This window comes from Plectropomus leopardus, chromosome 11, assembly GCF_008729295.1.
Source record: "Plectropomus leopardus isolate mb chromosome 11, YSFRI_Pleo_2.0, whole genome shotgun sequence".
NCBI lineage: Eukaryota > Metazoa > Chordata > Actinopteri > Perciformes > Serranidae > Plectropomus > Plectropomus leopardus.
This window is the reverse complement of record NC_056473.1, coordinates 15,232,569-15,520,926: the sequence shown is the minus strand read 5'-3', so window position 1 is coordinate 15,520,926 and position 288,358 is coordinate 15,232,569. Positions and strand designations below refer to the sequence as shown.

At 38.4% G+C, this 288,358-nt stretch overlaps 14 protein-coding genes, 1 long non-coding RNA gene and 1 other non-coding gene across 18 annotated transcripts; 8 read left to right on the top strand and 8 right to left on the bottom strand.

Annotated features, from left to right (window-relative positions):
- Positions 1-12,868: 12,868 nt before the first annotated feature.
- Positions 12,869-21,608, top strand: cpa4 (carboxypeptidase A4). Its single transcript, XM_042496236.1, has 11 exons — positions 12,869-12,974; positions 14,134-14,215; positions 15,043-15,177; positions 15,314-15,412; positions 15,577-15,678; positions 15,775-15,876; positions 16,919-17,029; positions 17,285-17,375; positions 18,738-18,937; positions 19,952-20,036; positions 21,194-21,608. The coding sequence occupies exons 1-11, from the start codon at positions 12,910-12,912 to the stop codon at positions 21,379-21,381; spliced, it is 1,260 nt and encodes a 419-aa protein (XP_042352170.1). The 5' UTR covers positions 12,869-12,909; the 3' UTR covers positions 21,382-21,608.
- Positions 21,609-22,684: 1,076 nt separating this feature from the next.
- Positions 22,685-39,731, top strand: smc1b (structural maintenance of chromosomes 1B). The gene is made up of 25 exons (XM_042496454.1): positions 22,685-22,793; positions 23,118-23,306; positions 24,204-24,316; positions 24,513-24,716; positions 26,329-26,567; positions 26,770-27,032; positions 27,669-27,805; positions 28,240-28,322; positions 28,451-28,658; positions 29,943-30,128; positions 30,251-30,445; positions 31,044-31,190; positions 31,417-31,554; positions 31,784-31,900; positions 32,557-32,663; positions 33,271-33,412; positions 33,644-33,789; positions 34,614-34,767; positions 35,032-35,130; positions 35,226-35,382; positions 35,511-35,665; positions 36,173-36,324; positions 37,031-37,100; positions 39,410-39,520; positions 39,621-39,731. Exons 1-25 carry the CDS (start codon positions 22,685-22,687, stop codon positions 39,729-39,731), a joined length of 3,732 nt encoding a protein of 1,243 aa, XP_042352388.1.
- A 1,290-nt stretch (positions 39,732-41,021) lies between these two features.
- borcs5 (BLOC-1 related complex subunit 5) lies at positions 41,022-47,557 on the top strand. Its single transcript, XM_042496873.1, has 4 exons — positions 41,022-41,471; positions 42,340-42,483; positions 43,260-43,417; positions 44,551-47,557. The coding sequence occupies exons 1-4, from the start codon at positions 41,414-41,416 to the stop codon at positions 44,782-44,784; spliced, it is 594 nt and encodes a 197-aa protein (XP_042352807.1). The 5' UTR covers positions 41,022-41,413; the 3' UTR covers positions 44,785-47,557.
- Positions 47,558-119,929: 72,372 nt separating this feature from the next.
- On the top strand, positions 119,930-123,071 carry LOC121950129 (alpha-1,3-mannosyl-glycoprotein 4-beta-N-acetylglucosaminyltransferase C-like). Its single transcript, XM_042496049.1, has 4 exons — positions 119,930-119,939; positions 120,851-120,984; positions 121,675-121,822; positions 121,906-123,071. Exons 1-4 carry the CDS (start codon positions 119,930-119,932, stop codon positions 123,069-123,071), a joined length of 1,458 nt encoding a protein of 485 aa, XP_042351983.1.
- Positions 123,072-126,421: 3,350 nt separating this feature from the next.
- Positions 126,422-138,013, top strand: rnf141 (ring finger protein 141). Its single transcript, XM_042495366.1, has 6 exons — positions 126,422-126,490; positions 130,639-130,842; positions 132,460-132,568; positions 133,524-133,705; positions 135,386-135,493; positions 135,634-138,013. The coding sequence occupies exons 2-6, from the start codon at positions 130,706-130,708 to the stop codon at positions 135,782-135,784; spliced, it is 687 nt and encodes a 228-aa protein (XP_042351300.1). The 5' UTR covers positions 126,422-126,490; positions 130,639-130,705; the 3' UTR covers positions 135,785-138,013.
- Positions 138,014-140,786: 2,773 nt separating this feature from the next.
- Positions 140,787-164,477, bottom strand: ampd3b (adenosine monophosphate deaminase 3b). 3 transcript variants are annotated; one of them, XM_042495363.1, is made up of 16 exons: positions 164,250-164,477; positions 158,752-158,815; positions 153,807-154,029; positions 151,127-151,304; positions 150,409-150,574; positions 149,162-149,381; positions 148,836-148,965; positions 147,598-147,792; positions 147,062-147,193; positions 145,565-145,728; positions 145,018-145,144; positions 144,664-144,827; positions 144,093-144,213; positions 143,384-143,557; positions 142,628-142,738; positions 140,787-141,496 (listed from the first exon to the last, which is right to left on the bottom strand). In XM_042495363.1, exons 2-16 carry the CDS (start codon positions 158,807-158,809, stop codon positions 141,320-141,322), a joined length of 2,340 nt encoding a protein of 779 aa, XP_042351297.1. In that variant the 5' UTR covers positions 158,810-158,815; positions 164,250-164,477; the 3' UTR covers positions 140,787-141,319. The 3 variants fall into 3 exon arrangements, with proteins under 3 accessions (XP_042351297.1, XP_042351298.1, XP_042351299.1); XM_042495364.1 differs by lacking the exon at positions 164,250-164,477 and adding an exon at positions 164,103-164,160; XM_042495365.1 differs by lacking the exons at positions 158,752-158,815; positions 164,250-164,477 and adding an exon at positions 157,456-157,722.
- A 4,269-nt stretch (positions 164,478-168,746) lies between these two features.
- On the bottom strand, positions 168,747-173,350 carry admb (adrenomedullin b). Its single transcript, XM_042496553.1, has 4 exons — positions 173,232-173,350; positions 172,728-172,843; positions 171,932-172,066; positions 168,747-170,266 (listed from the first exon to the last, which is right to left on the bottom strand). The coding sequence occupies exons 2-4, from the start codon at positions 172,829-172,831 to the stop codon at positions 169,987-169,989; spliced, it is 519 nt and encodes a 172-aa protein (XP_042352487.1). The 5' UTR covers positions 172,832-172,843; positions 173,232-173,350; the 3' UTR covers positions 168,747-169,986.
- Positions 173,351-190,446: 17,096 nt separating this feature from the next.
- swap70b (switching B cell complex subunit SWAP70b) lies at positions 190,447-229,885 on the bottom strand. The gene is made up of 12 exons (XM_042495800.1): positions 229,730-229,885; positions 225,576-225,716; positions 213,864-214,037; positions 211,186-211,413; positions 209,949-210,095; positions 209,724-209,832; positions 208,592-208,773; positions 200,554-200,661; positions 199,253-199,419; positions 196,566-196,764; positions 195,273-195,369; positions 190,447-193,284 (listed from the first exon to the last, which is right to left on the bottom strand). The coding sequence occupies exons 1-12, from the start codon at positions 229,823-229,825 to the stop codon at positions 193,166-193,168; spliced, it is 1,767 nt and encodes a 588-aa protein (XP_042351734.1). The 5' UTR covers positions 229,826-229,885; the 3' UTR covers positions 190,447-193,165.
- Positions 229,886-235,987: 6,102 nt separating this feature from the next.
- Positions 235,988-243,373, bottom strand: wee1 (WEE1 G2 checkpoint kinase). Its single transcript, XM_042496042.1, has 10 exons — positions 242,420-243,373; positions 241,151-241,365; positions 240,631-240,697; positions 239,597-239,769; positions 239,117-239,385; positions 238,831-238,920; positions 238,605-238,690; positions 238,335-238,505; positions 237,815-237,960; positions 235,988-237,148 (listed from the first exon to the last, which is right to left on the bottom strand). Exons 1-10 carry the CDS (start codon positions 242,906-242,908, stop codon positions 236,992-236,994), a joined length of 1,863 nt encoding a protein of 620 aa, XP_042351976.1. The 5' UTR covers positions 242,909-243,373; the 3' UTR covers positions 235,988-236,991.
- A 920-nt stretch (positions 243,374-244,293) lies between these two features.
- znf143b (zinc finger protein 143b) lies at positions 244,294-257,259 on the bottom strand. The gene is made up of 15 exons (XM_042496497.1): positions 257,141-257,259; positions 255,005-255,120; positions 253,441-253,629; positions 253,204-253,284; positions 252,412-252,608; positions 251,650-251,718; positions 250,788-250,904; positions 250,254-250,329; positions 249,830-249,955; positions 248,670-248,849; positions 248,296-248,523; positions 247,904-248,052; positions 246,800-246,952; positions 246,255-246,383; positions 244,294-244,666 (listed from the first exon to the last, which is right to left on the bottom strand). The coding sequence occupies exons 2-15, from the start codon at positions 255,108-255,110 to the stop codon at positions 244,583-244,585; spliced, it is 1,884 nt and encodes a 627-aa protein (XP_042352431.1). The 5' UTR covers positions 255,111-255,120; positions 257,141-257,259; the 3' UTR covers positions 244,294-244,582.
- A 2,287-nt stretch (positions 257,260-259,546) lies between these two features.
- On the top strand, positions 259,547-263,354 carry LOC121950482 (nuclear receptor-interacting protein 3-like). The gene is made up of 8 exons (XM_042496499.1): positions 259,547-259,611; positions 259,710-259,812; positions 261,131-261,295; positions 261,523-261,605; positions 261,695-261,834; positions 261,981-262,033; positions 262,257-262,345; positions 263,087-263,354. Exons 1-8 carry the CDS (start codon positions 259,547-259,549, stop codon positions 263,109-263,111), a joined length of 723 nt encoding a protein of 240 aa, XP_042352433.1. The 3' UTR covers positions 263,112-263,354.
- A 6,468-nt stretch (positions 263,355-269,822) lies between these two features.
- Positions 269,823-272,922, bottom strand: akip1 (A kinase (PRKA) interacting protein 1). The gene is made up of 5 exons (XM_042496557.1): positions 272,749-272,922; positions 271,601-271,792; positions 271,437-271,511; positions 271,217-271,357; positions 269,823-270,251 (listed from the first exon to the last, which is right to left on the bottom strand). The coding sequence occupies exons 2-5, from the start codon at positions 271,757-271,759 to the stop codon at positions 270,105-270,107; spliced, it is 522 nt and encodes a 173-aa protein (XP_042352491.1). The 5' UTR covers positions 271,760-271,792; positions 272,749-272,922; the 3' UTR covers positions 269,823-270,104.
- Positions 272,923-273,793: 871 nt separating this feature from the next.
- rpl27a (ribosomal protein L27a) lies at positions 273,794-277,956 on the bottom strand (the record flags this gene model as incomplete). Its single annotated transcript, XM_042496048.1, has 4 exons — positions 273,794-273,969; positions 275,054-275,228; positions 277,632-277,707; positions 277,800-277,956. Coding segments are annotated over 4 exons (537 nt in total), but the record flags the coding sequence as incomplete, so codon positions are not given.
- Positions 275,710-275,838, bottom strand: LOC121950819. Its single transcript, XR_006106349.1, has one exon. It is a non-coding gene; the product is annotated as a small nucleolar RNA SNORA3/SNORA45 family (small nucleolar RNA).
- Positions 277,957-280,348: 2,392 nt separating the features above from the next.
- Positions 280,349-281,134, top strand: LOC121949928. The gene is made up of 3 exons (XR_006106307.1): positions 280,349-280,417; positions 280,708-280,896; positions 281,065-281,134. It is a non-coding gene; the product is annotated as an uncharacterized LOC121949928 (long non-coding RNA).
- A 504-nt stretch (positions 281,135-281,638) lies between these two features.
- On the top strand, positions 281,639-285,879 carry LOC121950126 (tripartite motif-containing protein 66-like). Its single transcript, XM_042496044.1, has 6 exons — positions 281,639-281,863; positions 281,952-282,532; positions 282,660-282,783; positions 283,518-283,592; positions 283,967-284,119; positions 285,546-285,879. The coding sequence occupies exons 1-6, from the start codon at positions 281,639-281,641 to the stop codon at positions 285,747-285,749; spliced, it is 1,362 nt and encodes a 453-aa protein (XP_042351978.1). The 3' UTR covers positions 285,750-285,879.
- The last annotated feature ends 2,479 nt before the right edge of the window (positions 285,880-288,358 follow it).

Genomic DNA, 288,358 nt, shown 5'->3' with positions numbered 1-288,358 from the left:
TAGTTAGATTTGCACTCCCTGTTTAAAGGCACCTTTCCTGGCTTGGGCGATGCCAATAAAATCTGTTCAAATGGTGCCAGCACACTGGGATAGATGTACCTCACACCATTGCACCTTTCAAGTGTGCGTCTCAAGATCGAATACATTACAGCAGGCTGAGAGGCTGTCCTATTCCAAAGGCACTTTCAGGAAATGGCAGAGAAATGCAGCCTCCTTTTTGCCTTGCATTTTGAGGACAAAATCGGTGACATCTTGCAGCATCTGTATTCTAAAATCAATCTGTGGTTTAAAGAATAAGGCTGTTATTTATACTTTTTCGTCTGTCAACAAATGCCATGAAGAGACCAAAATTAACAATGACTTTGTGTGTCTCCTAATGCAACCCTGCCTGTGACAGCTGGTTCCATTAATAGATAAATCTTTTAAAAGCTTCTAAACAGGAGTCTACACACCAGCGCATGACATCGCAATGGTTAAGTCCATTATTTTTTCACAGTCTTTGGCAGTGATACTCAACTTACAGCCTGTAGGCCAAATCTGGCCCCCGATAGGGTGCCAGGTGGCCCCCCCAGCCATTGTCTTATTCACAATTAAATGAAGTGATTCACATTGGGAATCATTCTTGTACTTTTAGTGTACATAAGGTGCCAGAGTGCATAGACAGCATCAAAATAGAACTTGTTTATCAAAAAATGTGGCTGTGGAGCATCCTTTACACCCCCGCTAAGAGGTCCTACCTAAGCCCCCAATGTCAAAAAACTGTACAAATGTCCTAAAATCCCTGAAACATCCTAAAATCAGAGGAAAGTCCTGAAATCCAAGAAATGTGTTAAAATCCTGGGAATGTCCTAAAACCCTGGAAACATCCCAAAATCCGAGAATGTGTTAAAATCCAAGAATTGTTCTAAAACCCCTAGAAACATCCTAAAATGCTAAAAATGTTCTAGAACTGTAAATACGTCCCAAAACTGTCCTATCCTAGAAACGTCCTATAATTCAAGAAAATCTAAGAATAGCGCTAAAACCCCTGAAATGTCCTAAAATCCTAGAAATGTCCTAAAATCTCAGAAAGAGGCTTTATATACTGCATGTGCTTGATGGTTTTGGTCTTTTGGGGGCGGGGGCTATAACAGTAAGAATAATATAGAATAGAATATTTAAAAGAACAAACCTTTACAAACTGCGTCCTTCAAAGGACCCTGAATATTGTTTTTTCATTCATCCAGATCTTTAGTATTAAATCAGTAGTGCACTTCAGTGGTTGGATCATTTAGGCTGATTTAAATAACAGGCACTCACACAAAACAACTCTGCCAGTTTAAACATCAATTGATTACTTCTGGCTGTTGAAAAGTAAAGAGGGTTTCAATTTTTAAGTATTATTTCGCAAAAACAAAACTTCAAGATGTCAGTTTTTTTGGATGTGCATTGTAATAAAAACAGGTCTCTTGAAATTGCCATAGATTTTCCACTTTATCCAAAGGATTTTAAGAAACAGGTTTCGGGTTCATGATGTTTTCACATGATAGCAGCAGCTAAACGTCGATGGGAGTGCTGTCATGTTGAGCCATCTGGAGTTCACGGTTGAAGGATTCCTCAAAGCCCTTTCACTTTTTACATTATATGACACTGACATCCTTTGTACGATCATATTTCATGGAGTCTCTGCTTCATTATTTAGCAACGCGTGGATCGTCAAGAGGGTAAAAATAAAAACAAAAAGCAAGTCTGTGGCTTTTCTAGAACAGAAATAACAGAACACATTGGTACCATGTGCTTCATGGTGCAGGAAATCAGACCTCATAAAAGATATGTGTTTGTGCACAAAAGCATCACATGTGAATCTTTTTGTTTTGCGTGTCACATTTTGTTTATTCAGTTGTTTGCTGAACCATCCAGTGAGTAAAAGATGCAGAGGCAACGTTGTGTGAGTGTAGTAGCCTCCTGTCTTTATAAATACACAGTCCAATGTTTCTCTATTATATTCGAAGCATTTCTGCTTTATTATCTGGCACAGTTGCTTTCAGAAAAGCAACAAAACAATCGGTTGATGCTGCTGGGAAGTGATCTGACATGCTAACAGCGTGGGTTGCTTTCTAACAAGTGACAGTGTGGTAATTACAGCCAGCAGACTTTTTTCTCTCTCCCTTGTTCCAGTCCGGTCCAAGATTTTAATGAGCGCTTATTGCTATCTGCTCCTTATGTTTATCTGCATATGACTTTTAACTTCATGTTATTATGTTATTATGGTCGCCTCCCACTTGAAGCTATAAATATATATATATATACACACACACACACACACACACACACACACACACACGCACAGAGTAAAAACATGATTGGTTCATGATAAATCGCAAAAGTGACAGCAGAGAGTGGACATGTGTTCTACTTGCTGCTAGATGTGATGTAGTAATAATAATCTGTGTTTGTTTAGCACCTTTGATAAATCTGAAACACAGTTAAAATGTATTGAAATCTGTGTTAGGAAAATAAAAACAATGACAGAACATAAGCAACAATAAAACCGCTGCAAAACAACGCAGAAATGAAATGTACAGTATATGAATACAGAAATTAGTGATGTAAAAAAGCCCTGTCACAGTAAAAGTCATTCTATAAAAATGGGTTTTAAGAACATTTTTAGAAGATACTTCTGTTGACAGTAGTTTCAGAGTTGAGCCTATGCAGCTAAATACTTGAGCACTTTTAGGTTTTAACCTGGACTCAGTAGAGTGTCTGAGAGGTCTTGTAGGACACTAAGGGCTCAGAAGTTGAGTTTAATACTCCAGTGCCAGGCCATACAAAGCCTTGTTTATGATTAATAGTAGTTTAAAAATACTGTGGCTGCCAATGCAATGAAACCTGAATTGGCTGATGTGTGAAAAAATGTTTTTTTTACTTAGTGGTCTGGATACTGAATTTCGTACAATTTGGAGCTGTTCAGTACCTCGAATGTGAGCTGGGAATCTCAGTAATCGAGTCATGAGGGTATAGACACAAATCATCCTCTCTGTGGCACTTAGGCTCTGTCAGAATGCAGGCACGTCAGATTTCTTTCCTCAGCTTTTGAAGGCAGACTGATTGCGCTGTTATATGCAAGTGATCAGATTAGATTTGTTTATCTAGACATCAGCAACTTATCTGCATGGTTTGCTGTGGTAACCACGTAGAAGTCGGTAGCAATGTAGCTAGATTAGTAACAAGGCTTTCCAATGCACAAGCATAAAAAAAATAAGGTCCATCATTTCACCCCCCAAACAATTGGTCTGTGAAGACTCGGCTCCTGTACAGGAGCCTCGCCCCAAAGTGCCAGCAGACAATGTATTTTGGCGTCTGTCCACGGACTGTTGCCTACCATAGCGCTCTGCTGCTAGCAGCATGGATTCTGCTGTCACTCTGAATTAGACATTGTCTTGTGTGCTACGTTCCAAGAGATGCAAAAGACACTTTGAAATGCATTTTGAGTGGCCAGAACAAGGCAGACTAAGATGCATCTGTAGAAATCTTATGGGAATTGCAATTCAAACCACCTTCAAATGTGGTTTGGATGAAATATGCAAAAATCACATTTTATGTGTATTTTTTTGCCGTTAGTCGGTGAGCCAGCGGGGTTGGTCAGCACCATCTGAGGGGAATAATGCTTGTGGTCATTTTTAGCAAGTTATACATCTGTAGAGTTAGAAAATATGTGATAGCATTTATGTTTGCTCTGATGCATTTTATAACACTACCCTAAAATAAACGTTTCCAAACAGTGGCCAGTATAAAGTACAACATATATGTATTCAACCTAGTGGTATTTAATCCTTGAACACTGAAACTTGTCACAATGACAGCTGAGTTCAAGCTTTTTCTTATATATTATATATATATATATATATATATATATATATATATATATATATATATATATATATATATATATATATATATATATATATATATATATATATATATATATATATATATATATATAAATCACATATTACACATATAATCATTCCATAATTCCATGTATTCTATTATTCAAATAACAAATTACTTTTTGTATGAAATCCATATCTACATCTGTACAGCAGATGGCTAAAATAATAATAATCATTTGGAGAGAATTCTTGAGTTTTATCAGTGTCATAATATTTTCAATTTAGTAGGTGAAGAATATATTTCAAGAATTACAAGAATAAGTGTATAATAGTAGATCAAGATAATTACCTAATCCCTGTAATTTCACAATTATATGTGTTCAAAGAGAAAGTATCAACAAGAAGGAACCATCAGTGCTCTATAGTTTTGAGAAGTGTGTTTTTGCACGAGGTCATAATTCAAGTGATAACACACAGAGAGCTACCACCACAGCAATGCTGTCACATATTTTCTAGCTCCGGGGGTGTATACTATTCTAGACTATGTCTAGCCATTCCAAAAATCAATTTGGATACATTCTGAGATGGCAAAAACTGGGCTGGGCTGACAGTCTGAACGAGGTCTGAATGATAGGTGTAATGTTCCTCTAATTTTCAGTATTCCTCAATTCATCAATCATGACTGGACTAATACAGTCATGATTGATGATCAGGAGCTCTGTCAGGTCATTAAACATATCCTCATACAACCGTTTATATGATATCTTATCTTATCTTACCCATGAATGGTGGCTTTACATTACATACTTGACATTAAGTTTTGTAGGTTATAGGTTATAGATTTAGGTACATAAAGTTAAATAGGCTTCGATTAGGCTAAGAAAAGGAAACATGCTGAGGACGTACCTTAAAATAAGTCTGAGTTCACTTGGTTTTACACGGTCCCACACACTGGTCTCCTTAAGGAAAGTCCTGTGTTTGTTTGACCCATCCACCACCCTAACCTGCCTCTTAGGTGGACTTTGACTCTTTATAATACTTCCCTCTCCCATCGGTGCATTTGTCATCTGATTGCAGCCTTCTTGATTTATGTAGGTTAAACAAAACTACTGGCTCATGATTACATGTGTTACAGACGTTGTTGGGGATACTTTTTAGCAGAAACAAGTAATATAACGTACTACCAACAGGATTTAGGGTAATATTAATACAATTATTATTATTACTGTCACAATCTAATGAAACGGTTTACATGCAGAAAATCAAATGTGTTTCCTATCATCAGCTGAGACTGAGTGACTGAAATAATAATAAGAAAAAAAGATAAGAAAAATCTGATGACGTCATGCACATTGCGAAAGACGAGCACCGATTGTTCGTGGATAAACGTGTAGTCATGTTGTCAGGCCAAGTCACAGCAGGATTTTATGACTCCATTGCATAACAATTTTACCATCGTGACTGTCAGAACAGACAAACATGTTGTGTAGTCGTAACTCGCCTTTAGATGAGAAAATTGATATGACTCTTATGTTTAGCTTAACTGGTAACAAAATCCAGTGCCTCTTGTTATTACAGAATTTCTGGCTGCCAGGAAACCAGCATTAACTTTAGGAAGCCATTTGGCCACAATCATTAATATGTGCTTAGAAATGTTTTTAACTTTAAACACATGCAGAATTAGTGTCTCAGTCATGACAGCCCATTTCGTAACTAATTATCTCCTGCCTCGTAGCATTATCATTAATGGATCAGTATGAGACTCATTGATTTTCTCATCTGACTCTCAGCAAGAAAGGGAACAAGCATATTTCCCAAACGCACGATTATTTCTTTAATAAGAACTGTGTGATTGATGGTATCAAACACTGCACTAAGGTCAAACAATTCTAACACAAGCAATAAAAACAAAAATAAAAATCTCTGCAGTAAGCCATCTGCATGTAAAAGTAGGTCTGTTAAAGACTCCTTTGTGAAGAGGAAACATTTTGCTTGCTCAGTTTCATTTTACAAGGACTAAATAAACATAATAAAGGCAGCTATATTTTTCAGAGATGCAGCTTATTGCACAACAAATCAGTTAATTTTTGCACACAGCTCCATTAAACCTCTCTCCATGTTATCTGACACAAAATAATGCACATTTAATATGCACCTCTCAGGGAATCACATGTCCCAGCTTTCCTCACTGCAGGGACCACCTGCATTGAGCAACAAGACTCTAAAGCAATAAAGCAGACTTGAACAAGCTCAGCATGAATGTAATATCACTTGAGCCAATATGTGGAGCTGCTTGAGTCTCCGAGGTGCCGTTTCTGCCCGTTTTATTTCCCTCGCTCCCCCTAATAAGCTCATCAACAGCAAGATGCATGCACGGCGATGAGTAGAGGAATAAGGAATAAGAGTGTAAAATTTTGATGACATGCACCTGAAAAAGCCCGCAGCCGGCACACAAACATACACTGACCCTGGAGAAGGCAGCGTCTGTCCACTCGACTCAGAAAATACAGGGATGGAAACATTCTGGCAAATACGAGGCATAGTCTGAGGATGAATATGAAACATCTCCCCTGCTATTCTTAGAAGTGGACGAGGAGGGTGTTGCTAAATATAACACAATCGTTTTGTGCCTGCCATTCTATTTTTACACAGGCTGAGGCCTTCCTGGGCTGTTCTGGTCTTTACTTAGACTATTACGTAATAAATACATCTTGGGGCACGATGCAATAATGCAGAGTCAGATGCAGAATGAAGTTTTCCATCATCCAGTCATGTGTTAAGATAAAAAGAGACAGATTTGGGAGGTTTTGATGCATGATGTGTTGTAGGGGTTTCTGTGAAGCAGTTTGGCTGTTTTGGCAAAAACAAGACTAATGTGTGCTGGAATCTTGACAGGGTTAAAGAGCCCAAAGGACAGTTTGTCAGCTCGCTGTTAGCTCAGACAGCTGACAGGGAGGGAAAGGTAATGAGTTAGTCTTCGGGGAGATATGTCATCTTGAGTGTGCAGAAGTAACAATATTAAAAGAGGGAAAATGCTGATTTTCACCATTAAAATGTGCGCCTTGGGACGGTTAACATTCACTGCTTGTTCTTTTATAATGAGAAACAAGGCTGTCTGCTCTCTTCATCTGAGATGTCGCACAGATGTACGGCTCCATCAAGATTCAATTGGTAAAAATGGAGGATGCAAATGTGACAGCGCCACAGAGGATTTTCTCGAGATGTGGCTCTGTTTCACAGCTTATATAATCTGTATACAGATCAGGGTAAACGCCCGAATGCATATTTTTAACAAGTCAATGTGGATAGGAAATTCTGTCAGCAAGGCAGCATGATGAAAAAAAAAAAGAATTTGAGGTTAGGTTTTTGGTTTCATTAGACAAGGTTGTGATGTTACTGACTTTTTTCAACCCCTGAAGTCTTTTAACTGCTTCAGGTGAATAGCATTAAGTCATATATTTATATTAAGAGGTTAAGTTTGTAGGATTTGGTGAAATTATTTGGCAGTTTTTAGTTGTTTAGTATGTTTTTAATTTGTTTATAATAAGCTGATAATAAGAATCGTTATGTTTTCGTTACCTAAGAATGAGTTATTTCTATCTACATGTGGAGTGGGTCCTCCACAGAGCCCACCATATTGTTTCCAGAATAGTCCAGAAGGGACAAATCAAACTCTAGACAGGACCAATTTCGCTTTCACGTCGGTCATCGTAGATCTCCTGCACACTGGATGCACGGGAGACGATTTAGTTCTGCAGCCTCACTGCTTGATGTCATTAAATCCCACACACTGGACCTTTGACAGTGAATCAGAAGACTAGTAGAGTCAAGCATACAGATGATTGTCACATCATTATGCAGCTATAACAGTTCAGCTTGTGTGGCCTTGTTGATTGATTAACAAGCGCATAAAAGTCGGACATGTAACGAAAATTAAAGTTAAAAATCAGAAGTTTCTCAAGAGTTGGTGGAGACCAAAGCAGAGCGAAAAGCAGAGTGAATATTGAACTACTCCACAACTGTGATTACAGAGCCAACAACAATAATGAGTAACAAATAAGACATAAAGTTTGCAAACAAGCATACTGCTCACCTGTCAACCAGCAACATGGCTGGTTGTTGTTTTACAAGACATTGAGATAGAATTTAGGGAAAAGTAGTTGTTGCTTCTAAAAGGGCTCTTTAATTCAACATCATGTCAAACGCATAATATTATGTAGTGTAAGGGAGTTGAACTTGACTCTGCCTCAGCTCAATGCGCTGTACTAGGCATTAGTGGTTTTGAGTGGTTGTGACAAAGTGAGTTGGTATTTTTTCATTAGCTTTATGTGTTTAACCGTTTTTGTTATCAAGGTGGTTATCAAGGTCTTATGTTTGTGCAGGTTTCACAAAATCTACTGTGCCAGGACATTCAGTCTGCGGTTTTCCTGAAAGAAAAAAGAACGGTGCTAGCTTTCAGTGCCTGGGTGCGTTTTATTCAGGACTTCACTGCGGCGTGGGTAACAAAAAACACAGTTATTTGTTGGCAAGAGGACTATGTTCAAGGTGACATAATGATGTCTTTGTAAAGTGATGTTAGTACTGCCAAAACAACTGAGAATCAACACTCAGCTTCTATACTCCACACAGCTTTTAGCATTTTGTAGTCTCTCTGTGCTCAGTGTTTGGTTCTTCAGTCTGGACGCAGACTAGTATTGAGTCTCAGTGCTCTCAAAAACACCCCTGTAAAAAATCTCAGACAATTATCTGTAGCAACCAAGCTCAGGCAGATAGGTTGCCTTTCTTGTCCTAAACAGCAAAGAGACAAGAAGCCTGAAAGTAAACGAGTGGGTGGTGAAGAAAGTAACGTAAATAAATACCACCAGCGCTGATACAATGTGTGAATTATGGTAACAGATAAAAGTTCTAGCAGCGTGCACATCCTGAAGTAGTAAAGACGAGGTGCTGGACAAAGCGAAAACAGATTCAAAAAATAAATATGTCTGACATGTGTGAAGAAGGGCTACAGCCTGAAACGTAACACGTGTGGAGGTAATTCAATAAATATTCATGGGAGCATTTTCTAGTGTGCTGACTTTATTTGTTATTAAAATATGGTAACAGCCATGTAAATATCAATATCAGTGTCAGTCCCAAAGAATCAAAGTGCATCTTTCTAGCCTCAACAGCATCAGCCAGTATTTAGTATTCAGTACCAGAGGCAGGTGATAGCATTTGTGGACCAAATAGATCAGAAAGTTCAGCTGCACGTCCCAATGCATTTTAAATCAGAGGTCTGACTTTTTCTTTTTCGCCAGTCGCGAGAGACCGTTGCCTCATCGCCCTCCCCCAGCTCTCATTATGTCTTGTTTACGCCCGCTGTTGAAAGTCAATCTCAGGATGAAAGAAAGTTGGTGCATCTTACAATTAAATTACAACACAGAGTCACAAAATGGACACATTGAGAAATTATACCTAACAGTGTAATCAAATCAGAGGGAAGATTATTTCCTGACAAAAGGAGGTCGCAGGTGACCAACTTCTCCTTCCTTCTCTGTCATCTGACCACCACACTGGAATCACATGAGTGACACATGCTCAGGTGACCAATGTACAAGCATGGCCACTCACAAACTCCCTTCACATACTCCGAAATCATCTTTTCTCTCTTGTACTGCAGTTTTTATAGACAGAAAATATAAAAAAAAAAAAAACCATAAAGAAACCTTATTGTGTTTTGGAAAATGCTTCGTAATATCTAAGAATATGTGCAAGGTACAAAATAGATGAACAAGTGAGCAATGAATGATTAATGGTCAATTTACTGGTGGGCCTCTGAAATATTGAGAGAGAGCTCAGCCATGAAATGCAATGTAAATGGATCTATTTATAGTGTAGCAGAGGAAGTCATGTGGAACAAGACAGTCGGGGGGGGGGGGGGGCTTTGTTCATATAGCTTTTAGAGGCAAATGACAGGGGAGAAAAACACACGCTCTACACCCACATTTGCATGTAAAGCCACTTTTCATGGTGACATTAAACTTTTAGACACAGCAGGAATAGCAATAAATAATTTCCACATTGAGAAAGATGGAAAGCCCCAGCTCAACTCCCACGTCCCCTGTAGCCTCCCACTGCTATTACCCCCCCCCCCCCCCACGTGGTCCCATGGGATTGTTTGGGAGTGAAAAGGAAGGGAAGTGACATGTTAAAACCCTCTCTTTATTAATTCTGAGAGCAAGGGAGGGTTTGGCGAGTTGTCACAGCAGCTGATGGGAGGCTGTGTGATGCACATTTTGATATCAGCCAACGGATATCAGGATGTATAACTGAACTTAAAACCCCAAATCCTCAGTCATGAAATAGGATTGTGTTTACACCACTGGAGGCGGGTTCCTCGTCACCCTGCCATTTATCACAGAAAGTATGAGGAGTTTGTGAAATGGTCACTTCTTTGCGGCATGGTCAATAATACAACATCTCAGTGGCAGGAGTTTGTAGTTAACTTAGTAATAAACAGACCAGTGAAGTAGGAAAATTTTACTTCTTTGTGGGGTCTTTTCCACATTTTTTTCAGACATTTATGATAAGAATCTGAGCCTGTGAGGGGCAAAAACCAGCACTTTTAATGAAGGTGAATTGACAGTGCACAATTGCCCATAGGGATTATTTTGCAGCCTGTTTCACCGCTGCAGGCTGCAGCAGTCTCTCTCAATACTTGACCAACTCCAGAAATTGTTGTTCCCCTTAGTCATTTAGACTTGGCATTTTTTTAAGATTATGATATTTCTACTTTTACCTAAAGATCTGAGTACCTTTTACCTTTCATATACAGTATATACAGTGCTGCAACTTATAATTATTTTCATTATACATTAGTCTGCCTATTATTTTCTCTATTGCCTATTTTGTCTATGAAATATCAGAGAATAGTGCAAACATATCCCAAGGTGCCATTTTAAAGAATCTTTGTTCAATCATCAATCTAAAAACATAAAACCGAGAAAAGCTGAAAAATACTCACATTTAAGAAGCTGGTGCCAGACTTTTCTTTTTACTTAAAATAGACTCAAACAATTAAGTGATCAAAAAAGTTAATTCGACTGAACATTTCAGCTCCAGTCCTGTGCGATCTTTAATTTTGTAAGAGGCTCTCCACTCATCTGTACTCTAATAGCAACACTGATCAAGATTTCATTTAAAAAAAACTCTCACTGGGTGATCAATTATTTAAGATTCAGGGTAATTCCAGTCGGCTTAATCTGATGTCACTCACTGTAGCCATAAATGGAGTGTATTAATACTGTGTGGGACCCTGTTATAGAAGTTTAGTGGTGCGCTGCCATCTACTGGCATATGTGTTAACACGCAGCTGTATCTTGAATCTTAGGGTGATTTATTTTATACACACAAAAAAGGTATGTGAACACCTGAACATGTGATTCCCAAACCATGGGCATTTATCTGGTGCCAAAACAGTCTCCATTCATCTGGTTTCAGGCCTCCCTCAAGATTTTGGAAACTGACCACAGAGATTTACTCAAGAACATCGGTGAGATCAGCCACTGACGTAAGTGATCAGGTCTCACTCACAGTGGGAGAGCCAGTTAATCCCATAGGTGTCCCAAATTCTCTGTGAAGGCCTGTCAAATTCCTCCACACCAAACTGGGGACATTATTTCTTTACTGGCTTTGTCACGTCAAAACAGGAAAAGGTCTCAAAATGTTTTCACAAAGTTGGAGGTACACTTATACTGTTATAAACATAAGTTATGATAATCAAGAGTTCCCTTCAGTCGAAGTAAACCATCCACTAAATCTGAACCATACAGACTTGCAAATCAAAGTGTAAATATTGTTAAATTTATTTGAGAGATGCACAGTATTGGATTTTTGGTTGATATCTGATATGCCGATGCATGACGACTCATTTTGCCTATAACGGATGCTGATATCGATATATATACACTTTTTTTTCCCGCCACCTAATTTTAGCAATCATTAAGTCTCTTCTGTAGTGGAACATAACATTCAATGCTTTTCACTGTATATAATATTAATTCATTGTGCAAAATAAGAAAAATATGGCAACTTAGAAGTGATGATTTGTACTTGTTCACTTTGTTGGCGGATGCCAATATTTCATTTTAAAATCAATGTCGACCAATACAGATGACGTTCAAATATCACCGTGGATCACTCATTCATTTATCCCTGGTTATCTAGAATTATCTGTATTTATAAACCTGAGTTGTAGTTGTTAGTAATGAGTTTACTCCCGGAAAACCCTAAACTTTTCCATCTAAGTCTACAGCGAAGAGAAGATAATTCCAAGGAGTCACAACAAATATTTACAAATTTAAAAAGAAAAAAACATATATGTTTTTTATTTACAAAGTTAAATTTATTTTATCTGCCTCTTGTAAAACATTTGACTTTTTTTGGGTAAGATTCTGTTTTATTCCTGGAGATTTAAGAAATACCATTAAATAGAACGTAACACTTTAATTGAACTGCTCACACCTCATCGATATTTGCAACCTGTAATAAAGGCATCATGAGTAGCCTTTGTTTGGCTGTAAAGGCTCACAAACTGCCAATAGTTAAATCTTGTAATTAAATAATTACAGGAGGTTTTTGCACGTCATTACACTCAAACGAGTATAAGCCATGGATCTAGATCCCACATAAACTCTGGGTAGTGTTAGTGAGTATTTTGTAAGTTTAGTACTGGTACTTTTACTTCAGGTAAAGGATCAGAGTACTGCTTCCAACACTTTTAACTTATTCACCAAAGTTAGGGAAAATGGGGGGAAACTATGACTATCTGCAGCTGACCTCTGGACAGATAAAACGAAAACTAATCAGCAAGTTTGTCACTCAAAATAACTTTTTTTCCAGACAGGAGTGCTTACAGTTAGTGCTTTGTCATTATCAGCAGAATGTGGTAACTCTCCTGTTTGGGAACTGGCCACCTGTCACCTGATGGTATTAAGAGACTAGAGAATCTGCGGCCTGACACTCTTGTGGCCGTCAACAGTCCAGACACACAGACGAGATGAGAGGCCTCTGGCTGCTGTTGGCGCTTGTGGCTGCGGCCAAAGCCGAGAGGGTGTTCACTGGGTAAGTTATTCTGTGCACACTTCCAGAAGAGATATTTCTGTTTGGGTTTGAAATACTGATTTTGAAAGTTGTAGCTTTATTTTTGGTGTGACTAGAAAAAAAGAAGTCATTATTTGAATGACTTCTTTTTTGGCTAAAATGAAAGCTGTCTAATACAGCAGTCTTTTAATACATCCTCAATTCATGAAGGTTGTAATGTTACGCTTTATTAGAAAGGTGTTTAGAAAGATTTAGAGAGAAATCAGATGGACAAAATAAAGGAAACACCCGCCAATAAAATGCAAGACAATTTAACAGCATCTGCAGCCTCCAAAATAATCATAGAGTTGAATCAACACCTTTTAGAGTCGTTTCAACAAAACTTGAACATTATAAGCTCTACAGCATGGACCTATTAAACTTGATTTTAAATCCCGGGAGGAGTTTCAATTCTTTACTCACTTATCGTGGCCAAATAATTTACATTAACGATATTATTGTGATATCTTAAGAAAATTCAAAAATAGAAATGATTAATTCTATCAGTGAAATTCATATTTAACTTTGTTTATTATGTGTCTACATTTATTATATTTATTATGTCTCATATTTCCATATATATATATATATATATATATGGAAATGTGGTTAAGGTGAACACAGTAAAACATAAAGGATGTTTGTGGAATTATAAAGTACATAGTGTAACAACAATTAATAATTTTTATTCAATGAAAAACTTAATTTGAACATGAAAATTTCAAGCAAGCACTTTTATTCTCCATTAACTGAGTGTGCCATTAATTTAGTTATTAAATAAAAGTATTTAGAGACTTGATTCGGTGAGATTTTTTTCCGTCCTTGCATGCAGCATAATCAGCATGTCAAGTTGAAAAAATGCAATTATATTTAATGGGCAGAAAATGACTTGGCTTTTTATTTGGAGAAAGATTAAATCATAATTACAGTCGTATAAAAGGGAACTAAGTGGGAGTTATGGGTCTGGGCACTCGCTGTTCCGCACAAATAATTGCTTTTCATATTGGTAAGCAGTGAATTAAATCTTCCTCTGCTGAACTCACTGTACAAGTACAGCAGATTACCCTGAAAAAGAGCATCAACTAGAAATATGAAATGTAATATAATAATGCTCAGACTCTGAATGAATTTCTTCTTCCAGAGATAAGGTCATCAGGGTCAATGTGCAGACTGAGCAACAGATCGAACTCCTGCAGGCTCTGGAGACTCAGCAGGAGTGGGAGGTATACACACACACACACATACACACACACTCTGGTTATACAGAACAAACACCTACGTACCTTGAGTTTTGTCAGCTGCTTGTGCCAAACAGTTTCTCATGAAGTACAGACTAAACCTCATAAGAGTTTCTTCAGGTTGAAGGTTTAAAGCACCTGAAGCTCAGAGTCTCTCAGAGATTATCTAATGTTTTGTGCCGCACTCTTTAATCCAGGAAAAAATCCAGGCATTAATCTTTTCGCTCATTTTATTCGTTTTATTAAATATTGTATTCTCCAAGGCATGTATTAATGAAGATTAAAAGCAAGCATAATAATTGAAGGACTTTGACAGCTTTTACAGAAACTCTCATTTGAGAAAGTGTTTGTTTTATTTGGCTTGAACGCTGATTAGACTGATTATTTACATTTATACTAGCTGACAAGAATCGAATAGAATAAAATAAAATAGAATACATCTTTATTGTCCACCACGGTGGAAATTTGTCTTTGGCATACCAAACACAGAAGACAGCACAATAAACTGCAAACAATCAGTTAGTAAAAACACAGCACATAAACAGGAGCAGTGTTTCAAAGGAAATTTGACCCTTTGAAACCTGAGCCAATTGACTTGATTTCCTTCAAAAAACACTGGAAGAAGTTACAGGTTATGAGTCACAAGAAAATTACTTTCAATTTAGTAACTCTTCCATTTGCAAGTATGTTGCAATACTTCCACTTATCTCTCAGTCAAAAAATGAGAAACAAAAGAGTGGTAACAAACTGTGAAAAACAAGAAGAAACAGAGAGCAGAGTGTTTTTTCTCATCATTATGTCTCTGATTCCAGCTGGACTTCTGGCTCCACCCAGTCTCCACTGAGCTCCCTGTCGACATCCGAGTGCCCCGCTCCAGTCTGAGCTATGTGACGGAGTACCTCAATGCCAACAACATCCCCTATTCGGTCGTCATAGACAACCTTCAGGTATGTCATCCTCCTGATGTAATATAATGGTAATTGTCCTTGTGTCCCTGATTGTCATGTCCCAGGTTTTAAATTGATGCGACAATAGAAATGACACTGAATACTAAAATTATGGTCTCTTGCATGTCACATTCAGGAGCTTCTCGATGAGGAGAAAGCTGAGATGCTGGAGAACCAGATGAAGGAGCGCAGCACCAGGAGCTTCAATTTCGGAGCTTATCACCGTCTGGAGACAGTAGGCTGTTTAAACAAACACACCAATTACTCTGCAGAATAGAAGAAATACATCCTCAATACCCACTACAAACACTGTATTACAATTTATCTGAGCTTCACATCAAATTTGGACCAAGTGCCATAAGCATCATTGACATAAAGGGAAACTTGTCTCCCATACAGATCTACAGCTGGATGGACACTCTGGTGGCTCAGTACCCGAAGCTGGTCACCAAGCAGCTAATCGGGAGATCCTATGAGAACAGGCCCATGTATGTGCTCAAGGTAACACATGTCTCACACACATCACACCTGTACTTTGTGCCTTTTAGCCATTTTTATCTCAGCATGAGTTTTTATCCTGTTGACATGTTGTTATAGTTCAGCACTGGAGGAAACAAGCGTCCTGCCATCTGGATCGATACAGGTATCCACTCCAGAGAATGGGTGTCTCAGGCTACCGGAGTGTGGACAGCCAACAAGGTACAGCACGTTTACAACAATGAGTGATAGATTAAGCTGAAATGTGTTAGATTTCCTCCAGAGACTGTAAAAGGAAACTCTTAGAAGGAAAGACCTCACAGGTGCAATTGGCTCATAAACAAAGCTTGCATGATTTGTCGATGAACACAAAATTGACTTTTTATGATAATTGACTTATCATTCAGGTCACTATCCAGCAAAAATGTCAAATTTGAACTGTTAACTCTTTGAGACTTGAGTAAGTTGGTTTTATTTCTTTAAAAAAAAAACAAAAGGAAGAGGCAACAAGCAACTTGCCAACACATGGCCCAAATATCAGCAAGAAATCATTTAAAAAGTTAAAAGAAAATTACCTGAAAATAAAAACAAGAAAATGACTTAAAAAGTGCTGAAAATAAAAAATATATGTATTCATTTTATATCTTGTATAGTATTTTTCTATCAGATAATTTTAATATAAATGATCAGAATCGTGAATATAGATTTGTGGACATTTTCCCTATTTTTTAAAAATCATTTTCAAACACTTCTCCCCTATTTTCTTTTAGTAATTTGTTTGTTAATTTTCTTGTCACATGATGCTAATTTCCGTTTTTCCTCATGTTTTTGAAAGAAAACAAAGAAAACAAAAAAAAGTTGATCCAGATTTCAAAGGGTTAAATGCTCTTTTTCCGATTACTTTTATGACTATTGGTCGGACTAAACAAGGAATCAGAAGGTGCCACTGAGGGCTTTTTTCTAATATCTTCAGACATTTCACAGTCAAAATTATTAATCCAAAAACTAATCATTAGATTAATAGACAATGACAATAATTTGTTGTTGCAGCTCTAGTAATAAATAAATGTTATAATGACATTTTAAGTTGGAAAGAAACCAGTTCATATTTTTACCCACAAAAGGTGCATACAGTATAATAATCTCACATTCCTTCCTTTCTTGTAAATTATGTTTTATATTATGATGATGTTTATATTGTTTTATATATATTATCATCTCAGTGCCATCTCAGCAAAATAAAACCCTTGTTGTTCTTGCTTAGATTGCCACTGATTATGGTACCGACGCCTCCCTGACCTCCCTTCTGAACACCATGGACATTTATATGCTGCTTCTTGCCAACCCTGACGGCTACGCTTACACCCACTCCAATGTATGTTACGGTCATTCAACGGACAAGTTAGAGTTGTAAAAACTGAAACATCTTTGCTCTTATTCTCTGTTTTACTGTGGGGTTTTTTCATGTTGGGTTAAAACTAAAAAACATTTAACACTTACATTTTACATGTAAGGTGGATGTTTGAGAGGAAATTGTGGTTGATGAGACAGAGTTTACAGTTAAAATCTTAAAAAAAGGAAAATACTTGAAAATAAGTGTGCGACTGACTTGATATTGTGTGATTTTCAGGACCGTATGTGGCGTAAGACCCGCTCCGTGAACTCAGGCTCCAGGTGCCGTGGTGTCGACCCTAACAGGAACTGGGATGCAGGCTTTGGTGGTCAGTATAGAAAAAGACAGCAAGTGCCTCTCATGAACTTTGTGTTGTTTGATGAAGTTTGTTTGTTTTTTACTACAGTTTGTACTTTGTCTGTAAACATATTTCTTTTGCAGATACAGACACTATAAGTGGATGGGGTTAATACATTTAATTCATAGATACCACCATGAAATATCTGTTGATTACCGAGATTAAGACAATTCTTTTGCACGTTTTCTGAAATTTTATGTTTTAATATACAAATGAGGCATTATCTAAATAAATGGGCATTTTTGCAGAAATTTTGCAGATAATTTTTCTGTTTGGACAGTAATACTAAAATGAGACACATGCTAACTTTGGTTATGAAGAAATAATGAAAAGGTGACAAAGGTGTTATTTTCAGATAAATAAATTTTTGGCAGATTATTTTGGTTTTTCAGACTGTGACAGGTGAAACTAAATTTTATTTCTTTATATTTATTTAACATTTATTTAAGCCAGGAATACCCCCTTTGAGATTCAAAATCTCTTTCAAGGGAGTCTTGGCCACGACAGCAGCATGAGGAATTTCACATAAAACAACAACAGACTAAAAGCGCAACAGCAAAAAGTTAAAAACAAATAAGCAGCTAATTAGAAAAGATTTTTACAAATTAACAAAAGACAAAGTAATCAGCCAATTTACAACAAACTAAAATAATCACTGTTCAGTAGCCAGACAAGTGCATTCGGTGGTCAAAAACTCCTTAATCCTTTTTTTAAAATCTCCCAGGCTTATAACAGAGTCTAGTTTAAGGTGACTCTGCAGCTGACACAAAAATGAGTGCAAAACTTTACAGCACTTTCACCCAAGGCCGTGGGTTCATAGAACGACATACAAAAGTTGTCCATGTGACTGAAAGTTGCAACTTGCAACAGTTCTAGGTATCATTAGGGAACATAAACAAGGAGGCAGGTCATGTAACACTGAAATGTTAGTTATTTAGGCCAAAGCATGTTCATGTGCTCTCAATATACACAGTTCATTAGGTACCTAATAAACTATTAGGTACACCTAATATACATAGTTTATTAGGTGCACCTAATAAACTATGTATATTAATATACATAGTTTATTAGGTACCCTTGCTCTTTCAGTCTAATGCAACAGCGCTGTAATAAATCCTACCTTAATGAAGATTATAATCAATGTTTAACAGTTAGGTGTTGATTTTATTTCATGGTCATTTTGGAGGCTGCAGACTGTGGTTGTGATGCTTTATTAGAAACAACAAACAATAGACTTTCAAATTACCCTAAAGTACTTTTGTCCCTAAAACGCATTTGCTACTTGTACCTATAAACAGACATGTATAGTATGATGTATTGTACTCCCTCCAGGCCCCGGTGCCAGCAGGAACCCCTGCTCTGATTCCTACCATGGCCCCTCGGCCCACTCTGAGATTGAGGTGAAGAACGTGGTGAACCTGATCAAGAGCCACGGCAACTTCAAGTCCTTCATCTCTGTCCACGCATACTCCCAGCTGCTCATGTACCCCTACGGCTACTCCTGCAATAGCGTGCCTGATCAGCCTGAGCTGGTAAGGAAGAAAAAAACTGAAGAGTTAATTGTAAGGAGGCACATAGCAAATTAAATCTGACACCTGTTCCTGCTTATGAAACAAAGAATTTCTCACACAGGAAAATTAAAACAGAGAGGCAGATTAATTTTTACAGAACCTGATATGAAAACGCCCGTCTCTGTTATCTTCAACACCTTTAATGATTTAAAAAAGCAATATCCTGCCTTTTGACCGGAGACTGGTTTAACAACGTCAGCTGTGTAACTCAGGGTTACAATTTTTTATCTAATTAAAGTTTTATTGTTGAAAACTTAAATTATTTGCCCCTAGATTGATAAATTGACCAATCAGAGACTCATAAATGCTTTATATGATCTCCATGAACTCAGCCAGGAATCTTTTTCAGCAATACTGCTTCAAGTTTTTGTGCATATTTAACCCAGTCGCCTGAAATAAATGCTGGAATTTTATGTTTCTGCAAACCACAGATACCTTACATTTTCACGTTTTTATGTGGCTGATATGTTGAAAAGCTGTGTTTAGCAAGTTGTTATGCTTAGGCACAAAAACCACTTGGTTATGGTGAAGAAAAGGTTTTGCTTCAAAATACCCTGTTGGGGAGCACAATATCAGCTTGAAAAGCAGCAATGGCTTTATAAAAAAAAATGTCCATTATTCTGGCAGAAAAGGGTTTATGTCTCAATAAAAAAAAGAAGCTATTTTTGGGCCACCATCACATGAGGAAAGAAGTGATGTCTTGCAGCAGTGTCTTTGTAAAAAACTACTTTATTTGGGGCCTAGAAGACAACTGGAAAAATAACAACAGTTTGCTGCAAAGCACGTTTAAGAACATCAAGCAAACAATACTTTTGTTCAAGTAAGGTTTTGAGTGCAGGACTTTTACTTGTAATTATAGAGTACTTTCACAGTGTGGCATTATTACTTTTATGTAGGTAAAGGATCTGAATGCTTCTTCCACCACTGACTATACCTAACAACGGTATTGTGTCCTTTTTCTTGTGTTCGCTATAGGACTCTGTTGGCAGAGCAGCAGTGCAGAAACTGACTTCCCTCCATGGCACCAGATACAAGGTTGGAAGTATCTGCAAGATCATCTGTGAGTAACTTTTGCAACTTCACGGCACCTCAAATTCAAAGTCATGCACCTGACGAACTGCTGCTGAAGTTTAATTATGATAAATACTAATAAATCGATAACCTTAAGTCATTAAATGAAGTGCACCACAATAAATATATCAGTTAAAAAAAGAAATTATTCAGTGCACTTTCTCTAAAATACCAGTTAGATTACTACTCATATAGCTACTATTACTGACACTAGTACCAATATATCAGACAATATTGACTTATTGTTGTACAGTCAAAGACGTGTTTGAGGTTCTAGAGAAACATGTCACCCTTACAAACACTATTTTGTCCACCAGAGATCACTGACGAGGCTGTTTTCCAACTGTACAATGTCCCGCTCAGTAAATTTTTTTAATGCAATTTGCAGAACAAATGTTGCCATTGTGTGTCTCTGCAAACCACAGATATGTTACATTTGTATGTTATTATGTAGTGGATATGTTGAAACATTGCATTGTTTCAACAACGCTGTGGCGAACACGTGGGTAGATGCAGGCATAAAAACCACCTGGTAATGGTTAGGAAAAGACATCAGTGCTAAAAAAATTTGGCTTTGGTGCCACAATGACAGCTGAAGACGTCATTGATGTAAAAAAAAAATCAAACTATTAATGGTAGCTGTGGTCCACTGGACTGGAAAAACACACAGTGGAAAACATAGGAAAACACAATGATGACTTGCTGAAAAAAAGACCTGGTCTTGTTTTTTGTTGGTCCCAAACACTTGTTGGCAGTGGTCTGCATCTTGGCAGCGTCGCACTTCGGTGTCACGCTATCCACCATCCCCACTCCACCTCCCAATAACAAAAGTCAGCTCATATAGTATTACGCCACCTTAGAAATGTTGCTATGGCACGTATCAAATGTACAGATGTAATGTTATTGTGGTTTGTACAATCGTTCAATTGTCCTTCTTCTGGGGACATGGCAGAATTTTTTTTTTAAATCTTAATCATAATTCTTTGATAAATTCAAGGAATCATTTTCATTTGATGTGTTTATTTAAAACATTTCATACTGGTTCATATATTATCAGGTTTTTAAAACTTAAATGTTATCTGTGTCAAAAAGCCCTGATTAGAAGAGCTGCTACCATAATGTCCTCGCCTCCTGCTCTCCCCTCAGATCAAGCCAGCGGTGGCAGCATTGACTGGTCTTACAACATGGGCATCAAATACTCCTTTGCCTTTGAGCTGAGGGACACCGGTCGCTATGGTTTCATCCTGCCAGCCAATCAGATCATCCCCACCGCCTCCGAGACCTGGCTGGCTCTGAAACACATCATGGAGTATGTCCGGGATCATCCTTATTGATTGCTAAGACCCAGGAAATGAAGACACTTTAAAATCGACTAATATGCAAAACAGTTTTCTGTGCTGATGTATGACATCTGACTTCAGTATGAACCAGTAAAGTCAAGAGTACCCTGTTTGAAATCATTTTGTCTTTCTGTGTTCAGCTGTTGCACATAAGGTCAACCTGTGTGTAAAGGGGTTTATTTCCTTAAGAAGTGACCTAATAAATGTGGAAGAATACTGTATTATATACTTGATTTTTGTTGTTATTACTTCTATTAGTAATTTTTTAACCTCTAACTTATTATTCAAGACTTGCAATATTATTATCAGTGATGGAAGATGTATTGAGATCTTTTAATTAATAAAAGTAGCCCAGTGTAGAAGTACTCTGGTACAAATTAAAATCCTGCATTCACTTGAGTGACAGAGGTATAAATCCACTTAGTACCAAGTGATTAAGCACTCAAAAGGATTAAAAAAATTACAAAGATATGAAGATGTAATAAAACTATATAAATCTATATATACTACATACACCTTTCACTTTTATAGATACTGTATAATAAGTACTTTGGTTCAGTCGTGGATAAATACTACATTAAGGTGTATGCAATGGCAAAAAAAAGTGAAATATGTTCTGTGATTCTAAATGGGGAAAAGTAGTTTTATCTACACAAATCCAAATATAAAATAAAATATTTTTTAAAAAAATGTAAAAAATAGTTCAATACAAAATATCCAAATTTAAAACACGCTAAACCTAAGTGAAACCTAGGTTTAGTGTGTTTTACAATGATTTTGTTTCTTATTTGAAAGCCCTCAAATGCATGAGGCATAAAAATGTAATGAAACTAGTTAACATAATAGATAAGTATGATCTAGCCTCCAACAAAAGCCCAGGCCTGTAATATTTTGTTATTATTTATCCCTTATATTTCTTTATCAAATGTATTTTCATACATTTAACTTGTCTGTCTTCTCCCTGATCCCATCCACCTATTTAAGCCCACAAATCCATGTTGTTTGTATCATAGATCTATTATAAGTTTTGAACATGAAATTTTGTTCAATTAAAGAAAAGGCCTGTCAGTAACTGATCCGTGCCCTACCCGATCCGTACTGCGCATGCGTGAGCACCAAACAGGTACTGGCATGCTCCTCTGTAGTACATCCACGCTGTGACATGCCCTTTAGCCAAAATATTTAAAAAATAAGAGAGGGAAAGTTTCCCGCCTCTCGTCATTTTGCCACCTGTGATTGGTGGCTTCTCCAGACACATACATTAGCTGCTAGACTAACCTTAGTAAAGACAGATAAAATGGGGTATCTGAAACAAATTGATATTGAGAACTTCAAGTCATGGCGAGGAAACCAAGTTATCGGTCCTTTTATGCGATTTAATTGTATAATTGGCACAAACGGCTCCGGTAGGTTGACCTTTTTTCTTTCTAGGGTTGCTGGCTCTCTAATGAGTTAGCTACCGATGCTACTGAGCTAGTTAGCATGGTTGAATTAAGCTAGTTAGCTGAAGTACATTGGCTCTACTAGTGAATGGGGCATAATCTAGGATTAAAAATAAGCTGTAAATCACTGAATATAATGTTGGAGTTCATTTAACAAACTAGAGTGTTATTTGGTATAAATGTGTATATCTGTAATTTATTGAAAACTCAGCTAGCTATAACAGAAACTGGCAACCACTCAGTCCCACGGTGAGTTTTTCGGCAGTATGATGTTGTAAATCACTGTAGGTAAGTCCAATGTGATGGACGCCCTGAGCTTCGCCATGGGGGAGCGGGTTGCTTCTCTCCGGGTGAATCGCCTCAGGGACCTGATTCACGGAGCCCACATCGGGCGGCCGGTGCAGGACACCGCCCGTGTCGCCATCCGGTACTGCGACGATAACGATCAGGAGACCATCTTCTGCCGGAGCATCATTGGTCAGTTTAAGGAGTTTACTTTTCCGCGTTTGTGTAGATTATTTATAGTTTTGTAAGTCAACTGTTGATAAAGCCACAGGTGTTTCAGTGGAGGGTCGAATAAGGGGAATTTGTAACATTAGGCCTGGCACGACGGAGGTTTGGGGCCATGTTAAAGAAAGAAAAAAGTCATAATATTCCGAGAAAAAAAGTCGTAATATATTTTGGGGAAAAAGTAGTAATATTATGAGAATAAGCATTTTGTGAATGAAGTCATAATTTTACGAGAAAAAAAGTGGTTTTAGGAGAATGGGGATATTATGATACGGAAATAAACAAATTTGCCAGCAAACTATAAAATGGGGAGGAGCACAATAGTTCTCTCACCTGTTTTATAGTTATAGTTACCTTAATTGCGACTTTTTTATCCTAAAAAAATAACAACTATTTCCCCATAAAAATTTAAATTGTAAAACTAAGACTTTATTCTCGTAATATTACGACTTTTTTCTTATAATATTACGACTTTATTCTCAAAGTCTCAAAAAAAAATCCTTAATGTGGCCTTAAAATTGTCGTAATAATGTGTTTGTATTAAATTTAGCCTTTTTTTCTTTTTCTTTTTTTTTTGGTGCATGAAGATGTTGAGAGAGGGTATACTTCACTCTGTTATTTTATATATAATTTACACGCACGGCCAAAACACACACATATGCACAAACAGAACATATAATACATGCATTAATGTAAATAGAAATGTCTGTGTTGATGTAAATGGTCTTAAACAGTCGAAAAAAAGAAAACATATTTCCCCAGGTGCTTCTAGTAGTATCAAGTAGAAACAAGTAGTGTAGTTTGATTTGCAAAGTTTTGATGTATCAGTCGCTGTCATAACTGCTGTTCACCTTCCTTGTTCAGGTGACTCCTCTGAGTTTCGCATCAATGGCATACATGTTACTCTGGCCAAATATATAGAGGAGCTGAAGAAGATTGGCATTGTGACCAAAGCTCGAAACTGTCTGGTGTTCCAGGTAAACTCTTATAAAATGTTTAGGAGAAAGTAAGATCAGATGTTTGTGTGTGTGTGTAGCTGAATGACTGTAAAGTTCTGTGACTCAATATAAAATACAGAAAACAAAACGTGTTTTCCCACATCCACTCAGCTACTTGTAATAACTTAAAAAACGCCCTACAAACCAGCCTGTTACTCATTATGCTCCTCACCAGGGGGCAGTGGAGTCCATAGCTCTGAAGAACCCAAAGGAGAGGACCAAGATGTTTGAGTACATCAGTCAGTCAGAAGACTGTATTGCAGAGTATGATAAGAAGAAAAATGCCCTGCTGAAGGCCAAAGAGGACACACTGTTTCACTTCAACAAGAAGAAATCTGCTACTATCGAGAGGAAACAGGTGTCCCAGGAAAAAACAGAGGTAAAACCCCTAAAAAGGGAATATAATCTGTATATTCCCCTAACTGCAGTGGCTTGTTCACTCCAGTGCCTCGAGTCACCATACACTTAAGCTTATTTTTCCTGCCGGCTACATTCATAACCAATTGCAGATAAAGTGTGGCTTGTTTTTAATTTTCTAATCAGGAGTACACATTGCTATTACAGTGCTATCACTGTTGCTGCTTCCAGAATGAGTGGCTTTACAGTTTCCCTGAAACATAAAAATGGACATCCACAAACGTCAACATTTCTAATTCAGTTACTTCTTTTAAGTGTGGATTGTACTAGTGGTACACACAAACTGAACAGGTTCATTTGACCATGCATGAAGTCAAAAGTGTGGATGATCTGACAAACAAAGGTTGGGTAAAAAAGACGGCTGTCATATGAAGACGAGATACCTGATCATTGTTGGGGATAACAGCACACACTTTTGTCCAGTCGTTCCTCAGTGACATTGATAGCGCTGGGCTTGTGGTTGTGTTTAAACCCTCTGTGAAGTGGATGTGATTGTCAGGTTATTAGTTTTTGCAGGTTCTAGAAATTGCTGGGCTTAGCCCCCCTTGAGAGGGTTTCAAATGCCAATGCAACATCAGATGAGCATTTGGTTGCTGCATACTAACAGTTCTGGTGCTTCCAGATTGGATTTTGAGCTTAATGAGCCATGCCACAAATGCAGATTTAGTTGTGATTGCATTGAGATACATTGCTGGAGAACTCTGGACTGCAGAGGGGCTCAGGCTCAGGTGGTCAACATGTGATGCAGTGTGATTGTAAAGTAGCACATTATGATGGATATGGATTCCCCCAGTCCTGAATTTATGCCTGTATTTGTCAGGGTAGTTTTATGAAATAGAGATGCAGTGGTCATAAGTAGCATATAATGCATATTTAAGTCTTTTTTAATTTGGACTAAGAATGTTCCTGCAATATGTGTATAGCCTGATGCAATTCCAGAAAGTGATTTAAAAATAAAAGCTCATTTGGTTTGTTTGCATTTTTTTTCTTTAATGGGGCATGATGCTGGCCTTCATTCTAGAGTAAATACCATGTGGTTTCTGTTCTTTCTATTCATTTCCTATGGAGAAGCTGTTGCACAGTGTATGGTAGGCATGCTGAGTTTTGAGAAGGGGGTGTGTTGTATTCACCAGCCTGTATTTATATACAGTAAACTAGATTCCACTTAATGCAAATTAGTCTGTCCAGCACAGTTCGCCTGGCTCTTCACACTTTACTGTCATAAAAGGCAATGTAGTTAAATAAAGCAAGATTCATCAAGGGCTCTTCCTGTGTCTCACCTCAAAAAAGAAATACATTTTGGAGTTTTGGGGTTTTTTTTGATGAAATAACAGAAAGTTTATGAGCAGTCCACCATGTTGTTTCCTGTTTGAAACTATGAGTAGAGAACCAGGGGCCGCCCAAATAGCAGAATATTTATTCAATCAAGTGCATTCCACGAAAGGGCACGTCACCAGTGGGAAGTGGTCCCCCAGTGTCCAATCTAGATTTGTTGGAAATGTACAATGAGATTCACTTGAGTTTTCCTGTCTATCAAATGACTGGCCCCACCAACCAGCCTTTCACTTTTCCAGGCCCAAAGGTACCAGGCGCTGGTGGACGAGCTCCACCAAAACCGTCTGCAGCTGAGCCTGGCTGAGCTCTACTATAATGAGAAGGGCATCAGTGCTCTCAGTGACACCCTGAGGGAGAAACAGCAGGCGGCAGCTGCTAAGAACAATAAAGTTGTGAACGCAGAGCACACGGTCAAAACCTATAAGAAGGAACATGGGCGCCTCTACAGAGAGCAGCAGCACATAGATAAGGAGATCAGGTGTGTGTGGATTTGAAAATTATAACAGTGGAAAAAAGTATTAATTAATATACCCTTAAGTAAAGCTAATGAATATATTTCATTTGTTCCTCACTAGCTGCTTTGTGTCCCTGTGTAGAACACAGGAATATAATAGAAATACATCAGTGGTCTGTGCCATTAACTAGAATTAGCCTGGGCCTCCTCTCACTCTGTCACTCAGCGCCCAGGAGCATTCCCTGTCCCAATGTCAATCCCTATACATCAAAGCCAAGGTAAACACCTCCCATCACATGCAGAGGGCTGAGGAGGTCCGTGATGCCCTGAGGAAGGGTCAGAGGCTGATGGCAGTTAAAGAGCAGGAGCTGGCAGAGGGGCAGCAGGAGATCTCTGAACTGGAGAGGACCTGGAGGAACTATGAGAGGCAGGTACAGGAGAGGGGAGCTTCCCTGGGGAGAGACATCGAACTGGATGAGGATCAGGTGAGTGTTTGTCAAACTAAGGAAACTCCTTTTCCATTCAGTTAAACCTAAATACAGTTGAAATTTGACTGCTGTCAATAAGCCTGTCGCGATAATTACGATATCGACTTATCGTACCATATATAAAAAAATGAACCTGATCATTTTTCTGACCTCGATGTTGCCGTTTACATGGGCGTTTATAAAGATGTGATGAGAATTTAAACCAGCCGTGCTGTTTCTGACACTCTTGCCTCAGTCAGCCTGTTCTCTGTGGGAGGCGGGGCTCATACACTCACAGAGCGGACAGCATGCAACAGGTAGTGCGTTTACATGCACAGTTTAGTGGAGCTACAGTCACAGCTCGATTGGGCCATTTAATGCACTTCTTCAGGACGCACTTTAGTTCAGGTTTTCCCTAATCTCATCCAACCAGCCATGCTTCTCTTGCAAGCGATTGTGTACAAGGTCGATGCAAAATTGTCGATGTCACTTAGTGGCCAATGTCTCTTAATAAGACAAAAAAAGGTCTGTCCTAATGTTTGTTGCTGATTGTTATTGATGAACTAACTGTAGATACCTTGAAATATCAAGGGACAAAGTACCTGCTATTGTATTAATACATTAATTGTGTTTTTGCATCCATTTGTGTCACAGCAAGGGCGATACAACGAGCTGAAGGAGCTGGCCCGAAAACAGGGGATGGTCCTCAGCCAGCAAGCAGAGAAACTGCAGTGGGAGGTGAGATCAGACTACGAGAAGATGGCTTTTGATCAGCGCAGAAAAAAGGAAGTGGAGGTAATGTCACCACTGACATCTCGAATCTTTTTACTTAAAGACCACAGATTGAGCAGCTGCTGAAAGACACGTCAGTATGTTTCACAACACTGAATCTGTGATTAATAATGAATTCTTAAACGTACAGTAACTTATATTTTTGGACACTTGAGGGCAGTAGAAACAAGTTGTGAACATGACATTGACATGCCATCACCCTCAAGGCTAGGTGCTGACGATATGGAGAAAAAATTACATTTATATTTTGTACAAATACCTTGATACCAACATTGTGATGATACTGTACGGTTGACTATTGGTGCTTTAACAAAATATTTACACGGTGAGATTTTTGATGAATAATAGATAAATAGTAACAGCTAGAACAGTCTGTTGCAAAACTATCAATTACAGCTTTTTTAATTACACCTCTCTTGGAATATCGTTTGTTGTAGGTTGCCATCAGGAACCACCGGACTCAGCTGGAAGATTTGACACACAGAGCAGAGAAGCTAGAGGAGTACACCAGCACCTGCACGTACGTCATGTGCTCACCTTATACCACATGGCTGTGCAATGTAATACCAGCCAATATAAACTGACTGTCAGGGAGGTGTTTGATACTGCTGTAAACCAGGGCACAACATCAATTCCTGCATGTTTCAGGACCTCTATCGAAGAGTACCGTCAGCGGGAAGAGAGCCTGAGTGCGGAGTTGCAGCGGGGCCGTCAGCGCACTGAGGAGGTGACCCAGGAACTAGGTCAGGTGCTGGAGGAGCTGAAGAATGCCTGTATGGACACTGAGGAGAGCAGTCGCCAGCTGCAGCGCAAAGCACTGCTCGAGAAGCTCCGCAGGCTCTACCCTGAAAGCGTGGTAAAGGATAGAGAGGGATAATAATTAGAGATAACTGTAAGAAAACAGCGAGGACCCAAGTCCGAAGAGAGGCAGGACACTCAACATGTGTTTCAGGAATTATGGTTATGGCAAAACAAAAAATACTACACACACCAAGGCTGTCTAACTAATCTCAATTGGCGACTATCAATCCATGGTGCTAGAAACAAACAAAACTCAGATAACTCACCTCAGGTTTACACACACATGAAAGGCAGGACACAGGTAAAGTCAATGATTAGACAAGGTAACTTTTTGGCTGGAAGTTCCCGCTCCCAGCAGCAGGATCAGCACCTTGGAGGTAAACAGTTTTGACAGTCAGCTTCTTGATATCTCAGACACCCCATTGCTCAATTTTAGTTTCCTAGAGGATGATAATAATTACTGTAGTTGTAAACCACTCTAGTACATATTCATTAGTCATTTAGAATTTAATCATTTTTGTAAGTCCCTTGTCTGCCTCCATTTTTACTAAGAGTTTTTTTTCTGTGCTGCACATAATGTCTGACTGCATGTTAAGAGAGAAATGTTATTTTTTAGAGGGTAAAATGTTGCTTTCTTTATTTTTATGCTCCTTTTTGTGCCTCTGAGTTAGCGACAACCGTGGCCTGAGGCATTCTGTTTTTCTGGTGATCCATCAGTCCATCTGTCCCATTCTTGTGAACGCAATATCTCAAGAACGCCTCGAGGGAATTTCCTCAAATTGTCACAATGTCCATGTTGGCTCAAGGATGAGGTCACTGTGAACTCAGAAAACATGTTTTTGGCCATAACACAAGAATTACAATGCTGATTATGACAACACAATTGCCTAATAGGATACAATTATTATTAGTGACATTTTATATTCATATTCATGAGGTCAAAGGTCAACTTCACTGTGACATCTTAATGGTCTGCAAAAACACTTGGCCACTCTGGCCATTACTCAACACCAGACGAGATTGTGACTATATTTCACAAAGGGCAGATACTGAATTGGTGACACTAATCTTGGATGTCCACATACGTAGAAACTGTCCTGTTTATATAGATCCTCTGTTGCCAGGTTAAAGATATGTGTGACGCATTCACATTTTAGAAAGAGTAGCAACAAGTGAGCAACATCCCTGTTTGAGGCATTGTTTACTGTCATGGCTGCATGAGTCTTGACAGACAAAAATGTAAATTGTAACTGCAACCTGACTGGTTGATGGAGGCATACAACTGCGAGGCAGTAATTCCAGTTTCTTTTCTTTTCAATGTTTTCCTTTCTTGTCCCAGTTCGGTCGTCTCTCTGACTTGTGCAGCCCCATTCATAAGAAGTACCAGCTCGCTGTCACCAAGGCTTTTGGTCACAACATGAACGCCATTGTAGTGTCCTCAGAGAAAGTTGCCCGTGACTGTATCAGGTTCATGAAGGAGGAGCGAGCTGAGCGTGAGACTTTTCTGCCCATTGACTACTTGGACGTAAGTTCTATTTTTGTACGGTTGAAAAATGCAAAATGGTTTTAGAAGTTGTCAGGGTATTTCAGTATGCAGAATCACTTGCATGCGTATGTTAATGATAACCATCTCTACTTTATGCCCAGGTAAGCCCTCTGAATGAGCGACTAAGAGAGATCCCCCACGCCAAGATGGTGGTCGATGTTGTGAAGATTAGCACTGCCTCAGCTGCTGCTGCCCCCCTGAGAAAGGTGGTGCAGTTCGTATGTGGCAATGCATTGGTGTGTGAGACCATCAAGGAAGCAAAGAGTGTGGCCTTTGATGGACCTGTGCGCCTTAAAGTAAGTTTGACACTTGGACACAGACATAAGAGGAAGGAACAAAAGCAAAAGACATTTTGTTTTGCTCGGTTGTTGCCTTGAAATTCTGTTGTGTTTACCATTATCACAAGAGGAGTCCATATGAGCGCCCCTCTCTTGTGGTATTCATGATCTGTTAAGTCAAAATTGTGCCATTGAGGTGACAAATTGCAGTGTGTTTGCTGATGTTTTCAGTAATGCTAGAGGCCATGACTGCTATTTTTTTTTTTGCCACATTGCAGAACAGTTTTTTGTCATCTTGCATGGTGTGCTCCATCACTTATATCTAGCAATACACTGCGACTACAAAAAAGGATCACTTCATTCACTAATTTAAAGAGTAAGAAATATTGACAGTAGAAAGTGTTGCATACAGCTTCCCAAAAAGTTTTAATGATTCAGAGAAAGTAAACTCACGAACTGAAATCAATTTGCATGTTACCATAGGATTGTTATGTAAAAGGGGCAACACTTTAAAATCTTGTAGGCCGTCTAATATTACAATCTAAAGCCCTGAGCTTGTGACTGACATGTTGGTCTTTATTGCCAGCAGACTTGTAATCAGACGTGTTTTCTGTAGACGGTAGCCCTGGATGGGACAATGTTTACAAAGTCGGGCTTGATCTCTGGAGGCTCCAGTGACCTGCGGACCAAAGCTCGTTGCTGGGATGAGAGGGATATGATGAAGCTGAGGGAACGCAAGGACCAGCTGACAGCAGAGTTGCGCGTCAGTTAACACACACAACGTGTCAAATACTTTGGGAAATCATTCAGTTTGGACTTTATTTAGTCAATTTTCACATAGTTCAAAAGTTGCTTCAGTTGTTTGTGTTTTTAGCATACATTATATCCTGTCATATACAGACGATATATTTCTTGCATGAAATAATTATCGAAGAGTCGTTAATTTTTTTCTCCTTTCACTTCCACTCTGTGTTTTGGTCCTGTGACAGGATTTGATGAGGCTGAGGCGGAAAGACTCAGAGCTAAATCAGATCATTGCTCAGGCTCAAGGCGCCCAGACCCGCCTCAAATACTCCAAAGCTGAGCTGGAAAACCTTTGCAAGAAAAACATCCTCAAATGCCAAGTGGTACGGCCACTGAAGTGTGACTCTCTCAAATGTAGTATTGTGATTGAGACTGTGTTCTTTGACATGGCTCCACTGTAGATGTAGATCAGTGCTCCTGGTTTGATCACTATCACGTGAAATCTCAAAGCATGTTGCACGTACAAAGATGTATCATGGTGGCGCAGGAAGCATGAACTTTCAGTTTCACAGTACTTACTCTGTCTTGTTGTCTCCTTCTGATTGTTCTCAGGAGATTTCACGTATGAAGAGTGAATTGGCAAACCTGGACTCTCAGATCCAGATGCAGCAGGAATGTGTTGAGGCAAAGGATTCAGAGATAAGGGAGATCAGAGACAGGATCAACCAGGTACTGCTGTCTGCACGCCTTCTTAAACCTGTTTGACTGTAATGCTGACCTTCATGCTGAGGTTACTAGTGAATTATATCAGGTTGCTGTATCATTTACAGTACCATACTGCATGTCATAAGGTGGCATCACTACATTTCCAGGGGTTTGGGGTAAGAACCACTGGCATGCAGCAGAGTGGCCACCATTAGCTTACAGGTTTAAAAACAAGAAATTGTTTTTTTAAACTGCTAGATATGGTATTTTACACATATCTGTCAAAGGCCCAAGTAGAGGAACTTATCTGCCAAATCTTTTATTAGCCATTGTACAGCTCACCGTCCTCCCCTTTTCATATTCTTAACATGTTAATCTATTTATAATTTTGTCATTTCAACTGTTCATACTGTAATTTTATTATGTTGGTCTGTTCCTTACACATGACATCTGTTGCACACAATCATCCCTGTGAGGGATTCCTCCTCTCTTGCTTCTCCTGTGGTTTCTTCTATTTTTTATGCCAAGTTAGATATTTTTGGAGGAGTACTCCCTCGTTTGAATCAGGGTCGTAGGGCAGAGGGTGTCTTATGCTGTACAGATATTAAAGCCCCTTCAGGCAAATTTGTCATACTGGGCTACACACTTGACTTAACAGTGTATGTTGTCTGTGTATTCAGATGGAAGACATGGTGTTTTCTGACTTCTGTGTTGAGATCGGTGTGGACAGCATCAGAGAGTTTGAGCGGGAGCACCTGAAACAGCAGACAGAGCTTGACAAGAAACGGTACGACAAACCACTCACCAGTGTCTCCACTAACCTACTGTATGTGCTCGACTCAACCAACCAAATCAGTGATGCAAATCAGAAATCAAATGTGATAAACACTGAAGTGATGAGCATTTACTTACAGGGAGAGTAGTGTCCCATATGTAAGGATTTTATTTGAGGAAATCTGCATGATTTTAGATCACCAAAGGATTAGATATTTAATTTTTACAATCAGATCAACATGAATCGCCAAATGTCTGTAACAGTTGCTAAAATAAAAGCTTCACTACTTAAGTGTCCAACTGTTCTGAGACTTTGTAGTTTTGAAAATATGACAATGACATTTAATTTATTAAAAAGTCCTTGTTATGCGTTTAGTTTCTTAAAGGATCATATTCATTGATTTGATATAATTCAGCTTTATTTTTTTATTTAGCTTTAAAAAATATGCAGCAAGCTGGCAAAAATTGATGGGCCTAACTTAGTGCTTGTATTTGCAAACGGGAGACTTAAATATTCTGGAGCTGTGCGTAAATACTTAATTTGTGTTGCAATGATGTAATCTGAATGATACGTTTTCAGGAGTTCTACAACATAAACTGTGATATGTCTCTCCTTTCAGGCTGGAGTTTGAGAGTCAGAGCACTCGGCTGAAAGCGCAGCTGGAGTATGAACAAGACCAACTGGAGCAGCAGAGGAAGAAGCTCCACAACATGGAGAAAACGATGGACAAGGAGGAGAGAAGCATGGCTGATCAGAGGAAGGTAGTCATCTCAGGCATCAAAAAGCCCCCTGTAATATGGATAGAAGACAGGTTTAGTTAAAATATGGACATTTTTATTACCTACCTCCTTCTGGAATATTAATTTCCTCCAAATGAGATTTTGGAAGTCTGTATTTAGGGCTTTTTCTGGGCCCACTGGGGCAGATGTGAAATTAAACATTTCAGCCGACATTGCAGACTACTTTGACGTGATGTTTCCATGCCCCCTCAGGATGAAGAGAAGCTGCTGGCAGCGGTGGAGGAGGGTCAGAGCAAACTGCTGGAGCTGAAGAACCAGCTGCTATCTAAGAAGAGCCAGGTGGCCGCTGCCAAAGCTGAGCTGGACCAGAAAACGAAGAGCCTGCACGAAATCAACAAGTAACACTTTCCACTAATACAACTGTACTCTTATCACTGCCACCACTGCTACCACTGCTGCTGTTACACAGTGTTTACCCTGTACAAACGGCTGGGGGAAGTCCCACAAAAAGGGGACGTTTCAAACCACGAATAAACATAAAGCTTGCTGTTTCTGCTAAATTGATTGACAGATCTGTTAAGAAACAGCTTAACACTAGATAACTACAATTTGTCCACGGTTGTTTTTGACTGTAAATCTATTAATGAGACAGAACTCTGCTTTCAGTCACCATATAACATGACATTTTGAAGACTTTGAGGTTGCAAGGAAACTGCATTTCTTTTCCTTTTTTTCATTTTATTTTTATCTTGGAGATCATACATCGTCCAGGATTCAAAAGATAAATACATAAATCACTTAACATACAAATACATTATAAGTACATAATGATAAAAACATCACTCAGATACCAGTCCATGTCTCAACATAGCTTTTCTCTCATCAGTTGCTCTCCCTTTCATTTTACTGAAATAAAGAATATATACTAATTATCATCTAAACAAATGACTAAAAGATGTCACACTCACTCATTTATCCATGAAGATCCACTCACAACACAATCTCCTTTGTACTCCGGAAACAGCATTTCTGTGGGATCTTTTATTTGCAATTGGATTCATTTCTTGTTTATTGGTGTAAGTTTATTGATTTAGACGAATGAACAAACCATCAAAATATTCTCTTTTTCCCTTAAGAATGTCTTTTTCTGTTAACTAAAATGATAAAAACCCAACAAGACACATTTTGGATGTGCACGCTCTCCTTTGTGTCGTTCTCTCAGAGAGTTGGTGAAGCTTCAGCGGGAAGTGATGTCTGCAGAGACAGCCGTGGAGCAGAAACGCTTGTTCAGACACAACCTGCTGCTGGCCTGTAAGATCCAGAGTCTGCCCATCACTCTGCTGTCAGGGAGCCTCCGTGAAATCAGTGAAGTGGAGGTGAGACAGAAAGAATTAACTGTTCTTTGTCTCCTCTGAATTTACCATCTCAACACCAGCCCTGCACAACTTTGACTGGATATTAATTTGAGCTCAAACTATCGTATATACGTATCATATAATTATGACATATTTTGCAAAAAGGGAAGAGAATGTGATAAAAGGAGCTGTAGAAATCTTGATTTTTTTTTTTTAGAAATTAAATCAGTAATGAAGTGAGTAGAAGCACTTTTACCTGATGGCTGATTCCTCTCTTCTGTGCAGCTTGACACAGAATCTGAAAGCACTTCAGCCACCGTGAACATCTATGAGAGAGAGGCACAAGTAGTCATAGACTACTCTGACCTGGATGCAGAACTCAGAGTGAGACATCAAGCATTTCCTTCCTGATCTCCATTCACATGACCAGAAATACTCTGTATGTCTAACATACATTGAATTTGTGTGTGTGTGTACAGAGTCTGCAGGGAGACGAGGAGATTGAAGCCAACTTAGAGAGGCTGAAGGAGTCAGTCTCCTCCATAGAGGGAGTTCTGCATCGCACCACAGCCCCCAACCTGAAAGCTCTGGCGAAGATGAGAGAGGTGAAGGTCAAGTTACAAGAAGTGACAGAGGGTAAGAAGTTTTTAATTTCAAAATGAGATTCTTGATCAGTTAGATTTGCCCACCGTTTATGTATATGCTGATGCTGAAATGAAGTACCTGAACTGCTGATTCACCTTTGTTTTCTGTTCCTCACTCAGCGCTTGATGCCAGCACCATGGAATTAAGAAAATGTGGTAAAGACTTCAACCAAGTCAAAGACCGTCGTTTACAACTCTTCCGCCAGTGCTTTGAACACGTGTCCCTCGTAATTGATCAGATCTATAAAAGAATATGTAGGAACAGCAGCGCCCAGGTGAAGCAACAAAACCTCAACCACAAAAACACAGTCTTAAGTTTCTCTGTCACTTGTGTAATTATCTGCATTTCAGTCATTTGTCTTCACAAGTAAATTACCTGAAAACAAGAGAAAAAATAAACATTAAAATAAAAAAAATAAAAATTAAGAAAATGACCTCAACAAAGTGCTAAAGAAACAATTTCTTGTTTGTAGCATAATCTTAAAATGTATATCTAAAAGAATTATAAATAGAATTTTCTTGACACCCACCCCCCGTTTTTTGATCATATCTAATAAATCATCATAAGGAAATCACACCAATTTTCTCAGGTTTCAGAGATTTAAGTACTTCTGACGAAATCTGATGTTGATCCAGGTGTTAAAGGGTTAAAGGGTTAGCTCAGCTTAAACAGTAAAAACAACACATTCAGTTCACACTGGACATTGTTGTAGAAGAGCAAGATGCCTTCAATGGCAAGATCCATCAAGTGAAATTACAACCGGCTGCAATATGTGTTCAAGGCCATTCTGAGTGCAGAAAATTCAGAGGAGCCGTACCTCGACGGCATCAGCTATCACTGTGTGGCTCCAGGGAAGCGCTTCATGTCCATGGACAATCTGTCAGGTGGAGAAAAGGCCATCGCTGCCCTCGCCCTGGTGTTTGCCATCCACAGGTAACCCTGAAACAGACCACATTACATTACTGTACATCAGATTATAGCAGGGAGAAATGAAAAGTTGAAGTGTGTGTGAAGCAGAGGTTACAGACAATAAACTAATCACTCAAAATGTCACATAAAAGCATCAGATAACAAGTAGAATAAACATGATAATAAGTCTTTAATGACGGATAGTTTCTGCATATAAATTTAGCCAGACAGATGGATAATCACCCCTCACAGCTATGAAAATGAAACCAACATAAAAAAAGGAATTGGCACAGCTGTTGACAAACCATGAAATATGTTTCAGAAATTACAGCCTCTCCTCGGGGACAAAAACAGTTGTCTAAGGGTACTTAACTTGTAATGACTCTAAGTTTTTAAACTGATGAATGGACTAATAAAGTAAAGGCCATGTCATTTGGAGAGCCTGTTGGTCCTCTCGTCTCTTACATCGTTGATTTAAGCCAGGAGTGCTCAGAGACACTCGAAATCTTTTCAAATCCATCGTTGCTGCTTCTTTTTTTATTGTCTTTTGTACTGAAACTTTTGTACATTTAAGACTTTTTCACATTTTGTGATTCTTGCTTTTTTTCTGAGGCACTTGTCCCACACTATCTAATACTCATTGCATCATTTTGTAATGGCTGTGGCTCTGACATTCACAGCATTGGTTTACTGTGTCTGCTGTTTGGCATGTTGATATCCTCTCTCGCAGCTTCTGCCCTGCTCCGTTCTTGATCATGGACGAGGTGGATGCAGCCCTGGACAACACTAACATTGGCAAGGTAAGATTTTAGCTGCTCATGGTTTACTATTAATATCAAATGCTGAAACAGTCATATAATTGATTCATTGTTTAGACTATTTATCTAACTTTAAGGGATGGAGTCTCTGTCTGTCTGTCTGTCTGTCCTTCTCAACAACTGTTCGTCACATCGACTTCACACTCGGTTGTATTAATGAGGACCAAAGGGAGAGCAGTGTCGAGTGCAAGCTTTGAGATCCAAGGGACCTATTCATTTGTCGTGTATTATGTACACATTGTGTAGTGTATTGAGCGGAGACCCCTATTAAGTGTTATACTGCAGAACGGCATCCTGGGTACAGCTGGCTATAGCACTTACAAGAGCAGATGAAGAAAGAGAGACTGGAGATGATGCATTGTCCTCTGCAAGGATGAAGTCACGGGATGAAAAAGGTTAATGAAAGGCTGATGAAATGAGTCCTCTTTGCTGCAGACTCTCACCACTAAACACAAAAAAAGACTGGCCACGTTTGGTTTTGCAGTGACTCTGCATGCTGTGTGGCAGAATGCAACATATGACCGTCATTCACCGTTCTTTGATTGATCCTCGCTGTCCGCTGTCACTATGGTTACACTCTATCCAGCAGGCGGCTCGGCTCGGCACGGCTCAGTTATCAGCAGCACTGGTGGGGTACCCCAGAGGAAGATTTCGTGCGTACTGATAAGTCAGCGAGCATGTGGTGGTGGCACATTGCCGAAACCGTTCAGCGCGGTGGAAGTTTGGTCAAAAGTCAATTTACTGAGGAGTGGCATTTTTTAGATTAGTGGATGAGGAGGGATTAACAGCAACACCACTGCAACGCGGTGCAGTGAGTGTACCACGGGTACTCCACAAACAGGCACAGGTGGAGGAAGTACTCAGGTCCTTTACTGCAGTAAAAGTACTACTAATACCACTCCAATAGAGGTTTAAGTCCTGCATTCAGAATCGTTCCTAAGTAAAAGTAACTATGCAAATATTATCAGCAAAATGTACAAAAGTACTTAATGTAAAAGTTGTCATTGTGCAGGGACATAGTCCCTGTCAGTGTTTTCCTATTCTATGATGTTTTTGGATGAATATTCCTGCTACACTGATATGTATACTGCATTTTGCTGCCGTAGGTGTTAAAAGCTCATTCTAACTCCTTTATATCCTGTTGGTAGTCTAATCTACAGCAATGCATCATATTCTGTAAGATCCTCGTTTGCTTGCAGTGTGGCTATCCTGTGAGTAGCTCTAAAAAGTCAGTTAGTTCAAGAAGGAGGAGAATTTAAAGGAACACCTCGTCCTTTCATCAAACATTCAACACATCTGGAGATGCATGGTTTTCACTGGACAGGAAGTAACTGTTTACTAAAGCTGTCAGAAAAATGTAGTGAGTGAAAAGTACAATATTTACCTTTGAGGTGTAGTAGAAGGAGGAAGGAGCAGAGTAAGAAATACACAAGTAAAGTATCTCAAACTTATTTTGGCAAATGTACTTGTTACATTTCACCTCTGTAAATATGACCTACCACGCCCACCCTACTCCCTCCCATTTCACCCCTGAGAAGTTTGCTCCCCTGAGTACAACTGCTTTGCATGCAAACCTGAAGTGAAAGCATCCCGGAGACGCAACACAGCACTGTTCTGTTTACTTCTTGCCCCCACCTAAACATGATATATTATGATTATCAACATGCAGAAAGTGTTTCTGTTTGATGAGTCAACATTTTTATATTTTTGGGTAAATTATCATTATGTTATTTGAGTAATTTAAAAATGTTTTTTAGGATAATCTATAAATTAGTCATTAATTTATTGAAAATATAATAGTTTGATTAATCAAGAAAAAATAATCTATATTTGCAGCCCCAATTTTTATACAAATGCATGAATAGAACAATTTTAAAAAATGAACATATGACAGATTACCTGATGAAAATAACTCTTAAATTGAAGCCCTAATCTTTAGTAATAACTTGCATGCTATTAAATGGTGTATTTTCTACTTGGGCGTGGTTTTACTTGTGTCAGAGCAGTTGCTGCTCTTTGAATTTCCAGTAGCATAGTTTGTGACTGAAAGGACACCTCAATACTTGCATACAGAGTTCAAATTCCAAGAGTCTTTGTATCAACTTTTTTATGCTTGCAGGAAAATGTATGTTTGGCACAGCATAAAAAAGCAACAAAAAATAACCACAGCAATGTCATTCACCAAAATAAGATCTTTTTTTATTATTAAGGTTTGAGTGTATTCAAACGGGCACCATTATCTTATGTGTATGGGTTACATTCGTGCATACCTTTGTTTTGTCTGTTTCCAGGTGACCAGTTTCATCAGAGAGGAGTCCAGGAGGAACATGCAGATTATCGTCATCTCCCTGAAGGAGGAGTTTTTCTGCAGGGCAGACGCTTTGCTGGGAGTCTACTCAGATGTAACAAACTTTTATAACATGTTGGAGAAGAACTTTATTTCTTTTTAAATTTCTTTATGTGGTGACAGTGCAACCAATCACAGTGGTATTCTCTTCACAGTTTAATGAATGCATGTTCAGCGGCCTGCTGACCCTGGACCTGCAGCCCTATCCTCTGGCTGAGGAGGACAGCGGGAGCCAGGCGGACTCAGCGAAGTCAGGATTTGTGTAGACTGGAATCACTTGCATGAAGCTGTTGCATGTGTCTCTTGCATTTCTGTTTATTTGCCATATCAGTGGTTCTCTGTTGTAATCTTTAGATGAGGTGCAAAGGAAAAGTAGTTCTGCGCCAACAAAAAACATTTTAATGGTTAAATGGCAAACACAGCAGAGTTAAAGAGAGCTTTGTTTCTGTTTCTGAAATGTTTTTGTTCTTGTTTGTCTCTTAAGAATTTTATATTATTTCAGCGTTTTATCTTGTTGCGCTTTTAAGCGCGACTTTTGTCTTGTTCATTAAAGTTACAGAGTTAGAAACGTGTTTGAAGATCTGTTATTGACGTGATCATATGCAGATCTGAAATGGCCACACAGGGGCTCAGTTACACTGCTAAACTGACAGATTACCCATTTTAAAGGAGTGCTGTTAAATTGTTATTAAGTATACAATTTGATTATTATTAAACATGTTTTACCTGGCTGCAATTTAGGTAATTTAGTCACTTTTTTAATGTTGGGTAGTGTATTATATAACAATGCATTTTATTTTTCATGTTTATTGTAGGTTTTCAAAATCTTCCTTTGCAAAGTAACTACAGGAACCTGGTAAATGACGTGGAGAAGTATAAACTTCAAATGTCCCACAAATTGCAAACAATTTGAAAAGGGCAACAAAAATCACCTGAAAGTTAGGTAAGAAAGAAGGGGAAAACTAAGGAAAATGTAGAAAACTAATTAATTAAACTAAATTAAACTAAACTAAACAATTAATTTTACTGATTTTTTTTTTTTTTTAAAGTAACTTTTTGGGTTTTGTTTTTTTTTTTTTTACTTTACCTTCTATCAGGTAGTTTTCTTATTGCTTTATTGTAAAGTTTGAGCTATGTTAAGTTGCTCATTGCCTTCTTTCCATGTTTTCAGATCAAACCAACTGGCTCAGGTTTCAAAGGGTTAAATTAGCCAAGAGTTTATACATGCTCAGCTGAAACAACGAGTTGATAGACAGGAAATGAAGAGGCAACTATATTGATAATCCTTAAAGTCATGTTGTATAAAAAGCATTTTAGTTTGTTTTTTTTATATATTTTTTTCAGCAATGAGTACTATATTTTAAGATGATGACATACTTTTGCAGAACTTTTACTGTGTGTGTGTGCGTGCGCGCGCGTGTGTGTGTGTGTGTGTGTTAATTTGGCATGTAAAGACCTCTGACAGGCTCTGGCCTCTGCAGCAGCAGGGGGCGCTAATATGGTCTGCATACAATGAAGAAGCAAACCTCGTGATCAATATTTACGGAAGTGTTCTCGTCCTGTACTGAATTCAATGGTCTGTGTCATTTGAGTAGTATCTTTCAATGTCAACTCAGTTCTTTAAAATACCTTATTGTCGGTTGTTAAAAGTCTGTTGAGCTCTTAGTTTAAAAGAAACGTCTGCTAACTTGTTAGCTATCCAACGGTAGCAGGAACAACGGACGTTAGCTAACTAACGTTAGCTTGAAACCGCAGAGCCGACAATAATCCTGCCCTTCGTTTGGTCTCCTGTCATACATGGTTGTGGCGTTATCAGTCCGGGTGTGTTTGGCGATAGTGTGTGTTGCTTCAGACTATTAATATATAGGGTGTTTGGGGTTATTTGATTCCCCATTCTGGAAACGTTGACGGAAGCTAAACGCTAGCTTGCTAGCTAAACGTTAGCACCATGGGAGCCGAACAGAGCGGAGACGCGGAGCACAAACACTCCGACTACAGCTCGTCGGGTAAGACAACTTGCAACTTGTGTTATATAAAATCGCATATTATTTTGTGATTTTCATCTGTAGATTGGCATATAAGCCTGCAATAAAATAAATATCACTGCATTTGCACTGGCATTGATAGAAAGTAAATTAATGCGAAATACTGAGCATTTATAAATGCTATTATATATCATATTTCCATTTAACCCTTAAAAACCTATGCAAAATAGTTTAATTTCTTTCTAAAACATGGGTAACAAGGTATTGAGCATCTTAACGAGTAATAACCCAAAATCTAGCAAGAAATTAGAAAAAAAGTTAAAGAAAATTATCTGAAAATGAGCAAAATAAAGAAAATCAAAGAAAAGAAAATGGAAATGACCTGAGAAAGGTGTTCTTTAAAATAAAATAATGTTGTAACATGATTTAAAGTATAGAAGTATAACTTCCTGAACATTTTTCCCAAGCCTTTAAAATAAATTGGAAATCTTCTAATGTGTTGCAGATTGCAGAACATGTCTCGCAAAGATCCTCATTGCCCTTTTCCCCAAATTTACGAGAGATATCAAACTAAATTGCTTTTCAGAGACTTAAACACTTCTGATAGGCGTTTGAATACATCTTAGAAAAGGTGATTATTTCCATAGCAGGATATACCTTGAAACAGGTACACTGCTGCAACCCTGCTTCTTGCTTTAAACTCATCGTACTTGTAATCTTAGTATTTGTTTCGTAGCACTTTGTACTTCATCTTTACTTCATTGACTTTGTTTACTTCAGCACCTCTTTTGCCACTGTTGAAAAGATGAGGCAAATATTTGTTTGAAATCTGCTCAGTATAAACTGTAGCATTCCTAAATCTTGAAAAACATACTTTCTTTCATTGCAGTGGTGCCCTCTCCAGCAAAGCAGAAAGCAAAGATGGATGATATTGTCGTTGTTGCTCAGGGGACCCAGTCAATGCGAAATATCCACAATGACCCAGATGTTATCAAACTTCAGGAGATACCCACCTTTCAGCCACTTTTAAAAGGTAATGTTTTAAGTCTTCCAGTAGCTGGCATGGATTTTAGTGTCATCTTTAAGGCAGAGAGTTTAGCAGGTACCTCTTGCTCAGCCTCAGCAGAAATCTGTTGTTCTCTGGCAGATATTGTGTCTGTGTGAAGTATGTGAATTTTTAAAGTCATGGAAATGTGTATTCATAAAGCATAAAAACCACCACTATTTTTGTCTAGGGGCACTAGACCATTCAGACAGAGTGTACAGCGCACACATTTAAACAAACGTACAGGTGTTTGATTAAAAAAACACAGACTGAAAGCAGAAGTGTCTGATCTGCACACTGCACCGACAGCTTTCAATAAATTAAATACAGTTTCACAATGTTTTGATCGCTGTGAGCTCTGGAATAAGTGTTGACATCTGACAAAGATTATTTTGAGATAAAAATGTCAATCTTCTTAATTAGGTTTATTGGGAACTATCAGCACAGTGTGCAGATCCTTTATCCAACTTTGATTAGTTCAGTATTCATGTGAAGATTAGACATAGAGAGTTTTTTGTAATTTTTCAGTCCACCAGTCCACTTTCAAATTCTGTGTAGTGAAGCTAATTGACGCTGCAGCCCATTAGCGCAGTGTTAGAAAGTGTATAATGAGCCAGGCTTCCTGTGTAGGCGTTCTCCTGAAACACCAAAGGGATAACTCTGTCAAATCCTCTGCTTAGCTAATTGCAATAATTACCAAGTGTTACGTTGTTGTCAAGTGTTACTCTGTTCCAACATGTCCGTTTGCTTTTTGCTCTCCACAGGGGTGCTGAGTGGCCAGACGTCACCCAGCAGCGTGTGTCTGGAGAGGTTGGATGCTGCCCAGGTTCTTCAACTCTGCATCCGCTACCAGGACCACCTCCACCAGTGTGCCGAGGCTGTAGCCTTCGACCAGAACGCTCTGGTCAAAAGGATCAAAGAGGTGAGGCTGCAACCATATTTACTGTTGTGTTCCCTATTGAATGTAGAGAAGTTAAGCTAACACTGCAAGGAAATATATAAACCACTTTGTTTTTGTTTCCAATAGGTATCTCATAGCTATTGAAATATTTTAAGTTGTGAAGAAATTATTTGCAGATCTTTAGAAAATCAACTTTTGATGATCAATTGATTGTTGAAGTCATTAACCAAGTGAAATGCTATACACGTCCTGTTTTTACTGGTTTACTTTTTTTTTTATAATAAATTCATATCAATCCATTAAATTTTGGATATTTGGTTGGATAAAACAAGCCATTTCAACATGTCACCATTGGCTGTTTTTTCACTTTTTTTTGACATTTTATGATTACCTTAGCTTTATCTAAACTTGAACAATAATAAGAAAAAAAACACGCTGCACGTAGTGCGGTGTAGACGTTCAGCACCGTGGCACGCTGCTGGCTTTTGAAGCATAGTGTAAACGCATGGTCCCACCATTGCAAATATTAAACAAAATATTAAACCTCAGGGGGGAAAAGAAACACTTTTCTTTTTGACGAGATGAGGTAGAGCTGTCATTGCAGCTGCACTTGTTTCCATCTTGCACGTATTATTCTTCCTTGTCGTTCAGTGTATCTCTTCCTTTGGCATTTAACAAGCAGACAAACACTTGCAGTCATATTTGCTGCCTCTTCAGGTCCAGAAGGATTACATCCCTGGTACCTTTGCTACCTAAGGTACTGGAGATCAACAAGTATTGTTCTGTTTTCAGAATTTTGGCATCAATATAATATCAAAGTATCTGACATCCCTACTCCTAGCTGCTTCTCCGTCAGTATGGTCTCTTCTGTTTTCCTGTCCCCTTCAGCTCTTGCTAGTTGATGTAAAATGCAACACATCTGGTCTGCCGGCGTAGGAAAGTCGCCACTGAGTCCCAAGTCCCACAATGCAGCTCTAAAAAACCTTCTATTCTTTATAGTTGAATTTTTATTATATTACTTAGAGATGCTTTACTTTACTTCCCTGTGTTGTGTCAGTTATATTCAGGCATTAAGTGTTGCTGTATTTTATAAGTAGTTTTGAGATGATTCATTAAGTGTCATCTCTCTTTCTCTCGCAACTTTTCCCGTCCAGATGGACTTGTCGGTGGAAACTTTGTTCAGCATCATGCAGGAACGCCAGAAACGCTACGCCAAGTATGCCGAGCAGATCCAAAAGGTCAACGAGATGTCCATGATCCTGAGACGCATCCAGATGGGCATCGACCAGACGGTGCCGCTGATGGAGCGCCTCAACAACATGCTGCCTGAGAGCGAGCGCCTGGAGCCCTTCAGCATGAGGCCTGATGGGGATTCTGCCACTAAGTAGCCTGCTTAAAGCCAACGCAGCTGCTTCTTACCTGAGTCTCCATCCACTCCGGCGGCCAGAAGGAAGTGCAGGTCTGTCCAGCTGTAGGGATTACTCATTAAGTCTTTTGTTTTCATAGTGGTGTATGGTGCAACTAAGCCTGCTCCAGTTAGCTCTCCAGGTCTTTTATTCTCCTTTTTTTCTGAACACACATCAGAAACATACTTACTATAGCATCTTAACTCTGTACACACACATGTTCATACCTAAGTTTAACCACAACCTTCTGCAGCTCTACTGGAGCAGTTGCCAATTTATGAAGTGCTGCGATCAAACTGCAGAAGGCCTTGAGATTATTACTTATCCCCTCCCTGCAGGGAATCAAACCGGCAATCTTCCTGGCACATGCTTTCCTTATTAATCTAAAGGCGGGGGAGGAACAAACACTTTTGATTGAGTCAGAACGAACTCCATATGCTCAAAAACTCCTGCAGACGTGTTGCAGGGTTTTTTTGTTGCATGGGTGTGAGCGATATAAACGTGTTTCAAAACTTTTCCTGCTGCTTTGGAGTTTGCACAAACTTCCCAAAACATCAGAACCACCACTCACTGCTGAGTGCAGTGGCTTGATTTTGGATCTTCACATTACAAACCGATATTTTCCATATGTCATATGTCTCTCACTGTTTGGATATCCCTTTCATGACCGGCCTGCACGCAGATTGACTGCTTTTAGTTTTCTGAACAATATCGGTGCATGGTTTTGGAATATTGTGATGAAGAGACTCTCAGAGAGAACGAAGACGGATTATTGCCTTCGGATTACACAAAGAGCATGGACGTACCTCTTGTTGGACAGAGGATAGTGTCAACATTTTCATGATTTTTTTTTTTGACGGGACACCTTGACTTTTATTTATTTGGATGCTTTTGCTGTTTTCATGCAAAACAGTGAAGAAAATTTCACAAGGGATCGACCAGAGACCCTGACGCTTGAGTTTCTCAGCACATCCATCGAGAAGACAGAAGCAAAAATGGATGGAAACTATTCTAGCAAGTCGCCACACTTGTCAAGACATCACTACAGTGCAATTTCAGCATTAACTTTGTTTGTTTGTTCGCCTTGTCATCACACAAACCAAAGATTCACAAGTCCTCAGAGCTGTTTAATTATAAGTGGCACTTTAAAAACAGTCAGTTATGTCTCTGGTCTCTTTAGGAAAGTGATTGCGTTAACGTCATTGCTTCACCTGTTCAACATCTGTTTCTGTATCATAAGTTATGTTTGTTAGGCCTAAAGGGCCGGTTCACCCAAATTATTTATTAGGTAAAAATCTCTTCTCTTTAGAGGTACCTACTCATGCAGAAAGCTTTGGTTTCATTTCTGCACGTCTTTCCAAGATTTCTGCCTCTGCCACAATTTAATGGAGCTGAATGAAGTTTTATTATACATACAGCAGTAAAGAATTACCTGAATCAGCAGCAACATCGGAGAAAAAAATGTTCTTGTTACTTTTGATAATCCGCAAAACACATGGTCAACACATTTATTATAGACTTTTTCCTGAGCCCAGTTCAGACCAAAGGTTCTTGACAAGATGAATTGAAACTTGCAGCTACTTGAAATGTGCCGGTCTGCAATATTTTGAAATATTCCAGTTTACACCAGTGCCACTGGACAAGCCATGACCTTATAAACTTCCGTACTAATGTCCAGCTTTTCAGGCTTATTTTGTAGCATCTTAAGATATAAATGAAGACAGTGATAGTGGGGTATATCCTTCAGTTGCATTTCTATCAGTGACGAAATGCTGGAAAATTTATAAAAATACATCACAATAAAGTAAATAACCAGCACCATTTACTCAGTCAATCCTTATCTATACAATTTTGGTTTCATTTGAGTACATTTTAAGGCTTGTGTTATACAGACATGGCTGTTCTTGTACAAATTGATAAGGTGATCTTCTCTGTCCTCCGTCCAAAACTCTGCCATTTCAAAAAGATGACAGTTTGTAACTGACTTCGCCACAAGCTGTTGAAACAGGTGATGTGCCATAAGTTCTAAAACCATCCGCTGGCGCTTTGACAAGCTAAATAAAACAGTTTCGTCTCGTCATTCTCTGGTATGAACTGGGCTTTTAGAAGAAAAGTCACCGGGACATGTTTCTGAAAAACACTTAAATGAACTGTCAATATGATTTTTAATGCTATGAGTACAACAAATAAAATGTCATTCACCTATATTTTATTTGGTGGCTGAATCTCAAAACAACGGCAAAACCCCCAAAGTATTTGCATGACTATATACCGCATAATTTAACTGAGATTTATTTTCTAACTTGGGTGAACAGACACTTTAACTGCCTAATCACTGGTCATTTTGCAGTGTGGCAATAAAATAAGACGCTTCTTAAAAAGAGAATTATTGTGTTATTATTGGAGCAGTGTTTCAGTTCAGGCTTGTGTAAATCCACTAGGTGGTGCCAGAGATAACACAGTATGTGGCTTCTTCACACACATTTTGAGATTAAAAGTCCCAAATGGAGCTTTTTCAGTGAGTGTGTAAGAACTTGACTGTTGTGTTGAGGGACACTGGCGCAGGAGGACCGTTGCTGCTCATACAGCGACTCTGTGACAGACTGACCAGTCCAACCAATACTGTTTGAACAGTTTCCAAAAACCAGCCAAGACCTGTCTGTAAAGCCAGAAGTCAGTAGCTTTCATCATACGGTCTTATTATTTATATATTTTTTCTGACCAGCTCAAATTGTGTCGTGTCAGACTGTGTTGAGGACTTTGATGTATCAGCGTTTCTTTGAGCTCTGTTTACAGTGACAGATCTTGGCTTTAGAGCTGTAACAATTGGTTGATTATTCAGTTGAGAGAAAACAAATAACAATTTTGATAATTCATTAATCGTTCAGACATTTATAATTCACAGTTCTTAGCATTTGCTCGTTTCGATTTCTCATATATGATGATTCACTTGTTTTCTTTGTCATATATGATAAAAAAAAGTCCTAAACCGTTTGTCAAACAAACCAACCAGTTTAAGGATGTCGCATTGTTTTTCACATTTCTTTTACAGTTCATTGACTAAACAGCTATTCAAGAAAACAGTCTACACATGAATTGACAGTGAAAATAAGCATCACATTCTTTATTTCTGAGTGCCGTGCACTTGGAAAGCTCACAAGCTTGAAATGTATTGCATTACTATTACATCCAACAACTGTAAGCTGCTGTTGATTAGCTGAGGCACAAATGCATATTTAGTTTGTTGAGGGGGAATAATGATATGCACATCACGTAGGCGCAAGGCTAATGAACAATGGTGTACATGAAGGAAAAAACTAACGTGCCCACTAATTAAGACAATGTTTTAATCCTTTTTGGGTCTTTGTCAGAAGGCCTTTTGACCTGAATGAGATCCAAGCAGGACTGAAACATTGTCTCGATTAATCTGTTGTGGCATGGAGTAAGGCATTGCTTTTTTCCTTTACAAATGCATTTTAACAAACGTTTTTAAGGCTGTTTCTTCTACTTTGATGTTTGAAGACTTAACGTAAGATTTAGTCACTGTAAACGGTGTCTGACTTCTTCTTTTTCTAACTTGGTGAAACTTGAAAACAGATCATGTAAAATTGAAGCGCGTTAGTCCTGCTGCATCCTTCACCAGTCAGTCAATTTCTTTTCAACTCAGTTTATAAACAGGGCTCTCGTGGTCATGAGAAACCTGGAAAATTCATGGAATTTCACAATTACGTTGAAGTCATTGAAAGTTTCAGGAAATTTTGTTGCGTGCAATAAAATTGTTACAGCAATCTTTAGTGGATAACCTTTCACGTTATTTAACATGACAGCAAATTCAGTTTCATTGCTCTAATATACGTCAATGTGCAAAACCATTTTGTTTACCGTCACATACTCTTCTTCATCTTCTCCCTGCGTTTCGGCTCTATCTTCATGTATGCCCACTAGCTGAAATTATGTTTGAGTAGAGTTTCAATCTGACGTGTTTGAAAAACGCTAGGCAAATGAGGAAAAAAAAAACAAATAATGGGTCCTTGAAAAGTCATTGAAAAGTTTTGTAATTTTGTCCATGTAAATGTGTGGGAACTCTGCACCTTTCATATAAACATCTAGCCCAAAAGCTTTAATAGCAAAAATGAAACAACACAGACAAAACAAAAGGAACAAATACAACAATTAAACAAAAACAGCAATAAAAAAATAGATTTAAAAAATTAAACCATAAAAATCAACAAATAAGCGATAAACACCAGAGATAAAAATGATTAAAACTTAACTCATAAAACGACAGGTCCTTTCAAAATAGTCTTGTGCCAGTCTGTTTCTTGTTTTGTAACTCTAATAACGTCACAGAGGCCTGTAAGCCGGGTGTATGCCTCCCTCGCAGATTACAACATGTATGTGTCAAACCCAAAGACCAAATCAGAATTGGGCATTAAAGGATTTTGCCCAGAAAGGCCTTTCTGGGCAAAATCCTCACTGCTAATGGCAGGTGGCTCCTCAGTGCAGTCAGCAGTGGCTGGGTTTTTTTTTCCCATGAGCCAGTGTAGTTTGATTAGAATTGTTGTGTACGTTGTTGAATTTTTCATCGTTGTATAAACACGCTGAACTCAATTACACCTACAAAAAGGATCCTCCTCCGGCTGACTTTCTTTGAGGTACAGAATAAGCCAGGTTCATTGACGTAAGGGACACGAGACAGAAAGTTTTCTTCTGAATTTAAAGCAGGACTCCTTTGATATGTTATCGCCTTTCATGTGTAAATTAAAACGGGTGAAAAATGTCTTAAATGGCCTTGGGGGTATTGTTTGAACATTTGAGCAAAAATGGAAATTGTCGTTGCATTCTGTGGCGAGGAAGTGTAAAAGTTCCTCCGAGTCTTTGTAATGAAGAATAGCCTCCTGACGCTCAGAGCTGGATATTAACGCCACAAGATGATACAATACGATCTGCCACCAGGAAATTCATTCTCTGAAATGAAAGAGAAATCCAATTTCCCCTGTATACTTCTCATTTGAATATAAATCAAAGGCTGGTTTGCTCTCTTTTTCCTTCCTGTTTTGCACACTCAAAATTGGGAACATGAAAGTAAGTCTGGGCTTCTTATCCTTGTCATCTTTTGGGGGGAAACTCAGACCTCAGCTGGTTGTTTTGCTACGATAAGAGTCTAATTTTGAGTTTCCAGACAACACATCACTGAAATGCGAAAAACATACAGTGATATTACATTTTAGCCACATTATTCAAAGGCTTAAACTGCATTTATTTCCGTGTATCTGTGGTTATATCAGAGGAAAATGTCCATAGAGTGAATTCTAACTTCTTTGATCTTTAGCTGAGACAATCAATTAGTTAATAGACATATAATCAATCAGTAACTGTGTTGATAATCATTATGTAATTTGTAGCAGAAATATTAAGCATTCCCCACTTCCAGCTGCTCGTTTTTTCTTCAGAAGTACTCTGCAGGATATTCATACCTGTTTTCCACCAAATCAGTTCCGGTTCTTGAACCGATTCTATTCAGGATTTTTGAAACCCTGGTGCTGTCTATGGAACCAGCCCGCGTTTTCACCAGTTTTGCACAGAACCATTGTAATCAAGGGTGTGTCATCAATAGAGGGTGTCAAACAATGCACAACAGAAGTAAACAATAGAAGCTAAATCACAGATTACAATGATTAGCAGCAAGCTTTTAGTCTGTTACAACAGATATTTGTTTTTACAAAACAAACCCCAAAAAAACAAGTATGGACGAACTATTAGTGAGACCATTGCACTCTTTTTTTTTCTCACTTGACTTCTCCTTTGTTGCCTTTTCCATTCTCTCTTTCCAATGAGCCACGTATCGGTGGGATTACGCCGCTATGCTGCCTTGCCGTCCCGCTGTTCTGTATATAATGTATAATGGGGCGACAGCGTGGTCTTGCCTCTGAGCAGGGTACTGATGTGGCCTAGTAACAGCCCCGAAACAAAGTCTGTGTAAAATGCAAAGCTGGAAAGACATGAGCATGGGTGGGGCGAGTGTGACATTTTGACGCGGTGTAACAGTGTGAGATTTAAAGTAGCTATTAGCTGTTAGCAGCTAATTAAAAAATGAAGAACAGTGGCCGTAAATGTCTGCAAACTAGAAAAACAATGATTAGAGAGTTCCTTACACTCTGAGCAGAGGACAAGATCAGCTGCCATATAAGAGGACTGGTAAATGTATGTTATTGCCATGTTAATTCCATTGTTATTTATATTTACGATTTATGCCACAGTAGTAGCCGACGCTGTTTCGTTACACGTTGCACCCATCATGCCTCATTTGATTCCGCAAAGACGCAGTGCAATGTATGAACACACTTTGGAGCTTAATGATACCAACATAGTGGGGTTCTGTGTAAAAATGCACAGGAGACATAAGGAAGGAACCTCACTGTGGCCCCTATATCACGGTCTCTGTCAAAAAATGATGTCTTCAGGCTTGCACATCAGGGAAATTATATTCTGAGAGTTAGACAAGAAGCTTAGTTTAGTTTAGCATAAAAACTTGAGGCTGATGGAAATGGCAAGCCTGGCTTTTCAGTATTATACAGTATAACAGTATTCACCTTGCAGCACTAATGATACTAATAATAATACACAATATACAAAAATATTACATGCACACTAATTAACACAGTATACAAAAAAATATTATATAAAAAAACAGTAATGTAAAAGTGAAAAATTGCTGTTTTACTGGAAGATTATATGCTGGACTGTTTCTTAGCTAAGACACTTGCAAGGTATTAAACAAAAAGTAGAGGAACTGATTAAGATCAAGGATTTATGAGGGCCTCCAAGTTGAAAATTGCCATCAAGCAATAAAAGTTATTCACTTAATACCCTTTAAAATTAGTATTTATGGAAAAAAAACTCTTACAAAACGTTAGTTTTCTGCACAAACGTAGATTTAAAAACCTAATTGTTGAACTATTCCTTTAACTTCTTTTTTCTTTTTTTTTTTAATCTCACTGCATTTTTACTGAACATGTGCCAAATCCAATCCCTCTCCCTCCCCTCGTCTGTCCCAGGGTGTGAATACTGTACCAGCTTGCGGAAAGCCGAGAGGCGTCCCTTAGATGATTGCCTGTATCGACTGTATTGACTTTCATCCTGTAAAATTACCCGGCACGGCTTTTTTATTTGACACCCAGTCACCTCCAGTAATAGATACCCTGTGGAACCTCCCTCTTGACTTGCAGCCAAACATCATCCCTCTTACTGGAGACATGAGTTCTACCTCAGACTAGAGCTATCAGGGGACATCTAATAAAGCACTTTGTTGCTTCGTTGCACAGTCTTTCTCAAGGACACCAAGCAGCTACAGCAGAGCAGGAGTGACGTGTCCTTCCACTGAAATACCACTGCTAAAGTGGTGTTTCAGAGGGCAACTGTTCAGCAGTCTGCCTCTAGGAACATCTGGAATAAACAAATTAAGTTGGATGCTGTTTGGTTTCTTCATCACATATGCACAGTGTGATGAAGAATATTTAAGATGCCGGCTTTTACCAGGAGGACCAGCTGTGGCCGCACTCAGCTGTTTGCATAAATTCAGTTCTTGCTTTGAGGACACTTAAACATATTGGCAATTGGGGAGATTAAAATGTCTTGAATTATTTTGTTTGCATGCCTGAGTATTGCAAATTCCTCTCATGCAAAAAAAGTTGAAAAAAAAAGTAATTTGCTCTTGCAAAAATAATGTTAATAAGGAATATTTATATATATATATATATATATATATATATATATATATATATATATATATATATATATATAATATTTATATTTGAAAGAAATTGGTCAACAACAAACATTTTCAACAAGGCAGACTTCACTCTGGGCACAGGTGGAGCAGCAGAGCACCAAGTGCAGTGAAAGTGATAGTCAACCATGAGTTTATATAGTTTTAGTGTTATCCATCATTCTTCACAGACCTACCTTACATGAAGTGCACAGCATTCCCATGGGAACTGTTCACACCGCAATCCAGCACTGGATCAAACCCGTGTGACAGCAGCAGAAGAAAGTTGGCACTGATAGTCAGGCACTTAAATATCTGCGGTTAATTCCCATTTTTAAACAATGTCACTGGCTTTTCTACCCCAGCCTTTCAGATTAGGTGAAAACACTTATGATGTCCAAACAATACATCATAGCTCTTAGTCCTTAGCAGAACCAGTCAGTACCCAGTTATCATGCACTGACCTAAACCAGTCAGTTAATGCTGATTAAAAGAACACACTAGAAAATGCATTTAACATAACAAATGTTTCTGAGTACAGCATAGTATATATAAAATGTATTATTCTAATATAACTCATTTAACTATGAACTCCATTGCTGCATTCATTCAGGGTCAGACATTTGAAGCTTCTAGCCGATACCTAAGATTTTGGTTCAATTGCCTAATGAAGGCTGTGAAAAGTGATTGAAAGCTCCGAAAAACTTGCAAGTGCACCTTTGACCTTAGACTGTCTGTACTCATTAAGACAGCAAAATACAAAATAGCACTTTAGATATAAATATATTCAGTTACTCAATATATAAATACTCAACCAGGTGCATGTGACTTAAAGAAAACCCTGTAACAACTGAGTGTAACCTTTCCTTTCAGATGGATACAATCAGCTGTTAACCACACAGGTGTTTATGTAATGACAGGTACGGTTAAGTACTTCCACAGACACACTCTGTCATCATGAATTAGTGCAAGATTGTGTGGGTGGAGATCTAAGATGTTATATGTCATAACACAGAAGCTTTTTGCCTGAATAGTTTTGCAGGATTGTTACAATAATGACACAAAGAAACAGTTTAATTACACAGAAGCCATAAAAACATGTTTAAACCTACAATAAAATGGGAAGTAGTCGGGTTGCTGTGTTTCAAGAAAATATTGATTTTTTTTCCAGCATTTTTTTTTTTACTCATTGCAAACCTAAGTGTTGGTCTTTTAACAATTGATTTAGCACATTAAACCATTGGGTCACTATACAACTGCAGTCAGTCTGGTTAAGTGTCAAAAACTAGAATTTATATGCTATTGAGCAGGCCACTTTGCCCCCAACTGCTCCAGCAAAGCTGCCAGCAGCACATAATCATTGTAGATGTGGGTATTGGCAAGTGAATAATGCGTAACACATCCTCCCCCACAGTTAACTTCCCAAGTCATTTGTGTAAAAAAAAGAACATGTTCTGGATAAATAAAGCTTCAACAGCAGTAATAAAGAAAAGACATAAAGCCAGAATAAGGACATTACACACTGAAGATAATGTTGAAATTGTTTGAGAACTTGCCTTTGATCAAACGAGGGATTGCAAGAGACTCAGATGGTGATTCAGTGCCACGGGGGCTGCTGCCATGAAATCTGAGTGACAGCATCATGTCTCATCTGAGACAGCCTGTAGCCAAACAAACAGCAGCTCATTACAGCATCAGTTTGGATCGCCTGCTCTGAATAGAAGAGAGGTGACATTGGCTCATAATGTGTGCAGAGGGGGATTGGGTGTGGGGGTGTGTGGGGGGGGGGGGGGGTTGCTGCCATAAATTGTTTAATGTGTCTTTGCATCTCAGCGGTCACAGTGTCAAAACAAGGTACTTGAACTTTGGATGCACTGGCTTTTGAGTATCCGAGCAAGTCGACCTCATGAGGAGCAGCAGCCAAGCAATCTGTTTGTTTGGAGTTGTGATCCAGACATGCAAACAGATTCCAAGAAGCCAGAATTTACCACAATAGGCACTGGTTTACGATGCCAGCAAGTGAGGGGTCCAAAAGTAGCGGCTTTACAGTCGTAGCTGTGTTTTGTTTCTGCACTTGTGAACTGTAATCCTTTTCAGTAATCTTACCATACATCCACTTTCAGACTCTTATCTGGGTCCAGGTCACAGAGATGGCAAGCTAAACCAAGCTGGCCAAATTTTCTGACCTCAAATGCTTATTTTGATGTGGTGGATGAAGCATCTGAAAGCCATACTTGTGTAAAAGTACAGAAAATGACTGTGGTTGAAGATAAAGTGACCAATCAGAATATTACTTGAGTAAAAGTCTTAAAGTATCTGATGTTTACTGTACTTAAAAATCATAAGTATTTTTATTATATTTAATGTACTTAAGTATTGAAGTAAAAGTACAAGTAAATGCTTTTGATAAAAAATCTAGTGGTCAGACTTTTCAGAATTATAAAGTTGATTTGTTACATACACCACCTTACAAATAGAACATACATTATGCTTGATGGAAAAACAAGGTCTTTTTTGACAACTTCAAGGTTTTTTGTTCAATCCCACACCTTCTTTCAGCTGTCCATACCCTCTTCTTTTCCTTCCTTCCTTCTCTAGTTTGTAGTAAGTAACTGTAGAAATGTAGTGGAATGAAAGTGAAAGTTGACCAAAATATAAAAACTCAAGTAAAGCACAGTTACTCCCAAAAAATACTGAACTACTGTAACAAATTATTAATACATTACACCATTGGTAGTAATGAGGAGTTTAAGATCAATCGATCTGAATGGATATATCGTTTCAATTTCAACAATGCAAAGTAAAAACAACAATCCATATCATCATTTTCAGAATGTACCTTTATTTTGAAATTCTGTGTCACACAGCAGCAGGCAGATAATAATAGCAAGCAGACAAGAGGAAGAGGAGAACAATTTACTCTGGATAATAATTCAGCAGTAAGGAAATATTTTGGATTTAATGTAAGGCCCATTTCACACAGCGCGCCTCAGGAGTGCATGACTTCAGCCTGGCCCAGCAGCAGCCTGTTTCATGCTTGTGGTGCTCACACATGCAGCCTTGTTGCAACGTCGACGCTGCGTCACGGCCCGCAGATATTAGTACTGTATTTCCATATCTATACCCACAAATTCCTCTCATTTATGAGGTCCTGCAAGCTCCTGCACAGCCCACAACGCGCTGCTCAGACGCTCACCATAGCTCAGGGTCAACAGACAAAGCACGTGTCGTATTTAAATGACGTTTGGGACTCAGGATGACGTAGCCTACTTGCCCTGACAGACTTCGCACTTTGCTAACGGTTTACAGCGACATTAGCTGCTCTGTTTTAACAATGTTAGACCGAAAAAAACGACCATGCAGGCTGAAAGTCAGCCGTGCTCTGTTTTTCCGGGGATGGAGTGACTCAAAACAGCGGTGAGTAAGAAAAATGATAGATAATACATTTAAATTTTTAAGCTAAACGCCGCTAGCCGCTAGGCTAATTTATGCAAGGTAACGGTGCTAAAGCTAATACTGCGTGACTAGCAAACAAACAGCTTTTTCTGTGCGCTTTGACAGTTATTACTGAGCCAAATGTTATGCGTTTGTTAACCGATCATGTTGTAAATGTATGTTTCATGGCTGTTGGGAGAAGTTTCACGACAGGGTTTTGAGCCAGAAAGCCCTTAAGTTTCAGGGAAAAGATCGTGGTTTGTTTTAAAATGACAATGTTTCCAGAGAGGTCTTTTTGACTGAGAGCCTTAAGGTGAACTTCTCCAGGGTTTCTGCGGTCATTGGAAAGCCGGGATAGTCATGGAATTTCACAATCTCATTTTCCAGGTCTGGAAATCTCGTGGAATGAATTAGAATCATAGAAAGTTTCGGGAAAGTCATCGCCTTTGTTGTTTCTAATGAAGGTAAGCAAACAGTAATCATCAGTGAATTACCTTTTACGTAATGTAACAAACATAACCAACTATTAGAAGTGGGAAAATATTGCTGTTTAGCTTTCATAAAATAACTCATAGTTGCAGTAAAGAACAAGTACACCATACAGTTCTGTACGTAACATATGTTGTGAGTAGTCATAGAATTTTTATTATGGGTCCCTAAAATCATTTAATAATTGAGATAAATAATGGTAATCGCAGTTTAGATCAAAATAATGAGATGTGTACCTTATACAATTTTCAGTTATTATTACGATAATTATTAACACTTGCTGCTCTAACCCACATCAATGCTTAGTGGGCATTTTTATTTGAATAACCTGGAAAATACAAAATAAAATCTGCCATAGAAAAAGTTCTATAATTGTGTGAAGGATGATGAAACATCATCATCATTTTCATACCCCTAATTAATTGTTGCATACATTTGGCATGATGGTTGGACTGTATGTTTAGCACAATGACGAGACATTGTCAGGCAGCTCTTCTAGTTGCATTTTGTGAAAGGTGGTTCCAATATTGTAAAACTATTGGACAAGCACTTTGTTTGGTACTTGTTTGTGTGTGCTGAAAGTTTTTCTCCCAATGACAGCTTTTTTTCTTTTTTTTTTGGAGACGAAATATTTCATCCATAATTCATAGAAGAGCAAGTGGAGGAAACCCGGTGAGACAGGAGCCACGTCCATCACTGCTCTGTTATATTTTACTCGTTCAGATGAGTGAGTCAGACAAACCACTGGGAGTTCCGCTCTCTCTCTGTGCAAAAGCTTAGCTATTTATTGTTGGACATTTTCATTCAGGTCCCCGAGCTCTGATGTTTTGCTTTTCGGTGTGCAACTGTCGGTTACAAATGTGGCTTTTTGTTTAGAGAATGAGCTCTGTTTTTCATCTTATTTGGTGCTTAAAATGAAAAATACATAAAAAATTCATGATCATCAGCACTGTACACAAGTAGAAAATGATACCAAGTTGTTGATGTTGTATTAAATGCTATGTTTTAGGCAGAAATGATACAGTAGGTTTAAATGTTTCACAATGGATTTACTCAGAAATAGTCAAATTTGATGCAGTACAAAGGGGATGCATCTCAAACAATCAACAGCGAGCATCACACTGTTCATTGTGGCTTCATTTAAGAGGGAACACGTGTGCTGCTTCCTTTCAAACAATAACAAGTAGGAGGAATTCATTATTCGCTGCTATTCATATGCAAATTCTAAGTTATCCTCTACAAGAACGCCCTCCTCTTCACTCTCCACTTTGCTGGGTGCTCCAGCTTGTGCTTGTGTGTGTGTGCGTGATGGAGTCTAGAAAAAAAAACATCATCACATCCTATATCAATTATGTTGAGTGGTCTCTTCACATTGATTACCAGATAAGAGGTTGAGCCAAATGCTTTGTTCTAGAAACATACTGTAGGCAGATGAGTTGGTGTATGTCGGTTAAAAGGCTGTGGAGGACCCTTGAGGTTTGATCAGAAGAGAACTCAGTGAACATGTTGGCCTGAAGTGAAATGTTCTCTGTTTTTTGACCGTTTCCCGAACATGGACAAATACCCCAAATCATTTTAAAAAGTCATTATCATCGTCTCCCCCAACACCACATTATCTGCAGCCTCTGGTTTTCTGTTGTTGCTGTTTATGCCAAACATCACTAGACAGTAATATGATTTCTGCTGCCTCCATTTGAAAGTGGACCAGAGAGACTTAGTCTGTCCAGGACAGTGATTTTCACGTCATAGCTCATTTGCTACAGATTGTGTACTTAAATTATTCATCTGGTGATATCCCATATACATCTTCTTGTCAGTAAATTCCATGAAAGACCACAATCAACAATTAAGGCTGTCCTGATCAAGTTTTTTTTCCTCCAGTTCCAACCCTAGTCAGTGAGTATCTGCTGACACAGAGTGCCAGTCTTATACTTTTATTTACTTGGATAATACAGCTGCAAAATGCACACGTCAAGTACTTAAAAGTAATAAAAATCAGTCCAGTGTATATGCAATTCAAGAAAAAATGTCTGCACCAAAACAGTTCCTTAAGGGTTTTCTTTAATTTTATTTTTACAAAACCACAAAGTGAAGAACTAAAACTATTTTTAAATGGCTCTTATCACATTTTCACTCGGTGTAGCATTTGTTTTTTTCAACAAAATCACAAAGGAAACAAACTTGTCTTCAGAAATTGCTCTCAAATCGACTGAGTGTAGCATTGTAATAAAAGCACAATTCCTCTTCAGAGTAGTGTTAAAGCTTAACTTTAACATTACCAGTCACAACAAATAAAACTTGGTCAGAGTTTCTCTTATTACAGTATCAAAGTCAAACCAGTATGCTGAAAATGAACAAAAAATCAGTTGCTACTTATTTGGGTAGTATTCCACTGATTTACACGTCTTTTTCATGAAGTCTATGAGAAAAAATCTTTTGGGCCTTATGTGACAGACTCTGGAGTCCATAAACCACAGTGGCTACTTCCACTATTTTATGCAGTCTAAGGGAAATACTCATGAGAGTACCAAATATGTCTTAATCTACTGCTAAAAGCAGTCCCAACAATGTCCTTGACATTTGCTAAAAACTGCAGTGCCCTGCTGTTTTAGTCATTATTTAGCCTTTTTATTTAAATGAATACTGTATAAAATTGTGACCCATTTTTGAAGTTTTAAGTTAGAATTATTGGGCTAGAGTCCTAAAGTATTGAGACACATACAAATTCGTTGATGGTTTTTGTCCTTGTGACATTTGTTGACAATAACAAAAATAAAGAATATTGCCAGTCTTATCCTTAAAATTATTATAATAAAGGTTAACTTTTTAATTTTTTTCTTACCTCTTACATGTAAAACATACTAAGCCGCATACAGCACAATGTTTAAAACAAAATAATGCTTCAAAGCAAACTATGATGTGGCAGTGAAGGCATGGTGAGCCTAAATTCATCAGCAGCCAGTTTGAGTTTGTCATCCTCAAATGAATGACTCATTCGACAAAGACAAAGCTGATATTATGGTGAGAAAACATGATATTTTTCTGTTTGATTTAAGTTATTACACTGCAGTCAGGTATGACTGGAACATCTGATGCACCAAGCACGATGCTCCACAAGCATTTTGAAGTGGCTTTAAAGCTGTAATGCTGCATTGCCAACCATTAACTCAGTGATTTTAATCTGGGTTGCAATTTGATGGACACTTCAGGGGTAAATCTGATGAAAATCACATTGAGCAGAGAAAATAACTGGAGACTCCAGGTTCGGTTTGGTGGTTATACCATGAGCTCGTACTGCTAGGAATTTATGGGGTCAGAGCTGATGTTAAAAATAGTTCACATTACAGGTAAGATTAGAAATTGGCGAATTTCGAATTGAGTTTGGTGTGTTACAGCGAACAGCATCAGGACCTGGGAGAATGGTGAACCTTTGTGGATCATGTGACTTTGATTATATATATATAAATATATATATATAAATGTGTTCAGTAAAGGCATTACAGGATAGCTTTGGTGTTTTTCAACCTGGACTCTATTTTCCCACGTTTTCGTGTCTAAGTGACTAATGGAGACAACCGTTTTTGAAATTGGTCCAGTATTGAGCGAGCCGACTGCAGCCGGCAGCGACGAGCAGGCTGCAATTTGTACACTGTCACTTTATGTCCCCTGAAAGTTAAGTTAAGCTAAGTTGAAAACATTCTTTTTTAGTTGTGTATTCCAGAAGTCTGGTTCAACTATTTTGTTTTGTTTTTTTTGGTAGTGTGGCTGTCCTGTGAGGACCATGTATCTCCAAATAGTTTTCATGGTGTCAGACAAACAACCCTGTATTCAGCTTTGTGGACACCTGATCCAAAGGATTTTTAAAAACTTTATTTAGCTTAAGAAATAGGAGAACTCTCAACATATGAAAATGAACACTTCATCATTCAGTTTATCGCAAACATTCAAAATCAACACATCACAGGAAGGCTATGAAACATCGTGATGTAAATCTGTCAGATAAATGTAGTGCAGTAACAGTACAGTTTATGCGTCTGAGATGTAGTGGTGGTTGCATAAAAGTTGCATAAAATGGACATATTCAAGTACAGTACAAGTACCTCAAAGTTTTTATTAAGTACAGCACTTTAATAAATGAACTTAGTTACATTCCACCACTGTCCAGTAGGTTTATCCGTCACAGGTTGCTGGAGCCAGTTCAAGCCTTCATTAAGCCTGACTGAGTGCAACAAACTGCACCCAGAAATCAACAAGATTAATACAGTGTGGAGCCAAAGTACTAACCGCTTGGCTGCTGTTCCAGTATTATGATAATGTGAGACTTTATTGATATGTGCTCTTCGCCTCCCTCTGGGGAGGTCAACGTGAAGGATGAGCAACAAAATGGTCCTTCCAGTTCTTTGAGCAACTGAGTGACTTGCTCAAGGACACATCAGAAGGCTTCAACCCAAACATTCATACAGCAGGGTTTCACCACCATTTCTGGCCCTCATTTTGGTAAAGTTTTAGCCTTTTCATCAGGGTTGCAGTTTTTAATTGCAATGCTCAAATTTGTTAGAGAAGCAAGCCCCTCACTTTTACAGTTTCAGGTTGTTGTTTTTTTGACTTTATTTTGTCCCACAGATTTCTTAAAACCAAAGCTACACTGCTGTGAACAGCTTTAAAATGCTCTGTCTTCTGTATTTTATGAAGATGTTATACCCTGTTTTTATACATGTCAGGCACTCCTTATTGATTATGTTAGAGATTTGTGCTGTCTCTCCAGTATGATGGAACTAGGTGGCACTCGGCTTCGGCTTCTTACACGTGCATGAGCCTCTTGTCCATGAGTAGATGTACACCTCCTGTCATGATTTCTGGAACGAGACATTGCTGTTGAGTTTTTCAAATGTATTTTTTTGGTGCTTGGAGCACCACAAGCCGAGTGCCATCTAGTTCTATTACACTGGAGAGAAGGCAGACATCTCGACGGCCGATATCTCTTACATTCAGCAACTTGCAACAAAACAATCTAAATTGATAAACAGCACTACAGGTAAGAGGAAAAATTTTTATTGATATTGGTGTGAACTGTCGCTTCTTAAACAATGTTCACAATGTCTAAAAACTGTAAAAATACTTATTACAGTTTCACTGAGCCCAAGGTGACGTCTTCATGTTGCTTAATCTGTTAAACAACACTCCAAAGCCAAAAGAAAATAAATTTACATGACATAAAACTTCATCAATAATTTATGAAAATATTGAATATGAAAGTATTTTAGTGTTTTAGCATTAAAACCAATAAATTAATCTTGAATCTTCTGCAAACTCATCTGCATATTACTTTGACATCCCTCCCAGAAGACCTAGAAACTCTGGTATAATATTGACCACTACTATTAACATCAATTAAAGATGTTTTAAATTCATTACTGAATAATTTGCCTCATTTCAGAAAAACCTGACCCCGAGAATCAGCACAGAGGGAATTCTGGCCGGTCCTCCAGGTGAAGAGGAGCGGCTCACGTCCACGATGCTGCCTTTCATCCCGTTCCAGTGGGTTAAAATGTGAGTTGCAGTTCACTGAATATTTAGTCACACTGGGAGCTCCTGCAACCCTTCAAATGATCGGTTATGAAATATTCAGACCTCATCTCTGTGGGGACGGAGCAGGAACACAGCAGGCGCTTCGAAAGCTGATTGGGCGACAGAGTTTCCCTTTAGCTCGTGTTATAACTCTGCATTCACCTTTTACACTGACAAGGCTGACATTAATGGCTACCCTTCACGCCTCTCAAGCATGTAATTATGGTGCAGGCAGTTAGAAAATACAGCAATTGGCAGTATAGAGAGCAGAGCATTGTAACTGGGTGAGCAGTTATCCATTACCTGTGGTAAAAATAACACTGGAACAATTTGGAGCTTGAGATTACAGTACAGGGATCTGGATCAAAATGGAGGAAGTGTTTGCTTATCTGGTGTTTCATATTTCTTTTTAAAAGCAACTACTGCAAGGTAAATTTTTCAAAAACGAAATATTCATGGTTTAACAGCTTTGCCAGCTGGTGAGAAAGTCTTAAATGCTCAAAATATCACCTTAAGTAGAAAAATCCTCTTAATTAAAAATCCAGGCTTTAATGACTTATAATGAAACATACAAACAGCAGTTTAAAGACCACAATTTGAGAAGAGTTTGACGTGTAAATACAAAGTTCTGAAATGTTCTCAAAGATGACTTATTATGTGTTTACATATTTTGTGCTTATAGATAATGTTGCAATATTCACATGGCCAAAAAATAAAATAATGAATTAAATGCATGTAAAAGTAATCTCTGTGAGCAAAACCTTCAGTCTTCTGAAGGCAAGTGTTTTCTACTATGGCTACAGTATGATGTCATAGTGTACCGGATTACTGCTCAGTTGTGTTTAGAAGGTTTTATTGGTGATTTCTAATGGGAGAACGTGCCGCTGTTCTCCGTTACAGTCATTCCTTAGCTGCAAGTACACCGCTACATGGAGCTACATACTAACATCCAGTAAGCATGTAATCTTGGTTGTTGATGCTGCAAATTTCTTCCTGAATTCGTATCATATACCTGCTGGAACATGTCGGGTTGTGTTTAGAAGAGGTTAGCTTTTATGGTGATTAGTAGTGCATGCCACTATTTTTTTTGCAGTTATTTTCTAGCTGAAACGACAGTGCAGAGCAGGAAGTGAGCCAGGTTTCAAAGCCAGTTTTCATAGTGGCCCGACAATGGTAATGCAAATTCAGGGATACCTTCACATGAGGCCTCGGAGCCCAAAAAGACTTACTCCCATTGACTTACATTGAAAGAAGGAGACGTCTGTAAATCAGTCGATGCATTTTCTGAGTGTCACGACCTCCTCAGAATGACTAATTTCACTATCAGGATTGAATTAATTTGGTCCAACAACATTAGATGACATTAGAACATTAGAAATGCTGGATGATTAGTGGAGCACTAAACCAGAAGTAGCCAGCTCGGGCGGCTGAGGTTTCTAGTGAGCCTGCTCTATGGGCCTCATGATGCGGAAGCGGAGCTGCTTATCTCTTTAATGTCATACCCCTGAGAAAGAGCTTTTTTGGCGTCATGCACCAATAAGCAACGTTCAATGCAATGAACGGGGTTACGCCTTCAATGCCGTATCCAGTTCTCTTTATGCATCTATGGTGCCGAGATGCCAAGATATGGAAGATCCTGAAATGCTGACTGATCAGAGTAGACTACGCTTTTTCTTAATGAGTCTGTTGCTAAAAGAGTGTTTTGAATACAGGTCTTCCAGCACAGACAGTATGAGGAAAATATAGTGTTTCTTGAACATTGTTTTATTTAAATATTCCAGTAGAAAGATTAATCACAAGTATGAATCTGAAAATGAGCATATTTGATCCGTTTTAACCCTCTTAAACCCCTGGAGCAAGAGTACTTCACTTGACTGTTAATATATGGAAAGCAGCCTTAATATTGGTGTCAGATTTTCACATTCAGTCAGACCCTTTGCAGAATCATCAGATCATACATTTGAGAGTGAAATTAGTGTCTAACAGTGTAAACCAATTCTTCCCAAACTCTGGCCCCTTAAGTTCTTCTCCTCTAAAAACTAATCTCTGTTCATGTTACTCTACACCTTTGCCTAATGTAGTTTGTGTGGATCCATAAATATGCAAATTTGCCCATGCCTCTGTCTCCACCCACTCCTCAGCCACTCAAGTGAGATTAAAAACAATCTTTGTCTAAATCTGATTTTAAGTAACAAGATAGAGTTTTCAGTTTGTTCATTTCACATCAGTTATTTTCATTGCAGCAAAATATCTTATTTTAATTTTAATCATATATTTGTTTTATTTTAATTATATAATGATACTTGGAGTTCATATATCCATACTAAGGCTTTCAATCCATTTAATTATTTCAAATGTGATTAATTGCAGAATTTCAAAAGTAAATAACAATTAATCACATTTTTTTAAATCACGTTTTCAGTGTCATTATTTTGCGTTACAAACCAATTATGAGGCCCATGTTGACAGGATAAAGCAATTCTTACCAGATTGCATTGATTAGGAATTAAATAATAATAATAATAAAAAAAAAAACTGCTTAAAAAGCTTTAAGTGGGCATGTCTGTATGACTAATGGGTATCCATGTAACCCATTTCCATTCAGATGTCTTGAGGTCAGAGGGAAAGGGACCTCTGTGTAGAGTCCATACCGATTTTCCATCGCCAAAATTCAACCTAACAGTGGAGCATTATTTAGCCCCCATGCTGAGAAGCTAGCCTGACATGGTTTGTACCACTTAATTCCTCAGGTCCTCTGGTTTCAAATGATACCAGCTTTAAAAGCTAGCTAGCTTTAAAACCCTGCCCAGCACAGCCTCTTAAAGACAGAAATGTCAGCTGGCAATTAACATGATTTTTTTTTAAAAAAGGAAAAAAAGCGTTATGTACAGACCTTAATCACATTGTGATTAACATGTTATCACTGACAGCTCCAATCAATACAATATTTCTCCACAAAGTATTGTGACACTGTGCTGTATCGTCATCTTATGAAATCCAGTAACCCGTGTTATTGGTACACTGCAGTTCCAAGACGATAAATGCTCAGCCATGGCGTTGACTGCTTGTTTTGCTTATGGTATGTCTTTTGGCATATAAAAAAAACATAATATGGACATGTAGGCAAGGTAAAAAATGTCATTTTAGTGGAGGCAGTCTTTAAAACAGTGTTTGTCTGTAACCCTGGAACATATTTTTCTCAGGCAATTATTTATCCACCCACACATGCATTCAGTCAGGAACTCACAGTGAGTTTGTTCCAAGGCAGAGAGGTTAGGATACCTGCTGCGGCACTGTCTGCAGACATCATTCATGCAGGATCATTCACTCCTCCTCCTCCTCCTCTGCGGTGCTGCTGAACTGCTTCACCTTAATGACTTTGTGCCCTTGTTTGCTTTTGTGCCAGTTTTTTAGATCACACCACTTTTCCACAATGTTAGCATGAGATATTAAAGCTCATTTTTCTCCATTTTGCTGCCACTCATACTTCCCCCAAGTGACATAATCCATTGTAGTAAACATATAACTGCTGTTTTGGTTTAGTTGGACTTTGCTGAGTGTTTTCATAATCAGTGCTGCATTATATTCACTGTCAATCACCTGTCAGCCACATAAAAGGACCAGAAGTCTCCTCCAGGAAATAATGCCTCAAAACACGTCAGCTTTAAAAACTTGGTTGTCACATCCCTGTCATTTTATTTGAGCTGTCTTTGTTAGCTGGAATAGCAGCAACAATGACAAATGACTACAAATTTAATAACGCCCAACACATTGTGGATCAATTTGGGGAAATGCAAACAAGACAGAGTAAACTGATGATGTAAATTCATAGTAACCGGCTGACTTTTCCCCCAGCTGTTGCTCCAGACAGATCTGGTGTTTTGAGGGCCTTTCAAACTTTTGTCTGAATTCCAATTCTGCATCCCAAAAATCAAGCCAAACACAAAAGAGTGGACTTTATTGTCTCAACAATAAATAACCGAGACAGATGAATAATTACGGCGGGGGGAATCAATTCCAATTCAAAGTTCCTGACAAGCTAATGGATTGAGCTCAGGTTCGGTGTACTGCCGGCTGCCGGAATGAAGGCAAAATCTCAACTGCTGCTATGATCCACTACGTTCCCTCTGTGATTGGAAATCGCATGATGTATTGAGGAGATGAGGGAAAGTATTGACTTTTTTTTTTTTTTTTTTTACCTTGCACAATCATCGCTCTCATTGCATACCTCAAGGTCTTGTATTAATCATTCATTGGATCAGGAATTAATGCTATTTCCAGAGGTGGGAGAAATACTCAGATCCTTTACTTAACCAACACAGCACAGTAAAAATACTGAGTTACAAGTACACGTACTGCATTTAAAAGTGCAGATTAGACTTTATTGTCCACTTCAATGGAAATTTGTACCTGCTAGATTTGTAATACTGATGCAATAATGTGTAAGCAGCATATTTACTGTCGTCGAGGCTGGTCAAGGTTGAGCTAGTTTGATCTGCTTTACAGTTTAATTAGTGGCTGCTAACAGGGGTTGAGCCTCCACTCCAAGTTTCAAGTACTTTGTCATATGCACAACAGTGAAGCAGTCCTTAACAATGCAAACCATAGATGTCAGGCTCCCTCCAACAATACACAATATAAAATGAAATGTATTATTTTGGTAGATAGGTGTGCAGTAATTGCAAAATGAGTAAACTATATGTATATATCTAGAGATGTAATAGTTTATAAAGTTTCTGAAGGTTAAGTGACAAGTAGATGTATATAAAGATCACAAAATAAATATGTGGGGTGGAACCATAGACTGTGTAGAAAGATGAACGCATGTCTCCACTTACCCCCACTGTACAGAAGTGAAGCAAAAATATCCGTGATACGGCCGCTGCCATCTTGCTCTCATGACGTCAGTCTGCGCAGTAGCGATCGCCACGGTAATAAGTGTCCCGTCCATACACCCATCCGACCACACCGATTAGCTCACACAGTAGTCCATCATGTTGTAATATACCCGTTTTATAGTATTAAATGATTTATTTAAGTATGATTTATTAAAATCATACTTATCAGAGAGACAAACACTTGAACATACAGCAGCGTGATAAGAACTACCTAAAATGATAAAAACAATGTTTGGGAGACATGTATTTGATGTGTAATTTGACTTTTTAGTTTGGTCTATGTCCCAACCACTAACATTGAGGGGGCGGGGTTTGATGGGCTGTACTGCAGCCAGCCACCAGGCGGAGAATGAGATGCTTTGGCTTCATTTTTGAGGAGCTGTCATGTCATCCATCTTTATGTACAGTCTATGGGTCAGTCCTTAAATACTTCTTTAAATGAAATCATCTCAGACATTTAGATGGGAAATGTCTCACAAAATATAAGATTTGGAACCAATTTAATCCAAATATTATATTAATTAGTGTAGTAAGAAGTATAAAATACCAGTGAAATAAAATAGATATACTCAAGTAAAGTAAAACTACAACTTGAATGAATGCACTGAGTTTCTCTTCATTACTGGCTATTTTTATATATGAAAGCAAAAGACAGCAAACTGGGAACAAAGTGTTTTGGAAAAAAAATTAAAAGCTCAAAATTAGGCAGTGTTGACATGAATCAGACGAAAACATTAGATTGGACTTTGTCACTTGATTGTGACTGAGGCTGTTACTTATCCCCATGCAGCAAGTTATAGTCATAGTTCTAACTTTGTTTGGCAGCTAAATATGATAGGATCTTCCTTTTAATGCGTTCCAGATGGAGGAAATAGTAATTTGCATCTGTTATCAGCGGGATAAGATTAGACTGTGTCAAACTGCTAAAGAAATTCAATCTCTTTCTCTCTCCTCCCCCTCCTTCTTGGGTCTCCTCTATTTGCGATGGTCTAAAGTGTCATCTGTCAACCTCAAAATGCTCTCAGATCAACTTGAACTTTTAAAACAGTTAATTAAGACTTGTTCTGACACATTCAGCGCTGATTTCTCAGGCAGGAAATCCATATTCATATTTCAGAGAGAGAAGAAGGTCACGCAGCACAACGCCAAAAGACCAGTCACCCGTGGATGTCTTTGAGCAGGACTTTGCATCGCCTCATCAATTTTTAATTGATTTATTCATCTATTCATGAATTAGCTTAGCTTGTCTCCAAAGCACACATGAATATCTAAAGTACACACCGGGCCCCCTGATGTATAATTGCATTCCCCCGTTGTATCAATAGTCAGCTGACTGTCACTCATCATCATGGCTGCTAATGGCTCCAGGTTATTTGCCGCTTGGAGAGGCTGACAGGGAACTTTTTCCCTTAATGAGGTTGTTCCCAAGAGGAGATTGTTGAAATTCGAATCAACAGCTAAGTTCCCAAGACAAAATACAGTAAATAATGGCTTTAATCAGGCGTGTGGAGAATATCGAGGCATCGATGCGTCTGCTGTAAACCTGTTTTCTGTTTGACTGGACTGAACATTGACAGTCGCTCGAGGTTCCTGATAAAATCTCTGTGTTAACTCTCACTGCATGTTTCCCTTACAGTAATGTTAGTTCCTGGTACCAAGCAGTGCTGCCTAAATATTAACACTTATTTTCTCCTTTATATACCCTTAAATCTAACATGTTGCATTGCAAAGTTGCAAAATGCAAACATATACATAAATATGCCAGTATGCCACAAAATTTCAACTAATGAATTTGCACTTATAGAAATGCAAACATAACACGGTATGATGCTCAGATGACAACAGCAGCAGCAAAATTATTACACTCATGATAGAAAATATGCAGAATAATACGAAGCAGCAAAACACTGATGCAAATACAGCCACCATTCAGTAGCCCTGCAATAAAACAAATCAGCAATAACATATTTGCTTGAATTGTTAAAGGGACAGTTCACCCCCAAATCAAAAATACATATTTTTTCTCTTACCTGTAGTATTATTTACTTATTCTAGATTGCTTTGATGTGAGCTGCCGAGTGTTGCAGGAATCTGCCACAGAGATGTCTGCTTTCTCTCCAATATAATGGAACTAGATGGCATTCAGCTTTAGAAGCATATATTTGAAAATCTCAACAGCAATGTCACCTTCCAGAAATCATGACGTGGTTACTCAAGATAATCCACAAACCTTGTCGTGAGCAGTTTTATGTAGGAATTATTTTCTTTGTACCAAATTACACCCACCAACTGTATCACCGTGCAGAAGGAAGCATGCATCTACTGCTAGCTCAACTAGCAACACTGAGCTAACAATACAGCTCAGCAAAGAAGGATGCCATTAATGTTTACAAGGCTTGGGGTGGTATCATGGTATTACAGTATAACAGGGTATTTAGAAATCCTGAATACATCTTTTTCAATATCGGCATGAATACAGGTGCTCCTCTTTCTATTAAATGCATTGTTTTCAGTGCACAGCACGCACCACCAGAGCTCAGTCTCTCCAGTCTTTAGTGCACCACAAGCCAAGCACCATCTAGTTACATTTTATTGGAGATATCTCTAGCACTCAAAAAGTCATGCCAAAAAAAATCTAGATTGATTTTCAGTTAAGAGGACAAAATTTGCCATTTTGGTGTTAGTGTGAACTGTCTGTTTCCTGTAACATACCTAATGCTACTTTTACTTCCTTCCTTTTGAATATATGAGAACAAATTAAAACAATAATTACAATCTTCATAAAATGTTAATAGAAATGGTTTGAAAGTCTGTACAATGTTAAAATCACACACTAAACACATATACCATGCAGCACAAAATGATAGGACACAACTGTAAAAATATGATAATGCCACATTGTTCATAAAGTACACCCATACATACCCAAGGTAGACCATCTGGCAACAGGCGTAGCGTAGGACATTTGACAAGTTGCAGTAAGAGTCATCAGTGTTACAGCACTTAAACGTTTTTATTTCACTTCACAAACATATCAGAGCATTAAGGCTTGTATATGATGTCCATTTTTTATTAAAAATGCAATAAAAACAAAAACATAATAAAATTCCTCTTGCATTGTCACTTTAAAGTTTATGACCAACATCGGATCACAGTCAGAAACTGCAGTTTAATCATGTGTTAAAGGGTCATAAAGTGGTTTTGCACATTAAGGACAAATTACATTCACCTTACATTACTGCTGACATCTTTCCACATCATACCTTTGTTCATTGGTTTTATCACTGTCAGGTTTCAGCTCATTTCACAGCAGTATGATAATCAACTAGCAGTGACCTAAGTGTTCTTTGGATACACAAACCAGTTCAGAGAGCATTTATCAGCTTTATTTTTTGTCAAAGCTGCATGTTATTGCATGGTAATTGTGTGATGGTTGCAGAGTAGGCTGTTTCAAGAAGGCTTTAACATTTCAGATTTGAGTTGATATGTTTAATGTAGCATACAACTAAATTTATGCCTCTCACAGCATCTACAATTTCTTATTACTAATCTTCTTTTTTTATTTCCTAACAGCCCCTGAATGCAATGCACTGCTTCAGGTGACTCAAATATTTGCTGGCAGTGTGTCCTTGAATGAATCACCAAGGACAGTTTACAAATAGGTTCAAGCTTGCAGCAAGAAAACAATACAACTAAAAGTGAGTCGTGACAAATCTACATCAAGCTCATTTTTAGTGTTTTCAGGAAACAGTACTGGAATTAATAGAAACATTTGGCTGCTTACAAGGTAGGAAAAAAGTCTAACAACACATGGTGTTCTTTGGAAAAACATGTAATAAACATGAGTTTAAAGGTCTTGTGAGTAGGATTTAGGGAAATATATTAGCAGGAATGGAATATAATATTATAAGTATATTTTCTTAAGTGTAAGATTTCCTGAAACTCTGGCTCTAAATAGGGCCGTTTGTGATTTTGCATTAGGAACTGTATTTATTAGCCCCTGTCTGATGAGCAGCATTGGAAAAACAAACATTTTTTTTATTTTAAACTGCTTTATTTAATGTTTTTACTGGTTTAAATCATGATGTCCGTTTGTTTTGGAAAGGGAGACACCTCTGCAGTAATTCAGCTCTCAATAAAAACCCCCTAAACGTCTGGATCTTAAGTTATCAGAGAGACAAGGTGAGCACACAATTAGCAGGTGCTTGGCTACTTCTCTGACAAGCCAAACAGGGTAGGAAAAACACTGATTTGTAACATGAAACGGCTGTATTCAGTGCTTTCACCAGTTTAAATCACAAGGTCCGTTTGTTTTGAAGAGGAAGAGACCTCTGCAGATGATTCCCATTAAAAACCTCCTGAACAATGAACACTGAAGGAAATCTAACCGGTTTAAGCTGGTTGCTAACTAAAATCCTGACCACTTGATGCCACTAAATCACCACAGAATTTGTTCAATCCCTCGAAGTGCCCATTCATCACTGAAACTAACTGCATTTTTAGAAAGATGAATGAAAAAATGGTCATTGTTAAAACATCAGACAGCTCTCAGAAGTAAAAAAAAATGTATATACAAAATTTACAACAATAATGGTTTTATTACATCTACAAAGGATTAGCTTCTTCCAAGACTGGATGTGTTTTTTTTAAAATATATATGGTATTTATCCTCCATGCGTTATTTGAGAAATAAATACGTTGGCCTGTGTGTTAAACCTTCTCAGTGGTGCATAAATACATCTCATGACTAAAAAATAAAGATCATGGCATGCAAAAGATTCCAGATCAAAATCTGTTTTCTTAAATGTGAAAACTAATAAATGAAGTGGAAAAAAATCTGGATCTCCACTGGGGATATCTGTGCACCAAATCTCAACCAGCTTAATTGCATCTTCTCGAGGCTAAAAAACAGACCAGCAGACACAGCATCAAATAAAACCCACAAATAAAACCTAACAAGAGGGACAATAAGATGACTCCCGATTACGACAGACGCTCTTGTTTCCAATAAGAGCAGGACAGATGTTCCAGTGTTCCTCTTTAATTTCCTGCTCAAATCAAAGCTGCTGCACTTGAATTAGGCTAATGCTTACAGGAGTATTGTAACAGCAGGGACTCTGTGTCGGTGCATAGTGTTACACGGTGTGATCTGAATGATTTAGTACTACTTACATTTTAAAACAGCTGCGGCACATTTTCAGATTCGCAAACAGGACAACACCGTGAGCACTTCACGCTTTCAACTCGAGCACGTCTCTGTTTTTCATGCCGAATTTGAACGACTATCACATGAGAACATGGCGGTGTGGAGAATATATGTAATCTACATTTTAAGGGGCTTGAAGGCTAATTATAATTGCAAATTGGCAACTTGACTCCTAGCCCTCTTTTGGCGCAGACCCAGTTTGAACTGATCATTAAAGGCTACTTCCACTCAAAATTTACAATCCTCAGATCTTCTGTGCGAGGGCAGTTTGGTACTCTGCTTTTACACTGACATTGCTTTTGATCTTTTTTTTTTAGTGCTAATACAGTGCACTAGTATTTCCATATATTTGTAATTCAATGCAAGAAATCTGTAGTTTTATTATGTTTTATGGAGATAATACACAAAAGTAGAGTAGAGGGAAAGTTAGATTTTGAACACCTAATTCAATATCCTTTGTGGCTGCCAGCTGAAATTCCCTGTAAAATGAAGATACATTTTAGGGTTAAATATTCTGTCTCTACTTATAGGATGAGGCTTTTTGTGTTGAATTAAAGTTGGTGCACGCTTAAAAGAAACTATAACCTGTCATCCAAACAAGGGAGAGAAGTTCAAAAAGTCCCACCTGCTTTCTTACTTGTGCATGCCTGTCCAATCAGCGCATACTAGGGCTGCTCCCAACTCAAAATTATGTCAGTTGAATCAGATTTGGCTGTTCAATATGAATATTTGACTTGTTACTTTTTTGCCATATACATATTTAGTTTGAGGTTTGGTTTGTCAATCAGGGTGAGAGCGATATTCACATAATATAGTAAACAATCCAAGTTAGCCATCTGAGCTAAAATGTGTTAACTACGTAAATGTGTAAAAAAAGTTGCAGACACTCGATATCAAACAAAAGCTACAGACTCTCTCAAATTAGGTTTCTGTACATTGTAAATTCGCCACTTTTAAGCAGAGGGCAGAAGAAAACGTTACCTCGGTGCTTGACCTTGCAAAACCTCTCTTCCTCCAGGCACTAGAGAGTAGTGTGATAGTAAGGAGTGCTCTCTCTGCAGCTAAATCTGGTGCTCGAAATGTCTCTAGAAATACACAGTGCACTGACGGACGAGGGGTCTGTGACGGTTGGTTTGAATCTTCCACCTTCAGGGGGGCAGCCCGACTGGAGTATTGGCTGCGCTCACACGCTACCACTCATTTTCAATGTGGGTAGGGTAGTGCATATAGAATGCAAGGGCGAAAAGTTGACACAAAATTAACTTTCGGAGAAATGCAAACCAATGTCACACTACCTGGGCCAATCACGTAACCAGCGATCAGTCCGGAAGACCCCTGCAGTCCACAGGAGCAAGAAGTGACAAGTAATATAGTCTCTATATCATGAAATATTATTAAGTAAAAGAAATAAAGTATGTATGAACAGCTCATAACAAAGCATCATATTTTCACAAATAACTGTCACTTAGAAAATTGCATGCTAATGCAAGGGTTGCAGATCAAAAAATAAGTGGTTAAGAGATAACAATGTGACCCCGCAATCAGATCACAATTTTATGCTCATTCAGTTGAAAAATTTGTGTGCGAACAGCTAAATTGCAAACAGCTGTATGAAAACACAAAATATGTGAAGACCCAACTGAGACTGGGCAGAATAACTGAGCGGTGTGTGCTCCCCCTCTCATCCAGATGTTAGCTGTGATCAACAGTTTTGTTGATCATCAAGTGAGAAAGGAAGAGGAGGAACAGGATTTCCTTTAGTTTCTCGTAGTGTGGACAAGGATCTTTTCGATAAAGACCAGCCTGAAGATGTTGTTTGGTGTGGATGTTGTGAGTTGTGCAGCTGTGGCGTGATGCATTGCCTCTTTAAGGCAGACAATCCAAATAGAGAGAGAGAGAGAGAGAGGGAGGTGGTGGTGGGGAGGGTGGGTGGAGGGGGGTTGAGAAGGAAAAGAGAGAAGTGAGAGCCAATAAGAGGCAGTGGGTGCAGACACACTCTGTGTTTGTGACACCTTGTGGTGGAGAGTGAGGGGGTGGCAGAAATGGAGAGAGAGCGGGGCACCACTGGATAGAGAGAGCGCGAGAGAGAGAGATCAAAGCGAAGCAAGAGACAGAGGAGGAGGAACAAGGATGAGAGATAGCAGCGCTGCAGCGAGAGAGAGCGCCCTGCCTGCCTTTTGCGACGAGTGTTTACTCCACTTTTCCTGAGAGCCAGTTATCTTCCCTCTGCGTGAGTCATGGAAGTGATTTAGGTGAGTGGAGTGTCGCGGAGCGGCAGCAGAAAGCCACAGATCTGTTTGTGTGTCTGCGCCGTGGGCAGGTAAGCTCACTCTGCATCTCTCTCTGGGTGTCAATTTCACTGTTTTATCTGCTTTTTCTCTCCTGCAAAGACAAGAAAATAACTTCTGCAGAGTGGGTCTTGTTTAATATTTCTCTCCATTTCCCTTTACACCCCCTTTAATACACTTGATTTTCCAAATTTTGGTAGTTAGTGCTCATGCAGACTGGTACTGTGTAAAGTGTGAACGGCGTGCTGCAGCTTCTCTCTGACAGTCGGAGCAGCATTTAGTGTCTGAGTATTGACAGCCGGGCTCAGTGGGGCTGAGGGTTGGAAGAGGATGAGAAGGGAGATGAGTCAAATCTCTGCTTGAGGGACCAGGAGGGTAACAGCATCAGCTGATGATGATCCCGATCTGTACGAGAGCAGAGAAAGAAGAAAAAAAAATATAATCCTGCACAAATAAGCTATGGCTGCTTGTCAGATTTTACACTGCGTTTTTAGTTTTTGGTTCCGTAACGCCGCTGAGGTAAAATGTGTGCATCTGGAAAAACAACATTGGCACAGGCGCTGGATCATTCCCTGAGTGTCCCTTCACGTCCACACTGACTGTCTGTTTTTTTTTTTTGGAGGTGTAGAAGGCAGGTGATCAGAGATTTGTGGCTCAGCCCTCCTGAGTGACAGCTGAGCTCTATCACAGCTTTCATCATGACTCAAGCTGGTAAACTGCCGCTCAGCTTGTGACACAAATCCCCGTCCCCTCAGCGATGTGGGAATAACCTGCCTTCATCTCACGGCTGGATTAGAGTGATTTACTGTTGCTCCCTGTCAGCCCGGGTGTGTTTGTTCGGGGTTTGACCTATAATGGCACCTAATGGCATCGTACGTTATTTCCAAGAGGACACTGTCAAACGGGACGCAGTCGCCAGCCACATCCAGTTGTAATATGGCAGTTGTTATTAATGCTTGCTCTCCTCATGACCCCCATCACAACTACTGCTGGCAGAGGTGCTGGACAAGAATTAATGGACCCTTTAAAATTAGAAATTACATTTATTGTGGGCTGGATTTACCACCAGCAAGCACCTCCATCACTCTCCCTCCGTAAAGGACAACTCCAGAGGATATTTTTGTGTTTTGTTGGCTAGCCCTCCAAATAGTCCTCAACAAAGGCCTTGATTGAAAGTGCAAATTATTATGGTCATTTCTCCCACATCAATCTTTCAGGCCATTTCTCTACAGAAAGCCTTGTCATTGATTTGTCTGCTTCTCTTTACCTGCATCAGGAAAATCAATAAAGGAAGGCTTTCACCTGGACTGACCTCACACAAAGTGTGCTGACATCTTTTTAGATTCAGTTTACTGACGTTTTTCTTGCTCTGTGTGAGCCGCCTTGGACTCAAAAAACCTTTAATCACCTTCCTTTGAATTCCAGACATCATATTAAAGTTTCAGGAGCGCAGCGGGGTGAAATAGCTCACACTCGAGGATCAATAAACAGGCAGAAACAATGTGAGGAGGGAAGCAATACAGCTGGTGAACACATTTAACAACTTGAACCGCAGCAGGTAGGCTTACAAATCAGTGTCATTTTGTTAATGTCAAAACTATTGAGTGAGCATGAAACTAAATTGGAGAAATAAAGATTTCCATGCATGCAGGGACAAAAACAAATTTGGAGCAGGCGGTCCTTATATCTGCTCTCAGTGTTTCCTCCATAGACCATGAAACTTTGATTGTGAATACAAGAAGCCATATTGCTCGCTCAAATCTGGTGGTCACAAAATCTGAATTACTGCAAAGGCTGCAGTTGACATCAATATTGACTTTACTAAATGTGACTGGTTATGTTAATTTTAATTTTTACTGTCTTCATTCTTACTCAGAGAAAGAAGACTTGGGATTTTATTTCAAGCTGCAGTTGCGGGATATCACTAAAAACAGTTAAATATAGATATTTAAGCTAATTTCAGCTCCTTAGTGTTTGTATTTGTTTGCTCATAAAAAAAAAAAAAAAAAGGAAGTAAAAATTCCCACTAATAAATTTCACCTCTGCAATGCCTTTGGTTATTTTATCAAGAAAGTTATAATGGTACATTTATACATACACACACATATACAAATATATGGCAATAACAGAGTTAAATAAAGAGGAACCTTCATTCGTAATTTTTTTGTTATTGTTTTTTATGGTAATGTGAATATTTTAGATCAATTTAAGGAGTGCCTTTAGTTTGCGTGTTCCACATTTATTTATTTATATTTAAGTGTGACATGCGGTGTGGGACCGGCTCTGCTCTTGGTCTTGTCCCAGTCTTCATACTCTCTGGTCTTGGTCATGACTTGGTCTCTGTTTAGGTGGTCTTCCCTACAACCCTACCACAGATCTCTCTTCCCTTCAGGTCACCGAAAATAAAAATAATTGCAAGGACTTCTACGCTGTGAGATAAACAGATTTGAAATTGAAGGTGATAATTGGTACAAAGATTAAGAAATATGCATCACTGTTTTTTTTTTATATATATATACAAGTAATCTGAACACCAGAAATTTCCACTGAAATAAACTATCAAAATCACAAGTGAATGCTTTTAGTGAACCAGTATGCAAAGTCACAAAATGTTGTGACATCCTGCTATTTATTTTCCTTTCTAATTGTACAAGTAAAGTAGGCCTGTATTAGTGAATTGACAGTTGATATGTGACAGGACATGGGGGGCGAGAAACCATCAAAACGGTGATGCTGCAGTTTGATGTAGACATAGACTTTTTAATATAATGCACGTAGCTACATGGTGTCGTCCTCTGGACTGTAGACTCCTGCTTTGAAGCCTCGAATTCAGCATTTTTGCCATCACCATTTTGGGTTTCTTTGGGCATTTTAACATGAGTGTCTGTTGGGACTGACTCGCTCTGGGAGCCAGCCTCAAGTGGCAGTTTTTGACACTTCTGCGTTGGCGGCATTTTTCAGCCCCAGACGATGCCGCTTGTGGTTAGGCACACAACGCACTTGGTTTGTGTGGTCAGAAGCACACTCAACAGTGATGTCTCAGTGCACTCACATGCACTGAAGTACACCTCTTAATCTCAGCAGCAATCTGAGAAGTTAGTCTGTGGTCCATTTATCTCAGAAGTCAAAGCGGGGGGATGACATCACATCCAAGTTTACTGCGTTTCAGTTCAATTCGGATTCAAGTTGTTATCAATACAGCTTGCTAATAATGCATAATGCTAGATTTCGTGCATACAAATATGGTAAAAACATGGTAGCACTGTGTGTTTGACTGTTTTAATGAGACACAAATAAGAAAGAAGTGCAAATAAATAGCAAATTACTGCAGCTTTCACTGTCTGTGTGCAGAGCAGCCATATTGGATTATGAGGTCAGGGTTTGTGAAATTCTTCCAACTTTCCAAGTTGGAAATACGACTTCAGGGGGCATTTGAAATTTCCAACTAGGGGCTTGTAAATCCTGATTTTAGAGTTTAAATTGAATGACCAATTAACTACTGGAAGAAAATAAGAATGTCATTCAATGTTAATGTGCTCTTTAAATATTGAATATGTCAAAACTGAACTTGGTGCATGATCTTAACTAAAGTGTTCAGGCCTAAATCCAACCACAAACTGCACTCAGGATCAGAACGTCAGCCTTCGGTGTCCAGTTTTTTGCATCCACCTCGGCCAGCTCCTTACGGCTTCTCTTCTGTAAGATGTTGCATAAACATTATACGCAAATGATTCTCAAGCAACAATTATGTTCCTTTTGCAAAAACAAATTAGGAGTATAGATTGTTATTTTCAAGCAGACAGATATGCACATTGAGCGCTGATCAAATTTCTCAGTAAACCTCGAGACAAATTATGTTCTTTGAGTTAGAAAATTCACCTCTGAGTCATTTCAGTATTAACAAATTTCCATCTGGCTAAAAAGTAATGTTTTTCATCCCTAACTAAAAATAAAATAAAATAGAAACCAACATTCATAGGCCAATTTCATTTAAAAAACAAAACAAAATCAACCTCAAAACTCAAAAATATCTGTCCGCACTGGAACAATGAAGAGTGTTTTCTTATTCTTTTGGCCTTCAGAAGTCTGTCTCCCTTTCAGCTTTCCCCTCGATGAGATAAAGTGTGAAAAATTTGGAAGGTGGGTGGACTGCCTACTTTTAAACAGGCAAGCAAAGTCTACACGGCCATCTGCTCGCACTAGAATTTTTTTTAATCAAGGCTGCAGCCTCACAAGAACCACACTGTCTCTCTCACTCCTGCAATTTAGCATCTTGTACTAAGAGTGAACAGCACACACAGCATAACATGTTAGTTACATCTAATCCAAGTCGAAAGCCGAGCGTGGCTTCGGTGCTGCAAACAGATGCCATATCTGACAAATTAGTTTAGCTGCAGGTGGCTTGGTGTCAACACGTCCTTAGCCGCTTATTATTTCGTCTCTTATCTTGAGAATTTCTCTTAACTTTGGGTTAAGAGAGAGTGAAAAAAAGGAGAATTAGACACACTTTACTGAGTGGTCTTATTGAATTACTGTTATATTTGTCACACATGTTTAAGCAAATCACATGTAAATGTAATTTTGGGGTACTTAATGCCCTGCGCAGCGGTTTTTCCTCATGAAGATTAATAAAGGAGAGGTTTCTTAAGCACACTTTAGTGTTATTTAAAGTTTTTGTTCCCAAATATTCTTTATTAAAGGGACAGTTCACCCTAAAATCAAAAACAAAAACATTTTCCTCTTACCTACAGAGCTATTTATCAATCTAGATTGCTTTTGTATGAGTTGTCGAATGTTGGAGATATCGGCTCTCGAGGTGTCTGCTCTCTCCCCAGTATTATGAAACTTGATGGTGCTCGGCTTGTGGTGTACAAAACGCCAAGAAAACATGTTTGAAAAACTCAGCAGCAGTGTCTTTTTCCAGATATTATGACCCGGTTACTCAAGATAATAATCCACAGACCTTTTTTTGAGCAGTTTTGTACAAATTACTTTCTGTTTACTGAACTACAGCCGCCAGTCGTATCGATGCACAGAAAGAAAAGTGAATCCACGGCTGGCTCAGCTAGCACCGCTGAGCTAGCTGACATAACAGCTCAGTCGAGGATAAGGATCCCATATTTGGTACTTTAAAGGGTACTGACTGAATTATGTTGGCATAACCACGTACCCAATCATGTAAAAGCTATCAGTACCCAGTTTCTGTAGCTGACAGTGCAACTTGGTGAAAACAACTGGTTGGACAAGAGGTAACAGTGTAAAACAGTCATGAGACTGAGCCTTGTCCAGATTTCGCAATGAAAACTGCTCACAACACAGTCTGTAGATTATCTTGACCATCTGCATTATGATTTCTAAAAATAGATATTGCTGTTGTGTTTTTAAAATTTTTTGAGCACCACAAGCAGAGTGCCATCTAGTTCCATTAAAGTGGAGAGAAGGCAGACATCTCTTCAGCCGATTTCTTCAGCACTCAGCAGCTCGCACCAGAACAATGTAGAGTGATAAATAGCACTACAGGTCAGACGAAAAATATGTATTTTTGATTTTGGGTTGAACTGTCCCTTTAAAGGGCAATGGTTGACAGTGCCAAACTGACACACATCAAGATTCAAATGCTTTCATTTATCAGATGCTAGTTCAATATGTGCAGCAGAAAGAAATGTAAATGTATAAAAATTCAAAGATGAAAACTTCTGCATGTACTGGCCTGGTGTTTTTGGTGGGAGGTACAATTTCTCTGTATCTAACAATGTAAAATGTATTTATGTAATAGTTTTAAGAAACATTATCCTAAAACATTTTGTACGCAGAGTGCAGATATGTGCAAGTTTGTTTTAAGATGATAGAAAGAAGCTCAGATTTGGACCAAACAAAAAAAACAACACTTTTTTAAAGGAGACGGTCGATAATGAGGCTGTTTTTTCCTCTCTAAACACGGATGTAGTGTTTTTGGAAAACAGCACAACACTCTGTTTGTGAGAGGCTTAAGTCTGACAGAACATGCAGTCCTATGTCTCAAGTGGCCAGACAGTTCATTAGAGGATGTGTGGGTGAAAATGCATTACAGTGTTTTGAGTCATAAAAAAGCGTCACTGTATACTGTTTTTCTTTGTTTTGCTTCTTCTTTTCAGACCAACTCATCATATGATTACGGATCAATACCAGTCCACTGAGCCAACAAAAGGAAACCCCCACAACAACCTGACCACATTAGCAGGCAGGTAAGAGTTCAAGGTTTGTTTGCCAGAACTGCTTTTTAAACTGCTGTAATGTTGAGATTTTTAAACGTTTTCTCACATTCCTGTCATCAAATTAGTTGTGATTGCACATTTTACATCAGTAGCCCAAAATCTAGTGCAAAAATACGCATAATCTATGAACACACTTTGTGTTGAAATGGTGATTTATGCACCGAAGCAGCAGAGATTTATTTATTTATTTGACGAATTGATAGATCCTCTGTTGGGCTTTCTTTTGCTTTATGCGTGATTCTGATCAAACTGAGGTTAAAGGAGTAAATGCTTTTTTGAATAAAAATACTTTGCTCATTTATCACATCCCAAAAGGAGAGTTACAGAGAACTCTGTGAAGCTCAAGCACAACATCTCCGAGTTTCTTGGAAAAATAGACAAATGTTACACTCAAAACATGAATAATTCAGAAGAAGTAGATTATTTTTCTACACTCCAGCAACTTGAACAATTAAAAAGTTTCCCATGGTTTGGTCACTGCTCTGCTGTGGAGAGACCCAAATGTATGTGTGCATTAAAGATTCATCGAAACAGCTGCTCCTGGATCAGGACAGCATGTGTTCTTGTTCCAAACTGTTTTTTGAGCAGAAAAAATTAACAGGTACACAGGCTTTAGTTTTAACATCGGATAAAACTGATCCTAAGAGGGGGAAATATATTGTCAGGCATCCATTGTGCTGATGAGTTAAGTAAGACTTGCCACTACATTCCCATTATCGTTGTATCCCAGTTGAAGCAGAAACCAACCCAGTAAGACTTACATTTCCACAGGCAAAAATCAGCTGAAATTGATGTTGGAATATTTTCCCTCCACACAAATGTTCAGCAGGAGGTTGCAAGCTTTCACAAGAACCCGCAAAATCAGTTTTTTCTAAATTTCCGAGTAAGTTTTTCGAACAATAATCTGGGTTTGGTTTTAAACTACTTTTAGTCCTTGTTAAAAATATCTTGGACTATATCTTGATCATTGTAACGTATTACTTTGTCACCTGAAATGTGTGGATTTCAGTTATTTCTAGTTTTTGTCTGATGCTCTAAATCCAAGCTCTATTTTATGGGATCAACTATATTTTAGAGATACTGAGCAAAGACGGCCTGCAACTACTGCTCTTTAACTTAAAGGTCCCGTGTGATTTAAGATTTAGGTGGATTTTGTGGCATCAAGCAGTGAGGTTTATAGATTTCAAAAAGCTGAAACTTCTCCTGGTTAGAATTCTCTCAGTGTTCAGGAGGTTTTTACCAAGGGACAAATTATCGGCAGTGATTGGTTTCTTGCACCAAGTGATTAAAAATGGTACTATCTAGAGCCAGTGTTTGGTTTGTGGCTACTATAGGAACATGGTGGTGCTACATAGCAATCTCCATAGATGAGGACCCAATCCCTATGTAGGTATAAAAGGCTCAATCTAAGGTAACGAAAACAAGACTGTTCTTCTTTACATGTGATTATACACTACAGAAAACATATATTATATTCCATTTCTGCCAACATATCCTCCTACACACATGACATTTTAAATGATTTCTGAACTATTAAGTTTTAACATATGTCAGAGAGTAGTGGAAAATTGTCAGGTTGCCAGGTGATGTCTTTAACCCTTTTAAACATTAAATTTTATTTAAAAAACAGGGAAAGAGGCAATGAGCAATTACAAAAACATTTCCCCAAAATTTGCAAGAAATCAGTAAAAAGTAAAAAAAAAAAACAAAACCTGAAAATGAGCAAAAACATTCCACAAGAAAAGAAAGAAAAGTAAAAAAACAAACAAGGTTATTTTGTAAAATAATTTTAAGTCTGTAATTATGATTATGAATATAATGAAATTATAAATATAGTTAAATAATGAAAAATAGTAAAAAAAAAAAAATTAAAAAAAAAAGTTTTCAAGACATTTTTCCCTAGTTATTTTTCTTTTGCTTTTTTTCCTCTTTTTTTTAATTTTAAATGTAGTAAATCTCGCAGTTTGCAGGGCACTTCTTGCCAAGTTGCTCATTGCCTTTTATCCCATGTTTTCAAGAATAAATCAGTATGCTCAGGGTTAAAAGGTTGGTGGAAATCATCTGAATGCAGCACAAGAATTGTAATGTTGATCCAGGTTCCAAAGGGTTAAATTGCTCGGGTTGTCTGTCTGATAGTTTAAAACCGCAACATGTTAAATTCACAGTGATACAAAATGGAGAAAAGCGGCAAACCCTCATATTTGAGGAGCAACAGTTCAGAATTTTTGCTACTTCAATGATTAATGAATCACCAAAACTGCTCTTGATTAATTTTCTGTTACTGAGTAAAGGATAAATTGCCCATAATCATTTAATCACCAAACTCAATTTTTTAAATGTACTTCTGCATCAAACTTTGATGTGTCTTCCTGTTAGTTGTAAATTTGTGTAGAAGGCGATGATATGAAACTCTGCCCAGAGTCAGAGTGAACATTCATGCTGAAGTGCAAAGATGAGAGTCAAAGGGAAACATCTCTGACAATACGTCTGTTGTCTCTGGTAGATTAGCTCTTTATTTTGCTCTCGCGTTTCAAAGGCGTTTGATCTGCCTCCCTCTAACTTTTGACAACTTAGAAGAGGAAAGCCTACAGCAGTCCCACAAGGCTTAATTATCCCTCAGACTGATAACAACCTGGTAAGAGGGGAGGCCTGGAAGAGAACGGGAACTAAGAGGAGATAGAGATGGTAGGATTAATGGAGATTGTTTGATATTACCTGGCCTCTGATCAAAAGACTGTGTTGGCAGGCGGAGCACATAATCCTCTCCATTTCTCTCGTTCATGCCAAAAAACTGCTGGTGCTGTGTAGCTCAATGGGCAGAGCAAGACATCACTGACCGGCCTGTTCTGAGTGGTAACACTCGTACTTCTGTAAATACACATCTGAAGGCTGAATCGCATTAAAGCTTTCATACAGAGTACCAACTTCACAGGTCTGCAGCAGGGTGGATTTTTGCAGCAGTGCTACTTTTTCAGATTTTTTTTTGCATTTTTAATATCCAAGTCCATACTTATTATTTTTACTTAATTTTAGTCATATTCTCTGTGGATTTTTTTTAGTCCATAGAGGTTTATTTTCTTTGTCATCGTCGTCTTCTTCTCTTCGGCATCTTGGCTCCAATAGGCCTCTTCAAAGTTTGCAGAATCGTAAGAATTTTTGCTCAAGGACATTTTAGCAATTTGTGTCAAAGTGAAATAGAGGAGTGATGCTTTAAAGAGAAAAGTGACAAGAAAGATAAAACTTTGATAGTCATTTGTAGGAATAATCAAAATATTCTGAATTTCACAGGGTTTTTCCTGCATGGAGAATTTTGAGGCGGTCGCCTTTGTTAAATTTGATCCTGCCTCCAGCTTTTGACAAAACCCTGTTGGGTGTCTTCATGGAAATCGCTTTTCTAAGAAGCTTGCATTTCTGGCATTTGTAGATGCACTTGTGACAGTACGCCGATGTGGTGGCGCTGTGTCGTTATCAATGCCATGCACCAGGAAAGGGGCTGCCAAAGCTGCTAAGGAAAAGAAAAGAGCAGTTTGCTTAAAGCTTACATGCAGCAAAATAGGTACCAGCCCTATAAGCATGTAAGACAGCTAATGAGATCATATTAGTTTCTCTTTCCCTGATGTTTAATATTTTGATATAGTTTTATATTGCCAGCCTGCACTTACAATCACTGTTGCAAATGACAGTCTGCATTTGTGATTGCAGGTCTATTCTATTCACAGACTAAACCTTCTTGCATCAGTAACTCAGAAGTAAAACATTTTCAAAAACACAAACAGCACCTATTTTGAACTGTAGTAAAGTAGACACTAGGCTATAACCTAATTTTCATCAAAACGAGCCGTCTTCTAAGGTGGACAAATCCTCTCTATATGAAATCAGCTACACACACCTGCACAAGGACCGTTTACAGAGTGCAACACTGAAAAGAGCCACTGTAAGAGACAAAAAAAGATTATTTAAAGGCCTATGTAGCAGATTTTCAACCAGCGTCGAATCAAAACAGTGTAGGTAGTATTTGTATAGAATTGTGGTAAACTTCTCACCATCTAACCAGTGCCTAGATATCCCTCCTTCCCAACAGACAAAACTATGTCAGGGAAATTATGTTGTAAATTACGTCATTTGGCGAAGTTTTGCTGGCTGTTGGGAATGTTGCTCAAACTACAGGCTGTATGTCCCCCTCCACCCCCAAAGTCGGACCAAAATCCAATCAAACTGTAAAACTAGGCGTGCTGATTGAATATAAATCAAGATTATGTCACTACACTGCCTATTTCTCGCCTTATTTGTTTATATATATACATACATATATAAATATTTATTGAAAAATATATATATATATATATACTTTTAGCAAGTTGCATATTTCTCACCTGAAATGTTTTTCAAAACATGTTTTAGCTTACTGTTAAACTGCAATGCGAGATCCGGCGGCTGCCATTGTTTTACATGGACCAGTTTGTGTGTGATATCTCACCCCAGCAGGAGTGTTTTTTGCTCTGCTGTGGCCCACTGCATTCTGATAGTTGTAGGTTTTCTACCTCTTTAGCAAAAGTACTCAGTTCTTATGTTTTCTCTGGTCATGTAGCACCACTGTACTTGTGTCTTTCTACTGCAGAGGCTGCCTAGTTTTATGTATGTTATGTTTTGTATGTGTTTTTCAGTGAAAATAAAATTCAAAATTACTGTTTCCACTGAATCGGGACTCATATCACTATGTCTATCAAAAATAATCTCCATGTCATTTTTTTTTTTTTTTGCATATCGTGTTGCCCTAAAAAGAGACAAAGGTGATGAAGGTGTTTCTGCACAGAAAAACAGACACATGATGGTCAGTGTTTATTCTGTTTTGTGAAGGGCCCATTGCATTAGTGAAGTATGCTCTCAATCAAAAAAATTAAAATGCAAGGCTCCTTTAAAAATATTGCCATGTAAAATAAAGGCATTTCAATTTTTGCACAAACCCCCCCCAACAATGTTTTTTTAAAGAGACTTGCATTTTATATATATACACAGCGCACCTCAGGTATCCAAGGAGCGCCTGTCAAAGACCCAGCAGCACTTCCACACCTTTGTCTTCATGATGGTCGGTGTTTCCTTCTCAGGTTTTTATTTAGAGGTCACCTACCGTGTTAAAGCATGAAACTAAAATCAGCTGTGGCTTCTCACTCAGATAAAAGCAGTTGAACGGGGACAATCATAAGGCCTTCAAAGCCCACAGTAAATCCTGCTCTTGAAAATGGGACCCTTATTGCACAATCAGACATGTTTTTATGTCCTCATTGGAAAAAAAAGGATGATAAACTATGCTCGCTATCGCCTCTTATTGAGTGTTGTTATTTTTACTGAATTGTCTGGCACAGATAAGATTAGATAAGATAATCCTTTATTAGTCCCACAGTGGGGAAATTTGCATTGTTGCAGCAGCTATGAGGTACAGGATAGCAGCAAAAGAACAATACAATAGTAAAAAATAATAACAAATATTTAAAAAAAAAAACAAAAAAAAAAAAAAAACCCCAAGGTGCCAAGTATAATTAACAAAAAAAGGTGCAAAGATAGTAACATAAAATTACAAGGTGCCAACAACTCAACTGTCTAGAAAAAAAAAATGCACCTGGAGGTTAATTGCACTTCTAGTATAAGACCAGTTGGTTTGTGGTGTGGTGTGGTGTGGTGTGGTGTGGTGTGTGTGTGTGTGTGCGTGTGCGTGCGTGCGTGCGTGCGTGCGTGCGTGCGTGCGTGCGTGTGTGCTTCTTCACACACTGGATGATGTCGCCAAGAATAGTAAATTCAATAAAAACTGATCGAAATGTGTTTTGCAACCCTCTTTTTATAGATAGAAGGAGCTATACATTTTCCAGTGTGCTTCCAGCTTCCTGTAAAACAACATTTATTTGGTTTTTTTTTAAAGGCGTAAACTGTTTAAATCTGATGAGATGCAGCAGCGGAGTGGTTTAAAATCTGCAGATTTAGAAATCAGTAGAAACATCCTTTCTACAAAACAGCAACTTTATCCCTTAACAGAGATGTCATAAACGCTAAGCAGCTTAACAGACAGAAAAAGCTATTTGGGTTTGCACTTTGACAGCACTAATCCGGTCCCAAAAAGAAATCTGCTTATAATTTTGGGATATTTTCCAAAAGAAATTCTAATCTCCAGTTATTTTAGTGTCATAATTGATATTCCTGATGTTTGTGTGCATGTTGAATGGGTTCATTTCCATGCTGTGATCCTCCTCCACAACTGAAGGTTAAGCTTTTAGGGACGATATCAAACGATGATGTATGATATTATGAGATATGAGAAGAGGTGAGTGTCCGTGTCTAATGATTCAAATATCCGCTCTCACCTCTGTTGGCAAAAGTAATTATGACAAAGTCATGTGAGGCTGGGAGAGGACGAGTGGACGAGCCCTACCATGAGAGAAATGCATCCAGTTGGCTGAGAAGGAGATCAGTGTATTTTTTTTATTTTTTTGCGGGGGGATGCAGGAGACACATCCTCTTAAATATTGACAACATGTGCATTTGTCCTTCCCCAATATAAACCTAAAAGTAGCAGTAGACTTTTACTTTGATGTATTATATATTAAAGATGTTTACCTAAAATTGATGCAGAAAAGGCACAAGTTGGAGGAGGAGATAATCAGACAGTCAGCAGCTCAAACTCAAGTGACTGCTGTGGTCAAACTGATTTAGTGACATGTAAAGTCAGATTTAAATGGCGTTTTACAGCATCCTGCTCCCTGAATGTGGTGCTGTCAAACAGGGTGTCAGGGCAGAGCATACACTAATGGGATATTGGTTAGATAGGAAAAGCTGTGTCATTGTAATTTAAGAGAAGACCTGATTCTATAATCTGCATTGTTTTTATTGATTATTGGTTAATATTAAATCCCAGCAACAAAGAGGAAAAAGCCTACTGAGCTCCTGCTATCAACCCAATTAACAGAATCAATGTTGGCCTTTTAAGTTTCTGCAGACCAGGGATATATGTCATTTGTACCTCACTATGTAGCGGATGTTTTAAAACTTGTATGTTTCAAAAATACTGTTACGTGTGGTGTTGGTTAGGCACAAAAACACTTGGCTATGGTCGGGAAAAGATCATGATTGGCTCAAAATACTCGCTTTAAGTGGCACAATCACAGCTTGAAATGCCGCAGATGTCTCGCTGAAATACAACTGGTGTTTCTGCAAACAGTGATCTGCAGTTCAGCAGCCATCTCACCTGGGTATCACGCCATCCACCATGGCAATTTTTTTCCTTTAAGTGAATGCAAACGTGTCCATAGCAGAGTGCTAAATTGAAACCGTAAGAATATGGTGTCTTTTTCCCTTTAAAGCAACACGTGGATGTCCAACACTGATATAAAATTTCATATGGGGATATGTCCCCATGCCCATGCCCTTTATTTTAATTTAGACATCTGACAAAAGCGTTTAGTTGCAATGTCCTAATGTAAAACAATCTAGTCATTAATCCTGTCATAAAATACTTGCTTAAGTAAAATTAAGTAGTAGCAACACAAGTGAAAAGTATTATAGATTCAAAAGTACTCATCATACTGGAAGAAAAGTCTGTATTACCTGTTTTATAATTATATTGCATAACTGTGTAAGCAACATTTTAACGTTGTAGCTAGTCAGTGTAAAGCAAATTTAACTGTGTAACATAGTTATGCATGATTTCATCAATAGCAATGCATCATATTTTATAAGACTATGACCTGTCTTGTCAAATCATAATGTAATATCATAAGTGATTATGGCTGTCAAGTAAATTATTAGCTGGAGTAAGAAGTACAATAATTTTCTCTAAACTGTTCTTGCATCCCACCACTGCCACTTCTTATAATTTTAAAATTATTACTAAAATACTACTGCTACCAGGGTGTCTACATGTCCTTAAGAAGTCTTAAAATGTCTGAAATTCAATTTGAGAGATATTAGGCCTTAGAAGTCATTAAACAATCTTAAATTTCAATTTTTGAGGTCTTTATTGCCATAAACATTTCATCTAATTTCATGTATCCATCTTTTAATTTCTTTTTGTCAACATGAGCCAAGCTCTTCTGCATGGAAGTCAATATTTGTGATGTTAAAACCTTTAAACCTACCTCTGAATCTCATAATGTATTTTTGCTAAATACTTAAACTATACCTGGCAAAATGTAACTCTGAGAACTATATTCCTACATAAAACATGCCTCTGCACAGGACTATTCTTTATACTTATGCTTGAATAAGGAAAACTGATTTATATTGTTTAAAATTTGGTTAAAAATTATTGTGAAAAGGTCTTAAAAAGCATTAAAAGATTTAGATAGAAAAATTTTGTTAAACTGTAACTCTGGCGCTGTGCATTGCAGTTGGGCTTCTTATTAGTGGCCGCCCCAAAAACATGAATGGCTGTATCAAGGGCCAGTTTTTGGTTTGTTCTGTAGAAACATGGGGGTGCAACATGTCGACCTTCATTAACTAGGACCCGCTCCCTATGTAGATATAAACGTCTCATTCTGAAATAAGGAGAACAGAGCAATTCATTTTTTAATGTGATTATACACTAAAGAAAACATACTTGTTATATTATATTCCATTTTTCCCATTAATCACCCAAAATCCTACACACTGGTCCTTTTAAAGTGTCTGATACCCACAGACATCCTGCACTACAACTACCATAATCCTACTAATAACAATGATCATCACTGGCATAGTAATCTCAATCAAATTTAGGAAGTGTGTAGCTGCCAAAAAAAAGAGTCCCCACAAAACAACACTCAAATCGCACCAACAGAAATCCTGCTAAATTAATTATCATCAGTAATATTAGAGTACATAATGAGCAATAAGAAAATCAGTTCAGTAATCACTAAGTGTGTCATCAATTTGGAGCCAGAAGGACAATCAGATGGGAGCTTATCAATTCTCCATTTATATCAGCAACCTAGTGAACTGTGAAGAGCACACGAGTTAAATTCCCAACACATGCTCCGCGCTGCGCTTACGACGGCGATTCAGATCAGGGATTATTTCACTAATTAGCGGGGATATGCTCCTCTTCTTTGACACAAACTGAAGCCCGTCAGTGATTGGATCAGATAAGCGTTTGACATTCAGCGCTCGTTTTTACCTTGTTTTGCAAATCTCAGAGAGGATTTCATCACAGACTCCTGCTCGCCTGCCAGTGAGCTCTCAAATTCAGTTTTTTTTCTTTTCCATTTCTACCCTGCAGTTGTTCTGTGCTGCAGCAGTGCTGGTCCTACTGTGGTTGTGGTACAGTGTCATCATCCTTTTGTTTTCCACTGGAATACTGAGCAGTATCATCATGGGTGTGATTTCCATGCCTGCTCTTCATTTATGATGTAGCTGTAGTGCAGTGGGATGCTGCTGGTGGTGGTTGGAGAAGCTTCCACAAAGTGTTTGTCCTCATAAAATAGGAGGGGCCCAGAGCTGTAGCTGGTGCGCTGGCTACTAACAAGCCCAGTCAGGCTACCGCTGGTCAGTCACAGTAACTCCTGGACCTCTATTTCTACTTCCCAAATATCTCTCTTCTGTTTACTTCCCTCTGACATTTTATTCAGCACAACTTTTTGTTCAGTAAAAAAGTTATTAACAAGTGGAAAATAGTCTTTCTGCTAGTGAACTTGAGTCAGTTGGTTAGCAAACTCTTCAGCGGACTACGTCACACCTTTATCAGGTATTTGCTTACAGATGATCATCATAATCACATGAACCAGTGCGATAAAAGTGCACTCGCTGGATTAAAATAACAGAAACCAGACACTGGCCCCCATTTATCAGTCCAGCGTCCAAACCGGCACAGATCAAAGCGGAGAAATCATCTGAAGATAGGGTTCACGTGATCCACGAGAGGTTCTTATCTCGCCGATCAAAGCGTAGAAATGACCATCTGCTGATAAATACGGACGCTGAAAACAATCATACCCCACCTCGATATATTTTGCGTTTAGAGGCCGCGCCCTGAGAGGTTCGACATGGACATATGTTGTTCTGTGACTCTTTGTGAAACGATGTTTTGTGGCTCATGAGGTGGAGCGATTTGGCTTTAGATCATCGGCGGTCCAATCCCTGCTTCCTCCTGTTCACACATCGAAGTGCCACTGAGCAAGACGGTGAACCGAAGTTGCTCCCAATGTGCTGGCCAGTGCCCTGCATGGCAAACCATCTCCACTGGTCTATGAATATATGAGTGAATGGCTGTATGAGAGCGCTTTGTCCGGTAAGGTAGGAAGGTGCTGTATAAATGTCCATTTACCATTCAAGTCTATTTCCCCTTTCAGATGTACACTGTTAAACAACCGTCCATTATGTGTGAACTATCACAAACTCTACAGGTATCATGAAACTACTTCAGGGCCACTTCCTGCTGATGTTTGACGTTACAAATCTGTGAGGAGCGCCTGAATGCAGACTTTAGTTTTGCTGTCTCTGAACCTGTTTCATTTGGCCTTCAGCTTTTTATGAAGAAAGCTGCTTTCAAGAGCTGTTTCCTTCTGAGGATTCAGTCTCTGAATTGGTTTGCAGCTCTAGCTGTCAGTAAACTGCACACAGCATCACTCATGTTTAGCTTCCCAGCAGCCGGTTTGTTTTATACCAAAGAGATGAGGGAGGAAAAGAGTCAAAGGTGAAGCTTTCTGTGAATTGAGTGCTCACTTTTTGTAGGTAATTTGTTTTTCACTCTGCAGTTTCAAACAGATTTAAGAGACAATTTCCTGTCGCTGACTTTACCTGACACCGTAATTTCATTTGGGCAAACTATTGTGAGTAGGGGGAACAATCTGCATTATTTTAGGTCCACTTTGTGATTCAGACCAAACACACAGCAGCAATTTTTTCAATGCTTTTCAATGTGGTGAATTTCTTCTCAGCAGCTTTTAAAAGTGGACTAATATGCTGAGATTTTAAACCACTCCATTGCATAACTGAACTCAACAAAACTTAAAAAAGGTAAAATAGTGCAGTTTCAAAAATACATTGCAGCAGCAGTAGCAGTTTCCCCTCATAATTCATAATATAAAGTAGCTTTTTTATTAAATTGAAAAGGACTGTTTTTTTGGTAATCGCTCAGTTTCCTTTTTTTGTTATCTCAGTTCTCTCTGAGTTATCATGAGTAAGATGATGTGTGGTATGCTACGTTGAAAGTGTCCCAGCAGGCAGCTACATGCAGCACGCAGCTCCTCAAGTTTTAATAAGCTCAGGCCGTCTCCTCTGAAGGTGGCAGCCCTGCCAGACGTCCCCACCTTTGGAGGACCCACTTTCATGGTTTCCTGACAGAAACTTTTTTGATCATGGTGGATGGCTGCAACATGTGACAGAAAAGCATCAGAGTGTTATTTTCTATCCACAGCTCGTCTCATTCTTCGAACAACTTGAGTGTGGGAGAAATGAAACGCCCAGGAGAGTTAAAGAGATTAAGATGGGAATTGTTCTTTAAAGTTCTTCTTGTATCTGTTGGCAGTGATCCAGTTTGTCTTTAAGCAGAGCCCCCAGAGACCGGAAGAAAGGAAATGTTCACATGTGAGCATCAAAAACAGATGATACGTGGGAACTATATGAATATAAATATACTTTGTATGATGACAAAAACCAAAATTTTTTCTGAATGGGTTTGTGAAACGTATTTAAAATGTCAACCTAACTCAACCAGACATTACTGCATAGCATATCGTGAAAGTATCCTGTTAGAGTGGAGTTGATATTTCTTAAGTATGGACTCGTAATGCAGTAGCTCACATCGTGCTGCTGCTGTCAGTGTTGCGTGTTTCAGTGTAGAGGGGATACCAAGAACGGTAATATTTGCAGGGGGGGCACAATCTTTCATCTTTTGTTTGCATTGTTAATCAGCACAAGTGCTTCCAATGAAAATGATCATACGATTCAACATTATGGTATGATATATAATTATCTTTTACAATGATATTATCAGAGGGGACACTTTCTTTATCCCCTGCTGGATTTCCATCCTTGGTGTTGTTGTTCTCACTCTGTTTGATTGACGCCATTCTGGATCCCATTTGACTTCTAATCAGGTCCATTATGAGTCAAAACTCCTTTTGAAAATGTATGTCTGTACTTTGGTTTCAAGTTGGCTGTCCATCTCAAAGTTTTTTCGTTTTTTTTTTTTTTTTACCTGTGAAGAGTCTGTAGTCAGAGATAGCACATGGCTGTGTTGCCTTTCCAGACCAAGAGTGTGAGGTGACATTGGGAGCAGTAAAAAGTGGAATTGACATTTGTAAATCTTAGAGAAAAAGGTTTTGCTCAAGTGCAGCAGAAATAAGAAAATGTATCATGTTGACTGGGCTTCTGTTGTCAAGTTTCAATCCAAAAGTAGCACAAATTTTAACCAAATCATTAGAAAATTTGCAAAAGAAAATACATATCAATGTGTGTGTTCGTCCACTATCTTTATGCACACCATGGGAGTTGGTTTATCAAGATAAACAGCTGGTAGGCAGATTCTCCAGTCCAGAGCCATCAAACTGTTACAGAAGGAAGAGCAACAAGATTGCATAATTAAAATTTCTGGGGGTGGGGGGGGTTATTTGGCAAAAATTGCATAATAACATTTGAGCATATTGGAATTCAAGTAGTCTGAGAGAACACTAGACTTCTGCACCTTCTTGTGGCTCTGTTTTCAGGCTTCAGAAAATCTAGGCCGTGACAGGAGACTTTGGTCATTCACAGGTCATTTCATTGAGAGGGCGAGGGAGATGCAACTGCACCTCAGATGGTGAAAGCGTGATTCAATGGCGGACAATCCTGCAGAGAAAGTTGCTATTTAAAGTATTGTCAACGACTGCCTACACTGCTGAGGAAAACCCAAAAAAGGAGACACTTATCAAAGAGTCTAAAGAAGGTGTGACAATAAACAAAATAAAGTGTGCTAATATCAAGCGTTTCAGATATGGAGAGGGAGAGGAAATGTTGCAATAGTTCAGCCTTCTGCTAATTACAGCCAAATGCTCACTGCTCTAACTAAGAAAACAGGACGGTATTTTTCATAGAATTGCCACTATATTATGACAACCAGATCACAGTCAGGATCAGGATGATTAAATTGATTGAAGTTGTACAGATTCTAGTGTTTTTTTTTGTTTGTTTACCTTTTCCAGAAAACTGCCTAGCCAAGCTTAATATAAAAACCAGTGAAACTTCAAGTAATGGCATTATTATGGCAAAATATGGCATTTATGTGTTGCATCACACAGATTTGATGTTTTTGTCTTCTGCAAAGTTCTTTCTCTTCTGTTTAAGACATAGGGTCTATGTATGTTGGTCTCTACTACTATTTGTCGCAAGTTTTTGCAGTATTTTTTCCCCCCTCTCTGATCGCAGTTTTTTTGCATGTAACAGTAGAATTAAAACTTACTTTTGACTGGGATTTGTGTATGAATTTTGAGATTTTCTTCTTCTGAGTTTCTTTGTGCAGTCTACAGCAGTGTTTGTCAAAGTGCGTGCTTCTTAAAAGAGACAATTCAAAGTGTATGTCAATGCCTCAGTAAAAGATGAGAGAAATAGCATCACAGTGGACCAGACAAGTGCAGCACAACTTTGTCTTTGAACAACAAAGGTGTCAGCTCCAATCCCATAATAGAAATGAGTAACAGCTTGTATGAAGCAATGTACATCATACTTTATGATCTCAGTCAAAAAGTTTTATTTGATTCTAACTTCTACATGTAGGCAGAGGTCTGATTTATACGATGACTGAAGACCAAAAAAAAAAGGGGGATATGAGAGGCATACTGACTTCAGGAACAAAATTAGAATTGATCTGGTGAGCACAGGGAAGATTGTTTACACTTCCTGCGGTGAATTGTTATGCTGGTAGTCAGAGTAAACCTCTGGCAGAGTTAGGCCCTAATTATTCTTCCAGGCAGGCACGCGGTCCTCAGATTGGAAATAAGAATGACTTCAGATGGCTTAAAAATCTTAATTGAAGAAGCTGAGGTTGGTGTGGAGGTCCATCCACATCCTCTCCTCATCAAAACAGCTTCTCTGTAAAGAAAAACAGTTACAGAGAGAGCTGCTGCTGCTGCTGCTGCTGGTGCTGACAGCCAAGAGAGAAATTCAACAAACAAAATAAAAAAATGTTTTCTTCCAGCACATCCATATCTCCACTTTAAAGGCAGAGACTGTGAGACTGAGCTCTGTCCTCAGCTAATCCGTTTGAAAACAAAAAAAAAAAAAAACAAAACAAAACAAGATCTCATCCAGAAAAATGGAGTTTTAATGTAGATGAAATTCTGTAATGGCATAAATCACATTCATTTTCTGGAGAAGAGGAGCTTTCAGCAGCTAGTAATATATTAAATCTCAGATAATGGAGTAAGTCGTACAAATTGAAATGTTCCTCTTAATAGGTTGCTGCAGCATTAATACAGTGCATCCAAGATAAATAAATACCACCTAAATGCTGAAACACTATTTAATTATTATCCAGCTATTGACTTAAAATTTTTGTCATTCCCTGCATAATTTGGGATCCTTAAACAATGTTTTTTATCATGTTTGGAGAAGCATGTCATGTCATTCCTTTAGGTTTAAGCCTCACTGTTTCTCTTTTTTTCAATTTAGTTTTTTTAATTAAATAATTAATTTAGTTGTCCAATCTATTCCAATCCAATTCTGTCTAATCTAATTAAATCTAACCCAATCCAATTCAGCCTGTTTCTACACAACGTTAAACAGCTTTCGTGTAACAGTTTCACACATGCAAAGCCTTGTTTTATAAAAAAAATTGTCAAACTGAGCTTGAAATTTCATTCTTAACTTAAATGTTAACTCAACGTCCTCTTACTTGCTCTTTGCAGGGCTTTCAACTGACCAACTTAGAAAACTCCATCTACTGAGAAATACAACGAGATGTGTTTGAAAGCTCCAGACAAAGCCAGTAAGTGGACAGTAAGTTCAGATTTATTGCAGTCACGATTAAAGTGTTATACTCTATAGAGGGTGTGAAGTTGGCGTCACGTTGTGTTAAAATTTTTTGGATGAGGCTGCCATCCTGTGAGAATCACGCTGCGTGACCTTGCCTGCTACGTGGTCAAGCAATGCTTTTTTGGACAAACTAATCAAAATAAACAACTCTGATCCATCTGACTTGGCAGCCTAAAGCTGATTTACAGACCTCAATGCACCACTGTATCTCCACTCACGTATCAACACATTGTCAACCATCTCGAGTTGAAGTGCAAACACTTTGATATTTTAAAGATAACAGGAATTATACCTCACAAGATGGCACCCTTATCCCTCACGGCTTGATGCACCGTTACATTCTCAATTGAATTTTTTTTTGTTTCTGTCAAGTTTGAATGAAGTGATGATAACATTTCGTGGGTTTTCTATGGGGAGTAAAAATGGTGGCGATAAACTTAAAGCTTGATGCTAGTTTGGTTGGCATAGTGCATTTACGGCTATGGTTAAACGTAATAATGCAAATACAAATTTTCGCTAGAGAAAAACAGGCATAAAATCATTTTAAAATATCTACTGGAATAACTGAACATCCAACTCCTTAGGGGGTCTTTTAGTACAACCAAATGGTGAACAAGACTTTTTTAGGCAACCAAAACATTGCAATTAATTTACATGAACAAAAAACACACTGAAATAGCTACAGTTACACCTACACCGAGTTAATCTGGTGCTATGCCACAGTTACATTACATTATCCATTCACAACAGCTGTAAGGGGTGAATTGCACCACCCTCACAGATGTCATGAACAGGGAAATTAGTTATAGAGGTCAAATTGTTTTGTGTTTCAGACTGTAAACATGTTTATTTCTGCTGCAAAGTTGGACCTTGAACATGTGGGTCCATGTGGATTTACTCAATCTTGGAGCCAGACTCAAGTAGCCATTAGAGGAACTGCAGTTTTTGGCAATTCTGTGTTGGTTTCATTTTTCTGCCCTCGTTGCTATCTTATTACATGGCTAATGTTGTGAAATGTAAGCATGAAAGCAGTCTGGTTACGTTTTAGTAAAAAGATGATGGTTCAGGTTAAAATAAGAATGTTTGTTTTGTTGACTTTGTTTTTTACATGGTGAAAGTCCTGTGCTTATTTACCACCTCCTTGCACACTTTGATGCTCTTTATACTTCCTTACCTGACTTTCTCCTTTGCTCCACTCATAATTACTATGGCCACTAGATGCCGCCGCCTAACAATAACGGAAAAATAGGAGTGGGGGCGTGCTGGAAAGTCGGGATCTCCAGAACCTTTAGGACTCATCATCTTCATTTTTGTCTGTTCAAAATTTCACGTCAATAGTTATCAGTAATAGTTGTTGAGATAATTATTTCTGGATCGAAGTGGTGGGCTGACTGATTGACTGACATTGTGATCCATCGAGCCATGGTTCTGTCATGGCTCAAAAATACATTAACCTACATTAAAGATGTACAAGAACAGCAGTGAAAAAACAAACCTAAACCTCTAAGGCAAAACAAAACTGCACACGACAGGAGAAAACAGACAGTGACAAGTTGGAGGCAGGAAGTGCTGCCAGTTTGAGTCACGGTGAAGCGGTAAAAGATTGTCATCAGATGACGGTTATTTACATCAAACTGAGATATTAGAGGAAAAACATGAGTGTGGGTTGTACACGAGACGAAGAGAGGCTGTGCTGAAACAGAACGCCTTCCAAGAGCGAGTCAGCCTGATTGATGAGCATTCTGGGAAACATCATTTTGAACTCCTGGTGATCTCCAGAGGATTTATTAGCATCCTATTATGTTCATCTTATAGTAGCAGCTTCTCTGGTACGCTCTTGGCAGGCACCTGAGTAATGATGATTTTGTTGCTCTGCTCTCTCGGGGTACATTCACAACGCAGGCTTTCAGGCTCGACTCCAAATTTCCTGACTCCTATCTGATTTTTTGGATCACTGTTCATGTCTCTGCTTGGATGTAATAAATATCTGATATCAATATGAGCTGACAGCAATGTCAGGAAGCGTTCAGAGGGTAAGAAAAGCCTCCACGCTTCCACTGCTGCCAAATTTACACCCAAGTTGATGATAACCAAAATTATGACTGCATGTCAAGTGGAGGATGGATGAATAACGAACGAGTGAAAGGAACATGGTCTCTGAAGAGCAGACTACAATATTACGCATAAATATGAGTTTAAACGTGTTCTCCCACCATGAAAGGCTAGTTCCATTCACACACAGCTTGAAATTTTAGGAATCCCCCAAATAGGAAAACTATATGACTGGATATTTAAACTCTGGAAACTAATCACAGTGGCATTCATTTCATGCTATGCTGTAACATTGGTAAGCAGTCAACTTTGTAATACAGAAGACACAATTTCCACCTGTTTGTCTCATACAAAATTAAATTTGCTAACCATTAAGCTACATGCTACACAACATGGAAACCAGCAACATACAGTGTAATTACCCTAAAGAGGATGATCAGGCAGGTTCAAAACAAACCAACACTTTAGCTTAACTTATTTGGAAGAGGAAATAAAAATTAGCAGTAAAGTTAGTACCTAAACTGAGCTACAAACATCCATCACAGTTTTAGACCTACTGCACTCACAGTAGTTCCTGACAGTTTTCCTGTGAAATTAGGGGTTAATACCGGCATTTTGTGTGTTCACTCTCGGTTTTACGTGAGATATCTGAACTGTGCGCTTGTTTAGAACTTGTCTTGTCATCCGACTCAGGGATGGATGATAAGAGAGTGGGCCTCTCGGCACAGACCACCCCTCCTACATAGGAGCAAGACACACACACTTTATGGTTGTTTAGCCTTCTTTTTTTGTCATCTTGCATCTCCTTGTAGACGTAATTCACCTTTTTGTAGTTTTGTGTCTTGTAGTCATTTTGTGTCTGTTTGAGTTAATTTTGTATCTCTTTGAGATTGTTTTGTCTCTGAAGTAATTTTGTGTCCCTTTGAGATCGTTTTGTGTCTTTTCTTTTCATTTTGTGTCTCTGATGTAATTTAGTCTTTCTTTGTTGTTTTGTGTCCTTTTTTGGTTGTTCTATGTCTCTTTGAGGTCATTTTGTATCTCTAAGTTTTCCTGTGACTTTTTTGGTCATTTTGAGTCTCTAAGGTAATTTTGTGTCTCTTTAATGTCTTTTTTTTTTTTTGCCCCTTTTGTATTTATCTTTTTCCTCTTTGCAGTACCTTTGTATCTCTTTGTGGTCCTTCTGACTCTATCTAGTTAGCGCATGTTAATGAGGGCCTGTGGGCCTGTGAGCTTGTGACCCATTGACTTGTTCGGTAATCCATCTATGAGCGGATTGCTTGTTTCTTCCCTTATCTACTGTATTGTAAAAATTTAGATCAATCAACATTGGTTTCTTTCAACTATGATCATGATCTTTGCCCCGACCTACGAGTATTTCTAATGTTTAAACCCACTGGCGTTGCATGAAAATTGGGCCCTGTCAGTATACAGTCCGTCCCTCTCTCAGATCTCAGCAGTTACTACCCAATAGAAATGACAATCAAGGTACTGTTTCTTGCATGTGACGCATTCATTTTTTTGCATATTGACCTCATATATAGAGAGAGACATTTTCTTTTGACCTGGCTTGTAAAATATTCTGTCATCTGAACATATAACCTCTGTGTTTGTCATCTTGATGTTCACATGTTGTCTAAAATATCATCCTCCTTTCTCTAACACCCTCCCAAGTGGGGAAAGAAAATCTGAATTGGGACACACAGTCAGCTGTACTGTGAACCCAGCTCTGCGTTCCTTAATTATCACATTTCTGGATCATCATCTTGTGGAAAAAAAAAAAAAACATTGGGAGAATTTTAGCGACTGAGTGAGCTTCAGAGCTTTGTGACACCTCTTCCTCCTCCTCCTCCTCCTCCTCCTCCCCCTCCTCCTCTGTCTCTGCAGAGCTGAGCTGTGGGATGATTTTATAGCGAGCAGTATCGTTTCAGAGTCACAAAGATTCTGGGCGTCTCAATGCCACTCTGCCACTGATGTTTCCATTACACACTTGTCGCCATGGAGACCAATACCCCCACCCCCCACACATTACATCTCTACAGTAAAATCGTTCTATTTCCCACACATGCACCTTCCAAACTATTGGCAACGAGACTGCACCCTTTTCTACTGCTGTCTGCTTCTACGTGGATTTCCCCTGTTCCTGCAGAGCTGAGAGAAAGTGATGGGCTTTGAGAATACTTAATGACTTCTGTATTTCCCTCTCAGGCAGTTTCATTTCAGATGCGAAATCTCAGTCCTCCCCCCTGCAGGCGGATAGCGCATATTTTGCATTTATCCAACGCACATTGTCGTGTGTCCAGAGTGACAAATAGCACGCGTCTCACCTTGGGGCATTGTTGACTTCTCACAGGAGGCCTGGTTGTTATTTAAAATGTGGTTCAGTCTGGGTTGACACTTCCCACTAACCCCCCTGGTGCTTTCTCGCTGATAGAATTTTATTATTGGCAAGTCCTGGGTGATATCATATCCCTTCGCCCTATTGCCCCACAGCAAGTGAAACGCAATAACAGGAGAATTGATTATACGTGGACCACAGAGCAGCACTCAGAGAATGTGTTTACTGTAGTCTCCCACCCGTCTAAATGCCAAGAATCAGCTCTCAGCAGACACTCCTCTGCCCGATGAATGATTAATGAGTCAGAGTGCTTCCATAACTGGCCTCACAAACAAATTTCCACCCAGGTAGATCAGCACCACGTCAATCCTTTGGCAGCGGAAAAGGGAAATGCAGGGACTTATGTTCACAGAATTAGGTCGTGACAGTAGATGGTTGCTGGTTTAAATCACCGGCACAGCTGCGAGATACATAGTATCACTGCACAGGTGGCACTGTTTAAATTATTGTGATCAGGGGGATTTAATAAGTGCTAAGTCTTACAGCTGTACCAGCTAATAATAGGCCACAACATACACTAAAAGCAATCAATTAACAAGAGAAGACCCCTGATTTCAGAAGAGCCTGGATGAGTTCAGCCGGCTCAGTGAGCTCAGTGCCCCTCCACAGCATTGATCCCATTTCATTCAGGGTAACAAACAGATGCAGACAGAAAAATACTTCCAGGAGCATTATCATTAATTTTCCATCATGGTATAAACACACCACTCTCATAATCCATGCAGGGCCTTTACACTGACAGGCTCATATTATTTAAGATCTTCTTGAAAATTGGCAACCAATCAAAACTATGTATAGGATGCATTCACACAATTTCTAATTGATTTAGATATTTCGCTTATCTGACAGATAACAAACATTGTGTTGAAGATGTAGGCCACATTTATATACCTTATGGATTTTTCATTTAAAAGGGTTTTGTTCATAGTCAACATTTTAATTAGGTTTTTTAATTTTAATCAGTGTCAATGCATTAATTGGCTGTAACAGGATGAGTTTTAATGCTACAGTGATTATACTGGTTTCTGAAACCAGAAGACCTGAGGAAACCAGTGGTACCAACCATGTCATGCTAGCTTCTCAGGAGGTCAAATAACGCTTCAAAGTTAGGCAAAATTTTGCTTTGGCAAAACGGCATGGCCATTTACCAAGGGTCCCTTGTCCTTGGACTTCAAGATATCTGAATGAAAATGGATTCTAAGGGTACCCATGAGTCTCCTCTTTACAGACAAGCCCACTTCATGCTAGTTTCCTGCAGTTTATTGCTGTCATTTGATTCCTAATCAAGGCAGTCTGATAAGAATGTCTTTATCATGTCAATTTGGACCTCATAACTGTTTTGTGATGCAAAATAATTGAATTGAAAACCTGATTAAAATTTGCATTTTTTTCACAATTAATTATTCAAATTCTGCGATTAATCGTGATTTTAAAAAATTAGTCAATTGACAGGCCTAATTTTAACCAAAACTTTCAACATAAAACCTTTTTTTATGTACAGCATATATTTTGTAACTTTGAATCATGAACATTGTTTTGCAACCCCCCCCCCAAGTTTATTACGTTGCATAATTTCTCATAACTCTTTAAGTCTAATAAATACATGAATGAACATGTTGAATCCCATAATCATATCAACACTGACAAAATAGCTTCTTAAATGTACATTTCAGTCTTTCTCTCTGAATAGGGTACCTCACCCAACAGTTAGTGTTAACTATGACACCCAGAACACACTGCGTGCACGCCAGCGTGTGATGGCAACCTTGCCGAACTGCTGAGGCCTGCACGCTTGTAGTGTTTACACTGGCAGCGTTGTTGCTGTGATGCTGCTTCAGAGCTGCCTACTGCTATGAGTACTGCATTTCTACAATTATAAGCACATATTCCTCTCATTTATGGAGCTGTGCAAGCTTCTGCATTGTCAACAACACAGTCCTGCAAATACAAATACCTTGTATCAACAACTGAAGAGATTCTGTTGACATAAATGCTGTCAGAGGGCTTTTTTTTTCTTTTTTTTTTTTTTTTTAAAAAAAAGAGAAACAAGAAAGGTTGAGAAAAACAGATATGTTTGTATTTCCTGTGACAGATAGAGAAATAGTAACCGCATTTAAAAAAATGGTATAATGTCATTCTAATTATCAACACACCATGTGCACTGTCTGTATTTCTGATGACAATCGTGCACGTCACATGGAAAAAAAAATCAGTGAGACTCCAGACCACCGGACCATCGCTGCTCACGCAGGCAGTGTGGCTGCTTTAACTTGTTAACATGACTGCAGAAAAAAACAAAAACAACAGGTTCCATGAGGCTCAAGCGCTGCACACTGCTTGTGAATTGACTTGACTTGTCCCTCTTTGATAGTCGTTAAAAAAGAATGACTTGTTCAGGAATCTAACATCACTGGTCACACATCTGCATATGCCCACTCTGAAAGGTCAAAGGTGCACTTCATTTATTTATTTATTTATTTATTTCACACTTTGAGATTTGATTTGATGCACACACCCGCCAGTCTCCTTAGCTTAATCACTTTCAGTGTAACTAGTATCTTTATTGGTGTAACTGATTAATGGTTTACAGTCAAAACTTTGAAAGTGCTCAAACTTTTTTTTCCCTGTAAGAATGCAGATGTTTTATGTTTACCCCTGCTTTGAAAGTAGTTCTATGAGGATAAATTTTAATTTTAAATCATTTTATCCTATACAAACAAGAACTAAAGTACCTGTAGAATCAGAAACAAAAGGCTTTAAGGCAAGATTGCCAAATATTCACATGAAGTGAATTTTTTTCTGGAGCAGTGGAAATGCAGCCAAACTGATAAACCCTTCAGCCCCTAAACCTGGCACAACGAACTGTGACACACTTCCCGCTGTATAGGTCAGGGGCCGATAGAAGAGGATTTTAATACCTGCTGAGAGTCACAGTATATTTTCATTTAGTTTGAAAGTCTCATGATCTGGTTGAGTATTTGGGGAGACTTTTTACATTAACTCGACAAGTTTTATCTGATTACTGTAGCTCAGGGTGTTTTGAGATGATAAGAAAATATTTCTTTTTAATTGGTTTCTCTTCTGTTCTGACTTATTTTCCATCAAACTTTCTCTTTTCTGTCATGACTCATTTTCTTTTTTTTTCGTCTTATTGCGGTCCATGATTTTTACCTTAGTTATTTCCTTTTTATCTTTTAAACTTTTCAGAAAGAATTAAAATCCCAAGAACTGCACTGATGACATTTTTCACCGTCATGCCTCCAATATCAGAGATTTTATTTTCCCTTTTCACCTCCAGTTTTGAATATTTACAGTATTTCATTGCACCACGTACATATTAATGGGGCAATGATCTAACACTCCGACAGGATAGTTTTATTTTTGACATTCAAATACAGATACAGGACTTTATTCTTTTATGTAAAAGATGTGAGTACTTTCTCCTCTCGCATGCAGTGTGCCTCCAACAACAAGCTTATACCGTCTGTCAGAGCACTAGTAAAACTTAATGAAGCTGAAACCTTTGTGAGAAAGAGCAGAGACAAAATGTGACAACATTAAACAGCAACAACTCTTTCTCTATCTCTGTCTCTTTGAAATGTTTTCATGTGCCTTTGAGCAAAATACCCGACTCTAGCTGCTGGTCATCTTGGGCAGCTCCCACATTGAATCAACACAAAATGTAATTTAAGTAATCAGAGGCTATTCTGGTTTCCAAGGTGACCATGTTTCTCAAAATGGGGGTCATTTTATCAAACACAACACTGCCCCCGCCTGTGCAGCACTTCTCACCCCAAATCTGTCAATTTTCAAGCATCCAGCTCGGCTTTGACGTCACACAGACCTGGAAAAAGAAAAGCTGAGTGAGTTAGTCATTGTGGCCTATCACCAATCCTGAACACTACATAATAATCAGACAGGCTGTTTGCCTGGAATAAATAGAGTGACAGATGAAGTCCAACACTGTGACGATCAAATCACATTCATTCATTCATTCAAAACAAAAAAAGAGGAGAGTTAGATAGTTTACAAAGAAAGTATCTGTCACATTTGAACAGCTGATTAGGTGAGATTTAACAATGAAACTGGGTGTTTATTTATGAAGTATATGTGAGAATTCACTACATAGTCACTGAATAATTTAGTTGAGCTTAACCAACTTATGTTGCATAGGTTGAGTGAAAAGTTGAAGTTCAGCTAAATTATTCTGAGAATATGCAGGTATGTTCATGAATCTTGATATTTTCTCTGTAGATAATCTGCTCAACATCTACAGATAAACAACACCAGACCTTCACCCAGGAGCCCACTGTTTTCATTCATTAACAACGTAATATGTAGCATGCTAGTCATAGGAAGAAAGTTATTATCAATTTTACTTAAAGACAAACCTTTTTTTTTCTAAACCTAACCACAAACTTTTGTTGTCTAAACTTTAGGAAGTAAACCTAAAAAACAAAGTGTTTTACCTACATTGTAAGTTTATTTTGAAAAAGACGGTATGCATGTAACGAGCAGAAACTGTACATTACCTGTATAAACGGAAATGTATTTGGAAAAGACGCAAATGTAACAATCATAAATTGACACGTTGTCCGTGAATGGCCAAAACTAGAGCAGTAGCACATCATATTTTGACGTGTATGTCCATTGACAAAGTGGTGGTATTTGTCGAGTTGGGATGAGCACTCTCAACAAAGTAGTTAAAAATCAGTGGTTAAACCAGTACAACCTTGATCATCCACAGCAGCAAAGCGCAACATACACATTTAATGCAGCCATTAAGCTGATCCCAGAATATTTTCTATAATAATATACAGAAGCCAAGAACAGCCATGCTTGCTATATAAGTTATTTTAAGATCACAAGTTCAAATTAGTTTGTTATCTGGGAAAGCAAGCTTTTTTATCTTGAGATAATGAGATAATCATCCCATTATCACAGGAAAAAAAGGTTATTTTGTTACCTCAAGAAATAGAGCTTTGTTATCTTGATATAACAAAAGAATTAACTTGTGATCTTAAGATAACGACATATAAAAAAAAAAAAAAACACACACACATAACCATTCACGGCTTCTGTAGTACTAAAACACTGACATTTTACTGCACAGTAAGTACTCTTGATACTTTAAGTACATGTTCCTGGTAATACATACTTTTACTTAAGTAAGGTTTTGAATGCAGGACTTTTACTTAGTAGAGTATATAGTGGAATATTTTAAGAGCGTCATTTGTACTTAAGTAAAAAGATCTAAAAACTTTTTTCACCACTATGAAAAACCAGACCATTTCATCTCTTATTGTGATTAATAGATTTCTACTCTAACTATGAAACCAGGACAGATTTCCCTCTCTGTACACTGACATTTAATACATTGTCAGCAGTGTTGTGCTGACTGATAAACGATCAAGTAAATATATCACAGATCATTCTTGAGGCTACAAAACATTGTTGCAATCAGTGTCATGGTCTTCAGAAGATTAATTAAGTTGCATTGAAACTTTTCTTCCTGTCTAAACTTTCTGTGTTTTTGCTGATTTTTGAATGTTGTTGCAGTTTGTCAGCAATTTATAAACCAAGCCAAAGTTGCTGCAGATTGTTGTTGTTGTTTTTTTTTTTTAATACTTTGTAGTTATGTAAAAATAATGAGTTCTAGCCCGTGGCAGTGCAGACACTGACAACCGCTGCTTACCGTGACTTCACATCTCTGGTGTAAACACTTTCCAGATGAGCGATGAATATTTAATCTTCATGATGATTGGATCAATACTGTTGAGCATAAGTTACTAATAAGGAAGGAATGAAATCAACCAAACCACTTCACAGACTGCATGCTTCACTTCTTAAAGGGATACTTACTCACCTCGTGTTATGTTGAATTTGTGAAGAAAACTTTTTTCCTTACATGCCTCTGGTGAATTCCAAAAACGAACAAATCTTGATGAATTAAAATAGAAATATATCAAAACATACATATACAAATTTTCACACAACTTATGCAGTATAATCCAAGACTCATTTATCCGGTCGTATGCTCAGTGCTTCCTGGGCACATACAATTTTACTTAAACCTCACTATTTGAATCACTTTTATCTCTGAATTTGGTCTCCACCATCACTTTTGCATTCATCACAACAGCACAGATAAATAAACAAAAAGCTGAATGAGAATAAACAGGGCCATTTTAGACTGAAAATAGTATATTGGGCCAATTGGTTAAGCCACATTTGAAGAGAGCCCCAGGATGAATAAAACCTTCAAAAACAAATAAGGTACCCACTTTTTCTTTTTGTACCAAACCATTACCTGCACACCAGAGCATTTTCCTAGAAAACATCTAGTAAACACGTTTTGGTGTTTAGAACAAAAAATAAAAAAGCTTTATTGAAGCGTATGACTCACTGTTGGGAGCTCCAAAAATAAGCAGAGTATTGTTGCAGATTATGTCTGTAAGCATTCATAAACCTTGAAGGAAAATAAACAGGCTGTTAGTACATTTTGCCCAGCTACTGCTCACTGCATCAACCTTGAACCCACCAAGGCTATTTACCACAGGAAAGAAAACAAAAAAAACACGTGTTAACAACTTGTTGCAGTTTGCCACTGAAACAAATCAAGTCTCTGCAGCCAAACATTTGTTTCATGTCAGTTATCATGTTTTGTTTTGATCTCTGGTTTTTCCTTGATATCAAACGTTAGAACTGAAACTTGCATCACTGCCTTCCCGCTGTGATTCCCTGTCTTCCCTCAGCTACAGAAAAAATTACTGCTGTCACAGAAAAAAAACTCCAGTTAACTGTTTCCTTCCCTTTCCTTGCTGATGCTTTCTGTTTCAGCATTTTAACAGAGTTAATGAGAAGAGAAATGCTAGTTTCATGTTTAAATATTTGAGCCTCTTTTTTACAAATAATGTTTTCTTTTGGATTGTCAAATCAGTTGCACACTCAACAGGTTTAGATATTGCATTAACATTAGCATGTGTGCCATTCCCAAAACTCCTCCAAGTGCTCATAGCTGAAATATTAGTTCTTTAAAACTTTCTATTTTTCTGCCCTCCGTTATTATACAACCATTGTTTTCCTTTGTTTGACTTGCACCCTTTAATTTTATCATCTCATTGCGTCCTCTGCTGTAGTAGCATCTTAATGGAGACTTAGTGCCACCTACTGCTTATCTCGATGAGTCAACTCCAAATATTGACATAAGTGGATGGAAAAGCACATGAATTTGCATGTTTTTTTGACGATCTACTAAAAATTTGGATAAAATATTTGCTAATTTGGATGGAAACCCAACTGCTACCACTGTGAGAATGTAGACTCTTGTTTGTTCGTTTGTTGTTTAATTTGATGGTTCCACCCCAAGTTGATACAATCTAGTCATGTACCCCAATTGGCAAATGGCTTCAGGGACCTCCATCTGACAAGATTTTGGTTTTTAGCTATGATGATTAAAAGCAGAATCCTATAGTTGCCAACACAGTTGAGGTAATAGTGGAGAAAGTGAAAGAATTGTCACTCTGACTTTTACTCACATTTTTTTTTAAATTCCATTGTGAAAAAAATAATCTATTCCCCATTTTTGGTTCATCCCCTGCAGCACCCTCAAGGACCCCTAAAATCGTTTTTCCATCAATGCTTTTGGCCATGCCAAGTCAAACTATACTGCACCAGTTTGAATTTCTATTGTCAGTTAAGACGTACCATGATGCGCCGGAGATGGACCTTCTCCGGAGTAGGTGCAAAAGCACAAATGCCCTCCCTCAGGCGGGTAGCAGTGATGTGCTGCTGAACCAAGTGTGTGTTGCGAGACTTCACTCATATCTGTCAGTACAGGAGACCAGAGAGAAAGACGTTGTTCAGCTCTGTAGCTTCTAACTGTCTCTGTGTGTGTGTGTGTGTGTGTGTGTTTGGAGTTTATTTTCTTTCTTGCGTCCCTGCTTGTACTGTAGATATCTGCTTTATTTTAAGCACGCTACTTTTAAACCTCATCACTCCAGATGACCCCTCATCAGTTAAAGACACACCCTCAAGCGGATAGCCCTGCTGTAATGGAAATGCAAATCTCTGCAGAGCTTAGCTGCCGGACCAAACCTGACCAAACCAAGCCAAGCCAGCCCATGACTGTCAAAAAACAGCATAGGTGTCACAAAACCCCTGGTTGAGAACCACTGGCTTAATTCATAGTTAATGTAAGAGTATATATACTATTTTTTCACAGGTCTAATGGATGGCCTGTGAATGGTGGTAACTGAGGGGACTAGGTTGGAGTTTTTGGGGCATTGGTTCCTCTTGTGAAACTCTGCTTTATTTTTTTTATATTTGTGTCTTCATGTTGCAAAAAGTTGCTCTTTGCCACTTATTATTTTTAAAAAAATGTACAAATTCTTCTTCTTTTGTGCCTTTGAACCTACCTGCTCATGCCTGTGCAGAATTAATGAAAGCAAATGTGCGTGATTTGTAGTAAAGAAGAACCCCAACAACACAGATGAAACACTGCATCGACTTCAACCCCCTCTCTGCTGGGAGCGTTGCATCAGCTCTGCTTGCTGACAACCAAACATGCAGCATGGGTGCATGAATATTTGGCACAGTTCTTGCAGCCGTGCCTGTTCCCATGCATTTTTAATGGGGTCTGCCCCTCTTGTCCAACAGCAGGAAGAGGGTAACTGCTGGAGCCTGGAGTCTGAGAACTAGCTGCCCCCCTCCACCTTGATGAATAAGTAAACACATTGAACCAGGCAGAGATGCAGTTGGTAAAACTCCCAGCTCGAAGCAAGATTTGCTTTCTTCTGGAAGAAATGCTGTTTACTAGATGATGATTCCACTGCTCACTCCCTCTGAACTCTATTAATTTTTTTCCTCTGAGTCTGGATCTGTGCACCAACTTTAATTCTGGCCGGGAGATTGCATTTTGCTGCCTCAATCAAACTTGCAGCATCCTTTAATAAGGCACATAGAATCATGCCTCAGCCGTGAGATCTTGCTGTTTTAAAGTTAAGCTGTGTTCAGATTATTTTTTACATTAAATTATTTCTGTTTAAAAAAATGTTAAAACCTGCTGTCTTATTCAGCAGAAGAGCAAAATATTACCGGCCAAAGTTACAGCAATACTGGATATTTCACATGACAGATTTGTGTATTTGCGTTCACTCAGACAATGCAGTTCTCTAAACTCTTTTTTTTTTAAGCATCTTTCATTTCATATCTTTGGTTTTACGGTGTGTAATTCCATTTCCAGCCACAACAGACTGATAAAACAATTGTACACAACCTAACCAATACCAAACAGCAGACAGAAGAAGTTAGTGGCCAGCTGATGAATATAGTGGAGCATTTAGCTGTGAAAGAAACAGATTTATTTCTCAGAGATTGGTGGAGACCAAAAGTAGAGGCAAAAAGAGAGTGAACATTTGACTTATTTTTGTAAGGTTGCCAGAAACACAAATTTAAATGACTTTAAATGTTGCCTCATTTGCTATTCGCTAAGACATTCCCAACAAAAACTTTATAAAGTTGTAATGTGTCCATTGCCCCGAAGCGGCTGTCAAATTCTGTTATACTATAAAGATTGGTCAGCCAAACCATTAAAACCACTGGTAAGTGAAGTAAATTGCATTGATCGTGTTGTTGCAATGCAACTGTCTGCTGGAAAACCTTGAGTCCTGGTATTCAAGTGGATGCCACTTGATGCACTCCACCCACCCAAACACTGTTGCTTGCAGACCAAGAAATGGCACTCCTCGATGGCTGTACCCCCCCAATGCACCATGCAAAGGCAAAAACTGCTCTGGAATGGCCCAAGAAACATACAATACAATACAGCACTTTCACATTACAAGCAGTGTAACTCTGGCGCTGCTCATTGTAGTTCAGCTTCTTACTATGGTGGCCAATGCGAATGGCCGTATCCGGAACCAATGTTTGGTTTGTCCGTTCAGGGCCACTGTAGAAACATGGCAATCCAACATGACGATCTTTGTAAACTAGGGACCTGCTCCCTATATATATTAAACAGCTCATTCTAAGTTAAGAGTAACAAAACAATTATTATTTTCAGGTGATTTTATAGTAAAGATAACATACTTATTACATTAAATTCCAATTTTGACAATATAAGTAAACCCCTAAATCTGACACACTGGTCCTTTAAGATTTAAATTTGTGTTTTCAGGTGCTCTTATAAAAACATGCCAGACAGTCCTACTGAAGTACCTTTTTGTTTTACATCAGTCTTGCATAGTTTTAATGTTAGCATTTTCTTTATGTCTGCGATTGAAAAGTGTTGCTTTGAAGAGCACGTCTACATTAGATTTTGCATGGAAGAAAAACATAACTGCATTGACCTCTGTGAGTTGAAAAGTCTGCTTTCGAGCCATGGGACATACACAGGGTGGGGCAAAAAGTATGTTGTTACCACTAGTTGCAATCAAGAGCCAGATTACAGTTTACTCTTCAAGAGTTGTTTTATCTGCAGATGGATTTACTTCATCCCATACGGCTGATTTCATCCACGCCTGTTCCCATTTTGATGGAAATGTTCCTGCTGATGAAAGATGACCTTCCTTTACTCCAGCATGCAAAACTCTTGATTTGCTCTTTGTTTTTTTCCTGCCTTTTACCAAGGAAACAGCTGCCAGTGGCCAGACCTGTCTGAATTCATTCCTTCATTCAGAGATGAAGCAATTTAGATTTGTTTTGTTTTTTTAATTAAAGCCTCGTCTTTATAACCATGATTTTTCTCCCCCTATGTTTTATTTTGGCTCGGTAAGCGTTGACACCATGTTTTCAGGGGTCTGTTTATTATTATTGAAAAATAATCTTGCGTTTCACAGCCTTGATCATTGGGAGGGGGATCATAACCCGTACCACCTGTTATTATAGCTCTGTAAAAAGCCTGAAGTTGTTATTTTGCCTAACTGTTGTTCATGTCAATCAACTTTCAGGCTCATATATTTTTCATCTAGCTTTAATAACGTCTTTAAAACAAGTGTTCCTGACAAATTACATAATAGTCAAAACCATTTAACTATGAATTTGTTTCATATTTTTATTCATTTATTCCAACATAGACATGTTCTCATCAGTGACATTTCATCAGTAGTTTTCCCGCCACACCTACACACACTCCAACACAAACAAACAAACAATCAGCAGGGTCTGTGTGGCTTCGCACACCGCCTGGATGTCAACAGCCAAATGAACAATAGTGTTTACCAAATGGCTTTGTTGTTCAACACACAGGCTTATTAAAATGGCATCTCATTAGAGGCACTGAATAGCTGTTTTATAAGAGATTAATTGCATTTTTTTAATACCGTTTCCTCTCCATTATTCTTCATTGCATATGGATTCACTGTGACCATAACAACCCTACATATTTATATTACTTATTACAGAAGGCTTAGAAACGGTCGGGAGACAAGCAAAAGGCGGAGCCGTGTTGGTGAGCGGACTGATGCAGAATTTCAAACACAAGCTTTTCTGCTCTGTGTTGTGAAATCAGGCTCAGTGTGTTTCCTGTTGTAATAATAGAAAGTCAAAACAGTACATATATCTCACACTGTCCATTCACACTGCTCTACTTTTTGTACAATCAGACTGTGTGTATGTGCATCATGCTGAGGTACAAAGTTTATTTAGTTGCTCCTCTGGAGCGTCTGATCATATCACATGGGCTTCATATGAGTTTATAGTAAGTAACAGCAAGCATTTTCATTCAGATTTGCACAAAAACAAGTTTGTTCCTTTGCACCATGTTTGAAGATTAGATTCAGTACAGCTTATGAAGTACAACCGCTATGCAGCTGGTTAGGGACAAAATGAAGGCTACATCCGCACTAATATGTTTTTCTTTTTTATATGCATAACTATTTCTACGTGAACCCCTGATACTGTGACTGCTAAACCTGTTTTATTTGAAAAAATCTGTGGGTTTGTTTTAGTCGGGCAGAAATTGAAACTTTTGCAATCCCACGTTTACGTCCAAAGTTGGTTTTCACAGTGATGCAAGCGTAAAGCCCACATTATAGTGAGGCGTACATACCACTAATTATTTATCCTTCTTGTGTGAAGAGGCTGCAGCCATGACAGCCATTCACTGAGGCTACACTGTAAGCACAGTAGGTCTGCTCTTTGCTAGACAAACTATGTAATAGCAACAAATTGCCTTACAAAAGAGCCCCACAAGTTTCACACATATCTCTTTATATTGCCTCTGATAAACTGATGAATTGCCTCAGGTTATGTCACTAAAGTCTGTGTCGGTTGCAGTAGCCTGACAAACTACTAGATTAAAAAAGGAAAGAGAGTTTACCAGAACTCTGTAGCCCAGTCTTTATCTCTAATTCAGGCTGGAAGCTTTTGGCCACAGTAGCAGCTACTACAATAGCATAACACGCCCAACAAATATCCAACAATATCCAACAGAACTGTCTGCGGTCAAATTGCATTGCAGGTAAAGTCAGCAACAGCTTTGCCAAGGAAGACCAGTGTGTGGAATAGAAAAGACAATATTTTTGTGCAATGCTAAATAAGCCATATTTGGCATTTCTGTACTTCAGTTTGTTGTCATCAGCAGACATATATGATAAATCAGTGATAAGTTATGAAATCAGCTGGTAATGTCACCTAGGCACTTTGCTCCCTTTCTCTTAAAGGAATACTTTACCCCCTTAATAACCACCTGAATATCAATTATTCACCTTACATTTAATTCCTGAAAAGGTCTTTTTGCGCTGTGTCTCTGCGCTGAATGAAGAATCTAAACATGGAGAAAATTGTTGATGAACTGAAATGAAAGGGGTCCACATTTAACAACAGCAAATTTATCTTCAAACAATACAATATACCACCATCACTTTCGTTCCAGAACCTTCTCAGATAAACATTAACCACTGTTTGAAATAATCAGATCTCTGTAATCAGTGATCACAGTTTTCCTGCAAACTGCAGCTGCACAGTCCTTGTGATTAATGGAGTCATCAGCTCTAAGCAGACTCAACTCTCTGCTTCTGAAGTGTGGCACATGCGTGCAGCGGGCCTGCAGTACATGTAAATTGCATCTGGAGTGTATTTACCTTTCAGGTCAAAGACGAACATGAAAGGCTTTTTCAGTCCCAGTGGTGGGGACTGTAATGAGGATGGGCTCTCCTCAGTAGTCAGTGCTTTGACCCACATTAGCTCTCTGCCCGAGGCCTGCAGAGGCAGGATGGAGATGGAGAATAATAGCTGGATATAGTTTCTAAGACGCGCATTGTGTATTAAATTATATTCACAGAGTTCCACAAGGCTCTGTGAAGTTCATAAACTAGAGGGGATTTTAAAAAACCATTAACAGCCCCTGGCACAGATTCCAGAGCACATCCCAGCACCACAATGATCGTCTCCAAAACATCTTCCTGCAGAGAAGCATTATCATTATAGGTTGTGGTGGGCGCTGAACTTTCAAGAAATTTGAAGGAAAAAAAACTCACTTCTTTTGTTTATACAAGGTTACACACAGAGGGATGGCCTTTACTTTAAGGCCATTTGCACAGTGTTAAAAGATAAAACGGCAGCAGAAATGTAGAAACATGAATGAAGTGTTCAGAGTTATGTGCAATAGAAGTCACAAAAACTAAACCATGAAAAAAGGAGGCAACAAAACCACAAATAAAGTGATACATTAATTTTAAAATCTTAAAAGGACACCCCCACATGTACTGTCCTGCTGCCGCAAATACTCACTAGAGAATCAAATGTGTATTAATACACAGCTGAAAATAGTCCTCAACAAATGCAACATTTACTTCTGTTTGAGTAGCAGTTTGCAAAAAACTACAGCGACTAGCTTTTTCAGGAAACTGCTCAGCCTTTTTAACAACCTTAACTAGTCAAGTCATAAATACTAGCAAAAAGACAACTGTTGGATTATAAATTCTCAGCTTTATTTGATCCAATTGTAGAATTAAAGAAAAGTGTATATATGCTGATATCTGTTGATGCTGAGTACAGCCCGTTACACATCAGGGCTGCAACAAATAATTGGCACAAAAATGCAAAATATTAATCTGCATCAAAACTGTTGATACCGGCAGTGATGCAGTTTTACGCCAGTTGCAACAGGTCCGCCATTGTTTTGACATGATGTCTGTTCTGCACGTGATTGGTTGGAGCCTTTATTCACAGTGTAATTGCTCAGAAAAATCAACCTTACAGTTTGGTGCTGCACCAACACGCTATGCTCAAGGCACAGAGGAGGAGAGGAAGAGCATGGAGCTACAGCTGCACGCAACTGTTCTCTGGGACTCTTGAAGGCATGTAGAAAGGAAACATGTGTGTAGGAAGCTGATTTTAATGTAAATGGACCAAACATCCCCCAAAAGGCTTTTTTTCCCCTTTTTCGTCACTGTGAATTTTATATCTAATTGAAGAACTTTGGTAGAAATTGTCTAGAGCAGCATCTGCTTTGTGCATCCAACACAATTTAAACCTCACAACAGAACATGGTCCCTCATTTATACACAGTAAGACGTGTGTGTTACCTCAGCATAGATCACATTAAATCAGAAAAGTTAATTTACAGAAGAGTAAATATTTGAAAGCAGCATCCCGACCCCCTCAGGGAATGTTACTTCATTTTGATGGGTCCATGCTGGTGGTAGCAGATGCCGGAGGCATTATGTGTTTGGGTTGTCCCTCGGTCCGTTCTCCTTAATGTGATATCTCAACACCTTGAGGGAATTTCTTCAGATTTGACACAAACATAAACTTGATGATGAGCTGATTTGATTTTGGTGTTTAAAGGTCAAGGTCACCGTGACCTTGCGTCTGTCTCATTTTTGTCAACACAGTACCTGATGATGGCCTTTAGGGAGTATCCTCAGATTTTAGAAATCCATTTTGACTTAATAATGACCTGAGTAAAATCTGGTGATCAAAGGCAAAAAATCAAGGTCACGGTGACCCTAAAAAACATGTTTTTGGACATTACTCAATCATTCATATGCTTAAATTCCACACATGTCAAATATGATGCAATAATGAAGTTCTGACATTTTCTATCCAAAAGGTCAAAGGTCAACCGTGACATCATAATGTTCTGCTGTCCTTGTAACTCGCTGATTGTTCAGATCTTCTGTGCTGCTGGGGGAAGATGTGTGTGAAGCATCCATGTTTTCACAGACATGGATGTAAACTGTGCAACTTGACTGGCATGCGGAGGCGTACAACCCTGCTGCGGTATTTCTAGTTCACTGTTAAGAGGGGTGCCTATTTTTTTTGCTTGAGCACCATTCCCCAAAACATGTGCTGTGCACAGCACTTGATATGTGGCTTGTTGCATTCTTAGTGTGTTTTTGCGCAGCACCTCTGTTGGTATTTAAAACCTCTAGTGGTTGGATTACCAAACTTGCAATTGACTCCAGAGTTTGTACAGCATTTAAGTGTACTTCGATGTGGCTAAATGCTGTTTCTGATAGCATGTACAGTAAGAACAGTCACCACCTGGTCAACCTAAAGTAAACACATTAACTAAGTCGTGTTTTGAGTCAGTGCGAACCAGCTGACATATAGATGCATCACTGTGGAGTCTCATGGCGCTGCAGCAACAAGTATCCCATCCATCTTTTGTATTTCTTAATTTATTCAGGGAGGGATTTTGCTGAGAAAGCAGACAATGTTTCATACAGTTACACACTCAGGAGCCTCCCAGTATAACCAAAGTCTCATACTGGTGAAGACTTTGCTGCTGCTACTGACGCAAATTGGGATTAAGTGTCTTGCTGAAGGGCACCTTGATGCAAGTTGTTGAATTTAAAGCGTCACTCGTTTATTCTCCACAATCAGACTTTCACAGCTGGTTCTAGTTATTGACTCTGAAGCCCTCCAGCAGCAAACTCGTCTGCTCTGACTTTCGTTCAGGCTGCAGGCCGTCAATTTTCCAAATTACTGCTCAAATCAGACTTTTTTTGGCTGTTAATCTTCATTTCAGGATCTGTTTCTGATACGACGTGACAGGGATGTTGAAAAAAAACTATGCGTGTGCAGAATCGCACCAACAAAAAGGCATTTTCTAAAACACCTGAGATTGTTCTGCATATTTTGACCTTATTTAGGCTGTGGTTTCTGTCTTTGTTGCATCTTGACAACTTTTTCTGATGTAAGGTTTACATAATAATGGGCTAGAAATGTCGGATTGGATATTGGATGATCCTGCAAAAACATGGATCACGTCTAATGCTAAAGCTTTAAAAGGGCATTCAACCCATTTTATATGAAGATAAGTTTACTCTGCAGATGTCATGCACTGAAAAGCAGATATAGCCTGCCTTTTGCAGCTCTGGATGAGTTTTATGAAGTCTAGTAAAAATAACCTTGATGATGTTTTAAAAGTTAGCTCTGGCTACTACAAAGAAAGACAGCGCTAAACACTGAGGGTGTGGTGTTTGAATTTGTGAGCATTTGTATGGCAGGGGTTGTCTGTTGAAAGGTTTTTTGAGCCTCACCTATATTTGGGACCAATGCTGGAGATCTGCATATCAAAGATACATGTCCACAGACCTATGCAGAGAGGGGTGTGATGCAAATAGGCATGTTTTTGCTGTGTGTGTTATTTATACACTTCTTATTTTGGAAGATAATGAAGTCGTTCATTTCTTGCATGTGTCCTAGACTCCCATGTAGCTTGTTAAAGTATCACAGAGAACAGGGATGTTGTTGACAACAATGATCAGCCTTTCTTCCATTCAGTTTGAAGTACTTTTATGTAATTTAGAAAAGGAGAAGACAACTATATCTCTTCTTTTTTGTGCTGGAATCATAACAATTGTGATTAGAAGTTGTCAGATTTTCAAGGAAGTTTTTTCACTTGGTGACTTTTGAGTGAAGTGTTTTCAGCCATGCTAGCAGCGTGGCTTTGATGACGATGTAGATTGCTCTGGCCCCAGTTGAAATATTTTAACAACTATCAGTTGGATTGCTATAAAATCTGGTGCACGCATTCAGTGTTGGCGATCCTTTGATCTCTCATCCAGCGCCATCATCAGGTCGTAATTTTTAACTGTCTTGTACATTGGTTTATGTACTAATAACTGCAAGACTGTTGACATTCCCATCAGCCCCGGCTTTACTTTTGTTTTGTGCTAATTAGAAAATGCTAGCATGCTAAATTAAGGAGGACAGGCTCCATGCTCCATCAGTGAGCATAGTAAAAAATTACATGCTAGACTTAAACTAAACCAAACTTTATTGGCATCTGGCAGTGAAGTTGTCGATTGAAACCAAGTGAAACCTTTTCCATGTGTCAGTAGTGTAGGAGAACTACAGTGGCTGATGCAAAAAATGTGACTGGAACATAAATATCTAAAGTCAGTGTTTGGTCTGTTGGTTCAAGACTATTTCAGAACAACATGGCGATTTTCATGGAGGAGGACCAGGCCCCCAGGAAGTGTGCCAGGCTTTGAAGCCAACAGTTTTCTTAGTGGCCGAACAGTGAAATTACTACTTGTCATGTGATGCGGAGGGATAAACTAGATTTTAGCGCACTCTAGTGCACTTGCTCTATGGGCCCCACGATGCGGAAGCTGCGGGTAATTTCATGCTACAGAAATCCAGTTTTTATTGCTCGATGCAGCACTGAGCAACATTCTGTCTGACTACATTTGGAAAATCTAGAAGAATCCCATATTAAATATTTTTTTCTCCATATAAGTTGGCAGAGGGTTAAATAAGTTAGCTGCTCGGCTCGCAGAAGTGTGTTGTGTATTTGCTCTATGGGAAGTCAAAGTTTTTTTTTTTAATTCATGCACCACTGAGCAGCTTTTACAAAAATGAATTTGGCCCCATTTCTAACACTGAATCCAGCTCGCTTTATGCATCCATGAGGAGTAGATATAAACGATAACAATTCTTATTTTAAGGAGATTATAAACTGATGAAATCACAGTTATGAATATTGTATTCCGTTTCTGCTAATACATCCCCCTAAATCCTACACACTGGACCTTTGAAGCTTGGGAAAGCTGGGAATTAGGAAATAAACTATAGTTAGATATGATTGGGGCTGTAGGGACTGCGTTAACTCCATTTGGAGTTGAAAGAAACATGGCTGCGCAGCTTTTTGCTCTTTAGACTGATCAGGAAAACATCACATTTCTGTCACATGGGAGGATGAAAAAACTGTGGAATAAACAGAGCGTGTGACTGCTGGCAGCCTTAATGTGCAATTTAAGAGAGCAGCAGCCCCTAATTTAATCAAATGTGCTGCAGTGCTCCAATGACTGAGGACAATTTAGCCCGTACCTGTGAACATAATTTGTCCACAACCTATTGTTGAAACTGATTAGATGTAGATGCTGAGAATATTTGAATCATCCAGTTCAGTTTCATTACTACTATTTCATCCTGAAAATTTCCCTAAACCAAAAGAGTCTGGCTTGTATTACTATTAAGTACTGTTGTAATTCTCCCTTTTAAGGATTAGTGGACAGGACAAAGCTCCTCTCACTCTCTGCTCTGAAGAGACTGTTGTTAATGTGCACTAGTGAAGATAAACCCTGCCCTGGGACTTATAGCAATCTTTAATGCTGAAACTCATTGGTATTCATCTCTACCTGTTTTTATTTTTCTGGCTCTAATCTAAATGACTTCAGTCGTAGAAATGAGCTCACAGGGCACACACGCTGATAATTTGCTGAGAAGAAAAAAAACAGCAAAACAATAAAATAACTTGGCAGAGAAGCACTTTTAAACTAAAGCAAACAGTCCCAACAAATGGTGCTTATTTATTCATAGAGGTACCCTCATTTCCATATAAATGTACGTGACCTATGGGAGGCTTGTTTGTTGTTTAGATTCGCTCGGAGAAAGCAAACAAAAATCTAATTTCTTAGCTGTATTTTCTCTTGCGGACAAAGCATGTGGCCATTATTTTGCCTTGTTAGATATTCTTCCGTCGTCTCAAAATCTGATTTTGCAGGCTGCTATCTCAAATAATGCCACGTGTGTGTGGAGGTGCTTTTTGTGAGGACTTTCATAATATTGACTCGCAGCTGTCATTGTGTTTCCACTTACTCCTGCCGCTGCATCTCTCAGGTGGAGCTTTTTCGTGGCAGAAACACAAAATGGCTTACTTCTCTGGCAGATGGTAGATGATTTTTCTCCCCACCTTCGTAAAATGGAACTCGAGCAATGAATAACACAATGAATAATAAGTTGTTTATTGAGTTATTGGGCCCAGCGGCAGCCGCTCAGGCCCATGCCATAATTGTCCCTGTCACTGGGGAGCTCACGGTTTCTCACATTGAAGGCTTCGTTTTCATGTTACGCAACATCAGAGTTAGGGAGGGTGTCGTGGGATCAGTCGTTTTTTAGATGAGGTGCCAAATAGGACAGATAGTGAGCAGGATGATTCTTTTTTACTTGTCAACACTATGAGTAAATATCACACTTAAGGAGGCTCGAGGTATTTGTTTTCTATCAAGCGATGCCACTGGTGTTTATTATGTTTTGACACATCAAGCACAAACTGAACAGACGACTGACGTTTCCCCTTATGAGTCCTCAGACGAACGACCGAAATGATCCATTATTAGCAATAATTCTGCTTAGTCCAATGATAAACCTTGAAATCAGCCCTCTGTATCTCTGTGTTAGCCCTGATGGCCGCATCTGTCACGCTGAGTACCTCATCACAGCCCAATTAAAGATGAATATCCATCCAGTGTTGTGATTGATACTTCAGGGCTGCGACTAATGATTCTTTTAATTAAGGCTGTGCTAATCAATAAACAATGGATCAAATGACTGTGATGTGAAGGGAATGGCTCATAGTGAGAGTTACCATCTGACACTGCAGTTCTTCTCAGCTCTGCAGAACGCTTTAGCACATTTTTGCTTGTTGTTTTGGTTTCAAGGCCCACAGCGTTATTGTTTCTTACTGTACTTATCAACCCTGTTTCCAACAAAAAGGTTCTGATAAACACAACCGGGGGGCTGCAAGTCCTTAAAACATCTTAAAATGTCTTTAACACACATTTACCAATAAAAGGTAAAAGTATTAGATTTTCCTAATTCAGGTTTTTAGGAGTTGTTCGAGGCCATAAACAGCAAAAAGAGAGTGATTAATGGACTTGCATTCATCAGGTGGACAGAAACTCAAAATAAATGTTAACCTCCTTGTTTGCTTGATGCAACAGCATAACTACTTTATAGTAGACTTATAGTAGTATCACGGTATAGCAGGGTATTTAAAAATCCCGAAAGTACGTTTTTCGACACCATCATAAATACAGGCTCTACTATTTCTATTAAACTCACTGTAAGTAGTGCAAAGCCCGCATCACCAGCGCTCAGTCTACGGTCTCTACTGGTGAAACAAGCAGCTGAGCTGAAAGACACTGCGACACCTTGTGGTAGAGGGATAAGTTACAGGACCGTAAACAGCCGGTGGTCAGCAGACAGAGAGAGACCGTGGAGAATAACAGCATGTTTTTTACATCTCATTTGATGAATTAAGGATTTATTTTGACCAAACTGGAGGTGGTGATTGTTGAAACAGTAGACTTACTAACTACATTACTAGTAAGAGTATCCAAGACAGTTTGGGTGAGTTTTATTTTGTTTCCATGGCATTTAAATGAAATGTGTTTTATGATGAGTTAACGAGCCTTACTCTTTTACTCTTTTACATCTTTATGTAAGGTTTGACAACAATTTTTCTGTTTTATCATGTTTCCTGCAGTGGTCCTGAGGCTCATGTGGAAGTCTGTGGACAAGATGAGGTGTTTCAGGAAACGATCCATGTTGCCCTTCCTTGGCTTCCTCATCACCTTCCTCCTCCTCTTCAACCTTTACATGGATGATGGATACGTGCTGGTAAGATTGAAATTTGTTACCAAAACATTGTGACTTTAAATGATTCAATCCAGTCATTAATTGTTTGTTTTTTTTCTCCACTGTATTAATTTAACAGCTTTAGTTTCGTTACAGGTTGAGATTTTTGTACACAAAACATGAAAATGTACAAGAAGAGCTGAAACAGTTATTCGTTAAATCATTTTGTCAAATAACAGAAAATTAATTGGCAACTCTTCATATTCATTTTATGTACATTACTGTACATTTTTGTTCTAGTCTCACAAATATGAGGACTTGCTGCTTTTCCGTTTAATTTAAAATGTATTTTTAATAATTAGTTGTTTATACTGTTCGTTGGACAAAACAAATACTGTGTAGGTGTCACTTTGGACTCTGGGTATATGTGAAGGCATTTATCACTGCATTTTCTAAATGTTTACAAACAAAAAAAAATGTTGATTAATGGAGAAAATATAAATTAATTAATTATTCCAGAATTAAAATAATCATTAGTTGCTATCCTTATACAGAATAGTTCAAAATAAGCTCAAACTCAACCAGCTATAACAATGAAATCCTGCTTTTACTTTAATGCATGAGTAATACAATGTCTAATATATAATGATACATGTACGATGTACGTAACATCTGAGTATTTCCACCACTAGTGGCTTTTATTCATTGTGTTCTTGTTATTTTTAATTTCAGGAGGCTGAAAAAAGGCAGCTGGGAGAGACTCTGATGCATCCTGCAAACTCTGAGAGATACGTCCATACATTCAGAGATCTGTCTAATTTCTCTGGGACTATTAATGTGACGTATCGCTACCTTGCGGGAATTCCTTTGCCACGCAGAAGTAGGTATTTCCACCCACGAGAAAGTACTTTGGTGTTGGCTTTTGTTCCATGATGAAGTGACTGAAGTGATTTTTGTCCACAGAGTATCTCACCATTGGTTTGTCATCTGTCAAGAGGAAAAAGGGGAATTACCTCCTGGAGACAATCAAATCCATCTTTGATCAGTCCAGTTATGAGGAACTCAAAGAGATTGTGGTTGTGGTCCACCTTGCGGACTTTGACCTGGTCTGGTGTGAGAACCTGGTGCAGGAAATCACCAGGAAGTTTGCCCACCACATCATAGCCGGACGCCTCCTGGTGATCCAGGCCCCAGAGGAGTACTATCCATCTCTGGACGGGTTAAAAAGGAACTACAATGACCCGGAGGACAGGGTCCGTTTTCGCTCCAAGCAGAACGTGGACTACGCTTTCCTCCTCAACTTCTGCACGAACCTCTCTCACTTCTACATGATGTTAGAGGACGACGTGCGCTGCTCCAGGAACTTCCTGACGGCGCTCAAGAAGGTGATCACCTCCAGAGAGGGTTCGTACTGGGTGATGCTGGAGTTCTCCAAGCTGGGCTACATCGGGAAGCTGTACCATTCCAGAGACCTGCCGCGTCTGGCTCATTTCCTCCTCATGTTCTACCAGGAAATGCCCTGCGACTGGCTCCTCATCCACTTCAGGGGTCTGCTGGCCCAGAAAGACGTGATCCGCTTCAAGCCCTCACTGTTCCAGCACATGGGCTACTACTCCTCTTACAAAGGAGCGGAGAACAAGTTGAAGGACGACGATTTTGAGGAAGACTCCATAGACATTCCCGACAACCCTCCTGCCAGCCTTTACACAAACATCAACGTCTTTGAAAACTATGACGCCACCAAGGCTTACAGCACTGTTGATGAATATTTCTGGGGGAAGCCTCCGTGCACTGGAGACTTCTTTGTCATAATCTTTAACAAATCAACTAAAATCAGCAGAATTAAGATTGTGACGGGCACAGAAGACAGACAGAATGACGTTCTTCACCACGGCGCTCTGGAAGTTGGACAGAAGTCTGTGGACACTAAACAGGGACGGCAGTGCACATCCTACATCACATTAGGAGAGTTTAAAGGTGGAAGCATCGAGGTTAACAACGTGGACCACAAGATCGGCTTCGACATCGAGTGTGTGCGAGTCGTCGTCACTGCCAGTCAGAAAGAGTGGCTCATCATAAGGACTATCAGTTTATGGACCACACAGCCTGTTAGTCAGTTTATAAAGTAACATTTTTAAATAGTCATCTATATGTACAGTATTGATTTTAAAGGTTCATTTTGGACTACTTATGGGATTCAAAGCAATCCATATTTTCTTGGGTTGTTCAGAAATCTGCTGTATGTTTTCAGTGTGAAATATTAAAATGACAAATATGTACAGTATGGAGCCTTTATACGTATGTTCATTTTCCTAAATCTGTATATAAAATTGTTCATACATGGCTGCTTTCTTGTTTTTTGTTTGTGATAGCGCCTTAAAGAGGCATGCCACAGAATCTAAGCTTCAAAACTTTGACTTATAAATGGGCTGTTTTCTAACATTTTTATGCAGCAGCATTTTGTGTTTGGGTTGTATGTCCATCACTCTGTCTGTCTGTCCATCACTGTCTGTCTGTCCATCACTCTGTCCATCACTCTGTCTGTCTGTCCATCACTCTGCCCGTCTGTCTGTTGCATTCTCGTGAATGTGATATCTCAAGAACGCCTTGAGGGGATTCCTTCAAATTTGGCACAAACCTCCACTTGGACTCAACGATCAACTGATAAGAGTTTGGTGCTTGGAGGTCAAAGGTCAAGGTCACTATGAACTCACAAAAGATGTTTTTGGCCATAACCTAAGATTTATACTAATTGTTAGAAACATTTACACAAATGTCTCAGAGGATATAATGATGAAGTGATTACATTTTATATCCAAAAGGTCAAAGGTCAACTTCACTGTGACATCATAATCCTAATATCATAATATTCATAAACACTTTTCTAGCTGTTGTTAAACCATAAATTATTACGCTAGTTATGAGTTATTAAAATCATAACTCAGGAACAGAAGGGGCGATATTTGGTCAGATACTGAAACTGGTGACACTAATCTTGGACGTCCACCTTGAAACTGCGCTGGTTGTGTGATGATGTCACAGACATGGATGTAAACTGTGGGACAACTTGCAGGGCGGTAACTCTAGTTATAACCTTGTTGCAGACGTCAAAATCACTTGTCAATGATCAAATTTGAATAATGAGGAAAAACAAAATTGTGATTCAGTCTGATTGTCAGGATTATAAGGAAGTGATTCACCCAGCCTGGATTGATAACTGCCTTTTGCCCGGTGGCTGAAAATAATTGAGAATGGGTTCAGTGCTGCACTGTTTCCTTCATCTAAAATGAAACATAATCTGAAAAGAAAAGGCCAAGGAGGAAAAGTTTTAATGGCTCATTAGAGTGCCCTGCTGTGTGATTCTGTCAGGACTTTTGAGCAGCTAAGGGAGAGCCATCAGAACGAGCCTGAGGACCTGATAATGATATAAGAAGTCGTAATTGCATCTCCATCTGGAAGTGTCAGAATATGCTTTAAAAAATCATGAATTTCTTCAATCAAGTAAAAGGAGTCAGCCAACTGTGTGAGGTGACTTGTTTCTCTACGAATCAGCTGGCAGAATCTTGACAATAATTGCCGGACTCCTTAATGAGTGGAGGTAATTTAACTTTTTTGGAAATAGTTTCCCACTAAGATTTTTATTTTTTGAGGGAATTTTGAGTTTGCAGATTTGGAGGTCACCAAACAGCTGGTACAGCTGACATTTTTCATAGCTTGACATTATTTGTCATCATGTTTAAAAAATTGTTGCCAAAAATGGACCTTTTTAATAAGAATCTCAGCCGCATCTGCTGGGTTTGTTTTAAATGTACAGAATTAGTATGAGCTTGGACCACGGATGTGTCATAAGAGCTTGAACTCTCTTAAAACCTCGGTGGCTGTGACTTTATTTAATTTGTGTCCTTTGGTGCCATCTGCTGGGTAAAAGACAGATTGATACAAAGAAACCCTCAGAGAGCTCTCTATCAAAAATATCTCAATTATTGATTTGAAAGTGTAAAAACAAAACCTCACATGGTGTTATAAATTGTTTGCATTAGTATTATATTGACCCACCCTGATAAATTTCTAACCCACTTATTTGAAGTGTGTGTGTGTATGTCTGCATGTGTGTGTGTGTGTGTGTGTGTGTGTTTTCTTTTATTTGTAGTAAAGAGTGATTTATTATTACATTTATACAAGTTATTACATTATTGGCAGCAATTGCATGTCGATGCATAAATTGACTTTATTTAATCAAATCAACTGAAATTATTAAGATTTTATGACACTTACCAATGTGTTTTTATGTTTTTTTTTTCAATTTTTTTTCATTTATTTTATTTTATTTTTATTTTTGTCTATTAAAATAGATAATATAATACGTTTTACAGGATATTTCTTTTAATGGCAATAGTAAGATGCTTAGTAAGCTTTTGCTGAATATTTAAGGAATATTTCATCCACAAAATTACCATTTGAATGTCACATAGGCATGCCATGGGACCTCGATTTCATGAAGAAAACTTTGTTTTTCTTGCATGCCTTCATGGACACAGCATGGGCTACATAATTTTATCAAAACATCCCATTACAGTAATTTGCAGAACTTTTTGCAGCTATAGCCAAACCAAAAAATGAGTTTTTTGTTGAAAATTAGACTTAATGACAAAGAACCAACCTTTGTGGTTATGAAGTCTTTTAAGTCATCAATTAAAAAAACAAAAATGAAATCAGTAGCTCAGATACACTTCGAGTTTTGTCTGATTCCAGAATAAAATTTGGCAAATTGCACCTTTTTTAAGTTGGCAATGCAGTTAAAAGCAGGTTTATTTTAAGAGTTTATTTAAGTGCAAAAAACTTTTTTCACTTTGCTAATTAATTGTTTTGGATGCAGATTGGGACATCTTGGTTTGGAAAATTAATGTAGCTTTCCACAATCAATCACCATGGAAAAAGATTACATATCAGAATATCAAACACACATGAAGTGTCAAAAAAGAATTTGGATTAAAATGTAATTGTGCAGAGTTGAAGTACTGATACGATTAAATGCAGTTTAGTATTGTGCATACTTTTGTGTTTGAGACAGTTTTAAATAGATAATTTTGAGAAAAAAATACTTCTGGACAAGAAATTGGTATAATTATAATCTAGTTAACCCCATTTTGTGAAGGAGAATTACACTTGAATTATACAACAATACCTTGTACTCTGTCATCAAAATTGCAGAGGGGCTTGATTTTTATAAGTGTAGAAAAAACATTCTTAAAATAAAAAACAGTGGGAGCCTTTTAGATTTCAACAACCACATTTTAGTGTGGACCACGTTTTTAAAAAAAATAATAATAGTTATAATAATTAATATCATTATTGTTATTTTGATACTATCATTGTTATTATTATTATCATTATCATTATTGTTACTATTATAATGATTATCCTGAAATGACGTGGAGGTGAAACTATAGGCCGCACTGTGACGTCATCAAACGGCGCCCGGATTTTGTCAACACAAACAGCCAGCGGTGAAGTTTGGACGCCTGCCTCTGCTGTTATTTGTTGTTTGGTAAGAAAAGAAGCTTCTTTTATCGTGTATTTCTTATCGTATTATTGTATTTATTTAATTTAGTTCTTATCTTTATATAGAGGGAATTTGGCGTATTCACGCATTGCTTTATTGAATGGTTATTTTCGTGCTAAAGCTCGTTAGCATGCTAAGATTAGCTTGTCATGTTTGAACCGAGGTTCATTGGTGGGTAATATCTAAAGTTGGGTGTGTTTTAAGGGCGTTTTAAAACGAGAATAATTGTGATATTTACCACAGTGACGGGTGAAATATTAAACGTCCTAGCTGTTAGCTTACTGATAGTTTGGACGTCATTATATAATGCTAAGTAAGCTGATGCTGCTGATGGTGAACACATGGTTGTTTATCTGAGTTAACAAGAGCGATAAAATTCTTAACCATGGTTCTGTTTCAATTGAGATTTCATACTTCATGTTGCCAACTGTTAGGTAGCGGCTACAGGAACTGATCACGTGGCTTTAGCTGATGTGACAGTATGTGTTTATTTATGTAAACGGCAGCTCTCAACGGACAAACAGTTTCACTTTCGATAGCAGTGATAGTAACTACAAGGAACCTACAGCTGTTCACCTGCTCCACTGATGTAGACAGGGGTGTGTGTCTCTGCCTCCTTCTTTCATAAATCAACAATCAGCTCCTTGGTTTTACTAACGTTGAGCAGTAGGTTGTTCTGTGCACCACTCTGCAAGATTGTTGATTTCCTCCCGGCATGAACTCTCATCGTTGTTTGTAATATGGCCGATGATGGTGATGTCGTCCGCATGCTTCACAGTAGAGTCCTCCTGATGTCTGGGAGTGCAGTCACAGAACAGAAGGGGGCTGAGCACACAGCCCTGAGGGGCTCCGGGGTTGAGCACTAATGTAGAGGTGAGACTGCCAATCCTAACTCTCTGAGGTCTGCATGTGAGGAAGTATGTATCCAGTTGCAGAGTGTTGTACTGAGTGTTAAGTTTTCCAGTCATCTTCATGGGAGATACTGTGTTGAATGCTGAGCTGAAGTCAACAAACAGCATCCTGATGTAGCTGTTGTTATTCTGCAGGTGAGTAAAGACTGAGTGAAGAGCAGTAGATATGGCATCCTCTGTTGATGCATTTTGTGCTGTGTTCAGATGCCCCTCACAAGTTTTTTAACTTTTGAAAGATTTCTTTTAAAAAAAAGGAATGAAAGACAATCAGCATCTTGGTAAGATAATTTTTTTTAAAGCTAGGGGAAGTGTCTAGGGGGAAAAGGTTAGGGAAAACTATATAATTATCCTAATTACAAAACAAAGATAGAAGTATTATATTTTTAATCACTTTTTCCAAGTCTTGCTTGCCTTTTTTAGACTTTCTTTTTCTTCAAAAAAAATGGGTCAATTGTGGTCTGTGGAGGAATTTTAAACTGCCCCATCTTGTCTTTCTGAATATGTTATATGCGGCCCACCATGCAATATTGATTAAGCAAGAAGGATCACCTTTGATTTTTTCTGTTCATTTCATGATGCAGTCATACAGTTTGTAGACATGCACCAAATAGTAACTAAACAGGTGGAACTACTCTGTGTTTTAATAAGCAGACGGTAAATAAGCAAACAAACACCTAACAACGTACATGTCCTGCTAGGGAGTAGACATGACCATAGCAAAGAAGCATGAAGTCAACAGCAAGTGCTGCCGCTTTTAGGAGTAGTGCAAAATTAAATACTTTTTCACTGAAAGATGAAACAGTTGCTTTTTTCTCAATTTTATGAGATTTTTAATTTTTATTTTATAACCCATATGATGCAAGAAGCAGCTGACCTTCCAATATTTTTGTAAATTGTGTATTTGGAGCCCTCTAACACAGGCAGTCATACGGATATGGATGAATATGTTAAGTTTAAAGCATCAGCTCTGGTTATCATTTTACCCAATAGCAGTCATAAAGATTATACGTATATGTACATTATGACATGATTATGCCTCTGTTAGGGGTTATGTGTCAGCTGTTGTTTTTGTATATCCATTTATCTATTTTCAGTCTATAGCTTTTTATTTTTAGTCTTTTGTTATATGTTTCTGGTCCTTGACATCTGTTATTTACACTGCAGCTTGTTTCACCTGCTGTTGATGTCATTTTTGATTGTTACGGACGCTGCTCGTACTTGGGAGAATGCCAAGCGGTTCTGTCATTCACAGGTGGATGATTAATTTATTTTGTTTCTGTTGTGATTGTATACTGTGCTTCCAAAAAAGTATTATTGTTTTGCCAGTTTCATGTAGAAGAACAAGTAGTTGTAGTTGTGGGATGAACTGAACTTTGACCCAGATCTTGTTATCCAACATCAGTGGCTGAATGAGAGCAAATCACCTTCCCAGAAGAGTTAAGGCTGTTATAGTAGCATGTTAATGATCATATTTATGGGACGCGTTCAGCAATTGCATATGAGCGTCCACATAGCTTTTAGTCATATGGTGTATCATCAAGTTACTAGTAGGCAACATACTGTAATTGGTCTGTGATTGGTAATGCAATTATTGAATGTTTGCAAGCCAAGAAATATAGTTTTTCTGTACAGTTTTTGATTTGATTTGAGCTTTGCTGTTGACTTTGTTCGGTTCATACTGTTTCAGTGACAGCATTTGTGTTTCCTAAAGTTTTGATTTTATTTTGCTATTTCTTGTCAGTTATCTGTTTTAAATAAGGAATCTTTAAAATAAAGAAGTACAGCTAGTAGGTGTTGCCTATAAAATGTGAGTGCTCATGCCTGATAAATATAACCAGAACCTTTAGGGCTTTATGACATGTACTAAAATATTATCAGCCCTATCTAAAATTTTCTCTCTGCATGTTGGACCTGTGAGTCAGTATTTCTCCTCATGGAGGAGAAGAGGAGTTATGAAGTTACTGCAAGCAGAAACATTACATAATTCCCCTCAGTATTCCACCCGTACCCATTTTGGTTGAGTCATTCTGCAATTTAATTTAAAACTGAGTTTGTGGAGCACTTGAGGGATACTTAAGATGCCAGCTTTAACCTAACCTAACTTTCATCAGAAAATGGTGAATTAAATATTTTGTTTTGGTTCATAGAATTTGTTTTCCCGTTTACTTCAATAACTAAATACTAATCACAGTAAGCAAATCTGAAAAATTCTGATGAAATTGCAAGATTTAGATCTCACAAATCATCAGTAAATATTCACACTTCATTTGTTTTTAATACAATACTGTATTTAATGTTTGCTGTTCATTGGCCTGATGTGTCAAATGTTTAACAGACATTTTTCAGTGCTTTAAAAGTACATTGAAACTCAAAGAATGGAAATTTGGTTCACAGTTGTGTGAGAGTGGTCTTCATGGCTTCTAGCTGCATTTGGGTATTTTTACATACACAGCAAGTGTTTACATGAAACCACAGCTTTTAATGAGAGAGCAGTCAGGCTTAAGAAAGGCCTGTCACAATAACTACTTTCGGTGGACGATATATTGTCCCAGAAATCATTGTGATGAACAACATCATTGTTATTTTTTAATACCCTTTTATACCACTGATATAATGATCTTTATTTGCCACTGATATAATAATATAATCACATAAAAATGCAAGTAAACCATTTCAAAAAGCAATTAACTTCTATGTCTTTCGAAATATATTTACATTGGAATTAGAGTGGATTTGTTCGTAATATCCTAAATATATAAAACCTTAATACATTTGTGTATGTTTTTTTTCGTGTGAGGAGCTGAGCCAACCCACTGTGAAACTCCAACGTGGAGAGCAGGTGAGGTGTAGGTGCTGTGAAAAAAAAACCAAAAAAAAAAAACGCTTAGGTGCTGTGCCCAAGTCTCATCATGGTTGAGAAAATCCTGCTTTTTTTTATGGCATCATGACATACTGCATACTGTCATTGAAAACGCCTGTAAACACAACTGGCAATAATTAGCGAAATATGGATATGAGCTGGATATTTTTTGCTGACCTCAGTAAGTCAATAACATAGTTATTGTGACAGGGTAGGACAGATAATATGTTGACTTTTCAATCACACTGCAGATTTTTTCAGTGATTCAACTCAAATAATTGGTGAAGTCTAGATTGTCCTAGAGAGATAAGTCTTAAAAGTCAAAAAATGTTTTTGACTTTGAACTGTTTGTGTCCCACCAGGCTCTGCAGAGCTGAATGAGGTGCAGCCTCCTGCCAGGTCTGTTTGGTAAGTGCTGCTGCTGCCAGGATGGGCCAGCAGCTCTCAGGTCAGGCGGTGATGACCCGTCTGCCTGAGAAGCTGGTGAAACACGTTGGGCTGGTACGTGAGAGCGGCTACCTGACCTACGAGGAGTTTTTAGCGAGAGTGGCCGAACTTAACGATGTGTAAGTCACAGTCTCTTCTTGACATTAGTAAGATGTTATGTGCAAACATACAGCTGTTTTACCTGAATGCATCTGATGTTTCATTGATTTTCTTCTTGGCTTTTAGACTTTTAGGGCAAAACTCTGCACAGCTAGCTTCAGCACTATTCCTCCATCAAGGCTCATCTTATTCCCCAGACACAGGCCCTGCTGCTGCCAATTTAATTTTAGCTTGCTAGCTTTCAGAAACAGTAACTGTGAAGCAGGATATTTGGGTTTAAGTGAGTTATTTTCAGTAGCGAAGAAGAAACTCAGAATGAAGATAGCATTTAGATAAATCGAGCAATAATTTATGCAGCATAATCTAAGCAATTATGAACCGCATTATGTCGTCAAGTCGAGGAATATCCAGTGCAGAGCTGCAGGTTTTCTGAACCAACCCATATTTTCATGGATTTGAATTTACTCCAGAAAGCCCAGTTAGAAGCACAGCTTTCTCAAAGAGTAAAAAGCACCCAAACTGCAGGGTGCACACAATAAACAGCACATAGCAGTTTGACAAGAAACACACTTTGCATTTTGGGAAAACGCCCAGCTGTATTATTTATGTTGGTTTACCTCTACAGCTGTGTTCATAGCATAAAGCAAGGCAAGTTAATTTAATAGCATATTTCTTTTGAGCTAATATCCTGCTTACTCTAAGCAAACAAGCCAAACATGTTTACAAATGACCCATGATTTACTAACAAGCACAATGTAGTTTGCAAATGAAAAACAGCATAAACAAACGAATGCATTTCGCTTTGCAAATATAAAATGTACCTATCAAATTAAATTATACACCGTATTTCTACATCATGCTTCAGAAACAAACACAAAATGTCTTACAAGTACAAAAAATATATTCTACAAACATGAAAAAATATCACATGACCTTTGGCAGAATTTTTCTGCTGTTAATAATGCTGGGATTTTCTCACAAATGTCCCCAGTCATTCTACATCTGAAGCATTGTTACATTGTTTCTGAAGCATCGTGTAAATATATGTTGTGTATTTATTTGATATTTGTTTGTATTTTCAAGACAAAATGCATTAGTTTGTTAATTATTTTTTTCATTTGCAAACCACGTTGTGTTTGTTAGTAAATGGTAGGGCATTTGTTAAATGTGTTTTGTTTGTTAAGTTTTGGCAGGGTATTAGCTCCATGCATTTTGGCATCAAGGCAGTTGAAAGTGCTCCTCATAAAACTTCAAAAGCAGCAAGACAGAGTTCAAAAGAAGGACATTATAAAGGGACTTTTTATAATGAATTAAAAACACAGAGAGCAAGAGCTAGAGAACAGAAGAAGAAATGAGCTAAAACTATACTAAGACAGGTATAAAATACAAGAACAGAAGTTACAGTGTTCTGTAAGAAACAAATACATGTATGAGCTAGTAAGAGACAGCGGCAAGTCACAGAGTTTTTAGCCTTGATTTAAAAGAACAGAGTTGTAGCAGATCTGCAGCTTTCTGGGAGTTTGTTCAAGATATGTGGTGCATAAAAAAAGTTGCAGCAGTAAAAACGACGCAGAGTACTTTCTTTTTGAACACATTCTCTCTCTCTTTCTCTCTTTCTTCTTCTGGATCTCGCTCAGTACGGCCAAGCTAGCGTCTGGACAGCAGAAGCACCTGCTGTTTGAGGTGCAGCCAGGATCTGATGCCACGGCCTTGTGGAAGGTGGCTGTCAGGGTCCTCTGTACGAAGGTGACACCAAAGACAGTTTTGAACTCATATCAAATGCCAACAAGAGCATCTGCACACACCTTTGGTTTTGTGTAAGGGAGAGAAAGAGAGATGGAGGTAGAGAAAATGAACGTGTAGATTAGGCTTGGGCGTTATCTACTTTTTATACCTTTTATAGCTTAATGACATTTCACAGGGCTGTTCATTAAATGACAGTATCTGTGTTTAAAAGACAAACAGTAAAAGCTGCTGGTGACAGAAGTCACTTTCATGTATGACTTGTGTAAATATGAATGTAGTCCTGCAAGCGCTCTTAGCTCATTTAGTCGAATAAACTAAAATCTTTAAAAGAAGTAGTTTGGAAAGTGAAATACAACAATAAACCTAGTAGGCTTTGACTGTAAAAATGTGAGTGCACACGTCTGCTAAAGAATATAATCTAATTTTTTCTCTTTACGTGGCACTTATGAGTCAGTTTTTTTCTTCATGGAGGAGAGGGGATATGAAGTTATTGCGGGGAGAAAGATTACACGTGTTCCTGTAGTATTCCACCGGCACTCATTGTGGTTGAGTCACTGTGCAATTTAATTTTAATGGGAATACAAAGCTGAGTTTATGCAGCACTTGCAGCTACAGTATGATCGAGCTCAAATGTACCAAACAGAGCTAAAACGGAGCTTTAAGTTTCATTTATACTACAAATTAGTACTACATCAACCTAATCATGTTTACTATTCCAGGATAAACATGCTCTTTCAGATGCTTTCATTGACAGATTTTTTTAAAACATAGAAATAATCTAGTTTAAGATTTAGAAGCTTCACGGAAATAAACACCTGCATTAGCTGCCCTAAGTCCACACTGGCAAAACCCAACCACCTAAGAGCAGTGTAGGATTGTAACTGCATCTGTGCATACAGTTCACTACACCAGTGTGTCAAGTGTGAGTCATATTATTGCATTTGCTTCCTCCCAGATCAACAAGGAGAACGGTATGGTGGAAGCATCACGCATCATGAACCTGTACCAGTTCACCCAGCTGTACCGAGACATCACCAGCCAGGCTGCTGAGGTGCTGTCTGTAGAGGGCGCCACCGAGGGCCCGTCTGCCCAGCTCCCTTCCACAGAGTCCTGCCAGGCCAGCATGTGGATGGGCAGGTATGTAGGTGTACGTGAAGCGGTCCCTGAAACAGTCAAAGACCCCATCACTGAATGAGTCTTTTTTTACATGGAAAGAGAGTTTTCATTGAAAATCATCATTTTCTTTTACATTCATTGTTTCACATAAACATACGTAAAAGCTTGTGTCTTAAATGCATTACATCAGTGATACTCAACTTGCTGTCTGCGGGACAAATCTGCCCCCCCCCAGGCCATTTTTTACTTCCCAGTAAATAAAATTGATTCACACTAGAAATTGTTTTTGTAAATTTTCTGTATACATAAGATGCCAGAGTCCAGAAAACAGCTTCAAAATAGAGCTTGTTTGTCAAAAAAAGTGCAAGTGGAGGATCCCTGCACTCCCTGACAGAGGCCCCAGTTAAGCCCCTAATGTCCCTAAACCCTAGAAATATCCTTAAATCCTAGAAATGTCCTAAAATCTTAGAAACATTCTAAAATTCTAGAAATGTACTCAAATCCTAAAAAACCTCCTAAAACCCGAGAAATGCCCAAAAATCCTAGAAACATCCTAAATTTCTTGAAAACTCCTAAAATCCCAGATACGTCCTAAAATCCTACGCACATGTATGGGGTTGCTGTTACTGGCTCCTGGCCTCCTGTCAATTTACAAAAGGGTCCCCCAAGCGAAGCATGTTGAGTATCCCTGTGTTACATGCTACATCTACAACAGTCCCAGGACTCCTAAAAGAAAAAAGTCATGACCACTCAGATCAACCTTGAACTGACTATGGACCTCTCAGCATTTTTATCCATTTAATGACCATCTATAATGGGAAAAACTTAAAGGTGCTGTAAAGCTTGGAGTTGGTGATAATTATCTTGAAGGTTTTTGCTGATTTCTTTGGTTTCCAGCTGTGAGACAACCTGGACATTACCTGCACACCATCAAAGACATAGTTAGATTGAGGCTGGTTAACACAGTGGAGTCTTTAGCAGCTTAAGAGCCAGATATTTGATTAATAGTAAAAGGCTGCTTTACAGTCAACTCTCATTCACCCTTTCAAACACTCAGTCACACACTGATGGCAGCAACCCACCATGCAAGCTGCTGGCCTGACCATTATAAGCCACTCTGGGTTCAGTGTCTTGCTAAAGGACACCTGAACTTGTGGACAGGAAGAGCGGGGGTTGTACCTTCAATCCTGTGATAATGGCCGCCACATTTTGATCAGGAGTGGGCCAAGACCCAAATCAGAACTAAAAGGAGAGTGAACGTTGGACTTGCATTAAGCAGGTGGGCATAAACTTTCACCTTGAGTCCTGAAATGGCCAAAAAATCAATGAATGCAGTTTTCTCTTACTCACCACAGGTGTCATTGCTGCTGGACAACAGAAAACGGGTCTTAAATGTCCCACAAGCTGCATAAATGCTTAGATTTTAAAACTTATCTTGCAGCAGAATGTTTATCCCTCTGGATGAATTCCCATCTTTCGGGGGAGCTGTGAAAGGCTGAGGGGATTGTTTTTACACTTTAATGCATTTTTATAACACAGAGGGACATTTTCTCTGAAGCAAATCATTTGATTGAAAACCATCAAGATTCATCCAACATCAGGCTTTTCATTACAAAATACCATTTTTTTTTGTAAAAACCGGTACCTTCCTCCCTAGAAAACAGTTGGACGTATCTCTTTTCTGGTTGTGTGTGCATGCAGAGTGAAGCAGCTGACAGATGAGGAGGAGTGCTGCATCTGCATGGACGGAAAGGCCGACCTTATTCTGCCCTGCGCTCACAGCTTCTGTCAAAAGTGCATTGATAAATGGTGAGTTGATATAAAGCTTGACTCAATTAGATCATTCTTCTATTGCTGTGTGAATCACATAAACGTGTCACAGACACATTTAAGTTGCCCAAGATGTGATCAAATACTGACAGTAATGATTACACACTCTGTTTCTACAGGAGTGGGCAGAGCCGAAATTGTCCGATATGTCGCTTGCAAGTGACTGCTGCCAATGAATCGTGGGTAATGTCTGATTTCCCCACAGAGGATGACATAGCTGGCTACATCCTCAACTTGGCTGATGAAGCGGGCCACCCACACAGGCCTTAATGCACGGCACATTGAGGCAATAGATGACAAGAGAAATCGACCTGCACCAAGCAGACTTAACATGTAACACAAAAAGTCACATTCACTGAGGAGGAGATTTTCCCCAAAAAGATTACAACGCAGAAGAAACCGGCAGGTTTTCCTACTCCTTTAGTTCTCAGTGACAGGTTTGGAAAATAAAAACCTTGTGTCTTTTAAGTCCTAAAACAAAAAAAATCCCAGGATGCTCTTTGTAACCCAAGTAATTGTTGATGCTTTATGGGAACTGTGTGTGATAATCCGTTGTCTGAAGTGAAAATTCAGTATTTGCAATATGTTATAATACGTTATAATTTATTGATTTAACACACAGATAACCAGGAGGACATGTTTTTTGGTAAATTTTAACTGTAGGAAGATGTTTGGTGGGATTAACTAGGCACTCAGAGTCCTTTACAGGTCGCATTTTCAAGACCCAAACCAGCACCACGACATGCCATACCGCCCACGTCCTCTGCACATATGACCTATTAGTTAATTTGCTTGACTCAAAACTGCAAATCCTATAATTACCATGAAATGTTTAAATCATTTGGTTAGGCAGTATGATCAAAGTGATCAACTTGGGTCATCCCATACATGTGAAACAAAGGTATTTCAAGAAATACAATTTTAATTAATATTTTTGCCTATTCTCCTATTTGCCTATTCAGCAAATTTTCACAGTTAACTTGCCCCGTTAGTGAAACACTGGAATGAATTGATTTGAATTGATCAATTTCCAGGTGGTGCAGAACACATAATTTCAGCAGGGGATTAAAATGTTATTACATTACATTACAATATACTGCCATTTTTCTCAATTAATTGCAATATATTTATCATCCAACACCCAGGATCCAACCCGCACTTTTTTTTTTTTTCACACAGAACTGGACCTGGAAATAAAACTAAGACAAAATGCCACCGCAAATCCAATTTTTTTGCCCATGGTTACCCGAGCTTATGCAGAACTCTGATCCTGCATCGGCTCTTATATCTGGCGAGGGTTGACAAGTGTAACACATATAGTTCTACTTTTCAAATTTAAATGAATAGTTCGACATTTTGGAAACTAAATGTCGAAAATTTATTCGCTTCCTTGGGGAGAATTATATGATAATACTCATATCACTCTAATGTTTGTACTATAAACATGAAGCTACAGCTTAGCTTAGTTTAGCTTAGCTTAGCTTAGAAAGGAAATGGTGCAAAGAGCTTGCCTGGGTCTGCTCAAACATAACAAAATCCACACGTTATATGTTTGTTTGTATACCTTCTTTCTGGTATGGTTAAATAAGTGGGATATGACTTATTACAGCGACCTTGTTACGTTTGCCAGGCTAGCTATTTCCCCCTGCTTCTAGTCTTTGTGCTAAGCTAGGCTAAGCTAGCTGACCCCTGGCCTTTTATTTAACAGACAGAAATGAGAGTGGCATCTGTCTGGTTTTAAGTGCAAACCTAAGACAAAGAGCTGTGTAAAACTGAATTTATTTTCCACTTGAAAAGCTATTCTGTAGTCTGTGCAATGTAGCCCTGCATGTTTATACTCCACATGACATGCCTTATGAGCCGTGTTATGTGAACCAGATATGAACAGATGTTCTGATCCACGTCAGAGCCTGACAGAGTGACTGATTATTGTCTTTTGGGTGTACAGAACTAAATAGTTTTATATGATTTTAAATGACTTGGCTTGCTGTGGCATCTTCTATACTGTTGGAAATAACCACTATTTGTCGTCTATGCTATTCTCAGCTTTTACTTTGTATATAGTTTTTAATTTACCATAATTTTATTTTGGTTATTTTAATCTGATTGCTGTATTAGTAATGTAGTTTACACTCCCAAAACAGCCAGTCTCATCTTTGCTTTGCTTTGCTTTGTCATGCCTTTGAGTAAACATAACTGATTTATTAAGATAGGCAGCTTTTCAGTTACAAAGGAGCTCTTGTATATTTCAAGTAACATAGAATTTAAAACCACAAAATAGTTTTATTTTAGATAAGTATTTCTGTCCTGGTTCTCGGATCACATGAATCACAGTCAGCACTGTCAGTTTAAGAGGATGGAGGGTCGTGATTTATGAGGACTAGATCTGGACTGAAGTATTTCAGAAAATGTGAAAATGTATATACCCTAATTCTCATTAGGGTGATAAATATCTATTTTACTGAAATGTAATGCATTATTTAAAGTTATAAAGACAAAGAAGGCTAATTTAGTGTGTTGTTTCTGACATTCAGCGAGATATTCAGTTTCACATTTCATCACATTTAGATAATTTAATTGATTTTTCCAACTATAACATTTTTAATTATTATTATTTTTAAGTATATAAGCATTTTAATTATATAAGCATCATTATTTTTAAGAGTTGTCATTTTCTGAATAGACAATTAATTTCTCTTCATGTAATAGACCATAGCAATGAATTTTAATTTAACCAAAAGTAATTTTTGATTGTTGATGCTGACAAATCGCACTTTGAAACCTTGCTGTAGCTTTCTTGGTCAAAAAAACCAATGATTTCATCTCTGTGGTGAAAAATATCATCAAATGTTGTAATCCTTTCACAGCAGTAGGACAAAAAATGTGCAGGTTTAGGAGACTTTTCTTTATTCTTCATTATTGTGTGGTCCATTCAAAGTGATAAAAAATAAAGCTGTTATGTCTAAAGAATGAGAAAACTTTCACAATAGATTACTGTAAAGAATATTATTCTACATACACACACTATGTAAATTTGCTGAATAGATGGAGGTGTATTATGGTGGAATGGATCTGTGCTGTATTATCCTTAATAAAGAGATACTCACTTTTTGCACTTTATAACTTTGTGGTACGTCAGAGTGAAAGAAGAGTGGATTTTTTATCTCTTGAAATTATTTAGGGATCCTTTTAAAGGATATTTTAACCCTTGAATTGTTACATAAACAAGTAGTATTACTGATCATTAAAATCCATTTATTCAGTACTGTGTAAATGCATTTTACACCACGTCACGGTATAATAAAAAGTCATGGAGTAGTGCCCCATGTATGCACTGTAGTAATACTTGTGTAGAAAAAGAACTAAATCCAATATGAAGAACGAGATATGCCCTATATGACCAGCACAGGAATAATCTTTGGTATTAAGTATTAATATTGACTCACTGGGTCACCTAATATTAAAACAACTGAGAAAAAAACAAACATTTTTTCTATCAAAAACATTAATATAGAATAAACAGATAAAATATTAGCAAAACAAGTCGGTGTGTTATGCCACCAATTTAGTTATTCTTTTTTTCACCTTTATGTCATTCAGCATGAGATTTTGTAGGGAAAACACGTTGTTGTGTGTCACAGTAAATTTATTGATAATCCCTAAATCAACCATGACGTCAACACGCAGCAGTGTGGTCACGCGCGAGGGTGACTTCCTGCCGCCAACACTTAAAACTAGCTTCACCGCCGTGTTTTATAAAGTCATTAAAAAACGGCAACAATAACAGTAAAAAAAACTAAAATAAGTTGTTGCCCCAAAGTTTACGGCCAACAGTAGCAGCTCTGACGTCACTGGAAGGAGGAGGACATTATGGACATCTTTGCTGACGGACTTCAACGAAAACACCAGGGACATTTCGCCTTTATACAGTCTGTGCTTTACTCCGGTCAGATTCAACACCTTTATCCGCTGCCGAGGAGTCAGCAGTACCTCATGTGAGTTTGTGTCTACTACTGTTTTTTGTAGCATTAAGGTAAAAGGCAGGGCTAACTAAGCTAACTGCCTACTTGCACCAATGACGCACCTCTGAAGGATTGATATCATGGCGGGACGGTTGTCTTCTGTTCAGGGTCGTTAACTCGCTAAAGTTAGCTAATGTTAATGTATTTCACGCCCAATATGTAGAATGTGTTTACCACAATGTGTTACCACACCGTGGCTGCGATTGTATGGTTTGAAGGTTAGCATTATGTTAGCTATTAAAACCAGACTGCACTTGTGTCAGGTTGACCATCCGAAATAAACCCGAAGCTTCGACCAGCAAATACCAACACTGTTGACTTTAGATACGATTCAGTTATTTGTTTGTTCTTTCAGAACAATTGCATTGTAAATGGCATTTGTTGTGATTGTATGGCGATACGGTTAGCATGACTTTAGCCCCCAAATCTGATTGAACTTGTGTCAGGTTGACCATCCAAAACAAGTTAAGATAAAGTCAGCAGCTACAAACGATAGCTATAAAGACTTTACATGTAAAGTAGTTATTTGTTTGTTAAGAATCGGTTTGCAAATAAAAAACTGCAATAACTGTGACCTAATTGCACAACCCCTCTTTACAAACATAAACGTATTATTAATCTACTGTTTCAGCCACCTTATAGTATTCAGACAAAAGATTTCACAACCTATGTGAGATTCCCGCTAATATCAATAATGAATATAAATTGCATAGAAAACATAAATGTCTAATCCCCAGAAGTTTTTTTTTTGTTTTTTTTAATCTCTGGTGGCCATGAAGTGCACTTGTTTTATGACACCTTCATAAGGAATCAGAGAAGCATTTTTTATTGAAGCTAACAGTGTCTAGTAAACTAAAAAAGCAGTTGATTTTATTACCTCAGCAGGCAACCAAAAGTTTAACTTGTATTTGCAATATTAAGAATTCATATGATAAAAAATGATGCTGGTGTTTGTATTTATACAGTTTTGCCATTCCTCACACCCCAACATTCATCGGTGTATATACAGCGCACTCCAGTTTTCAGACAAAAGATTCGCCCTCGTGATAGTTATTTGAATCTGATCATAAAAGTTTGACAGCAGATAACTAAGTACTCATTTATGTTAAAGTAGGCATCTCTAATTAGGATGTACATTTTTTTTTTAGATTTAAAAAGTCTGCTTAATTTCAGACTAATTTTACATGGAAATTGACCTCATGGACATACTTAAAAAAAAGCTTTCCAAAAACATTATTCATTTTCTGTGGCCTTTATTTACATATGTAAAAATATGAAAAATGACAAACTCTTTTTTTTTTTTTTTTCAGCATTTCATTTAAGACCTATAGAGCAGATAAAAGCCTTTTATGTGCATAAATCCAAGTGACAAAAAACATTCACCAAGCAGTGTCAACTTTGCAATTATAAAAACTAATTTCCAGTACGAAATCATTCTATATTATGCTTCTAAATAATTTTGTCAACTCCAAATCAGATTTCGCGGCTAATGCTTTTTCATATATCCAATCCACAAGTGCATTTCACGCCCTTCAAAAGAAAACAAACCTCTTTAACAATAAAATGAGACACACAATCACTGGCAACGTTTGTACATATATCATTGAATACGGTCTAAAAATCAAGAGGTTCAACATAAAATATAAGAATCTCCTTTTTTTCTCAAATCTAGGTCACAATGTTTTTTAAGAAAATGTAAAAAAGAAAAAAAAGTATGTGCCATCCAACCTGTATCTCTCTCCATGAGGACGTATTCAGGCACAGTTTGTGCTGACGAGGTAAATCACTTAGGTGGGTTAGTGGCAACATCCATCTTCACTGCGTCAACTAGGAAACTGAGCTCATTGCACAGTGTCTCATGTCGGTAGGCCATACGGATTTGTGCCACATTTGTCCGCCGAATGTCGTTGCCCTCCGGTCCATCCTGTAGGTAGTTAGAACCAATGAAGTGTTTCTTCTCCTACAGGGTGAGAGGGTAAAAAAAAGATATAGAGCAGAAATTGAACACGTGAGAATCGTTTCAGTATTTGGACATTGGGAGGCTTTTTATTGTTTAGAGCAGGTGACCTCATAATGGGATAAATGACAAATCGTGTGGTTGAATTGTTGACTTTTCTCTTTGTGGACATTCTGGATAAGCTCTTCAACTACTTAGTCAGTTTACAGTGTGACTGCGAGATTTCTCTCTGTATAAGGACACAGTTGCAATTTGAGCTTCAGTACAGGTTTTGTTTTGGTGCCTTTCCGTTAGACTTATTATAGTGATGTTGCAAGACTTTTATGGACCGTTTTGATAACCGAGGCTGGGACTAAAGAGGAAGTGATCTCTGCATTATAATGCAGCTGGTGCTGCATTATAATGTAATGTGGCGAGTCATTTGCTCAGTCAGGGAAAGTTTGTGAGAGAGCCCAACCACTAAATTTGGGTGGGCCAATATTTACTTAAATATATTTGTGTTAGAGAAGAAACAAGTAAAGTCAAAAGAATATTTGAAGCTATTTAGAAACTGTCATCGTTGCATAGTTTGTCCACCAGAGAGCACTGACAGGTTTGTTTTTCAGCTGTAAAATGTCTCTCAGCTGATATGATACCAGGTTTTTAACATTTTCAAATATGTATTGCTATTGGCATTACCAGCTCTCTTAATCAGTACAAAATACAAACTTTGTCAAGCTGCCAAAAAGGTCTAATTCTGTAACTGACAACAGAAGATTTGAATCATCGGTCATGTCCCTGATTTAATTGTTATGTTGACAAGAACTGGACTGTTTTTTTGGCAAGAAATGAAAAAACAGTCTGCACATTAGATTATGCGTGCATAGATATTTAATTAAATTACCACTGAGGTGCCATTTCAAGCTTCATGCTCTTCAGACTGACGGTGTTGGGGACTGATATTGGTCTGATGAAGAGCATGATCTCGTGTTTATTGTCTGGATGTGCGTGCTTTTTTCTTTTTTTTTATAAGAAGATGGTTGATGGGTAAACATGTAGAGAGGAATGTAACAATGCCTGTTTCACCCATATGAATTTCTCCAGTCCTAAAACCAAATAATGAGACTGAGCTAAAAACAAAAAGTTGGACCTTACCTGATGAGACAGTCCGCTCTGCAGCACACTGTTTCTGGCAATCTCACACAAATCACAGGTGCTCAGCTTCCACAGCTGGGCTGCAATGGCATACTCCTCCATCAAGGCCTCCTAAAATTGTTAAAAGAAATATTCGATTTTAGGTTTGATGTACATTTATGGATGTGGTTAAAAATGGATGTGCGTGGCTGATATGTATCTGAGTAATTTGTTTATGTCTGCTGTTCTATTGCAGCTGAAATTATTTATCAAGTAAAAAAAGTGAAAAAGCTTTATTTTCCCAGGTTCCAGCTGCACAAAAGGGAGGAATTGCTGCTTCTCTTTGTCATACTTTAATAAACTGAATGTCTTTTTGTTTTAGACATTTGGTTTGACAAAAAAGATACTTGCAGATGTCCTCTTTGGATCTCGGAAATTAGAATTGGCATTTTTTTGACACTCTTTTTTGGCATCTTCTTGACATTTCATAGACATAATAATAATAAAAAGAATTGTTTTTATAAAATCAGCAAATTGCTCAAAAGTTACCATGAGTTGGAGCCTTATCTACTGTGTATTAGTTCTTGTTTCTCTAAGTGAGGCCCTGCTGCTCCTGCACATCATATTGTGTATACTACTGATTACTTGTTTAGTTGCCCCGATGTCTTTGGACTAATGTCACCAGGACAAATTCTTGATTATCTCCCAAAAAAAGTGATTGTGATGTTGCGGAATATAAGTTGATCTGTGATCCATTCTTGTCGCAGTGGTTCTGACCTTGGTGTAATGGAACTGCATGGGGTCGTCAGTGGACAGCGACACACACAGGCCTTTCTGTAGGAACTCTCGTAGAGGGTTCTTGGAGTACTGCAGGAACAGGCTGTTGTTGCTCAGTGGGGACATGGCAATTGGGACCTGGGCCAAGTAGTACAGGTACTGCAACACTGGACTCTGGAGAGGAGGCGAGGTATTACTGGAGACAATTCACCATCTAATGTGTATAAGTAATATTATGCAAGCTGTTCATAGATATAAATGTCTCATCGGGCACTGCGTCATCATTTGATATCATGATGATTGAACCTTTGTCCAGTTTGCAAATGCTCATATGATTTTAAGGCGTCTGTCAGCGATAAAAGCAAATTGTTTTGAATAAATGGCAGAATTCTGCTGCAGGTGTGAACACTGTTAGTCACCACCAACAAAGGAAACTCTTGTGGGATATTTATGCTTTTCATTCATTCATTCATTAGCTGTAACTGCTTATATTCTTAAGGGTTGCAGAGGAGGGAACTAATAGTCTGGCGACCTGTCAATCAATATCTGATGAATCCATATTGGATTATTTAAATGAAAATCAATTTGAATAGGATTAATCAATTATTTTAACCCAGCCCCAGTGCAAAATATCATCTAAAAGCTCAATGAGCCATCAGCTTTTAAAAGAGCTTGAGTATCAAACCCAAGTATGAGTGCAGGACTGCACCTTCTTGAGGTTGAGACCGTGGGAGATGTTGTCAGCTGTGAGGAAGGCAGAGACCAGGTGGGTGATGGAGCCGGCCTCGCCACAGTGGGGGCGAAACTGGAATGTGTTCAGTCCTCTCTCCCTGTGCAGTGACAAATGATAACATTTACAACCAACAGTAAAATATTTCATTTCATTATGTCATTTGAATTCTTACCTTCATGTATACAATGGGCATTTCTCTGTGCAACAATTTCTGTTTGTTTTTGCCTTTTATGGCTTCATCTTTTTTGATTAACCACATTTTATCACCTTATCTAGAAACTTTTCAGCAATACACTGCAGTTGTTTAACATTTCTGACATGCAGCTAATGCTAAAAACTTTCCTAAGTAATCAGTTAACCTGTTTCTCAGGCTTGTGATTAACTTGTGGCCTGTCCAGGTCTCCCCACCACCCGCACCAGTCTTTGCATTGTAAACACACAAGATAGATGGGATTCTGGTTTATAAAATCATGTACTTAAATTTAATTGGACTGGTCTGGTGTTTGAAGTCCTAAAATCACTGAGGAATGCTGCATGCTGGACTTACTTGCGCAGGTTGTTGAGCACCATGATGTTGGCATACATGTAGAACAGGTAGTAGGTGTAGGGAGGGTTGTCATCTGTGGTCCACTGTTCAGGCTTTGGGCTTTTGTATGAGAACATGTGGTCGCTGTGTTTGGACTCGTCATCTACGCTGTCAAATCCTGTCACCTGCGTTACAAAAAAGATAATGTCAGCACATTTGCAAAACAAGTAATGTATAACCTTAACTTTGTCTTTTACTTGTCTGCTCAGTTAGTTTCCCAAAAGTGTCACTAAATATGGAACAGACATGGCTGTTGTTTCACTTAAAAAAGTTTCCAGCTAATTTTAGATCCCACCTTTTCATGAGAGTACTTACGTATTTTAAGAACACATGTGTTGCTTTGTGCTTTTGCGGATTGACTGTAGCCTCAAAGAGGGGGAGGAAAATGTTCTCCAGCATCTTGGCGTAGTGTGGTATTAATTTTTTTGACCTGAAAATGTCACTGCAAGACAAAAGGAATCAATCAACCATACACATTCCCATTGAAACAACACAAACATTTCCAGCATTTGTTTGCTTGTTCAGAACATCCTATTGAGTGATTGTGAGTTTACATGTTTAGAGCAAAGGTTTTGGCAACACTGACATTAGAAGTCGTGGAAAAATCCAAAATTGGACACAGATACTTTGGTTTTAATTTAAAAAAAATATTCAGGAAGGAACTACCTGAACTGTATCACTCTTTAAATGAGGAAAGAATATAACTACTGTGATGACAGGTCATTGGTTTATTGTTAAGCTGATAATATGGCTTACTCTTTTCCTTACAAAGCACATTTAAATAGACCCAGGCCCTTTTTTGTTAATATGTCTTATTGTTAGGAATGTGCCTGCTGTCTCATAGCTTTTGTTGAACACTTACTAGATCCTGGGAACTTGGATCATCCATCTCATGTTGGGTGAGTGGACCTTATGCTGGATAAACCAGTTTGCAAGGCCCTCCCACTCACTGGCAGAGCGGCCGTAAATCGACAGACGGGGCTCAGCATGCTGGTACTTACTCTCCTCTAGCTCTTTGGCAACTTCCTAAAACAGACACCAAACCACAGGAAGTTAGTGATGTTTCTTAAAAAAAGCTGAAGTGAACATTGGTAATTGCTCAATGGACAGATAACAAAATAATTCACATTTGTGCTATTTCTAAATACTGAGGGAGCAACTTTATGCACCAAAGACACATTATGGACTTAAACTCAAAAACTTAAAGTTAATGTACTCTAGTAATATTTAAGTAATCTACCACCAGTGGGTGCAAGGCTTCTACAACCAAACCAATGATGATAGATGATTCACATCTTTGGTGTATCTTCTCCAAATTCACTAAGGATAACCACATTTACACAAAGATACACATATGTTTGGAGAAGAAAGAGAACTACTACTTTAGATAAAACATAATCAGTTTTTAATACAAATGCCAGTAGTGTGCACTTTTGTCTTTTTTTTGTTTGTTTTTTTTCTAGTCGCCGAGAGTTAAAAAATATTTGAAAAATTGTTTTTTACCCAGCCGTTCAATCACAGTGGAGGAGGGGTGAGACAAATGGCCAGTAATAAAGACCAACTGTTATAATGCAGCCATACTCAATAGATTTTTAAAAAAAATCTTGATGATTTTTTTTGGGTGGTGCTGATCCTGAAAAAAATAGTGAAACAGGCCCCGTGTACTTTCTCAGAATGCAAGGGGACTTCTTTAAATTGTATGTTTGTTTTAACTGACCAAAAGTTAAAAAATCCAAAGTTATTGCTGCTGTTGTTGCTGATTTATTTTTTGTTGATCGACTAATCCAGACTTACTGTATTAGCCTAAGTGCTTTTACATATTTTGTCATTATTTTGGGCCTTTTTCCACTGCAGACATTTTGAAAGGAAAAGCACGATAGCAGTAAGACCAGTAAGTCATGACGACCTGACATTAAGCCAACATACACTGAAACTGGAACTGAAGCAGCCAAATGGAACTGAGTCATCATTACTTTCATTATTTACTCGTGCTTGTTGTGCTGTGACAGGTGCACTGACCCTCATTAATGTCAGTACTGCGATAACTGCAAAATTGGCATACTATGCTTTTGACAAGACACCTGCAGGGGGTGGCAAGCAGCCAGCAGAGCTTGCTAACACAGCAAAATTAGCATTAATACGGCATGTTGCTCTGTTTAGCCACCCTTAATGACGGCAGTGAAAATTCCTTCAGGACAGCAGCCCTACATTATCACCCTGATTCAGAGAGTTTAACTTCTCTTAATTGCAGTGTTGCTTCACCTAACTTCAACCTGTGCAGAAACAAATTCAGCCACACAAATGAAAACATTGCTGTGCAGGATGTGTAAGGACATGAGTCCTTGAACTCATACTACACCTTGATTAGACGTGCAAAGTATTCCCCTTTGATGTAGTTGTCTGATTTCAAGTAAATCTCTCGCAGTTCGCTGGCTCCCACAGGGTTGTATTTGGAGTTGAACTTGTCAAATCGGTGAAATGTTTGTCTTCCCTAGGAGAGTAATTCGTGAGAGAGGGTGAATCTTATGTACAGATGATCACATTCTCATTCCAACAAAGTGACAAAAGTGATTATTTTCAGATTGCACATTAAGAGGACCTTGCATGGAACATAAAAATGATTGCATAACACCATATGAAATGCATGAAATCCCAGAATTGCATCCTTGTGTCAGTTAGCATAGGTTACTGAATTGTGCTGTAGTTATTTAAAAATGACAACTTAAGTCTTGGCATACAAATGGAGTTATGTAATTATTACATGATCTTTTTGCCCCAAGGGCATAGTCTATACAAGGTATACAGAGTTAAACTGATGTATGACAGCATGGCAGAAATATTACAGAAATTGTTTCATTTTTTAAAGACCTTTAAAAGTTATGAATTTGTTCTTACAGCGTGCACATCCAGAGAGTCTACAGTGAGGTCGTAGGGGTCCATGTTGAGGTTGTTGAAGACTTCCTTGAGTGTGATCTTCTGGCCACCCTTCTCCAGGACCACACGCTCCGCCTCTGTCTGGTATGTGGCCTTTATAAATTTCAGCAGATGCTTCTGGTTCATGCATGCAGCAGCGTGTATATGTGTGTCCACCTGTGTTTGACATATAGCAGACCGTGAGGATGTGTACGACTTCATTTGATGAGTTACAGTAACTCCATCAACTTAAGTTTACATAGACTGAAGGCAAGAAAGTTAAAAATAACTTTTACTTTACTGAGACAGCCCTTCACAGTAAAAGCTAAGGCTGAAGCAGTGTTGTCCAGATACATTTTTATAACATGATTTTAAGTTTCTAGGGATTAGGGTTGCATGATGCAATCAAAGTTTTTTGCTGCTTGATACAAAAGAAAAACTTGCACCGTTCTTAGTTTCCATGACAAATGTTACCTGCCCAGCCCTCCCCTCTAAGACAGGTTGCGTTGTTAGGTGATGTAGTTTTGCAGCGTTTATTACAGAGTGAGACTCTTTTCTGTGTGTTTAGAAAAGTACACTAACTGCACCAGTGAATTTTCAGAAGCTACTTTCGTCAGCAGATAATGTCTAGATAAGCTCAGGTTTCACTACAAGCACTGTTAAAAGGACTGTATGTGTTTTGTATTCGCTGCACATAAAAAAAAGCATGTGTTTAATGCAGTGTTATCACAATATTGCCCGACCCGTCTTCCCTGCAGAGTTGCATGACTGTAAAAGCTATTTACCAGCGAGCCAAGCTAAAGCTTATCGAGTTAGTAAGAAGAAACCAGAGGCCTCCCAACTACAATTTAGAGCCACTGGGCTGGAAGGGTAATGTTAACACTAACGCCAGAATTAGGATAAGATTATTACAAAATAGGTTTTCACTTACAAGGAATTTGCTTTTGTTTTTTAGCACAAGCATTAAAAATACAATACACATATTGAGAGGAATTAAAAACAGTCTTCAGACTAAAAGGTCATTTCAGCTTTTGTTATTTTATATTGTTTTCCATGCAGGTGCACTTCCCCTATAATCTAATTTTTTTTTTTTCAAATATGTATTTTCAAATCATCTGGAGTAAATTTTTGCATTTTAATATCATTAATATCAATATCATGTATCCGTAGCAGTAAGTTATCATTTGCATACTAAACTAGATGGAAAAATGCCAACCAACCTTTCTGACGTTGTAGAAATCTCTGTGTGGAACAGATTTCAGCTCTTTCAGCTCCGCCATTTCATTCAGCATTTCATGGAGGTAGAATTTAGAGGCCAGAAAGTTCAAACGTCTGTGACAGTAGGTTTTTCTGTGTGGCAGCACAACATAAGATTATTTAAAATATGGAATTTCAATTGTTTTTCAGAAAAACCCTGCTTACTAATGCTTTGCTCCAAGCATACTAACCCCCACAGTTCAAGATGACTAAACTATTGATACTATTTGTGTAAAATGTCCAGTTGACCTTTTGTTTTTAAGGATACTCAAAATGTTTGTGTACTCACGTTGGGCCGTCAGCTATCATTGCAAGGACATGGCTCAGGTCTATGGCAAAGGTCTCAATGTCAGGGTATGGAAGTCCGTGAGGCCGCTGCTGTTTCAGGTTCTCGGCGTTGTCGTAAACATGAACTATGCCATCTTTCATCTGCAGCTCATAGTTCAGGTTCTCAGGAATTCCCTCCATGGTGTATGGGTCCTCCCCTTCATGAGGAAAAGGCCAGATGTCTACAGAGGATAAGAGTGCAAAAACAAAACAGCATCTAAGCATCAGATCTTAACATATGAATAACAGCATGGGACACTAACTCTGATACACACAGAAAAACATATTCAATAGTTGGGTGAATCATCACCATGAAATACACAAGTACATGTAAACAGCAGAGATTGTGACTAACCTTTGACATCCAAAAAATGTCACAGTGGTTGTTTCAACACTTTTTTTCCATACTATTCTGCCACAGATGCCCATCACATTGAATCTGTTGTGGCCTATTTCTGCTCGCAGTCTCAATTGTTTCGCTAATCTTGGGTGTGATAGTGCTGTAGATGTGGCTTACTGACCGCCAAGCCAAAATTTTGTCCTTTTAATCACAAGATCCAAACATTTTTCCGCAGTTCACTCAGCTAACACCGTTCCTCCGTGAGTTAAATGCCAGTTGCATGGGCTTGAGAAACTGTTACACTTGTACGGCTCCTGCGTTAATCGGTTTATTTATTTACCATAGAAACAAGCGACTCTCCCTGGTGACACATCACTCTCATAGGTTCATGTTATGGCCCCCACTTCTAATTAGCCGATTTCAAATTTGATTCTTCGAAATCATGTTTTGTTTGTCAGTTTGGCATAGCAGACAGTGCGTAACACTACAATACCCATGAGCCTCAGCTGCTGTTGCTATAGAGAAGAGGCCAGCTATAGGTGCTGAATTTTACCCTCAGCTGAGCCAGCATTTTTTGGTAAATTGATTTAAGCTGCAGGTTGTGTATTCAGTTTTCTCAGCACCATCTTTAGCTCCCATCTGCCATTAGTGTAGAACGTTTACTGTTGAGATGCACCTTGAGTGTCATAGTTAAAGTCTACCTTTAAGCTTTTTTATACACAGACTTTGACTTTCTATCAAAGATGCTTAACCGAGAGTCTTTAATGTCCACCTAAGCTGTAGAAGTGCCCCAACATGTGACAGTTTAATGAGTCGTTTTTTTTTCCCCAAGAAGGGGGGTATTAGTCTGGGATTAAAAATCACCCTACCTGGCATGACCTCATCCTCCTCCCGCCACATTTCATTTTTGGCGCTGCGGAGGAATCGGGCAGTGGTCCTGGGGAAGTGATGGTAAGCCAGCTTGGAGTATTTCTCTCTGATGAACAGCGCCCCAAGCAGACTTTTGGCAGCCTGCTCATAATCCTCAACTGTGATCTAGAAAGACATGGAAAACTTTAGTTTTATAATTATTTTTTTTTTACCAGTCTGTCTTTAAATGTCCTCATTATAATTGTACCTATTCATTGAAACTGTGGTACTAGCATAAATGTGTGCCCTTTCAAGTGAGGCCTTTTGTCAACTGAAAGGGCAGCGACACTGGAGGTCCTTGGCTCCTGAGCAACACAGGTTTTATTTTAACAACCACACAATAAGCAATCTGAGTAATATTAAACTGACTTTTATTTCTCTACTTTTCTTTGGTAAAAAGTGCTCTTTTACTGAGATATTGTCCTACTGTGGCCAAAGTACAGAGAATAAACCCTTTAGATTCATTTTTTTAATATAATTAAGTCTCTGGTGGCTCTCTGAGTCTCTACCATGGCTATAGGCTTTAGATCTTGTCTCTCTTGTCTATGTGGTCTTTGTGTGCAGCCACATCTTTTAATGATGGTGCTCATTTTTGAGTGCAGGGAAATGTGTGAAAATGTTATATTTTATATTAGGTGTAGTTGAGCATCAAAGTGCTGGAGTGTTCTTTCTGTTTACCCCGGCACAATAATCTCCACTGATTGTCACTCTCTGGAAGTCTGGAAAGTCCTCTGGGAGGCATGGCTCTGGTGTTGATGGGAAGAGCATTGGGGAACCCCCAGTCAGGGCCCACTCAGCACTGCTAGGTATCTGCAAAGATACAGACTGCGAACGCTTCAACATGAAGCTCTTCCTCCTAGTGACACAGAAGAGAGGGAAGTTGTTATTATGTGCATGTAAACGTTATAACTTTGCGCATAAAATAAATGGGCCTGCAAAACTACTGTTGGATTCATGACACGTGTGCACCGGCTGATTTTGTTCTTACCACTGTGCATATGTTGGTGAATCAGTATCTTTCTAAACTGGCAGGTGTGTGCCCACTGTCTGCTATCAGCATACTGACACAGCCTCATTTCTTTATACCAGAAAATCCATTTGACAAATGTTGTGTTATGAAGAAAGAGTTGAAGATGTTGGTACGCACATATTGAGGCCACACACACACACACACACACACACGAGTGTTGGACAGTCAGTGATCATCTGTGAATGTAATGGCAGTCAGAAACAGCTGATAAGCCTTTTGTCACTCTGCAAACATGTTCAAACATGTCGGCCTCTGATGTGCTCTCACCTGAAGGCACAGGCTGAAGTCTCTTTGAGCAAGGTTAAATTTGACATCTTTACCACTGCTCGGAGGTAGACCAGAAACTTTTATTTACCCTGATTATATTAATAATAATAAAAGTTAACAATATTAGTTGATTATAATGACTAAGAATTGTTTGGAGTAGCCATCATTAGACAAAAGGCAGTTTTAATATAAACAATGGAAACAAACTGTTGCACTTGATGTTAATGTAGACATTCTCATAAAGTTAATTTTAAGCTCGGACTAGGACACTCAGTTTTTATTGTGGAATATTTCATTTATGACAATGGTAAATGAGGAGACCTAGGATGAAACAAGTGCATATATTAATATTGGTTTTTAAATATTATTGACTATTAAAGCCTTTTTTAATGAATGCGGTTTTAATATGTGAATACATTTTGTGTAGTTTACGCTATGCATGTAGTTTTGGTGTGTGTTTACATTATTGAGAAAGCCAGGTATTCATTATTTGTTCGTACGCATGGTCGGAGACAGTTCTAAATTTGTTTGCAGAGTATGAAAAAATCAAGGTAGGATACTGATCAGTGTTTCCTGATTGCAGCAGCAAAAAACTTTGATTGCATCATGCAACCCTAATCCCTAGAAATTTAGAAATTTCTAAATCATACCCGCCGCTCCTTCAAATGTCGTTTTTTTTTTTTTTTTTTTAATTGCAAATACACCACCGCCCCATCACAGCACAGTCCTGCACTGCGTTGGGTGTCGCGAGTGCTGAGACAGATAACTATCTTGCTCCGTATCTACTCTTTGGGGTAGATACCACCGCCCCCTCCCACCCCCCAACAGAACTAATTGGTGCTGACGTTAATTAGCTACTCGCATCCAGGCATCAGGTCGGAGAGTCAGAGGAGTGTCGGCTTGAAAATAGCGTGCAACTTACCGGAGAAAAGGTAGACTTATTAGCTTAAGAAAACTTATAATAGATTTTATTAGTTAAATAAACATTCGCAAAATATTGATGGCCAGCTAAGGTTACGTAGCTTAAGTTAATTGGGCCCGGTGCCAACTCAACTCAGTGTCGCTAACGTGAGTAAACTAATTAATAGCATAAAGCGATATACACGCCATGATGTAACTGCTGACTGCATTTTCAGATGAGCTTGTTCAAATATTTTTCAAAGAAGAGAAAGACACCTGATGAGGATGGCGCTAGTCAGGTATCATTAGCCTTTTTATTGACTCAAATTATGATGGTTAGGTAAAAAAAATTATGTTCACACTTGTAATCAAATGTGACGTGAGTGTAAATTATCTAGCGTTAATGTTTTATGTAATCGTATAAGACAAGTAACAGACAGGGAGGAGCAGTGCAACAAAGTGAAGGAGAGCAGAGTACAGGAGGGGCAGTGCCGAGTGAAGGAGCAGGAGAGCAAAGTGATGGTGCAGGAGAGAGAGATGAGAGGAGAGGAGAAAAACATAAAGGGAAACACAGGCTATCAGGCTGGGACCCTAAATGGGTTGGAAAAAAATAAATAAAAATTATTGTTTCTATTTGTAGGTGAAGACTGACTTGAGAAACAGGCTGCAGGGGGATCACCTTGCAGCATGTATGCTGCTGAGCATCAACGGGCCACCTCTTGGGGAATTTCCGTACAACAGAGCCTTAGAGCTGTTCTACAAAAAACCAAGAAAAATCCATTGTTCTGAGCCTGGGTGCAAACTTTGCCACTGATTACAGCCCCATCAAGAAATTATTATTTATTGTTTTTATTATTTTATTGTTGAATTTTTGTTATTATTTTTTATTTTTACATTCAGCCTTTAAAAAGCGTCATTTGTTTACGCCGCCACGGCTCCCCGGAGGGCCTGCCCCCGCTGCTGAAAAAAATCCTAGAGGAAACACTGCTGATGAATGTTGGATTTCTACTAAAACATTCATATGCACTGTATTAGCACAGATTTTTGTGCTGTGTGTGGATGAGGCTTATTGGGAGTATTTTCTGTTGTTGCTTGGAGATTTAAGATTTAAGTGGTGCAGAAAGAGAGGTGTGGTTGATCAAACATATCTTCATTTCGTACTTCTTAACTGTCTCCTCGGACTGCTGTGCAGCAATCTCCTTCTGCAGCGCCCGCTCTCTGTCCTCGTGCAGACCGATGGGACAGTCCTCCGGCACACTGAACAGTGCCATAGCATCCTTGGTGTCTTCCTCTTTCAGGGCTGAGGCGAACACCTTCTCTGCTAGCAGACGTACCTTCTCATCCACCTCGCTCATTGACATTTTTGGGAAAAGCCGTGGCATATCTAAAAGAGTTGAGAAACATTTGTGTTTTAGTGAACGCTTTTTTCTTTTTGTCTTTGCAAGAAAGGTTGTGCTTAAAAAGGTAAATAAAAAAATAGTGCCAACTTGCTAATGTGTTATATTTCATCTCATAAATGTGATGAAATATGGCAGCAATTAAAGGGGAGATAACATTATGCTAGTGGTGGCAGTAAATACAAATACCAGCAGGATAGACATGAGATCTACGAAACATGAGTTTGTGGTAGGGGGGGTTGGTGGGTGTTAAAGGATGAACTATTACAGTGCATCATCATAACTCACCAGTAAACATGTCTTGAGAGCCTACATGTTCTGCCAATGTGTCAGGCAAGTTCCAGTAAACACAGTTGTTTACACAGTGAGGCCTCTAAACCCCTAAGGGGCTAAAGGTCATCTTTTCTGGGATTACACTGCAATGGTAATATACCCCAGACGAAATCGTAAACATGGATAGACCTTGCTTTCAGTCTGTGTTTAATTGTCTGCTGGTGCATCACTATGTTTAGTTTGTTTGATGTGAAACTTTTAAAAAAAATTGTTCAGTCTGTAAATCAATCAAGTTGCTTTCAATCCAGCAGCATTACTTGATCCTGTAGTTTAGGTGCCATATAAGGTAGTGGGGGAATTGCACAAGGCACCTAACAATACGATGCAAGTATAAAATGTTTATTGATGCATTTTAAATTGTCTCACGCTTAGCCAGCCTCACTAAAACTTAAGTAGCCTAGCATCTAACATAAACACAGTGCATATTTGTATCTATTACGTTTTACCATCCAGTTGGTCCAGCTGAAGGGAATTTACAGCTCAGTCTTCTAAAATTGTCACAGGCGATCATAATGTTGAGAATAGTGTAATTTCCGATGATTGAGTTTTCTGCATCAAGACATAATCTTTCAAGAGAATTGCAGTGCATCTAAAAATCAATTTTCCCCACAGCTGCCAATGTAAAGTGTGAGGTTATTTGTCTAAAAAATAATATCAGCTATTTTTTGGGAGCTTGGCCGTTGAGTTAAAAGGGAGTTTTTGTTCATTGTCGCTGCGTTTTGCTGTAGTAATCTTTAAAGTCACTCAAAAATACTTCTCTTTGCATGTCAATTTATAAGGCAGTGGTTTTGCAGAGACTCAAAACCAGCCCAACACAGGAACAGCAAACTATGTAAACATTCCCAAATAATCTGCAGAGGAGTTTTTTGATAATTCAGCTTTTACTGTAAATAGCAAAGAAATGTCTGACCCTTTGTTTTTAGAACTGCAATTATTAGCATACCATCATTTTGGTTCTCTTGATCCTTTGGTTGGGAAAACAGTTATGTTTATTTGTATTGACCTAATTCTCTTACATACCAATGGCAGGGACCAGGGTTTTATTTTTAAACTTGAGACCCTGTGATTCATATTTTGATCAAGTCAGCAGTGTTTTTTTTTATTTTTTATTTTTTTATAGCTGTGCCTTCTTGCTTAATCCCCCTGGTGTGAGAAACTACTGTTGCTATCCAACGACCTATCAGTTGTGGAGATGTTTGGCTATTCTGATCACCATTTCATCAGTTACTATTAATACTGAAGTTGCAGCTGGTGTAGGTCACTCGATCAGTTCCAGCATCAATCCCCACACGTGGAGGCATTTAAATCAACAAGCACAAGACAGGATTTGCAGTACTATTGTATCAAATTGCAAACTCCTGTGCTGCATACTCACCATCTTGAATGGTTTCAGTGCAACTTAATCTGACTGAAAACTGTGAACCATCCTGTCTCTTTCCCAGATGACACTGTTAACATTTGCCCTTACATTGGCACAATTTTTTCTGCCTGTTCCTTGGCTAGCACATTTCGGAAGCTGCCATTCCTGACGAGCTTCTTGGCACGTGTACGCTCTCCCCACTGGAACAGCTGAGCAGCCTATAGGATGACCTTGACCTACATCCCTCTGTTACAGAAACCTGAACCACAAAAAGCTGTTTGGGTATGTAAGGAAGGTCTTTTTAAAGGTATACTATGCAGGAACAATGTAGACTCACACAAAATTAATTCCTCTCAGTCATCACTTCTGACCCACTAAAAGTGTGTGGTGGTGTATTTATTTGCAGAGAACCTGTCTTCTCGCTTCTTCTCTCAGTTGGTTGGACCAACACGTGATGTGGTCGGACCCTTTTATCATTATTACAATTTAAATTTTTGTTTTGTTAAATATCTGAGATAGCTGAAAAATTATTTAGCTTTAAATGTATTGTAAAATGCATTACTTTGGCTCTACAGTCACCACTTTGTAACCTTGCTCAGTGTCCCGCCCACCTCACTATCTGATTGGTTACAAATCATGAGTAATGGCCTATCAACTCTGTGGGCTACCGTGTCACTGACAGGCACAGAGACTGCATCTGCTGCTCTCTTAAATTAAAGTTGCAAAAACATACAGTGTTTGTGCTGGTGATGTTCTGTTGTTAGTAAAAAATAGTTACTGGATGCAACTTCAGTTTTATGAGTGTGAGAATTGGAAGGAGTAGAGGAGAGAGTGAGAAGATGTCTAGATGTGAGATATGTAACCAGATGATAAAAAATAACAAAATGCTGTCTACCTGACGGCACATTTATTCAGAGATTTACTGGTGGTAACCCTGTAGTAGGACTGCATTGCTGTGAAAACATGGTGGCCAACCTTCTCTCTGAGTAAGCAACTTTATTTTTAGCTGCAAAATCCCTTTAGCGTTGTTAACTATGTTAGCACCACTAGCCACAAACCACTGTTAGCGATGCTAACAGTGGTTTGTGGCTCGAGATTAAGCAGCCTACTCGCAAGGGTGACTTGGGGAAGAGACTGGAGGGTTTGCACAATGTTTCTTTAGCAACGCTGTTGGGTCAGACATTGTTACTTATAGCTATAATTGCTGGAGGAGTGATGCCTCTATCTAGCTCCCACCTGACCCAGTTGTTGCGCTATGCAGTAAACCTGTAGCAAGTAAAGAAGAGTAGCAAAATTCACCAATAGACTAACATGTGTAACTGGTCAGAAATATTCTTGGTTAACAGTTAACATCCCTTTGTTTACCACACACACACACACACACACACACACACACACACACACACACACATATATATATAAACAACTGATATTTGGATCTGTGTTTTGAAAGAATAGACTTTTGTGTAGCTTAAAATCTTAAAAAAATGCTTACATCAATTAAGTGCTTCGGTAATTTACAATACTCACTTTTCAGTGGGTAAACTTTGTTTTCATCTGTCACTTTTGGTTAAAAGCTGGTGTTTTCATCTTCAGAAAGTACATTTCAAACCGTAGACATTGAACAAACCTCTCAGTACCCGGTTATTGTCATCACATTGCAACTCTGTGTCACTACACAGCTTCACTATCAGTAGAGGAAGCTCTATCTGTCTCTTACCTTCTGCTGTGAGTTTGGCCATGTTTGGCTCTCTCTCAGTCTCTGCCTGTTGAGTCAAGTATCTCAGCTTTTATGTGTCTGCTTCTCACTCTTCTAGAGCCTTTAGCTCTTTGCTTTGGCGCCACTATTTTGATATGTCAGCCAACCGTCGAGTCTCAAAACACTTGTTAAGTGTTGCTGGATACCTCTTGACAATGTCAAGACTGGCCTCAGGTCTGGTCTCTGTGTCTTTCTAAGATCTGCGATGCTTCTCTTCTGAGTTTTCACTCCGACTGCCTTGGCCAGGCTTTGCTCTGCTGTTTATGTGGTCTGGTGCTTGTATGTATAATGCAGCTGCTAGTTGTTGCTGTCTTGAGTGTCCCTCTCTATCTCTATTTTAGGATATTGAGAGCGTCATGGCAACAGGGGCTGCTAATCCAAGATGGTATGTCACAACTGGCTGCTAACGTGTGAGCGGCTATCTGTGAGGTCAATGAGGAGGCAAAGATATGCTATAGCTCAAAGGAAATGTTAAAGCACTGGGAAAGAACATATGAACATTTTTTCCCAGATAACAGAGTTAAGTATAGTTTAATCCACTGCCCGTGCATTTAAGACCAGACGGGCCATTTATGGAATGTAAGTAGATTTTTTTGATTCAGTTATTTGGATTTGCAATTATTTTAAGAATCCATTATTATCTCAAAGCAAACAATTTCAGCAATTCCCTATGGCTGCGCGAGTATGTCATGGTTCATACAGCTAGAGTCACAGCAGAAAGTCTCAAGTACTAACTTCTTAAAACAAGGCTTAAAACAGGGTTACAACAATAAATGCGGTCAGACAAATACAACTATCAAACAAATACAACTGTGACACAATACGAGTGAGCACAGTCTCCAGATAAAATGCAAAAAGTGCAATCAATAAATTTCAGTTATCATTGGAGTAGCAGTCACATTGACCAACAGCGCTATTTTCTTGACCTTTTAAAAGTGACTTAAATTCCCTATGCAGTGGACTAGTGTAGAAATTTCCCAGTGGGTTAGATATTTCCTTGTTCTCACCAAAAAGGACAAACCCACTACAGTTGTTCCCTTTGACTCGAACATTTAGTTTTAATTATATTGATGAAGTTGCTACACAAAGTCATTAGAGCTCTAGATAACATCTTCCTCAGAGCTATGATAAGCCAGTTGAACCAGAATGATAATTAAGTGTGACATTTTAATTATTGTTTTATTAAGTGAAGTAAGGACATGTTTGACTGAAGTTCGACTGTAGTTAGTTTGTTATTTTGTATTAACATGTTCTCACCTTTTCCAAAGCAGGGTGTGGACTGCTGCTTGCATAGTGGCGTATCTCTTCTCTTCATTTTGATCTGTGTTAAGAGAAACAAAGCTTTAATACATCACACGAATCCACAGTCCAGTGGTGGACTCAGAGAGGTGACCTCTTACACATACACGTTAAGGTAATGTAGTAAATAAGCCTCTTCAAAGTTGACTCAACATTTCATAAGTGTGTGTAGACTGAATCAACGTGATGTCGCGCCAACAGCAGTCACCTCCAGTTGTTTCATCTTTGCCACAAGTAAGAGGTTATCAGAGTCTTTTACCTTGTGCAGTAGTAAGTTAATACTGAATTGGGAATCTTGACAGAAAATCCCAGTATCCTAATTTGTCCTCACAGTAAATGCACTAAAAGAATCCATCAATAGAACAAAACATCGTCTCCCTGAGAATAGCGCAACAACCTTGAGTTCAGTTTCTAAAAGGTTTAGAGTCCCCCGCTTCTAATGTAGGTCATGTTTGGCTGCTGCTGAAGTTCTAAAAAGATGGAAACAGAGAAAGAATTCAACTTTTAAAGTCGCTGCAGAATACAGCCAAGTGTTGTAAGAGTAACAGATTTATTCTGTGCAGGTGTGAAATGAGAAATGTTTGGTGTTGCAGAAGTGTTGACCTGCCAAAAATGCTAACTTAAGTGCCATGATTCTGAGGCTTTACACAGCACTTGTCCACGCAACATATGTTTGTAATGATAGACCTTCTGGGGGGGTTAGTGGAGATGACAGACATTAAAGTGCATTTTTCTCCTCACGATAGACACACACACACGGTTCTCAGTGAGTCAAAATCAGGAGCTGAAGTACGTTTTCTTTATGTAATTTACTGTGTTGATTACTGACACATTCTGAGAAAAAGTGACAATTTTACTAAGTCAGACTTAAAGTAATTTGTCCTAATCATTTCCGCTTGTATTGGAACTTGGAATTGAGAATTAAAATGTGATATAAGCAGAGAAGTCTGTGTTTATGCACTTTCTTTTGGTTAAGGATTTTGGTTTTAGCAGAATACAATTAACAGTAGAGCTGCAAGTATCAATGATTTTCATTGGTGAGTAATTTGTCGATTATTATGATCGGTGTTTTTTGTCTCGAAAATGAAAAATTTTGTCCAAAACACAAGAATATTCAGTTCACTGTCACAGAGGAGCAAAGAAATCAGGAAATATTACTTTTAAGAAGCAGAAGTGAGAGAATGTTGATCTTTTGTTTTTCTTTAAACATTACTTAAACAAATTAGTCAATCATGAAAATAGTTTGCAAGTAATTTAATATTTGCAAACTAATTGATTAATTGCTGGAGCGCTAACTAAGAGCAATAAAAATGTAATTTGTCTTGTATTAATAAATCTCAATTTAGGTCAAGGTCAATTTTAGGTCACTTTTTTTCTCCACTTGAAACAGGAAATGCTTGAGGAAGTTGGCCAAATCCATACACATAAAAAAAGTATATTTTTTTAATTAAAGGGCACACGGTGGACATACTCTGTAGGACCAAAACTGAAAATATGCACATTTTATCAAATGGACAAGACGGGCATTCATTGTGATCTTTTTTTATCTACACTTTAGTTTCATGATCTAAAAATCTTCACTTCAGTTTTGAAAGTTAGTTTTGAAGTAATGACTCTTTATGTTTTAGATACAATCGTTTTTCTTGCCGTGTGACCTAAGAAACTAATTTGTTTTATTCAAAAGAAACTCAAATGTTTGACCCTCCTGCAAGATGCAGACCAAACTAAAAGGCTGGAAGACTAAAAACCTTAAAAGGCCATTTCCTTTAAGACCCAGAGGAGTCAGGATGTCTCTCTGCTATAAGTGTTTCAGTGCTTCCTTGAAGACTTTTGCAGCACATAGTCTTTTTATGTTGCAGATTTTTTGTCACAATTACATTCATTTTTTGGCACTAATATTGAAGACTTGGAATATAAGGAAAAGTCTGAATTAAAAAAAAATAAAGCGTTTGCCTGTAAAGAACAAATTTTGGCTATAGATAAACGGGAGACAAGGCTGGTCCTTTATTCTATAAAGACATGATTTTGTTGGTTTTTATGGCTGTTATTCAGAAACTGATTTACAGACACACAATATAGTTGACCTACATGTGACATATAAATCTTGCATTTAACTTAACCCCTTTTTACCCCTGGCCCACAAAATAATGACTGAACAGTGGTGGATGTCTGATAAAGTATACAACTCTGAGGTGACCGACACTTACTCTTTTCTTTTACTTGGGTAAAAGAAATAGAAAAGAGAAAGCCATGCTGGCAGTTGTATGAGAAGGTTTCGCTTTAGATGCTCTGCTGGTTTTGGAATTTCCTGTTTTTTTTGTTGTTTTTTTTCTGTCGGAAAGCTAATGTACACACATCCAAACATTGCACCATTGAGCCACAACACTGAGTCACACTACAAAGCTCTGCAGTGGCGTACAGTGTCACTGTTCTGGGTTTGTGTGTGTTTAGATATTCAAATTCTGCTGAATGAATGTAAAACTTTCAAAGCAACAGTGTAGGTGGTATTAGTGTTCAGAGGGTTTATCATTGAGCTATAGCTTGTGTTTAAATTGTTCTGAAGTAGCTATGCCGGTTTGAGGCTTTGAGATCTGCATATTTTGGACTTAAGATCAGTCATTTCTGACCATAGGGTGGAAACATAAACAGGTTATTTTTTTCATGTGTACAACTTGACTTTAAAGGCACATCGAGGCATGTTGCATTTTCTGCCTGGACAGCAAGTTCTGTCCTGATGAAGAAATGTGTGGCATCTCAGACATGCACATGTCAAACATTACAAAACATTTATACAGCAACCTAGATTATGTCTCAATTTACTTAGTTACAATAGTAGTGTATGTTTATAATCTTAGTTGAGCTGCTCAGTGAGTGTGTGGCTGTAGTTGTCAGTATAGTCACATTTGAGCATTGTCATATTGAGATAAGTGACAATGCTGTTTTCAGATGCTTCCTTGTTTGTATTCCCATTTTGGCACACTAAGGATGACTGTGCATTTTAAGAGATACTGTAGATTTTTGGTTAATCACAATTACTTTCATTCCCATACAAAAGTGTGCTTTTACCTCATGTATTCTCAACTTTGTTAAAAACACCCTTAATTTTGCAGTTGGAATAAGGTTTCATTTGAATTAGGTTAAAGTTTGGGTCAGTATGCTCTACATTCTACTGAGTTTAGATGCACATCAACTCATTTATGCTACATTAGTCAGCAACTACTGCATGATTTGCAAATAATAATGTTGTGGTCTCCAGAAGAAGACTCATTAAATATTGGTGAACAATAGGATGGATAGCAATCAAATTTTGTACAGCCATTCATGGTGCCCAGATTATAGATCATTATAAATTAGGGGATTCCCTGACTTTTCCTCTAGAGCAACAGACAATTTTTGGTTTAAGTGAATTTCTCAACAACTATTAGATTCCCTTTAGATTGCCCTGGCATTTAGTACACACGCTCATATCCCAATTTGTTGCTCCCTTAACTTTTACCCTACTCCACCATCATCAGATCACATTTTCAATTTGTCGCTTTGACTTATGACCAAATTCCTTTAAACTTCATGACACTCCGATCATCCTAGACTGTGTTAGTACTAATTAATCCAGGCTAACATGCTAAATGAAGATGATGTTTGTGAAACATTATACCTATGTTACACCATGTTAGCATGGTGGTTGTGAGCATAAGCATGCTGACATTAGAATTTAACTCAAGTACAAACTCACAGAGTCGCTGGCATGGCTGAAGACCATAGACTGCATAAACAAAGGACATAGCGGCCGTGACATCACCAAACATTGGTTAGTGGACTGCTGCTTTGAAGACTTCAGTTTGAAATTTCAGCTGTCGCCATCTTATTTTTTTGGAGCCAGAAGTGACCACATTTGGACTAGAGGCTGGGATTGTGGAGGAGTCTCCCAATTTAGCCATTGACAGCTGTTTGTTTTGCAGAAAAGGCTTAAACAAACAGTGGCGCATTCAATTCAAATTTCAGTGTTCCTCTTTCAGTGTTTTATTGTCACTATATTGTAGTAAACGGTATAAAATGCTTGATTGTACAATACTCTAAGGACTAAGGATTTTCACCCATTTCAGTTAAAGGGACTTTCCAAGGACGTTTATGGAGCTCTCACTTCCCAGGATAGGTGCTAGTGGCTCATTTGCTGTGTTGAACTGCACAAACATTTCAGACATGCAGGGCAGTGCCATGGCAAGACAGGTGTTATTGTGTAGCTCTGTATTAGTTGTGCTATCTCATAGGCGATTTTCAAGGCACAACACAAAGGGTTTCTGTCACAGCCCATGCCTTTTAAGAAGATGTGGAAAAGCTTTGCAGAATAAACAAAGTAGCATGTTTAAAAAAAACAATACAAAAGGCCATTTAAGGGAGGATCCCACCCCCACTGACTGACTGGCCGGGTGTGAAATGGGAACTGTGGGTCGGAAAAGGTCATTATGAAACATGATAACAAAATGCATTGCATCACGGTTTAATACCAAAAAGCAATAATCTTATGGTCCTGTACAAGTTAAGCACCTCTGTATAATTTTAACTTGAAACAGTGGACATCTGTTAGTCTTTGTATTTCTTTGAAATACTTAACAAATATGTGTCCTGCAAACAAACAAAAAGACATTTTTTCCTGCAATAATGGTTCAAAACAAGCAGCCATTAAGAAGAAAGTGTAGTTTATGGTTGTAAAAAAAAAAAAGAGGAGTGTATTGTCAGAAGAATAGATGAGTACATGCATTTTCAACAAATAAACTGTTTTCTTTCTGTAATCAAATTGTTTTAGTTGTCTAAACTTAACTGTTATTATTGCATTTTCATTTACAAGAGTTTAGTGTAATGAACAAGTAATAATGTGTAAGTTGCCCACCTATTACTGCTGATAGACACGTTCCCACACATACGAGTGGGACATTTCTAATCTCTAATGTACCTGACCTAATTTGTCTTTGGACTGTGGGAAAAAAGAGCACATTGATACACCTGCAGAAACGTAAGTAGAATATACTGTACAAACTTCACAAATAATGAACTGAGGCTAAGACTAACTAACTGTATGGTGTGAGGCAGCAGCATTAATCACTGTGCAACTGTCAGTTGTCTGTGAAATAAAATAAAACACCTCAAAATAATCTTATTCCTCTATTTTAATTTCTCCTAGACGCTTTCCGATCTGAAAAAACAACATAGGACTAAAAGTCAACCGCCACTTTTCAGTTATGTTATCTTTACTTAAAAAAATGATCTGTAGTAGCCTCCAGAGCAAAGTACAGATAAGGTATTTCACTCACCAGATACCAGCATACAATGTGCTGCAAGTGCAAGAAAGAATGCAAAAGTGATGGAAGTGATGAGATGTCACTTAAGATAGAGGAAGTAAAGAAAAGAAAAGAGTGAGAAACTCAGGTGCAAAGATGTTGTGAAAGCAATGTACTTACTGTTTGCAGTGTTGTGCCCAATGTCAGCACCTCTTGGGACTGTAGAGATCCTTATTTGGCGTCACGACAGACGACAGGTCTTGTCAGAACAGCCTCTTCTAGCATGCAGACTCAGAGTTGGTTAACTCCCTCACTGCCAGTCTGAGTAAGTGTAATAGATGCGCAATTAAAATGCATGAAGTTCCACCGCTAAAAATAAGTTCCAGGAAATGATCTGCATCAGTGTGGCTCAGTGCAGTAGAGGAAGTGCGAGAGGAAGCTTGTGTAGGGAGCAGTACTTCTGCCACTTTATCAAGAGCATGGCAAGTACCTTTAGACCACACCTCTCTTTGGTTATTCAGGATGTATGCACAGTCCACTGCTCAGGCAAAATGTACATAAAGGACCTGTGTTGGATTAAAGATATATAGAAAGTTTTATTTCAACATAAGGCTGAGCTTTTTTTTATCATCGAAGGTCACAGTGTTGCGATCAAAGACAGCCTGGGATAAAATTCTGCCAGAGTCAGAAATTTGGAAGGATCATCTCACTAACCAAACAATAGAAATGCAGCATGAAATGATGCACTGATCAGCACAACACTGCTAAATGCTAGTAAATGCTGATAAATACTTCAAACTCTTGTTGCAAAATTGGCATGCCAGGTTGGCCTCTTTTCCCCATCTGCTACCGCGTCCACATTCTTCTCCTTCTCCTCTTCTTCAGACTTTTTTTGGACACACATAAATGCCACTATAGCAAGGGTTTGATTAATGTTTGTTTACATTTTTTTCATACCACTACAGCGGTGGTATGTGGATGTGGATGATGCGCGGTAGTGACTTTTTTTCTTGTATATTGATGTCGATAGACGTATGTCGTAGCCTCGATTCAGTTGACGTTGTCATTGTACAGTCTGCATACATTAGAGTCAATGTGGACAGTAATGAAGTACATTTACGTAAGTACTGTACTTAAGTACAATTTTTGAGTATCTGTACTTTACGTAAGTCTTACATTTATGGAAACCTATTACTTTGACTCCACTACATTTGAAAGACAAATATTGTACTTTTGACTCCACTGCACATAATAATTTGACCCAGCAACTTTTACTTGTATTAGAATAATATATGATCAGGAGTAGCTATACTTTGACTCAAGTAATAGAGTTGTGTACTTTGTCCACCACCGGTCGTAATGAAGTTAATTAAATCCTTGTCACATAGTGTAGCTTGCACTTAACTTATAAGATTGCTAAATCTCTCTCTGTAGGAGGCTTTATGTGTGATATGGCAGATGACCAAATGGTCCATCAAGATATTTATTTTGGTAATTTAATTATACATCAAAAGCAGGACATGTTTTATGCGTAGGAGATTCGCCTTCCCTCACGCATCTCAACCTGAGCAACCACATTCACCAGTTTGATGTCAGTCATAATCCTGAGTTAACTTCAATTTGAACTGGAGGAAGATCTGGAGCAGGTCTGCTGTCTGGAGGTGGATTGGTCTCAGGGGGGCCTGTGTTGAGCAGACTACTATCCTCTGCAAAGTATAAAAACATAAATGCTGTAAAAATTAGCAATACCAAGAATCTGTTTCATCACTTAAAACATTATCCAGTGCAGAAGACTGCTGTCAAGCTGCAGCCTCCTCTTGAAAAAGACAGTCAAACTATCCACTATGCTCTTTAATGTTATGTGTAGACAGAAGGCGTTATGGTTAAAGTGTATAAGAACTGACTTCAAAATTAAAGTGGCCTCCCCGTGAACATGATAATTGGTAATTTCACGTCAGTCGGTCTGTCAAAAATAAATAAATAAAGATTATGATTTGTGTCTAATTAGTCAAATTTAATAATTAAGAATACATTTTCAAAGACCAATCTGACTTCAAAATGACAGTGCAGATTGTCACTGAGAAACTTCCTGTTTCCACAGACCAGTTTCACTTCACAAAGACAGTAAACCTGCAGAGTGTCATTCAGACAATATCAGGGCATGTGGAAATTCAAAGTGAAAGCCCTCTAAAATGTCATATATGATCTTTGTTCCCTCTAAATTCACACTATCATGATCACTCTTGTATGACCATATGCATGCAACAGTTACGCTATTTAATAGAAAATTTCAAAATATTAAGCAACATATTATATACCCCATACCCCCTGGTGCATCTTGTGTAGGTACATGCAGGGGAAACTGATCATTGTTAAAAGAGAAAAAGGTGCTTGTCTTTACTGAATTTGTTTTTGGAAAGCTACTGTTGCTGTCAGGAATGCTAATAATCAGCAGAGGTACATGTTTGTCTGTGGACTACGCACAGTTTCCCATGCATGGCTTAGGTGGTTACTGACTAGTGGAGTAACAGCACCATCTGGACAGTAAAGTTAAATCTCACTACAGTGACGTCCCTCTCATGGCCCCTGGAAGATTGATAAGAATTCGGGCTCTGCATGAGTGCCTTAACTGTCCCTTTGTTACAATATCTCTTGAAACAGATGTATACTATTTTATATTATGTTTTACTCAAGACAAAAACAATAACTACACTGTGTAGCCACAATATTTGTTGTCGCTTTTTACTGGCTGTGCAATTACTGTACATTATACCAGAGTTAATGTGTGCTTTTCACATTAACACTAATGTGTGCTTTTCACGGGATGTTTGTGGGCTGACGTGGTCTTGTGCATCTCAGAGTGAGACACATTTCTCCCACTCAGTTGCGCGCATCTGTTTGAGATGTTGAAACTGGTCGCACTGTTGCTTTTAGTTGCAGCAGTTTTTAAACAAACTTTACACCGTAAAACCGAAACCATTTCCAAATGACTGATGAGACAATGCCTTTTTGGGAACTTACTCTTTATTGTTATTCATGCTTGCTCTCATGTTGCCTTGTGTGTGTGCCAAGCCTCCCTCCCAAAGATAGCCCGCTGTGACTGTGGAAGCCCAAAGGGAGCAGTGGAGGAGAAAATCGAGCTTGCACTTTAAAAAAATGTCCTGAACCACAAACCACAAATTCGAATTAATCGATAAAATCATTTTATTGCCCAGCTTTGGTTCCTTCTCCCTTAAAGGGTCAATTTAAAATAAGTAAATAGCAAAACGTACAAGAAAATTACTTAAAAGTAGTAAAAAAAAAAAAGTTAAACAACAAAAAGGAAATTACCTAGAAAGGGTGTTTAAAATGTAATTCTGTTACATAATTTAAACATGTAATTGTAATTTCTCACCAGACATTTTCTCTATTCCCATTTTCCCACATTGTTTTCTAAATCTGCTAATTTCTTTCAGTTTGTGGAATATTTTTTACCGAGTTGCTCTCTACTGCTTTACTTGTCCTCTACATTTTTCAAAGAAATCCCACCAATTTTCTCAGGTTTCAAATGTGAGTTGTTTATGGAGCAATAGATGAACGCAATGAACTACATCTATTCAGCTGATTGAGCAGGACAGAGCAATAGGATCTCAGTCAAATCACAATGTAGATTATGTCAACAAGTCATAATATTGCCATTATCACTATATAAATCTTTCTTATCATATTAGCAATTATACTGATATTATCGTGGATGATATGAAACGGCACACCCCTATTTGTAGATATTTTAATATTATTATGTGTGTATAGTGAATTGTTCAGTTGACCCAAATAGTTCTGGAGAGAGCTGCATTCATGTTGTGTTATTTACTGTAAAAAGCCTTATTCAAAAAAAAAAAAAAAAAAACGACAAAGGAGTTTCTTTTCATTTCAAGAAAAGTATCAAAAAACTACTTTTTAATGTTGTTAAACAAACAATTGGTGAACAACATGGCAGACTCTGTCAAAGACAACCATCTCCATATGTAGACATAAATGTCTCATTCTACGGTAACAAAAGCACAACCATTCTTAGTTTCCGGTGATTCCAAACTAATGAAAACATATTATATTCCATTTATGTCAATATATCCCTCTAAATATTACATACAGGATGATCCAATGATGACAATCTGCTTATTCCAGTGAAGAGGTTTTGGTGTTTTAATGGAAAAAAAAAACAGATTTATGGTGAAGTTTTTCTTAATTTCACAAGAATATGACCACTCTGCTGCACACTATTAGTAAAGGTCAAATTCCATAGTGATAAATGGTCCTCTTTTGAGTGTTCCTGATTTGAAGAGGAGCACACTGTTCTTCTTTCTCCATTCATCAAGACTTAAATTCTTTGCCGAAAGATAATTAATTTTGTTAAATGTTGTGATTACACAATTTCAAGAACACGTCGACCTAAAACAAATTTATTTGCAGTGCATTTGTTTCTTTGAGTCAGTGCAGCTGATAAACCATGCAGTATTTTTAGAATGGAATGTACATGTACTTTATAAAACTCAGGATTTAATCATGTTTTACTACACTTACCATCATAAACTGACATACTGTGTTTCCTATGAATCTCCAAACAATAGCACACATGGACACAAGCAGAATATTTGACATCGGGCCACCAAATAACATCAAAGTTGCTTCATGCTCTTTTCATTGTTGCATTCATTCATTTATTTCAAAGACAAGGACGTCGCAGCCAGCTGAAAACTATTACAGTTCCTGCCACGTTCACCACAACAAGACATAAATCATGTTACCTAATACCATGTCAAGTAATTTCAGCAGAATTATGAGTAAATTAGGATTTATTACATTCAAATAAAGAAGCAGATACATTTCAAAACTGAGACTTTTGGGATGAAACATTCAGCATAACCACAGTAAGTGTTTTGTTGAAGATGTGTTGCTGGCCTGCTTTTGTTACACGTATCTAACTGTAAAGCTAGATGGCAGCACAACACTTGAATCAGCTCGTATGTCCTCCTTCTTCATGCTCTCCATCACTCTCCGTGGCATCCAAAGTACAGCCAAAAACTAGATCATTACTTTGCAGGTTTTTAAGCTGCAATTTAAGACTTTCACCATCAAAACAAATGTCTTTAAAACAATTTGATTAATTCCCATTAATGTGTGATCATTACAAGAACGCTACAAAAATATAACTCAGTGATAAGATACTAAACATGAAGCATACAGGACAAGGTAATTATTTATACAGTTAAGATACATACTTCATTGAAGTTAAATATCCAAAAAGAGACGTGTATAATATGTGGTCTGCTTGTATAAAAATATAGTCATATTGTATGCTTAAATATAAGGTTGCTGTCTATATCCTTATATACAAGCTTATAATTAGATATTTTTAATATAGTAGTACATGTTGTTGAAATTGCACTTCACAAGCAGTTCAACACATTCAGTTCACTAGTGAAAGGATCCTGCATGTGGCAGTTTGGGGTCCAATAAAGTAAGAAAAATCCTCCCCGCCGCGGCCCCGGTCTCTCTTCAGTTCATGGTTATGTCAGAGAAGATCTTCAGGAATTGTCCTCTGTCTCAGCTGCCAAGTTCACTTTGGAAACTGAAGAAGAGACGGACATTCTTGTCAGGACGCACAGGCTTGACTTGAATTCATCCAGAAATCACACACTTGTTCAGACACACTGAAACCTGCACCTTAGCATGCACAAATCTATTATTGGAATCTTGCTTTCGTCCAGAGTGACCTGAGCAAATCTTCCTCTGATGGACTGTACGGATGTAGCAGCCGCTCTTTCTGCATATGTGGTTGTAAATCTGTGGAATAAAACCTCAAGGGGACTTATCTTGATCTGCTGTGAGCAATTAACTCCAACAAGGATTCTCCTTTGCCTTTCCATGCCTGTCTTTAGGCCACTGTGCGTGTGTGTCTGTGGACTCGCTGACCAGCTTCAGTGCTCTGTCTTTGTCTTCCTGTCTGGAGAGCGAGCTGAGCAACATCCAGGAGTGAGCGGCGGCGGCGGCGGCCGTAGCCTGTTGAGCTCATCTTCTTCTCTGGGGCATTGGTTTCTTTTTGCTCGCTGATCTGGCGCAGTCGGTGGAGCAGGTCGTGGTATGCACATGTCATGAGAAGGCAGCCAGATGATTTGGTCGCAGTTGACCTCCGAGGTCTCATATTTAGCCCAAAGCTGTAAAGGCAAAGTAAATATTTATGTTTTTTTTTTCTATTTTTTTCCATATGTTGCCAGGGCTTAAGTATAAATCCTCCCAAGATTTGTAGAAATGCATTTCAATTCATTAGCAGTCTTCAGTTTCCCCTGTCTATCTTTTCTCATGTAGTGTAGATTTCATTTGGATTTTTAACTCCTGTTATATCAGACACCATCTATGACATCTTCAAACTCTTCAGGACACCCAAAATTCAGCAATATGTTTTTCCTATGTTTATGTCCCCTAAAATGTCAGACCTTGTCTTTGCTAAAATTATCACAAGAGAGGTGTTTTCACTTTTCTCCTCTGAAGAGGGTGATGTCTGTGCACTTCCCCCAAAGATTCCCCCAAAGATTTAAATGTTCGCTGGGCTAGCTTGATTAAGTACATCATTATTATGAAAGCCAGTCACTGTCATGTACGTACGTATGTACGTGCAAAGCGGACTTGTCATTTAAGCAAGCATTAGCATTAGCATTAGCATAGTGAAAGTTTTGATAGCAAACATCATAGAGTGTGCAGTTTTTTGGATGTAAAATGGACCCTTAAGCTGCCCTCCACTATCTACCAAAAACCCCACTGCAGTTATTTTATCTTTCATTAGCACTAATGCTGCGTCAGCCACTACCACATAAAGCTAACAAACAACATAAGCAAATAAAAAGTGCCTACTGTACTTGCAACTCTGCTAGTTGCATTTATTGACTCCTCATCTGAGTCTGAGGCTCAAACATGACCGAATCTCTCTGATGTTTCCTTTAATGCTAATGTTAGCCGCCTTAATGCCTCTGCTCTTCATTAGTTAACGTAGCCCGAGCAGCGCTGGAACAAGTGTAAAGCAAAGTCTAATACAGTGGTGGTGGGCGGAGCAGAGGCAAGATCCAGAATTTCTCAATAAAGGATTAAGGAAAACTGTAGGAAATCCATGTTTGACAAAATTTTAATAAAAATAAAAAAAGTCTGAAAGGGGACTAACGGGGGCCCCTGTTGGTCTAATGATTAAAAGACATACCATATAATTATGATGCCCCTGGTTCAGTTACAACAACTCTCCTTCCTTCCCTCTCTCTCCCCTCACATTTGCTATCCTTGTCTAAAGGGCCATTTCATATTGGTCATGATAATACTGGTATAATTTTTAACATAAGAAATATTCATATTGTGAATATATTTCAAATTGTTGACATAATGATGTCATGGCGTACACACGGCAACAACAAGCATGTCTGAAAGTGAAACTGCTACCAGCTCCATGGTGGAAGAGTTAAGTTTCAAGCAACTTCAGTGAAGTAGAGTCAGTGGCATAGTGTTGGCTCAACGTCCCGAATGTTTTAAAAACATCTCTCCTTCATGCCTACTTAGATGTATAATTTGTAGTTGATTGTATTTGTTGTAATATTTTGTACTAAATCTGAATCACACTATGAGTTACTGTTTACAAACTGAATAAATGAGAGATCATGTTTGTTTAGTTTATATTTAATATTTGTAGTTATGTCAATGTTATGTTTATGTTGACATATATTGCACTTTTTTGTTGCAATTGTATGGTCTTGAATTCCTCAATCAATGATTCTCTATTTTTCTTATACCATCAAGAAATCGTTAATTGCTCTGAAAATAGCTGTGAAAAAGAAGCTTACCCTGACAGAGATGGGTCAATTTCTCCGATCTCATCCTGCTGTTGTCCTACATGGATGTTAAGGTGCTGCTCATTGGCTGTCTCTAAGTCACTACACAGGTCTCTCTTCAAACGGCTGTGCAGCCATACTTTAAACCTGCCACGAATAACAGAAAAGGTTGTTATAGAAGAAAGTGATGCTAATTTACACAGTCAAATTGTAATGTACAGACATAAAATGATAATATTAGTAAGACACAGCATCATCATGCATCTAAAATATAAGATGCTTAAATAGCTCAAGCTGCAAAATTGCTTAATAAATCTCCCAAAATGACATTTCACATGATAATAACTTTTCACAGATATATCAATGTCAGCATATATGTCTGAAGAAAAAAAAAGAAATAACAGTACAAAGACATGTTTGACATAGTTTAGAGACAGTGTCTCTATTATAGAGTTTGTCCACTAGAGGACAGTTTGTTTTTCACAACATATTTTAATCAGTATTCTGTAATATAGGGATCCTGATTGAAGATGATTCTATGTATTCTGACTAATAAAGTTCAAATATCCACCAGTATCGGCCTCAAAAATCCAGTTTCTGTAGAGCTGGAACAAAACTGAAATTCTCTGACTTAACTGGGATATTTTCTTTACTTAGTCTCATTTACCAACAGACATAACTTGATCAAAATACCTCTTGTGTTAGTAAGGGCGAGCACCTGATTTGAATGTTAAAGGACTAAAAGATGAGGCTTCTTTTGGCAAATGAACACAATGTTCCTGCAGTGCTTGTTGATCGAGCAGCTCACCTTTTTTTCAGGCTGGTGTTGAGCTCCCCTGTGGCACCTTTCACCAGTGGCAGGACAGTGGTGAAAACACAGCAGCAGATTACAGTGTGCAGGGCTAATCTCATTTTGGCTGGAAGCTGTCAGGGGTAAAGATGAAGAAATTAAATTTTGGCAAGTAAGCTCTGAACTGCTGCCACTACTGGGGATTTACTAGTTTAAGACGGCAATAAATAGTGTTTGTAGCTGCATAACAGGGTGGATAAGAGTCACGGGGGGTTGGTTTGTCAATAACAAATTCATATTAATGGTTTTGTAGGGCTAGGTTATTGAAAAAATATCCAGTCATTAGTTCAACCAAAATCACTGAATACAAATTCAAATCTTTACTTAACTGCTAATCCTTCAAACTATTTTCATAAATTTCAAAAGATTTCAATTAACACCGTTAAATACCTGAAGAATTCTGGAGAAATCTCTTCTTAAATATTAATCTTAGATAATAACTGTGGAAAAAAAGGCACTTACCTCAGGCTCTAGCTTGTTACTTAATGTTGAGAATTTATGATGCACATCCAAGTGTGTTGTGTACTGTATAGCACTTAGAGTAAGTAAGTTTTTTTTTTCCAAGGCTGTAAAGAGTTTACCATGAGTTGAAGTCTGACGTTTACAGTTCTAACATGAGAGGCTTTATAGGAGGAGGGAGGGAGCTGTACCTGAATGCCAGACCCAGTGGGAGGGACTGTGGGACAGTTCATGTCAACCCCGTCCACCCCACATGAAGACAGTCAAACCACAAACATGCAGAGATTATAATCGTGTCAGCAATCCTTAAAACAGTGAGACTGATGCTTATAAGCTTGTGTGAATCCTAATTATGATTTAATAACCTTCTTTTCTTTGAGGAAATGTTGAAAGAATTGGTTTCCTGCATTTCATGGTTTTGTAAATTAACCTTAAATGTTTTCCTCTCTCAAAGGTTTGTTTTTGGCTGTGCAAATGGATGACTTAAGTGCACCAAGGCTATTTACATGTTTTTTCATCCTTTCTTTCAATATTTATCTCGAAAATGGTTGTTTTGGGAGTTATAAGGGTGCGTTCATTGGCCATGCGTGCTTTAAGGCTGTTAAGTTGGGTGTACTTGTTAACAGCTGAATTAATTCTAGAGTAGATGTGTTTTTGGACAGCTCAGTCTGAGTCAGCCATCTGTGATTTTAAATGGGTACAAAAGGTTAAGTATATTTAAATTAGCACTGTGTTGTTGTGGCAACTGCATGCACTGTGAAAATTTAAGAAAACAACATGTGCTTTTTATTGAACTTGTGCACCTCCACATGACCACTTCAATCACGCTGAGTGCTATTTACAGCCACCGGTAGTTCTTTCCAAGCATAATAAACAAGTGAGGTGTGGTCTGCATGTGTCAGAGATTAACATGGGTTAATTAAGGTCTTTCTTGTTAGCCACAGAGTAATTGTAAAAGAGATATGAGAGTTTGAGAGGGATCAGAAGGGCAAAAGTCTCCAAAGTTTAGAAATGTATTGAAAAAAATATAAAATTTCATGTTTAGTTTGAGTATTTCACTGAAAAACTGACTGCACATTGTTTTTTAAATTACCCCAAAACTTTACATTTTATCTAAAGAATGAACGCATCAGTTGGTCTCAGAGTTCATCTTGAGTCAAAGTTGCCTTGACTCAACCAAATTTTCAGATGTACTGAGCACTGCCGCATTAAAAAGCCACAGCATCTCGGCTCTGCCGCAGGTCTGCATTGAGATCCTATGGTGCTGGAAGTTGTTATAATGTTGCACTCTTCTCTTAACTTTCTCAGTAAAATGCCATGCTATAACTGCTGAATTCTTCCAGAAGGCAATTTTTTTCTGCTAGAGCAAACGGAGCAAAACATTTTTACACAGCTGCTCAGTCAGTCATCGTTTTCTTTTTTTTTTAGTTGAATTTAGGTGTCTTTCTAAAGTTTGACGTTGAACAAGATTTGAACCATGACTTAAGTCTCTCTTTGTGAAACTGGTCCTATGACATGTAGATTGATGGACATGTTGTTCTCAAGATTTTCACAGATCAGAGTAGGGCTTCCATGAGATGTTCTGAAAGAGTGAGAAATAGCAACCACAAAATTGCTAACCAACAGTTAGAAAACCCAAATATATTCCATTTACAGCTATGTAAACTGCTGCAATGCTGCAAATCCTAACACGTCAGAAGCCAAAACCAGCAAATGTTTGGCATTTTCTTGATGTTAACCAAAAATTTAATGAATCATCAGATTTCTCAGCAGTTACTTTGTCATCAGTTAAATGTGCATCTTCAGCAGCCCACACAATCTGGTAAAGTTTTGGGTGGAGGGGCGATGTCAACCCTACGACTACACATTTGATCAATTTGTAATTTGAATTTGTTTTTAATAAATGATGTTATCTTTTGATATAAGACATGTTAAGCTGTTGATGGTCGTGTATGTGGTGTGAACTTGCAGGCTTTTAATCAGGTTGTTTGCGTTTCATGGCTCAGTTTAGGAAATCTTAGAGCGGAAAAAATTTAAATACAAGATTCAAATAGCAAGTGTACCTTGAGTTGAGATTTTTCTTCTTCTTTTTAAGTTCTTAAGTGCTATTGCCAGTGCAGGTTTAAATGCAATTAGGAATCCATCCATCCATCCATCCATCCATCCATCCATCCATCCATCCACCTTTATTTATAAGTTGACAGTTGACCAGTTGACAGTTTAATAATAATAATAATGATAATGATGATGATGAATGAAGAATAAGAATGAATCTTAATGCTCTTGTTGAAGATTACAGTTGACAAAAATGTCTAATCTATGAGTTACAAGTGAGTCTGTTTGACCTGATGTTTCCAGCTTTCTTTTTAGTTGTTAAGACTGACCAAAAAAATGTGTCATAAATGCGTCCCTTTGGCCAGACCACATTAACAGATCTACAGGTTTGACAGCACCCCAAGATATTGTTTGAATTTAAGAGTACTGGTTGTCCTTCTGAGTTTTGTTATAAATATTTTCCCTCCAACTTGTGTTGACCTGCATGCAGCTGATGCAATCACAGCCCACATTACATCCACCAACAACCCCTGCAATCATCCTCTTCATCATGTCCGCAGGCTACATTTCTATAAGCGATTGTGCCAATGTCAGGTCTGTTTTGATATGACTTTACAAAACACAGTGGCACAAAAAAAGATTTGATGGGTCTATAGAAGCCCATGAGTAATGCATTTGGATGCCTTGAATAGATAAACACAGTGCAGTCATGGCAACAACACAGCACGCTTCCCGGGCCAAAAAGATGATTCAGTGATCTGTGTTTTAACACGAACCTTTCCCGTTCTTAATTTAGCTGCCTAGTGCTGCAAGATTTCATTACTCCAAAACAGACTGTACTCATGATCAAAATCTGTCCATCTAGCAATAGGTGGTCACTATGGTTTTGATAAAAAAAAAGTTTTCTGTATTCATATTAATTGGCCCTTACTTTTCTCCCCCTTGACTTTTTGCTGCAAGAATAGCTTTTACATCACATGTACAACAAATGAAGACAATATGGTGTTTGGTTAGAGGACGGATGAAGCTGTGGTTGATTTCCACAGTCAGGGGTCAGTAGAGCGCGATGTGAGCTCAACACTGGCAGGCACCCATTATGTGATAATGTTAGATATTCAGTGTCTATTTATAGTAGCACATTTCAGCCTGGGGTTTTATTACTACAGAGATAGGAAGGCAGGAATTACAGGGATTTTATTAACTCCGCTCCTCTGGTATGTGATACCATGGCACTCTTCATGGATCTGAAAGAGAATACTCCCTGGAAATCAACTGAGCGTTGTGCACTTGTCTAAATGTGAGGCCCAAACATTCCTTTTACTTCCTCTCCAAACAACGGAAAATCACAGTATGTGTTGTTTTGTGTGGAAAAACACAGGATCAGATATTTACTATTCACAAGTGGAAAACATCAATTTGCCCAAGGGAAAGACAATGTTCCACGTATTCATGACTAGAGAGAAATAACAGAACAGAGTGAACCGTAGCTGTTTATTTGGTATTTATCTATATAAACATACACAAGTACTCTGAGCTGCATTGTATGTATGATGGGTACTTAAAAAAAAAAATGTTTACTTTTATTATATACACTTGTAGCATATAAGACAAGCTAGTAGATGATTATGCAGTCTCAACTGGATTAAACTTCAGACTCTAACGTAATGTTAAAATAAAGCATCAGTATCTTAAAGGGTGAGAAAGAGAAGGTGTTACAAGCGTACACTCAGTCTGAAGGCCAAGCCAGCAGCACAATGCAATCAACAGCTCTGGGATTATTTTTTTATTTTTTGTTTTTTTTGGGATCCCCATTAGCTGTGCCTGAGAGCATTGTAGTAATTGCCAATATAACCTGGCTGTAGTCAAGCTGCTACAAAAATTATAGTATTTAGTACAAGTTTAATAATGTCAGATTATTCATGCGCCGTGTATGTTTGATATTTTATAATAATAATTTAAATTCTATGAAGTTCTTCATACTTCCCTCACAGCACACTGCAAGGCTTTTATCAGGGAAAAATAGTTTGTTTCTATCAGATCAAAATCAGTGCACATATCTACATTGATAAGTTGGGGTAGGCAGAAATCTGGGAAAAACAACAAAAAATGATTGTTTTCCATACATTGATTCATAAAATCTTTGTGGTACAGTTTCGCACAGCTCATTCGCTCAGCCCTGCCTTGCGCTGGTCTCTCTCAGTTTATATGACCACAAATGAGAGAAGACTTGGCTAGCTAGCCACCCCACTGTCCCTCCAAGGTCATTCCTGCCGCCGTTAACTGCTTGAGAGGAGAACGGGTAGCAACTCTGGAGATGGACCTTCATTCAGCAACTGTAGCGTCTCGAATTTGGCCAGTGTCAATCCCCCAGCGATGGGTGTCAAAATGGACTGGTGGCCAGCGGCAGTGCAGGGTGAAACCTGTGTAACGGCAGCCACAGAAAATTGCTGATCCACGAGGGAGTCTCAGCTGCTCAGTCCCCCATAGCAGGGATTTGCATTGGTGGTTTGCACTGACTGTGCTGGCGGTTTGCTGCGGCTGTTGATTGCAGGTCCATCTCCAGAGTTGCTGCCTGCACACCTTCGGGTGAGGTGGAGGCCACGCTGTGATTCGAGGCTCTAGCTAGCATTAATTTCATAAAGTCCTTCTTTCTTTTTTGGGTTGCTTTGCAGTGTAGGCAGTTGCTTCCAATGATAGAATAGCAACTCTTCTGCAGGATTCTCTGCCTACAATCAGGTTTTCACTAAAGGGACATGCGTGCCCATCTGCACAGAAATTTTCTTTCACATCACTTCAATAACATTATGTTAAGATTTTGTTTTGGGATTTTTCTTCAATGGCACTAAAATGAAACTGCCTTCCTGAGCTTAATTATGGCCAACAGTGCAAATCAAGTGTTCAGTCATTTGTATCAGTTTATAATTAAAAATATCCGTGCGTTCATTCATTTTCTTGAACTGACACATAGACAGACAATTATTCGTGCTCACATTCATGAAAACTCCCCAAAGAAGGGCCCCACCCTGGATTCCAACTGGGGATCCTGTTTCTGCAAGGTGTTTGTAACTAGTGAATTACACTGGATTAAGGGCAAATATACAGGGCTACCCTTTCCTTTCAGTGAATCAACAAATGTTTTGAATCAATCATTTTTTCTAATTCAAATCTTGATTCCCAAAGATTTACATCTCCAAGAGTTAATCCTCAAGTTTTCTCAAGATCTCATCTAAATATTGCTTTTCCTGCCCACTGAGGGCCCGGCTCACGACTTTGAGTTTCAGATTTACACCGTGTGGGACCAGAGAGTCCTGAGAAGTTTGCCATGGGAATTCCAGCACATGAACTCAGAAAACAACGTCTCAGCAGCTGCCCTGAGAGACTAGTCCATCAGAGCCGTTTGAAGCAGGGCAGAACCCTTTGTCAGGCTACAAACTAAATCTTGTGTCTAGTGATGGATGTGTGGAGAGTCCAGTTTTCTCTTCAAGTATGGTTTTGACTGAGTTCAGAGAGAGATTTTCACTTTGGCACAGACATCAAGATCTTGATCATTCCATCCATGACCTTGCAGGACATGTGTGCGTTTTTTGTTATGTGGAAGATGATAGGAAGTACCCATTTTTGGGGTATTTTGTCCATTTTATTATTAGCAAAGTGTGACTTGTTGGCTTCATCTATTGTTAAATATTGCTATGGGGTTTTTCTGCAACTTCCCAATAGTGAAGGAGTTTGAGTATTTTAGGCTTTTAAGCTGTTCTTACAGTAACTGAGAGTCAGATGAAACTCGATATTGTGTCGTGTCAGCAGTGATGGTGAAATGCTGCCTAATGCAAAAAGGTAAACCTCTTGATTTGTCAGACTATCTACAGGTCATCTATGTGAAACACAAAATTAGACTATCTGTAGGAAGAATTATGTTTATCCCTCCAGTTCAGAGACTTTGAGGAAGTGATGCCAAGGAGCACTGGTAGCTGTTTTGGTGTCTCAACACCTTATATAAGACACTTTAGGTGTTTTTTCCTCTGATTTGTCACGCATATGTACATTTAAATCCTCCCTTATGGTCATGACCCCCCAAAACTTGAGGCTGCACACAATCAAATGAATTTCCACACAGGGTTTTAGACAGGTGAGGAGCATCCTGAAGGGAATCTGAATTAAACTGTTGCTTGTGTATTGAAAGGAACAAATTGAAGTGGTTCAGGCATCTGATCAGTATGCCAACTGAAGGAGAACCCCTTGGCAGATACATGAGACAACCGAGAGATTTTATGTCCCACCTGGTCTCAACAAGGTTCAGGCTGTCCAGGAGTGGCTGAAATAACAATGTGAAAGATGTCAGTCATACTGATGAACCGCAATACTGCGGTTATGTGATGCCTACCACAGGATTAAACTCAGTACTGTCATCACCACATTTTCTTTTTTTTGCTGGTGTAAGTATGCATATGGTGTGTGATATTAAATATAAACATAGTTATCACTGTGTAGCTCATATCATCATTGACTTTCTTCCATATGTTCAAGCGCATCTAAAGACACAAAACTATTGCACTGCAAGGGGCAGCGACAGTCCATCAGGCTATTGAGGATTTTCTTTCTTGAGTGTCTGATCATTTCTCTTATGTGGTATAAACAAAGAGAGAAACAACCGCACAATCTCCCGTTACTGCTGACATATTTATTGAATAAAAAGACCTTCATCAGGTATATCTAATACACCTGATGAAGGTCTGTTACTGTCAGCAGTAAGCAGGACAGTGTGCATGACTTTCTCTCTTTATTTTAAGATACAACATAAGAGAAATAATCAGACAAATAAAATAAAATGCACCCTCCGCGGACCCACCTGTCATACATTCAGCATGTAGTCATGCGTTTCACTCTGCGACTGTGTATTCATTTTGGATTAATGTCTAGGGATAAATTTGTATTATCACCCCTCATCACAAACTAAGCTGTATTAGAGATGAGTTTCCAGATGCCAAACTTTACACTTGAAATCCAAACTGACACATAAACAGTAGAGTGCCTAATCTTTGCTTTGGCTCAAAAGTGTATGTCTTTGCTTCATTTGACTCTTTGGTGTACCAAATAAGTTATCTAATTATTTCAGGACATTGAATTTGTGATTTGTTACTTCTCAGTGCCTCTGGCCTTTTTCTCTGCCAAGTAAATGCGTCCTGTGGTATCCATCTGGTGTGCTTTTGGCAGTCAGATCTCTCTCATAGGTGAATCTCCACAAGATGACATGCAATGTGCACATCTTGATGCTGCGTGAGAGCTGACAGTGTTGAAATTTTGAATGTCAGGATCATTCAAGGCTAAAATGATTTACTAGTAGCTCCACCGTAGCACGGTTTTCCATTATTAGGCAGTTAAAAATGTGAGTAGCGTGTCAGAATATCAGTGGGGGTGGGAGCAAGTTTTTTGTTCCAAAACAAACCAGATAGTAACGTTTGAGGGCCAGAAATCATTGTTAAGCCACAGATGTGAGTTCATCTGATATTCTGACCATAACAGGCTTCGACATGTCGCACTTAAAAGCACTGTCGATATTTCCCAAAAGAGTGGCATCTATGTGTTGTAATGGTCCTCCGTGTTTCATGAATAACTCAGATGACAAATGGTTATGATTCAGCGGTTTATGCTGGTCTCATGCCTTTTGACTTAATCATAAAACAGATGGTCAGATAGCTCAAGACATTTTACAAATTAATAAAACATTTCTTCTTAAAGTCAAAGGTTTACAATAACTGTTGCTTTTACCAGGTCTTTGAGCATCAGATGTTTGTACTGTCTTTACCAAGGAATGTACGCAAAGGGAAACTTTGATGACTAATTTGGATGAACTACACTCGCCAACCATATCACTGCGCGGATGGAGGTGTGCATCTACTGTCAGCTCACATAGCAGCACTGAGCAAGCTAACATTACAGCTCAGTCGAGGCGGACGCCCTTAATGTTTACATTTTGCGCTGTCATGAGCACAAGCCTGCCGTCCATGAGTAGATGCACACTTCACTCTGCGCAGTGATACAGTTTGCGGGTGTAGTTAAGTGACAGACAGCAGTTCCTACATGAAACTACTCACGACATGGTCTGTGGATCATCTTGAGTAACTGGGTCATGATTTCTGGAAAGAGACATTGTTGTTTTTCAAATGTTTTTTTTGTTTGTTTGTTTGTTTGTTTTGTTTTAAGCACCACAAGCCATCTAGTTCAGTTATTTTGGAGAGAAGTCAGACATCTCTACAGCTGATATCTCCAACGCACAGCAACACACACTAAAACAAGATAAATCGCACTACAAGTAAAGAAAAAATCTGTGTTTTTCTTTTATTTTGCAGTGAACTATCTGTTTAAGATCACCACTGAATGCTGTGTGTTTAAGGAGTGGTAGTGAAGTTATAAGTTCTCTGTCACAGGTCATGATCCCTTTGATAGCTGATGTAGTCGGCCTTGTGTTTCTTTCTCGGGTTTGCTTAGTATTAAGTGTGTCAGGATACGTAATAGTCATAAGACACAGCTTTCACAATGCATCGACACACAAAGTCACATTTTCATAATAGAGACAATTAATATCGCCAATTACTTCAACAGAAGAGGAGAAGAGGGAAATATTTATCAAAAATGAGCATGCCAAATGTGCTTTTTGACCTGCAACTGACACATATTTGCATTTTATAGCTGTCGTGTCTGGTGATATTGGTTTCTCACTTGTCTTTCATTGTTGCGCTGAAAGTGCAAATACGTCAGGGATCGATTTGGAGAGTCCTGAAATTCCAGTGGGTGGGGTGCAGGATGGAAAATGGATTTTGAAAGCCAGAAGTCTCAGCACCTGGCAGAAAAGTCATTGATATTGATCAACAACACTGTCAACCATCCGCAGATATATAGTTCATTTTGTACTGTTGGCCAATAAATATCTTACCTCTTACTCATTTCCATATTTATAGAAATCTCCTGCTACAATCTGTTCTCAGTGTGGGTGTAGTGCTTTAACTCAGTTTTAAAACACCTCTGGGTTGGTCACGCTAGCAAACAACGACATGCAAAAGATACTTACGTGACAAATAGACTTGAAAATTATCGGGCTTTTTATTTAGGAATAGTCAAGTGCGTTTGTTGTTTTTCAGCAATGACCTGCTTCACATTCACCCTGCCAATTAAAGTCTCAACTACTAGCTGCCCAGTACAACCAGTACTCCAATGGTGACCACTAAGTAGCCTCACATTTTGGGGGTTCACATCTTCTTTGGTTACACATTAACAATAGGTGTTGGGGGATGTCAGTATTCATTTTTGAGTTCCCAGCTACATGCTTTCCTGCTGGTGTGGGGATTTTAACTGGCAACCTTTTGCAACCTAATTGAAACTTTTTCTCGCTGTGCGTATATGTGCCTCTAGGACTTGTTTACACCTGGTATTAACATGAGTTTTGGTAATATGAACACAATTAGACAGCCAAGGCACATCGCACATTGCTATGTACACCTGTGTCTATCATGCGTCTCCAGCTGACTGCTTGTGTTCAGATTTCATTACTGCGGGCCCTGCGCACAGTTATTATGTCCACACTTTCTCTAGAGTAGGGTTTTATACTGAAGTCTGTACTTTTAAAGGTACTGACAGAATTACATAAGAACTACTGAGTACCCATTAATATTAAATCCAGTTGTGCCAAATTTCAGTACCTGAGAACAAATCTGAGTCAGAAGGGCAGGTTTTGACAAGAGTCACGGTTGCTGCAAAGTTTCCTGACGCCTTTAAGCAAGCCTTGGAGCTCAGAAAGCCGACCACAGACATCCTGCGTCGACTTCTGAGCAAGCTATATCTATAGCTGCCGTGTTGATCTGTCTCGATAGGTCTGTTCTATTTTCTTTTTCACTTCCTTTGTCAGGGCTGCACAATAAATAAAATATTAGCAAAATCACTACATGGCCAATACAAATCACAAGAGCTGCAATTTTTTGATGAAGGTGAAATGTGTCACAGCATGCCATTATAAATGAAGCACTGTGGTGCTACAGAAATGACCCGCCCAGCAAATTATATTCCCGATGTAAGGGAACAGTCCTGTTTGGTGTAGATGCGAAAATCACATCTTAATGTTTTAGAAATAAAATACAAAAGTACCATTCCCACTGAATTCGTGTGTCATATCGCAATTACAGTATCTGTTAAGATAATTACCTTTGCATATAGTGCAGCCCTAATTTTAGTAATAGCTTAGTATCACTGCTAGGCAAGCAGACACACACAAGCAGACAGACAAGCAGGCAGTGGATTCACTCTCTCAGAGCAGAGGGGAATGACTGTGTTTTAGTCCAGTGCATCACCTCTGCAGCTTCTTCAAAAATCAATTTATTACTTTTTGTTAAAGAGAAAAATAAAGTACCAAAACAAGGTACGGGTGGGCACTGGTCCTTAATTCAAGTCATCTGAATGGGTAACATTATTGGTTCAAAGTTTTATAGGGTTTTAGCGCTTGGCCACCAAAGCAAACACCAAGTCCTTCTCAGATGACGCAGTCCCTGTTGAGGACACATCAGGAAGCATTAGCAATTTATACTTCAAAAGATACGTGGTCAAATGCATCCCAGACCACCTCAGCAAGTGGTTTGAGTGATAGGATCAGAAATGCATCTTGATGGCCATGTAGACCTGTATTTAGCACTACCCAGTAGTGATCATATCACCTGAGAGGCATGTTGATACCAGGTTGGCAAGTGTTTTGAGCGATCAGATCACAATGCATCCTGGTGGTTGTTTACACTTGTACTGCTGTGCTGTCCACTTGTTAGTGGATCACCCAAAATGCATTAGATTAGATTAGATTAGATTAACTTTATTATCCACCGTAGTGAAAATCAAACTATGGACAAAAAACAAATTACCAGATACATCACACCATACAACAACAAACAAACTGAACAAATAGACAGGAAGGCAGGCAGGCGAAAACATCACATCCTACAAAGCATGCACCCAAAATCCTTTGGTTTCCCTGGTGCAGTCATTTTGCATTCAGTGCTTGTATGGCATATGGCATATTAATACCAGGTGTAACCTGGCTCTAAGATTAGTAAATTCCTTGACACTCACCAATAGAACCAAATATATTCACATACTGTACATAAACAGCATAACTGCGAGGATGTGTTGGACACTGTCTACAAATATTTATCATTTTTATTTTTGTACTAAGGCAACAAGCAGAGCAAACCTAGATCACATTTCCAAGATGTTTTGGGGCTTTATTGCACATTGTCTCCTCCAATTCCAGCAGATGGATGTCCCTCAAGTGGCCCATAAATATGTTTCGAAAATAGCATGTTTACTATAGTTATCCCCATGAAGTTAACAGTGTAATTGCAAGTGATGTTTCCTGCTCCATCACATTCTGCCGCAGTGAGTCATCTGCTGTCACGGAGACATCGCATGCCGAAAGGCCACAGCCTTCGCCCAATGTTGCGTTGATAGTGGATCAAAAGCTAAATCTGGCGAGTTTTGCTGGCCATCACTAACCTCAGCTTCCCACTGAGTGATTCAGACCCTTTGAAATGTGACTCTGGCGCTCTTGTGAGCTAAATGATTGTATAACACTTCATTAGAATTGGGAAGTTTATCACCACTTTTTTTTTAGCCAAAGGATTACTGTCACATTGTCCTGATTAGGACTTTATGGTTTTAGGCATGTTTCATCACTTTCAAATTAGGTGGAGAGATGGATTGAGTAACTTGAGGAATTTATTTACTTTTTTGAGACATGCTCTCTCAAATAGTTGTTTTAGAGGTTCTGAGGGTTTGTTGAGCCCTTTTCAGACATGGAGTACGTAACGTTGACTTCATCTGTTTCTTAACGTGGGGGCTTTTTGGCACTCAGCTTTGTAAATGTTTGTCAGGGATTTGTACAGACATGACAACACATGTACGAAAAGAGCGTGCCTGTTTGTTCTGTTTTTTATTTATTTATGTATTCGGCAACTTTAAATGCCTGTGTGTCCCTTTGTATCATCTCTCTCTCTAAATTTGGATCTTTTCATGGGTCTGTGAATGCAGCGCAGCAGGTGGAGCGCTCCAGGAGTTTTATTTAGTTTTTTTTTTCACCTCAGCAGCAGTTTGTCACTCACAATGTGAATAATTGATCTGTCGATCCATTCACAGCTGATCGGATCACATGGATGAAGGAACAGTTTGTAACTGAAAGTAAAGTTTTTGACCCAGCAGAATGAACAGTTAGGTTTCACTTTCAATGTGTCTGTCTGTTGCGATGTCTATAAATAACCCAACGGTGTATAAAAATTTATATTCCACAAGCGCTTCTAATAATCAGTCCAACTCCAAAAATCTATTTGTGGTGGCAGATGATTTAGTTGTGGTGTCCTGCCACAAAGAAATGAATGTGTGGAAAACCCTGATTCATTCGTCTACGTGAAGAGAATCTTAACAGCAATTTAAAAGTGGCTTATTCACCATGTTTTGTGGTTGATTTTAACTGATTTAATTTTGTTTGTACTTACAAGACAACAATTAGAGTGAAAAACATTTTCAAATGCTGTTAAGACATGCATTTCATTCCTTTTTCTGTAAGAAACCTTGTGCTACCATGGTGTTAATGTTGATCTAATGGCATTCAATTCAGACTTGTGTTTGCTTTGGAAATGCTACCAAGCTCAAGCTAGTAAAATTGCTGGTGTGACTGTTATGGGAAAGTGATTTAGGTACGTATTCAGACTGGGTTTTACATTGTCAGTGTGTGTATCTCATTACTAAAATCTACATTTTAAAATTGCCTAAATAACTGTGACACACAGTTTGTTTGGGAGAAGTCCCATTAACTCAGAAGCATGTTTAAGATAAATTGTGGTACCCTGGCAAAGCCTATAAGGGAGGTGTTGTGAAAACGGAGGAGTGGCGAAGCTCCAGGTCGGTGTCTTCACTACAGGAGGATCATGACAGTTAAGATTAGGTGCAATTCCCTCCTTTGAGCCATATGTCTTTTTTTCTTGACATGAGAACAAAGCAGGTTGTGTTGCTCTGTGGTCATAAATAGCAGCTGCAGCTTTACCTTGATGACACACTTATCCCAGAGGAAGAGAAAGGGTGTGTATTTAGGGAAGCAATGATGATACAGGAGCGTGCAGGTAATTCTACCCTCGGCATCGCCTCATCAAGCACTTGGCCTTTCACCCGGTGAAGAAGAGCCCTGCTGACTCGTTCACTGGCTTCCTTTTAAGCCTGCTGCACTCTGGGTATTTTTAGCATGATTTCATATACTGTGTGCAATTAAGTAGGATGCTGGTAAACAATGCTCTGGTATGGGGCCAGCTCCAAACTTGGCTCGGTCCTGATAAGTCAGACAGCTTCAACTGAAAAAAGGAATAACTTAATGTGCTGGCAGGAGTGCAGCGCAGTCCATGGGGGTTGCAGGGATTTTTTTTTTGCACAGAAACACTTGTGTTTTATATTTGCGCCTTGCCACACATTCTTTTGTGTCCATGGGGGAGGAAAAGGATGAGACACTGACTTTTGAAGTCTTTCTATCTTGTCACGTAAAGCATTCCTCACAGATTGAGTAGGACAACGCAGACAACTTCACTGCTGCCTCATTACAGTACATATCAGGCTGAATTAAAAAATAAACTATGTGTTTATGTCTGTGCGTCTTTAGCACATTTAGATAGTGATAGTTTTGTGCCTTGGTGCATTTATGTGTTTTTAGGTGCGTGACTGCGTGCATGCAGGATTTTACAGTGAAGAATGGGCATTTATGTATCCAGGTGTGGACACTATGCATGCATGTAGGTACGTGTGCATGCATTTGCATATCATTTGCAGTAGGTAAGTGTGTATGTGCATGTTCTTTTACACATATCCACAGTAACCTCTGACCTATGAGGGTAAAAATACAAATGGGAGGTCAGAGTGGCACACGGCTCACCTTTAGCATGGCTCTTTGCATTGTCAAAAGATATTTATATCTGGAATGAACAATTGAGAAAGATGGGTTTGATTTCCCTGCTGTGGCCTCGGGCCCGGCCTTCCTGTGGGTGCAGAGTCAACCTCAGTCAGATGCGCTGATTGGAGCCAGATCCTTTGTCCCAAATTCCGTCTCCTTGCACCCTTGAACCTCACGAAATCTCTAAACTAAAACCTTCAGTCATTGGTGTAAGTCCCACATTACACAAATCCAGCTCTAATGTGATGTTGTGAAATGTCAGGAGGGCGATGCGGAGAAACATGTGCTGGTGGATGAGAAGGATGACATGCAGGTGAAATAAGGTTGAAGCTGAAATTCCACCAGCGAGGCAGAGCCGCTCTTTTACAGTAATAGTCATCGCTCGGGTGTGAAGAGGAATGCTGCTGTTAATTTCTCACTCTCTGGACCCACTTTTGGTGTTTTTCATTTTTATGAGGAGGAGGGAGGACATCTGTTTGCGTCGTTGACCCTTACAGGAATCCTCCGGGGACCTTTTAATCATCCGTAGAGATCTATAATGTGAAGATGCAGTGATATGCTATTTTTGTCGACTCTCTCGCCAGATGCTTCCCTGAACTCTTAATACGGCCATATCACACCCCTGGGGTCCATGAATTGTCATATGCGATACTGTGAAGGAAGGTAAATGTTCTGCAGGCGTTTTATTTTACTGTCCCAAGAGTACCCCTCTGCTCCGTAAACCTCCACAGGCCCCGGGGCTCCCGAGAACCCCATTCGCTGTAAATACCCAGAATTCCTAAAACTTTCGAACCCTATATATTCTGAATTCCTCAGACGTCTTCAGACTCTTTGTATCTCAGATGCTCTGGTACTCAAGGGGGCAGTGAGACCCCTTAACCCCGCCTTATCCTTATTTTCCAACCTAATCCCCCCACTGCCCTTCTCTCTCTCTCTCTCTCACACACACACACACACACACACACACACACACACACACACACACATTTGCACACACTCACATACACCCCCTGCGATGGATTCCAGATCGGGAATTTAATGCATTTCTGTTTCGCATCACCTCCAAGGAATGCAGCACGCGTGCCACAAGCCTCATAACCTCAGGCCGATGAGTGCGAGGATGTTTAAAAGAGAGAGGGATGATGGGATACAGACGCTGCTGGGGGTGATGGGGGGTTGTGAAGGGATGGGAGGAGGGGTGGGGGGCGTTTGACAGAGCGCATCCGGCGCGGTACTTGGCGTTAATGACAGGCCATCTTGTTGTATAAAGCAATGTTAGTGCAGCTGCGGTATGTGCCGAGCGCATCTGGACTGCAGATTTTTGGGAATGCATTGTGTGTGTGTGTGTTTGTTTGGTCTGTCCCGTCTCACACAAATTAACGACTGTTGCACGATACAGAGAGAGGATGGAGTGAATTAACTTAGTTGGGGATCTTTCGAGGGGGGGCTTATCTAAAAGCGCAGATTTTACAAGTCTTGTTTTTCTATTCTGGCAGTGTCGGATATTTAGGCATATTGAATCTCGTCAGGATTAGACGCTCGTTGTCAGTTTGCTTGAAGGGAAGGAAAAGTTGCTGTAGATTGACCACAGTGAAGCACTGCATGACAGTCAGGTCTCTGTGAAACAGAGCCTCTAGTTAATTCCCAGTTTGACTTCACCTGTATGGAGCACCTTTGCAGTGTGCTCTGATAATGTAGCCACTTAGTTCATCAAAGGCAGATGTTTATCCTTCATGTAACTTACAGTCAAAGGTACCTGATGCAGGTCACGTCCTAGTTGGTACTCAGAGCAGTGAGCAAAACAATACAGTTTTATTATTTTGATCCAGATCATGGTCAGCTAGGTCTTGACAATATGAATACAAAACATCAATTTAGACAACATTAAAACGCTAACATTGTATGGTTATATATTGTTATCTTGTGAATTGTGAAAACAATTATTTGATTACCGTATTATCCTCACAAGTCTTTTTACTAATAATTGTCTAAACAATAAAAAGTGGCCATCACCATTGTCTCAGTCTTCATATCACATAAAAAGATATTCAAATCCTTACATTTAAGAGGCTAAAACTAGCGTGGTGTTTTTTGCATATTGAATCATTTAAATAATTCATCAATCAGTTGCTGATAAACTGTCAGTAATTAACTTACAAATCGTTTCACGCTAATCAGGCCATGCACGATTAAATTCATTTAAAATCAATGCAACATGTCCACAAAACCACTCTAAAGTTGTTGTGATCGCAACATCCCGGATGGGCTGACTAATCTTGTTTACATAATCATTCACCACATAGTTTCTGATTTGAACCAATTTATCCAGAGAAATTCTTTTCTAAGAAATTCTAAGAAATCATTTAGCAATTTTGTTGTTGATACTAAAACCTGGGCATTGTGTCAGCACTAGTATTACAACATTTCAAACACTACCTGTCTGTAATCGTAACAATATGATTAAATGGAAAGTAGGTGTTTGATGATATTGAATTCTCACCCAGATGTAATCCATAGGTGTAAATGGAAATTACCCCCAAAATTCTTATGATAAATGACAGCATTGAACACAGGTTTTTTAGCCTAATTATTAACAGTGACAGTGTCTACCTGCTATTGTTATTTTTTCCCCTCTCAGTTTTTATTAAAATTCCCTGCGTGACCCAGATCTTGAATTACTCTATAAGTCCCTTATCAACCAGTCGTTACAAAAACAGGATGACAGTTTAGTTCAATATAGTTATTGTTAAAGAACAGCAAATGATCCTGGTGATATTGTCTGTATTGTACATAGCCAGACAGAAGACAATGATCAGCTTTATTTTGGAAAATTGGAGGTCTAGACAGTGAAGTCATGGAAATTAAGTCACCATTTCTCCGTTAAGTGTTCTGTCCCCAGATGAGCTACAGTTAACACACTTATTAAAGTTTAACAGTGAGTGTGGCTCCACATGTATCTGTATCTATTTGCCATCACAAATGCCTAACTTTCAGCTGTATTCTGGTGTGGTGTGTGACATTCTGGCGCCCTCTGGTGAACATATGATGTCAAGGCAAAAGTGCAGCTGGTTGTGGATTTGTGCTTTAGCCAATCATGGTTGTGTAGTGCTGTATGTGTGTTGTTTAAAATATCTGCTGTAGTGTTTTGCCTGTGAATAGTAATTATTAAAAGACAAAATACAGTCAGTGCAGTAAAGCCAATTATTTAAGATTTGTTTTATTCAATAGTTCAGTCTTCTGCTTTTTACACATATATATATAAAAACATAAAATAGAAAGCACAGTGTTCACGCATGAGAGTATCAAAGGCACTGATGGTTACAGTACGACAACAACACAGTAAAACTGTTGTGCAGTTAGCATTCTTGATCAGACTGAGACTTTGGCTCAATGCCCTATTTCTGACAGTGTTTACAAGCAGGAAATGTTTAAAGGCAGTACATTAGACAGATATAAATCTAGGTCAGACAAACTGGAGGAAAAAGCACTTTGATGATAATGAGAAAATGTTTTAGTGAATTGTACATGGTATTTAAATTCAGGCTGTTCTTTAAGAAGACAACTTTGTTAAACATTATTGACTTTACATTAAATACGTCATCCTCAGCTGCTACTGATGCTGCCCTAATGCAGCATAACTTTAGTAGGAGAACAAAAACAGAAACAATTCTTAAAATATGTACAAAAATCCCTTATTTCCATGTAAAAATGGTCCCAAAGACTTGAGAGGAAAATGGACACAAGAAACAGAGCAGGGTTTGTAGCAGTTTCAGTAGGTCATGCCTTTTTATCTATATCACGACTTCACTGATGCAGTTCAGCATCGCTTAACTTCGCAACAAGTGACCCTAAAACATTCTCAAGTGATTTACGTTGGACACGTCAGACTCTGGTTAAAAGTAGTGCATTTTATAGACATAAATTAGGGCAAAGTGGAATAGAAGAGGCCTTTTTATTCAATGAGCTTTAGCTCCACATTTCAAAGTGTTATCCATTCAGAGGTGGTGAAACTTTATTTTATTTTATTTTATTTTTTGTAAATGTTTTGCCTTTGATTTTATTTTCTATGGGCTTCGCTGACAGACAGCTGACCAGCTGCATAGTGCACACTGACAATCCTCCGGTCTCCACTGGCTGGCCGAGATTAGCCTTGGCCGCTCTGCGCTGCACACCACTTGGGTGGGGTGAGAGCTAGCTAGTGGTGCCGCTCAATTGGAGATTACATTACAGTGTTAATGCAGAAATATGGGAGCCACTCTCTTGTCTCCCCTTCAGGTAGCCATGGTGAATAAGCTGCCTCATTTTGAGCTGCACCCCCTTAAGCATTGTTAACTATGTTAGCACCAGGAGCTGTGCTGACACTGCCAACAATGTTAACATAACAAACAACAATGCTAAAGGGGGTTTTTCAGATCAATGTTTATCCGCTTACTCACCGAGACATAATGTTTCCATAGCAAAGCAGTTGGGTCAGCAAGGTGTTATTACCAGTAAATGCCAAATGAGTGATGCCACTAGGTAAATAGTTCCCACCACCTGGTTGGTATGTAGTGCAGTAAAGGAAAGAGTAGCAAAATGAGCCCAAAGACCAACAGGCGTAACCGATCAAAAGTGTTCTCAGGGGTTAATCGATTGTTTTGGTTTTTTTTTTGGTAAATCTCGTGTGTCTCTTTTTACATTTTTTTTCAATGTATCATTCTCAGTGCCCTCTCAAAATTGTGACATTTTTGCAGATCCATAAATGCATCGCAGGCTGAACTCAGAGTTCTTTTTTTTTTTTTTTTCTTCCATGGCAGTTTGAGTAGCAGGATGGATCGCGGGCGAGAGAGGCAGCTGCTGCATAGGCGAATGCAAGAAAACTTTTAGACCCAGAGCTATGAGTAAGTTTTTCATTACCTCCGCCTGATGTTCTGCTGCTTTGTCTGTGCCCAGAGTACGCTCTGAGCCGTAATTTTAGCTTTGGTCAGCTCTTACATAATTGACAGTGTCTGCTGTTAATAGAAGGTGAAGTACCATCACAGTCGTTTAAAAGAGACCGATAGTTTCAATAATGCGTGACTGCTGGTCCTACAGGAGCACAGATGTAGATAAATTTGTGTTTATAAATGCATCCAGTTTCAGCACGTAGTTATGCTAAGACTGGTGTTTCATAAGCACTGGGTAAATGTGGGATCAATCTTATATTATGGAAACATTTTTAGACGGCCTGCTCAGAAGCACAAATGACTGATTTATACTTTATGTGTGGTGTGTCAATGACTAAATTTTTTTTTGGGGGGGGATTTTACCCTTTATTGACAGGGCAGCTGTAGAAATGTGGGAGAGAGAGAGGGAATGACTTGCAGGAAAGGGCCACATACCAGAATCGAACCCGGGCCGCTGCAAATGCCTCACCATACGGGCGCACACTCTAGCAGGTGAGCTAGAGGCCGCCCCAATGACCTAATTTTGCTGTGCTCTTTTACTTCCATAATACATTTTTCATCCTGCACACCATTTTTGAAATAAAACTCCCTAATTGGACTTTAAACACACCATACCATTCTATGTTTTAGCTGCTCAGTTTTACAAGACCAGTTAACTGACAGGTTAATCATTACATCTGACAACAAAGCTATTATTCCATCATTTTTCCTACTATTATCATGTCTTTACTCAGTATTTTTGTTGCATCCCTGTTAGAATTAATGAACTTAATTCTCTTTAATGATAATTAGACTTCTCTTTTGCTCCTTTTAATCTATGGTAGTCCCTAATCATAAAATGCCCTTTTTTGGACACTGAAAATCCAGTTACCAGACCAAACTCTTACCAGTCACTACTTAGATATGTTGCATCAAAGATATTATGTCCCAGCAGTCCTTTCTCGCTGTCTCCTCTGAGTTGAAGACATGTTTATTAAGGTTTAGGTCTTACGTATTTACTGGGCCTGGGTCGTCTGGTTCTTCATCTCTTGCCATTTCTTCTGCCTCAGACTGAGCTCTGCATCAGAAAAGGCGGCTGGACCCCAGTTGGTGATCATCTGCTGTCCCTTGGAGCCTGGAGGAGAAAACATCGAGAGTAATCACCGTAGAGGTGGGATTATTTTATTCAAGGTGGACTATAACCTTTAATTATTCCACCCTATGTGCAGTTATGTGTCACCGAAATAAACTGTAAACAACAAGTCAAAGCAATTTAGTCCTGTTTGAAATTTTAATAGTGGGTAAAAGGGATAATTCATATTTTTTTGAAGTGGGGTTAGGTTCTCATCCATAGTTGGTCTATTACCTACAGTTGATGTTGGTTTGCCTCCAGTGGTTAGTTACATGTTTTAAAGGTTAGTTTCTATTCACGAAAATCAGACATCACAACAATTAAAGTGACACAACAACACAAACTGGTTAAGGTTGATCTAGATCAGCAACTCAAACAACAGTTCACTGTAGTTTGTTATTTGGATGACGTAACTTGCAAATGAAATGCAGTAGGCTTTAATTCCTTCAAATCATACCATAACTTTACCACTTTGCATAATGCTTATATGCTTCTGATTTGCAGAAGTTCGTTTTACACTGCTGGCATATTACAGATGATAGATTATTCTATTGGTATTTATCACAGATAATATTCAGTCAGTAAAATTTATTTCACTTTGATTTGTCCAAAAACTTAAGGGATTTATACATCATCTTCTGAGGCTAAAGGCCAGCATCAGACCTAAATATATTTCTTGTTTAAAGCCCCTGCATCAAGTTTAAAGTTTAAAAGCTGCAGAATGTGCAGCTGCCACATTAGAAATAACAGTTATAAAATAGCCTAAATAGATGGTCTTTATTAACTTGTGCATTCACACAATTATCATTCCTCTCTTGCCTTATCTAAAGCGACAGTGTTACTTTCTATGCAATGCTTTTCTAAAAAATCTTAAAGTCAGAAGTAAGCTGCACACTATCAACCATTTTTAAGTGTCAAATAATGCGCTGAATGCATCATTTAACTTGTTTTATGGGAAAGCACTTTGAGCCTGAAGCAGAAAACCTGGGTTAACAGACAGGTGATTTCTCTGAACAAGGCTTTAGGGTTTGGACAAAGAGCCCGGCTCATCTGTGCTGCTCTCTAGTAATCATGGCCCTCTCTTAAACAAAAACACATGTTTTTGACTTGTTGCTTACAGCTGATTTTAGCCAAAATGTCTGTACATATGTGCTTGTTTTGGGAGATTCACGCTTCTTTTTTCTTTTAACATATCAATCAATTCAATTTTAATTTGAGACCTACTTCTGATTTTTTTCCAAAAATCCAAAATGCTCTGGTTACTTCCATCCTTAAAAAAAATCCAACTGTTAATCATTAGGACTATTATCTCAGTCAATGTTAAGTCATTTATTAATTCTTTAATTATTCAGTTAATTTTTAATCTTTATTGTGATCTTAAACTGCACATTAGCCTCTTTAACTGAAACTAAAATCTTAATTCTTCTTTCACCAAAAGATTTTGGAGTGATATGAATATTTTGTCGACTGAAGTCATCATTTCATTTTGTAGTAAACAACATTCTTAATATGAAGCCTCTAGCCAAAAGTATCTGAGGAATTTATATATCTCATTGTTATGTTTTCTCCCTCGAGCCTTTTTCACATTTCTGTTTGGCTGTAATCGTCTTTGAAGGGGGGAGCAGACTGTACATAGTTGGCTGGGAGAATATGACAAGAGAGTCTCAGGTTTACAATGAGCCAAGTTGCTTCTCCTTGACTCATTTTTCTAATGAACTCTGTTGGGAAATTAGAAGGAAGAAGGTGCCATTAAAATTAATTCATAGCAGAAGTTTGTAGCTTTGGGGAGAAACAATTCAGGCATATGTGGTGCTCTGAAACCCTAAAAGTGTGTCACCAAAAAAAACAGTGACACCTTTTGCACTCTGCATGTAGCACTCAGCTGCACAGTGCAAAAAAATATCATGGTGGTTAACTTTACCCAAATATGTATTTGCGTGTGTATATATATATAGAGCAGTTAGACAGGCAGTGGTTAGTTTTGCTGTTACCTGGTTGAATGAGCCGTAACATGCCCTCATGTTCAGCCACCTTGTGCTTCCAGGACTTGGTGTTGTTGGTTGCGTCCTCCAGCTTCTTTATCACCGTCTGGGATACACAAAAAAACACAGAGACAAAACAGTTATTAACAGGTAATAAAAAACAAGGAGGGTTCCAAACAACATTTTGGAAACCTTAATCAAGACTTAAAAACAACACTTTTTGGAGGACTGCATTAACAAATAACATGTATTAAGTTATTAGCATTATTTTACCCTCTTGTCTAAATAGCTGCCTCCCATCCAGCAGTCATATAGTGACACCATGTTGTAAAGAAAGGTACTACTTTACTAACAACAACTACTTTACTACAACTTTGTTTGTAAATGTGAACAGATAAAGTCCTAAGTTATTTAATATTTACACTAAAAAATCCTTTGGAACAGCAGTGATGGGAACCTCCTGCGGATATGTGTCACTACTTTCACAACAGGTATACGGCGTTAGAACACATTGTTGTTTATTAGAGCTGTATGTCATCCATGACTAGTGAAATTACCAGGACTGGAGACACATTTTTGGCTTTTCGTTAATTGGGTTTTCAATTTAGGGATTCAGATTTTTTTTGTTTGTTTGTTTTTTTTGTTAGAGGAATGTCATTTGTTTTGAAAAAAAAAGTATACATCTAAAATAAAATTTGTTGGAGTTAGTATGCTCTGCTTCTGTGTAACAGGGCGTTGTCAGGTCATTATGAGTAGTTGTAGTAGAACTTAGTAGTAGAATTTGTCCAGGATAATAAAAACTGTGACAAGCGCTTTAGTCCCCTGCCGCTTAGAGCATGAACATTTTATCACCTTCCATAGTGAGGACACTTATCATTTCAGACACACAACATAATTTAGCAGATTAATTTATATTTTTGTAACAGTTTAAGTTTTTTTTAGCTATTCAGACTAGGCCTATAAAGTGTAGCAACTACTGTCAAGCAGTCAGAGGCACACCCGGTTATCCCTCACCTAACGCTATAGGGTTGCAAGGTGTCTCTCTCCCTCACCTGATGCTGAAACTGTCAGGCGTCAGCTGCAGGCGCACAGTGTCTTTCTTTCACCTGACACTGAATCCCTAATGAAAAGAGTTATGTCGAGCTTCACTCCAATTTTTGTATTCCTGCTGGTTTCTACTGGGACATACTGTGAATTATAAAGTTTACTATAAATTGGTTTAGGAAAAAAATCACACGATCCTTGTGCACTTGGCCACTGTTAGTCCCCCCACTACCACCACTGTGACTGCTCTCAGCTGACCTGGTACTGCTCCAGTGCCCCCTGCCTCTCCTGCTCCAGCTGCTCCAACTGTTTCATTGCTGACTGCAGGGCACTCTCCTTGGCCAGACGTTCCTTCTCCAGCTCCTTTTTCTCAGCCTCCGTCTCTGAGATGGCGCGCTGCTGCTGCAGGTGGAACTCCTCCAACTCTGCCCTCTTCGCAGCCTCCTCCTCCAGTAACCTGCTCCACACAGACATTAACCAGGGTGAGTATAATAATTCTGTACACAGGCTTCTCATTTCCAGCTGGTCTGAGTCCATGCATTAGAGTGTAAAATAAAATACTTTCTGAGGCATATCTGAAACTGAGCAGCATGCATGCATACGTCCTTTTTCCTAATTTTTTCACTTTTAGAAACATTTTTGATTTCTTGTTAAAGATATAGTGAGCTGTTATAAAATTCCAACATTTCCCACTATCAATAGATACTGTATGTACATTTCAACAGTGTTTGAAACCAAACTCTTACAGTCTAAAGACATTTAAAGTTAGGCATGTATAAAATAATGTAAACCCTAACGTGTAAGTGAATTCTGCGTAAGAGGATGGGACAAATGTGTGTTCATTTAAGAAATAAAATTAAGCTATTTATGGTAAATAGAGGTGGTTGTGGCATGTCAGTGTGTCAGCAGGTGGTGCTGAAGTGCAAGCACAGACTGTGTTTTTAAGTTTATGGTTCAAGAAAATATAACTCAGGATTAATGTTGATTGCATTATTTATAATCATTATCAAATGCACTTTATATAAAGACGGCTAAAATGATTTTAATGAACCAAAATGTAAGGCCACTGCTGTAAATAAACATGTAATTTTGTTTGGGGTTTGACTGCATTAATTTCAAATCAAATATGAATGGAATTAACAATGGGGTGAGCATATTAGCACATAGCACCTTACACACATACACTACAGTGATGGTGCTGACAAAATGTAAAAAAGTTCAAGATGGCTTTTATGACGATGACTATCTCACTGGGAAAGATATATTTCTAAACTATTTGCTACATCTCAATGCACAAGTCACTGTTTGGATGACAGCGTCCAGTATATGGCCTTCATTACTCAATGATAATGTACTGAAAGCTGTCTTTTTAACAAAGTGTATTAATCTAAGTACCGCGGTTAGCACAGTGGTGCTGACAGGCTCACTACTGGTTAGTCAAACTCGAGGTGGAAAGTAAATGTCAGCAGAGAGGAAGGAAAGACGAGGGAGGAAATGTGGTGGAGAGAGGGAAGTAGAAGTTGAATGTCTGGCTGCATGTGAAAAAAGAGGAGCAGACTCAGAACGTGTGGCGGTTGACCGATGGTTTCATTTCTAAGGAGCAACCAGGCAGTTAATATGTAGCAAAAATAAGCAGTCTAATATCTGAGATGGACAACTTTGACTAATTGATAACAGAAAGTAATAAGCAGCTTGACACATCCGCCAAAAACAAAGATATTCATCTAACCACAGTTAGATCATTACATCAAGTATGTGTGTTTTTGTTCATGCTTGTGCACTAACAAACTTTAGAGCTGCCAGCTGGATGACGCATTGCATCTTTTAGTGGTCATACTGACTGGTTATGTTGTTATTAAGTGTATCGCTCTGATATCTCAATATAACTTAACAGATGTTAGTCTGAAAATGTTTGTTATTGATGCATACGCCTTACAGTCAGGCAGGTTATGATGCTGGATGTCTATCAGGTAATATGTAAACAGCAGCAGGTGGTGGATATTCATCAGTATTCTCACAGCTTTTAAGTGCTGGCATATTACCATTCCTATTTATATTCACCCTCAACAAACTGTGTGAAATGGTGCGTTTCTTTGTCTGTATTGTTTCCCATGCTGTTAGTACACGTGGTAATTTGTCAACTTGTGGAAGTGTTAAGTAAAATTAAGTGAAAACCACCTGCAGCCCTGGCTCTTACTGATAATGTCCCAGTCTGTTTTTTTGGAGCACAACAAAAGGGGAGAATTAAGCCACAATTCAGTAAACAGTGTTTGTTTTCTATAGGGTGTAAAACAATAGTTGTGGCATCACTAACATCTTTTAAGCTGACTGACTCTGACTTATACTACATATTTGTTTTATTTTATGCCAATAGTGGCTGTGAACAGGCATTATATCATGATGTGATCCTATGTAAGGGTAACTTAAAAAATTCAAACTCTTATGCTAAAAAATATGTCAGAAAATATCGCAACTTGTCTTGCAATTTTTTCTTAAAAGCTGTCGTAAAATTAGGTATTTCAGGCCACGACAATCACAAAAACAGCCCGAGACATCCTGGAGGCACTGTCTTGTGGTCACATTTATTAAAATAATTAAGAGTAGAGCAGTGATCTGTCTTTTGTGATGTGGTTTAGATTCTGTTTTCGGTTCTTTAGATATAGCATGTCTATAGGCATTGACATTAGCTACTTTTTTATATTATTATCGTGATGGTTTCTGGAAATCAAACAATAGAAAACAGCTACTCTGATTGACTTTTCTCAAGCTGCGGCTCTGTGCTCTAAGTAGAGATAAAGACTTTTTTCATCTGTACAGATACTAATTTGATTGTGCTCATATAACCCTAATGTATATGGACTTTTTCCTATGTTACTGAATACATTTGTGTACAGCCACCTCTCCAATAGATCTATGTGATGATAAATTTCTCTTTTTTGACTGACCGTGCCTGCAGCCTCCTGACGGCCTCCTCGTCCTGTCTGGCCCGCCTCTCGTCCTCCAGAGCATCTTCCAGTTGACGGTACATGTCTTCCAGCTCCCGAACACGCTGCAGGTACTGCTCCAGCTCAGTGGACTTCTGGGCCACCTGCTCCTCCATCTGCTGCCGTACCTGTCCATCCAGGTAAAATACAGGTAAATACTTCATCTGGAGGTCAATATCAACAGTCCTGTTGAACTGTTTGAGAATCTTTATTGTCATTACATAAAAAAAAGGAAACAGCAGTTATCAAGTAAGTGCAGATCTGGTAGTCCAGGTGCAATAATGCATATGCAATTGTGGTGTGTGTGCGCCGCATACTGCATGTATGTCAGTGCATGTAGTGTGCAAAATAAATGCCTGAGTCAAATATACTGACTGTGAGAGCTCAGCTTATTTAATAAGTATACCTAAAGGAATACATCAGTACTTACATCTTACCCTAAAAGTGAATAAAAGCTGTGATAGTGGGTGTAAAGTACACACATTATGTACAAAAGTCCACTTGCATGTGATGATTAATCACTTGAAATTTTTCTTTACATTTTCTGCTAAGGTGTTTATTAATTATCACAGAGATTAATACAAACTTTATCAATAATTTTGATAATCGATTTATTGTTTCAGTATTCTATCAAGAAAAAATGTTAAGGATGTTAATAATTTAAGGATGTTTGGGAGTTAATACAAAGTCTATTTTACCCTGTCAGAGTTAGATTTGGTGTGTAAAAATAACCAAATCACACTAAAGTTACTTCCTCTTAAAAACAAGCCATATCGTCGCTGATGTAAGATGAATATCTTGCGCTGGTACACCACATCCACGCTGTGTACTGAGCATGTCAAGATGTTATCACCAAAGGCAGTCAGGTGCAATATAGATGCCTTCTTGCTGGTGCGTGTTTCTCGGTACAATCAAACAGCAAAGCGTGTCAATATTAAGCTACATGGGAACTTCCTCACCACAAACTGTATTATTCAATGTGTAGTGAAGACATCAACACAACTTAAAGTAGCTCCTTTACTATCGAGTTCCACTCTGAGCTGCAGTGTCTTAACTTGAAGTTTACTTCATGTTGTTCTCCCTCGTACCTTGTTTACATTCAATTTAACCTGATACCAGTAGATAAATAATCAATTCAACTATTGTAATTAACTAATGATAAACAGCCTATATTATTTCAAAAAGAAGAAGTTGTATTTAAGTTGCTCCACCACTTTGGTCTGACGTAATAATTCAGTGGAAAATGACGAGGAGTAATGTACCATTTTCTCTCTCTCTAGGTCCGTCCTATAGCGGTCCTGGAGTTCAGTCTGGGTCTGAAGTCGCCTTCGTTCTTCTTCTGCTGCATTAGCTGCTGCCTCCTCCAGAGCCTGGACAAAAGGAAACAAAAAAGGTAACATATTTCCAGTAGTCAGAAGCACCTGTTATAAGCACATTCTCTGTTTTCTGTTAACATGTTTTTACCCTTAAATTCCTGGGAAACGTATGTGACAGAAATAAAGACAGCAAAAACATTTGAAGACCTTAGACCTTAGCACTGTCTGAAATACACTCTTCTTGTTTTAGTTTGAAGGCCAACAAGCGAACTGTGGCCTACAGTTTATAGTGGGTTAGGGTGAATGGGTGAATAGTGGTGAATGTATTAACTTTGTCAAGTTTAAAAAATGCTTTTAAATAACTATTCAAAGAGAGAAATGCAAGCTCTAAAGAGGAATTGAGAGTGAACAAAAATAGTGCTGAAACATTCTTACAGAAGCGCTCTCTAGAAATTCAGTGGTAATCTGGGAAATTGTGAACACTAAATTGACAAAATATATTAACAGAGTGTGTCTTTTCCTCACTTTTGTAGAAAATAAACGAGTTGTCGACCTCAGCATCCTCCTCTGCTTCTCCCTTTTCCTCAGAGGATACACATCCTCCCCAAACCTTCACATTTACACACAACTCAGACATTTTTGTTTTAACCTACAGAAACAAGTGTCTTATAAAACTGTATGCACTAAACTAAAATATCTATTATTTACAGGCTTCAATTAAGAGCATTTCACTTTTGAAATAAAAACAGCAATTATGCTAAATAAACTTAAAGGGCTTTATTTTTTTATTTTTATATCATTCAACAAGCTTCCCAGTAGTGTACATTGTAAGTGTAAATGCATAAATTCACATATAACTCTGCTGTACTTCTACACTCTATATTTGAAATAGCACAGTGAGATCTCAGTTTGTTTCTCTTTAGTTGTCATCTATTTTTGTTTGGGTTTTTTTTCTTTTCTTTCTTTCTTGTTAAAATGTGAGAGAACAGGACTGATATTTGAGTTCATGGAATTCATTTTTATAAGATGTTTGTATTTTTTCCTTTATCGTTCATACTTTTAACATTTTTTTACTCAGAAGTTAATTTTTTGCACCATGTCTCTATTGTTTTGTACATAAAAGCAAGTGTAACAGGGGAAATTAACTCAATTTCTTTGAGTTGTGCAGATTGTTAAAGCAGTAACCTCATGTTGACTTTTCGTGTCACCCAGCTGTGAATTGTCTTACGACTGTGGCAGCCTATTGTATATAGCAGCGTAGTGTGGGAGCCAGAGTGCCTATTGTATATCTGTGAACCCAGAGATCACTGCAGACGACCCTGAGCCTCTCTCTCTCTCTCTCTCTCTCTCTCTCTCTCTCTCTCTCTCTCTCTCTCTCTCTCTCTCTCTCTCTCTCTCTCTCTCTCTCTCTCTCTCTCTCTCTCTCTCTCTCTCTGTACATGTGTGGTTGGTCATTGTGCATTCATGCAGCCATCTATGAGAGACAGGACTTTCACCTCAATGGCAGATTGTTGTGCTTTCATGGGAGAGCAGTATCGTCCTGCACAAAGACAAATTGTTGTTCTCTGTATTACACAACTACGATGTGGACTAGTTTGACTTACTGTTGCTGCATTTCACAACCTGTCACAGCCCTGCTGATGACTGCAACATGGCAGCATTGCACTGTGCTGAAAACCTCCTCAACACAGCGATGATCACTGTGGTTTCAGTTAACTTAAAAGAATTGTTCTCAAACTTCTCATACCGCTTACCACCTCAGGAAATATTAGAATACCACCATATTAGGTACCACCATTAAAGCTGTCATTACTGTACAAAAGTATAGGCCTACCTTTTTGGCAACGGACAGTTAACAAGGAGGCAGTTTTATGTCTAATCAGAAAATAAAGATGCTAGCTGCTAGCTGCTAACTGCTAGCTGCAGTGACTTTGCTGGTGTTGCTTGAGCCACCAGCACGTGCGTTTTGTTCTCTACAATCCACTTCAGTCTCAACAGAGCTGCTCAAATATTCCCGTCCTGATCTGCACTTCTCCTCCTAATAGTCACTAAGTGTGGACCTATGATTGCAGTGTTTTTAAACCAGTTAATTTCTGCTTACTATCTAGTCATCACAGTTTGTTTTGTAACTAATCATGGACGTATGTGTGTGCTGTGTTCATGATTGTGAACGTAGCAGGCTGATACATTACAGGAAAGGTAAAACTAATTTTAAATTACATAATTTTAAGTACTTAATTATATAAGTATAATTAAGTATTTTGATAGTGTTATGTTTGAAAATATTCCTCTATGTACTTCTGGAGGGAGCTTGAGTATCACCAGTGGTAGGTATACTATAGTTTTAGAACAAGTGAGTTATAAGATAATATCCTCTGAGATTTCTTTGACCACTTTTTTTGCTTTTGACAAATAACTGGAAATTGGAATGATGCTTTATAGCTACAATAAAGAAGCAGTCATTGGCAATAGCCGTATATTCATTCAATTGTCAGTCAAATTTTAAGAGAACTTTTTAGATGCTGCAAAAAAAGAAGAAAAAAATATGAATAATACATGTTTCTATCAACTGGTTTCAAGCAAATAAACTAGGCTCAGCAAAGTTTCATCAGAAGTTAGAGGTATTGGCTACGCTATATGTATGGCTGTAATCTGTCTGTTGGACACATAAAGTGTTTATTTATAAAAGCAGAACATGCTTTGCAAGTGTGCACACATGAGGGAAACCTCAGCCAGGTAATACTAATACTAATACTACTAATACTAATACTAAGAACTATAATAATAAAAGTGTTATTATAAATAATAATTGTGATTGGTCACATTTATCAGTCTTTTGTTGAAGGCATAATTTCATATCCTTTTGGTAAAGTACTTAATAAAATTTGTTTTAATAAAATTGCTGTAGACTAGGTCATTGATTATGTATCTAACATTTTGTAGTGATTATTGAGATTGGTCACTGTTAGTGAGGTTGCACAGGAACATGTGACAAATTAGTGGAATGGACACTATATGGAGCCACATAAGCTGTGTGAATATAAAATCTGCTCTTGTGCTTTTGGAGGGCCTTTACAATGTGGAAAAACTGAGCTTCCTCTTTGCTGTTCTTTTTAACGACTGATCCACATACTGCTCTCTTTGAGCTGTCAGAAGTATTGATATTGAAATGAGTCATTAAGGCATCTACACCCATTTATGGCCAACTGTGGGAGCAGAAATAAGGCTTTTGTATGCGTGCCCAGTTTCACAAGGGTTGAGACCATTGCATATGTCCAGCTTCATAACTCTGACAAGAATATTACAAATGTATTTATTGCTTTGACTCTAAATAGTTTTAGGTAACTGGCCCTCAGGACTCCATTGTTGTATACCTGACAAAATCTTAAATATTAAATAAATATAAATAAACACAGTGTCCACTTTATTAGGGACACCTGTACAATCTAATGCAACACCTCAGCTACAAACTCTACCTCCAAAAGGCAATTACCAAGTTTGTTGACACTGTCAGAGGTGTTAATGTAACTACAGCCCCTTTTACATAGCCTGTTCAAGGCAGGGCTGTTGTGCTATTATTCCACCTCGTCTTTCTGAATAAAAGGTACGATCACAGATTGGGGGGACAGAGTTGTGAGCCAGCAGGTTGGGACAGGTGCGATATTTTGATGATGTGTTATATGCGCAGTCCACCACCACATGATTTAAAAAGCAGCTAGCAGCAGTTAACAGCTAATTTAAAGAAGAACAGCAACTGAAAATGTCGCCAGCTGGGGATACAGTGAGGTCCAGGACCACCTTACCCCCAGACCAGAGGACGAGACAAACAGGGATGGTAAATGATAGTTATTGCCATGTTATTGTTTAGAAAGTGCTGCCTGACCCATATTTTAAATGTCACCCAACACGCTGACGCTATTGGGTTGAGGTCCAGACACACCAAATCGATATGTATTGGCAACAATGACTGTTGCATCGCTTCAAGTTGCCTGTGTCTCTGTGCTGTGTTCATGTGCAAGTTCTTTGGCAAAGACTGCAGCTAACTAGCATGTACGTTCTGCACCTGTGTGAGAAGAAATAATTCTCCATACCATCACGTGGCAGTGGTCTAATATATAATAATATTTACATTGCATTGGTGAACAATAACAAAAACAGTTGCCACATGTTTCTGCTAAAGAGCTCAGTGGCTAAAAATACAAGTTTGTTTTGATCTCACTCCCTCCGGATTTTTTAGTAATTTTACTTTCCCCACTTCATTTTCTCTTTTGATGCACAGAGCTGAACTGTGTAGAGTCAAATCATTCACCATGATATGTTTCAATCACTTTATGCCATCCTGACTTCCTGTTAACCTAAAAGCCATTCACAGTGTGAACAGGAAGCAGCTACTCGTCATCAGAATTTGGGCAATCTACACAATCGCTACCAGTCAGTCAGCAGTGTCAACAGGCAGAAGTGTGAGTCAGGATCGGGGAGGTTTACTGGAAAAACATGTTTAATGGAGACTGATGTCGTTCCTCCTCCTCCTTCCTGGTTCAATACACATTCCTCTGTTTGCAGCCATGACACACCATTCATCAGTCTGAGGCTGCGGGGTGGAGCTGAGCTATTATTGGTATTCATGAGCTGCCAGTGAGTTTCAGAGGAGACCCAACAGAGTTTTTAGGTGACCTACTTTAATTGTTGTGTGAACAGTGTGTGTGTGTGTGTGTGTGTGTGTGTGTGTGTGTGTGTGTGTGTGTGTGTGTGTGTATGTGTGTGTATGTGTGTGTGTGTGTGTGTAGGTGTGGGTGTGGGTGTGGGTGTCTGACACCAGCAGTTTGTTATCTATTTAGGGATCTTCAGATGATGCACGTAACTCAGTTTGTGTTACTTTAAGGCGTGACGTCGTCTCTGAGGAATGTTGTAGAATCAGCTTTGTGGCTTTTTGTTGTGGTGACATCAGCAGTACTCACTGTAACTGCAGATACGATGATGATATAACCAAATCAGAAAGTATTTCTATTCAGGAAAATATTTTTCCTTCCTGATACTCGTGGAGTTGAACTAAGTACATTTACTCAAGTACTTCAGCACAATTTTGAGGTACTTGTACTGTGCTTGACAGTATAAGCAGGGCTCCCCATACATTCATTTATTTGTGGCAGCCCACCTCAATTAAAGCATCTGCTGCCTGTAATCTATGTCATATTTTTGGAGCTGGACTGTATAGTGTTCGGTTACTTACAGCACCACACTATCAGAGCACAGAACGCACTCTGTGCACTGATGGAGCAACAGAACATCAGGTTAAGTGGAACATTTAAACATTTATTCTGCTGGTTCTAAAAGTTTTCATTTACTCGCAGCAGCTGCTCCTTTCATCTATTAATCTGATCAGGTCTGACTGGATCAAAAGAACAATAATTAACTCCATGAGTCACAAACTGCTGCTGAGGAAAAGAAAAACTCAGGGAGAGCTCTTGAGAGGGGACACAGAATGCCTAGTTTAAAGTAATAATTATTTTTTAAAAAAAGTTTGCAGTTTATTTTGCAAATTTAAGCTATTAATGCAAAAATATAAATCAACTAATGCATTATGACTATTCTTACTAGATTAAACTACCCAGAAGTATATAAAGTCATTAAAATCAACTCCACCTTCATTAGCCTCCACATTAAAGTGATGAATACATGAATGCATCAACAATTATAATCCGTTAATACTATATATTATTCTGAAAAGGCTCAGTCTGCACATTAACGACTTTTAACTTTTGTACTTTTTGATTTCGATGTTTACTGTACTTTAACTTGAGACTGATTTTGAATGAATGAATGAACTTGTAACAGAGTATTTTTACACTGTACAGTATTCCTGCAGATCCTTAAAAAGTCTTAAAAGGCATTAAAGTTGTTAATCTAAAAATAAGGCCTTAATTGTTATTAATTTTTTTTAAATTAACCCCTAAAAAGTCTTAAAAATTTTATGACATGGAAAGGATTTTATGAATTGCTTTTTCTGACATTGCTTTGGAATATGTCAAAAATAATTGGTATCTTAAAAATACAATAAATGTCTGGGCAAAATTTTCCCTTAACTGTAGTTGGCGTAATTCTTGGCGCTTTACAGTTTTGTTTTGCTTTTAAACTCAATTTTGGTTATCAAAATTGTCTTAAATTTTATTGTGAGTGGCATTAAAAAAGTCTTTAAAATTCTTAGACCCCACTTGCTTTAAACTGTAGGAACCATGCTGTAGTTTGCTACATCTACTCAAGTAAAATATCTGATTACTTCTTCCACCCCTCACAGTGCTTAATAATCTACAGAGGAGAAGTTATCATGGCGGCAATTATTTTATCGAATCTCAGTCTTAACAGACGCAATATAGTGGCCATATTACAAATTAATCTAAAAAGAGTGTTTTCTTGCACACCTTTATTATGGCACTGTGTTGAAGTGAAAAGTTGACCCACACTTTTTTTTCTACATTTTTTTAAGAGAGTCCTCTCTAATTGGCCTCATTGAGTAAGTATTTTTCAACACGGCCAAAAGTCAGTCTGAGCTTCAGGGATTCAATCAGCGATAACCAAACAAAGGTTGCGAATCTACAAAAGAGCCCTGAATACAGAGGGTGAAGAGAGATCCATGCGTGAGTTTACTTTTCAACTTAGGAAACTTTCCTGATAAAGAGCAGAACGGACAGTTCATATCAAAACAGCAGAGTCAGCTATGAAAGCGAACAAGTGTGTCTGAAGTACACACTCAGCCTGAAACACAAAGGTCTTTTCAAACTGCAGAGATGCATAGGTAGAAAAACATGGCTTCTTCCTTCAGGTCACTTTAAGCTTGACCCTGGAACCGGAAAGCCTCACCTCCTTCCCATGTTTTTTTTTTTTTTTTTTTTTTTAACTGGAGTAATTTCTTTATCTTACAAGTTAAGAAATTACCTCTGGGGAAATCCCTCAGACTTCATTCATGAACAAATTCCAATTAATTTTTTCCTGGATACCCCCCCCCCCCCCTTAAACTATAAACACATCCTGGTGTTTCAGGTGCACAGTGCTTACACCTGTTATCTGTGTTTGGGTTTATTATTTCTAGTTTTAGTTTACTTCATTTTTTCTTCATTTTTTGTGTCTGCAGCACCTCAGTCACCACATCAGCCCAAACAAGCCCTTTTTTCACAAAGATTGTGCTATAGAGCTGCAACAACAAAAACTCCTTTCTTAATGCCGCCTCTGCATTTTTAAACTAAACCAAACAACGGCAGCATCATGCAGCTCCAGTGTGTGACTTTAGATAGCATGTCGGCATCGCTGAAACAAAACAGGTGGCATGACGTTTAACAGAACAGCATCTGCCTCTAGTGTGACATAGAACACTGTGCGTACAAAGCCCTTTCTAAACAATAACAGTCATTTACTGTCCGATATGGCGGCTGATTTTGTCTGCTGCTGGGTGGGAAGGGAGCTTCCAAATATCATTATTTTCCCAGTTTTTCTGACATTTTCGGCTACTGTTCTTCTCCAGGTTAACCGCTAACTGCTGCTGGCTGCCTTTTTAAATCTCCTGGGGTGGGCTGCAGGCATAACACACCTTCAAATCATCACATGCCCACACCCATGGTCCAGTGCTGCGTTCTGTACCCTTTTTCATAGACCTTGATTCTGCTGCTCTGTTACTACCTCCGCTCAAGGGCGTGAAACGTATCTGCAGTTAAATAATGGAAAAGAACCTTCAAGACTGATGCACATTTCTTTTTTGGACCCAAAGGAAAATCAGGTTGCGTCAACAGTTAAAATCTCTGAAACCCAAACTAGATAGGGGAGAATCTGTCCAATATACACGCCTTGTTTAAACTTGGCTCCTTCTTGTGTCAAAGAAACACTTCCACACTTAGCTATTTTAGCTTTGACTACAAAAAGGAACTGGCGATGCACCAGACGTTTCCTGATTCACAGCGCGAACATTTAACGTGTTTGTTTCTTCTCTCCTTACCTTCCTCATGTTCTCCAGTTCAAGCTGTTTAGCCTCATTAGCCGTCTGCAGCTCACTCATCCTCAGCTCCAGCTCTTCCTGCTCGGCCTGCTGTTTCAGTCGCATCTCCCTCCGCTTCTGTCGAGCCTCGCGGTGCGGCGCTGGACGACCCTGACGCAGCAAGCTGACACAGGTCTGAATGGCTGAGAGGGAAAAAAACATTAAGGAGATATTAAGAGCATGTCTGTGAATGTATGTTCACAAAAGTAAAACTAATTTTAAAAAAAGTCCAAATAGTCAGAGAAGAGCTGAAGCTTTGGATGAATAATTATTAATGATGTATCACAACAATTATGTGATAAAACTGTAGTAAAATACAAAACCTGTTTGGCAATAGCCTTTGTACTAGAGCTGAAATAGTCAATTGAAAGACAAGTCAAGCGACAAACAATCGTCAACTATTAATCATAATCAATTAGTTGTTTTCTGTCTTTTTACAAGAACTATTAAGTGTACTTTTTGGCTATACATGGATGCTTCACACACACACACACATATATTCCAAATGCACACAAACACACAACACACAAAACATATTTTAAACTTTCAGCATCTTGCATATGACACTGCTGCTTTTTTTCTTTATCGTTTAATATTGTGAACTGAATCTGATATTTGAAAATATGACTTTGATTTCGGGGCTTATTTCACTATTTTCTGGCATTCAATAATATAATTATAATTATAATATAATTGCAGATTATTATTATTTATTTACCTATGTGAAATCAATTTTCATAACAATTTCCCGACTTCTTAAAATTGACAAAAACTGCAATATAGGACAAGAATTTTGTGTTTAAACATGAATTTAATTCCATCTTCCCCACTGAAATGTATGAAGTACTTTACAAACTAAACATTTACAGAGAAAACCAAAACATTCAGTATCCCTAACATGCAGCTTTGGCTCCCAGTGTTTTTGGTAAAAAATATCTTGCAAAAACAAAAAAAAAGTGCACATGCCGCAGTATGGAGTGAATCACTAAGTTGCCTAATGAGTCACATGTTGAGGCTTACTGCCACAGAATTATACAGTGGGTATCCGATAAGTAATAAGAGAAATGATGCCTGAAGTTACGTCACTACTCACCCTGGATCCACTCCTGCTTCTTCTTCTTGTCCGACGCACTGATTTCAAAGCTTTTATGTGACGACTTGATGAGGAAGAGACACTTCTTTCCTTCTTTATCTTGTAGAGGCTGCAGAGGAAAACAACAGATAAAGATTAGACACTCTGGCCTCAGATATCAGATCAATCGCTATGAAGGCTGAGAAATAAGTGGGAGACTTTTCTTAAAAAGAACTAGGTTCTTGCCTCCACACTGCAGTTTCCATCCAGTAAGATATCTCCTTTCTTTTCTGCCAGGTCCTCGCCGACATAGTAGGAGATGGAGTTTGGCTTCAGCATGAACCAGCGCTCCGTCCAGTTCTTCCTCTTGTGACCTTTCTTCATCATGTAGCCCTGCAGAGAGAGAGAGAGGAAGAGGACATCAATCAGGTAATTTCAACCCACGACTGGCCTCAACATTAACTGACTTCCATTATAAAATGATCATTTGCAGACTGGTATTGGACATTTAAATTTTGTGATCTTTCTTTAACTCACTTTAAAAATGTTTTATGTTTTTGCATGCTTTTTTGTAGCGTCTACATGACCCCAAGAACACATTCAGTCCATTCTTGACATGAAAATATACAGACCTGCCACACATGCTCACAAACTCTCACTTCCTTATTTTATGTAATGTATGTTTGCATGGGGTTGTTTTATTGACTTATTCTGTTCTAAATCAATCTGTCAATCAGTCTTATCTGTGTGTTTGTCTTGAGGTTACGAGTACTTTTACATTTTCTTTGTGCAAATATGTTAACCTCTCAGCTGATGCACTTTGTGAGCCATCTCCAAGCACTTTCCAACTGACAGAGAGAGCACGAACATAAAGACGTGTAGATGACTCAAGAGGCACTGGCTTATTTACACAATATTATCAGATATTTATCATTAAAATGATATCAGTTTTTCATTTTTAAATATCATGGTTATTGCCAATACCATTACACTGCAACACCTCTAATAAATGTAAAGTAAAGAGTGAATAACTTCATAAAACTGCTAGTCACTGAAATTTTTAGCAAACGTCAGTCAAAGAGGAAATCCTGCATTCATTGGAGACTGTTCAACTGTAGATGAAAACACATTTAGTTCTCTAATCAATATGTGTAGCGGTAGAATTGTGTATGTGGGATTGAGTCAAAATAAGCTGCAGTGTTTGCTAATAATAATAATGAAGGAACATGTCATGTAGTGCAACAGTGGGGCTCACTTATGCGTATTTGATAGTTTATGGTGCTCTATAGTACAGAGGAAGAATATGAATCAGGCTTTAGATACACACACAATACTTGTTAGTAGTTTGTGTTTTTCATTGTTTCCAGGGGATCTGTATGTATGTCTGCCTCCATTATTATTGTGAACCAAACATGAGCTGTGCGAGAACAGATGGAGTTTATTTAACCATCAGTTACCAAGACTGTGCAGGTGTGTCGCCCACCTGTTTGAGCACATCCATGATGAGCTCCTGGTAGACCTCGTTGATGCCCATGGAGAGCGTCTGGCGGTCCATGCCCTTACTGAAGTGGCCCGAGCCCACCAGGCGGATGAGCTCCCAGGCATTCAGACTCTGCTGCTTCGAGTTCAGCTGCAGCTTGTAGTCCTCAAAACGCTCCTCCACCCAACTGCCCCCCATCGCCTCAGTCAGTTTACGCAGAAAGTACTCAATCTGTGCAAGGAGACACGTGCAAGACACGTGCACATGCAAGTGTTTTAACACCAACACACCAAAATGACAAACACAAGCAAAACAGTTACAAGATTTCTTTACTTTTAAATTAAACATTTCATCAGTATTGAAGATATCCGTCTCTGTCCTGTATTTTTCCCTCTTTACATCTCTACACGAGCTGACTGGAGGATATAAATCTACATTTCTTCCTGTGATTCAGCTCTGATGTTTGTTGTACCCAACAATAAATCCAGCGTTTGTAAAAGAACAGGAAGCTGGAAACTTCCTTTTCTGCTCTTGAGCAACAGACATTTTTCAACTGACCAGTTACTGGTAAACACTGAACCCCCATATGGTAATGTACAAACACTAGTACTAAAATCCAGTTCTGTATTTGAGTCTGTAACATCTATATTCATTCTGAAATGAACAAAAGCTATTTAAATGAGTCGTGAGTGGAGTAGATAGTCAGTTCAATTCTGTTGCAACATTTGTGTTAAATACTTCCACCATTTTGATGATTGACCAAACATTTGGGAGAGAGTGCTTTTCAAATATTAAGTTCTTCTGTTGAGTTCTATTAAGACAGTTACTGTAGTACACAGACAACATTTTAAAGTGCAGACAGTTTGCTGCAGGGATACAAGTTAGATGGCAGTTGATAGTGGATCAATTAGGACCCTTAACTATGGACCTAAAATCTGATCCGATCTTTCCTTCTTCAATAATAGAATATTGAATTTTGTATTTGGAAGAAAAAGTATTCAAGTGTCTAAAGCCGTGACCAAACCCAAGCCTTCACTGACAGCAGCATTAACCCATCAAAATCTGGGAAAATTTTGAATTTTAGCCAAAAAAGTAAAGTTAAAATAAAGGAAACGGAAATTACCAAAAAAAAGTGCCTACATTTTTTTTTAATTCTTTAAAATAAGTGTAAATATATAATTTTGATAATTGTAAATATATTTTCGTTTTGGGTATTAGCCTTGTTATTTGAATCACTAATTTATTCAGTTTTTTTAAATTTAAAAAACAGAAAAAATCAAACCAATTCACTCAGGGTTCAAAAGCTAAAATACAGGGGAGTTACCTGAATTCAGCACAAGAAAAGTGATGTCAATCCAGGTTTGAAAGGGCTTAAAACAAAGTTTTATGGAAAACAAAAAAATTATCTAGCCCTTAGACAAGAGTATCGATTGAACATGGACATCAGATTCTCTTCTTACTTTGTAATCAAACACAGCTGAATCTAAAATCAAGAAATTCTCTTAACCGCACGCTGTGTTTTATACCGGTAATGCATTGAGCTCTTTGCCATTAACAATAAAGACTTAGAAAATGTTTATATTCCACAAACTGAGGTATAACGGTATTTGTTTAATACTGTAATGCTACAGTCAGATATTGTGTCGGCACTGATAGCCCAGCCCTATCCGAGTTATTTACATGCTGTTGAACCTAATTAGTTTATGTTTTTACTTCAGGGCCGGATTCAGGTTTGTTACCTGTTATCATATGGTCTTGAGTAAAAGTATTTTGATGGAGCAGCCAGTGATATTTTCAGTTGATCAGTGTTCACAGACCCCAAACAGCCTGATTCACTTGAGGCCATTGGAGCTTGGATTTCTAGTATCTGCCTCCAGATGGCGAGGGGGCGTGCTCAAGATGCCGCTCAAAAACAGAACTTGTTCCTTTTGATTGTATTGCAAACTACATTTCTAACAGTGAAAATGGCATCCCAAAATATAAGTGCAGGGGATGTTATAGATGAAGATACATGTTACAGTGTTTTGACTGACTTAGATATTCAGAGAAGCAGAGAGGGCAGAGGCTGCCGCTGCATTAGCTGTGCAAGAAGATATGGCCCAGTGGGAGGCCCCGAGAACCCGAGCTGCCGGGATGTTGTGAACAATGCATCTTCACACATGCAAAGAGAACTGCGCTTTCTCAAATCAACACTATTACAATTACCTAATGTAGGGGGGGAAATTTTCCCTTCAAAGTATTAAAAGTTAAAGTACTCTAACACATCAAATCATCAACCTAAATTATCTCAAAATAGTTGCAGATTTATTTTCTGTTGATTGACTCGTTGATTAATCAACTAATTGTATAATAACTGTTGGGAAGTTTAATTTATAACAAAGCATCATTGTAGAAGTGCTTTGTATGTTTTCTGTGCAGTAATCTTGATTTGTAAAGCAACTAAAGCTGTCAGATAAATGTAGTGAAATAAAGAGTAAAATATTTCCCCCTGAGATGTGGCTGAGTTAAAGTAAAAAGTGGCATGAAAAGAAAACACTCAAGTATTTCAAACTTGTACCTAAGTGCAGTACCTTAGTAAAAGTACTTGGGTACATTCCATCACTGTAAAGTAGTACAACATCAATTTGTCACAAATTGGTAAAGCAAAATGCTGCTCCTTTAACGTCTCCTTTTACACTCACCTCCTCAGTGACGATGGTGAGCGGGTATCTGTCCTCAGACAGGAAGTTGAAGATGCACCAGACTTTGAAGGCGTCGTCGTTGGAGATGAGCAGTTGGCTTTGATCGAGGTTTTTCCTCGAGCTCAACGTCCAGCACATTTTGTTGAAGTCCTGCCGGTCAAAGTTGCCTGTCACCTGAGGTGGAGCAGCACAGCAGAACAACTTTGGTGAGTCAGTTTGTTTCTGAAGCAAACAGTTCAGTTTGTAAAGAGAACGTCCGACAAGCACAAAACACAGATCCAAAACCCTGAGTTGGCAAACACTCCCTCTGCTCCTTCAGGTTTCAAACTTTTTTTTTTTTTTTTTTTTAAAGTGAAGCATAAGTTTCATTTTTCTATTAACTGTGAGCTGAAGAGTAAGTCATGGGTTCTGCCTTCATTTCGCCCATTTGATTATTTTTTGAGGCTGGAAAAGGTATCACTGTTTAATATTTTACGACCAAAAAGATTAGAGAAAAGTCTGGAAACATTAACATTTGTTAAAAAAAAGTGTGTCATTGTTACAGTATATGTCTCACAATCATTCAGGTTTATCTTGTGACCACAAAGGTTCCTGATCCCCAGTTTATGAACCACTACTTAAAGCAGAGGTTGTAAAACAAAATTAACAACAAAGAAAAAAGAGTAAAGATATGTGAAAAAACAGTGATGGTGTTCAAAATATCTGAAGACTCAGTGACACAACATCCTGAATACACAGAGTTCTAGGGTTCAGAGAAATTGGAGGAAAGCTCTTGAGAAAGGTACAATCGGTGCTGTGGAGGGGAACTGTTCTCCTTGAGCCGCTGAACAGGAGCGTCGCCATGGAGACTCCTGGCAGGACGACTGTGCAGTCGTGTGGATGAGAAACACATCTCGTCCTGCTGGCAGTTGCCCTGTCAAACAAGCCACCAGACAAAAAAAAAAAAAAAAAAAGAAGCTCCCAGCGCTCACTAATCTGAACATGAAGTGAACACTGAAGCTAAAACACCCAGTGTCACATTTACAGTCTAAATTTGGCTTTTTTAAAAACCCACTGTTAAGAGAAATTATGCGGTCGTTTACTTTTGTGGTTTCAAACAGCCAGTGATGCAGAAACTGGATTCATTACACGACATTTTCTCTTTCACACATAATGGAAGCATTATGATAACAACATAATAATATCTCAAAAAAAAAAAATCAAATAAATACAGATATAGTCAAGCCTGTGAGCAAGGATGATGAACAAAAAAACCCTTCATTTTACATGAACTGTCACAGAAATTTGTTCAAAGATGGTTGTTATTATTATTATTATTATTATTATTATTGTTATCATTATTATTATTATTATTATTATTATTATTATTATTATTATTATTATTATTATTATTATTATTACAAACACAGGATTCCAATCGACATTCAGTTTAAAGGTTCTTTTCAATGATTTTTTTGTTAAGTTAAATTTACATAAGAAAAACAGAAATCTTTCGAGAGTATGAAATGATATTGGCCAAAATTAGAAAGATTTCATTTTATAGCTAAAAATTGTAATTATTTAGACCTAATAGATTAAATCACAATGTTTGTTTACAATAACTTTCGAGTAGTAAACCCCCCATTTTACATAAATATAATCAGACGGTCCTAAGCAAACAATGGCTCAATTGATCTGCCACCTAAAAGGTCCATCTGAAAAAAATATTACCTGTTTAAGTGTACGCTATATTTAAAATATTTTTTCTGCCTAAGCTTGCCGTCAGACAGTGTACACTTGCCGTGTTAGGGTGTAAGGTAAAGCCGAGATAGTCTTCTAAATATAGTGTGGACTTAAACTAACATATTTATTGTGACGTTTTTCTTGAGTTTTTTTTTTTTTTTTTTAAAGTGGATGAAAATACATTTTGCTGCAGCTCCCATCCACAGCAGAACATCGCTTAGCTTGGGTGCCATAATGTTAGATTTAGTTTATCAAAGACGGGAGCAAAACAACACAGTACAGAAACTAAGCACAGCAGACATGTCTGATAGGTCGGCCCACCATGTTTAACTATATATCTTTAAAGGTTGCAGTTACAGCTGAAAATGAAAATGATAACAGAAATAAACAAGTTTGCAGAGTTGACATATCCCCACAACTGAAAACAACTGGCATCTGTCTACGCTGAAGTGGTTAATGCGTCGTCATGGTAATTCAGTCCGTACAAGTCTTTATGAAGTGATTTTGGAGACTATATACTCACTTTTTTCTTTAAGTACAAGTATACATTTTCAAAAAAACCTCTGATGTTGATCCTATTAAGTAAAGTCAAAAATGTATGAATTGTTATGTATTCTGATATTTTTACTGTGAGTGTAGTATTTTAGGCTTATTATTATTTGTTCATACGAGTTATCTAAGAGCTGAAGCTGTGACGTCACATCAATGTAAAGCTTAGAGCTGCTGAGTCAGTGGTTTATTTTCACATCTTAGTAAACCATAATACCCTGAATTCTCTCACCATTGTTTAATTATTTTTTTATTTTCTGTGCTCTGTGAGAGACATTCAGCCCAAGTGAATAAACTGCAGTTGGAGAGAACTTTTCTAAAAGCTACACAGGATCTGATGTAACTCTCCATTGTGTTAATTTAAGAGTGAGTGCCTGTGTGGAAACCTGCACTGGATGTTAAAGTGATTCTCCACCCAAACATCTTTGAAACAACTCATCTCCTGTAGGATCCAACATGGGCTGTAAAAGTTTGTAGTTTAACACCTATACATCAGTTCTCTAAAACTAATTAGCCGCAACCCTTCAGCTTCAGTGTACATTCATTATAATGTATTTCAAGCATTTCTCAAATCACTCCTGCAGCACAAAATACTTCTGCTGTCCATCCATGTGATCAGTATGTTCAAAACAAGCACTATTATCCCTGAATGTAAGTATATACAGTGAAAAAGCTGACTGAGTTCTGTACATATTTTAGTTCAATAAGAATTGACTAAATATTAGAAACGGCTAAAAGCACAACAGTTTTGAGATACACAGAACATTATTGTCATGCCATTAGGATAAAATGTTGTCCTATTAGGCTGCATAAGGTTTAACTAATAGACAAAAAAAGTGCACTTAAAGTTACAGTAATACTTAAGTCACAAAAATATTAGGACTACAGACTTTTAAGAGGACCTATTATACTCATTTTCAGGTTCATACTTGTATTTTGGGTTCTAAGAGTATAGCGACACTTTCTACCATGAAAAATTACGAGTAAAAGCTCCTCAACCAAAATCTTAACAACTTATGTTATTGTTCCAGCAAGAATATGATCTGAGATCGAGGAGAGCGTAGAGTCCATGTTTCCCTGGTATTAGTGTGTAGCTTAGTATAGCAGTGAACTTGCAGCTGGGGAGTTACTGTAACAGACTTTCTACTGTGAAAATATCACCAATAAAGCTGTTAAACACAACAGGACATGTTCCAGTAGAAACCAAGATTACATGTTTCACTGATGTGAGCATGTAGCTAGTATATGTAGCAGCATACGTATGTATTGACAACACTCGCAGTCGTGTGCCTGATGCAGATTACAGAACATCCGTTAGGAGCTGAGTTTTTCTTCTCACAGGGATTATTTTTACACATGTTTACCTTGTTATTTGGCAACATTTAATATGAACATCTTGCATTGTAATATGATATATATGTCAGAAAGGAAAAAGCATATAAGGTCCTCTTTATAGCATTAACATGCAAAAGAAATCTTTAGATTTTGACCTGTTAAACCAAAGAATTAAATAGTGTAGTGTCATTCTAAAAAAACTGAAAGACTTAGTTTTCTTGGACTTGGACTTGATCAAATCTGACATTAAGAAGTTTATTACACTGCAGGAGTGATTTTAGAAGATTTTAAGGATCTTTTGACTTTTTAAACCTGAAGATTGTCAACATTAGAATCCATCATTAACACACACTTTCGATGTTAGATGCTTTTGCTTTTTACATTTTTCTACTTTGGTCCTGAAGGAGCAATTACATTTTTTTAAACTTGAGCTGCCATCCATTCAAGCTGAACGCAGCTGTGTTACACTCCTCTGAATCTACAGGTGGTGTCTGACTCTAAAGATAGATTGTGGGTGGAGTGTCACTTTGAAAAAGGTTGGCATGCTGCTGTGAAAACACTTCTCCCATTGTATTTTCTGGTCTGTCAGGCTCTGACAATAGAATCTGACTCAAATAACACGAATGTCTGCCCTGTCGTTACTAAGCAGCATGAGTGAGTCTCATATCATGATGATGATGATGATGATGGTTGTGTTCATGCGCCATGCTAGTTTTGAACGTGAGGTTTGGAAGAGTCAGCACATACTGACTACAGAGAAAAAAACGCTGGCACAGTGACAGCAGTGAAGTTTGTTCTTGGCTTTACATTGTTGTGTCACGCTCGTCTTGTTTTTCTTTGTCCTCGTGGCTCGCTGGCGCGCTGTGTCATTTTCTATCTCACTCTCACTCCCTCCATCACTCTCTCTCTCTCTCTCTCCCCCTCTCTCTACACTTAAACAATGAGAGCCTTGTCAGCGCGGCCTCCCCTCCTTCTCCACTGCCACATGTTCATTAGGATTCAGGATCTTATCTCATGCATCCCCAAACCTGCACAAGCTTTTACAACTGCCACAGAAACTCCATCAAGCAAAACTGAAATAGCAATGTCTGGTTGGAATAAACAGCAGCACAATACAAAAGGCTTGTTACCAGTTAAACAGGATTTTCTGCTACGTAATCAAAGGTTTTTTTGCTCATTAAACATTCACCAGTGGAGACAGGGACAGGCGAGTGCTCAGTTATGATATGATATCAGTCACTTATAAAAAAGGGGAAATGAAAACATTTTGAAACGCTTCAAAACACAAAATGACCAAACCCTCTGCAGGTGTTGGTGGGGATGTTTATTCGACTTCAGAGATGACTTTTCTAAAACACTTCAAACCATCGGTTCACCCAAATTTACAAAAAACAAGCATCGCTGTCCAGTGAGACCGCAATATTTTTAGGATAAACTGAAGTCTAAGAAAAGTCTCCTCATTATGTTACATAGACATTTGAAAACTCGGATTATCTGATCAATTTGTCGTCACAAATTTGAAAATTTGTCTGTTTTTCTGAACTCATGAAAAGTTCATTTGTTAAAAATAAATGACAATGTCCTCCCTTAATTTTTGGTTTTATTTGTTTGTGGTTTGAGATATCTGTCAGGGATTTTCTGTGCTTCCAATAAAATTCAGTAACAACATATACTTATAGAGTCACTATCTCCCTTATTCTCAAAACAAACTCACTGGCTAAATACCACAACACTCAGTCGCCAGTTTATAAACTACACCTACATAAACAGATGTACAATAATTATCATATGTGTATGATGAATTCGCCAAAAGTGCCATCAAGTACAACAATTTGAACATTTTTTGGTACGGTCTTACTTGAATTAATGTCCCAACATGATCAGGAGAGCGAAATATGGACCCTGCGTATGTGTTTGTATGTGTCCTCTGAGATATACAGATATACATAAGCCAATCATGCTTAAGGCCTTTGCACATGGAGTACATATTTTCTGTATGAATTTTTAAATTTGTTATCAGACACAAAATCATTATGCAAAAAACCTTTTGCTTTCTCTATGACTGTGTGAGGTCCTCGCCCTCTATTACATCACTTAACTGCTTTGTCAAACAACTGTCTACGCTTCGCTGGACACCAAATAAAAAAAAACAGAAATTGAACAATGCCAAACATTCGGCACTTAATAAGCGGGTTTACATATGAGATAGAGTCAGAGTGTTGTTTAAATACATATTTTGTAAAATTACACATATTCTTATTATGACACACGTATGATAATTTAACTCAAAATACTATATTTTTAAGCCCCTGCTAGGACATTTAACATTTTGCATCTGCTTACGCTGATGGTGCCATTGAACTGTATTTTTTTTAACATTAAAAACACATCTCAGTATAACACAATGCAGTTCGACAGTACCACAAATTACAGCCTCCAAATTAGCATAAAGTTGTATCATCACCTATTTTAAACCAATAAAAAAATTAACATTATAACTTCTATGACGAGAGGGGTTATTTTAATTTTGAAAAATCATTAACGCAGCTTTGATAGTAAAATGCAAAGCGTCATATTCTGCAGGGTCAGAATTCAGAGAACTTAAAGACAAAATCTGCTTATGAAGACTTGAACCGACCCTTAAAAAACACTCTAAATGAGGACAGAAGTTTGGAGTTGAAGCCAAAATGACCAAATACCCTAACACTGTCAAACAAACAAATAAACCCAATGTAATGTTTATGAAGAAATGAAATTTTAAGGTGATCCTAAATCCTGCTACATCTTTTAGCATCGAAGGAGGAATTGAGGAGTCTCACAGTCTGGGGAAAGAAGCTGCTCTCTAGTCTGGTGGTTCAGCGGTGGTTACTTCTGTATCTTTTTCCAGATGGCAGCAGGGTGAACAGGCTGTGGCTGGGTGGCTGCTGTCTTTCAGTATCCTTTGTGCTCTGTGCAGACACCTCACTGATGCTCTGTAGATGGGAACCAGTGATGTTCTGGGCAGTTTTAATCACCAGCTGTAGGGCCTTCCTGTCCTGGGCCGTGCACGAGCCATGCTAGTTCGGGATGTTTACAGTCAGTATGCTTTTTATTGCTCCTCTGTAGAAGTTAACCAGGATTTGCTTTGGAATTTAGCCTTCCTAAGTTTCCATAGAAAATAGAGCCTTTTCTGTGCTTTTTTAATCTGGGTAGTGATGTGTGGTGACCAAGATAGGTTCTCGGTGATAGTAACTCCAAGGATATAGCTGTTCACCTGCTCCACTGATGTAGACAGGGGTGTGTGTCTCTGCCTCCTTCTTTCATAAATCAACAATCAGCTCCTTGGTTTTACTGACGTTGAGCAGTAGGTTGTTCTGTGCACCACTCTGCAAGATTGTTGATTTCCTCCCGGCATGAACTCTCATCGTTGTTTGTAATATGGCCGATGATGGTGACGTCGTCCGCATGCTTCACAGTAGAGTCCTCCTGATGTCTGGGAGTGCAGTCACAGAACAGAAGGGGGCTGAGCACACAGCCCTGAGGGGCTCCGGGGTTGAGCACTAATGTAGAGGTGAGACTGCCAATCCTAACTCTCTGAGGTCTGCATGTGAGGAATTTCAGTATCCAGTTGCAGAATGTTGCATTGAGTGTTAATGCTTCATGGGAGAGATTGTGTTGAATGCTGAGCTGAAGTCAACAAACAGCATCCTGATGTAGCTGTTGTTATTCTGCAGGTGAGTGAAGACTGAGTGAAGAGCAGTAGATATGGCATCCTCTGTGGATCTGTTGGTTCTGAAAGCATACTGGTGAGGCTCCAGGCTGGCAGGGATGTTGTCTTTAATGTGCTGGAGAAACAGTTTTTCAAAGCACCTCATCAGGATGGGGGTAAGAGCCACAGGGCAGTAAAGCAGGTCTGCAGCTGGTCATTGTGATGATTAGTCGTTGGTATTTCAGGGTCACAGAGGATCACTTGTTTCAGCGCTCCAGCAAACCACAAAGTGCTGAGTCCTGAGTATTCAGTGTCACTGCTGCCAAATCAACAGTCTTCACTGTTTCAGTGTGTCGAGTCACTGAGCAACACGGTCACACCACACTGACACATCTGTGACCTCAGATAAGGTCAAACATCAGGGCTGCGCATTTTGCTTTCTGCTGCAAAGGTGGATAACACATATACATATCATTTAGCACAATGTCCAGTGCTGGAAGGTGTATTCAGAGCTGTAGCAGTATTACTACAGTGTAAAAATACTACACACAATAGTGTGTTGCATTTGACTGCTGTAGATGTTTAAGGTCGTGCTGATTTGAACTCCTCTATATATTGTACTATACTTTATATGGACCTTCTGCTCCTTATATTAAGTTGTTACTGGCAGCGTTTCAACCTGACGCCGTCCAGCTGCAGTTGATATGAACATGACAGGTTCTGTCTGGCTCATTTCTCAACTGACGCCGACCGTCCATGTATCATGCTGCAGCAGCAGGTGCCGTCTGGCCGTCCACCTGCGTATAATAACAATGCTGTGTTCCCAGCTGACGCCGTCCAGCAGTGTATTACATGGACACAAAAGGTAGTTTTTGGCATCAGAACAAACACACTTATTTTAACCCGAAACATGATCTTTTTTCTCATCCCGACCAAGTAGTTTTTCTGCCTAAAAGTAACTGCAACAGTTTCACAACATAAACCATGTGTTTAAATGCGTCTCAGCTCTGTGGCCTTTGTGTTGCTATGAGACACAGAGGGGTCGTGACAATGAGTCAGTATACCTGGGATGCAAAAGTGTTGGTGAGAACCATGGATCTGTAAAAAGCCAACTTTTCATGGTGCCAGAAATACAGCCTTGTTTTTTTTTTTTAGCTTTGTCACAATGCATTTTCCTGCTGATCCACGAGGGGTTTTAAAGAGTTTATTCAGCTTAAGAAGTAGAAGAGTTTTCTCAACACGTGAAGGAATACTTCATTTAGTTTATGAGAAACACTGACATTCAAATCACCAAATTTGCTAAGTTTTCACTGGAAGACTATGGAAAACTGGAATCTGAAAAAGTAACTAAAGCTGTCAGACAAATGTAGTGGAGTAAAAAGTACAAAATCTACCTCTGAGTCAGGTTACAGCAATAAATCATGAAACTTGCATACTGTGCTTAGAAAATTTAATTATCTATAGTTTTGAAAAATATATTTTTTTCAGCTCTTAAAGGGTCATTGTAACTGATAATACTAACTGTGTAATAGCAGTACTGTGAAACCGTGATATTTTCTTAGACTGTTATCACACAGTCAAAATCTTCTACTGATTCATCCCTACCTCTGAAATGCAGGGCAGTAGAATAAAGTAATATTAAATGGAAGGTACAAGTACCTTGAACTTAAGTACAATAATAAGTTACATTAAGCCACTGTTTACTTCCCATCTGTATCACACACACAGGTGTAACTTTTTTTTTCTTTTCTGTTTTGGTTTTTAAGGATTTCAGTTTTTCTACACTACAGTACTAACTCCATTCATGTTTAAAATAGGACTCCTGCTGCCCTGCTCTTTAAGTTTCTGGTTACAACACACACACACACACACACACACACACACACACACGCACACACACACACACACACACACACACACACACACACACACAGTTTCCTTGTGTGACCGGGTGGAGTTTCCTCAGGAGTGAGAGCCGTTCAATGTACATACTGACGCCCTCCTCGCTCTCCACAGCTCGGTCACCTCCACTTCAATGGGTGGGTGGGATGGTTGTGTATCAGTGTGTATGGAAAAGTACAGAAAAGTGCGTGTTTTGGGGGGCTCTATTGACGTCTGCCCATGACGTCATGTTTCTCTTCCTGAACCTATATCCAGATTTTACATTCCCTCTAAGAAAAGTGTCCCTGTTAAAGTGTGAGAGTATAACAAAGTTTAAACCTCACTGAATTGCGAAACAAACCCACAGAACGTTATTTTAAACTAGTTGAGATTCAAAAGATAAAAAAAATATTCCAGCTGAATTTTTGCCTTCAGCAGTTAAACACGTTGTACAACTTTCTTTGATAACATTTCAAGAGCCAGAACGCAGAAGTAATGAGGTAACTTTAAAGATAACAATGAAACTCTGAAGTTGCTGAGTCTTTATTTAAAAAAAAAAAAAAGGCTGTATCATTTTTGCATCGTTGCATCATTTTTGGTTAAAAAGTTTCATCACTGACCATGAGAACTCAACTGTAGAAGCCTGCATGTTTGGCACAGACAAAATCCAACAGGGGAAATTCACACAAGCTCTCTCTCAGGGAATGTCTTTTGTTTAACAGATTTATCTCAGAAACTGAGACAGGACTGATCCACGATGTCACAAGCCAAGTGCCACAAAAGAGTTAATCTTTAACTTTTTAGATTAACTGATTAAATACAGGTTGTTTACAACTAAAACTTCAAAGCACCACAAACAATAACACAGGTCCTAAAGAGGAGGTCTCGCACCACCGAGAGAAACACAGAAATCCTCTGACAGACTTTCCAAACTAATGCAACTAATCCAACATTTACGGAGTCGGAGTTGATCCGCAACGCAGCGAAACTCTGTGGAAGTTAACACATAGACTAGAGTGTAATCAATTTGCTCCGTCTGCTGTGACGGAGCGGAGCCGGACCGCACACGGATCTGGTGTAAATTAGGAGTTAGAACTCATTGCAGCTTATGATATCACAAAGAGAAAGGACTATTTTTTTCACTTGTCATGATTCTCAATGAAACATTCATGCAGTGACCAGTTATGACATCATCGTAGAGGGACAGACAGGGAGCTGACTCAGCGTTCAATAACTAGTTTTGTGCTGTCTGAGCTCAGCAGAGTACAATGACTGATGGACACTATAGAGTTCATCACCAACACAGCAAACCAATAGTAAGTGCATGTCAATCAATGGACTTCTGTAGTCTGACACAACAGTTTGTCACCAGTATCTCAAATAAAGATTTGCTGTGTGGGTGCATTACAATTATCACAGCAGCCTTAGATATACTGTACATGGCAATGAATTACTTCAGTAGATTAGAAAGGAGTTTTGGACCAATCAGATTCCTGAACTTGAAGTAGAGTCTTTGCTGCATTACTTATGCACTAAGAGAGGTCTTATTCGTAATGACAGATGATTGGCATGAGCATGATGTGGGCATATAAGGCTGATTTTGAGTCTAATGTAAGTAAGCCATCAAATTGCATTTCGGGAATTGTAGGATCCAGTGTTCTTGGAGCTTAATCCTTAAAGAAGTATGTCACCAATATAGAGTCCTTACATCGAAATAGGTTGTCCATATAGTAGAGATACAAATACTTTTGAAATTGGCGCTACATAACCAGAGAAAACAGAGAAAAAGGGTGTTTTTGCTCAAGAGGCAGAAAACCTGCAACTACCAGAATGCCATGCACCTGAGGGGGGGGGGGATGTCAAAGTTCATCTACATATACATATACTACCCACATTTTTTTTAAACAAATCTGTTTGAAAATTGGCAAAGTACTCTTTAATTCTTAAAAAAAAGTACTAGTCAACTTCTGTGCAACATGAAAATGCATTTTTGACTACAAAAGAAAAAAGATCTTATTACAGGACAACATATTTATGGTCACCTGTAATGTGTTAGAAAAAATTACAAATTACAACAAAAAAACCTAAACATATAGGAGGTGGCTGCTTTTCAGCCCTTAATTTTTATTTATTTATTTATTGTTTAAAAAATCCTCTCAGTCTGTTGGGATTTTGAAAATTAGAAATTACACACAGTTATCTATCTCTTTTCAATCCTGCTGCCAGGTTTGTTTTTGTACTCTGATCTACTGATGATTTATCATTCTCTATTTAAAGAGATGAAGAGTCGCAGAGTGGTGACTCACTTTGCCTAAAAGTAACCTCAGTGACCATTATTGTTTCCTCTATCACTCAGTATAGTACATTATAGTATACTGTTGATAAAGAGTGCAAATCTTGTATCTCCAGTTTCTGTGGTGTTCATTTATGCTTTATTAATCCCAGAAAACAACTGCATCTGTTCAGTCTGTAGAATCACTTGAATATTTAAGTACCAGTGTTAAGTGTTAACCCAGTGGGACTCAGTGCTGTCTGACCTTATCTAGGATGAACTTGTTCAGGTACGGCATGTATCCCTGGTTGGAGACGGGACCCTCGTCGTCGTCTTTAAAGTGCTCCTCAAGCGCTACGGGGTCATGCGGGATCTTCATCACTGTACACAAATTGTGGGACAGCACCTGAAGTGATGGAAAAAAATCTTTTGTTTATTATTGATTAAAAAGAGCTGGCTATTTTTTATTTTCAAATAATCTGTCAGTTAGTTCAATTAATGGAGTCATTATTTAGTCTAAAAAAACCTTGTGAAAACAGTTTTAAAAAGCCTGGATTAAATTCTCTGAGCTCAAAGTAACATCTTCAAATAGCTTGATCGCTCCAAACAACAGTCCAAAACACAGAAATATTCAAATGACCATAAAATAAAGAGAAAATCTGCAAATTCTCAAATTTGAGAAGCTGGAATCAGAAAATGTTTAGAAATTTTGCTTGATAGATGACAATGATAATTTCCTATTAAAATATTCCACTATAGACTAAATGAGGATATGAAACAACACATTCTCATCAGTTAAGTTTTATTAGGTAAAACTGAGATACTTTAGCAGAATAATTCTTGTGTCATATTTGAGGAACTGATCATTTTTCAAGAAAAGGAGGTTAAGGAAGACCTTGAAACAGCACATTGGCAGTTTTATGTTGCATAGTCTAAAATCCCCAAATATGAATTCACTCTCATTAGGAATAATAAGTTAACATTTGGAAAGCTGGAATCACCAACCTTTTGCATTTTGCTCAGTGAACGACATATTAAACAAACAGTTATCAAGAATGTTATGCAGTGATACTCAACTTACCACCCCCAGGCCAAATCTGGCCCCTGATAAGGTGCCGGGTGGCCCCCCATCCATTTTTTTCTAATTCACAATTAAAAACTAAAGTAATTCACACTGGCAACTGTTTTGTACTTCTAGTGTACATATGGTGCCTAAAACAGCATCAAAATAGAGCTTGTTTATCAAAAAAAGTGGAGTGAGTCAGTGAAGGCCCCTACAGCCCCCGACACTGGTCCTAGCTAAGCCTTTAACATCCTAAAATCCTAGAAACGCCCTTAAATTCTAGAAATGTCCTTAAATCTTAGAAACATCCTTCAATCCTAGAAACAACATTAAATTGTAGAAATGTCCCTAAATCCTAGAAACTTGCTAAAATTCTAGAAACTTCCTAAAATCCTAGAAACATGTATGGGGCAGCTGGCCCCCGACCTCCTGTCATTTTGCAAAATTGGCCCCAAAACAAAGCAAGTTGAGTATCCCTGCTGTAATGATTTTAAGTTTTAAAGTAGCCTCTGTCTTTTAAAAGACACATTAACATAGTCACCAAAAGTGAACAACCAGAACAAAACTAAATTCTTTATCCTCCTTTCCATCTGACATTCAGGTGTTTATTTTCAGTATGTAAATAATACAACATTTTTAATGGCGCCTTTCATAGAACTCAAGGTCACCTTACATCAAATTAAATCAGACATAGAACATACAAGCAACAACCAGAACAATGACACAATCTTCAACGAAACATTAGCAACAAAGCACCAGTAAAAGAACACAAATCAAATCAACAACAAAACGTATGCATCCTTTTCAAAGCTCAGTAAACTCCTCATACTAACAGGTTAATATCCAGCACAGTTTCCCCTGACTGAGCAGCGTGGTTACAGTTGCTATCGTTTGTTTTTATGAAGGTATATCTATTTGAAATATTACAGTGCTCATTCAGTTTATAATTAGTTATCTAAATGACAATCTGGCTCTTGGTTAATTTGGTAGATTTCAGTCTGACGTGCAACACGTCAGGAGATACTTTGTCAATCAAATGTTCAAGTGAAAAAAACTTCACTGCAATGTGTGATTTCATGTATATCTCTAACTGTGAAGACAACACGGTGTAAGCAACATGACAGTTTTTCCAGTCAGAGAGGAGGGAGTTTCTCCTCTTTCAACACTTAAAACATGTTGTAGTTTGAGTGGAGCAACTCAGAATGAGTCTTTCCTCTTTACATTCAGAGGCAGCTGACCTCAATTTTGACCTTTGTTGTTGATTTCTTTTTTAAACTGCTGAACAATGTCTGGCTGGCACACAGCTGAAAATACGTGGGTGTATCAAAAAGTTGTTTACATATTGAGTTATCCACAGGGAACGAAAACAAAAGTTTACTTTAGTATAGAACAAAAGTATACTTTTGTTTTACTTGTTTGTGATTGTTCCACTAATAGTAACTCCGTTTATGATTGACTGACTTATAAGATATGTTTTGTTAGAAATTTAAGTAATTATACGAGTAAAGCTGAAACAGTAGACAGAAACAACAGAAAATGTACTGGCAACTATTTTGATTGTTTACATTGACATTTTGTGGTAACTTCACAAATGTGAAGGTTTTCTGCTTTTTCATGTAATTATTTTTAATAATTTAATTTATTTTTTCATAATATTGAGGTTTGAATTGACTGTTTCTAGTTCTTATCTTTGGACTTTTTATTGGATTTTTGTTTTATTTATTTTTTATTTATTTGTTTAATTAATCCCCTGTGCTTATGTGTTCTTTTGATTTTTATTCATTTAAAACAATTTATTTTTTATTGTTGTCATTTTCAGTCATTTACATGACACGTTTTCTGTGGTGTTTTAATACTGCTCTGAAGCCCTTTGGGCTGCATGGTGGTATTAAATGTGCTATATAAATACAATTTGATTTAAAAACAACATTGTGAAGATGTAATTTGGGGAAAGTTATTTTTTACAAACCAAGCTATAAATTGAATGAAGAAGAAAATAATCAGATTAATTCACAGTGATAAATGATACAATTTGTTGAAGGTGTATTCCCAGCTGTTAAAATTACACCCACCGCAACCAACTATAAAATTAAATATCTAACGATATATAATAGTGTAACAATTGCAAGTTAGAGTTTTCTGCTTTGAGTACTTGAGTAAACAAAAAAAACTATTACCTGATTATACTTGAATTCTTTTCTTGAGTGAAAATTTCAGTAAAGGACTTTTACTTGTATTTACTTGAGTTTTGTTTTTTAATTTTAATTTGGTTTTTTTTACAGTGTGGTAATAGTACTTGTAAGGGATCTGAATCAATGGCATCAGAAGGTCCGAGTGTCTGAGCCAACAGCCCAGAATGTTTAATAAATGCGCTCAGATCTATATATAGGCCTAATATTTTAAAAAGCCCCTTATATAATAATCTGTTATTACATTCATACTTGCGTCTGAATAAATATATCATAAACACATTACATTTATAAATACATAGATTCAACTATTTTTCAAGCTCTAGTCATGAATTTTTAATGATAGCAGTTGTGAAATATCCTTTTTCTACTCTGTAATAATTGTTACTAACAAATACTTATATTTTTAATCACAATTCATAATTAATCTGGAATATTTTTATTTATTTATTTTTAGTTTTTAGGGATACTTGAGAGTGCAATAATATGCATCAAAATACAGCCTTTTCATTTAAAAAAAGGGCTTAGCCCGGATCCCTTATAAAGGTCTGGGCTAAGCCCCTAATGTCCTTAAATCCTCCAGATGCCCCTGAGCTAAATACTTCTCCCACTTCTGCTCATCCTGTCATGATATTAGAATGTAATAGAGAACGTTTAAAATGCCATAGGTACCTCGAGCTACGTTAAAAACGGTCAATATCTCTGTTAGAACAACTTAGAGCTGCTGTTGCTGTTTTCCCTTTTCATGTTGTAGGCTCATGTGGCTGGTTTTAATATATATATACATATATATATATGGCAAATTGTAATGTTTTAGAAGTTCCTACAAACTTTTTATTTGACCTTTGGCGGTTTTACTGCAATTTTCCTCCATCGATTACTACTTTTGTTGTGTGTGTTTTTTCTCTTTAATTACTGCCTTTAATAGATCAGTATGAAGACAAGCAGGTGCGTCTCTGCTGCTGTCGGAGCACAAACACAAGCGCAGTTGTGTTTTTTCTCGCAGGAAAGCGACAAACAACAACAACAACAAAAAAACGCCAACAAGTTTTTAAATGTGCCAGAAAAAAACCGCCAAACTTAGAGCGAAAACAACTTACAGCTCGACCCAAAACACCAGCTAATACTCCCAGTAAAGATGCGTGAGTAAATTAAAAACAAAGTTACCTTCAACTGAGATTTGGAGACTTTTCCGCTTTTGTCCACATCTAGAGCTGTGAACGCGTGCCAGATGGACTTTAACAGTTCGTCCCGCAGAGCCATACTGCTGAAATTAAAACTCTGCTCTTCCTCTGTGTGATTGTGAGCGTATAACTCCTGCTCTCTTCCTCTCTGACTGTCTGAACTGTGTGTTGGACGTGATGAGGAAAAGTCACGTGACGCACTGTCACAGTATGCGCGTGCTGCGTGTTTTGGCGTGATTGTGATTGAAGTGCTGCAGCACCGCTCAGCGAGAGAAAAATACTACACCAAAATACTGTGATGACGTGCGTACTTCATTTTATTGACCTCTAAGAGTTTCGATGTATCTGGAATGTAACTAAGGATACTACAAGTAGGCTACAAATTTGTACTTTAGTTGGGTGTTTGTTTGTTTGTTTTTTGTTGTTGTTGTTAGTTTTTACATGTTTTAATCCCACCTTTTTACTTTTACTCCATGGGACATATTTGTTTTAAATACAATTGTCAGACAGCTTTAGTTGCTTTTTTTCCCCCACAAAACATTTAAAGTGTTTATAAAATTAGTTTAATTGAATATTTAGCCTATTCACATGTGAGCTATAACTGAAACAGTAAGTGACATTGACATTTTTTGTTTTTGTTTTTGTTTTTGCTTTTTTTTTTTTTTTTACCAATTTTGGACAACATACTACAGTATATTATGACATTTTTTTCATGATTTTTGCCGACAAACTATACTGTTGTGTTTATTTCATAATATTTGACGACATACTATACTATTGCATTTTTTCATGATTTTTGACATAATCCTTTTTTCATCCTTTTGGACGACCTACTATGGTGTTTTTTTGAAATGATTTTTGACGATATACAATACTTTGGCGTTTTTCCATTTCATATTTTTCCATATTATGTTTTTGGCCAACATACTATACTATGATGTATCTCGACATACGAAACTATGTTTTCATCCATTTTTTCGACATGCTAAATTATAATGTTTTTGTCCTTTTTTTGGACATAGTATACTATGACATGTTTTGACATATCAAAATTTGACATTTTTAGACATAATATGATGTCCTTATTTTCAGGATTTTGGACACCATGCTATCATGTGTCTCAACTAGCTTTATTATGACGTTTTGGGCCTTTTTCGACATTGCATACTTTGACGTGTTTCCTCAAACTATATTATGTTGTTTTCTGTGATTTTTTCAACATGTCAAAATTTGACATTTTTCACCATACTATAGTATTACACCTTTGGTCGTCTTTTTGACATGCCTTATTATGGTGTTTTTGGCCGTTTTTGCAACATTCTGTGCTATGGCTTGCTTCAGCAAGCTATTTTATGTCGTTTTCAGCTGTTTTTGGGACATTTTTGCCATACTATAGAATGGCATTTTCGGTTGTTTATGAGACATGCTATTTTATGGTGTTTTTGGCCGTTTTTGCAACATGCTATGCAATGGTGTGTCTCAGCATATTTTAAAAACAAATATAATTTTATAAAACAACATATAAAAACAAAATTAAAGAACTGCTTTCTTTCACTTGCGTAACATTGCAAAAATTAGACATATCGTGTCTCAAACAAATGCTAAAATACTAGTGCACACATTTGTTACTTCTAGGCTGGATTACTGCAACTCCCTGTTATTAGGTTGCCCCAACAACTCCCTGAAGTCTCTCCAACTGGTGCAGAACGCTGCTGCACATGTACTAACAGGAACCAAGAAAAGGGATCATATTTCTCCTGTTTTAGCTTATTTGCACTGCCCCCCTGTAAAATTCAGAATTGAATTTAAAATTCTCCACCTTACCTACAAAGCTTTGAATGGACAGGCTATATCCTATCAGCTCATAGTTCCCTATCAACCATCAAGAGCACTGGGCTCTGAAAATGCAGGGTTACTTGTGGTTCCCAAGGTCTCCAAATGTAGGATTGGAGCCAGAGCCTTCAGCTACCACGCTCCTCTTTTATGGAACCATCTTCCAGGTTCAGTCAGGGAGGCAGACACCGTCTCCACTTTTAAGGGTAGACTTAAAACCTTCCTCTTTGATAAAGTTTATAATTAGGGCCGGCTCAGATTGCTTGGACCAGCCCCTAGTTATGCTGACATAGGTTTAGTCTTCCGAGCTTTATGGATACACTAAGCTCTTTTTTCCTTCTCCTGCTCCCCTCATCTGCAAACGCTCGTCTTTTTACTGCATGACACTAACTCGGCTGCCTCTCTGGAGCATTCGTGCTCCCTTGTTTCGTAGTTTTCCTGGATCTTTGCTGCAATTTTGACTGTGCCTGGATTGTGGTGATGGCTGTGCTGATGCTGTGACCCTGCCTTTGGTGGTGCTCGTGCTGTGGCTGCATCTCCGGTTCACCTTGATCGTGGTCTTGGTTGTGCTGTTGCTGTGGTCCTGTCTGAGGCTGTGCCTGTGTCGTGGGCTGTGGTTGCGCAGATGCTGTGATCCTAGTCAACACAACCTTCTACTGCCATTATTGTGCGTCATGCCTCCACTATTAAATATACGCATGGGACTCTTATCAACACCTACAATTTTACATTTAGTATTTACGTCAACTATTGTTACATGATATGCTATTGTTACCATTATTGCTGTGCTTCTCTCTCTCTCTCTATTTCTCCTTCCTCTTTGTCATTACTGTAATTTACTCAATATTTACATTATCTGTTGCATATCTGTCTGTCCTGTAAGAGGGATCCCTCCTCAGTCGCTCTTACTGAAGTTTCTACCATTTTTTCCCCCTGTTACAGGATTTTTTTGGAGGGAGTTTTACCTTAGAAGATGTGAGGGTCTAAGGACAGAGCTATGTCGTCTGCTGTAAAGCCCTCTGAGGAAAACTCTGTTTTGTGTTGATGGGATTTCTGAATAAAATTGAATTGAATTTTATGTGGTTTTCAGCTGTTTTTTGGACATGTAATATTTTGACATTTTTCGCCATACTATAGTACGTTTTTCGACATGCTATTTTATGGTGGTTTTGGCCGTTTTTGCAACATCCAGTGCTATGGCTTGTCTCTGCATTCTATTTTATGTCGTTTTATGCATTTTTTAGCTTTTTTTTGCACGTCATATTTTGACTTTTTTTCCCATACTATAGTATAGCATTTTTGATCGTTGTTTCGTCATGCCATATTATGGTGTTTTGGGACATTTTTGCAACATCCAATGCTATAGCATGTCTCTGCATGCTATTTTATGTGGTTTTCAGCTGTTTTCATGACATGTCATATTTTGTCATTTTTCGCCTTACTATAGAATGGCATTTTTGGTCATTTTTTAAACCTGCTATTTTATGGTATTTTTGGCAGTTTTTGCAGCATGGAATGCTATGGCATGTCTCAGCACGCTATTTATGTGGTTTTCAGCTGTTTTTTGGACACGATTCGCCATATCATAGTATGGCATTTTTGGTCGTTTTTTCAAAGTTATGGTGTTTTGGACGTTTTTGCAATAACAAATGTCTCTGCGGTGTGTCTCAGCATGCTATTTTTTTACATGTAAAAATTTGACGTTTTTCTACATACTACACTATGCTAAATTCTGTTTTTGCACTGTTGTGGCCTTTGTTTCCACTTTACATAGTATGATACGACTCTACAAGCTATAATATAATGTGTTCAACCATTTTTGGGACATGTCAAAATTTGACATTTTTACTATTTTCATCATTTTTGGGACATGCTAAATTAGGACATTTTTGGACTTTTTTGGCCTCTGTTTCTGCGTTGTATTCTGTAACGTGGCTCTACAAGCTATAGTATGTCATTTTCAGCCATTTCTGGGACATGGGGTCAGTTCTCTATCAAATTTTTCATGTCATTCTTTAGTATTTTTTTTTGGGATACTATAATAAAATGTTTTTCATGACATTTTTACATCATACTATACCATGCCATGTTATCATTATAACATTTTCACAACATACTACAAGGTGACATTTGACATTTGATCAAAATGTTCATGTCTTAATATAACATTACATGTTTTTTTTTGACATTTTCACATAATAAACTACAACATTTTTGCATTTTGTCATACACTACTATGACATTCATAATAACATGAATAATCATGTCGTACTTTGTTATGACATCTTTTATGGCATTCTATTCTCATTCAGTCATTCATTCATTTTATTTTTAAGCCTCGGAAAACACACTGAAGATTAATATTCATTTTCAGTGGTTCCGAGGTACATTCAATATTAAACTTCAAACAAATATCAATACAGAAAAACAATCACAATCAATGAGATCACAAATTTAACCAAATTTCTCCCAGTGTTAGCAATGAGGATGGCTTAACATTTTGCTGAAGTGTATTTCAAGTACGTGGGGCACAGTAGGAAAAGGCTGATATTCCTAGCTCCTAGGTGCAAATCCACTTCTGAGAATGGGTTCAGTGGCTACCATCATTCTATAATAGCATTGTTGAGGGATAGGAGGGGTTGCTTTTGTAGAGGTGCTTAGTAAATAAATAAAAATAATAATAATGCTGATCCCTCCTCACAGAAAGAGTAGACAGGACAGTTTTTTGATAAAGAAGACAATGGTGCATCCCATAGCCATCACCAGTTATAAATCTTGAGGTTGTGTGATAAACTGCATTTAAAAGGTTCAAGAGTGGAGATGGATGCCGGCCCATAAATAACATCGCCGTAGTCTAATACAGACAGAAAAGCAGCTTCAGCAATTTTTTTCCTTGTGAGTAATGGAAAGTAGGATTTGTGCCAAAAAGAATCCAATTTTGCCCTCAGCTTTGACTGAGGCATGTCAACATGGAATTTAAAAGTAAGTTTTTCATCAGTTACAATGCCAAAATATTTATGTTGCATTCTCTCTGACGGGATCATCAGCAGAACGTATTCCAGTGCCTCCATTGTTCATATTTCTTGCATTTGTAAACAAAAAACATTTAGTCTTTGTAGAGTTTAGAACCAGTTTCAGATTATGAAGGTGTTTTTGAAGGAGGTTAAATGACAAAAGTAGATTTAGGCTGGCATCATAAATGGAACCTACACAGTAATGAAGGACAGTGTCATTTACATAAGAATGGAAATTACATTTTTGAATTAAGAAGCGTTTAAATAATTAGAGAAAAGGACTAGTCCAGGGAAAGAACCCAGAGCTACGTCCCTTGTAATAGGGAGAAAAAATGACTGATGATGGCTTATCTTGATACACTGCAACCTATCAGATAGAGAATTTCGAAACCACAAACAGCTAACATAGTCAAAACCAGAAGAGTCTTTGTAAGAGCATTGCATTGTCAGCTTTGTCAATGGACATTTTTTCAATATTTCCATATCATACTATACAATGACTTTTTTTTCATTTTCAAATAATACTATAGTGGGATGTGAAAATGTAAAAAAAAAAATATAAAATATAAAAGTCACCCCTAACCCATATCTCAGATTTTTCATTTCATATGATATGAGAATTTCTTATATTTTCACAGCATACTATACCATGATATTATTTCATGACATTTCACATCATATTATGCTATGACTTTTTCCAATCAAACTTTCCACATCATACTATACTGTCATTTTACATCATACTGCACTATGACATTTTTATGGCATACTATACTGACATATTTTTTTGAGATTTTAATGCCATATTATATGCCTTTTTTTCTTTCACATTTTCACGTCATAATTTAGTATGACATTCTATTCCCTCAAACGTTTCTTTTTTACATTTTTATGATATCCTTGTGGCATAATATATAAGGACATTTTAATGGAATTTTTCAGGCCATATCATAATATGCCATTTTTTACGGCATAATGTGTTACGATACAATTATATGTAAAATATAATATTTTACAATATTCTCATGGCATAAAAGACTTGTATAGCTTGGTGAGACTTTTCATCACATAATATAGTAATACATTTTTATATTTATCTTTGGATGTATTATTGCATTGTTTGAGGCATACTATACAATGACATTTTTAACATTTTTTCCTATCACAAAAACTGATGACTGTACTTTTTTATACAATGCTAAATAGGGATATTTCATTTTCCCAGATCACTTGAGCCTTAGCTTGTAGAAAACCATTTCAAAACCTGTTTTAGATGGGGGACAGTAATGTATTGTGACTGTTCTGACTAAAGCTCTTGATATACTGTAATCTGACAGATTTCCAGTGTTTGACAAGTAAGCTCCTTCAAGACATAATCACACAGGTAACTGAAAAAGGGGTAGGTGGTGAGAATTTATTAAAAGAAAACATGTACAAGTTTCAACAACACAAAGGTTGTTTTAGGTTAGAAGTTACAAGAACAAAAAGATGAGAAAAACATTTTTAAACAGTAACTGAAGATGGGCATCATGGGGAAAAACACAACACGTGAGAACCTCAAGAACAGGACAATGATTGTTCTAATGCTACAGGCAGGGTTGGCAGCACCAATCAACAGGGGAATTCAAAAACACCATGGATCAGTTCTGATCTCACAAATAATGAGTTAGCTCACTGGTTTTGGTACTTCAAACAAAACGGATGACTTTCCTCAAGTGACATGATCCATTCTCCGTCCAAACAGAAGAATTAACATTAAATGGGGGGCATGGACACCTGTTCCTTGAAAATAAGAGCCAATGACCTCTAGAGCAATCCAACCTGAAATGGGCCAAACCCTGATACACACAAAACATCAATAGCAGCAGAGTTTTTCTTTTTTTCTTACAAAAATGTGGCAAGTTCCAGATGTTGCCTGCAAAGTGCTCCATTACAAACACAGAAATCGTCAGTTCTCAGACCCTCTGGTACCCAGCATCAGGCTTTTGACAGGCAGTAAGGTGCACATGGCAAGTACATTCACACTGAACAGAGCTTCACTGCGGCTTTGATCCGCTGCCAACCGGCTTCGGCTTTGTCGAAGGAAGTGCAAGGACAGAAACGGAGAGAGAGCCTGACGTATATGCAAAACTTACGGAATGATAGAGTGTAAAAAGGTACAGTAACTACCTTTCAGGACTGAGTTTATTTTCCAAAGAAAAATCCATTGGAAAAAAGGGGCTGAACTATGTTGGCAAAGAAAGTCTTTTTCGGATGAGTTCAACAGTCTATGCGTTCGACCACCACTGACAGGGTTCTCTCCAAAGCAAAACTAAAGAGGCCGTTTCATCTGAACGGGTTTTGATTGAAAGGTCCATGAGCCTTTGTGTGTCATTTTCTGTCAGTGTGGATTAAAGTCTCAGTAGATGGTGAGGCTGACTGACCTGTTCATCTTCTTGCCGATAAGTCTGGATGTTCTGGGGTTTGACTGGACTGTGGAGCGGGTCAAGATCCTGTCAGTGGTCAAAACCTTCTCCTCTGCTGCAGCTCGAGCCTGCTGGGCCTTCTTTAGCTCCCTGAGAAAGATAAAGATGTTAGTAAATCATGAGACAAGTTGGCTTGAGTCCGTTTCTCTGAATTTAATCTGCAGTCGGGGAACAACTAATGATTGTTTTTTTTTCATTGTACATTAAATATTGATTATTTTCTCAACAGAGAAATGTATAATCAACTTACAAGAGTCCAAGGAAACATCTTCAAATGTCTTACGTTGCAACAACAGTCAGAAGCCCAAAGAAATTCAGTTACAGTAATAGAGGACCAAACAAATCAGAAAGTATTCACATTGGAGAAATTGAAACCGGAGAATTAGTGTTTTTCTTGAATCAAAATGATCAATAGTCAAAAATAATAGCAGATTATTGTTATGTAAATCAACTTATCTGATCATTGCAGCTCTAATCTGCAGATTATTTTTTCTATCAACTGTCAGATCTATAAAATGCCAAAAATGTAAAAAAACAAACATCGTAAACACCAAAAGCACAGGGCCAGATATTTAGACATCACATTAAAAAAGAAAGCAAGATAATTAACAAAAGCAATAATTTTTGTTGATTAAAAAAATTCAGTTTAAAACTAAAAAAAAAAACAACAGTACAAATAATTTGATTGATTTGATTTTACTATCCAATAATAGTAATGATTGCTTTAAAGGTTTTTCTGTGTTGTTGAATACTTACTTTTGAAGCAGTGCGTTCTTGAACTTTTCTGCGTTGAGCTCGACTCGCAGCTGGTCGGCGCTCATTCTAGCAGCAGTGAGGAGCACCGGGTGTTTGATGAGGTCAGAAGTTGATGGTCGTCTACTCGGATCAGGGTGGATCATCAGCTGTAAGAAACGACAAAATATAAGATTATCTCATAAACAAAAAGGAAAAGCTGCTTAAAATGACTTTTTTTTGACTTTGCTCTGAACTTATGATGTCTTTGTTTAAATACTAACTTGAGCCACAATTTTAAACTTAAAATGATGAAAATGTCTTATAGATACCTCAACCAAAAAAAGGATTCATTTGCCCCAAGATGAGTACAGCAAAAATAAATAAAAACAAAAATCACAGCTGTAATGTTAAGAGCTAATCTAATGAATTTAAAATATGCAGCATTATGGACATGCATACATCATTTAGCAAAGGACAAAATATTTCTGCTTTTATTTGACAGAAACAAAGACATGGAAAAAACAAACATATTGTCCATTACCTTGAGTAGACTGAGAAACTCAGGAGAAAGCACTTGTGGGATGGCAGAGAGTTTTCCCTGTCGGATATCATGCCATTTGTCTCCGTTGGTGGGAAGAGGCTCAGCTCCTGAGGCACTGACAACAGTCAGCGCAAGAGCAAAGATGTCCGCCTTTGTCAAATTACTGTAGTCCTACACGAGAAAATCAGACCAATGAGGGGAAACGTTAACACCTGTGTGAGGCTCTTATTATTCAAAAGTAGAGGCGGTTAATGACGCAAGATGATAAACCTCTTGTAAGACTTCATTGGCCAGGTATCTGCTGTCACCTTCCTCCACTTGTGGATTGTTTGCACGTGTCACATGACCAAGATCACCTGGAGAGGAAACAAATGCATAATCAATTCAAGCCATGCATCTACAATTTAGAAAATATTTGTAAAAACAAAAAGAAAAAAAAAGAAAAAACAATGACATAACAAAATGATCACAAAAGACGACAGTAGAAACAGCCTACCTATTTTGTAGACAATGCTGGTGGTAAGTCCTTCATCTTCGTCACAGTCATCACAGCTTGTTACAGACTTCCGTGAAATAAAAATGTTGCCTGGGACAAAGACGGTAACATTTCTATTAGTTTATGACCAGAAACAATTACTGCAAAGACTCTTATCTGCTGTAAAACTGCAAACATAGATCAACAATCAAGTCTGTTATCTGTATAATTTCTTCAGAAGCAGTAGCTAAAGCCCAAAATCATTGGTACTTCCATTGGTACAATTTAAACATCCTAAAGTACTCACTGGGCTTGATGTCCATGTGCACCAGAGACATAGAGTGGATATACTTGAGTCCTCGTGTGACTTGCAGCAGCAGATCTTTCAGCTCTAGCTCTGATAGGTAGCTGAGCCGCCTGTAGTTCTCCGTGATGACGTCAGATAGCGTGCCGCCGTTGCAGTATTCGTTCTGGATGAGCATGTGGTCGTCCTCAGCCCAGGCAGAGTAGTAGCGCACCACGTGGGGATGTTGGCCCAGCACGGCATGGGCATACACCTCCCGCAGGGCATTCTGTCTGTGGAGGAGGGGAACAGACCATTTTAATTAAGCCACGTCTGGGGGAGTTTTGTAGTTGGAATGAGGGACAAAATGTTGCCTTTACTGTAACAAAAGACACTTTGGATGCTGGACTTCAGTTAACAAGTCCCTAAAATCAAAAACAATCACATAATCTTCTTTAAGTGTTTTCTTTTTTTTTTCTTCAGATTGCTGTATAGTCAACTTACTCATCAACTGATCCTGCCAGAGGTTTCTTTGATCTCTTGATGGCATAAATGCAGCCATCGAGTCTTTTCACACACTTGAACACAGCCCCAAACTCCCCACATCCGATCTTCTCCAGCTCGAGGAACTCTGAGGTGTACCTGGACATCATGTTGCTCTCCATCATGGTGATCCTCTAAAGGAAAAAGAAACATTAATAAAAAAAAATGTAAAAAAATTCAGTTGCTGAGCATGGCCTCTGAACCTGCGCACTGGTTTTAAATCGGTTTGCATAAAAGTGTACGGAAAAGAATTTTACTAACTATTAATGTGTAACATCTCTGTGTAGTCTGACTGTAACTCATTTGTTATGATGCTTACTCCATACATCCACTTGTGCTTTACTAATGTCTTGTTTACATTAAATACTCCTTACTGAATTTATCTGGATAGCAAAACAAAGTAGAGCTGAAATAATTTGTCAAAAAGTATTTGCTCAACAAGATACCAAATATTTGCTTTTTTTCTGTAAATTTTTGCTGCTTCTGTCTCTTTTATAGCAAAGTTAATTAAATATGTTTGAGTTTGGGACCTTTGCATAGCATTTTTTTGAAATTGTACAAACATAAATAAACATTTTTTTTACATTCCTTCTGAGTTTTTTCATTTCAAACAGTAACGTTGTACCTACTTTTAAACAGCATTTCTTAAATATACATCTTTATTGTAATTTCTAAAAGTCTATGTTTTTGTTTCTTATCCATGCAGCAAAACACATTTCTTGTATAAAAAAAAAGATAATAACCCAATAATAATAATGATAATAATTTCATGACATCTTTATGATGACAGGCTTTATGATCAATAAACTAAAAAACAGTCGACCAACAGATGAACAAATAATGCAAATGGTATTAGTTGCAGCCCTAAAGCAAGATTTGGGGTGAAATTTCTTGCAAAAAATTGCACAAAGAGTCTAGAAATAAACAAAATGTACTGTCCATATGCGAATCACTACACATAATTAATGCAAATCAGATGAGCAAGTCTTAGTTACCTTGGATGGCGGCAACACTTCCTCTTCTCCTTCACCATCACTCGCCTCCATGTCTTCTCCACAAGAGCTGTGAAACAGAAGACAATAGAGGTTGTTGGTTAGCATTCTGTGCAGCAGGGGGCAGCACTGGGGGCTTCACAAGCACATGGCAAAGTTCACCAGTAACCAGAAGGTCTTGGTTCACAGCCAAAACCCCCTGGCTTTGGTCAACGGCTGTAACGAATCTGATTATTATAACAATGGGTTTGATCTTTGATCAAGTTAACAGGTAAACTTGTTTTGCACAGCAACTATTAACAGGTTTTGCATTACAGTAATGACAAAGATAAAAAGTTATTTTACAGCAACTAAACAGGAAATGTATAAACAAAATACTGACTGCAGCTTGTCAACTCTCCTGGACATTTTGGAAAAAGTTCTACAACCAGCAGGGATTTTTAGGTACAAGAGAATTTGGGGATTGATCCCTCTCTAAAGACAGAAAGTATTTCTAAAAAAGTTGGACAGATGGACAACATACTCATTCCAGTGTGCTCTCTTCCTGTTGTTTCTTTGCTGTGTGGCAGACTGGATGAGCAGCGAGTCTGGTGTAAAGGGGTTAAAGTTGACCAAAGGGGTCTGCTGTCTCCTGCTGCTGTCTGTGATTGACTTTCCTGAAGGCTCCACATTCTTGAACAGGGCAACTCTCCTGCTGGAAGATCCCGGGCCAGATCCTCTGGCTCTGGACAACAAACTCTGGAAGAAAGAAAAAAGAGACAGATTATCGTTAGTTACATAAGAGCAGCAGAGACAACGAGGTAAAGATTTTAAAAAGCTGACAATCGACTTGATAAAGATTTTGATTTCAAATAAACCTGGTTAAACAATTTCAAAGATTTTCCATGACTTTTAAAAGGACCCATTTCCATGACCGCTCACTACATATAACACAAACAGAACTGTATAGTATGCTCACTCAGAATGTTAGTTTAAAATTGAATTAAACAGCCACCTTTTTTCACTTGTAATTATTAAAACTATGGGCTGTCAATACACTGTCCTGACTTTTCCTAAATGTTCAAGGTTTTATTAATTCCATAACACTTGACAAAAGAGGTTGTGAGGGTGAGAGGTTGTAACAAAGTTTTAATTTTTGTGCTTAAAAGGCAAAAAACAAAAACAAAAAACAAACATGCCCAGACATGAAACTGCAGGTCACCAAATCATCTGGCTAGCTGACTACAGTGGGAGCATTATGCAACAGTACAGTTGTACATTAAGTGGGTCACTGTGGTTAACCGACACAGCACAACTATCCACTGGAATTCAAAAAGTTGACCCTCTTCGCTTGTGTTTGCTTGCTGCTGCTTATTTTGCTGATTTTCTTTCCAATTAAACACCTGACTGGATCTAAAAAGCATTAAAATCTATGTGAAAACTGTGATTTTACTCTTAAATGTTGCGCTCGAGTGCAGAATGATATGAGCTAATACCTAAAGTTTAAAAGTGTTTAAAACTGCAGCCAAATCAATGTGCAACAGTGATTTTGCTGTAAAATGTTGGGCTCTAAGTTTCTTTCTTCACAATCACATAAGCTGATACCTAAAGTTTAAACGTGTTTAAAAAGCAGTCAGGTCAATGTGCAAACAGCCATTTTACTCGAAAATGTTGTGTTCAAGACTTGTTTGTTGTTGTTTTTTTGCAAAATCACATACGATGATACCTCACATTTATGTGCAAAAATTTAAGTAAATTCTGTCCATAATCTCAAATAAACACCGATAAAAGTATTTTATCAATAAATACTAACCTTTGGGGTGTGCGGCGTGTCAAACAGTCTGAGTTTTCTGAAGGTCTTATGTGGAGGTGTGTCGGGGCAGTCTGGGATCGGGGAGCTGGATCCTTCCCCGTCGTCCTGCACATACGACCGCTCCGGTGAACCTCCGTACAGCCGAGACGCCTTCCTCGGTGACGGTGAGCAGTTGGCGAAGAGGACACTGCTCGGTGATCGCAAGTGAGACGGGGAACCAAAACTCTCCTCGTCCCAAAGCTCCACGTCGTCGTCCCCACCGGAATGGTTCAGGGGACTGCTGCCGCCTTCCAGCCGTTTTCCCCCGGTGCCCCGCCGCACTGGCATCGGGGAATCCATCTCCGTGAAGCCAGACTCCCCTCCGGTGCTGTTGTTAACGTCCTCAATGAGTTCGTCTTCCCCGTCGCTGGATGCGAACTGTAGTTTTTGGCGAATTGGTAGACTCTTAGGACAGGGTGATCCGTGTCGATGGCGACTGTAGCTCGACATTTTCAGGATTTAAACCCCGGCGGCGTCGACGGGAAAAACACGCGGTTGGAACCCCCACCACTGTTTGTGGCGTTTGTAATAAAAAACAAAAACAAAAACAAGAAGCTAGTCAAAGTCAAACTACCTTATAATAAAGGTATTGGTTCGAATAAAAGTGGCCAAAGGTTTTGTAAAACACTTTAAGGTCCGTTAGCATCCCAGGAAAGTTGTTTGCTAACTCCAACACGCCCCTCCAATGCTGAGAAATGGCACCGTTGGCTAATGTTAGTGTTCTCCGTAAGAGCAACGTCCCGAAGTTGGCGTTAAACTAACAAAAAGCACTACAACTACCGGGTCCAGTCGAGTATCAGTGTCCGTATCTACCTTCTTGATGGCTCGCCGACACCGAAACTCATCTTATCGCAATAAAAGCAAACCAATGTTTACAGCAAAGTTTGAATGAGTCAAGAGCTGCCTTCTTCCTATCACGCGCGTGGCAAAGGACTTCCCGCGACCGTTGATCACGTGCCCCCGCACAGCCAATCAGAGCGAGTCTCGAAATTTTGAAAGATGGGCGTTCCAGAGAGGTTTCGGGAGGAGCTACGTCATCGGTGGCACTGCAACGATCTGGCGCGAACGCGATCCTTTCAAGTCGCTGGAGTCACATAATTACATTAACTTTGAGACAATGCGTCCATTATTAAGACGGCGAGATCAAGAAGCTACCATACATGAAAAGATTAAGGTCCAAACTAAATAAACGCCAATCTGATCAATTTACACAAGACACATTACGTCTACATCAATTATTTTGCAGTAATAAATCTGTTTCGAGTAATTCAAAAGCACAAGTGGTGGAAACTATATTTGCTTAAATACTGCAATGAATAAATGAGTAAAATACCACTTAATGCATAATAAATGATAACGTAATCACTGAATATATAATAGTAAAATGTAGTTTTTAGTCATTAAATTTATGACAGCTGGAGTGTTATTACTGATGCAGTTGATGGATGCAGTTTTCTTTCTTTCTTTATCTTTAAATCATGAAAAATTAAGAGTTCCATCATAAAAACGCACTCAATTGCAAGTAACATCAACATATCAGGCCCCGAATTCACCTGAACACTGTGGGGGTACATGCCCATAAATGTCCTGAACACAGAAAATAAAAAAATACAGGTGAAGGGCAGAGTCTCTGCAGAAAAGAAAAAGTGATAATTGATGATTGAGAGGGATTACTGATGTATGAGTCCATACATTTTTTAGGAAAATCCTGCATAGTATATCAGGAACTGAATCTATACATGAATCCACACGTGTAAAATTTCTTTCCTGTATGTGCCTAGGGTATGTTGTATGTTCAACACGGATTAAGGTTTTCAAAATCAAGTACAGTCAACTAATCACACACTTTTTCTTTTATTAGAAATAGCATTAGCTGTACACTGCACTGTGCACTGTGCACCATAAACATTAGAAAGCATTTTACCCTCTCCCATCTATTAGGTCGAGGGACAAAATAGCATAGCAGAGCTCCAGTTATCAAAATCCTATTTACACGTAAAAGCTAAATCCTTTTGTGAAAAAGAAACAAAACAGATAAACATGGAGGAAGACCTGTGATTTCTCTTGTTGATGTAGTCCAAATGAGATGGTATTGATCCTAAATCATTGTCCATAATTAGTCCATCAATCATCCAGACCCGGCGACTCCCCTTGCTGTATTCTTGATGCTATTCTGATGGCTTCCTCCAGCGACGGCTGATCACTGAGCTACAGAGAGAAGTAAAACAATGTGCTTAAAACAAACAACATCCTGATAACTACTGTTATCTAAAAACTACTCCTGATTCACTCTGACACCGCTTTAAAAGACAATACCACCTCTGACTGTGACTGCATCTAAAACTTCTGAATTTCATGGATGACTGTGGCAGGACAGTGAAAGGTGGAAAAGGAGGGTTTGCTTTTTATTAACATGACAGAAAGAGCAGAACAAAAGAGTAGTAATATATAAAATTAAAAAATAAAATCACGAATGTTTTTTAAATGTATTTGTTTGTTTGAAGTTGTTGCGTGTCCATCTGTAAACCCGCACATTTTTCATTCTACAATTCTTTTTTTTTTTTACCACTGCGTGGTTTTTGTAAATAACAAAATGATCTCTGGTATAATTTTTTCAGACTGGTGCTCAGGCAATGGTCTGGTTCTCCCCTGCCACGTAATTGGATGCTGTCAGACTTATTCAAATAAAGTGGTTTGGGGAAATTAAGTGTTGACTTGTTAGGAATTAATAGCATTTACAGTTGATTTAAGAAATAAAGGGGAGAGAATTGATAGGTGCCTCACTTTTTACAGATCATACTTTTCACTCTTTGGGTATGGGGAGAGGTATCAAGTATTTTGAAGTCAAGAGGCTCAAGTCCAAGTGAAGTCTCAAGTCATTGGTGTTAAAGTCCAAGATGAGTTGCAAGTCTTTTTTGATTTTATAAAGTCTAAAGTCATCAAACTCATGACACTGACTCTGATGTATTGAAAATTTATTATGTTCCTCATTCTTTGGTGAAAAGCTTTTGAACTGGTTTTGAAGCAAAAATAAATAAATAAAATGACTTAATTGTCATGATTGCACTGGCTTCCTTTTTGTTTTTTTTTATAAAAAGAGTCCCAGTGGTTACCATGAATTTGGATTACATGTAAACTCACACTCCAGTGGTTGTTAGGTTTTGTTTTAGCTTAATACCTTGTCAAATGCACCAGCAGGAAGGCAGCAAAACACCCACACCCCTGAGCCGAAACCCACCTACCAATGATTTTACTTAGTGTTTAGACAAATAGCTCAACAGGGTGGGATCTGGGGAGGGATTATTTTGGGGGGAGGGGTAATTTAAATACCCTCCTGAAACTCCTGTCAGTATCATGTCAACAACAAAACACGGTGCAGTTTTCATTAAAAAAAAAAAAAGATTAACACAGTCAAGCAGCAAACTGTGGGATGAATACAAAGTTCATGGCCGTGTCCACACATATACACATATCTAAACTTTTTCTGATAAAAAAAATTTGTCCACATGACCTTTGTTTTACCAAGTATCTCTGCTAACATTAGAATGCAAAAACAATCCCAAACATTTGCCAGCGTTAGACAGGACCTAAGAATGACCGATGTCTCCAAATTTGGGTGGTGTCTGTCGTGAACTTGCTATCCCAAATAATTAATTTCAAACGTTCCCTACATTTAAACAAAATGGCTAAGATAATGTATCCAGTCGTCTTTTTCTATAAAGTGAACTAAAGAAATCACTAATGGATACCCACACAACCACCACACTAATCACTCATATAATGTTGTTCCACTAACCTGCACAGCGATGTGAGTGCCGTTGGAGGTGGCCAGTAATGTAACAGGATGAATGCTGTCCTGCTCTTGGCTGTAGCCTGCCTCCTCCACAGTTTGAAACGTGGCCATGTCGGGTGTCATGATGGCCACCTGAGGGAGACATAGACAGTGTGAACAAATCAATTGACTGCTTTGGTGTTAAATCACAAATCAATTAGTGTGAGCACACCTGGTACCATGATGAGGGGTCCAGCAGAAACCTGCTGGTCAAACAGCCATTAAAGGCCTAATGTCCAACAACAAAGCTAAAAATGGGCAGACACCTGATGAAGACGATTGTGGTGTGGCTGTCTGCTTCTTAACATTTGAAGTTAACATTTCTGGGTTTATGGACTACATTTATTTTCAAACTTTAGTTACTATGACACAGAAAACTCAGCTCAGTTAATGAAGTAAAGCATTAAAACATCACATGAAAGTGCAGTGAAAGCTAGAAAACAATTAAAAAAAAATATTCTAAAAACATTTTTGTTCAGCCGGCACGCAAAACTTGGTCAGTTGTTTACCTGTTCATCTGAGCCGTCTGTTGTTACCATAGTAACTGAGTGAGCACCTTGCGTTGCCAATTCGTGGGCTGGGATAGTTATTGTTGTGCCTTCTTGGGTTACCATGGTGATTGTGCCACCCATTGCTTGCAAGTCTGCTTCAGAGATACTGACCTGATGTGAGACACAATACAGAGTTAAAAGACTTAAATCTAATGCAGAACAACATGATCATGTTGGGTTTTGACATTTTCTCTTCAAAAATATATTTTGCTTCATAGTCGCCTTGCCTTAAATCCTTTATTGTTTCAACAGCAGAATACATAATAGGCACAAGAAACCACAGTGTTAGAAAAAAAATTGTACAACATCGGATAGTGACGGAGCAATGGCAGAAGGGTTGACCCAAAAGCTGGGTGGATGGGCTTGCGATGAAATGTCACTTAAGGGGTTAAGTTTTGTTGACAAAAATTAAATGTCACTATAAACAAATATAGGTGATTTTTAAAGGGTATATATATACACACTACAAAACGTGCATGGACATGATGATTAAACAGCTCAAGGGGCTCACTGGTCATTTTATATTCCCCTCTGTAGTATTATTTATCATTTTACTTTGCTTGTTTGCCATTTCTCAAACTTTGTGTCTTTAAAATACTATACAAATAAAGTTTTATTAGTATTGTCAGAGTGCAGGGGCTACTTTTCTGAGTGGGCAACCCCAGAAGTTGTTTCTCTGTTTCCCTTGTCAAAAGGCCTATTGTATTTTTCCACTGGATTTCAGGTTATTGCAGAAAAAAAGCTCTGTGGCAAATAATCGTTTGTGATACTTAAAGTTTTTGTACATTAAGATAATCTTCACAAATGAACACCACTTTATGATGTTTGAAGCCTAAATGCAATCGCCGGAAGTAAAAAAAGCTAACGTAATGTTATAACAAACTACACCACTGTTACCTGACTTTATTGTCCCCCCACTTCCTGAAGTAGTGGGTACATGTTTGCTTTGATGAGGTTTTTTGATAATTTAGCCTTTTAGCCAGCTGGCATGATGTGGCCATTTTACATCTTTGGATCTTTTGTAACGCATTTATTATTTATGATGTCACTGCAATCCGTTACCTGCTGTTGTGTACCATCCTCCTGCGTTACCAAGGCAACATGCTGCTGACAAATCATGTCTGAGGTCTCCACAGGAACCTGCTCCGAACCAGAGTCTTCTGCCTCAACCACCGCTGCTGTGTAGCTGACGTTGGGATCATCAATAGCATCTAAATGGAGATTGACACATATGGTGAGATAATGCTATTCCATGTTATATTGATGTCATACATTTACATTTCATTTATAAATATCAAATTCTTGCATTGACAAAGCTGCAACCAGAGCTGCTTGATAAATTAACAAAACAATTACTGAAATTGTGGTTTGATCTTATCTCATAACATCTTATTGGCCTCAATTAAAATCTGCTTTTTAGAGAAATGCCTCTGTATCATTATATTTTTACTGACCTGTTGGGGGTTCAAAGTAGGCCTCCTGTTCCTCTTCAATGGGTTCTGTATCGTTGTGCGCTGTGCGTTTGTGCATGGCGAGCGTTGAGATCTGCTTGTAGGTTTTCCCACAATGGTTGCAGATGTAAGGTTTGCAGGGTGTATGAACCACATGGTGTTTGTAAAGGCTGGAGTATTCTGTGAAGCGCTTTTCACAGCCAGGCACTGTGCACACATATGGTTTCTCTCCTGCAAAACATTCACACAATTGTGCAAAACTTAATATTTACTACATACTTAACTTAAAGGTCCATACAACTCAAATAGGACACCAGAACACCATTTCATAACTCATTGCAAATTTGTGGAGACAGAGTGTGATGTAAAGGACCCACCAGTGTGTATCCTCATATGATTCTTGTAGTTGGTGGCACTGGCAAATGACCGTCCACAGGTTGGCTCAGAGCAGTAGTACGGCCGCTCCCCGGTGTGTGTTCGGATGTGAACTTTGCGGATGTTGGAGGTGGTAAAGGACCTGCCGCAGCCTTCGACTGGACATTTGAAAGGCTTCTCTCCTGCAGACAAGGACAAGGATGTCAAGGTTTAAAAGGACAGTTCACCCCAAAATCAACCAGTGACCAGGACATGATTTCTGGAAAGAGACATTGCTGTTGAGTTTTTCAAATGGATTTTTGGGCGTTTTTAGCACAGCGAGCTGAGTGCCATTTAGTTCCATTATATTTTCAGAGAAGGCAGAAATCTCTACAGCCGATATCTCCAACATTCAGTAAATCACACCAAAACAATCTATACTGATAAATACCATAACAGGTAAGTGGAAAAATATGTGTTTTTAGTCCTGGGGTTAACTGTCCTTTAAGGAGTTACCCAGTTTTACATCTCAGTATTTTACCAAAAATATATTGTACTTTATCGGTCTATTTAAATTTTTGGTTCAATTCTTGATTTACTAATGCTGTGACCAGTTTTATGTGTTAAAATTAATGATGATGAGTCCTTTTGGACTTAACTGTGAGTTGAGTATAAACTCTAAAGGAAATAATCAAATAGGCTTAACATCACACTCACTAGTATATGCCTCCCTATCACATTGAGATTAACTGCAAAAATCCTGCTGTTTTTTTGTTTTTTGCAAAAAAAACAGCAGAACCTTGGTGTCCTGCTTCTCCTGATGACCATGCGCCTAAAAACCTCTCCAGCATTTTAGTGGCTTCGTGGAGAAATTCAGCTCTACATACTCATCTTCTAAAACCTGGCATCAAATTTTGGATGGTAGGCCCTCCACCCTAATCTGTGTTGTTTAAAAAAGTGGTGGTGCAGGACTCTAGTCTTGTGGTTTTGACCAAAATAACACCGTTTTAGCTGCAAACAATCACTTCTGTATTAAACAAACACCCTTCAGGCCAGGAAGAAGTTATCATTCAGCTCCCAGCGGCAGCAAACAGCAGACAAACCCTGTAAGTCATAAGACATTTATACACCTTTGCAAGTGAATGTGCACCACAATATATTGGTGCTTGGTATTGTTGGGTACCTGTATGAGTCCTTGTGTGCTTCTGAAGGTCTCCAGAGGTTTTGAAGGACTTGCAGCAGTTCAGCTCTTGACATCGATATGGCTTCTCCCCTGTGTGTGTGCGTGAGTGACTCTTCAGTCCATACCCTTAAAAGTGCCATAAAAACATAAAATGAGAGTCACTGAAAGTCAGTTAAGCCCTTCTACTGATGAATATATTTTAATTTCTGTATTATTGTTTGTTGTAACATAAAAGCACCTCAGACGGATCAGAAGTGTTAATTTGTCATGAAAATATAATAAATATATATTTATAGAGGTGTTCAATCAAAACAGCAGTCAATAAAGAATTCAAAAGTAATTTGTCAATTTTTAAATGAATAATAAATGGCTTAAAAGTCAGTGAGACAGCTCAGAAAAGCAACATTTAAGTGTCCGCAGCTACCTGTTGCAAATTTCTTCAAACAGCCGATATAGTCACAGACGTATGGTTTGTCTCCGGTGTGGGAGCGTTCGTGTACCTACAAGACACAAAAACAAAACTGTGTAACAGAGAGGCTGAAAAAGTAAATTAACAACATAGGAAGATACTATGAGAGAATATTGTCTTTAAGTAAAAAAAAATGTTGTTCCGTTGTGCTTCTCCCAGATTAAAAACATCTCTCAAATAAGATATTCCTTGTCTCCCTCCAATTCACACAAAGTTATACATGCTTTCATTTTCTCTCGCCTGGACTATTGTAATGCACCTCATGCTGGTATCAGTCAGAGCTCCCTTTACCGACTCCAATTCGTGCAGAAGAATTGCTGCCTTGTTTTTATCTGTTTTTTTGTCTGAAAAGCCCTTTGTAACCTTGTGAAAAGTGCTATATAAATAAAGTTTATTATTATTATTTATGAAACAATCCCACACTTGAGTAAGCACAAGAAAAAAGAATACATATTATTGCACACACAACCACAGAACACCCACACTTACCTTGAGATGGTGGGCAGTGGTGTAAAGTTTTCCACAGCCATCGTATTCACAGCGGAAAGACTTCTCTCCTACATTAGAGCCTCTCCCAGGCCTGTTGTCTTGACCCTGTAACACAATCTGAAAGAAACATGAATTAGACTCCACTGTTCCTTTTGGAGAAGGTTTAAACTACATCTACCACCACGCGGTTGTACGCCTCCGTGCACCAGTAATGTTGCACTTACAATTTACTCTGTCTGTGAAAACATGGAGGCTTCACACACATCTCCCCCCAGCAGCACAAAATATCTATACAATCAGCACAGTTTCAAGGTGGCCACCCAAGGTTCTTGAGTTATAGCCATGAAAAAATTTTATGAGGTCACTATGACCTTGACCTTTGACCACAAGATTTTGTAGTCAAAGGTCAAGGTGGACAAATTTGAGGAAACTCCCTCAAGGCTATCTTCAGATATGACAATCACGAAAATGAGAAAGATGCAAGGTCACCATTACCTTAACCTTTGACCACCAACATCTAATCAGTTTATTTTTGAGTCCACTCAAATGTTTGTGCCAAATTTGAAGAAACTCCCTTGAGGGCTTCTTGAGTTATAGTGTTCACAAGAATGAGACTGACAAGGTCACAATGACCTTCACCTTTGACCACCAAAATCGAATCAGCTCATCACTGAGTCCAAATGAATGTTTGTGTCAAGTTTGAAGAAATTCCCTCGAAGTGTTCTTGAGATAACGATTTCACAAGAATGTGCCACACGTATGTACGGACAACCCGAAAACATAATGCCTCTGGCCTCAGCTGTTGCCGAGGTGGAGGCATAAAAACATCATGGAGGAAATACTAAAGAAAAGATTCTCTTACCCGCATGTGGACGCCAGTGTCTGCTTCCACTCTGCCAAAGGACCCCAGGGGATTTTCTATATTCTCCACCTGACAGGAAGGAGAAAGGACACTTCTGATTAAAGATGATGCATGGTCAGTCTTGTCTATGTGTATCATTGTGACTTTTTAATGGTCAGGCAGCGCAGCACTACATTGTAATACTAGCAATGTATTTTGTGCAATTTAAGACATGTCTTAGGATTTCTGTGAACCTATTTTGAACATCAGTCAAAACAATGCAAATTGAAAACTTTTCCAAAACATTCTGTTGATTCCAAACCATTTCCAAACCTGAAAAACAGTTTTTCTTATTTCATAACTTTTCCAGAAATTTCAGGATCGTGGGATCCCTGCGTTGCACATCATACATTCAGAGGAAAATATATCATAATTCAATATACATACATTTAACACATTGTTGACACATTGTTAGGATTATTTTCCTAACTACTATAAACAATAAACAATACAAATTAACATACTGTGTGATGCAAAAGCTGTAAATGGAAAACCACAATATTATAAGACAAAAGATTCAGTTTTATTTACTGTATAGTACAACATAAATATATTACTTCAAAACAAAGTAGGAAAAAATTAATTTAAGTAATTAAAGATATTATGGCAATAAATAAGCAAAACTATGAACTGAGAATTTCAAGCTTGTGCTCTTGATTCTGTCATATATTAAGTTTGCCAGACACATCAATACAATGATGCATTTTTTAATTTTTTTTTTACCTTGGTGGTGTACTGTTCCAGCACACTGATGGTCTCGGGGTCTATGGCTGCGGCCTCAGTCTGCAGGTCTGCGATGGTGCCATCAGCCTGGATGGCCAGGATGGTGTTGGACTGGGGCATGTGCACTGTGTGCTGGATGTAGGCAGTGCTGCCGTCCTCCAGCTGCACCTCCTGCAAGCCGCTCTGGTCGTATGCATCTGCACAGAAACAAGGAGAATGTAGAGAGAGAAACTGGGCTCAGGTCCAGTATGAGAACGGAGACGGGGCTTTTTTGCTCAGGGACGATGAAGAGTTTCCTCCACAACTGTAATCCAACTTACTGTTTCTTTGGACTAAATCACTTAGATATAAAAGAGGTTTGCTAACAGTTTAGGCAGATTTTTTTATTTATTACACATTTCTGGATCTGTTTTTTAATTCCCATGAAAAAGTGTCAGAGATTAAGCATATTTCAAAACACTGAATAGGTTTTTAATGTTGGATTCCTTTCTTCTTCTTTTCTACTCATTTTAAGTTAGTAATATATTTTCTGTTGTTAACTGTGTTAAACTGAGGAAAATAAAAATAAAAAATCTGAATTAAATGACATTACAACATCACAAATGACTAGTACAGTGAACTGAATATGACTGGTAAATTATAACATTGTTTGTGTTTGAATGTTGTTTTTATACTGTTTAGGAAATAAAATGACACGCTTTAAAACTGTAAAAGATACTGCTAAAAAAGAGATGACAGGAGCTTCAAGTTCCCTGAGAAAAATCAAGCTCTTAGGGGTTAAACATGTTTTACCTTTGGGTGTGTGAATGTAGGCTGTTGTTCCATCTTCAAGCTGAACTGCTTGACCATCTTCAAGCTGTAAACTGTCCCCTCCTACAACAACAGAAAAAAGAAAAAAAAACAAAAACATATGGCATAACGACATCCCCGAGAGAAATTTCTGCTGAGCCTGAGCTTCTGGATATCTCTACAGTATGTACACAGTAGTTAGATGGCATTATGTCATCGGGATGAAAGGCATATATATACCTCCTTTAGGCACTGACACATGCTGAACGTAAGCAGCAGAGCCGTCCTCCAGCTGGATCACCTGGCCGTCCATAATCTGTCCATCTGAAAAGGAAGCTTTGGAGTCGTGCTGGATGTATGCAGTGGATCCATCTGCAAGGGTTACAGCCTGCAGGCTCACTGTGTCCATGCTCTCCATCTGATCACCATCTGAGGAAATGATTTGAAAATGACAATGAGTCTTCTCCACATAATGTTAATCTATGTGTGGCTGTAGCTGAAGCTGATGGGGAAGGGATCTGCAAACTTCCTCCTTTTTTGTTTGTTTGTTTGTTTTTGGGTTTGTCCCTTTGCATCATTCTGTATCTCCTCTCTAAATTCTGGGGATCCATGAGCCCTGTGCTGGCGGAGATCTTAATAATTTCTTTTTTCCTCAGCAACACTTTGTGGAGTTTGATTAGCAAGGTTGATGACTGATCAGTTGGTCCTATCAACGCTGATCAGGTGGATGGATGAGAGGAGCAGCTGCTGCAGAAGCAAGTGAAAATGACCTTTTAGAACCAGCGCAATGGTTGAGTTTTACTTTCACGGCGCCTGGTATTTTACTGCTCCGTCTGTGCCCAGAGTACGCTCTGCACCCCAAGAATGTGGTGCAATGAACAACTAACAGTATTGTTAGTTGTTAGTTACTAATATTATAACAGTGCTTCTCATGAACAATCCAACTCTACTCTGTTCTTTTCTATTTCTTTCTAATGCCTCATATTGTTTATAGTCCAGTAGATACTCATAATGTATACTGTGTTCTTATTACATGTATTATGCATCTGTTCTTGTACTGCTTTTGTGAAACTTAATTTTTTTCTGCTTGGGATCAATAAAGTTTGGGTGTGTTAGGAATCGCATAGTTTTGGTAGGATCTGCAGCTGCCCATACAAAGTACATACTGTTGCATGCTGTCTGCACACAATTGAGACACAGTACTTCTTCATGACACTGCACCCAGAATGTTGACCCTCTTACTCATGTATGTTGCCATGGAGATAAAATAAATCGTCCTTCGCCAAGCTTGCCAGAGATGGAGGTCACCCCGGGGATCTCTGCTGTTGTGAGCAATATGGATTCAGATATCTTATATTACTAAAATTAGCCTACATATGCATTTCTCTATCATTGCTTTGTTCGTGTTTTTGTTGTTGGTAATCACTTAAACAATTAATATTCCTAAAATAACCATTCAACTAGTCATCAGTCACTTGAATGCGCTGTCATCCGTCATCGCGGCTTCTGTCAGCTGTCAATCAGCTGTCTTCTGTTTGCGGCATAGTCGATGTGACTGGCATGCTGAATCTGACATACTAGGTACTGAGACAAACCAAATTTTTTTCTGGTATACATTATAGCATGATAGTATGGGTATTCGAACGCACAGTGTGTTTTATTTATGCAGCAGCAGTGCAGCAGAACATCAGATATGATAAAAGAAACTGAAATAAAATAACAAAACAACTGTTCCAGTTGTCCACCTGAAGCTGTGTTTTAGTCTTTTGTTACAACGATGACATGTTTAGGGTTTGGAGCTCACCTGCCACAGTCACAGCCTCTGTCAGACAGAGGGTGACCGGCTGCCCGTCTGCATCGTGAAACTCTGCCATTCCCTGCGAGTCCCGGTTTATCTGGGCCAAGAGCATGCTTTAGCTGCTGCAGTAGAGACACACGCAGAGGACACATTTAAAACTTAAGCTGGTGTCTACTTTTCAGTACAACACACAGAAAGACACTGACACAAGCCCAAATGATGGTGATAAGACAGCTAGTGGTGTGATGATGACGTGCAATGACTCAAAACATAAGCACAATTTGGAACTGGAATTGAATTGTGAGGTCCAAAAAAGTTCCCACCCCTTACAAATATACACGCTAAGCCTCAAGTTTTGGGAGGGTGGTTGCCTTGTTCACCTCGTTGAAAAAAGGATAGTTATACACACATCGCATAGATGCAAGGCTATCAAAAAACCTGCAGGATCGAAACGTTGTCTTCAATAAACTTTTGTGGCATGGCGCAAGTGTGCAGGTGTTTCCTTTTTGCCTAGCTTACCTCTTCATACAGCATATAAGAGTTAGCAGCATTTATTAATGTCATAAATGCTACTTGCCAAAAAAGTGTGTTATTTTATAAGAAAATTAGTGCTCATAACCTGAATAAATTCATGTTTGCAGTTGTGGGGGAAGTATTCAGATCTTTCATTTGGGTAAAAATACTAAAACTACACAATGAAAATACAAATACTAACAAGTACAGGTCAGCATTGAAAATCTTTAAGTCAGTAGTGTAAGTATAATTAGGAAAAGGCATTTCAAATATTAAAGTAAAATTAGTAGATTAATAAAATGTCCCCTGTGACTATTAAATTATGAAAGTAGATATATTATATCATTAATGAAACTTGTATATTTAACTAGTATTAATTTTCAGCACTGCATCTATTGCACTTCTGTCTGTCCTGGAGGAGGGATCCCTTCTCAGTTACTCTTCCTGAAGTTTCTAACATTTTTTGTTGTTGTTTTTGAAAATTGAAATTGAAATGAAACTGCTATTGGTACAGCCCTTTTAGGTATGTTTTGTGATTGGGCTTGATTAACTTCACCTGACTAATCTCTAAGGCCTTTTGGATTGCCTTTGTGTATGAAATGTGCTATATAAATAAATGTGTCTTGCCTATTATTACTAATACATTGAGCAGGATTTTACTCCTGTAGTTGCTTGAGGTGGGGCTCATTTGTACATGTTCTGTGGAAAACTGTACATTAATTCAGCTGTAAAATACTAAATAAGTTTTTTGTAAATTTTGTGCATCTACATCATCTGTAGAGGAACTCAAGTTGTCAGGTGAATGTAATGGAGTAAAACGTACAATATTTCCATCTGCGATGTAGTGATGTAACGCTGGAAGTATAATGTGACATGAAATGAAAATATTCAAGTAATATATAAGTGCCTAAAATGTGCACTCAAGTGCAATACTTTAGTAATTGTACTTAATTTCATTCCACCACTTCATATTTCATCTTCTGTCAGCCCTGTTGTTTTTGGCGCTTGTTATTTTGAATATAGCATTTGGAGGCTAGCTAGCTACGATGTTAGCACAACTATGACTTGACACATCTGTGACTCTGTAACGAAGCATTATTAATAGTAATCACTAGAGTGATGAAACGGCTCTGTTGTTAAGGCTGATAGTGCTCGGTTAGCACACTGACAGCCTGTTTGAAAGCTGATACAATATGTCATAACGCAGTGACGGCTGGTTAGCCTCAATACTGACAGCATTGCTAACTACGCCAACCAGAGCTGTCACGTATTTTTTTTTTAGCGGTTTAGTAACAAACTCTTTCAAGCAGATCAATACGTTAATGAGAATACGACTGTTAAAAGTTAATATCAGGAGATGACTCTGTGACAGCTGAAGGGCTAGCTAGCTGTCTCCATGAAGCTCCCAGTCGAGCTCCTAAAAACTAGCGACGCAGTTCGGACACAACAAGAAGCTAATTAACGATAACATAAGCATTTTGACTCGGTGGATGTCAATTTTGTTTCATGTTAAAACAGTATTTCCCGTCCTTCTTTGAAATTCTAGCCTCAGCCTGTCACTCCCTCTCCCTCGGAGGAGATGGCTGTGGGAATAATGCATACTGGGTAAAAACCAATTTATATACTAACCTCTGAAAATTTCCAACAATTCCTCCTGTTCGACCACCATGCACCAGTGCAGGAAACGCTCCGCCGTGTCCACACACCAGGAACATGTATGACAGTGGAATCCTCCGGCCGATGCTCCCGCCTACTCGCATTTTAGACGCAATGATTGGTCGACGCGTTCAGAGCTCCCACTCTGATTCGTCAACCATGTTCCAATCGAGGCCGCGTGTTGCAGTTATTCAGTGTCCTGGGCCCCTGGCAGACGCCATTCCGCGTCGGTTTTCGTATTGTCTCGGGCTTTTCGCTGAAAATGCGCTGCGTCGTTGTGGAAAATAAATATTTAAGCTTCAGCATAAAACGACAGTCAACCAAGACTGTGGACTACAAGCCACGGTGTGCCACAGGAGGTGGTTAGATTTGCACCTCGGTAGCATAAACAGCGATGTGTGGGGAGTTTTTTCGGCATCCATGTTGAAAACAAGGTCGTGTGGGTAAAAAAGGGGGAATGTGGGCAATGCAGTGAAGAGAGGGATGAAATGTCCAGCTGACACCCGACAGTACAAACTACACACAGCATCACATCTGAACAGCAAACACAAAGCATCTTCTGTTATCCAAAGCCCGATTTCAACTTAAACTTTAATATTGTTGTAGTCTATAGAAAATATATCCAGACAATAATAGCCTTCACATGCCAAGAAAACACGCCTAATAATACAATTCTCAAATATGGCATAACAACAACCTAGTAATAACAAATTAAGCCAGTTTTAGTAGGGACGTCTTCGAATAGCCTACATTAAGACAAATTTTGAAATATATCCTAGGAATAGGCTAATTGACTAAGAGGCTGTTAGTTATTCATGCGAGGGCAGGAGGTGGTGCAAACGGGGAAAGGCACTTAACATACTTTTTTAAGCACTGGGGAGTGAGTTGTGTATTTTGATTTTGCTTAGAGGATTAACTTTCAACTTGAAATGGACGTGTTCTATTTATTTAACCCTTTGAAACCTGAGCATATTGGCCTGACTTCTTTGGGAAGCATGAGAATAAGGCAATGAGCAACAAAAGAAGAAATGACCCAAACACTTATTGGTGTCCTTATTGAAACTTATTGAAATTAGTCCAAAGTAGGCTGCAGGAAAATTACCCGAAAAGTAGTAAATAACAAAAAAAAAAAAAAAAAAAAAAAGAAAACTGGAATTAATGTAGAAAAATGCTAAAAAAAAAAAAAAAAAATTCAATTCCTTAACACTATCTTCTCCTTGTTTTTTTATTTTTCCCCAGAAGTTTCTCTAGCTTTTTAAAAAATAATTTTCTAAATCTTAGTATACTATCTTGCATTTCACAGAACATCAAGTTTCTCCTTGCCTTTTCTCCCTATGTCTTTGTGATATATATATATATATCTTATATATATATATATATATATATATATATATATATAAGAGAGAGAGAGAGAGAGAGAGAGAGAGAGAGAGAGAGAGAGATACACACACACACACACACACACACACCACACACACACACCACACACACACACATATATATATATATATATATAAAGATGTGTACACATATATATTTATTTATTTTTCTATTTATTCTAAGAGTCACGATTCAATTAGATGACGTATTTTTTTCCAGGTTAAAACTGCCACGAGACACAGACACAGGCAGGATGATACCATCAAAATAAAAGCTCTCATTAATAGCCCGCTTTCTTTGTATTGAACGGCTTCGGTTTGAATTACACAGTTCCACAAAAACAAGGCGTTTGAACAAGAAAGCACTGCAGTCCGTATCCATGCACTAAAAGTACGGAACAGTTTATAGCCATTTAAATTTACATTTTAAAAATCGTCGAAAGTCTCATTAAGTTATTTATTTGTGTCATATGCTTTCTGTTTACTCTTTTCCCCCAGCGTATTTATTTTTTGTCTCTGCACCAGTTGTTGCTTTGAGTCTTCAGATATGTTTGTCTTCTTTTGAATTTTATTCTCGACATGTTTTTGATTATATAAACCACACAAAAATCAATGCCCAAAATACATTTTATTTTTCTGTGGCTGTAGAATATTTCTTCGTGTTTAAAACCCATTATGTTTAATCAATAAAAATTTTAAATATTATAATGACATACGCTAATATTTTTGAATTACTTAAATATAATTAAAATATAGCTATATATATAATTTTTATTTGCCATTTTAATTCGAGTTTTATTTTGAAGATTTAGACCAGAAGTCGTGTTTTTACCTGTGTGACTTGACTACCTGCACTGCTCATGATGGGGGTGTCTCCTCTTCCTCACTAACTCATCATCATCATCAGGAATTCCTCGCCACAGACTCAGTTGTGTGTCCAGATTCAGATCAGCAGGTTCAGAGACACAGCCCGCTCAGTCTGACTCTGATAGCCGCCGTCATGTTCACCGGGATGCGGACAGAGAGCCGGGGGGACCCGGTGGTCCTGGATGCTGCGGCTCTGAGGCAGCAGAGGAGACTGAAACAGGCGATCCAGTTCCTCCACAAAGACTCAGCTGATCTGCTGCCTCTGGATGGCCTGAAGAAGCTCGGGACATCCAGAGGCAGCAGAGGAGACTGAAACAGGCGATCCAGTTCCTCCACAAAGACTCAGCTGATCTGCTGCCTCTGGATGGCCTGAAGAAGCTCGGGACATCCAAACAGGGGGTGAGCATCATTATGACAGGTCGTAGTTATTATATAACTATTATGTTACACTGTGTTAATGCATTTCACCTTAAAGGACTGTATCATACTACAGGCTATACTACTGTAGGGCCTACTTTACTTAATCCTTTGAAACCTCAGCAAACTGGCTTTATTTCTTTCAAAAACATGGGAGAAAGTTACACGTTATAAGAAAATGACCTGATGTATACACACACACAAACAAACACATATATATGTATATGTATGCATATACTGCATAAACAAACAAATAAAACCAGTTTACTGGTTTAAATTGTTGTAAAAGGTGTGTGGATGCAGTAAAAGGAAATTTATGTCATTCCAAGTTTCAAAAGGTTAAGTTAATCTATTTTATTTAATAAAGGCTATACACTTACTTCATGATATTAGTCATATAATTTGCTGTTGGCATATAGACTATTAGCGACTGCTGCATCACATAACTTTTCTCTTGTTATTTGGCTTTTATTGCCCTTAGTGGTTTCCATTTTAACTTCCATTCTATTTTAGTTTTATACAACTTCTTACTATTAATCTTGTTTATTTGATCTATTTATCTTTATTTATATTTGCCAATTTTACCCTATTGTTGGCTATCTTAAATTCGTACATTTTTGGGCTTATGTCTAAACCAAATTCGGGGCTTTATCACAGTAGGATAAAATATTGCAAATCATGATGATAGGGGAGTCACTCTTATATTTTGTTCATTTAATTATATTTAGTTGTACCCTATAGAGTAATGGAAATGTATAGCCTACAAAATAAAGCTATAAAGAGGAAGTTAGTTGTCAAAAAAATCATATTTCATTAAAATGAAAAATAGATTATTATTGCAGTTACAAAAGATTAAAAATATGACAAATAAACTCTCACAATAAGAAAGTGAGTTAAGCATTTCTCGTGTGAAGGAGGTCATTCTTAGTAAAATACAATCCATTATTCTTTTTGCAACTTCAATAAAATATTCCTAAAATCCTGTAAAAATTTTAAATGAAGTATGTGTCCCTTTTTTTTTGGCTTGTTTCAGTCTGAATGTTTCTTTAAATGTTGTCTTGAATATTTATATTGACATTACCGATATTGTCACCCAAAAATGTAAGCCTAATTATGTGATGATTTGATAATACCTCTTACTGCTTATTAATAAAACTCAACATATTTTTAATTTATCTACATGCATTATATGGCAGCGTTATTTCGGATTATTGATTTGTTTTTAAGCTCCAGCTCCACGGGGATGAAACAAGACCTTTGCCACCTATTCTAACTGCATTTGTATGTATTTGTATTGCAGCAGCCACATCATATTCTCCAGAAGCGCCTGTTGGAGGCGAAGTTGTCCAGAGGACAGATGACCATGTGTGGAGTGACACCAAACACCAAGCTCCTTCTGAGCTGCACTCATTTCAGTTCGCATGAGGATGAGGAGGGGGAAGATTTCATCTTCGTACCCTGCAAGGTCAGTGAGTATATACATTAAGAATATTAAGATTACTTTTAAAATATATTCCATTGTAATTATTTCTTCAGAATTGTTACCACACATGTTAGCTGGACATTTGTATAAGTATCTCCAATCAGAATACATTTTAATACATAAAGAACTGCTGTGAAGTTTTTGCACAAATTATGTTTGTTTCTCGTCTGTTGCTGCAGTGCTTATATTTTTGTATTTATTGTTTACAGTGTTTAGGACAGGAGGTAAATGTACTCATTGACACTGGCTGCAAACTGAACCTGATGTCCTCACTAACTGTAAAGAGATTAGGGTGAGATGGTCATTATCTCTCTATTTGACTTACATTAGGTCACTTTCTGTGCTCAGTTACTAAGTTTTTTTTTGTTGTTTCTCTCAAAGTTTGAAAGATCTGGTTGAGGAGAACAAAGAGGAGACGGACGGCTTTCCATTTCAGAGGAAGATTTGTATTGACGCACACATCAGGGGACTCAGCCTGACCATCGGACAACTAAGAATAATGTGCTCCTTTGCCATAGTAGGTAAGAAAGAAGAATATTAATATTAAATATATATATTAAAGCAAAAAAACAAAAATAAATTACATTTATTTTTGTATCTGTAGCCACTGAATTTAAGATACTATTATAATATTTTTGCCTGCTAATTGCATTTTATTTATTTGCAGAAAGTAACAGACCCCTGATGTCTCTTGGCAACAAGACATTAATGTCACTCAAGGTAAATCATCTGCTCAGACTAAATCAATCATCCAATCACAGGAGGAACCCTCAAAGGTCATTAGCAACATTGTGATGTAAATTAATTAAGATATTACACTTAAATACACTTATTAATAGGCAAAATTACTTTTGTTAATATTATATTCTTATAACTAGAGAGGCTAAATAAGGACAAATATGGTATCTATCTGCGTGATGTTGGTATATCATCTTTTTTGTAGTGTGTAATTGACACTGAAAAGCAGATGTTGGTGTTTGGGACGACCGTCAGAGAGCAACTTCAGTTTTCCAAAAAGCCATTTAATGAAAGGTAAGATTTTATGACCTTTAACAGAGTGGTAGTTGAGATCCCTATTTTTGGTAGAGCCCGACTTATACTTAAAGGGGCCCTACTATGCTCATTTTCTGGATCATATTTGTATTTTGGGGGTCTAATAGAATATGTTTACATGCTTTAATTTTCAATAAACACATCATGTGTCTCACACTTCCCTCTGCTGCAGCACCTGTCTGTCTGAAACAGTCTGAGCTAATGTCCCGCCTCCAGTAAGCCCAGTCTGCTCTGATTGGTCAGCTGGCGCTCTTTATGCACATCTGTTCTATTTGTTACATTGTGATGTCACCAAGTTATGGACGTAAACATTGAAACTCAAATGAGCTGTTTCAGCCAGACAATGCAACATAAAACTAGACAACAAAAGCACATCACACACAAAATACACCATACAAAGCTACACACAATAGTGCCTCACAAGTGATTGCTTGTCAAATTAAAAACAAGTTTAAAGCCCAGATTTCAAGGTCAGTGAGTACAGAGCTGAGCAGCTTTTAACCATCTTTTTAAGGTGGTTTTAAAAGTCCTGATAGAGCTGCGGCTCTTCACATCGTCAGGCAGTGTTTCAGTGTTTTGATGCTTTTACAGAAAAAGCTGACTGCTGTGCAACAGCATTGCATGTTACAGTCTCATACAGAGGACAATCTAGAGGATCTAATCAACCTTACTAAGCGAGTATATACAATGTCACATTCTTCTCTTCTCTTTGCACAACAGCTCCTCTGGCTTCACAGACCTGTGACTTTCCTGCCTCCCCAACAACAACGACGACAACAACAACAACAACAACAACAACAACCCAGTGACCAAAAGCAATACAATTATTTACTGTTACAGCTAGATGCCTAAGGAGCTTCAGATTTCTCTCCTCATAAAGTCTCACTTACTGCCTATTTGTTTGCTGCATTCATGAATCAGATCATCTTTTCTGACTTGACGTCCACAGCAGCTGCTATCACAGACTCTTCCTCATGTAGCAATGAGTTCACGTAGCCTTAGTGATCCTGTTTTTGCTGTCACTACAGTAGAATGTGTTGTACAGCTAGAAAATCACTTATTAATAGAGCTTGTAGTGCTACAGACTATAAGACTGTAAGATTATAGACTTTAAGATTCTGATAGAATTGTGATTAGTAGTTCTTGTCTCTTATAGATAAGTATTATTCTGCCAAACATGTAACAGTATTATTCCACATCTATAGCTGGAAATCTTGGAGAAAAAAAGGTTGGAGGGTTTTTATTTATTATTATTTATGTGTATATTAAGTGTAGCTGATAAATGTAGCACAATCTATTGCCTACAAAATGGTTTATCTACTGTGTTTTATAATATTGTAAATGTATTTTATAGTAAAAAAAACATGTATTTGCATTCAGGTCACTGCCTTTTAATGTTTACAGAAATGATAGTGACACTGGGATGTTTTATCCTGTAATGGTACTCAAGTGCAGCACTGGAATATCAAATAAAATCCCAAATTATGTGAAAGTTATTCTGAATTTTTGCTTACTTTTAGATAATTTTACATAACCAGGCCTATTTTATATGAGAGCCATTAATAAAACTGGGCCAGCCAAAGGTAGTGTGGCATACTTAAAGCTGTTAATAAGATGTACCACAGAAGAGGGATCAAGCAGGGATCATTTCTCACCCCTGCCTGCACAGGATATGGATGGAGAGCAGCTCTAATTGCTTGGCTGACCTATGACGGCACCATAGCAACTGTAACACGACAATAATGTTTGGTAAAGCTTCTCAGTCAGCTGATTGGCGGGTAAACAGCCCCTCCAATGGCCGTGAAGAAGACTGACTGAACATTTCTCCATGGAAACCAACATCAACAGTGAAGTGAGGCTGACGTCTGCAGCTGACTGAAGGTAACGTACCAGCTCAGTTTATCATGTGTTTTAACTGTGTATTTCTGATTCCTTTACAGAACATACACATGATTATTGTGTTTCCTGTTATTATCAGTCAAAGAAGTAGAGCTTCAGCTAAATTTATAAAGTATTAAACTACTGAAGTACTTGCTGGACAGGATGGTCCCCTTTAGATAGTCATATTATTATAAATATTACTATTACAGATGCTTTAATCAACAACATATTTCCACCAAGATATTTAGAGCTTAGAAGAATCAGTTCTGTTACTTTTACTGTAATAATTTAAGTTTTTTGATAAAAGAAGTAAAAATATTTCAACAGAGCAGATTGGAATATTTTAGAAAAATGTGTGTAATGCTAAAACTGTAAGTTCACATGCAAGTGAGTTTAGTTTTTAACTTAATTTGCATAAAAACAAGTTTGTTTGTTATTTGTAACATTTCAATATGAAATTTGACAGCGGACCAAAATATTTCAGATGGTCACAAGAGAGGCCATTATGTCCAATCCTTAATTTTAAACCCTTTGTTTGTAATTTTTACATGTATATATAACTTTAATGGTTTAATTTCCTTTAAAATATCCAGAGTTGAAAATACTGTACATAAGTACAGCAAATGGAAACTATAAATGAATGAATAAAGTGAATTTTTGGACTACTTGTTTTCAGCAGTTAATTATTGTTTCATGTTTTTATCTCTATTTCTCTTTTTTCTGTGTTTCACATTATGCCAAAAGTAAAATAAATCTGTGTCCCTTCCTAACATTGCAGTGTGGGGATGACATCCAAGCAGATGGCAGCCTCTGAGGCTGCGCTGGTTCCTCTCTTTCTGGGCAAACAGAGATGCAATGTCACTTTTGTGGTGGAAAGCTCAGAGAACATGAGAGCTGCTCTGGGGTCAGTGAAGCGCCTGCTGATCCAGACCCTGCTGATGAAGGCCTCACTCAGGAACTCTCTCTTTAACATCATGACATTCTCAGGCAAGGTGAGGCAAGAATGACAGCTCATGGCAACACAAACATCAGAGATATTGCCACACAGGTAGAAGACAAGGAGATTTTCTCTCCTTTCTCTACAGATGACGTGCTGGTCCCCCCACATGCTCCCCTGTGCCCCTGACACAGTGTACATGGCTCTGTCCTGGATCCACTCCATCAGCTGCAGCCCTGGCAGGGACCTCTTGGCTGCTTTGAGTGTGGCCCTCTCTGACCCCACCTGTCACACCATCCACCTGCTCTGCATGGACGTCCCCGACCAGCCAGAGGCGGTGCTGGCGGCCCTGCCTGCTCTGTCAGCCGGGAGGCCTGTAAACATCTTCTATCTGCAGGACTCAGGTGTTCAGCTGGACAGGGATGTCAGAGGCTACCTGCAATGTTTGAGCCGTGTCACAAGAGGGAGCTGTTATGTGATTCCAGTTGGTTTGAGAGGCATGCTGGAGAAGGTATGGCTGACTTTACTAGGTACCTGACAGGACTGGTTATAAATTTGTGCATGTAAACACATAAACACATGGATGCATTTTCACAGTGCATGTATTTTTCAACATTTTTGGGGACACTGAATACATTTTCAGCATCAAGCACTTCATCTACAAGCCTAGTGAGACCATTCTGATCATGTGAGCTCAATATTATTTCTCTCAACATTGTTTCACTCTCTGTATCAGTCTGGACTCACTGCGGCTCCAAACACTGTCAGTGAGTGGGAGAAGTCGCCTTGACAGACAAACATCCTCAGCCAGTCCTGATGTTAGCACTGGCTTCTACTACACAAATATGTTGTCACACAGTCTAAAAAAAAAAAAAAAAAAAAAAAAAAAAATGTGTATATATATATTTAACCTTTGTATTTGAAGTGTACATCGCCAATCCCCATGAGGTTTTTCGCAAACAGATTTATGCTAACCAATGAAAACAGTTTAGTTACCAATTTGATTAAAGCAGCGATATTTTATATATGCTTTATATGTAGTATTGTTATATTTACTGGTTTGCAGTGAAGGTTTATGTCATAAATAACAGTCACCATCACATTTCTGGGACTGGGTGTTTCCATGCATGTTGTCAGGGGGTTCCTCTGGTGGAGAACCAATCATCAGTGCCAACAATCTCTCCAGTCAAGTGTTTCTGTCCATCCACTTCAGTCCCAATTCCCCATGACACACCTTCACCTCTGCTCAGGTTAGTTTCCATGGTTGCAAAGTATCCTGTTTTTTGTATTGTACACGTGACAGAAACCCATTTGCAGGCTATAACATTGAAGTTACTGTAGGCTGCTGTGGATAAAATGACATACCTGTGTTGCGTATGTGTTTCTTGACTTCCTGTGGTCTCTCAGGTGCAGTCTGGGTAATCCATGCATGCTGTCCGGTCAAACTCTGGGCGCTCTAGAATTCTTTCCAGGATGCCGAGTGCTGGCCAGGCGGGAGGTGGACGGCTTCTACTACTTGGGAACTGTAATACAGCAAGTACAGGTGAAATATTATCATAAACAGGCAACAACGATTTGTTAGTTGTTAGCTCTGCTCTCACACAGTGACTTTACATAAAAAAATGACCATGATGTTTATTATAAGAATACGCTGAATTTAACCTTTAAGACTGATGAGGGGTGTTTAGATAAGGCAATGCAAGATAACACTTACAACCTAAAACAAATCACCCAGAGGGGTAATTGAATTACAGAGTAAAATGTTTATGGCAAAGTCATTATCTGACCTAAATTTAGATCATATGTAACACTTACCATATAAATACATTTGCCATACCTCATGAATGACCAAACTAAAGACAGAAAGCTGTAGTACAGGTCTGGATTCATCATGTGATAGTGAAATGTCTACTGAGGGTCGGAAACCTTAGTTGCTGCAAAGAATTTAAAATATTCAGTATAATGACTTCATTTAAAGGGACAGTTCACCTCAAAAAAAAAAAAAGAGACATACATTCTTCCTCTTAGTGCTACTTATCAGTGTAGATTGTTTTGGTGTGAGCTGCCGAATGTTGGCGATATCAGCTGTAGAGATCATATCCATAGACCTTGTTCTGAGGAGTTTCATGTAGGAACTATTTTCTCTCTTCCGAAATTCCCCCAGCAACTGAACCAATGTGCAGAAGGAAGTGTGCGTCTACTGCTAGCTCACCTAGCAACGCTGAGCTAGCTAACTTTAAAGCTCAGCCAAGAAGCACGGCATTAATGTTTACAAACCCAAAAATGTGTCCATATCATTACAGACTGCTGCATATTCTGCCCAGCAAAACAGACACATCACAGTGTATGCTAACATCTTTTTGTCCAAACTCAGGGCCGTGGAGGAGTTTGGGTTGTGGAGTTTGACCATCCAGGAGGAGCCATTATGGGGATCGCATCCTCCCAGAGGCAGCTGGTTTGCTCCCTGGACATGGTAAACCACACCAGAGCACACACACGCTGTCTGGTACCTGGTGATACTGTCCTGTCGCCATGGGAACAAGATTTGAGGCGATATGGGCCAGGGAGAGTGATGGGAGCCGCAGAACGCAGGGATGGTTTTGGAGGTAAATAGTTAAATAGTGTTTTTGTTTATACTTTTACAGGCGTATTCAGTGGCGTGGATGATGGGAAATAGAGACAGGTACAACAGATGCAGAATAAATGCCAGACATTATAAAGAAAAATGTAAACTACATTTTAATTTACCCGTTGAACTTTTTATCAGTTTGCTATCAACAAACAAATCACCTTATCATTATCGCCTTATTTGTTTCACATTTTCATTCATATTAAACTTTAATTAAATTACATTTTAATTGTTACATGATACAAGATATATTATTTCATGTACATTCACATTTTAATTTATATATTAAAGTTTGAGTCAGTTTACTTAGTTATTTTTGTGTTATTTTTATATTTCTCACCTTACTTTAAGTGCATTTGTTGCTGGATTTACATTTTCCTAAATATTTAATTTTAAATTAAACTTATGTTGTTACACTTTTTTGAATGAATATCGACAATATAATGTACTTATTAACATTTAAATCTCTTATATTTTCATTTTAATTTAAGCGCACTACCTGCTGGTGTCGTGTTTTTTCCTTGTGACTTAATTTAAGTAGTTCTAAATTGAAGGTGATAAATCATTTATTAGTAGTAGTTTATTATTAACACAATGGATTAATGTTTCCTCTCTCAGTAAATCCCTCTTGTTTGACACTGCAGTTGATGGTGTTGGGGGCCTGCGGGTGCTGATGTGGAACAGCTGTGTGTCGCTGGTTCCCTGCAGCCTGGTTTTGCCCATTTCCTCTTCTCAACATGACAGAATAGTCAGGATGCTCCAAATCCCTACATCAGCCTCCAGTCATTCCTGCAACTGGCTTTGTGCTCGCAGCTCCTCTTGCACTCCCTGGCTGTTCTGCTCTGACGGCAGTCAGTCTTCATCCTGCAGCTACTCAGTCTCAAACCACCATCCATGCTTATTTAGACCCTGCTGTAGGTCCAGCTTTGGAGGAATGGATGGATTTGAGAGGACGGAGCACGATAAAAAAATGGACCTCAATGATACAGATGTGAGGAGGAGTGACCCTGAGGTGCCTTGCTCCTCCTCCTCCTCCTCCTCCTCCTCCTCCTCGTCTTCTTCATCTCTTTGTGAGGATAAGAGCAGAGCAGTGAAGCTGAGAAGTAAACAGCAGCGTCCTCCCTGGAGGTATTGGAGACGAACTGGGCCAGAGCCACAACACAGACAGCCAGGTGGGAAACACAGGCGACTTAACTGATGCACTTATAGATTACTACAAAAAAAATACACGCTCAACGCTGCAGAGTAACGCGTAATTAAATTCAATTTACATGGGAGGCTGCATTGTCAATATCTCCACTTTGGTTTAAGTATTAAAGGTTTAAACCTGTGTTGTTTGGGTCAAAGTTTCATGATCACTTAAATGCCAGAAGCTGCACCTGGGGGTTTAGATTTAAAGGGATAGTTCACCCCAAAACTAAAAATACATATTCTTCCTCTTGACTTGTAATGCTATTTATCATTCTTGATTTTTTTTGTTGCGAGTTGCCGAGTGATGGAGATATCAGCCGCAGAGATCAGTCTGCAGAAAGTCCACTTAACACCCTTGTGAATTGAAAGAGTTGTGGATTTGGACAGTGCTTGCAGACTTCCTGGAAATGCGGCTGCAAAGTCAGCGATTGCAGTGAAGTCTGGACATTTTCACTTAGCCAAATGGTAGTGAGAGTCGATTATCACAAATGCAAGAAGTCATGTTCTGTCAAGATAAGTTTTCCCCCATGAAATCTGGTCATGTTTGATTTATTTGTTTTGATCTGCAGGTAGTGCAGTGCCGAGGAGAACATCACAACCTGTAAGATTCAGCTTCCCCGTCCCACAGATAAGTGCCTCACCCAATCACAGCTCTCTGTTTCAGTCACTTCCTGGCACTAAAGGAAGACGACCGACCATCAGAGATGCTTTTGGAACTATCAGCCTCAAACCTCGACCTCCGGCAGGACTGCGACCTTTCTCTGGCAACCCTACCGTTTACACATAAAATGTCAGTGCACAGATAAAACCTCACTATATAAATGAATAAAAAATACTTTATTTTTATACACTGATGCAGCGGTTACAATGTTGTAAAGAGCAATACATGGTGTCCTAGGACACGCAATCTACAGAATAAAATACTCAATGGCAATAAAAATATGGCTTCTTAATGTGCAGCAGATAAAAATTATCATAGCAAAACAAAATGTAAACTCTTTAAAGCAGAAATCGTTTTGAAAACAGGCAATAAACACACAAACAGCATTAGCAATGGTCGGTTTTGTTATTGACGGTTAAAGTGTGGGTCAGGTGACGGGTCACAGATTGAACGTGAGGTTGACAGTCTCTCCAGCTTTGACGCTGACCAGCTGAGTCTGCTGATTTAACTCCGGCACGCTTGCAGTGATAGCATATGTTCCCGGTGACAGCTCGATGAAGAAATCTTCACTCGCTGACACAGGATCCTGAAGAAAATGAGACTCGAAGTTTAATCTTTTATTGTTTTCTAATAAAAAAAATTCCAAGCAGCAACCAACACAGCTTGAGGAGGGATGAGTGGAAGTAATGTGAATTTCCCTTAAAAAAATTACGTTACAGAGGCTGGCACCAAGAAATCTGTTATCCTGTAGAGCAGCAACCAGGGGGGCTGAAAAATGAAGCCAATGTGGAAGTGCCAAATACTGCAGGTCATCAAATGGTTGTTTGAGGCTGACTCCAAGAATGATTTAATCCCCATAGATCTCTGTGTTATTGTGCTGGACTTAACAGCAGAAATAAACATGTTTCACACTGAAATCTGTTTTGGTCTCTACGCTGTTTCTTCACAACAACGGTACGAGATGAATTTTTATGAATCACCCATTAAATTGTTATTAAGGCTTAAAGTTATTTTGTTGATTAATGACTCACTTGAATCAAAGTATTGATAGTAATGTCATTCCCACTGGAAATCAACACGTTTTTCAGCTTTTTGCAGTTTTCAGTTCATTTGTTTTGATTCTGCATGGCTAAGTTCAAACAGGTTTTACAGACCCTGTGCAGTCATGTGAGGCACACAAGCGGAGCGTTTTTATCCCCTGCCGCAAAACAGTGGCAGAGCTGAAGCAAGCAAGTGGCTGGTGAAGAACATTTAATATTTAGAAAGCTAAATTGCCATATATTTTTTTCTAAGGACTTGGAGGTCCAATTTAATCTAAAATGCCAGTAAACACTGAAATTGCACAAGTTAAATAGCATGTCCATTTTTCTCTTTCCGCAATGGGAAAATGTTTGCCAAGACATCAGCCATATTAACCTATTAAACTGTCATGGCTTGTGAATTTGACTTTGTTTTCGAGAGCTCTTTCTGCTTTGTAACAATAATATAAAAATTCTTTTAAAAGATGGAAGCTTCATATGACGCCAAGAAAAAGCAGCAGAAAAATCTTACCTTCTTGTGCGGGGTCCTTGCATGTTTTTTGGCTGACTGTGCAGATGTTCTCATCCCAACAGTTGGCCGTGAGTGGAACCTGGACACATGGCTCCTCTCAGTGTCAGTGGGCTCAGTGCAGCGACCAGACTCATAATACCTCTGCAGCGTAGAGAATATTCACGTTATTCTCCAGGTCTGTAGCTTAAAGCATAAAGTTGCAGGCTACAAAATCACTGACCTTGCACTGATGGGTCGTCTGTGCCATGAACCCTGCGATGGTTCCAAAGACATCATCAAGCTCTGTGTGTGTTCTCTGGAAAAAAGGATGAAATTTGAGACAAATCAAGTCAAGATCTAAATTTAATTGACATTAGGGTAAAAATACAGAAGACATGCAGGTACCTTGGCAGGGATTTGTGTGTCTTCATCTGTAGTGGTTGTATTCTGGGATGCTCTGGTGCTCGCCCAGTCCACACCCCGCCTGGAGGCCCGCTCCAGCACCTCCAGGCCCAGACTGGCAGAGCGCCGCAGAGAAGACTCCAGCCAGGCTTGGCTTGCCATGAACAGGTCGAGTTTATCTCATATGCTCTTCACCTGAGTGGAAGAATAAGCAGAGACCTCAGCCACTTTCCCTTACCTCACAGTACACAGATATGCTTGATTTTTTTCAAAACATACTTGTCTTTTTTACTAATTTGATATCGAGCTGAAGTGATTCCTTAACCGACAAAAACTGGGCAAGGAACTATAATTTATATATCAGAGTAGGGATGGTTGGGATTTGACTTACAATTGAGCTACAAATATTTTTATATTATATGGTTTTTTTTTATATTTTAAAGGCCACAATAATCGTTTTATTAAGAAAATAAAGGGCTAATTAACCCTTTGAAATGTAAATAAAGTGGCGAGAAATCTTTCAATAACACAAGAAGCCGGCAATTAGCAACTTCAAGAAATGATGCTCTCAAAATAACGTTGAAGAAAAATGTGCTAAAACAACAATAAAAAACAAACAAGGAAATGACTTGAAAGATGATAAAAACATGACATCCTTTTAAATACTTAACTGATACTAAAAATAGTGGCATCCCTTTTTGAAAAAAAAAAAACAAAAATTGAAATCCAGTTTAATATCAGTAAAATATTCACAATACAGTCGATAAAATATGATTGTTTCATTCACAAAAACCTGATCAGCATCTTAAAACTAGCTGAATTTGTCTAATCCCCGGTGGCTTGGTAGCAAATCACCAAACACTAATACGCAAACAGTTATATTATAACAGTGCAATAAGTGAATTCAGCACTAACAACGCATGCGTGAAGATTAACCCCCCCTCCTCCGAGCCAAACTGGAAAGCGGCAGGTTTGTTACTTTTATCGGTTCTTACTTTCCCTTTCAAACAGCCTCCCGCTGACTTCTCAACTAAAACACCGAAACGTGAAACAGTTCCGCGGTGAACTGTCACACTCTGTTCGACGTGATTCCACGGCTCCACGCGCTGTGGCAACAAATCTGCGATGAGATTATTTACGAGTTTAGTTACCTGTTACACTCACGGGGAGCTGATCGGGTCAGAAGTAAGACGCACATTAAAACAGGCTTTCAGGTACAACGGCGCGTCTTCTTTCGGCACGTAGTCCTCACATTTTACAAATTCAACTTGCAAACTCTCTCATTAGCCGAGACAGCGTTGTTTTCAAGTGACAGCACAGGAAATCCTGCACGTTAAGCCCCGCCCCCAACGTTAAGAGCCTAAATATCTAGGTCACTTGGGGAAAAGCCTCCAAGTATACCATGCAGTCATTTTACATTAAAATAAAAAAAAAAACATTATACTGATTTCTTGGTGGCCACCCCAGACACTTCTACACTAGGGGTTATTAAATAATAAATGCATACAAATATACTAAATATAATGATATCACTTTCCCCCCTGTAATCTTGGTATAATTCATAGGAAATCACTCCTCTCAAAATAGACAATTTGGAAAGGTAGGTCTGTGCATTTACTAGCTTAACTGCTCAAAGACAAGCTATGATGAGGTGTCACAAGAAGATACCTTTTCTATTTTTGATATGCCACAAGCCAACAAGTTTGAGTACCACTGCTAATGATTTTATTTTATAAGTCTAGTGGCTTCCTGGCTGAGCCAAAATGCATAATATAGCCCTTCCTTTCCCTGTTTGTCATCACTGTAAATCAAGATACATTGCCATCACTTTTCAGTGTCCCAAAAGTTAAATCGAGGTCTTTTCAAATACTTTGAGGGCTGCAGTAACCCTGAGGTGACTCAAAAGTATTATCATGGGACAAGTTACAGTGCATACTTTAGCTTGAGTTGCCCAATAAGACAGTTGTTCTGTTATACAAAAATTAAACATTTTACTACTATTATTTATTGCATAAATTATTTTAACTTTACTACGCAGGATTTTCATTGTAGCAAAATGCAATTTGACTGTCAATATCAAATTTGCAGATCAACATGCAGGCAAAAAACACTGCCACTGTTTTGAAAGAGCAGAAGCTCAAGCACATACTATAACTGCCATATATGAAATCATTTAAATCAGACATGACAGACATGTTTCCATTTATACAGTTTATTTTTGCAAAAACACACTGACAGGAACATTATGCCATCAGCACACAGGCTCCTCCCACTGCCTTGATCTTCTCCTCGGCCCTCCGGCTGAAGAACTTGGCCTTGACGATCACAGGCTGCTTGGGCAGTTTGCCTTTGCCCAAGACTTTGTAGTAGCCCTGCGAAAAAAAAAGAAAAAAAAACACATCATTAATGCAACCTAAAGAGGAAAACAAAGTCCATAATACTTTGGGTCAACTACGATCAAGAGAAGCATGTCATGAATTCAATGTCCAATAAAATGCTGTTAACAGCAGTGTTACATTAGAAGGTCATTTAATCCAATTATATAAGCACAATACAAATATAGTCATGAAAAGTCTCCAACTAACACAACACATCTACAAGTACATACAAATCGTCATCCGATAAAATGTTCAGCAATTCATTTTCAAACATCTGAATTATGTTGGTGGAATATTTGCTTTTTTATTCTTTTGCAATATTTTACTTTCACATGAGGACAATATGCAGGCAACACAGTGGGGAGAAAGAGTTTGTACATGTTTCAAATTTCACCATTACATTTTTTTGGGCACAACTTTCCCTTTCTGTCAGGCATGATAGTGAAGGGTCTAACAATCCGGACCCTGTATTTTTCAGCTTTTAAGTTCATACCTCATTTTTTGGAGGTGGGGGTGTACACATTTTAAAAAAAAGGAGTCAACATTTCTTGGGTTTTATTAAATCAACCACATGGACACGAAAGAACACAGATGTAGATTAACTTTATAAATTAACTTCACAGAAAAAGCAAAAATGTTCTCACACTGCTGACTGGACCGTGCCTGAGGTTTGGTCTGATGTACAGTAATTTAATCAAATTCAGTGCCACCTTTGCTATATTCACTGTAGCTGGAAAGTTCACCAGAACCACACCAGCTACTGTTTTTTCTACAGCTGTTTAAAACATTGAAACTGTGTTGTGTCTGTATCTTGGGTCTTAAAGGATTTCTCTTCCACGGTTTAAAACACTTACTTAAAAATGTTCCTTTAAGTCTTTTGAGATACGCTGATATTTTCAGTCTTAAGAAAAACTTGCACAAAGGCGAGTGTGAGGGAAACACATCAGCCTGTTAGAAGTGCATACTCCCAGACATTCAGGTTCTAACTGACCCCAACTCCCTCCGCCATTGTTTTTATAGCGATGAGGGCTGGTGACAAAATCTTATGTCAATAATGAAAATATCGACCAATACTTACAGCGCGCACAGCATCGATGATGGGTGCGGGTCCGTCGGGCTTCTTGCCATAGTTGAGCCTGGTCTGCTCGCTCACCAGCGTCCACAGCTTGTCCAGGTTGATGGTGGGGCAGTGGGCTGTGTTTCTCTTCAGGTGGTAATGTCTCATACCCACCTTACCGAAGTACCCCGGATGGCTGAGGAGACACACGGGGAGGAGAGACAAGGGTCAATTGAATATCCAGAGTTGGAAATATACAATGACTCAAGGACATAACCTGAAAAACTGCTGTCTTGGTAACTTTATATATGTTAAGTTATACATTATGCGAAGCTGTAAATCTCTCTGGACATGACGATAATGTTCTGCACATGTTTTAGACTCACAGACAATGTTTTTTAAAACCAAAAACTCTGAGATTAATCCAAGTATCGAATTTCCCCTTAAAATTTGCACAACATTTACTGCATAATTACACCAGATTAAAAACATACTTGGTATCAATATGCAACCACGAGACCAATATTAATATTTGCATGTTTCGGTAACATAATCCCATCATATTCAAAATTCCAAGATGTGCACATTTTAGACAGAACCCCATCGCATTTTAAAGTCTGCATCACATTTCTGAAAACAATTTGATGTGACCTCAGTATCAGGATCAGGGTGAAACAGCTTGTGGCTGCCCATGTGGCTGACTGGCCTACACAGAGCCAGTCGGTGAATAGGACCAGCCTTCACTCTAAGAGGACTCTAGCACACCAAGACAATGATTTGTGTCAAGATGAGACTCTAGTCTCTATAACGGCATTGTTCACAACTACCGACTGAACAGACACTGTAGCACCAGGCTACAGAGCAGATACATGTCAGAAAGCATTGCACAACAATTTAAGTGACAGATATGTTAAAGTTGATTGATAAACGTATAATTGCTGGTTGAAGGGATGTCCCGATCAACTGTCCGCCCTCGATCCATGCATCAACAGATGTGTTGATGCTGAGTTTTAGTTATAACATTGGCAAAGGGAGTGGAAAAAGCACTGCTACAAAGCTGAAAACAGAGCTGTTTTAGAGATACATGGTTCTCAGGGGACAGCCACAATACACACGACCATCTTCTAGAATATGATGGACTGCTGTAGATTAACTAACCAACAGGATATAAAGGAGTTAAATGAGCACAACTTTAAACATCTACAGCAGCAAAATGCAACACGCACAATGCAATAGGAAGATTCCTCCAGGAGCATCAAATATATTAAGAAAACACTGACAGGGAATACTTTCCTGCATTTTGACTTATTTTACTTTAAGTCGGTTCCTTTAAAAGTACATTTTACTAGTGATGCTTGCATAGCTACATTTACTTAAGTACGACTTTGAACTATTGATACTTTCACTAAAGTAAAGGATCTGAATACTTTCTCCACCACTGCCTTGTACCTGTGGCACACACTGCAGCTCATTTTGCTGGCATTGCTGTCAGTCTCTTTATCCCTTATCTGAAAGGCACTGCTCCTCTGTAAATTTACTTTTAACCGAACTTCCACCGCGTTGATTGAGGCTACTTAAGCGAAGTTCAACAAAATAGTATCTACTGATAATCTGTCCCGATATGATGCGTCTAGTACATTAAAGTTATTAAAATCAATCCAATGAATATGACTGATGATTGAAAAGCTCTGCAATGCATTAAGAAAAAACTCACTGTGACCAAACAATTCAAGTTTTGTATTTACTTCATACAAAATAACATGTTATAATAGACCAAACTCTCTTGAATCTTTTTGGCCTTGTCCGTGTCTCAATGGAATTTTTCCATCCCTCCAAGAGTCTTCATTTTCATCGTCTGCGCATCTTTTGAACGGATTACGCTACACTAACAAATCACTCTGCTTTTAGCGCTGAGGGCTTAGTTGCACTTGCAGGTACAAGGTGAGTGTGGTTGTTGTCGGCTCTCCATCCCTCTCTCTCTTCCGGGCAGGGCAGTTAAACGCCATGTGCCACAGACGACATGAGAATGCAAGAGAGTCTCACATGGAGTTGAAATGAAACGAGGACTCAGAACTTAAGTAAATAACCAACGTTCTCAGTCAGTGTTTTGTTGTTGTTTATGGTGTGTGGTGTTTCCCGGTGGCCAGGGTACAGCCCCGGCTCTTGCACACACAGTGCTCAGTAGACTGGAGGAGAGACGGGGATTGCATTGATGGTGGTTGCACTTATTGCGTTGATGTGCATAAAAGCTTTGCAAGTAAAAACACCTATGTGAGAGCTAATGTAAACATAGGATCTGATCACAACAGGCTTTTAATCGCCAATCCCTATCTGTCCCAACTTTGAGACATCTCTAGCCATTTGCAAATCAGGTATTGCTCTCTAGCTATTTTCCCCAAATCTATAAACAAACTTTGCATCGCCTTTTGCGACAGAAATGTTTACATGACAGTACACGGCACATATATTTTGTTCAGATAGCATATTTTGGCACATATACAGATCTGAAACAGATTACTGCCAACGCATTGGCGTGCTATCAAGAAAACACCCAAAATTTTGCTTCAACACACCATCAGACATGTCATGCAGCACTTACTATTTGTCGAAGTTGATTCTGTGGTGATGCATACCACCAGCATTACCACGACCTCCAGGATGCTTTCTGTGCTTGCCTGTTGGTGGACAAGTAAGAGTTAACCATGAGCGACAAACATATGAAGTGATGCAACTACTACAATCACCTTTACCAAGAGACTGAACTCACCAATGCGACCATGTCCGTGGCTGACATGTCCTCGGAGCTTCCTGGTCTTGGTCTTCTTGGTTGGCTGTTGATGTAGATTTTTGATATCGATTAAAACGAGTAAACGTACAACAATCAAGGTCCTGTCACAACCATGGGAGCTAGCCGGCTGACTAAATTAGCCGCACAACCTTACGCAACGTGGATATATTAACAACCCTCGCAGCCGATCAACTGTGAACAGCAAATATTTCACACAACATATGTCCGCAAGCCCTCGTTACATCTAAAAACGGACAAACACTACATGCTTGAACCCATCGCTCACTGCATTCATGCTGACTAGATTCCTATGAAGCTAATGCTAACTCAACCGGCAGACTGCTGTCGCTTTGCACGTTCAGCAGACTGGACGTCGAGGAAGTTATTCCCCAAAACTGACATTGTTAAATCAGACTACCTTTATCACGTTTATATAGACAACAGAGGTTTATATTCGTGGTTGAAACACGCGAGTACAGACGGAATATGCTAGCTGACGGCTACATCCAACGGCCCAGCTCTCACACAGAAAAGCGCTCACAAATTCACATAATGTTAGTAACCCCCGATTAAAAACGCCAAGTAAGAGGCCGTGGGTGTTGGGTGTACTATAAACCGATATCGGATGATGGTTTGCTGTCCGAATGACCAAGGATGGGCACAGATTTAACTACATTTCAAAGCACAGGGTTTCATGATAGCACCTACCATCTTGGAGGCTAGTTGAAAGAGGAACGGGATTTGTAAACCTCGCGGTTTTGTGCGAGATTTGGGCACAGATAACAAAGTGCAAAGAAACTCACAGCGACGCCCAGTGATGGAGGATAGAAATGACTGTTTTGGTGAATATTCAGCCACCTAACATAGAGGGATGTACATTTACTCAAATACTGTACTAATGCTTTACTTCAGTACTTACGAAAATTGCATCATTTATCACAGCCAGAAACTGTTAAAAATGGTCATTCATCCCTACCATGCAGCTCCAGCATTCAGCTGATTTTTAAAATGTTTAAATAGGGTAAGATGTCCCTCTTGAAAACTCTTATTTTTTACTGCCGCAGACCACAGACTTTGGATCGTGGCTCTTATTTCCACACATTTGACAAAAGAGGTGAAAATACAGTGCTTTTGTGCCTTATTGTAGGTGAGTTGTTGAAATGAGATATGTGGTGCTGTTATTGTGGATCCAAATGTAATGTCACTTACTTTCACCCCCCCACCCCCCCTTTTTTTTTAAACCTCTGTGTTTATTTCATGAATATGCTCTCCGTGTGAACAGGTTAATGCAATCTTACTGTATCTACCTGTACAAATAAAATTTCATGAATAAATTAATTTATCAAAGCTGCAGTGATGACTTTGCACACATGGTGGCCTCATGAGCAAACATTCACATAATCACAAACCTCCCTCTTATCAAACACAAACCAGTAAGACTTTATTCACTTGAAGTAAAACTATGATTAGTGTTGCACATAACGAAAGATGCATCATTCTAAAGTCACCGTGCACTATGATTACGAATACGCTTATGTGGCTTTTATGAGGATTTACAGTAGAAACCAAGTCTGCTGTGATAGAAACAAGTTGGGACTGCTGTATTTTCTGCATCATCAGGCACGTTCACATCACTTAGCGGATGAGTTAATTCAGACACTGTCAGTGATGATTTATGTAGGCTTTGAATTTGTAGTCAAATCATAAGTCAACAGAACAGCCCAGAGTATCTTCTGCCAGGGTGCAGGGAGTGAACTCCATTGTCTTAAAACCTGTGGGTAAGATAACTACTTTCAGACCGAGAAAAGTTTGTGTGTGTGCATCAAAGACTTTCGGCGCTTGTTAATATCTGATTTCATGAAGCCTTTGAGGGAATATCTTTGCTGTAGCCTAAATTACTGAGTTCTTCTTCATGTAACGTTAAATGATGTGCTCTGTATAGTAGGATAGGATGTAGGCTGTGATAGGATAGGTGTAGGATATATTATACCATGTTTGGAATCTATTTTATGGAGTATGTAGGTCTAGGTTATGAAAATAGTAACATGAATAAGATGAATGCATCATCAGATTATCGGGTGACTCTACATCAGACAGAGCTGAAGTTGATTTACATACAGTTGGTCTGTTATTCAAAGCTTGAGTCAACTTTACACCCTGTGACTAGTAACCTCTCAGTACCTCCAACTGAAGAAATGATAAACTTCAGCACCTGAGCCTCAATCAAATTCAACTTCATCAAACTTCATCAAAAGTTAAGTACTGTTTTTTTTTTTAAAATGATTCACTAATTCATGTTCTTCATTTCATGCTTGATGCTTCATTGCTGCAGTTTTTTCTACATGCTCTGTGCATTTAAGTCCCCGGTGATGTTGAAAGACAAATAATAGCATCACATGATTAGCTCAGTAGTTGATAGGAAAAACTGCTGTGAGGAGCTGAAATATCAGGAGGCTGAGGCTGGATTAGCTCTCCACCAATCAAATCACCTGTGTCCCCCTTGATACTGGACAACAGTGCCATTCTGCTCATCCTTCGCTCACAATCACCTGGTTTTCTCAAGCAGACATCTTGCGACTGCTTGTATTCACACTCAGGTAAGGTACAACTATGATCCAACTTTATTTTGATTACTATAAATTGTTAATGTTGTGTTACTAATCATCATGTGCATAATATCTTGTTTCTCTGTATTCGTTTAACTTGAGATATTACATTTTTTGCACAACTGACTTGTCCAATCAATCTTAAAATGATTCATCTGTGTCTTCTTTGGTGGTTTCCTTTTTGTTTTCATTCTTGTATTTTGCCGTCAAACATTGAGCACACAGGAGATTTCAAACTAGCAGCTTCTTCTGTGTTTTCTCATCTGTTTTTTCACCCCCAGAGGCCCAGTCCGCCTGGAGGGGTGGCACACTTGCCTCACAGGCGCCATAGCAACTTTCCCCAAAGAAGGGCCACCCTGTTGCCACGGGTAGCCAGGTGTACAGTACAGCTGACACTTGAGGCCATGTCATCTGAGACTGTTTCAAATCCCATAACCACAACAGAGGAGCCGAGCCTCCCAGCAGAACATGTAATACAGACACAGACAGTGATATAAAATCACAATTGAGCAGAGGGTTATCACATCAGCTGCATGAGTCTTAAAATGCTAAGGAAGAGGAGGAAAATTAAAGCATAATTAATACTTTATTCATATTCTGGTTTAATGAAAATGACGGCGCTATCTCTTTTTAAACAGCTCTGCAATATGCAATTCTGTGAGACAGAAAAGGAGTCAAGTCAATCCTGCCACGGAAAGACAAGAGCACCCTCTCCATCTGAAAAACGACAACCTGGAAAAGATGTTGCAGCTTTATTGAAAAGAATAAGGTAAAATAAAGGACAGCATGCAGCACATGCTCTTGTAACAGCACACTGGGAAAATAACTTTAAAGGCAGGAAATAGTCTTCTTTGCTTTCAGTTGAGAATTGGATACAGATTGGTTACAGCTTGCTGGGCTCTGTTTATAGGAACCTCTGATTGCTAACTTGATTAGTAGGATGCACACATAGATGTGTTTATTTTGCAATAGGTGTCTGCATATACTAATGTGTTCACAGATTGTCTGAGTGTGTTTTTGGGCATTATACTGACAGTTTATGCAGGCCTTCAAGGATCTGCATGATCCATATGTTTGTGCAGACAACCAATGTACTATCATACGTTTTTGGACTAAATCTGCCTAGAAATGACAATTTATGGTTTTAGAAGGAGCCACGTGCCAGAAGCTCTAGCTTCATAAAGAAAGAAGATTAAAATTTATGAAAGAACAATGTCTACAGACATTTCCACTGATCAAGATTTAATTTATTCCTACAGAATTCACCCAGAGGCCCAAAGGATTCTGGGTAACTCCTGCATACCCGTAGTGACCCTGGAGCGTCTGAATTTCTGGTCTGTATCATCTCTGCAGCCTGTGGTTTGTCTGGTACGACTGCCAATGCAAACACAAGCCGAGCTCCATGGCGATACCGTCTGTTTGGATCAGCCTCAACAAGTAAGGAGACAAAGGTCTACATACAACTTAACTTAACTTTCACTGAAAATTAGCTCCTTTTTATAATCTTCTTTGTCTCTGTTCACAGAATGGATTCAGTCAACATGAGGCAAACAGTTTGGAGGTAAGAGAAGCGTCGCCTCAGTTTGGTCTCAGCCAACCAGAAACAGCCCCGACCTCCTGGACTGAACCGATCTGTCCAGACAGCTCGCCCTCTGAAAAACCAGAGCAGGACTCAGGCTTCGACTGTGACTCTAATCCAGATCAGCCATACATCCTGTTGGATTCTGAATCTGAAGAATGGGACCCGGATGGGAAAACTGAGACATTTTATTTGGATCCAGATCGAGAGCAGACGGTGGTGGTCGAGCTGGTTCCCGAACTGGAATCAGATCGAGCAGATCGACCCCTGGAGCTGGAAGATGAAATCAAATGTGAAGAAGTTCAAATGAACAAGATTGAAGATACAAGACCTGATCTTCGCAGCTCACGAGATGAGGAGGAGGACTGGTCCGTGCAGAAGCCTGGACCTGTATCAGGGACTGAGGAGATGGAGAGTGAAGATTTCTGTGCTGTTTGTCTGAATGGAGGAGATCTGCTCTGCTGTGACCGCTGCCCTAAAGTTTACCATTTGGCTTGTCATATACCTCCACTCATCAGCTTTCCACTGTAAGTGCCTACGCTTACCTCTCAGCTATAGATACAATCAGCACACTCACTGTGAGTTGGGCCAGTGGTTCCCAACTCTTTCTAAATTAATTTTTATGAATTAATGAAGGTACTGTGTGTCCCGCAGAGGTGACTGGGTGTGCACACTGTGCAGAACTGACCGAGAGCCTGTGGAGACATACGCCTGTGAGAGCAAGTACTCCTGTGGGGAAGTCAAAGCTCCGTACACACTGTCCAACCAGGACCAGAGGGTGAGCTGCAGCTGTTTGACCATCATCAGATCTGAAAGTGTTCATTTCTTTATTTTACTTAACCTGGAGGAAAAAAAAGTATAAGCAGCTTCTAGTGGTCAAACAGTCTAACAATCTGCAATTCAAAGTGAGAAAAAGAACAAAGATAGGCGTTTTTATGCTTATGATTTTATGTTTTTATATTGGCGGTAGCTGAGGAGCATTATGTTTTTGGGTCCATCTGCCCATTCTTGTAAACCCGATACCTCAAGAACACTGTGAGAGATATTTTTCAGATTTAGCACAAACATCCACTTGGACTCAAGGATGAACTGATTAGATTTTGGTGGTCAAAGGTCACTTTAACTTGGTCTGTTTCTTGGTCTGTCTCATTCAATCAATATCTCAAGACCGCCTTGATAGAATTTCTTCAAATGTGGCATAGAAACTTGAATGGATTAAAAATGAACTGATTAGATTTTAGTGGTCAAAGGTCTTCTCAGACATGGATGTAAACTGTAAGTGCAACGTGACTGGTGCGCGGAGGCATACAATCGCATGGCGATATTTCTAGTTTCTTCTAAACCTGCAAAATCACTTGGATTTTTCTTTATAACATTATTTGTTTCCCAGACTTTGACTTTGGAATCAGTCACTGAGTAGATGTACAGATGTTTTTATTGACTGTGTATGTCTGTGTGTGTGTGTGTGTATGTGTGTGTGTGTGTGTGTGTGTGTGTGTGTTTCCTGTGCAGAGGTGTGAAAAGCTGACTCTGCTGTTGTACTGTCACACGCTCAGTGCTCCGTTCCATGAACCCGTCAGCGTCCTGGTCAGTCCAACAGATTGACACTGACATAGATTCAAATTCACCTCATTTCCAGATCAATGGAATGTTTTTTTTCTGATCATCCAAACTTTTTATTTCATTTTATTTTATTTTTTTTTCACCAAGTATCGAATGGAACAAAGCAACCTATTACAAATCTTTAAGCAACTATAAACCTGTAATGCTGGCCTCATTTAAAACAGTACAAAGTGATACCAGTATGTACTGGATGAACAACTTGCCTCAGCAGAGAAAACAATTTGCTGTACTGTACTCTACATATAAAATGTTCCATTTACCTACTTTACCTCATAACAAAATGATAAAATGAAAACAATCCCTCCCACTATGATCTAATTTCTGTGAATGTGCTCCAGGCCCGAAACTACTACCAGATCATCAAGAGGCCCATTGACCTGTCAATGATCCGCAGGAAACTGGATAAGAGCAACACTCTTCACTACTTCACCGCTGAGCAGTTTGTCGATGACGTGCTGCTCATGTTGAAGAACTGCGCTACGTTCAATTACGTGAGTGGGTTTTTATGCTTTAATCTAATTTCGAGAGTAATTGAATTATTTCTGCACTGTAACCTGTGGGAATATATTCCACATGTAGCAGAGAACTGGGCCACTTTTTCACTTTTGATCTTATTATGTTGAGACTGTCAGTCAGATTGTTTCCATCCACCAGTTAATGTTAAACCTCAGTTGATTTATTTGATTTTAACATTTAAAGGTGCAGTGTGTAAGATATGACCAAGATTTTAAACAATTTCACCACAGACCACCATTGTAAAAGAGATGTCTGTTGCCCAGTTGACAGGGCACCTCAAGTGGCAAACAAGATTAATTATAAATCTTTCTATTCTCAGTTTTTGAGCCATGGTGATTTTAAATTTTTTAGAAAGTTCACTGTGAAGAGTAAAGAGATTCAAAAATCTGTGCCGTCATCACAGTGTAAAGCAGGCCAAGCAGGAACGGAGCCGGAGAAACACTACTATATTCAGTTGGCTGCATACCACAAACCCGGGAAGCTAGAATTTTTTTTCAGCATGTGCAAAGCAAGCAGCTACATTGGAGTGAATAGGTGCGATCAGGCTCACAAGCCATATTTGGCCAAGGTCTGTGCTCATGATCCAGGCGAGACCAAAAATAAGTCCCAGTTCAGACAATCCTACATCCAAAATCCAAGTTACTGGTGTGGTTAGGTCAGCCAGGCCAAGCTAGGCTGCAGGCTTACAGTTGGCTGCCCCTCCAAATCCATGATGATCTAAAATCATTGTCTCAATCAAGACATTGGTCAAGCCAAAGTATGTCCAGAGTCTGACTGTATGAGGTCTGAAACACAAAGTCTGTATTTTTTAGGTAGGTAGGTAAGTCTGTCAAAAGTTGAGAGGCACAGACACCACAGACAGTTAGTGCAGGATGCAAATTTACGAATCTTTTGATGGTGAAGGAATGACCTACCTGACTCTGCCTCTGACTTGCTTCCTCTGACATTCTTAACCTAAACCTAATACACTCCTGCCAAAACCTAACCAACCCAACTGATGAAAGCAACGAGTACCAGCCACTAGCACATTCGGTGCCATAGGCAAACACCTAACAAAACATCCTAGCTGACACACAATAATTAATAAATTAATTATAAACAACAAAAGAATATGGTATGTGCAAATGTGCAAATCTTGACTTCTTTTTCGTTTTTTTTGTACTTTGCCTCGGGTATTGCCTTTTTATTTTCTTATAGCCCCTTCACCCCGACTTCATGTCAATCTATCAAATAGTTGTTTATATATTCTACATTTCAAACTCTCTGTTGGTCCTAGTGTACAGGCCTGTGAAACAAATTGACTTTATTAGGATTGTCCCTGGATAAATAAAATTTTAAACCAGAAAAATAGCCTCTGATTTTTGTGCTTTTCTCTTTACATTCATCTTCCTTATTGTGCAGCCAGACTCAGAGGTGGCCCAGGCCGGTCGAAGCCTGGAGGTGTTTTTCTTGAGCAAACTGAAGGAGGCTTTTCCCGACCAGGTGTTCCCGTCAGCCAGCCAGGACCGAACGGACAGAGCTCGCCTCTCCTGGCTCAGCAGGAAGAGGAAGGAGAACTACAGGAAGAGGAGATACGTGTTCAGTGGGAAGAAATATTACCTGTAAATAACATGCAGAGATGTTTGTTGTTGCCTCAATGCATTTTAATTGATGGAGAACATGTTGAGGTGAAGTTTATTTTGAAAACAATGACGCTCATTTTACACTTTTACTTTTTGTATGAAGGAAAGAAAGGTACGGGGGGTGATCAGGTTGAGTCATTTTCACATTTCAGATATTTTAACAGAATTTCAGGTAAAACATTGATACTGGATAAGATTGTTTTGTGATTTAGAATAAAATCATTGAATGCCAATGAATCACATTATTTTTGGTCCTTTGAAACATCTCATGAAATGTGAATCAATCATGTTCCTGTTGTTTAACACATGTTTGAAAACCATTAACATTTAGAAAGGTTTATGTATAAATATACTGTATGTTTGTTAATTTGTGTGATGCGACTTACATTGCACTTCAGTATAACTCTGCTAAAGTTAAATCAGGGACTCGAAGCGCACGCTGTCTTTGATACAGGTATAATAGTATACATGCCAATATGAGCATGGAGTAAACCTTGCCCCTGGTTTTCTACTTTTTCATAATATACAAGTTCTCGGTCACTATTACTGTTTCACAAGGTTTGTAAATGACATGTAACCTTGTGCATAAAATGAATAGATTTTTCACAAAAAGAGAAACAAAACTGATGCATTTGGTTAGTAAAGTTCTTACTTGCTGAAAACTTACTGAACTTAAAACCAGAAATTAAAACTTCAAAATGTACTAATTTTTAACAAGTTATAATAGTAAATAATGATAAAATTGAATAAAAACACAAAACAAAACAAAACCTTTTAAACATCAAGATAAGCAGAGAGGCAGGGTAATGTCTTTGTTTTCCTTGTTTAACCCTTTGAAACCTGGGCAAATTGGCTTGATTCCTTTTCAAATCATGGGAAGATGGCAGTGAGCAATTTAAAGAAATGAACCAAACATTTTCAAGAAATTAGCAAAAAGTTACAGGAACATGTGCAAAAAACTGAGAAAATATAAACAAAACAAAGAAAAAATTAAGCAATTGACCTGAAAAAGGTGCTTAAAAACCATAATAGTTCTGTAAATTAATTATAAATATGTCATTGTGTGAATTAGAAATATAGTTTTATGAACATTTCTTCCCTAGCTCTTTAAAAAACATTTATCTAAATTTACTTATTTTGTGCAATATACAGGAAAATTCACGCCAAGTCGCTCGTTGCCTTTACTTGCATGTTTTTGAGAGAAAACAAACAAATTTGCTCAGGGTTCAAAGGTTTTTAAATACTTGTGAAAGGTGTCTGAGCACAGCACAAGAACACTGATGTCAATCCAGGTTTCAAAGGGTTAAGTGGTTTGGACAAGAACTGTCAAAAAACTGCTTTGAGATTAATCGTTTGTTATTGTTGATGATTCTCCGATCTCTTCCTGGTCCACTGCTCAACTCTCCCACCAGCAGGGGGCATGATTGCATCAAGTCTGTAAAGGTTTTGGCCTTTATTTGTTTGTTTTGGGGCCATATCTTTTAAATACACTTTCAAAGGTTTGAAAATTACAGTGAGAACTTTATTCCCTCATATAAATTATACTTGTCTAGGTTGTTTCTTCTTGGTTTGGAAATAGACCCTCTCTTTCTCTTTGCATTCTGCTGGTTTCTGCTCACTGTCAGCAGATTTGGAGATCACAGGGTTTGTTTGATGTGAATTCTGTCTTTTAGTCTTGCTCAGAAAGACAAAATATGACAGAGCAGTTGAGAATAAATCACATTAAAGCTTGATCACGTCTTTCATTTCTTTGCTGTTCTATTGTAGCTACTAGTGTTGTGTGTTTTTATATCATCGTGCATTTAGACGAATGGGCATGTCTCAATGCAGACACAGAATTTTAGACAAACTGCTGAAATCTTTATGGCTTTGACTCTCTAAAACACTCAGAATATAACTTCCTCACTGGCTGGAGGCCACTGATGATGAACTCTATCATCCTGTCGGACAATAATGTCTCAATGACATCATGCAGAACTATGCCATTAAAACACTGGAAGCCTTAAATAAAATGCTTCATGCCATGAACTGATTATCTCGCCATGATTTAGTGGGGACAGTTTCACAAGGAGTCAAACACCTGCACACAGCTTTTAATTTTTTTAAGGTTTTTTTTTTATCCCGAATCTGCTGTAGTTTATTTAGTTGTGTCACCCTTAACATAAAAACATAATAATTAGTTAAAGTGACACTTGTGTCTTGACACCTTTGTGCATTAAGCCTTTGCCTGTCAGAGCCACTCAGTAATCAATCAATACTAACATGAAAGATATCTTGTTAAGTATAAATATAGTAAAGATAAATAAAGTATAAATTATCTCATTAAAACAAGAAGCTTTATAACTACAGATTAAACAATTATCATGTTGAGGTGACACCTGTAGAAATTCACAGGATCCTCACATCATCGAACATTTTTTATTCAACTCAGTATCCGATTCATCATTTAAAGATGGACATGTCGCTTTTCTTCCACGTTTTCTTTGGCTTTACCTCCAAATGAATCTACTCACAAACCTCTGCTGTCTGTATTTATCCTGATGTGGATTCATCTGTTTTGTTTCTCCTGGACGTGGCTGCAGTCCTCGGTGG

Excerpts from the sequence above, each read along its gene's own strand:
- cpa4 (XM_042496236.1), top strand. The coding sequence starts at position 12,910 with ATGAGAGGCCTCTGGCTGCTGTTGGCGCTTGTGGCTGCGGCCAAAGCC. Across the intron at positions 15,679-15,774 it reads GGCCCATGTATGTGCTCAAG|TTCAGCACTGGAGGAAACAA; the intron begins GTAACACATGTC and ends ATGTTGTTATAG. Across the intron at positions 20,037-21,193 it reads AAGTATCTGCAAGATCATCT|ATCAAGCCAGCGGTGGCAGC; the intron begins GTGAGTAACTTT and ends CTCTCCCCTCAG.
- smc1b (XM_042496454.1), top strand. The coding sequence starts at position 22,685 with ATGGGGTATCTGAAACAAATTGATATTGAGAACTTCAAGTCATGGCGA. Across the intron at positions 30,446-31,043 it reads ATGGACCTGTGCGCCTTAAA|ACGGTAGCCCTGGATGGGAC; the intron begins GTAAGTTTGACA and ends TGTTTTCTGTAG. Across the intron at positions 39,521-39,620 it reads TGCTGGGAGTCTACTCAGAT|TTTAATGAATGCATGTTCAG; the intron begins GTAACAAACTTT and ends TTCTCTTCACAG.
- borcs5 (XM_042496873.1), top strand. The coding sequence starts at position 41,414 with ATGGGAGCCGAACAGAGCGGAGACGCGGAGCACAAACACTCCGACTAC. Across the intron at positions 41,472-42,339 it reads CTCCGACTACAGCTCGTCGG|TGGTGCCCTCTCCAGCAAAG; the intron begins GTAAGACAACTT and ends CTTTCATTGCAG. Across the intron at positions 43,418-44,550 it reads TGGTCAAAAGGATCAAAGAG|ATGGACTTGTCGGTGGAAAC; the intron begins GTGAGGCTGCAA and ends TTTCCCGTCCAG.
- LOC121950129 (XM_042496049.1), top strand. Across the intron at positions 120,985-121,674 it reads TGGATGATGGATACGTGCTG|GAGGCTGAAAAAAGGCAGCT; the intron begins GTAAGATTGAAA and ends TTTTAATTTCAG. Across the intron at positions 121,823-121,905 it reads AATTCCTTTGCCACGCAGAA|AGTATCTCACCATTGGTTTG; the intron begins GTAGGTATTTCC and ends TTTTGTCCACAG.
- rnf141 (XM_042495366.1), top strand. The coding sequence starts at position 130,706 with ATGGGCCAGCAGCTCTCAGGTCAGGCGGTGATGACCCGTCTGCCTGAG. Across the intron at positions 133,706-135,385 it reads GCCAGCATGTGGATGGGCAG|AGTGAAGCAGCTGACAGATG; the intron begins GTATGTAGGTGT and ends GTGTGCATGCAG. Across the intron at positions 135,494-135,633 it reads CAAAAGTGCATTGATAAATG|GAGTGGGCAGAGCCGAAATT; the intron begins GTGAGTTGATAT and ends CTGTTTCTACAG.
- ampd3b (XM_042495363.1), bottom strand. The coding sequence starts at position 158,809 with ATGAAGAGAAGAGATACGCCACTATGCAAGCAGCAGTCCACACCCTGC. Across the intron at positions 148,966-149,161 it reads ATGATAGCTGACGGCCCAAC|AAAAACCTACTGTCACAGAC; the intron begins GTGAGTACACAA and ends GCTGCCACACAG. Across the intron at positions 144,828-145,017 it reads CACATGTGTTCTTAAAATAC|GTGACAGGATTTGACAGCGT; the intron begins GTAAGTACTCTC and ends TTTGTAACGCAG.
- admb (XM_042496553.1), bottom strand. The coding sequence starts at position 172,831 with ATGAGATTAGCCCTGCACACTGTAATCTGCTGCTGTGTTTTCACCACT. Across the intron at positions 172,067-172,727 it reads AACACCAGCCTGAAAAAAAG|GTTTAAAGTATGGCTGCACA; the intron begins GTGAGCTGCTCG and ends TATTCGTGGCAG. Across the intron at positions 170,267-171,931 it reads ATTGACCCATCTCTGTCAGG|CTTTGGGCTAAATATGAGAC; the intron begins GTAAGCTTCTTT and ends TTGCCTTTACAG.
- swap70b (XM_042495800.1), bottom strand. The coding sequence starts at position 229,825 with ATGGCTCTGCGGGACGAACTGTTAAAGTCCATCTGGCACGCGTTCACA. Across the intron at positions 208,774-209,723 it reads GAAGCAGGAGTGGATCCAGG|CCATTCAGACCTGTGTCAGC; the intron begins GTGAGTAGTGAC and ends TTTCCCTCTCAG. Across the intron at positions 196,765-199,252 it reads GTCAGGAGGCTGCAGGCACG|GTTACTGGAGGAGGAGGCTG; the intron begins GTCAGTCAAAAA and ends TGTGTGGAGCAG.
- wee1 (XM_042496042.1), bottom strand. The coding sequence starts at position 242,908 with ATGTCGAGCTACAGTCGCCATCGACACGGATCACCCTGTCCTAAGAGT. Across the intron at positions 238,921-239,116 it reads GCACATGGACATCAAGCCCA|GCAACATTTTTATTTCACGG; the intron begins GTGAGTACTTTA and ends TCTTTGTCCCAG. Across the intron at positions 237,149-237,814 it reads AAGAACGCACTGCTTCAAAA|GGAGCTAAAGAAGGCCCAGC; the intron begins GTAAGTATTCAA and ends TATCTTTCTCAG.
- znf143b (XM_042496497.1), bottom strand. The coding sequence starts at position 255,110 with ATGCTCTTGGCCCAGATAAACCGGGACTCGCAGGGAATGGCAGAGTTT. Across the intron at positions 253,285-253,440 it reads TGTGTCAGTGCCTAAAGGAG|GAGGGGACAGTTTACAGCTT; the intron begins GTATATATATGC and ends CTGTTGTTGTAG. Across the intron at positions 246,384-246,799 it reads CAGACGGCTCAGATGAACAG|GTGGCCATCATGACACCCGA; the intron begins GTAAACAACTGA and ends TGTCTCCCTCAG.
- LOC121950482 (XM_042496499.1), top strand. The coding sequence starts at position 259,547 with ATGTTCACCGGGATGCGGACAGAGAGCCGGGGGGACCCGGTGGTCCTG. Across the intron at positions 259,612-259,709 it reads CTGGATGCTGCGGCTCTGAG|GCAGCAGAGGAGACTGAAAC; the intron begins GCAGCAGAGGAG and ends GGACATCCAGAG. Across the intron at positions 262,346-263,086 it reads AAAAAGCCATTTAATGAAAG|CTCCTCTGGCTTCACAGACC; the intron begins GTAAGATTTTAT and ends TTTGCACAACAG.
- akip1 (XM_042496557.1), bottom strand. The coding sequence starts at position 271,759 with ATGGCAAGCCAAGCCTGGCTGGAGTCTTCTCTGCGGCGCTCTGCCAGT. Across the intron at positions 271,512-271,600 it reads ACACACAAATCCCTGCCAAG|AGAACACACACAGAGCTTGA; the intron begins GTACCTGCATGT and ends CCTTTTTTCCAG. Across the intron at positions 271,358-271,436 it reads AGACGACCCATCAGTGCAAG|AGGTATTATGAGTCTGGTCG; the intron begins GTCAGTGATTTT and ends TCTACGCTGCAG.
- LOC121950126 (XM_042496044.1), top strand. The coding sequence starts at position 281,639 with ATGTCTACAGACATTTCCACTGATCAAGATTTAATTTATTCCTACAGA. Across the intron at positions 281,864-281,951 it reads GTTTGGATCAGCCTCAACAA|AATGGATTCAGTCAACATGA; the intron begins GTAAGGAGACAA and ends CTCTGTTCACAG. Across the intron at positions 282,533-282,659 it reads CCACTCATCAGCTTTCCACT|AGGTGACTGGGTGTGCACAC; the intron begins GTAAGTGCCTAC and ends TGTGTCCCGCAG.